This window comes from Tyto alba, unplaced genomic scaffold, assembly GCF_018691265.1.
Source record: "Tyto alba isolate M040663 unplaced genomic scaffold, T.alba_DEE_v4.0 Super-Scaffold_17, whole genome shotgun sequence".
Taxonomy (NCBI): domain Eukaryota; kingdom Metazoa; phylum Chordata; class Aves; order Strigiformes; family Tytonidae; genus Tyto; species Tyto alba.
Genome location: NW_024881279.1, coordinates 1571667 through 1848828, shown reverse-complemented (window position 1 = coordinate 1848828; position 277162 = coordinate 1571667). Strand labels below are relative to the sequence as shown.

The window sequence follows — 277162 nt, the reverse complement described above, 5'->3', positions numbered from 1 at the left end:
ACATTTCCTCATTGCCAGTACTTGAACTTTAGAATCTTTCCAGGGCCTACTTTCCTGTCAATAACCACCAAATAATCCTCCTTCTGCAAGACGCTATGAAGTCCTTTAAAGAGATGGAGTCATGACAGCGAGTGGGAAATGTTTGGCGTTCAGTCCAAAATACTTGTTTCTTCCAACATGATCAAAGTTAATGACAAAAGGGACTAAAAAGAACTTGAAAGGGGGCCGGCATTTTTCTCTGTGTGTGTGGCTATGGATTTACTTTTTCCCCCCAGCTGTTTCAAATGCCACCTATACGTTCCCCTGGTAAAGAAGTGCTGTTCAGTGGGTGCGACAGCTCTGCCTACAGCCAGGGATCAGCATCGCACTGGAAGTCGTTCTGAAGAAAACAAAATGTGTTACGTAACTATTGTAACTGAACAAATAGACGAAGGTAAATTTTTGGTCAAGAATCTTTAGTAGCTACAGTCATAGCTGTATGAAATACAACAATAATTGTTTCCCAAAGACGGACATACAATTTTAACTGGCCTCTTGAAAGATGGGACCCAGTTCTGTCTTGTGTCTTCGGACAGGTTGTGTAACGTTTATCTGGGTCCTTATCGACGAGATCGCTGACACGAGTGCGTGGTTGAAAATGGAAAAGTAGGTTTTTCTGTTTCTCTAAGGTTTTTTACGTGTACTTCCACTGCTTTTTTTCCATAGCAGGTCTTCACTTGTGAGGATCAAAATATAAGTACATTAACTAGAGCTTTTTCTCTCTTTCCCGCCCCAGGATCATTCCAGAGACCGTTCCCAGCTGCTGCTGGTTATTTCTCCAGTAGGTTGTTCTGTGCTAGAGCCAGACGCGGGGAATCGCTGCGAGGCCGACAGCAAGTGGGTGCGTGAGGTCGTGCGGGACGCGCCGGTGCCCCGCTGGGGAGCTGCCGGGAGCGCGGGCGGGGAACAGCCGCTGGTCTGGAAGGGCAAGACAAGCCCTTAAGGGCACTTAAAATTCCACTGGCGGGGCCTTCTGCTCGGTGTCGGGAGCTAAATACAAGAATCGGTGAGAGGTGTAGGTTGGGGAAACTAATTCAGATTGTAAAGGCCACCCTGTAGCGGGCAGGAGGGTGCGGGGAGCCTGCCTGGGCCGGGCTCTCCGCGCCTCTGCTCCTCGGGGCGTCGGCATTGCTTCAGCTTCTGCCAGGTCTTCTTGCCATTTGGAGACGGGTTTAATTGAAAGGTAAAAGCGTTAGAACGTAATGGTTATCTAAACTATTTTTTTTTTTTATTATTTGAAACCTGCATCTTTAATCAAGACCTGGACTACCAAAGTGAAGATTGTCGCATCACTCAGTTCAAAGGCAGAATGCTGGGTGAGGTGACCCCAATGTTGCTTTTATCCCTCAAAGCGCTGTCGGAGATTTGCAGACGCTGTGCTGTATGCCACTCAGCTTCCCAACACCTGCCTTAGCTGAAGTGATGTTTTTCCTCCGCAACAGAATATGCAGTCCAGAATTTATTTTTAATGAATCTGTGAGCACCTTAAGTTGGCACTGGATGACTGGAGCTCAACACTTGTCACTTTTTTCACTTGCAGGCGGAGGGCTGGCACCATCCTTCCCAGGTAACTGCTCTGGGCGGTGGATTTTCGGGAGGGCTCAGAGCAGCAGTGGCCCCGCAGCTGCCCCCTGGGCCGGTTTCTGCCCCCAGACAAACGCCGAGCTGCGTTTGGGGGGAATTAGTTGAAGCTTATTTTACGGGGAGAAGCAGCCGTAATTGGGTAGGTTGACTGTACAAACAAAATGTTTGCCAAATCCAAGTGTGGGGTTAGTTTGGCTGCCATAATCATTTTCAATAATTTCTCATCGCGAGGGGTGGTCAGCCGGAGCTGGGCTCTTCAGGGGCGCGGGGGTCGGGGTGGGGGTCCCGCGGCATCACCGGCGGGTGCCAGCCCCCCGCGCCCGGCCGCCCCAGCCACCCTCCCCATCGGCATCGCGGACAGACACGCAGAAAAGCTTGTTGGAGACCGTGTGGAACAGGATTTATGTTAATCTCCAGATAAATATATTTCAAAGCAATACCTTCTGCGACCCTAGCAATGATCGCCCCGGAAGCCAAGCGTGTTTCTGCGATTCACCTGCTTATTTTATTTTCAATTTGATCTTAAATGCACTTTCGCAATGGTAAACTTTGTTACAATGGTACAGATTTTATATACTGCTTCTGCACTTTTTCAGTATCTTCTGCTTGGCTCTTGCTCTTAACCCTGGTATAAATTGAAAGTTTATAGACTTCTTCAGGCGCGTTCTTGCGGCTTTGGTATGACCTGAAAGTTGTATGAATAGAAGAAGCTGATGTTGTAGACTTGCAACTGGAAGAATATTGCGTGCGGGAGCGGGGATTGGTTTTGGCACCGGGCAAGGAGTGACCGTGCCCGCCCCGGCCGCGTCCCAAAAGCAGCGTGCACGGGCCGTGCCTGGGGACGGGCAGGTCTGCGTTTGCTTCGGTTCGGTAACGCCTCTGCCAGAAGAGAGAGGTTCCAGGTGGCTCCGCGTGACACGCGGCCGGTCGCGTGCCGGCGCTTGGCCCCCGGGGGTGCCGGCGTTAAAGGGGGGCAGCGGGGGGCAGCGCTGCGGGGAGACGTCGCTGCTGCTCCCGTCGCGTCGCGTGCACGAACCGGGGGGGGTTCTGCTGTGAGGTGCCGCGGGGCGGGAGCTGGGGCGGCGAACCGCAGCGGCGCAGCAAATGCGGTTTTGGCTCTGCTGAGGGATCCTGCCCCGGCCCCGCAGCCGCCGCCGCTCCTGGGCAGCGTTCAGGGCCCAAACCCAGGGAGCAAAGGGCAGCTGGGGGACCGAGGGAGTTCCTCGGCCTCATCCTGTCCCTCCACAGCAGGGTCTAACAGCGGCATCGCTGGCAGCCCCAAATGCCCTGCTTCGCCCGGGTCCTCCCCCTTCTTCCCACAAAACAACAACAAAAAAAAAAAAAGAGTTTTTTCGCTACTTCTTGATGGCATCTGGCAAACACGCTTTTTGTTCAGAAATAGCCTTTAGACTTGAACTTCAGAAAAACTTTGTTCTGACTGCTTGGCTCCAACCCAAAGGAAGGCTGTAAGGGCGCTGGTGCCAGCGCTCGCGGTGAGTCCAGCTGTGGCAGAGGCGAGGGCCAAGGGCCGGGGGGGGGATCCCCCAGCAGCGACCAGCCCGGCACCGCCGGCACCCCCAGCTCAGGGCTTTCACTGCGCTGCTGTTGTTCGTCTTATTTTTCAGGAGCCGAACCCCTTCTGTACTTTGTCTTGCTGTGCCTTGATCGTGTCAGTGTGGCACCGCTGAGAGCTCTGCGCTCGGTGACGAGGTTTTGAGTTAATTATAGCCTAGTCTGCGCATCTTGCACCGGTAACCTTAAAGCACTTCTGCTCTGTGATTTATTTAAATGCTAATAAATTATACATTTCTGGCACTTCAGTAATTCATGTGAAAATTATTTGGAGTCAACTCAACATAACGTACCTCTCTGTGCTCTCTGGTGGCTAAAGATGTGTCAGACAACAATTTCATCCACTCTTCCTTTTCACTTTCTAATGTGACTTTGGCTCCTCTGTGCATCAGCGAAGAGCGAGGAGGACTTCTTGAACAAGCACACTTCCAACTGTCGATGCCTCTATTATGAAAGAGGGAGTTAAGTGTAAAACAATATAAAAGTATAAAGCAGATAAAAGTTTGTGACTGTAAGCACACCTTGGCCTATAAGAAAGTATTTTCGGGTTGTATTTATATGAAGTGGACACGTTAATATCAGCATGTGGAGATTGATGTGACTAGGAGAAAAGTAATGAGACTTGTTAATTCAACTACAAAATACATTAATGTCTGAGGTTTGCCTGTGGTGGAAGGAACAGATTGTTACAGATTTACATGGCCCCAAACCTGTTTGATTGCTCATTTGAGGAAAAGCCTAATAAAGGGCTGCAAAACTTGATGCCATGAGCTTTAGGGCACTGGGCTTCCCTATACCAGGGGAGGAAAGACCTCCAGAGCACAACGTGTGTGACTCCAAGCAGTAAAATACTGCAAAGCTGTGCAGAACCCTATGCAAAGCTTCGCCCTGGGTCTGAGCCCAAGCCCCCCCCGCTGCAGCAAGCAGCTCCTCACCCTCCTGGGGCTCAGGGACTGACTTTAAATCGTTCTCTCCTTTGTCCGAGCTCTCTCCGGCTTTGGGAGGAGCCGGCACCACCCCGGCAGCGTCCGCGCCCCCCAGGTCACCCGTCTCTGGCAAAACCCAACTATAAGTATCGGCCGGTCGTCTCACGTCTTCACACCGGCAGCATAAACCTTTCCACAGCAGGCGGCACGGTGGCACCACCGAGTCGGAGCCTGGGCCGAGTTACACAGACACGGGGCTGGTGCTGGGCAGAACTGCGTCCCCCCCCGTCCTGGGCCGCGGGCGAGCGTTGGGTCAGGACCCGAGCGGGGCTTCCTTTGGGAATGCTCCCGCAGGGATTTCTCCAGTGCTTTTAATACAGCAACCTTCTGCTACTTTGGAAAAATTTCTTGCCTATAGGGCTTTCTAACCGGGATGTTTGCATCTAAATGTAAAGCAGGTTAGGAACTTGAGATTTTTTCTTCTGATCACAGCGAGGCAGGAACTGGAGATTTTCTTCTGATCACAGCAAGGCGCCTTGGAGCGTCTGATAGGTGAAGGGCTGTGCGAGGAGCAGAGGTGTCACACCGAAGACAGGCCAAGCTGCTAAAACGCCGTGTGAAGGCGTGCAGCCAGCGAGCCTCTGCCGTGGCAAAAGGCACTCGGAGGTGTGCGGGCACCGGCACGGCACGGCCCCCCCGTCCTCTTCAACAAACCCCCCCCCCCAGGAAGCCGCGGCCCCACAGCGCTGGCACCACGCAGGAGCTGGCCGGTGGCTGTTTGATTTCCCCGAGCTCAGATGCAGCAGCCGGGGTGACTTCTTCAATTTAACCCCAAGAAATGTGATCGTGGGATGAGTTTAACATCAAGCGACGGGACTGCTCCCCGCCTCCCCCCCCCCCCGCCACCTTTGGTTGTTACATTTTAATTTCAAATTTTAATGAAGATTTCAGGGAGCATTAATGAAACGGGGGTGTGAAGGCAGCACGAAGCTAAATAATTCCACCGAGCAGCCGGGTGCAGCCCCGGCGCTGGGCCCGGGGGCACCGGCCGGCCCGGGGGTGCAGACCCACGCAGACCTCCCCTCCTGCAGACAGCCCCAACCCCACCACGCAGCGTCCCGTGGGGCCTCGTCGCGTGGCACGGGCTCAGAATGAATCCCAAGGCAGATGCGATGAAAAATTGTTAGAGCACCTGGAGCAGGAAAATTCTGGGTTTGGTTATTGCACTAATAATCATCCTGCCTGGTGGTCCTGGGAGGGAAGGGCTTTATCTGTGCAGCTACAGCCGTGCTACAGCTCCAGGCTTTAAGCAGCTTGATCACCTTCTTGGACTAGTTTTAAGGTGCAGCGGCTCTAAGTTAATTTTGAACCATGTTGGACATGTCGAGGAGAGATTTTGTACTATGGGAAGCCTTAAAATCCCTTTGATTTTGGAAATTTTTCTGCAACAATTTTTTTTTTTTTTCCCCAGTTTGAAAGTGGAAAAATATATGTATTTGCTCTTACTGGTTTATGGACAGCAACCAAAGTATGGTAAATATGATTCACACAGCTGTCTTGGGAGCAGTGTATGAGGATGCTGAACTGGTTTCTCTGGCACCGTTTGCCCGAGTTTTCTTTTTTCATTTTGCTGGGCAGTGCAGGGTCATGACTCTTTCTGCTCCACACACTCTGTGCCCCTTTGGTTGGATGCGGAGGCAAATGCCCCTCGCTGAAGTAGCTGGAGGATGTTTAAGAGCCTCTGCTTAAACGCACGCTGAGCGGACCTCGCTCTGCTCTTGTTCAAGTGATAAACAATTTCACAGCAACTGAAAAAATAGCTTTGAGCCACTGAATTTTGGCAAAGCTAGAGGATTCTATATCCTTCCTTGCCTATATAATCTTTGCCCCTTTGAGGGAAATATATTTTTAGTTTTGTTTAATATTTCAAGCTCTTGTTTGAAAGCAACTTGTTCTCTAATTATGCTTTGATATTTTTTTAAATTTTGTTTTCCAAACTAAGCCATTAATTTTTAAGTGTGTTCTGTTAGGCAAATGTCTAAACAGCAATGTTTTTGCAGGTTCAATTCATCACATTCACTCAGGTGAAGGCCGAGCATGAAAAGTCAGCCCTAAGACCTGCCTCCAGCTTCCAGCTGTCCTGCTGTCCCTGTCCCTGGTGCGGGGCTCTCCCCAGGCCCCAGCCATGACCCCCCTCAACCTCCAACCGGGGCTCAACAAACCCGCAGCACCAAATGCAGGTTTTGTTCAGATATTCGGTCTCTGTTCCAGGCCTGAGCAGCTGAATCCCAGTTCTTTTTTTTTTTCCTTTGCTTGGATTTTTGTTTTTCTTGTCTCGTTCCCTTATGCTTTCCCACGAAGGGCTGACTGCCCGGCCGGGGAGCTCCCCGCAGCTTCCTCACTGGTGTTTGGTCCAGTCTGCAGCTGATTCTGTGCTGGAGAGTATCTCAGTTCAATTTTGTACCAATGGATGGCGTTAAAAAGTAGCAGGAATCCTGGATTCCTGATGGAGAAATGTGCAAATGAAGGGCAAGACTTTGAGGGCAGTCGGGTAAAACATATCAATGTTGTTCTTTCTCCATCCTCCCCAAGATTGCCCTGACAAAGATACAGCTGTTTGACTTGTTGATTAGCAAAAACATTAGCAGACCTACTGTTTCAGGACATGAATAATTAATGTTTGTTCCTCATTAATTTCTTGTGGAACAGAGTCCTGTTAGACTACATTTGGATGTATTTCTAGAATTAGGAGCAAATATAACAAGAAAGAGATGCCTGACAGATAAGTGCTCTATTCCACACGCACACGCACCCCCCTGGAAAATATTGTCATGTTGCTCCTATTAGCTCCCTCAGAAACAGATCGGGTTTATTTTTAACAAGCACCGATGTGTCCTTTGTTACAATTTTAATTTCAGGGAATGATACAAGAAACAAGTTCTATAATTCATGCACATTACAAACGAGTACAAGGAAGACCTCAGAGTTAGCATGAACTGTCTGGCGTCTTGCATTCCTGGGACCTCAAATCAAAACCTTGTTTACTGAAAAATTCAAAAATAAGATTGCATCAGCTTTCCAAATGCTAGTGCTGGAAGACAGGCTGTTTGTTCTGCCTCCATTAAGCAAGCACTTCAATGCTGCAGTGTAGCTTTGGCGCTTCTAGTTTTCTGGTACGGCCATGATGCTTTTCTAATACTAAAGGCTTTTTAGTTTTGATCTAGGATTAATAGTCGCAAACACCCACTCAGCCTCCTGAGCTGCCCGTGCCCACTGTCTGTGACCAGTAACATACCCAAGACTTAGCTGTCCGAGCGCTTCTCTGCATGCAGCCCGCAAAACTTCGTTTGGTTTTTTAATTACAGAAGATGAGAGCCAGCACTTATAATTTAATTTGAAGCAGCATGCACGCCCCAGGTACTTCCCCTTTCCTCTCCTTGGAAGGGGGCCCGAGCAGCAGGTCCTTCAGGAGCCCACACCGAGCAGAGCCCACACCGAGCAGAGCCCACACCAAGCAGAGCCCACACCAAGCAGACCCGCAGGCGTTCCCTGCCCACGGAGGAAGCCCATCCTCGCCAAGACAAAGAGCTGCGAGAGGTGGAGCCCTGGGAGGGAAACTTCACCGCCACCTCCAGCACCGCGAGCAATAGAGCCTGCACGTAGTTATTCTGCTTCCCACAAGCCTCCCCACACCCACGGGTTGCCCTCCCTGGCCTACCCGACCCCAAGTTTCCAGGTCTCAGCCAGGCCAGTGGGCACGAGGTAGGAACAGCAAAAGGCAAGTCACGGAACAGAAAGATTTGGGATGAAAGCACACGTCGCAAAATCTGCTTGTTGGAGTCAGATTAGCTGGCGTGCTGCTGTTAACGAGTCGGCACCAAGACCCTCAGCCGGGGTGGACACTGCCCCATCACCACGATCCATCCCCAGAGGGGCTGGCGGGAGCTCCGGTACGTCCGGGGGACACGGGGCAGCTCTGGGGCCCGGAGCCACCCGGCCGGGACCGCGCTCAGGGCGCCGGGAACTGACCCACCCCGGTGACAGCAGCACCGCACGGCCCGGGGGTGTTTGCTGCCAGAGCAGGTCGGTGATGCTGATGAGACAAGTGCTCACTGGAAACCTCTGTTTAAAAAGAATCTTCTCAGTGACTGGCCCTGGCTGTTCCCTCCAGCCCCTGCGAGCAGCAGCCACCCAGCAGTCACAGAACCCCTGAGAGATGGTGCCTGTGCAGCTACGCACCTCGCAGCTTTCTGACTTTTAATTTATTGCCACTATTCTCTTCCAGGTCTCAGCAATCTGGGGGCGCGTCACCCATCAGCTCAAACTGCGTGTCCCGCTGCAGGCTGACGTTACCTCCCTGAGGAGCCTTTTCCCCAGGTGGGTGCCGGGGGACAGCTCCGATCCCGCTCTGCCTCGTGGCAGATGCCTGGGCGCACCCCGCACCGCACACCCCAGCCCCGGGGCGAGCACAGGCACCGTCCCCATCCCTCACCGCCCCGGTCCTTAGGGCCAGCGCAGCTCCCCAGACCCACGGCCCCAGCCCTTCACCCGCTTCTCTGCAAGAGAAACGCCGGTGCTGGCAGCAGCCTCCATTTCCCCGAGCTGGGCCAGGTTGGTCAGAGCCGCCCCGGCTGCTCGGGGCCGTACGCCCCACGCTCGCCGCGGGTTTTTTGGTGGTGTTTGCTGCCGGTGTGCAGCTCAGCAGCCGGAGCTGCGGGGTTTTACCACGCGCTGCGGGACGCCGGCCGGCTCTCGCTCGGCTTCCACGGCTCACCCTCGAGACTATCAGCAACACGCAGCTTGGGCTCACCCCTCCTGCAGCTCCACGCCTCTTCCCCTCTCCGAGTTTGTCCCCGGGCTGTGGTGACCCTCGGCAGGCGGCCGAGCCCCTCAGCGCCTGGTCCCTTTGCACGGGGAGGTGGCTCAGAAGCGGTGGGAAATGTGCTTTCGTCTTAAACTGCCTGTCTGCTCGCTCTGCTGCAGGACCAGGTGGGGATCTCTGCTGAGTGGCAATGCCACTTGCCACTTTTCTCTCTGAAGTAGTTTCCATCACACCCCTGACCTGTATTAAAAACTTCCCAGAATGAGGATGGCCATTGCCTGGCCCCTCACTTTAACCCTTTGGGTTCTTCTTCAACACACCGACAGTACTTTCCATTCTCTCGAGCCTTCCCTTCGGGGTCAGGCCCAGCTGACCTCTCACTGTACCCGCACCGAGGTGCAGTTCTGGCTCCGGCACAGTCCTGCCTCTCTGTTTAACCCCACTACTTTCAGCCCGGCACAGGAATGGACTGCTCTAAAACCCGAGTGCTCTGGGTGACACTCTATAGCCTCGGAGACTTCCTCACTGTCAGACCCCTTCCCTTTGAAAGCCTGACACAGTGTGGCCCCGCTACTGAGCTGGGCAGCTCCTGTAACTTAGCAACTTTCTTTTTGCTTTGTTAAGTTGGCCTCTTCAATCTCCTTAATGAATAAGAGAATCAAGCCAGGTAATTGATGCTTGGCCGTTTAGCTGATGAATAATTGACTGTCTGGGTAATCCTAGATATTTCCTCGATCAGATTGTGCAGTGGAACAGCCATATCATACCGGGTGCAGCGTGGCTCACACTTTTAGGGTACTAGAAATGTGCTGTGCAAACCCAGGTTCTGCAGGAACCTTCCAAAGTCAACACTTGTCACTCTTCCTTGAGACACAGCAGGCACACCAGCTCGAGAAGTGAACCCGTGTGAGCATCGTGGGGCCCAACAAGGCCAAGAACAGGGTCCTGCACCTGGGTCAGGGCAACCCCCAGTATCAGTGCAGGCTGGGGGATGACAGGACTGAGAGCAGCCCCACAAAGAGGGACTCAGCGGTGTTGGTGGGTGCGTCGTGAGACCCCCCCTGTAGTGCTGGGGCCAGCTCGGGGGCCCCCAACAGCAGGACAGGGAGCTGCTCGAGCGGGGCCAGAGGAGGCCATGAAGATGCTCGGGGGGGCTGGAGCAGCTCCCCTGGGAGGCCGGGCTGAGAGAGTTGGGGGGGTTCAGCCTGGAGAAGAGAAGGCTCCGGGGAGCCCTTCGAGCGGCCTCCCAGGGCTTAAAGGGGGGACAGGAAAGGTGGGGGGGACTCTGGATCAGGGGGTGGGAATAGGACTAGAGGCAACCGTTTTAAACTGAGAGAGGGCAGATTTAGGTTATATCTAAGGCAGAAATCCTTCCCTGTGCGGGGGGTGAGGCGCTGGCCCAGGGTGCCCAGAGCAGCTGTGGGTGCCCCCTCCCTGGAAGGGTTCAAGGCCAGGTTGGACGGGGCTGGGAGCCCCCTGGGCTGGGGGAAGGGGGCCCTGCCCGGGGCAGGGGGTTGAAGTGGATGGGCTTTAAGGCCCCTTCCAGCCCAAACCAGTCTACGATTCTATGATTTTGTCATAACGGGCTGCATCTCACCAACACGACTTTATCACATGAATCTTGAGTCAGGTCTGAAAAACATGACTCCTTCTTCAGACACAGAGTGAAGACAAATGCAGGGGGGTGACAACGAAACCCTGCCAGGACTCAGGTGGGCCGGGGTGGGGAGCAAAGGCTCCGAAGCAGGGGGCAGACAGCGGGTACACACGGCTGTGTTCCCCAGCGAGGGAAAGGAAAGTATCTGTGCTAGCCGTGGATGCTTTAGATTACTCACAGATTTTAAAAGGTAAAGTATTGGAGTGCTCTGCTGCAGAAGAGACAGATTTGCAGGAAATTATGTGATTGTTTTAAATAGCAATTGAAGAGAATGCAATGGGGCAAGTTGTGTTGGCTTTGTGACTGTAATAGATAGTGACACTTACGGTCCATGGTCAAGAGAATGTTAGCATGAACTGTGCATTAAATAACATGTCTATCTTTCAAACTTCCCATCAGCCCTGTGTAAGCATTTTCTATATAACTTTTAAACTAAATCAAATTAATACAATGAAACCAAGAGCCTATCAGCAACACTGTGACTGTGATGGGCTTTGAATTAAATTCTAAATAAGAACAGGATATTTTGATATATTAGGCAAATGGATAGTAATCGTTGGATTTTGACAAAGAATAAAATAGCACACGCCTTTAATCTGACTTTTACTTTCAGATTTTCAGTGAGTGACTAGTGATGTTTCATCAGGGTATGGGTTTGGTGGGGGGTTTTTCTTCCAGAAACACCATTAATTATTTACCAGTAGGTGAATGATCTCTGAAATCTATTGCAGTGACACCTTTGAGTCCGCAGATAGTTTCTGATGGCAAACCATCTGGGCTCTTTTAACTTGTTATTGTTTATCCTTTGGACTTCTCTCCTCTGTTTGTAAGGTGTAACGTCAGTAGACAGGGCCAGGAACATCAATATTTTACAGCTTTAATTAAAGGGAGCTCAGCAGCTACATTACCCAGTCCGGTTTCTTTCAAAGCAGCTGCCTTCGGGAGGGAAGGAGAAGGCTGTGCTCAAACCCAGCGGTGGGGAGAGGTGATCCCAGGGCAGCTGCGACAGGGGACGGCTCTGGGCTGCAGCTCCAGCCCCCAGCCGAGCTCCGGATCCGTCGCGTGGTGCTCGGCCACGGCACATCCTCCGAGCAGCGCGGGCCCTTCCGCGGGGGAACGGGGGGACGGAGGTGGGCAAGGACTCCGGCATCTCTTCCGTGCTTGGAAGGGAAGGAAGCAACAGCAGAGAGATGGAAAAAAAAAAAAAAAATATGCCAGCCCGGTGCAAATGCTCTCAGAGCCGGGGCTGGGGGGACGTGCTCTGGCGAACAGGCACTACCTCAGGCTTTACACCCAGCTTGCCGTTTGCTTCCTCTTCTTTATTTACATTAACCAGACAGCACTAAATAAAGGGAGGATTAAAAACAAAACAAAACAAAGGCCTGAAATTTATCCCTCTATTAATTACTTCCAACGCAGCAGGGCTGCCTATAAATATGGTGCCACTTTAGATAAAACTTTCATGCCGCTATTTAGGCCCTCTGAAATATAAATGATTTCCTTTAAATTTTTTATCATAAATCAGGGCAGGGAGCTGTGCGACAACGCGCCGGTTCCCCGCGCCGGGAGGAAGCCGCTTCGCCAGCCCGCAGCTCCGCGCCCGCCGCAGCCCGGTCCCCCGCTCCCCTGCGCCGGCTGAGCGGCTCGGCCGGGGCGGGGCAGCCGCGGGTGCGGAGCGCCCTGCGCATCCTGCGTGCATCCTCCGCGCCCCCGCCTCGGGCGCTGTCCGCGGTGCTGACGCCCGGTGATGCCGGAGCCCCCGGTGTTACCCCCCGGTCCCCCCCCTGACCGGGTCGAGCCGCGCCGAAGCCCCGGGGGGGTGGCGGGGGGGGGGACCGGCGCCTGGTCCCGCCGGCTCGGCCCGCGCTCCCGCGCCCCGAGGGCCGAGGGTGGCTCCGCCGGTGCGCAGCGCTGCGCGGGGAGGGAGGCGATCTGCTCGCCAGTCAGCCTTGCAGCCACCGGCCCCGAGAGAGACACACGCACCGGGCGTGGGCGAGTGTCCCAAATGAACGGCGTTTGCGCCCACGGGTTGTGCCTCTTCTGTCCTCCCGCCACCGCAGGCCACCACTTGCCAGGAAACCGAGGCAGTAGCTCCTCTGGCGCTCGGTCTGTATTTAATCAGGCTCGTAAAACTCTCAGAAACTTTAAATCCATGAGTAGAATTTATTTTTGTCTAAGGACTTCAAATTTCACACTTGCAAAACGCTTACATCCCTGGACCATCAACGTCTAGTAGTGCCTGAAGATGTGTGAGGATTAGGAGAAAATTTAAATAAAATGACAGCTCAATAGCAGAATCATGCCAACTTCAGGACTATTTTTCCCGGGGGGAGGGGGGGGGGCGGGAGTGTGTGGAGGGTGATTGTCTGTTTTCTCGGACCGAGTCAAGGATCGGATGTTTCCAGCCCGCAATACCTTTGTGAGCGTGGCACAGCTCACTTAACATCTCTCGGTTTACTTTACTCTCCTGCACTTGAGAACTATTTTACGGGGTTTATGAAGGTTGGCAGCCAGCGCGGGTGTGCCTTGTGTTTGCAGAGCAATTTCCGCCGCCGAGGGACGGGCAGCGCCGGCATCACCCCGACCCCCCTCCGCGCCCGAGGCCGCGGGCCTGGGTTGGGGTCCCGGAGCCCCTCTGGACGCGAAGCCGCTCCAAAGACATGTAAGGAGGCGTGTGACCGAGCGGCACCGGTCCCCGGGCAAGGCTGGCCCAGCCGCCAGCCCCGTGGGCTTGCCCCACGGAGAGGTCCCCCCTCCTCCCGTCCCCCCGACGCCCCTCGCCGGCCGAGGGCAGGGCAGGGTTCGAGCGGGGGGGCTCAGCCGGGGCTGCGGGGAGGGGGGGGGGGGGGAACCCGGCGAGGCGATGCCCGACCCCGGCGCGGCCCCGACGGCGCGTCCCGCCGCCCCAAGCGGGGAGCCGGAGGGCGGGAGGCCGGGGGTCCCTCCGCCCGTGGGCTGCCCGTGGGCTGCCCTCGGCTCCCCGCGGCGCAACACGCGTGCGCGGGGCCCGCTCCTGGCAGGCAGCGTGTAAGATGAGTGAAGAAGCGGGTGCGGGGGGGGGTGGGGGGGGTGTTGGGGGGGGCGAGCGGGCGCGCAGGGGAAGCTCTGCCATCGAAAATCGCTCACTTGGGCAGTGGCGAGGCAGAGAGACAACCCCGAGCCGATGTCAGGGGCTGCCTACCTGCGAGGCGCGCCAGGATGATGGCCATGAACGCCAAGCAGCCGTTCGCCATGCACGCCGCCCTCCAGGAGCCCAAGTTCTCCAGCCTGCACTCCAGCACGGAGGCAATGCGCAGAGTTTGCCTCCCGGCCCCGCAGGTATGTAGATGAAGCATAATTACCGCTTTAAGGCACATTTTCTGACAGGCACCGGCTTAATGTTTTTTTCATGTCGCCAGAACAATCGCGCGTCTCGGAACTTCTCTCCCCCCTCTCCCGCTCCCGCTCCCGCCTCTGATCCGCCCGTCTGCGCGAGCAGGGCTGCTGCCTTCATATTAATTTTTATGACCTGAGCTCCGAGGAGGAACCGCGGTGCCGGGGCAGGCTGTTCACCCGGCGATTACAGTATTCCCCGCTGACTCCGCCATGCGCGTTCTTGCTCGCAGCTGCAGGGCAATATATTCGGGAGCTTTGATGAGAGCCTGCTGGCCCGCGCGGAGGCTCTGGCCGCCGTCGACATCGTCCCCCACGCCAAGGGCGGCCACCACCACCACCACCACCACCACCACCACCACCCCCCTCCCCACCACCACCCCCCCTTCAAGCCGGACGCCAGCTACCCCGCCATGAGCGGCGGCCCCTGCGCCGCCGCCGCCCTCCCGCACCCCGCCGCGCTCCCGCACCCGCTCCCGCACCCGGCGTTGGACGGCGGCGACCTGCTGGACCACCTCTCGCCCTCGCTGGCCGTCGGCGGCCTGCCCGAGCCCCCGGCGCTGCCCGCGCCGCTGCCGCCGCACCCGCTGGCCGCCGCGGGCCCCTTGGCCGTGGGCGTGGGCCCCCCGGGGGGCCCGGCGCCGCCGCCCGCCGCCCCCGAGGCGGCCGCGGACCCGCGGGAGCTGGAGGCGTTCGCCGAGCGGTTCAAGCAGCGGCGGGTGCGGCTCGGGGTGACCCAGGCCGACGTGGGGGCGGCGCTGGCGGCGCTGAAGCTGCCGGGGGTGGGTTCGCTGAGCCAGAGCACGATCTGCCGCTTCGAGTCGCTGACCCTGTCGCACAACAACATGACGGCGCTGCGGCCGGTGCTGCAGGCCTGGCTGGAGGGCGCCGAGGCCGCGCACCGCGACCGCGCCGCCGGCCCCGAGCTGCTGGCGGGCGCCGAGCGCAAGCGCAAGCGGACCTCGATCGCCGCCCCCGAGAAGCGCTCGCTGGAGGCGTATTTCGCGCTGCAGCCCCGGCCCTCCTCCGAGAAGATCGCCGCCATCGCCGAGAAGCTCGACCTCAAGAAAAACGTGGTGCGCGTCTGGTTCTGCAACCAGCGCCAGAAGCAGAAGCGCATGAAGTACTCGGCGGGGCACTGACGGCGCGGCCGCGCCGGGGCCGGGGCCGAGCAGGGCGGCGGGGGCTCCGCGCCGGCCCGGACTCGGTGCCGCGACGGGCCGGGCCCTGCCCCGCAGCCCCGCACGGCTCCCAGCCAGCGCCGCTCCCCGCCCCGCTCTCAATAAAGCTTTATTTTTCAACCCCGAAGCGACGTGTCTTCCCTCGCCGCCCCGCGCCGGCAGCGCAGCCCCGGAGAACGTCGCTTGCGAGCGCAAAACCAACGAGCGCCCGTCGGCGGGGCGCGGTCCCCCCGGGGAAACGGGACCGGGCTTCGCCCCGCCGGGCCCCGCGGTGCCACCGCCCGCTCCGCGCCCGCGGACCGCCGCGGAGGGGGACCCCCGCGGCCCCCGCTGCGCGTCCCGCCCGTCGGGTGCAACCAGACAACCCACCACCACCAAAACCTATCGCGGGTTCATTTCTGATGCTGTTTAGAAGGGGAAACGGCTTTTATTTACGATTCCCAGAAGCACCTTAACGATTAAAAATTAATGATCGAAGCGCGAGCCTCCTCTGAATATTTCACTTTCGCATTTCAATGAGTGACAAACATCAGCCCTGGGAACCGGGTCTCGCCCTCCTCCCCCATTAGGGAAGGACCTTCCAGGCTCAGCCGTTTCATCGCAGGTCACCGGGAAGCCGGAACGCTCCCGCGCTCCGTGTTTTTCCGATCGGCCCCAATGATTTTTCCCCAATCAAACGCCCTTTAATAATAAATGCCCTTATGCCATTACTTTATATTGTGGGTTCTGAAAATTTAAAATACGGGTGATGCAAAATTAATCGCCTACCGTAGTATATAAAAGGGGCAGAAGGCAGCTCAGACGGCGTCCTTCCCCCGCTGGACTCCGGCAGCTGCTCTCTGCCGCCCGCGGGGGGCTCGGGGCGGGCGGTTTTACACAAACCGGGGAGGTAAGAGGCGTATTTCTCTCCCCCCTCGCCCTCGTCCGTGGCCGGGAGCGCCCCCCCGCCCCCCCCGCCCGGCCCGGGGGTCGCGGCTGCCCCGCGCTGCTCCGCCCGGCCCCGGCCGCTGTCGGAGCCCCGGGGGGGCGGGCTGCGGGGGGCCGGGGCCGGCGGCGGGGAGGGGACCGGGGGTGCCGTGCCCCTCGGCTGCCCGGAGCGAAGGGCCCATCCCAGGGCAGCGCCCGCTCCTGCCGTCTCACAAGCCCCCGGGCTTCCAGCCTGCGACAGAAACGGGCTGAACGCCCTAAAGCTGCCTTCGGAGGGGATCGTCGTCCTCCCCGCTCTGCATTAAAGCTGGCTTCAGCCTCGCTTAGTCCAGCCTGAGCCTCACTGAGCACTCCTGCTCACCGGTGTAAGACAACCTGAGAGCTGTGATGGCCGTACCTTCTTGCTTGTTCACTGCGGAAAGGGAAATCGGATCGAACTTGTTGTTACGACGGCAAAGGTCTCACTGCGGTTTTACTTTCTGCAGCTGTTCTGGGCTTGCCTAGATCTGCTATGTTTTTGTGACGGTTCTGCTTTTGTCCCTCGTGGCTAGGTCCAGAGAACGGCTTAAAGATGTAAAACAAGTCCTGAACGAACTTTCCCAAACCTGCTGTTGCTGTTCCAGAAACGAGCTTCTGCGGGCTCCTTCTGTCCCTCAGATATGCTGACCAGGGAGTTCGGAAGCGCCTGGTCCTTCTCGTTCACCCTCCTTTATTCCGGGTCCCTCTCTGCACAGAGGCAGCGCTGCAGAGGCTCTCTCTGCCCAGATTTCACTCTTTGCACATTCCGGGTTTATTTTGACTCTGCGTGTGCTGGTTTGTGCCCTGCTCTGCCCAGATATCACATACAGGACCTGATCACTTCATTTGGGATTTTACCTGAGAGATCAGGTACGTGCTGTTTGAATCACTGTTGGTGCCTCAGTCTCTCCCTGGGTCTGGCTCCTCAAGCTCTGGTGCCAGATAAATACGCTGTGATGCAGGGAGCTCATCTGATTTTCCTGAAGCTGGGGATTAAGTTCCTTCAACTTCAGTGGAAACAGTTCAGAGATGGTATTTACTGCTGAGGAAGCACAAAGAATCAGCCTACATTTTCTTCTTGATATGCCAAGTAGTGTCCTAACAGCAGACGGCCACGCCGAGGGGTGGTGGAGGGAGGCAGGAGGTCGGTGCCCAGCGGGAGTGCGGCCGGAGCCGGGGGTGCAGCTCTCTCCTCCGGTCTCACCGGCCACAAGCGCGGTCACCGCCGGCTTCTCTGCCCCCCCTCCCCGCAGAGCCAAGGCACGGGCCGGTTTGGGCTGCAGCCGGGAACTGCAGAGAGAGTTTTACTGGCTGTTGCTCTCCAACGGTAAGGTTTGCATTGCTGAGCCCGGGACACTGCGCCCCGCAGGAGGCACCGCTCGCTTTTCCTGTGCATTGTGCTGCTAAAAGGCTTCGTGGGCAGCTGCGTCCTGCCGAGCTGCCAAGCAACTCTGGTGGGAAGCGGCACCAGGAGAAGCCTGGCAGCGGGGTGCAGCCCCTCACGGGCAGCCCGCCTGGCCGCCGTGTCCCCCCCCCCCCCGCGCCCTCCAGCCCTGCCGCGGGGCCGGGGGCTGCCAGCCCTGCCCGGGGCTCTGGCTCTGCGGGGGCTGTGCCGGGTCACCCTCACCCTCTCAGAGTACCAAAACGCAGCCCCCCGCTCCCTCGTGCCCTGTCGATCTCTCCGAGTGCGTGAGGATCGGGACTCTCAGTTTTCTTGGGCGCCCGGAGCTCCTCGTCCTGGTCAGCGGGGCTGCGGGACCTGCCCTGGGACATGTAATTCCTCAACGTGTCGTCCTACCCCCTGCAGGTAAAATGAAAAACTCAGACCAAACTTGGTGAGAAATGGAATTCCCTTTCAGTGACAGCCAGGGGAAAGGGTGCAGTGAAACCTGCTGAACTGGGAGATGGGCAGGGAAATGCCCAGTAAAGCCCGTCTGCATGAGACAAAGGTTCAGCAGGCAAACCCCAGGCTATGGTTTCTGAACCACTAACAATTGATTTATTATTTTTTCCCCCGTTCCATGCTTGTTCCTTAATATCCTGCTCTCTGTCTCCCAGGGACTGCACACAAGAGATGAAAGCACAGAAAACCAAACAAGCCATTGGCGGTGCTCACTCAATTGATTTTTACACAAGATTTGCCTTCATGCACGAAGGATGGAAAAATGATCCCATTAATAATGAATAACAAAAACAAATGCAGGGAGGAAATCAATAGAAGCACATCTGATATCGCGGGAGCTGCGGGGGGGGGAGGGGGGGGGGCAGACGTACAGAAGCATGCGTGGGAGGGGAGGGAGGAGAGTGGGGAGAGGGGGGCGAGAGCATCGGGCCGGGGCAGCGGGGACACGCGGCAGGGTGGGATTGGGGCTGTGGGGTGCCGGGGGCTTGGGGGGCAGGGGCAGGGGTGGGTGCGCAGGGAGGGGAGGGAAGGCAGCAGCCCGCTGCCGCGGTGCAGACGTGAACGATCGGTGTCCTGGCAGGAGCGCACACGTGTGTGTGCGTGTACATGTGTGTGCATGTCCGTGCAGTGTGTCTGTGCGCCCGCCCCTCGGGGCACGTCCCTGCAAACTGGGTGCTGGGGGTGGCCCCCGGGGGCTGCCCAAAGGAGGCACCCACCGGCACGGGGAGCACAACCTGGAGCTGGGGCCATCTGCATTCCCCCGAGAAAACCGGTGATGCTCAGCTGCAAAAATCCTAAAGTCCGGTCCCTTTTTTTTTTTTTCTCTGCACTTCCCCCTCTCCAAGGTTTCACTTCTCCCCAGTTTGCAAGGAGGAGGTTTGCCTACCCCGGGAGCCACATCCAGTTTGGGATGAGAGATGCCCCTCGGGACAGCAGCTCCTGCTGGGTGCAAGCTGAGCCCCGGGCCCGGCGCTGTGGTCCGCGCGGCCAGGGTGGGGGCTGGCACCTGCACCCCAGAGATGGGGGACACCGGGGTGAGACACCGCCACGGCACTGGGGCCAGAGGACTGGGAGTCCCAGCACCCCGGGCAGCCCAGCCCAGCCCAGCCTGGCTCAGCCCAGTAGTCAGCGCAGCTAAGCCTAGCTCAGCGAGGGAGCAGCCCCGCCGTCGAGCAGGGGCTCCCAGGGGACCCCGAGATCGGAGCCCTGGCTGGGCAGCCCGGCAGGTCCCCAGCAGCCCGGACCACCGCCCGGATGAGCCCGACGCTCAGCCCAGCAGAGACGGGACTGGCCCACTGGCACCCACCAGCACCCACTGGCACCCACCGGCACCCACCGTCTCAGCCCGGGCTGCCGGGAGCGGGTGGCCGCAGGCTGCGGTGGGTGTCCGCAGCAAAGGGACGGGAACTCTGCAGAGGCTCACTGGCTCAAGGGAAAACGCCGCTTTACACCAGTACAAAGCAGAAGGAATTCATTCCAGTCGTACAGCTTTGCTAGTTATTTTCAGAACAGAGTGTTTTAAAGCAATTAAGCGAGTTTGTCTTTAACGACACTAGTTGTGCTTTGCAGTGTGCCTGGAAATATTAGAGACAAATTTATTCCGTCATCAAGACATGGTTTAGACTTTGTTTCTTTAAGCAAATTGGAGATACATGTCACAACATTTTCAATTGAATTTTATACGAAGGAGCAAAACAATACACAGAGGAAAATGAAACACTTTGACCTGTTTTATATCCAAAGAGAATTAAAAATGCACAATAACGCTACATAAATCTAGATCAGCTATTGTAAAATAGTACTGACGTACGGTAAACATGTTCAACCTGCCTGGTGAAAATGAAGCTCCTAAATGCAGAGTGTAAAGCAGAGGTGGTCTCAGAGCTGCCGGACCCCCAGGTCCTCCTCTCAGGCAGCGGGTTTGTGGGTGCTGGGGGCTGGCTGGGTGCCTGGCACTTGTCGCTGGCTGTGGAACGGGAAGGCCGGTGCTGGGGTCAGAGCAGGGAGGCTTGGCCGTAGCGTGCTGTCAACGAGGAACAGGCTGCGTGGAAAATGGCCTTTTATCTCATCTGCAGCTTTGCTGCCTTTTCTGTCAGGGGCTTGCTGAGGATTAATGGAATGTGTCTGGGACACAGATGTAACGGTAATAAGTTCAGGAATAAGTAGCAGTTCTCTAGTGGCCTGCTGTGTCACACCACAAGCCTTACGTGTAGGAGGAAATTCCGAGTTGCTGGGTGCCAAGGGCTGAGGGGTCTGGACCTGTGCTGGGCAGCGATGGGGGCCCTGACCCCCTCCCCCTTGGGGTTACTTCTTTTCTCCGTGCCTTCAATCCGTGTCTTTCAGGTTTACAGCATTCCATGTTTCCTTCCTCTCCAGGTGCACAGGGGGACCCGGGACAAGCCGTGTCACCCAGCCCTGGCCGGTGGCTGCATGGGGATCCCGCGGGGGGTGCAGCACCCCATGGCTGCGTGGGGATCCCGCCAGGGGTGCAGCACCCTGTTCTGTGCCGTTCCCGGGACCAGACACCTGTGGCACCCCTCCCAGCCTGCCTGGTTCGCCGGGGCAGAGCCTGAGCCCAACGCAGCTATTATTTATAGATGTTTGGGGAGTGCAATATCACTCCATTTACTCACTGTCATAACAGAAAAGCTGGGAGGGAAACCAAGCCACCCCCCACCAAAAGAGCAAAGCATTTGGGCAGCGCTAGGGTGCTAAATAATTCAGTGCCTATTTAAAAGTGTAGTGTTTTGTAATTTCAGTGGAACCACCTTGGTTTGACTCCCCACATCCTCGCACTCGAAGGAGGTTCCTCTCCCACCAGGCAGGTGAGCTGAGCATCTCTTTCCAGGAGAGAAAGCAGCAGGAAGCAGGTGGGGAGGTTAATCACACTGTCAGCATTTACTTGCTTTTTAAACTTGCATGAGTTTGGAGATCAAAATGGAGAGGAGATGTAGGGCAGATGGATTTGCAGGGAAACCTTTGATTTTTCTCCTCCCGGGGCTGGTGTGTTTAACCCGTGCCTTCTGCGAGGTTTCTAGGGCCCTTGTTTTCACAGGGTGAGCCCCGCTGCTGCAGCCCAGCAGCGCTGGGGATGCTGCTGAGGGAGGATCGCGATTTGGGGGACAAACCCTCCCCCGGGGTGCCCCTCTGGCAGGGGGGGCAGCACCCTGGGCTGCCGGGGGAGAGGCTTCCTCTGGGGCTGCTGCCGCTTGGCTCAGTTAAGAGCTACCCCAGTGCCCCGGCACCCCCAAACCGGGTGGGTGTGTATGAGAGCAGGGGCCACCTCGGAGGGACCCCCTCACTGCTGCCCCCCAAGCTGCCTCTGCCTGTGCAAGGCACAGTTAGCATCCTCCTAAACAGACTTCTGCGCAGAAAATCAGGCGCTTCCCGGAACGAGGGGGAAGCACAAGCGCCGCGAACGGGCCTCGCGCCCGGCCCCGCACACATCCTTCCTGGGCAGCGCAGCAAGCCGTCGTGGGGTGCGCAGGGGGACCCGGGGCTGGTGCCACTGGGGGGTGATGCTCCTTGGTCTCCCCGGCACAGAGCCCCCGGCCTCACCGCAAGGGATCCCAGCACCTTCCCATTTGCATCTTGAAGTTGCTTCTGAGCAGCAGCCGGGGCTGTTCCTCGGGCTGAGGAAAGGCAGGAGAGGGCTGGCTCGGGGAGCTCACAACCAGGGCCAGACCCCCCAGCAAACGCCCGCTCCCCAGGACCCCCCAGCAGCACATGGCTGGGGCAGACAGGTGCTCCAGTGTCTTTGGACTGGCCGGTGCCAGTGCTGATGGGAGGAAGAGCCAGGGGAGGACTGTGGCTGATCGTGCTCTTCGGGCGCGCAGCGAGCGGGGCCACGCACTGGAGCTGCAGTGTTTGTGGCGTGCAGGGAACATCCCTTTCATCCCCCGTGTTTGAAATCTTCCCCCAGCGCTACCTGTGGGACAGGGCTGCACAGAGCACGCCCAAATACACTGTATAATTCACACAACAGAAAACACATAAAAGGACGTTACACCTAGAAAACAAACCCGCTAAAAAATCAAGAAATGATTTGGGGAAAAGGATTAAATTTTCAAGCCCTCTGCAGGATGCATAGCTAAGGAAGCTTCAGCCAAGCACCCTGTGGCCATTCGTTGTTTGCCAGAGGCTAAAGTATTTTTGTAAGTCACCTCACCGGGCTCTCCTTCGGGTCAGGACCCTGTAGCCAGCCGCAGCCAGATGGGCTCCACCAGAGCAGCCCAGTGCTTGCACCAGCTCATCCCCGGGCCATGCCCGAGCCCTGTGCTGCTGGGGTGCCAGTGGGGTGCTGGTGGGGTGCTGGTGGGGTGCTGGTGGGGTGCCAGAGGGGTGCCAGCCGTGCCGGCCCCACACTTGCCCGCACTGCCCCTACAGAGCCCAGTGCTGACATGTTCCTTCAGCAGCTCTGCGAGCGGGAGCAAAACATGTCAAGGATCTGAGTCAGAGACGATAGTTTAAGTTTGATATCTCAGTTGTTTCAGAATACATCTGGTTTTCCCCAAATGTCAAAACACATTAGTCTACAACTGTTACCACATTATGGTCTGAGTGCAATTTTCTGCCTATAAGAAAAAAAAAAAAGCAAAACTCAGAGATCCTCCTTTAAGTAATGTAGTGAGAACATATAAAAGCATCTGAAAAAAAATCTGAGCTTCTGTTTATTGCTTGGTTCTGTGCTCTGCAACTCCCCAGCTGGCTGATGGCCATGGCTTTGGGGACTCACAGGCACTTTTTTTGCAGCACGTGTCCAGTGTGCTCCAGCTGTGGCTGAAACGTGCAGGGAGAACCTCCTTCCATCACCAGCACGGCGATTGTTTCGGGCTGCTCCTGTCTCTCCACCCTCCACACACCGTGCTGCCCATTCCTCCCCGGCTGGCCTCTCCTCCGAAGCATCGCGTGCCTGTGGAGCAGAGGCACGAGCGTGGGGGTCTCCGTGGGGTAGCAGCGGGACGGGAGGTTTAGGGGTGGTGATTCTGGGTAGGTAACAAGGATGGGCTCTCTTGGATCCCCTTGCTGGAAGAGGAACCTCAGTGGCAGTTGCAAACGGGCTGGAGGTGGGGGGAGCTGGGGCCCGGCTCTAAGGGGAGCACCAGGGGGGTGTTTTGGCCAAGGACTGATGCTGCCAAGAGGGTTGAAATGCCTCACAACTCAAAACAACTCTAGTCTAAAGACAGAAGAAAATATTTAGGAAAACTTTTGATATTTATTGAAATGCTGGAATTTTCAAAGAGAGATTTTGTGCTTTCTTTCAGTAGTTTTTTAGTGGAGGAGGGGAGGGAAGTGCAGGAACCTGACATATTTTGGATAGAGCAAGTGTTTTCCTCATCAGAGACACCGAGGGTGGGAGGAGCTGTTTGCTTCCTCCTTTAATGAGGAAACCTGAAATATTGTGAATTTGGGGTCAGAGCTGTTTGGAGGAGCAGAACAGGGGTGATGTGCGCAGCCCCTGTCCCCCACCCTGCGAATGAGGCACATAAGCATCATGTTGTATTAGCAGCTCAGTCGGGTTGGATGCCACGTGCAGGCACGTTAACATGGAAAACACATTAGCCCCCACTGAGGAAACCTGAGGAAATTGGCCATGAGATGCGGCGTCTTGGGATTTAACATCGATGCCATTCCCTGCGACGGCACGGCAGAGCTGAGGGGGAGCCCGAGGAGCAGGTGCACCCCAATTCACCGCCGTCCCGGGTGGCCAAACGGACACGGGTGAGGGAGCAGCCCCTCGAGCGGGAGGAATCCCCTCACCCCGCTGCAGGGGCTTCTGCGGCTCCCACCCCACCGCCTCGACCCGCCACGTCCCCCCGGGACCCCTCTGGGCACTGTCCCAGCGCCGTCACCCTCCCGAACCGCCCCACGAGCAGGAGAGCACGTCTGCCCTGTTCCTCAGCAGACAGCTTCTATCCTAAAACCGCTTCATTAAATATTAACCCCCGAGACGGAGCATTTCTGGTCTCTCAGGAAAAGAGGCGCATTTTCACTGCTCCGTGGAAGATCTCCTTTCCCTGACACCCCGTCACACGTACTTGCACGGGGCTGGCACGCAGCTGCCCCCCCCGCCCCCCTCTCCCACCGGGAAGGGACGCAGAGACCCTGCGGCGGTTCCCAAAGGCCACCCCGACCCCGCTCTCCTGGGGTGATGCTGGTGTGGGGCTCTGTGGGGGGCACGTCTGGGGTCAGGCAGCCCCCGCCAGCGCTCGCTGCCAAATCGTATCTGTGCCCTGTGCCACGGGCCCTGCACCCTGCGCATGGAGGGAGGGAGCTGGGGTGGCCCAGAGGAGAACCCCCGAAAGTGTGGGATGGAGAATGGACCGGGGGATGAGCAGAAGCCGTGGTCAGGAGCTGGAGAAGAGCCTCGCATGAGAGGAGAAGCACATGGGGGGGGGTGTAAAGCCCCCGCCGTGCCAGCCAGGACCCCTGGTCTGCACCCCGGCACAGGGACCGAGCTGCTCAGCAGTGGCGGCTGAGCTTGGCTCTGCCGTGGGGACACCCTGGGGACACCCTGAGCCCCTCCTGCTGCCTCCCGAGGCATCGCCCGACAGCAGCCCGTCCCCGGGATGGCGTGGGGCTGGCACGGCTGCGGCAGCGGGAACAGCAGCGGAGGAAACGGGAGAGCAGCAGCACCTAGGCACATCAATAATTCATAAAATGCCAGCAGCAACAAAGGAAGAGAGGGACCAGAAGCAGGAGAACAGAATATCACAGAGCTTTTTAACGGTCTTTTTCTATTAATGTCAGCTCCGTGGCTGATTTCAAGCAGGACAAGTTTCCCTGGATGCCCCCAGAATTTGGGGCCAGGATCTGGGGCCGGCTCCCAGGCCCCGCAGCGGTGGCTGGCAGCAGTCACAGGTCTCTCACGCTTCCAGAAGGACTGGCAGGGTGGGGTGGCACGGCCAGGGCACGGTCCCTCCTGGCCAAGGACCTGCAAGAGACGATCGCGCTGCAAACGGCGAGCAGCGCAGCTGGGCTTGGCTTTGCTGGCTGTGCTCCATCCGTAACCCCCATCTGTAACCTCCAACCAGCCCCAGCCTGAGCCCAACCCTCCGCTCTGGCTGACTCTGGGCACTTCCCCGGATCTCACACCCACCTCTGCAGCCCTCGCCCCCGCAGAGCTCCGTAGCTGTGTCGCGGGGAATCTACAGACTCCCCATGTACAGAAAAAACACGATTTTTTCATATACAGGGAAAGCATTAGGCCCGATCGGAGAGCTCCGTGCCCTGCAGCAGCTGATGTGATGGGGGGGATGCGCCCGGTTAAATTTTAACAACACGCAGACCCATCTGCCCCCCCAGCACGGCTGTGGACACACGCACGGTGCTCGGGGAGGGGCATGACCAGTCTGTGCTGCACGTGGGGCAGGAGTGGCCAGCCCCATGGTTTCATCCCCAAAATCCACCTCTGGAGCCCCATCAAGGGGTTACTGAAGGGTTTAAACAACATTATCCCCTTTCAGGGCTCAGGGACAGAGGGCGACTGGCGAGCGGTGCAGTGCAGTGCGATGTGATGCAGTGTGATCTGGGGTGATGCGGGGTGATGCGGGGTGGTGCAGGGTGGTGGGGGTGATGCAGGGTGATGTGGGGTGGTGTGGGGTGGTGGGGGGTGATGCGGGGTGATGTGGGGTGGTGTGGGGTGGTGGGGGTGATGCAGGGTGATGTGGGGTGGTGCGGGGTGGTGCGGGGTGATGTGGCACAGTGTGGCATGGTGGACACCACCGCTGCAGCGTGCATGCCGAGGGGCTGGAGTCCCCATCGCTGGCTCCCCGAGCTCCCTTCAGACCACTCCTTCCTCTACTTTTCCAAGGTACAGTTTCCAAACCCAATAATTATTTAAACCTCAGAAAAAGCACCATAAATTCTTTTTTTCTGCCCTTAGTTTAATAGCCTAGCAATCAGAAAATCTGAAAGGACTGTTCTGCAGATAGTTTCACGGTGAAATGCAATTAGCCAGAGTGAAGGCAATTACCATTTTAATCATTGCAATTCGGTGTAAAAAAATACACCGGGAAAAAAAAAAAAAAAAAAAAAAAAAGCAACAGATCTGTTACCAAAACAACAAGGACTGGGTCCCAATTGGAGCCACAGCCCAGGTCCTTTCTGTTTCTCTCACCCTTGGCAGCAAGTGCCTGCAGCGCCCGTGGCTGAACCCCTGGGGACCCCCCCAGCCCTGGGGGATGGCTCGGACAGGGGTGCTGTGTGATGGCTGCTCCCCTGCACCCCCTGAGGGAGCACACACCTCCCAGCCCTGCCAGCCTGGCCGATGCTGAGCACAAAACCGGTGTCTTGCTTGCTGGTGGTGCTGGCCAAGGGCGAGCGCTGCTCTTTTTGGGGATAAGCACCTCCGGGGTGCCCAGGCCCAGCTCACGGCGCTCCCCTTCACTGCAGCCGTGACAGGCTTTTGAAAAGCAGCTGCTGGCAGCCAGGCTGGGCTGCAGCCAGGTCCCTGCGGGTCCTTTCCCTCCCCAGGGACCTGCTACCACCCTCACAAAAGCGCGAGGCCGAGCGGGGAGCTGGGCAAGCAAATGCCACCTTGGCCCGTGTCGGTGGGAGCATCCCCCGCTCTGCCACCCGGTGCCAGCCCGGGGCTGCCCCTTCGACACGGGGCCTGGGGGTCTCCCCAGCAGATGCTGGAACTACAGCAGCACAGAGGCCCTGCAGACAGCCCAGGGCAAAAATTTTAATTCGGCGTCTCACTTCAACCTGAAATGTGAAAAAAAAAAAAAAAAATTAAGGAAGAATGACAAGATGTCAGCGTCTCGGAGGCTGTGCGGGGTGTCTGCGCCGGCAGGAGCCCACCGCGGCGCGAGGGCTGCGAACCTCACTGCCAGAGGAGACCAAAGTGCTGAAAATCAGCTCGCGTCACATAGCTGCAGCGGGGAAGGAAAAGGCCACTCGCTTTGGGCCTAGGGAACTCAGGAACTTGGGCAGATTTGAGAGGGAGCATCCAAAACGTGAAATTTCAGGTATCCTTCCCGTACGCTTGGCAGAGAAGTTGGACTGCGTAAGAAATAGTCCTTTAAAAACCACAGAGATCTAAACATTTGAAAAGGTTTATGGTTTAAAAATCTCCACGGAGAGAGCTCCTTCCCCAGCAGCAGCAGCAGCTCCGTGCCGTTGCGTGGCCGAGCGGAGCCTGCGGCTTCCGAGCCGCCCCGGAGCAGCGAGCCCGGGGCTGGACGGGCGAGGGGGGACCAGGGCGGCTGCGGACACCCCAGCCAAGGCTCCTCTGCAGAGCCTCTGGCTTCCCAGCTGCACACAGGGACATCATGACCTGCGCGCTACCACACCAGCGGCTCCAGCAGCGCTGCGGTCATTTAGTTTTGGGGGTCCCCCGGAGGGTCCAAGCACTGGCCACAGCCCCGCACCCCCAGTGAGCCTGGGGAGCCGTGCTGGAGAGATGGAGGAGCCAGTGCTGGCCAGGCCCTGCTCTGCTGGTGAATTAGTGAGAGCATCCCTGCAAACAGCAAACTGCGCTATTAGAAGTCAGATTTTTAATGAAATCTAGGGGAAGTACGTATTAAGCACAATCAACTACTATTTGCAAAAGTGACGTCCGGCTGAACAGGTAGCTGTCATCACATTTGTTGAAATGACTCACACTTTGCAGCTCACAATTAATTGCTCCTGAAAGAGCTGCAGTCCAAGAATTACTGGCTGAAATGGTTCGAGAAAATAAAGCTGAGCAGTAAGGGGGGGGATGTGGCACAGCAGCGTGGAACGAGGCCAGCTCCCCCCAAACACAGGAAAGGGCCTTGCAGATGCTCCTATCTGCCAGCCTGTAATTAATAAATTATTGAGACAATCCTGAAAGAAGCAGATGAAAAGCGGGATGAAAGACGCTAGTGGAAGACAGACAGCCCCACTGTTTGGGGAGGATCTAAGCCATCACGTCCAAAGCCTGTTCTAATCTCCTGCCGTCAGAACGTGCCGCTCACTCGTGGTGCTGGCGTGGGGGGGGACGTGGGGTGGGGGCTCCCAGCCCCATCCCCTCTCCCCTCGCCGAGCGCAGGCAGGGCTCTTTGCACCTCACCACTCAGGCAGAGCCCACGCAGGTTCTCCCCAGCTCCTTCCCGCGGCTCCTGGGGGGGGGGGTCAGGGCATGGGGGGACCCCCGGCTCGCCGAGCTGCTGCCCCCCACGCTCGGGGCTGGGGACACACTGGGATGGAGCAGGGTATGCACTCCCGGGGAGCCCCAGCCACAAAAATCCTCACAGCAACAGCGACTTCAAGCACAGCACATGAATAAAAAAAAGCGAGCAGTGAAATCAAAGTACGTAAGAGTCTCTTTAGCACAGCACTATCAAAATGTCCCTCAGTAATTCTGATTATTTTTATTATTTAAGAAAAGACAGTTGTTTCTTTGACAAAGAGAGGAATGGGAAAAGTGGGATCACAAAATCAAAGCAGCTGGAGATGGAAGGACACGATGGCTGGCGAGGCTCCAGGCACCCTCCCCGCAGCAGGAGGGGTGGCAATGTCCCCTGGCACACGAAACGCAGCCTTGCAGGGGGGAAGGATCTGCTTCCTTGTTGTTCTGAGTTTGTTGTTGTTTTTTTTTTTTTTTTTTTTCTCTTGAAATGTGTAATTCAGCTGCAGGAGGCTTTCCAGCAGAATATTTTGTATCTTATTACATCTCAAACACAACCTCAGCGCCGCAGCTGAGCTCCCAGTTTCTGCAGCGGGTTACTGGAGGCATTACCCATTAATTCCGTTTTCCCGGTCCTCACCCGACAGGTCAGGGCTGACAAGTGTGTCACGGGGGTAACTGCCGTCCCGCGTGCGCTGTGTCGGTTATACGGGGCATAAAATAAACACAGGACGGGGTGTCCAAGCGGAAGGTGCGTTTCCTTCACCCAGGCACCCACCGCAGTTTCCCGCAGCCCCCGGTGGCCGGTGGCAGGGTCTGGGCACCGACTATCAACCTCCCACAGCCCCCGCTGCCTGCCCCACACGCACTGGGCACACTGGTGGGTCTGGTACCGCAAGCACAGCCGCGTGCCGTCACGGTAAATCAAACTCCAGCAGAAGAAATAAGCTACCGCAGCCCAAACACAGCTTTATTGGTGTCCCTGTGTGGTGGAGGAGCTCCGGGCAGTGGGCCCCCCCCCACCAAGCAGCGGTGCCCCCGAGGGACGCGGGGACTGGGCGGCGGAGCAGGGAGCAGCCGCAGCGCCCAGTTGCCACGCAGGTTCTAACGGGGGGCAGAGGGGGGTAGCGGCAGCCCCTCGCCCCCCGCCTCGGGTAGGGCCCGACGGCAGCAGGTGGCTCCGACGGGGCTGGGGTGGCCCCGACGGGGCTGGGGTGGCCCCGGGCCCGCTGGACCTCCCCAACCCATCGGATCCCCCGAAGGCCCCCAGATCACACGGGTCCCCCGCACCCCCCGACCCATCAGAGCCCCCGGATCCATCAGACCCCCAAGACCCCCCGAAGCCCCCCAAACCCCACGCACCCTCCGAGCTCCCAGACACATCAGAGCCCCCCGAACACATCGGACCCTCAGGACCCGCCAGAGCCCCCGAACCCTCCCAAACCCCCGCGCCGCCGGACCCCCCGTATCCCCCGGACCCATCGGAGTCCCTGCACCCCGCGGAGCTCCTCCAGCCCCCCGAGCCGCCCGGACCCATCGGAGCCCCCGGACCCATCGGAGCCCCCGGACCCACCGGACACCCAGGACCTGCCGGAGCCCTCGAACCCCCCCGGACCCATAGGACCCCCCGGACCCACCAGACCCCCCGCATCCCCGGACCTCCCGAGCCCCCGGATCCCTCGGACCCCCCCCACCCCCCGGCTCCCTCGAGCCCCCGCCCGGCAGACAGCACCCCCCAGCGGCCGCGGGGGGGCGGTGCCGGCGCAGCTCCGCATTGGCCGACGTCTCCCCGCCGTGCGCGCGGTCATTGGCTGTTGCCCGGTAACGCCGTTTCCCGGTCGGTGGCCCCGCCTCCGCGCATCGCCATTGGCTGCTGCCGGAGCCCCGCCCCCGCTGACGCCACGGGCCCCTTCTGATTCGGCTTTTTTGGTTGGGAGCGCGCAGCAGCCCGCGGGACGTGATTGGTGCGCGGGGCCCCGCCTGCTGATTGGACGTAGCTCCCGGTCCTTTTTTTTTTTTTTTTTTTTTTTTTTTTTTTCCCCCCTTCCCTTCCTCTGCCGCCTCTTCCGTCTTACGTGAGGTCAGTTCCGGCCCTCTCCGCGGGTCACGCCTCACGTGACCCGCGCCGCCCGCGCGCAGCCAATCCCGGCGCGCCTGGCTTCCCCCGTTCAAAGCCGGCGGGCGAGGCGGCCAATGGCGCGGCGCGCCCGCCCCGCCGCCCGCGCTGACGGGCGTGGGGCCCGGCCAATGGGGGCGCGGAGGGGGCCTGGCCGGGGCGGTGGCGGCAGCGGGCGGGCGGGCGCTGCGAGGCGGCGATGGCGGAACGGGGCGGCGGCGGCGGCGCGGGGGCCGGCGGCGGCGAGGGGGAGGCGGCGGCGGAGCGGTTCGGCGGCGAGCTCAGGTACCGCGCGGCGGCGGGCGCGGGCTCTCGGCGGGGCCCGGGCCGGGCCTTCCCGTCGCGCCGCCCGCGGGCCCGGCGGGGGGAGCGGGCCCGGGCCGGGCCTGGCGCGGCGGGGCGGGGCGGGGCGGGCGCTGCCCTCGCCGCCTCCATTTTATGCTCCCGCGTGTGGCCGGGGCCGGGCCGGCGGCTCCCGGCGGGGTCCCCCTTGCCGGCTCCCGCCGGGCAGCGGCCGCCCCCCGCAGCGGCCGCCCCCGCGCTCCGGGGGCCGAGCCGCGCGCGTTGCCCTTCACCTTCTCATAACCTTTGTTTTCTTCGATTTTGAGTCATCATGCCAACATTGGTATTGCACTGGCACTAAATGGTGGGCAAAATTGTTTTCCTGAGAGCAGCAGAGGAGCGTTTGTTGGTTCTAAAGGTGAACGTTTTTTTCTCTATATACACTCCCAAAGCTCGCTGTGGAGAGGGCTGGGTGGCACAGCGGGTTTAGCGCCAGGCTCGGAGTCCCGGTCCTACCGCAGGTCGCAGCCGCGCGGGGTGTCGGCAGTCCCGGCTGGCGCTCGCACTGCGCGATAATTACAGCCCTCGGCACGGCTGACAGCCGCGTGGGGTGTCCGCGCAGGCAGGAGGCAGTTGCAGGTCGTGTTGAAGGAGCTTCGGCAGATCTGGGTGCGCTTCCGCAGTGCCCGATCCCAGCTCTGGGTTATTCATTCCCTCGAGTAAAAATTAGCAGTTGAGGGCTAATGAGCTTGAATTGTGAAGGGGAAGAAACTTGAACTAGTGGCACACTTAACTTTGTTTATTCAAACCTGGCATCTTTTCCACACCCTTTCAATGTTTATTAGGGTTTTCCCCTGTTTATTATAAGAATTTATTTCCCTGCAGCTAAGCAGCAAACGAAAATGAACTCTGTTTCCCTCTGGCCTTATCCACAGAATGGCACAGCAGCAAGCACTGAGATTTCGCGGCCCAGCTCCCCCACCAAACGCGGTCATGAGAGGCCCGCCACCTCTCATGCGACCACCTCCACCTTTTGGTATGATGCGAGGTCCTCCTCCACCACCTCGCCCCCCTTTTGGACGTCCTCCATTTGATCCAAACATGCCTCCAATGCCGCCGCCAGGAGGGATTCCTCCACCGATGGGACCTCCGCACTTACAGGTAAAGAACAGGGGATTCTCTTTGTCTGTTGAGTTGGGATTTAGGGATTTTTCTTGTTTGTTTCCGCACGTGGAAACGATAAGAGGAGAGACACAAAAATGGGTGAAAAAAATAGGGCGTGATGAAAACGTAAGGCTAGTGCATGGCGTTTTAAAACTAACGAATACCTGCGGTGTGTATCTGCAGTTTCTGTTTAGCTCCCAGAGGCGATTCTAAATTAATCAATTATCCAGTTAGGATAGGCTCACCAGCAGAGTCTTTACTAAAACCTGAGTTCGTGCTGGTGCCCAGTGGCTGTGCAAAACGCAGGATCCAGCTGTGCTTGGATTTCGGGATGCTTCAACATGAGGGGGTGAGGTGCACGTCAGCCTTCTGGGGTTGTCTTAATGCTTCTGGTATTCACTTAGCGAGGGTAATGATGGATGCGCACGAAGACTGACGGAGAAGGTACAGCTGGATTCCGTGCAGGCTCCAGCACGGGCCAGGCCTGCCATCGCTGTGGAAGTTTTTCTTACCGATCACCAAGGGATCGGTCAGGTTGGCAGGCAGCAATTCTGAGAAAGGGGAGTAGAGTCGGTGATGAGGCGTGTTTTGCTTCAGCCCTGTGTTCAGGAGGGTGCGTCCTTTGTGAGGCACCAGAAATTGCCAACACGCTGGCAAAGAACATTTGAATATTTGGAAACAAACCTAAGAGTAGGCTGGGTGTCTCACTGGAGCAGCTGCAGGTGGCCCTTGTGCTGACATAAGTTTACTCTTGGCAGAGGGAAAGTGCTTTTTACCTTATGTTTATCGTTGTGGGTTTGATTGTTTGGTGGTTTGGTTTGGTTTTCCTTTTTTTTTTTTTTATATAATTTAGAACATTCCTAGCACCTGTAGGGATAGTATGAGCCTATTGGGCTCAAGTAAAGTAGATTTCTGTTTGCATTTCACGGTGATGTATGTTTAAGTTATTTTGCCTAGTCTTGAGAGACGCGGACAGTTTGAAAGGTTCAACACATTTGTGAATAAGAAATTTATTGTTTTAATAGCATTGTAGTAGTACAGTGCTATTAGGGCAGTGTAATTACTATGTGGGACTGTAGGCGGGCCTGTAAGGAGGTGAGTAGTACTCTGTGGTTTATAAGTAATGGTTTAAATCCACTCTTTATAATAAAAAAGCGAAAATTTTAGTGCTGTGAAATTTATTTTAAAATGTAGGCATGTGGGCAAGATGGAAAGAGGACATGCTGACACGGGTTGTTTCATGGTATTTTAGGCTCTGCTTTGTGTATGTTTTTTTGGCAGCAGGGCTATGTGAGCTTTTTCCCACATTACTCTTAATGCAGAGTGGTTCGCTGTGTAGCTCTGCAGACAGCTTTGTGTGAAGTGGAGGGAGCAGTATGAGAAGAAGCAAAGCGGCAGCGAGAACAGGAACAAGGACTTTAGCAGAAGCAAATTGACATCAAACTGTAGCCTCATTTTGTGTAAACAGCCCCACTCACCTCATTGTATGTCATATTTTCTCTTCCTTTCATTTAGTACCAGGGGCTTTGTTCTATGGTACGTTTTCACGCTCAGCTTAAGTAAGACTATTTCCACCTACTGCGCCTTTCTTCTGGTGCTTTATGATCCGGTTTTCCCTCTTGGTGTTAATGTTCATGTGCCCATGCACTACCTTGAAAGCTCTGCAGCAGAGAAAAGTGTCGGAGGGTGCAATGGAACTCAGGCTAAGAGGGGAGAACAGGACCTTGCTTCCTTTTTGCAGTTTCAAGATTCAGCCAGAGCTAATTTGAAGCCCCGAGCCTAGCTGCTGATGTCTCCTTGATTTATGTGTTTGATTTATATTCTGAATGTGCTTCGGCTCTCAGCTGTTACATCACAGCTGTTTTATCATGCCCTGCAGTAAGCATGTCTTCTGCAACTCCTTACCTTGCATGGAATCCGTGCACCAAGTGTGTCTAGGTTTTTCATGCCGTGTCAGCACGGTGCTCTGCTTTGAATCAGATGTTTGCATTTTAGCTTCTCACCCTGCTTCTAGCACAAGGGGAGAAAGGATGTTGAAAGGTCCTGTGGTAGAAATAGAGGAGAGGGTGTGCTCAGAGTAGAGCTGGAGGGTGTTCTGTATGCCCTGACTGTATGCCTGGCATCCCCTCCTCACTCCCCGGACAGCTCTGGAACGGTCTAACACCTTTTTTGGGGGGGAAAGCAGCAACAGCAGGCAAAAAGTGAGCTCTCCTGAAATCTTTTTGCAGACTGTAGTGCAGTAAGGAGAAAGATCATCTTGTGGCCAGCTGGAGGAGCTGTGGAGAAGAAAGAAGGAAGGAAGGAAAGGCTGTAGTTACCTTAATGGCTTTTTTGTTTGTTTTGAATTTTGTCCCTGTGCTCTTGACTTCCTTTAGAAGAGTATTTAACAAAAGCCAGAGTTGGTGCATGAATTTAAAAAGCAGCTTAAAATATCACTCTTGCAGCAGAAATTCTCATATCAAGGAAACTACTAAAAGAAGCCAAATGCAGACAGAAACCAGGGACATGGCACATGCTGAAAACTGCCACGGGTGGGACCCCAATTCTCAGTGCACGGGTGCAGCTCGGGGTCCGTGTTTGCGGCACGTCACAGCGAGCCACCCAGTTCCTGTGGCACGGGATTCCCTGCACACATTCTAGCTTCAGCAGAGCCCTGGTCTTGCCGCATGTGTGCGTCTCACACTCGGGCCTGTCAGCTACGAGTGCAGAGCTCAAAGGTTTTTTACCAGTGAGCTGTCTTGGGATTGCCTTTGTGAAGAGGAAATCTTTTGAATCACAGGTTCAATTAGAACTGGAGTGACGGAGATAATTAGGTCAGTTGTAGGTGTATGCAGAGTAAGTTAAAGAACTTGGTGGATTTTGTCAATGGTCTTTTTATATAGAGAAGGATTCATTGTACTTGTTATGCACAGGAAATTTCAGGACATTCCAAATAAATAGAAGAACTTAATGTACTTTGAATTAGAAAGCAGGCATTCAGGCTTTCAGGTAACAGGGGTGTGCAGCACAGTTCTGGATCTCTTACAGTGATGCAATAATGAAAATGTAATTTGATATTTGTCTTTTTTTTTTTTAATTAGAGCAAGTTAGAATTCTAGTTAATAAGAAATCAAGTAGAATGGATTGTAATGGAATCCGTTGCTCTCCTATGCTAATAAATTTGATGCTTACTTGTAATTTGATTTTTTTGTATTTCTTCACTGGGCAGGTCATTGTGTAACTGTTTAGTGGTATATTTGATTCCCAGCTGGGGATGTCGTGAGTGTCAGTTAGTCAGGAGCAGTTCTTCCATTCTTTCTTTTTCTTGCATTGAGATATTTTCTGCTTTTTGGGAGAAGAGCTTTCTTTCACCTCACTTCTTTTCATGCCACTTTTTTCTGATGCTTTGCATTTACACTAGCATCTCGGAAGTTAAATGCTTACCACAGCTGTTCTGCCAGAGGTGGTGGCTTGTCAGGAAGCGCATTCTCTGAGCTCGTAGCACTAGATTGTTAAAGAAGCTCTCAGGGCTGGTAGCGTTCACCTTTCCATAATTGTGCTGTCTGTTGGTGCTCTAATAGAGGAAAACTCCGCTTGAAAATTGTATCATTATCATCATTATTGTTATTATATGCCTTTAGAGACCACCATTTATGCCTCCTCCCATGGGTAGCATGCCACCACCTCCTGGTATGATGTTCCCTCCAGGAATGCCACCTGTCACTGCCCCTGGAACACCAGCAATGCCCCCAGCTGAAGAGATATGGGTAGAAAACAAAACTCCAGATGGCAAGGTAAGATGGTTACCAGAAACAATGAAGTAGTGGGTGTTTAGTGCCGTTGTGAGCATGTTGTCATACACAGTCTGGCACTGTGGTAAAATCCTGCATTCTTACTAATTATTTTTAAAACAGGAGGAAGCGGACCATTTATAAACGGTCCTCCTCCAGATAAGCAGTTGTTTGATGGTGACATTCTTAAATTGTAGGTCTATTTCTATAATGCACGTACACGTGAGTCAGCGTGGACCAAGCCAGATGGGGTCAAAGTTATTCAGCAGTCAGAGCTGACGCCGATGCTGGCTGCGCAAGCCCAGGTCCAGGCGCAAGCCCAGGCCCAGGCCCAAGCAGTAGGTGCCTCCACGCCAACCACCAGTAGTCCTGCGTCTGTGGCATCTCCATCCACATCCTCGAGTACTCAGTCCTCCACAACCGCTACCACAACCACAGCCACTTCAGTTTCACAGACGATTTCCAGTGAGTAACTGAGGGTTTCTCAAGCTTTGCGATGGTGGGGAGCAGATGGCGGGGGTGCTGCTTTGGGGAATTACTGCAACAAAAACTTGGTACCCAGGAGGAAGTTGTTTCAACAGGAAGTGGAGTATGAGTTTAAAGTACAGTATTTAATCCAGAAGAACTTTGCATGCGAGCCTGTTTTTTTTTTTTTGTTTTTTTTTTTTTTTAAATTATGCCTTTCCTTCCCCCATTCTGAAAGAGTTACCTTAGGAGAATAATACTAGATCAGCATGCAACACTTTTTCTTTAGGTCTTTGTATATTTTTCTTCTGCTGTTATCACATCATCTCAAAGCTATTATGCATCCATTTCCTTTTGACTATAGAAGAAGCTAAATTGTTTTTTAAGGTATTGCACAAGAAAAGTTAATCTGAGGTAGGAATTAGAGTTGTAGCAATTCCTGCTTTGTTTCCAAAATGGCATCTCTTGCTTTAAGAGGCTAGATTTTGAGTGGTGCTCCTGGGCTGCGGAGGACTGGTTGATTGCAGAATAGAGCTGCTTCTGGTGTATTACTTTTATTAGCATTATTCCTCTGACTAAGCCTCATAAGTTCCCATTTGTTAGAGTTGCACAAAAGAGGGAAAAGAAAGTCCTTACAGCCTTTATTGTTCATTCATGACCTTTGAATAATAGTCTGAAGATTAATGCTGTTTACATGGGCCAAGCCTTTGCTTTTAAGGGTTTTCCAACACGGAACCTCAAGAGGAAAGGGGACTGAATTTTTGCAGCATGCATATAATGCAAGCTTATACATAGTATCTACATATAATATAAATAGTGTGATTTATACTATGGCATATATTTGCTAACAAAGTGCCTCTAATGCACAGCATCTGTATAGAGATGTATATTATGTAGTATAGATCTATTTGTACATGTGTGTCAACAGCAAACAATGAGTAAGGTCACCTAGCATGAACAAAGCAAGGTACACTTGCTAAGGAACAGTTTGGTTAGTGTTACTGTCTGCACGCAGGGCTACTGAAAGCACATTTATGCTGATTAGGAATCCTATTGTTTGACGGTCTTGATCATTGTAGCTGTGCTGGCAAAAATGTGTGCACCGAGTCAGGCCAAAGAGTATGCAGAAGATGAGCAATTGCTGAATTGTTCTAGCACCAGTTGTAGCGTATAGTTGCATCCTCTGGAATTATTTCATCTTGTAACAGGTGAGACAAGTCAAGCTTAACTTACCATTTAACCCAAACTTTAGAGACCTGTGTATGAAAGGGAATCAAATTTAGGTAACTCAAATTATGCTTTCAGTTAACACTGAGGACATGAGGACAGATTATTAGAGTAGCAAATAATTTGTACTGCTCAAAGCATTTTAGGGCTTTCATTTAATTTGATAGGTAACTTAGTACTGCGTTCAGCTGTTTTGTTGAAATATGGTCTACTCTAACCATTTTGCTGAGTAACAAGGATCAGGTAGGAGGTGAATGTTAGCCTCTGGCCTAATGCCAGGATTTTTTAGAACTGATCCTACTTCTGGAATAGCACTTTATGCACCTTCTCTGAAACAAAATTTCCTGATACCAGTTGCTGAGAATCTGTTCCACTTCTACCTGTTCTACCTGCTAAACTTTGTCTTTGCTTTCAAGAACTGTTACTGTTGGTGTCTGTGCCTAGGTGATAAAATTCTGTCATTTAAAATAATTTTATAGCTTTCAGACTTGGCCTGTAAAAAACCTGAGACTTCTGGCTGAGCTTCATTCTTGTCTGGTACCTATTTGACTGACTTAGGTCTTAAAGCAAACCACATACTGACTGTCTGTTCCGTTTCCCTAAATTTTAGGCAATGCTAAAAACTTTCACCCTTTCTGAAACACTTAACAACAGATCAAAAGTCTTTATTTAAGTATGCTAATACTTGTATGTTATTGGGAATGCTTCTGGTAATCTTTAGATACTGAAGAAAATGCTTTGCATGCCCATATATAATATGGTCATAAGCTGGTGTGGTTTCTCTTTTTTTTTTTTTTTTTTTTTTCCTTTCACAATTAGCTCATTTTTACAACAGTTCCTCATTCTCGTCACCAGATTTTACAGCATAAATTTGCAAGGCTGGTCAATGAGTTTAATCAATCATGTCTTCAGTTCCGGTCTGCTGGTGCTTTGATATATAGCACTACTTATTCTCAATTAAGTGCTGATTTCAGTCATGTTGCAAGGATTACAGAATTGAATGCTAGTAGTGTATTTTCCCACTGGGAGGCACTGAAGACCAAGAAAGTTCTTGCAGCTTCTGAACAAAAGTATTTCCTTTTCCTTGCTTATTTACACATATTTTTTTATTGACATTTTTCCATTCCTGGATCACAGCTTAATAAGTGTATTGGACAGACTGCTGTCATGCATGTGCTGCTTCCATTATCGTTAAAAAAGCAGTACCTGTATTCCTTTAACATAAGAACAAGCCTTTTCCATTTGAAACTCTCTGTAATGTTCCCTTTCTATTTTTCTGAACAGGGATACAGAGTAGAATTTCATTTCAGGCTCTATTTGTCCTTTGATACACCCTTGAACTGCTGTAGAGACTTGTTAGGTGTAAAGAACGGGACAAAGTGAAATTGGCAATTGACTTTCTGCGTGAATATTTAGTGTTACAGAGAAGGCAAAGTTTTTTTTTCTGTCCAGGGGTGGCTTCCTGTTGATGATATCTAAGCATATCTGCTTATATAAGGTCTGTTGGGAAACAGAGAGCCAGTATGTTTGCAGCAAATATATTGTAGTGTCTAAGATACAAGGTGTTCTTTGTTTTTTTTTATCAGCACCTACCACACAAGACCAGACCCCGAGTTCGGGTGTTTCAGTTGCCACACCATCAGTCAGTGTTTCAACCTCTGCTCCTTCTGCTACACCTGTGCAGACTGTACCCCAGCCAGTCCCACAGACATTGCCTCCTGCAGTTCCTCATGCAGTACCTCAACCAACTGCAGCAATTCCTGCTTTTCCACCAGTAATGGTACCTCCATTTCGTGTCCCCCTTCCTGGCATGCCTATTCCACTTCCAGGTAAATTGGCGAACTGTAATTGTCTTGTCCGCTACATGTCCATGTTGTCAATTTGTTTGCACTCATGTGTCCACTGTGTACGGAACTTGCCTGAATCCTCTCCACTCAGAGTATTTTTGAAAGAATTCAGGGTTAGCAGACAGACTTTTTAATTAACAAAGAACATGATTTTTTTTTTTACTTCCAGTTCTTTGATATACGTATCAGAAAACAGCTGCATTTAAACATGTAAACCTTTTCTTTTAGGGGATAGGGAAATTGCACTAAACACTTCTTAATTTCATGGCACTTGTCTATCTTGTCATCCTATTTAAAAAAAGAAGCGAGCTTCTGGACAGAATCCATATGTGACTGAGAATATTGTAGCACTATATTTTACTAATTGCAATATTGCTATAATGTTTTTCGACTTGCTTGATTTAGACCTTAAGTCTTGTGCATAAATATTTATTAGGATGTGGATCATAGCTGAAAGAAATTAAAAGAAAATAATATATTTACGAGCAGGAAAAATTACCATTCAAATGTATTACCTCTGAATTATGTTAGGTGTTGCTATTTCTCTTGGTTTGCACCTATCAAGCATGATGCTGAATGCACATCCAGAATTGTGAGGTTTAAAGTGAGGACCCTAATGAAGGCATTCAAGATGCAAGGGTATTACGTATAGGCTTTAGATGTAAAGACCATTGAGAAGAAATCTTAGATGGCAGCCCACTGCTTTCTGGGTAAATTATATTTTCTGAAGTTTTTACAAAATATTTAAATACTTACGGAAATAATTTTAGGCTGCCAAATTTTTGGCCTCAACTTCTGTTTGTATTTTCTGCAGAGGTCCTCCTAAGAGGCGGCTAAAGCCACTCACGGCTTAAATACCATGTTTCAGTTTGCATGGATACATTGAGTTCTTCTGCCAGCACAAAAGTAATCAATGTTTTTTTCAGTGTGCAGTAACACTAAATATGTACCAAGAGTTGATGACTTCATGTTGCAAGGAAGTTTTGAGACTGCAGTTGTATTGGATACAAGTTAGTTTCTGATCAAGAATTACAAAGAAGCAGCTCTGAGCAGCATTGTTGGCGCTTTGTACAAGCTGAGGGAGGTGACTTCTTCCCTGCAGTCCTTTTAACACATCGATCCAGTATGTATGGAGGGAGGCTTTCACCTTCCATTGAATTGGTTGGATGAAACGTAATCTTTTAGAACACTTATTTGATAAAGTATATAAACATCAAAGTAGCTAAAATGGCTTTCAGTTCTGCTAACTACAAGAGAGGACCAACTTTTAGTTGCTTCTGCTTTTAGGATAGTCTTCTAAAATAACTGGGCGAAGCTCCTTTAATCTGTAATTTGCTTGAAAAGGAAATGGCAGTGTAGACTCATTATTTTAAGACAGGAAACAAATACTGTTCTGAACATGATACTCAAGGCTGAACAAAAAACGGATAAAGGATAGAGGGAGAATTCTGATGTCTGTATATTTGTGAGGTTTGGAAGAACAATATAACGGGTTAAGCCTTAAAGGTAGTCAGCTGAAATGTTCTTAACTGCAATTTCTGACTATCAGCATAGAGTGAAGGGTTCTTATGTACCTTTGAAGGTTATAATCATCTACTCAGGTGTGAACCGTCAGGTAAAATGTGGATGGTAAAAGCAGTAGAGAGGAGTGCCCGTGGAAATGGATACCCTGGGGTGTGTGCTTGGGTTGGGTTTTTTTGTAAGCTTTCAGACAAAAAGTTTTATGAGTACTGCAATACAGAAGGAAGGACAGAGCAAGAACATGAATCTTCTTCAACTCATTTTTGAAAATTGTTTTTTTCAGAACTTTCCTGGTAGCAGGTCTTTGATCTGGCCTCTTCTCATTTTCTCACAGTGAGATGAGCCTTTTGGGAGCAGCCCATAATACATAGGAAGGATACCTAGCAGTAAAGTGCGTGCTTCCACTAACGAGTCAAATTTGTCATTTTGCCTGATTACAGAATAAGATCAGTTTACTATTTTCAGCTAATTCTGCCTTGAGTCAGTTGTAAGGGTTTATAAATGCTGTAAAAGAAAAGCAAACCTTTAAAATACTTTACAGTAACAAAACAAAAGAGAAGTCAAAATTACTTCATGGCAGTATAAGGTGAATTCAGAAAGGCTTGCAAAGTTCTGATGTACAGATGTTTGGGGCTTTCAGCAGTAGATATAATATCAGCCAGATTGCTTTCAAGTTAGGGACAGAGGTGAACCATATTGTTGTCAAGTAATTACAAAATTAATATCTGTATTATACTATAGTAAGATGGAACAATGGAAGAGTTGATTAGTGATATCTCATAATCTGAAATCTTAAAAAGTAAGTCTGCTTTCTCTTAATTCATACGTTAAAAGTTAGTTGTATGTTTGAGAATGAACTTGGCAGAGGAAACAGCTTGGGTATTTGCTAAGTCTTATCTGCGCTGCAGCATCTCTGATTTCAGTGATCCCGCAGATGGCAATATTTATACTGAACCAGTTTTAAGACATGCTGTAACTTCCTTAACAAAACGAATTTTCAGGTTAATTTTCAAGTACATAGCATGAAACAACCCACCCTGCCCCACACCCAAAAAAATTTAGACAAACACTTCATTCAGTGCTGTTTGAGTCGATGTTTTTGTGTCTCAATTCATACTTTTTTTTTATAAAACTAGTTGTGGAAATTTACTGAAATTATTATTAAAGAACATTTACAATTCTGAATACTCAAAAATAATTTTTAAAATAAATTGGCAGTATTTTTGTATGCTTTCCATACTATATCTCTAATGAAGAAAAATAGAAATAACTTTGGTTGTAAACACAGGGGTTTAATTTCAGTTTGTGCTGGAGGATTTCCAACCTCAGGTGATGGAATTGAAACCATTTAAGGGGAAGTTTCTGAAGTATTTCAGTTTCTGAGTGTCCAGACTGGACCAACATACAGAGAACTTCTGTAGTTTCCTTCCACGCCCTGAAATGAAGGTTTTTGGAGATTCGTTCCCCTTACCCCTGTCTAATTTCCTACTGAATTTTGTGTCTAATTGAAGAGGATGAGATGCTTTCCTCTTCGTGGCTTTTCTATGTCATTTCTTAATGAGCTGGAGAGCAGAACAGTGCATGATGCTGACTTTTTGAGGGCCAGTTATGCTGCTTTTAGAGCATTTTTCCGCTCATGATATTCCTGATAATGAAAAATAAAGGAAATGTTTGCTGCGACTGACCTAGTGCAGCTTTGTGTACCTCTGTTTGCAGCTTCGTTGCTTTTCTTTCTTCTCCCCCCCACCTTCCTCCACCTCCAGCCTTTCCTTAATGACCCTCATAACCTCAGCTTTCCCTCTGGGTTGAACTTGGCTTTCACCCTGCCACGCTTTACTACTCTGACTAGTTTAAATCTGTCCTTCTACTCTTACCACTGCTTTCTAAATGCAGCAGCAGACTGAAAATAGCCGAGACCGTTAGTTTCACTTTGCTGCTGCTCCCCTGATGGATTTGTCTCAGCAAAGGCTGTCAGTGGAAACCAGCACCATTAGTAGAATGTTTTCCCATGGTACTGCCCTGCAAGAAGAGCTGAGTTCCCTCTTGAATGAACTTAAACCCCTGAGTCTTCATTGAAATAGCTTTTTTTCTTTTTAATGGCATCCCAGTAATTTGCTAAACAGCTGGTTTAATGTAGGCAGAAACTGTTGCTGCAGCTCAAAATTAGTTTTATATTTGATCTGGCATAAAATGTTGGAGCAAAAATAATTCACATTTTCTTGCCGCGAGGCTTTCTCTTTGCCAGCTGGAAATGGCATTCCAAATTGTCGCAGGAAATCTGTAGTATCCAGACTCCCAGTGGTAGCTGACATACAATGGCAGCTTTCCAACATGCTTGCTTATCCATTTTACAGGTGTAGCAATGATGCAAATAGTCAGCTGCCCGTATGTAAAGACAGTCGCTACCACCAAGACCGGTAATTTTCAAAACCATCTTAGTTCGTTTTGTCTGTAAGTTGGCATGGTAGTGAATGTTGTTGTTTATCTTTTATTTATTTATTTGCTTCCCCAATTGAATGAATATATATACTTTCTTTTCAAAACCAGTATAAATGCAAATATCGTATTTGGCCAGGAAATAATTTTCCCAAATAACTGTTAGTGTTAGCTTATTTTATACAAAAAGTCTAGTACACTTTTCTGTAATCATTGAGTTCTGTAATAACTGTGAATCTCTTCATGCCCATACTTCTTAGTTATTAGTTTCTTGTGTGTGGATTTTTGTTTTTCCTACTTCCACTTGTATAGTGACATGATTGTGCTCGCATGTTGGTGTGCGTGTATGTGTGTCTTAGTATAAATTTTCATTTTTCAAATTATGGATTTAATAAAAGTCACTTGCTGAGAATATTTTATGGCAATGTGTAATGTGTGCTTTTCCAATATCTAAAAAGATAGCCTTTTTTCATATAAATGTTAAAGGATCAAAATTATGATCTTGTAATTCTAGTCCTATCCAATTTGTTTTTCTAGAACTTGTCATTCAAAATATGTTCAATATATATACATTTTGTTGGGATGAGTAGAAAAATAATAGGATAATGTAGCATTCTGGCGTTCTTACCTTTAGATACTTACTTGCCATTTAGCTTTAGGATGCGAATAAAATGTATTTCTATTTGGTCTGCAGTGCTAATCAAAACTGTCACACAATCTGAAATTACTTCATTCTCATAAGTTTTTCTCCAATGCTCTGAATTAATGTTAAATTTTAAGTTGAGATTTAAGATTTATCAGAGTTCTGCTCTGTATTTTATGGCTCTAATTGGAGCCACTGTTGTCTTTTTAAAAGAGCAATAGGAAAATCTCTTAAAATGACAGCATAATTAGACAGTGGAGTAGAATTTTAAAAAAAATAATTATTTGCTATAGAAATATAATAAAGACTGTAAAAATAAATAGAGCACTTAATTTTGAAGTATTAAAGCAAACACCTAAAAACTAACAAGCTTTGTGCTGTGCAGAATTATACATTAGTCAAAATAAAAAGCTATCTCATTTGCCTGGTAATATGGACATTACTGATTGTAAAACACATAAAGGAAATTTAGTAGCAATGCATTGCTTTCCAATTTAATTTTGAAGGCAATCTTTATATTTGCTTATATAGGTTGATTACTGACTTAATTTGCAGATAAAGTGCTAGATTTTGGTTTAGGTACTTCATTGTCACTTACTGTTTTTTTCCCTCTTTTTTTTTTTTTTTTTCCCCCCCCTTTGTTTTCTTCTCTATCCAGGTGTCTTGCCAGGCATGGCCCCTCCCATTGTACCGATGATCCATCCTCAGGTTGCTATTGCTGCTTCCCCTGCTACGCTGGCTGGAGCGACAGCAGTCTCTGAGTGGACAGAGTACAAAACAGCCGATGGAAAGACTTACTATTATAACAATAGGACTTTGGAGTCAACATGGGAAAAACCTCAAGAACTGAAAGAAAAAGGTACCTTTTTTTTTTTTTTAAATACAACTGTATACTAGGCAAAATTACTTAAACTGTTAATGATTGTGTTTGAAAATGTGAGTGAGAATATTTCTAAATCCCTTATCTCCCGTGAGAATATTTTGAAATCTTGATTATAAGTATCCATTTGAGTTGGTCTTGAGTCTGAAAGTTACAGTTTCTTTGTTTTCCACTGTATTGTAAGAGTATTGGTTCTAGAGTTGCTTCCAAACCCTGTGACACTTGGGTAAATGCGTGTTTCCACTCCAGTAGAAAGTAAGTACTTTACATACTCATGTGTTTGAGAAGATCCCAACTGCAGAAAGATAGGAAGGGAGGGGAGAATTCAGTTACTCTAAAGACTGTAAACTAGGAAAGAATGAAGATCAATGAAATGCTAAATTTTACATCTTCAAAAACTAAGTATACATACTTGTAATATGAGGAAGAAATAAATTACCTCCCCCTGTCTATCCTTGAGCCATATTCTGGTCATATTCTGTGACTTGTGTTTATTTGAGTCCACACTATATGCGTGGGTGGTGTTATACTGGAAGGAAATTGTTCCTGTATCATAAATGGAAGAAGGGACAACAGTCCTGTGGCTTTTATTCAGTTTATAAAGTCTTTTAGGAAAACAAATCCAGTCAGACTCAAATAGTTCTTCCTTTTATTGTCTGCTGAATTATTCAGTTACAAGAAATCTTTGTTTAGACAAATTAAGAACACGTACAGTTAGCTAGTTTAATACCCATCCTTCTAATAATTCAAGTTTAAATAATAGATCTTCTTTTTACTGAGGTGAAAGCATCTAAGACAGCAAATATCAATTTTGCAGAGTAAAGATTGTATATTTTTTTTAAATGGCTGCAGAGAAATCCTCAGATGATTCTTCATGAATTTTCTCTGCTATGTTTTTTTTTTTGTCAACAGCATTTCAAATCTGAAATCAGTCTTCAGTGTTGCACTGTTGGATGCAACAGCTGAAAACCTAATAAAAATATCAACCAACAATTTCTGTTGGTACACTTTAGTTAGCTTTTTAATATGGTAGGCTGCCTTACAATATTTCGTTTTCCAGTCCCAAGTAGATCTTGGTACAGGAGATAACATCTTCATAGGCAGACACTGTAAAGTCCAAGAAGGACAGAAAGTGGTGAAAATACATTAAAAATAAGTTTTGTTTTGCTGTTGTGCTTGGAAAATCATACTGATAAATTTGTTGTGGTTTTATAATGGTTTCTCAATAATGCTAAGGAAAATTCTACCTTTATTAAGAAAAAATGGAAGAGAAGATTAAAGAGCCAATTAAAGAACCTACGGAGGAGCCTTTACCAATGGAGACAGAAGAAGAAGAGCCAAAAGAAGAACCTATAAAAGAACTTATAAAGGAGGTAAAAGACCTTGCAACCAAATAGTCAGTATCGCCATTTTGAATCCTACATCATACAGGTGTGGATGCATCTGTAGCCCAGGCATATTGACAGGAGACATGGTTAGTAATTTGAGTTCTTAAATTCCTGGGCTGATTTTGAAAGCCTTCCTTTTTGGAATCATAGCTTTTATTTTTTTTCCTTTTTAAATTTTTTTTACATAAGGAAGAAAGGATGTTTAAAAGAAAAATACAGAGTATGTGAGTTAAGAAATTAGTAAGAACATGGAAAAAAAATTAACTAATTAAATAGACGTGATGTTCCTTTGCTGATTTTTAAGGTGGTCCAAAAAATGAAACTTGTCCTGAATGTTTGAAATCTTTATATTAATAGCTTTTTCTCTGTTTCTTTTATTTACTTTGAATAGTTTTGAAACAAAGCTTGCAATTTCTCTATGTGCTCTGATAAGTTCAGTCTGTTAGAAACACACGTTCTAGAAAATGTCTGTAGTCTTTACATTGCAGTAAACAAAATTAACTTTCTTGTAAGGGATTTTGTCATGCTGAGAAAGCCTAGCTCTTGAAGACGCTAAGGTGTATGAATATAAAAATTAAAGCTTTTATACCGATTTCTGCAAACTTCAATGTAGCTTAGTGGACAAAAGCATGGAGTTCAGTTGCTAGTTTTTATCACCACTCTACCCTGTTTACTTTTGAGGTAGTTGTTAGTTTGGTTCTTTCTGCTACAAAGGTTATTGCAGATTTTTGACTGTTTCATACCCTGTGTCTCATTTTCAAGTAAATTTTAAGAATAAATCAAAATTTCTTTGTGAGAAACTACACCCTTGCCCCTGTATTCAGGCCTTGATTCAAGGACTCCAGCAGATCTAGGAAGGCATTTAAATAAGGCTTCATTGAAGACGAAAGTTAATTCACAAAACCTCCAAGTGTTTACTTGAGATTTTTTTCGAATAGCAGTTACTGTTGAAATTCCAGCGCTTCAGTTTTAAGCGTGGATGAAGTGAGCTGTTCGTTAGCGTTGTTTCAAAACACGTTTGCTTGTTTAAAACAAGTTAGTTACTTTATAATAAATAATGAGCTAGCTGTCACTGCCTGAGTCCTGTAACTTGTTTTTTCCTTGAGGAGCCAAAAGAGGAAGAAATGACTGAAGAAGAAAAAGCAGCTCAGAAGGCCAAGCCGGTTGCAACCACTCCCATTCCAGGGACCCCATGGTAGGTAACGGTTTTCCCTGTGTCCTGCTCCTGCAGGACTGGAACGCCGCTTCCTGCAGCCGCCAGGAAGGTCACTGGGTAGTTAGAGCAATTAGTGGTGTGTGGAGATCTGGTCTTGGCACGCTTCTGTCTCAAGCAACGTTGGATTCCTCCATCCACCACAGCTGGCTCTGTGCCCGTACCCACGATGTTCGGTGGGGGGGGTGTGTGGAGCCTTTCTACCACAGGCTAACCGCAGCCCTGCGAGGTGCTTCGCCAGTATAGATTTCATATCCCAGCCCCCCTCATCTGCCACTGATTTCTCCTGACCTGTTATGAAATACTGGCCAAAAAAAAGGCATCTTGGAGTTCTTTTGCCCTTATGCCTTGGGGAAGGAATAGGTGCAGCTGCTGGCCAAAACAATCTTTTTTTTTTTTTTTTCACCTGGCATAGATATTCATCACATACCTATGTGTATAATGTCACAATGAGGTTGCTCTTGCTGTAATATACATAAATCATCTTTGTGTCTTTGGATGACCAAGGTAAAAATCCTACTGATGGGAAAGGGATATTGTTTTAATTTTTGCAATTTAGCCATTGATACTTTTTTACTAATGTTTGATATTTAAAACTGTCTCCCTTCAAATTATCTCTGCGGTTCTCTCATCCTGTCATTTATAAAATTCTGGCAAGATCATTAGGTTGCTTTTTTCTCATATTTTGCGGGGCATTGAAGAGATGAAGTACGTTTTATGCCAAAATCTGATTCAGCCGAATAAAACATTTTTCTAGAGAAGAACTGAGTATACTGACTGCAGCTCCTGATAAAAAGCATTTTTAAAATTGCATTTCAAATCTGCTAGCAGAGAAAAGCAATAATTCAGCATCTCATTTGGACTGCAGGAATGTCTGATAGTTGCACAGTAAGTATAACCTGGATCTGTCGTGACCGTTACGCTTCAGTCTTTGAATGTGGTAACAGGTATACAGACCAAATGAGGAGAAGGGTAATAGAAGACTTTCTGTCTGTCTGTTACGTTTCCAGGTGTGTGGTGTGGACTGGCGATGAGCGTGTTTTCTTCTATAACCCTACCACTCGTCTTTCTATGTGGGACCGACCAGATGACCTAATTGGAAGAGCTGATGTGGACAAAATTATTCAAGAACCACCTCACAAAAAAGGAATGGAAGAAGGAAAAAAACTTAGTAAGAGCAATCTTACTGCCTTCTTAAGAAATCTGAATATAATTTATTTTCTGTTGATTTCCAAACCTAATAACATTTAAATAATTGAGATAAATGTAAGGACATAATGAAAAATGCATATAATTTTGGACTTTAAGAAGGCTGGTGGAAATGCAAGTTTATAGAGTCCTTTGGAAAAAAACAGTCTATTGAAGAAAATAGATACTAACAAGGTTGATTTTTTTTTTTTTTTTTTTCTAAATGACGACAGGCTGAAAATAAAGCCCGCACTTTTTACTGACTGAGAAAAGGGCCTGTGTATGTTTTATAAGCAAGAGGAATTTGGGGGCCAGAAAAGATTAATCATAATGTACGAATGGGATCTCACAGAAAAGGCTTTAAGTTAGAGAGCATCAACTGGATTACAGTTTTGGAAGCAGCTGCCAAGAGCAGAGAACATTCAAGAGGCTGCTGAGATGATACTTCTTTCTGGCATGAGCTCTAGTAAATGGTCCTGGGATGACATGTGGGCTTGGGAGTTGGAGGAGAACAAAGCGCAAGTAGGTGATCGGGAGATCCAGATGTGCTTCATTAGACTGTTTAGCCCGAGGGGGTTTTTGCCCTGGAAATAAGAGGTCAGTGTTTGTAATTTTAAATCCCAAGTTGGCCACAAGTCCGTTAGCCCTGCCACCAAATTCCAATAGTGTTAGTCTGAAAGCAACTGCAGGCTGTATGTAGTCTTCTGCCAGAATATGTTATTGCTGCGTGTGTTGTCCTCTGGTTTTGCACAGGGTTTCATTTGTAACTTACAAACTTTTCATACATATAAAATCTAAAGTATTATTGAAATCTCTTAACAGTTAGAGAAGAGCATGAATCTACAGAGGAAGCAAATGAAGATGAGCCTATTAAAATTAAAAAGCGCAAGTAAGTTTGCTTTTTGAATACTAAGTGGTCTGTGTAGATAAAGTTTTTCATCTGAGCAGTGTGAATACTGTTGTATTCAGCTGAGTAGAACAGTAACTAATAGGATTGCTGAACGCAGTCATCAGCTTTGTGCTATTTTACTTTAGCAGCTTAAGTATTTGATATTTCTCTGAGACAGCTGAAGTTCACGTGTAGAGGAAATAGCATCTCCTTTGGAAATCATTCAGAATGGAAGTAAATGGTATAAGTTGATGAATTCAAGGAGTATTTTGAGTGCAGTTTATCTTAAACAACAGAAACAAACTATTTATCTAGCTTGCTAATTTCTGTGGACAAGATTTTTGTTGCCAAAAATCCAGCCATCTAGATTTTCATAGTAATTACTCTTTTCGCTCTTCATAAAAATTTACGAGTTTTGTTTAGGTCTTTTGGTCTGTTTTGCCTACTGGAGGTGGTATCTGTCACTTCAATCTAAACTACTTACACTATTTTATAAGTAGTTTTACCATTTTATTTACTATTATGTATTCTTAGGGATGATCATAAAGTTGTTTGCAACTAGGGCTTTGAGTTTGCTTGGGGTGAAACCTATTTGCTCTTAGTAAACTTAAATCAACAAAGAACACACTTTTTTTCCAGAAATGCCTTCATGGATGAATGTATCACTTGCATTACAGCATTTTCTGTTCTAATGATTGTAAAGTATTCCCAATTTGAGCTAACTCCCTTAGCCATAGTCTTTTCACAGGGCCTCATGTCCTTGAGCAGGAGATAAGAAAATTAGTGCAGTTAATGTAAAATCTATTACACATCTGGCAAGACCATTGAATACAGCCAGAATGTGCCAACTTGTTGGACTCATCTGTTGGCCCTGAAGTTATTGAGAACACCTTGGATCTTCAGCTGTTTCGGTGTGAAAGCATTCATACCCAAATCTCAGAGAATGGCTTTCATGGTTTGTAAGCTGATGCTTCGGAAGTGATCCATTATATCCATTCTGTCCTGATGTAGTTCAGTTTCTAACCTATATGGTTGACATACCACTTCTCAAGTTATACTGTGTGCTTAATTTTTTTTCAGGAAAGATGATAACAAAGATATTGATTCAGAGAAGGAGGCTGCTATGGAAGCTGAAATTAAAGCTGCTCGAGAGAGAGCCATTGTCCCTCTGGAGGCTCGGATGAAACAGTTCAAGGACATGCTTCTAGAAAGAGGGGTCAGAAATCTGTGTGTGTGTGTGTGAGCAGGGGAGAGAGGGAGGGGGAGGTTCAGGCAGAGGTCTCAATTCTTAGTGAATTCAGAACCTGTGGTGCTCTCTGTAAGGAAAACAATCTCGTCCTTCCTCTGAGTAATGGATGCATTTGGTACATGACTTGGTATTTCAAAAAATGTTACAATTACAGCAACGTTTTGGTTTCTAAGTAACTGAAATTAACCTGTGTCAAGACAGACTTTTTTAAACTTTTTTCCCCAAGTTAAGTAATTACTTGTTTGCAAGCTGCCGTTGAAAATAAATAGGACACACAAACTGGACACATTGTTAGTATTTTTGGAAATGTGCCTACACAAGAAAAGCAGTAAGTTCCACTGTAGTGTGTATACTCTTATCCTTCAATGGGAGACTTTTTGCATTTAGTTAACTAAATTTGAAATCTGCTTGATACCAATCAGTTTTGATAGATAAATTAGTCTATTAGAATAAAAATTTATATAGTAATTTTAAAAAATGGAAGTGGTTTTCGCTGCCTATGCAGCTTTCATTTAGTTTCAATAACTGGATTTTATGGGATAGTTTTAATAAAGCTTGTTTAAGATGAGCTAGAGCATGTTTAAATCAATCTCTTTTTGTAGCAGAACTGTCTACACTTGTAACGTTCAGAAAAGGTATAGAACAGGAATGGGATATGAGAACATAGAATCGCAAGGCTTTCTTCTGATGTACTTTTTTTTGAGTGACACACAGTAGTAGTAATTAAGCATGTGTTATTTGGAAGTTTTCAGAGCCAATTAGTGTTGAAACTTGCTATGGCAGCCTCTATCATCTATTAGTGATGAACACTTCAGGATGAGTTTGTTTCCCTCTCTTCATCAGATGTCCTATAGTTTTCAAGCAAAACTGTACAACTTCTGTGTATTTGAGAAAACCATTAGTTAAAATGTAACTTTTTTTTTAATTAAAGGTCTCTGCTTTTTCAACATGGGAGAAAGAGCTACACAAGATAGTTTTTGATCCTCGTTACTTACTTCTCAACCCGAAAGAAAGAAAACAGGTAAAAGAGAAGTAAAATTCATTCCAGACACATCTACTACAGGCTCTGTCTAAATCCTCGGTCTGCTATTTTTGTTCCTGCTAACCTTCCAGACTAATCAGTGTTGCAAGGGATTTTTGTTATGATTAGGGTTTGTCTGGAAATGGAAGGCAGCAAGAAAAGAAGTGAGTTGATATTTTTTTTTTCCTATGGTTCAAAAATCTAATATTTTATCACAGTGAAAGTTGTATGTATACAGAGAGCTCCAAAACCTGAATGAAATTATGAGAATCGTCAGCATCTCTTCAAAATATTGGTGTAATGAATACTCTGTCTATTTCTTAAAGAAAAAAAGTGGTTGGGGGAAAAACTAAAGTGCATTTTTATTGTTAAGCAAGTTCTCACTCCAGAAGCTTTTCTTCAAGTGATTGTATGGAAATGGAAAACTTCAAGAATACAGGAAGTATCTGCTGTTGTAAACATATGACCCAGAAAAATGTTAACATAACAAGAACACGTAAGAAACTTCTTCACAGGTCTCAGATTATATGTTTAGATGCAGTACACTACATGTTCAGTGGGTTGGAGTAATTCACATATCCAAATACAAAGAGTCCCTAACCCTTCTTTGTACCTCATCTATGTAGGTTCTGTGGTGAGAGGAAAGGAAACAGGAGAAAAGGAAAGAAATGGGTTTTTTCCTTCCTCTTGCCTAGAGCTTATGTGACTTCAGGTTTGTATGTTTTATGTCGGTGACTGGTGTTTCTGTAGGTTTTTGATCAGTATGTGAAAACTCGAGCAGAAGAAGAGCGCAAGGAGAAGAAAAACAAAATAATGCAGGCCAAGGAGGATTTCAAGAAAATGATGGAAGAAGCAAAGATTAATCCAAGGTAGGAGCTGCTTTCATGTTTGTATGCATAAGCTCTATTCGAGCAAAGTATGTTGGGTGGTGTTAGGTGCATTAACCTCTTTCAGAACGGGCAGAGGAGAAAAGTCATCAGATACTGTTGAAATCTTCTTTTGCCTGCTTGTATTCACCTAACCCATGAAATAATAGAACTTGTGATTTATAATGATTTATATATTTTAAGTCATTTTGAAGAAACCCCCAGCATGCTGACTGGATTGTGAGAAAGGCCTCATGATCTACCACAAGTTTTCTTTAATCATCCTGTTTCTTCTTAAGAATATTAGTAGTCTCTGAGAAGTACTAGGGGAGGTTTCTTGATTTTGGGGGGAGGTGCTGAAGGGGCTGTTTTTCTGGTTACAAAGTATGTTAATAATGATATAATAGAATGTTCTGGTTGCTTTAATATAGAAATTATTACATGCCTCTCACGTTCAGACCTACTTGCAGTGATAGTAGTGAGGTGATGACAGGGAATGTACTAACATTCAAGATTTGATTGCTAGAATTTTGTTTCACAGCTTTCTCACATAGAGTTCATGAAATATGTGCTTATGTCACCAGATGAGCTCTAAAGCATTCTCTTTCAGCATCTCTTGGCTTATCTGGCATTAATTCTTTTACAGTGAAATAACAACTCATTTGTTTCACTTCAGCTTAATTCTCTTCAGTGACCCGTTTTGGAAATCTGGTGGAAGCCAGTGTTATGTTAACTTGAAATTATTTCAAGTCTGATTAACTCATTTAAAACACCTGTCTGCTCATTTAATAAGGGTAGCTGTTTTGACAGTAGTAGGCTGGGAAGAATGGAGGCATGAAAATGTTTTAAGAAAAGGTTCATCAGTTGTAAGTTTAATATATAATTCAGAGACTAACATGGACTATTATGTTAGCTTTAGTATCCTCAGCTTCCAGGATATCTCCGATGTGTCATATTGGGATTGACTCTTACCTGATTATGGGTTGGGGTGGGAAAGAGAGTTCCAGCTGAAATACTGTCTTGTTTAATCTTATCCTTTGTCTTCTGGTTTCAGTGTTTGTCTAAAGGTATTGCTGTACTTCTGTGAGTGCCAGACTGGTTTTTTATCACCTATCTCAGTCCAACATGCTCAAGAGTTTGTGTTCCACTTCACTTAAACAGCTCTTGTTCTTCAATATAGCTGTACATTCACTTTCTAATCTTTTTGAATAAGCTACCAAATTCTCTTCTTGTTTCAATTTACCCTACAGCAACAGTAGGCTGGATTTTCCAAGTCTAATTATTTCCATGCTGTGATGAAAACATTCGTATGATTATAAGTGTCTCACGTATTCTTGGGGCCAGATTTGCATCAGAGCTTGGAAAAAGCACAGTAGTGGTTTTTTTCGAGGTAAGTGGCAGTACTATATCTACTGCACAGATTGGAATCTGGCCCTGGAGGTGAGAGAACGGTCAGGGAAATGCTATGGGGATAATGGGTTGAAAGCCCAGTGTTGCTGCATCTGCCCATAGTGTTTACAATATTTTCAACTCCGAGTGTTTTAAGATTAGGCTATGCAATGTTCACTGTAGGAGGAAGAATTGATTCAGCCAGTGTTCTATTGTGACTAATACCAAAAGATGATTTTCTTGGTGAACTCTTAGCATGGTTTGGCTGCAAGTAAGCGCACGTAAAATTTTCAGTTTCACAGCTGTGAAATACCTGGACAGACTGGCGGCTGAACTGCTAACCCACAAAAAAAGAAGATTTGTTTGTAGACAACTGAGGTTTTTAATTTCTTCTTGGTTGCCTTGTAATCTGTCTTCCTACGCCTGCACTTTCTGCAGGTGGCTGTATTCAAACAAACAAAACCCCCCCTGTAAGTCTCTAACAATACCTTTCATGTGTGTGCCTAAACCTGACTCCTTTCTATATAGTTCATTGATCAAGCATCTCTGTAGTGAGACCATAGGATGTTGCCTTTTTTCTTTTTTTTTTTTTTTTTTTTTTTTAATTATACTCTGGCATGTATTCTAGCAGAAGAAATATTTCTCTGCTGAACCTGCTTCCCAGCAAAGACAGCTCTGCCAAATGAGTTCACTTGCCATTTTGTTGCAGAACTACTTTTAGTGAATTTGCAGCCAAGCATGCTAAAGACTCGAGATTCAAGGCAATTGAAAAGATGAAAGATCGAGAGGCCTTGTTTAATGAGTTTATCACAGCGGCAAGAAAGAAGGAAAAAGAAGATTCGAAGACCAGAGGTGAGAAGGTAAGGTGACTTTTTTAGTTCCAGCAGTGTGAATGGTGTGAGTGTGAGGCTGAGTGAGATGGGACAAAGCCAGTGCTTGGTTTCCAGTGAGCCTTCTCTGACACACGGTCCTTCTCTTTCCATAGAGGTTGTCTAATGTAAACACTTCACGGATGTCCCTTTGATCTTTCTGCACTAACTATTTTAAGTTTGCAGGTATACTGACTTTTAGAGTATATAGAATTGAACTTACATTTATTTGTGAAGGTGACTTAAGTAATCATGCTTATTTTTCATTTACCTAAGCAAGTAACATTATATTCTTCACTGGAATAATGGCTGATTTTTATTTTCTTTTTTTTTAAAGTTATATTATCCTGAAGCATTAAAAGGAAAAGGATTCTTGTCCTGGTTGTCTGGAAATCCCAGAACTGGCCATTATCTCTCTGTTCTCCCAGTGGAGGCAGTAAGAACTTGAAATTCTCTATAGGATACTCCGTTTAAATTTCAAACAGGTTCCATATCTTCTCTTTCCATCTAAAAGCTAGCACTTCAGTGACTTTTTAATCTTTCAGTAAATATATCTTATGTATAAACTGCTGCTTATTAGAATTAAAGGTCAGCTATTAAAGATTAATGAATTCCAAATGTCGTTTGACCGTACTGTCAATAGCAGGGAGCAGGCTTTCACCACTGGGGAAGCAGGCTACTAAGGAGGTAGCATCAAATATTATCAAAATATGCAGCCACTTACTTAAATGTCCCTGTGTGTTGTGCGAATGGAGAAAATAACCTCTAAAGCCTAATAATTTTTGACATTTTTAAAGTCTGCAGTATTTATTTTATAGTATAAAGTTATTGCAAGTTTCACCTACTAAGAATGCTTACAAAAGAGAAAAATTGGAATAACAGGTTAGACTTGGGGACAACTTCGTTATTCGATAAGTTTTGCGTATTTTTTTTTCATCTAGCTACTCTAGTCTAACTTAATTCTGTACTTGATTTTTTTTCAAATGTTGACTTGTTACTGATATTTTCAATAAATGATTGTGCTTTCAGAGGAGAACTGATGTAGTTCAAAACTAGACTTTTACATGCTGTATTTCAATTATGAATATGGAGTTTTAAAGCATTCTTGCAGCTTAATAGTGCAGTTCAAGACTTTAAAAAAAAGTAAATACTTGTTTTGTTGTTGCATGATTGTTCTAAAGTTGAAAAATTAAAAGAAGAGAGATTGTGTTTGTTTGCTTTTGAAATAATGTTTTTTCTCCAAAAGCCTTTTGTAACCATTTTATGTATTCTGTTTTATAACAAGTGGATAGACTTTACAGTTATGTGCTGTGCGGCCTGTCAATCAGTTCAGTCTGACAGCTGTCAATCACTGACACGCAAATATTATGGGATTCCCTAGTGAGGAAAGAATTGGTATCTCTGTGTGGTGACTTTAGCCTCCCGCAGTTCCGGTACTTTACATTTTTTTAGTTTTTTTCCTTGTGAAGTGATGAGAGTTGTACCTGCAATGTGTTAACTGCCAAAAAAAAAAAAAAAAGACTTCTAAATACACCTGAAATATTTTCAGTCTTATTTTCCTTTGATTTTGAAAGTGCTTAAAACATAAAAGAAAATTTAAGGCATTTAACCTGAAGCTTTCTCAGTCTGTTTTAAAAGTCCAAAATCTTTATTTAAGGAGGATCAACTTTACAGAAATCTTTAACGTAAGGGTTATAAATTATACAATGTTTTGATTTTTGCTTCATTGAGTTATAGCTTGTTGGAGGGTGATGGAGCAGCCAGCTTTTCAGATGGTTGGTTTTAGTCAGGTGGCTGATTTCAGTGAGTCAAGGCAATGCTAATACTGCCCAGGTGGCAGAGATGGAGGTGCGCGTGGGCTTGAGGGTAGCGGGGAAGGGACTGTGAGCTGGTGACGCTGAACAAGCTGCTCACGTGCTGCCCCAGGACAAGGCACTGTTCCATGTCCCCGAGATGAGCCTGACGTCCCACCTCACGCAGCCTTACTGAAATGTTCAGCTGCAAACCTCCTGCAGCCCACCCGGCGGCTGGCTCTCACCTCTCATCTCTCCTGTATCAAGAGCTCTTAACAGTTTTCTTCTGTAACGCTCTACTTGGCGGAGCTAGTTACTGCGTGCAGATATACTAAACTCACAACATCGTGAAGCTATGATCTTAAAAGATTATTCCTTCCTGAGATGTCTTTGACTTGATTTTTTTGAGTTTTTGCCTTTTTTTTTTTTTTAAGTTTTAAATTGCAACCCCATTTGCAATACTTGCGCCATATACACTGTGGATGACTGACGCTAAACCCGTGCTTTAAGAGCACTGAAGGCCTGGTCGTGTCATTTGTTTTTGTCGGGAGGGAATGGGCTGTGCCCCCCGGGTTCCCTGCCAGCCCGAGGTTGGCCCAGCCGGGTCTCAGCGGGGCAGAGCGCGGGGCGCTGCCGGCGGCGCAGCGGCTGTCAGGGTTTGCCCTGTGGAACGTATGGGCATACGTGATTTCTGCAGACTGCTTCTGTTGAAACTTGGAGATACCCTTACTTTATAGACTTCTGTAGTAATGTCTGGGAATCATTTGATTTTTAACAAATATTTCTAATGCCGGGGCTTAGAAAGCTTCATATTTTTGATACTGCATGCATGTTTTAAGATGTTTTGAAACAACATTCTTAATTTTACAATGAATAAACAGTTTGCTTAGCATTTTGTTCAGCTACTTTAAGCAAAAGTGATAGTGCTGTAGATGTAGAGCAACTTCCCACTGGCACTAACCAGTTGTTTTCTAATCTCTGTTTACTATCTTAATCTCTCTGTTGAGATAGTAAAGAAGCCTATAAAGCCTTTATGTTTATATGTTAATATTGTGAAGAACTAAAATTGTCAGTGGGCAAGCCTGCAGAATGTTGGTTCTGATTTTCATTTCATTCTTGCATTCTGTAACTAAACACATTTTTAGAGAATTGGGATGTGACAGTTCTCTGGCAAGCCAGAGTCTGTTCGCCTGTCCATCTGCTTGCTTCCCTTATGAACCTCACTGTTTTGGAGCTAAGCTGCTTTCAGTGGTTTTCTTTTTTAAAGAAATGAGGGGAGGGGATAAGTACCAAAAAATGAATGGCCAGCCCTTCTCCTAGTTTTGTTTTGGGTTTGTTTGGTTTGGTTTTTTTTTTGTTAGTGTGCCATAAAGACGGATTTGTCTTGTGGACCAGCAGGGTTTGGGATGCTGTGAAGGCAGCGTGCTTTGCCTTGCGTGTGCAGTCCCTGGAGTCCTTCCCTGGCACTCGGCGAGTGAGGCGAACCAGCCCCTCGCAAATCTGCTTCCGATATGGAGGATTAAAAGTTAAACCAGGCTTCTGAAGAAGTAAAAAGGAGAAAACACGTAGGCCCTAAGGTGCAGCAGGAACAGGGAGATCATCTGCCCCAGAAAAAAGAGATGTAATAAAGGCATAGTAGTCGCTCTTGCAACTGCTGGTTCTGGGAGTTTGGATGAAAACATGCTGCTTGTCTCAAGATAAAAAAACTAATATGATTGATCCTCTGCCAGCCCCTTGTGATGGCTGTTGTTATGGACAGAGTGCCAACATGCCATTTCTAATTGAAAAAGTAGACTAAAGTATTTCCTTAAACTTTTATATATATATGTGCATATCCATCTTAAATGTAATTTACTTAATTACCATGTCTGGATAAATCTTTATTGGTTAGATCCATCTTAAGACATTGCTCATTATCAGCAGATCCAAGTATTTACGTCTGTTCATTGTACACATAGAGGATGAATCTATAACTACTTGATTTGTTTAGAGCCCTGTTTAAAACTATATAGCTTCTGTAGTATTAATATGCAAAATGCTATAATATAGAATCAGTAACTTGTTACTTTGATATATATCTATATATCTAGATATATATAAAAGCTCAAAAAAAAAAGTCTAAATTGGAGCAAAATAATAAAAGCTGTATTGGTGAATCATTCTTTATTTCGTCTGAGCTGTAGCAGATCTTTTTAATATATCTGCTGTAGCAAAATTGTCCCAAGGGGAAGTGAATTTTAGATGTGGTTATGTCTAAATTCAGAGTTTAAGTGATTTCTCTAGATTATAATGGTATGTAATATTAATATGCTTCCCTCTGTTGGAGGTAAGTTGACTCCTTTTTTTCATAAGAGCAAACTGTTGTTTATCAAAGTATCTTTCTCAAGTATTGTCTTTCTGTTTCCATCTGTAAAACAGATCAAAATGGACTTCTTTGAGCTACTGGCTAATCACCACCTGGACAGTCAGTCTCGCTGGAGCAAAGTGAAGGACAAAGTAGAGACTGACCCCCGTTACAAAGCAGTAGATAGCTCTTCACAGAGGGAAGACCTTTTCAAACAGTACATAGAAAAAATAGCTAAGGTATGCACGTGACATTCGGAAATATAACTTTGGGTGTTCTGCTGGTCACATTGCTGTTAACGTGTGAAGTAAATAACTAGAAGATAGACTACTATGTGCTTTAGTTCTGTACTAAAGGCAATTCTATACCATGGTTATAGAAGTGCTCCAGAATAACAGCTTGAAACTTAGAAGTACTATGCCTGGTGGTGCTGCTGTAGATGTTCGTGGTACGTGTGTGCACATGCATACACGCACACAGAATAACTGGCAGAATTTATCCAGCAGACCAGGAAAGACAGAGATTCCTGCCACTGGTTGTAAAAATGGCTGTAAAACTTCAGAAAATACAGACACCACATTGATTACTTCCTATCGGACGGACAGTTTCCTTTGCTGGGACTCTATCAGCTGTGCTTCCTTCAGGAATACAGATGGTTCATACACATTTCCTTTGCTGGGTTTCTCTCCCTTAATCCAATATTCCTACCTTTCTCTTCCAGGCAATAAATGGTTGAGAATGTAAAACCGGGCTAACAAATAGTAATACCACTCTACCTCTGCCCCCCATTATTCAGAGTTTGTCACTGTACATAAGACACATGCTCCTAAGAATAGCTGTTCTGTGGTCAGTGTTGTGACCAAACTTCCCTTTCCCCCATGTAAACCCTATAATACTTCCAACATAGCTGTTGAAGCAAAATTTTTAAATCCATAGATCTCAAATCACTTTGAAGTATTTTGTTCCAAGATGCCTTTAGTTTGATAACCCTTTAGTTTACTTGCCTGTCTGATGAAAATATGAAAGGCGTTGTATTGTTCTGGTTGAGAAGAATTTGTTCTTGCATTTCAGAATTTAGATTCTGAAAAAGAAAAGGAGCTGGAAAGACAAGCTCGCATTGAGGCGAGTTTGCGTGAACGCGAAAGGGAAGTCCAGAAAGCTCGTTCGGAGCAAACCAAGGAGATTGATAGAGAACGTGAGCAGCACAAACGGGAAGAAGCTATACAAAACTTCAAAGCGCTTCTGTCTGACATGGTGAGACATAGACAGGCTTTCTCAGCTTGTCAGTGCATTCTTTTTCTAATTTTTGCACTATGTAAAAACTTTTTGGCATTTGTAGTTAAGTTTATATAGAAATAGAATCCTGTTGCCTTCTCCCCACTGCCCTCCACTCATCTGTGGAAGTTTTGTCTTGGTTGGAAGAGACTGCTTTGGATTTAGGGTTCATGTTCTGGCATCTTGCCCAGGGTGTTGGTGGATACCATTATTCTTGTTGTGTTTCTCTGGGGTCTCATGGGTGATGGCAGATTTTCAGTCATGCTACTGTAAGATTCATAGAATTATAGAATAGTTTGGGTTCGAAGGGACCTTAAAGCCCCTCCAGTCCCACCCCCTGCCATGGGCAGGGACACCCAAGGCTGCTCTCCTGAAGCCCAGGGCACTGAGCTTGCTGCACACCCTCTTCACTGCCTTGAGGATCTTCAACTCCACCGTTTCATGGTAAGGGCAGCCAAAGCTGCCCTTGAGCTTCATACTCCCCTTCACAAACTTCTGTATGTCTGCTGGAAAATTAGATATTGTTGAGCACTAGGAATAGTCCCTCTTATTTTTGTGTTGCCGTTCTTCATGCTCCAAACGCAGCGCCTTCGCCTTACTGTTTCCCTGTTGTGTTGTATGCTTTGTTCTGCTGGTCAAGCTAATCCTTGGGAGCAGTTCCTGTATGGTGAAGGTCATCTTAAGAGGACAGGGCTGGCAAAATGAGTTTTCATTAGTATATGTACCACACCCTTGCTCCCTGGTGTAAGATATGAAATCCAAACACATTACTAGTGCTCAGTTCTACATTTCAGCATTGAAATCTTTCAGGGGGTGGGTTATAAACGGCTCATCATTCTGGTCTGGTGGTATAGCTAGTAACATAAAGCAACAGCTCCTTGAGGGTGCTCTCAGGGCTAGAACCAAGGCATTGCAAAGCTCCTGCTGTCTCTTTGTAAATAATTATCTCCAAGGCTGCCTTTCCACACCACTTATGCTTAATATATAGTATGTTATGCACAGAGGAGGAGGGTGCTGGATTTTTCTTTTTGAGAGAATACTCAGCCAGGTCAGTGGGGTATCTCTGCATGTGAACTGATGCAAAGTAATCCCTTCTGCCACTGCCTGTTTAGTATTTGTGGGGAAGCTACCACAGTCTCTTACTTGAAGGCTGTTTTGTTGGGGTTTTTAATCTTTAATTTGAACCCTGACTTAAAACAAGAGAAATAAAAAAACTAAGTAGTGTATAAGAAATACCAGTGAACTGTGGATAAAAATGGTTTAAAATAAATATCATCTTTTGGCTCAGGTGCGTTCTTCAGATGTGTCGTGGTCTGATACCAGAAGGACTTTACGCAAAGATCATCGATGGGAATCTGGCTCCTTGCTAGAAAGAGAAGAGAAAGAGAAGCTCTTTAATGAACACATTGAAGCACTTACCAAAAAGAAGAGGGAACACTTTAGGCAACTTCTGGATGAAACTTCAGCGGTAAGAGCTGTATATATTCAAACTTTGAATCTTTGCCAGCCTACTGTGTGTGACAGAAAACCAGGAAAAGATAAATCAATCTGATTTGGTTTTCTTTCCAGGGCCCCTTTGGTTCACCACTATCTTTTCTTCTTTGTAATGAAATTTGTGCATTTTGCTTTCTTGCTTGTTTATCTTGAGCGTTAGTTTGGTTTAGCATACAGTTCATTTACATTTAAACTTCTAATCAGTGATCTTTTTATCTCCTGCAGGATGTTACGTTTCTTCAACGCTGAGTTATTTGATACTCTTTACTATATGATGTTTTGCTCTTTCAGATACCCAGTGTGTTTGTCTTAATGAATATAATATAATCTTACCAAGTTCATCTGTTTTGATGTTCTCCTGCTTTATCTTGTGCTGCTGAATCTGGACTTTTATTCTATGTAATGCTATGGAAATCTATCAACTATTCTGTGTGCTGTGGGGTTTTAGTGAGTCTTGCTCTTTTTTAGTTATGTGCCAACAGCAGTCAACTTCCTTTAAACCAGATAGGTTTTACCTCATTTTTTAATGTATTAGTTAAAAGTACTTAGAACATCAGGCAGATTTTTTGTGTGATAGAATAAAATGACAGACATGTAACTCCGAAGCAAGTTTTCTCTGGATGATTTTTAACAACACGTTCATATACGTACATATGTACTAGAAAGAGACTTTGGGATGTAAATGATATTTGTGAGGACTTTGATCTGAAAATACCATCTCAAAATACTAAAGAAAAGTAAATATATAAAATCAACATATTCAGAAAACAAACGTAGTACTATAAATAATCAAAACCCAACACTTAAAAATATAGCAACAACTTTTTCAGTAGATTTGGGAGATATTTAAAAGCTTCAGATATAGTAATATTTACATTCTGTATTCTTAAAGTCTAATTTTCACTTAACTCTATTTGTTTCTTTTGAAAGATAACTTTAACATCAACATGGAAAGAAGTGAAAAAAATCATTAAAGAAGATCCAAGGTGCATTAAATTTTCTTCGAGTGACAGGGTAAGTGCTTTGCATCACTTCCTAACTCTCAGTTTAGTGCAGGATATAGAGAAAATAAGTTAACGGCTGCTGAAGTTGTTTCTGCTTTGTGTGAACAGAAGTACTGTTTAAATAAAAAAATAAGATTTTTTTTCTAATTAAATGTAAAATATAAGGAAAAATAATATGTAATTATTGCTCATGTTCAGTACATTAAGTTGCATGAAGTACTTAACCTACGTTCAGTGTTTTAAGCTTATCTTTTTTTCTTTCAGAAAAAACAAAGGGAGTTTGAGGAATACATTAGAGATAAATACATTACTGCCAAAGCTGACTTCCGAACGCTATTGAAAGAGACCAAATTTATAACATACAGGTGTGTAGTGTAATGTCAACAAAGGACTAATATTTTTTTGTATTTTTCCATATAAATGGCAACAGACTGATGTCTGGTTTTTCTCCTAGCGTAAGCTGATGTCAAAATTACACTTTTGTAACCTCTCATAACCTGTCAGAAAACCTCTCCAAAAGTCTGCAGCATCTAGTGACCTCTTTTTGCTTTATTTTGACATTGCTGCTGCTGACTAACAAGTAATGAAGATCAAACCAGCACAGGCAGGAGGTTCTCTGGCTTCGGCATAGTATTCTGTGAATAGCACTCTGAGCTGTCAGGCATTAAATTAATTTTGTGGTGAGGACTGTCTTTCATGTCTGTTCTAGTCCTTGGCTTAGTCTCAGGAGGGATCACTACTGAGGGAGGGTTCTGTTTCAGGACTTTGGAGTAGACGGCAAAGAAATACTGGCTCGGAAATTTTATAAAAAGCCCATAAATAATTTGCCTGGTTTCTGTGGGAGGATTTGGTTGAAATGGTGTGCCTTACAGGTGGGAAGATTTACAAAGCAGTTGACTTTTTCACTTGTTTTCAGGGGATGGTAAGACTTGATACAGATTCTTGGGTAAGGACCAAAACAAGTTTCCTGTCAAACAGGAGTTCCCTTAAAAAGCTGAAAATGGCACCGAGTTGTGTGGGTGCCTGGCGGTCAGCGCCGGCGTGGGGGCAGGTCTGGCTTCGGGTGCTGCTGCCGCCGCTGCTCTAAGCTCACGGGGCACACACAGTCCATAGCTCAAGCTGGACCGTGGCTGAAACTTCCACATCTGATTCTAATTGTTTGCCTCATTCAGATGCTGAATTTAAAACTCCAATTTAATTTTTTTTTTTTTTTAATTATTTTTTCTGGTCCCCTCTACATTTTAGCATTTGGATAGTCCATGTAGTGCTGTACACGGCCATTGCAGCCAGGCACAAGTCTTCCATGGTGCTTAATCAACGTAGCTCAAACGTAGGCAACAAGCCCTAATTTCCTGTGCATAGAGTGCTGCCGATGTGCCTGGTCCTGACTTAAAGCAGCATCTTCCCAGCTAAGATGCCACCCAGGTCTCTGCACCCTTCCCACTGACTCTACCTGTGCTTTCTTTCCGAGAGCAGCTTCTCTGAGCTCGTAGCAGCCACCGCCGGGACCGAGGCGGGTTCCCGGGGCCTTCTGTGCGTCCCGGACCACTCCCGGGTGGTAATTCTTACGTTTGCTTTCAGATCCAAAAAGTTGATCCAGGAGTCAGATCAGCACCTGAAAGACGTAGAGAAGATATTGCAAAACGACAAGAGGTATCTGGTACTTGACTGCGTGCCGGAAGAGAGGCGCAAACTCATTGTGTCCTACGTAGACGACCTGGACCGCCGAGGCCCGCCTCCACCACCCACAGCTTCAGAGCCTACAAGACGAACAACAAAATAGTTATGAAATACTCTTAAGCCAAGGGTATCTGTTAAATCAAAAAGCTTGCATGAGCCATCTGTCAGGTTTATACATACACATTTACCGTGAATATATTGCAAAACCATCTGAGGAGCAGAGGAAGAAGCAGCATTTGTGAACATAAAACGGTCTCTGGGGCAGGGGGGGGGCGGGGGGAAAAACCACCAACAAAAAACCCACGTTAAAGGTATTTATGAATCTCTTTGGGGCGTGACTGACAAAAATCTGAACACATGGGCTGTGTTTGGTAGCTTCGGATCTCGGAGCGGTGCAGAATCTGTGTATGAGGTGTGGGTGTCGGGTGTTTGGAGGTGTTCTCAGCAGTGTCATACATGTGAGTCTTAAGGATGATCACGCTTGTGGTTTGAAACTGTACTACGTGTGTGCCACCAGCTTCCTGAGGGTTACCCGGGGTCCCTGGCTGAGGAGGTGAAATGCTGTCTGATAGTTTAAATTATTCATTACTGATGACCACGGTCTGGAAACACAAGTCCCAATTCTCTGCTTGCTTTCACCCTTTTAAGTGGAACTAAATCGATTAAAGCCAGAGTTAGAACTGAGAGGAGAATTAGGACTGAGACCAAATAAAATTTGTTCACAGGTCTGCTTTGTTCCTTACCCTACCCATGAATTAGAAGCAAAATCAGGTTGCTCTGCCCAAGTGAAGATTTCTCTAATAATTTTTACTCGAAGTTGGAAACACTTGGTAAATAACAGTGGTTACGGCACAGAACGGGACGGTTGTATAAACACACTTTTATTTACAATAAAGTGATCTTTACATACTTCTGGATTAGACTGTGGATTTCCCCTCTGGGCAATTCTTGTAAACTATACTCCTGTTTTGAATGTTAAACTTGTGTTTCTAAAGTTTAATTTTGAAATGTTGGGATTGTTCAGTTTATGTATTTGAACTACAATAAACCAACCCTTTTTATATATGGATTGTACAGGCTTAATACCAGTTTTTGTTGGATTTTGTTGGACTTGTGAATTTATGAGTAAAGCAACCAGCTGAAGTCATACTACCTAAATTTGTGGCTGTGTTTGGCAGAACAGAACCTGTGGCCCTGTGCAACATCGGACTAAGCTGCAGCAGCACCATTCAGGTCAGCATCCGTGCGATGCGGTGCCAAGCACTATTATTTTCTAGTTTAGTTCTTTAGTCTTTTGCTTAAATATGAGATGGTGGGGGTGGCAGTGTCAGAGTATTCCCTTCTCTTTCTTCTGTATTTGATGTGGATCTCCTTATTTGAGCGGTGAGGAAGGGTTGATTCTTCCATGAGAAATTGATGATTTTTTTTTTTTTTTTTTTTTTTTTTTTCCTCTCTTCCCCAGCAATTACTGTTCTGGTGGCCAGCGGTCGGGACTTGCGGCGTGAGCGCCAGCGCAGAAGGTTGCTGACAAAGCAAAATTTAGGCAGCTTCGGAGGGATTTGTACTGCTGACATCTGAGACGTGGTGTGTGCAGTAGGAACGTACTACCTGAACTGAGAGCGCGGGTCCCTCCCCGCGCCCCTGCCCACCTGGGCTGCCACTGGGGTCAGGACCCTGCGTGACCTCTAGTTCCCACCTGGAAAGTGCCACCCGCACCCCGACTGCACGCTGCCGGGGGGGGTCCACACTCTGCTGGGGCTCCCCCGCCACCAGCCAGATCCCTGCAGCAGTGTGGCTTAATTTTAAATTTCTTAAAAATCCTGATTTTTATGAACAAACTCGGGGTCGACTAAGCCGCAGCAGGGGAAGGTTGTGGCAGCGCGGGGTCGGATGAGCCCAGCAGGCAGCGGCGATGCGAGCGGGCACCTCTGAACCCCCGGGGAATTGGGGACCCCACAGCCACCCATCCCCCTGCTCCCTCTGAACCCCCGGGGCATTGGGGGGTCCCGTGGCCGTCCCCCCAGCCACTGAGGGACCCTGGTGTCCCCTCACGGGGCCTCGGGGACACGGAAGGTGCGCGCAGTGGGGCAGCGGTGGCAGCGCCCGGCTCACCGTGGGAGCATGACGTAGCCCCACTCTGCCAGAAAATTAATTTCGTTTCTCTCAGCTTAGCACAGCCCTGCAGGAAGCCATCCATTTTTTATGGCTGTTTTAAAATACGGTTAACTTGTTCATTAAACGAGTAAGATTGCTATTAATTTTAATTTATCTTGTTTATGGAGACCAGATGCTCATTAACATTTATTTATCTGCTTATTCTGCAGATAAAACAATTAGGCCTAACGTGCTGGTCCCCGGTCGGGGGGTGCTGCTGGTGCAGCTGCAGCCGGTGCTGGTGGTGCACGACGTCGCGGGGCTGCTCCCCTGCCCCTGCAGCACCTCGGCCACGGTGCCCTGAGCCCCCAGCAGCAGGGACAGTGTGGGATCCTCCTCCGGAGACGAGGTGGGGAGGAGTGGGGCTGACAAATTTTTTAGCACCTTCCCTGTTGCAGCCCGGCAGCTCCCGCGGCCTGGCCCTGCTGTTGGGCTGCTGCTGTGGCTGAGGGCTCGCAAGGGGCCGGCAGGGCAGAGTTAAATACAAGTGAGTTTAGGAAAGGGGAAGAGACTCAAATTTTGAAAAGCTGGGCTCATTTCTGGGGTAAGGAGCTGTGGTCAGTCACCGGCCGGGGGGGTCAGTCCCAGGGTTTAAATGCCAGGATCCTGGTTGGAACGGTCACGGCTGCCCCGCTTGGACGTGCACCGCTCACCGAGGAATAATCCAGGGCTCGAGTCCGTGCAAGGGTTATTAGATTAAGGTCACACGGTTAATGTGAAGGTAAATGAGTGTCTGAATAACACTTCCTTGACAGTATAATCCATGCCCTGCAGCTTCTAATTAGGTGCCGCTGTTTAAATTCATCGCTGAGAACAGCAGAGAATCAACGCACGCGCTGCAGAGGAACCGACAGTTTGTTTTAACGCTTTACCGAATAATGAGATTTGTCCTGCTGAACGAGGAGAGCTGTTGGACACTTCCAGCAATTCCCTCTCACCAACAGCCCGCCCCGGGTGCCCCTTCCCACCCGCCGGGGCCGTGCCCGTGCTTGCACGGTGCCACGCACAGCACCTCACACCTTTGCTGGCACCAGGTGATAACCGCTACCCTGCGGCTCGCCCGGGCCAGCTGCTCCGCATCAGATCCTGCTTTAGGTTTATTGTAAAGCCAGCTCAGCTATTGGCACTGATTTAAGAATAAAAATAAATCCAGTGCTTCTTGAAAAGCACTGCAGGCCCCGCTGTGCCCTGGGCCAGTCAGGGGAGGGTGGGCCCCGGCCTCGGTCGGTGTGAGGGGTCGGGGCCGTCGGTGCGGGGTCCGGGCACCGCTCAGCACCACGGTGGGGGGAGCGAGGAGCCCCACCAGCCCCACGGCCACCCCGGCTCCCCCGCCGCGTTCACCCAGAGGCTGCCCACCATCACAGAGGAGAGACTTGGCTGTCAGTGTCTGGGTGGAGCCAGCGGGGCAACGAGCCCTGCAGCCACCACGATGCTGTCAGTGACCCTCAGCCTCTCACCCAGGCCCTGGCCGGGACAGGGAGAAGAGCTCAGCCCCCACCTTGCACCCCTGACCTGTCAGCTTCAGCTAAAATGCTGCTTGAGGCTGGAATCAGTAAATACATATGTATACTAACTGTGAAGCCTGTGTGTGGAGCTAAAGGTGTGTTTGGTTTCTGTGAGCTACAGTGTTTGATCCGACTGCTGAGGGTGAGGGCTCACCAGCCCGCTCAGGGCAGCCCATTCACGGACATGACTGTCCCCACGCCACCACCCGCGAGCCTTTCCCGCAAACGTCACGCGAAGGCTGAGTCCAGCTCCCGTTAGCCGGTGGCTCCAGCTTGTGGCAGAAAGCCCCTGGATAAAGGGAAGTGCTCAGCTCCTGCCTCGCCGGCGCCTGATGCCACGTGGAGTTTCAACGGGGACCGACCCGCTCCCCAGGCACCGTCACCGGGCAGGAGGGTCCGGCAGCTCCATTTTCCAGAGGCCAGGCTGCAGGGTAAGAAAAACAGCCCTTGTCACTCCACACTGCCCTGTTATTGGAGATATTTAGTGCTGAGGCTGGACTGCAGGGCTAGTATCTGGGATGTGATAATGTTGCTCCTTGCACGAGTGAGCAGGACATGGATTGCGGGCTGTCAGCCGGCCCCTCAGACACCGCCTGCCCCGGGCAGCATCCCGCACACGGCGCCAGCCAGCGCCCACACTGCCCCTCCGTGCAGCAGCCCTTAGGGCCCGCACACCCCCCCTCTGCGGCTGCAGGAAGCGTTCGGGTCTGCAGCTGGGCAGCTTTCTGCACGTGAACACCTGCCGAAGTACCGTGCCGGGTGACTGCTTCACTGTGGGGCTCCCTGCTGAATTTTACCGGTTCCCAGCCTGGTTACAGGCATCTCCCCTCCTCAGTGCCCCTCAAGGTCCCCGTTGGTTCCGCCTTGCTGCCGCAAGCTGCAAAAGGCCAGAAGGGACTGTTTGAAAAGCAAGAAACACCCCACGCCTGCCCCCCCACCCCTTGCACTTAGCCAGGGTACGGAAAGGGAGGTGATGCCTCCCCGGCACGGGCACCAGCCGCGGTCCCCCGCCCCGCTCCCTGGCTCCATCCCGGCATCTCCAGGAGCCACCACGCTCTGCCCCGGGGTAGCATGGCGGGTGTGCAGGAATGAGGCAACCGGCACTTTCCCCTGGTGGGAAAGGCCACCGGCCGCTGGGCTCTGCGTGCGTGGCTGCAGCGCAGGGAACGGGCACCACCTGCGACGGAGGGGTGCAGCGCCGAACACCCCTCCCTAGGGCCGAGCCCCTGAGGTTCGTCGATGCGGTTTCTGGGGAGGTAAGGGCGGTGAAGGACGCTGCTGGACAGTGTGGGTTCCAAAAGTAGCTGTTCCTCCTGGCTGAGGCTGGTGATGGGCGCTCCGGCACGGCTGCGAGCTCCCTGGCTCTGCAGCCCTCGTCATGCCCGGCCCTGCGCCAGCAGCACTAACCCTCCCCACCCATGCACATAATGGGTCCCGAGTGGGACAGGGCCACGGGTGACAAAGCCACGGGGACACCTGCCTTCCACAAGTCCTTGAACCACTGGACAAGGAGGGGACGTTCCACTTGATGCACCCCTGGTGTTCCCCCACCCCCCCCAACGCTGCCGGGGGCGGATGGGGACCAGCTGGACATTTGCTCAGCCCCACCATGGCCCCCCGCACCCAAGGACTGATCGTCCCCACGGCACGGGTGGAAGCTGCATTCCCACCCACGTCTCCAGACCACCCACGGCCCTGATGTCCTGTGCCCTCAGCAGGGACACAGAACCCCTGGGCCCCCCGGGACCCCGCAGCCGTCCCTCGGCAGCCAAGCTCTGACCAAGGACCTTCCTCAGACACCGTCTGGGTGCCCCAGAGGTACCGTCACCCAGCACGCGAGAGGCACAGCAAGCAGCAACGCCACACAAAGACACATTTGGGACAACTTTACTTTTGATACCAGAGTGCAGGCTTTCTTTACAGGAACCAAAAAGGAACAATTTTTTTTTTAAAAAAATGGTTCATTTACTCTTGCTCTTTTTTTTTTTACCATTTCATTTAAAAAAAAAAAAAAAAGGTCACTCCTGAAAGCCATCACTTGTAATAAATTTATAAGCCAGTGCACTTTGTTTTTTACCTTGCGATCTCTCCTCTGGAGGTGGGGGGGCTCTCCCTGCTGCTGCCCCCGAGGCGGGGCCGGGGTGTCCCGGCAGGTCAGCGCCCCGAGGCTCCGTCCCAGGGGCCGGGGCGCAGCCGGGGTCCCGCCGCCGCACAGCTCCCGCTTTCCCGCCCGGTCCGGGTGCTCCGTTCGTGGCCGCTGGCGGGAGCGAGAGCCGGGGGGGCCCCGCGGGACACGCCGGACCCCTCGCGGGGCAGCCGGGGGGACTCTGCCCTCAGCGTGGGGCGAGCGGCCCCGGCAGGCTGCGGGCGCTGGCGGGGTCCCCGCTGCCCCCCCGCAGAACAGCTGCACAGCACGGGCACCCGCACCCAGCCACTGCTAAAGTGACAGTGTTGAATAGGTTTTTAATTGCCTTTATTTATTCGTTTGCTTTTTGTTGCAGGAAAATTTTTCAGATGGACTGAAAATTCAGTAGTTTTTTTTTTTTTTATTGAACAGTTGCTCAGGTAAAAGAGGGACCTGAACAATCTTTAGAGTAGAAAGAGGCAGCCTTGCCATGCAAAGAGGAAGAGTTATTGTTTTTATTATTATTATCATTATTATTGTTATTAATGTAGGACCACAGACAGCCTCTCTCTGAAGCAGTCAGGTGCTAACAGCAATATATGGTTGGGTTCTTTTTTAGAAGGTCATAAATTAGCAACTTATACTTTATCTTAAAAAAAAATCGAATGAATAAATAAATAAATTAATTTAAAAAGAAAGAGAGAGAGAGAGAGAGACAGTCACAGCGTGCAAGAACTTACAACAGAACAAGTAAAAATGACCAAAGCAAAAGACAAGAAATGCAGGAGAGAAGCCCAGGTTTCAATTTGGTTTGCAATCAATGCAGTTCGGAAGCATCATTTATAAAGGTATTTCATATACCAAAAAAGGCACCACAGTATCTACAAAGCCAAATCCTCAGGAGAGTTTCTGTGGGGTGGGGGGAAGGCAGCAGCCTGGCTAGAGCAGACACGTCTCAGTGTGCAGCAGATCCCCCCCCTTTAAGCTTGTCCTTTGCAAATCTGAACTTTCCCATTTTATGTTTGGTTTTGCTGTCTCTGTTGGTAAAAACACAAAATGATAATAATAAAAAGACAAATGCGAAAAATGGCAACGGGGGTGGGGGGGGACAACGTTCTGACCTGGCAACGTAACAGGCGGACTATGTCTAGGATCGGGTTTAAAACAACCGGCGCGGGTCTGCTGGCAGCGGAACCCCCGAGGGCCCCGGCCCCCGCGTCCCCTCCCCGCCGCGGCTGCAGCCGCCCCGCGCGCCTCAGCTCTCAACGCGTAAAGGAACAGAAAGCGGGTGTCTGGCTGGGGTCCCCCCCCCAGTGCCCCGGGGGTGCAGGAGCGCTCGCCTCGGCACAACCGCTGTCTGCAGAGCAGTAACCGAACAAAGGAACAGGAAGGAAAAGGGAAAACGAAAGAAAGAAAGAAAAGAAACATTTGAAATCTTGTGTTTACTAGTATTCAGTACATGAGATTCCTAAAGAACAACTTGTCCTCCTAGTTAACCTTGTCCTGGAATATATACAGGTTATTTGTTGCTGCCACGGCAATGATATTCTCGGAGGGGTGCCAAGCTGTATGCAGGATCTTTTTGCTAAAGTCCAGACTGTCCACACTAATTTCGTCTTTCCTCCGCTTGCCGCCCACGCAGACCTTGCGGGGCTTGAGGATGGCGCGGGGTTTGCTGTTCTCCCGCGAGGCCTCCAGCGTCACGTCGCGCTTGGTGTTGCGGTCAAACATGCGGAAGAAGTTGTTGTAGGAGCCCGTCATGATGACGCTGGGAGGAGGGAGGAAGGGCGGGTCACGGCGCGCGGACCCACGGGGCGAGGGGCGCAGCCGGGCACCCCGCACCCCGTCCTGCGCCGGGAGGCTGCGGGCAGCCACGGCCCGCGTCCTCCTGAACCCAGGGAGCCGGCACGGGGAGGCAGCTCCTCTCCGGGCAACAACGCGGACGGAGACCAGGCTGTACAGCAAAGATTTTAGCTGGCCTGAACCGCATGATTTTCACACCGTTTTAGAGGCAAACTGCCTCGTGACTAGAGGGAGACTGAATATCCAGCGGCATAATGAGATTAGATGTGGAATTTGGGCTTCAGGCCCAGCTGTGCCTCGTTAACTCGCTCTGATGGCTCAGAGTGAAAAATGCACCAATCCCACCAGGTCAACTGACCTCGCACGCTTTCTGACACCTGGTTCGACGTGGTTTATGCATGGATGGTTGTCACACCCAGATTTTGGCAATCTGGAGCCAAACGCATTACCACCCTCCCGCCGGTGTTCGGAGAAAGGGGGACAGGGACTGAACCCATCCAGGAGAGCCGGGACCCCATCAGACACCCTCAGCAGCGCTTGGGTGCGGGGCTGTGGGTTTAGGTGATGGAAAACACCAGCCCAGGCGCCCAGCGGAGGTGCCTGAGGTGCCCCCGGGGCTGGCCCAGCGCTCACCTGTCGGACCCGTTCCAGACGCACTCGAACTTGTCGAAGATGCAGTCGTTCTCGTAGAGCGAGCAGAGCTTGCTCCGCAGGTAGTCGTGAACCTGCCGGGAGGGAGGGGAGGGGGGGGGACGTGGGGTGATGCCCCCGCACCGCGGCGGGCACAGCCCCGTGCCCCGCAAACGCCAGCCCCGTGCTCTCCGCAGCCGAGCCGGGCAGCGCTGGGGGGCACGGCCCCCGGCCACGGGTGGCACAGCCCACTGCTCTGCCCCAGCACTCGCCTCCCGGCCACCGGCACCGGAGCTTCCCCTCCTCACCTACGCCCAGCCTGGCGATGGAGGCGGGGGGGGGGGGTGTTACAATTCACCCGGCCACTCGAGCCCACGTGTAACAGTTCTTCATCTGCGTTCCATGACTGAATGGCACAGTGCTCCCAGCCATCGGGCTCGTACCTGTCCCCGCCGCTGCCGGCCCGGGAGCGCGGCCGGGGCGGCAGCACTGTGGGTGCCCACACTCACCTGGTAGGTCTCAATGGGCCGGTTCTCCATGTTCAGGTCCCACACCTTGACGGTGAGATAGTCCCGGGTCATGATATACCTCCCACTGTGGCTGAATTTGACATCAGAGATCGAGGAGATGATCTCGGAAAAAAACGACCGGTTACTTGGGTCTTCGGGCTCTTCAAAAACTGTGGAAGAGGAAAGGACAAGCCCCGGCATCAGCCGAGGCAGGAGCCGCCTGTCCCCAGCGCAGGGACCTGCCGCCCTGCCCCGGCACCGCAGGGCTGATGCTCCTGGGAGGGGAGCAGAGGGGACCCACGCTGCCGCAGGGGGAGGAACACTCCGGTTTGGCTGCGGAGACCGACAGACGGCCCCGAGCCGGTGCCCGGGCAGCCCCCGCCAGTGCCCGACACCCTCCGGCCCCACTCGGGCGAGCAGAGGCACCCACGTCCCCGCGGGACACCCCACAGCGGGCTGGGAGAACACCCCCCCGCTGCCGGGTTTGGCCTAGACCGGACAAACGCCCACATTTTAAGGACTTGACTTGGCACAACTGAAGCTCCTTTGTTTTTAATGCGTGCAATAAGCAGGAAGGGTCATTGGAGACCAATCTATCAACAGCACCGCAGAAGCCCAGAAGATTTAGAGCCTTGCATGTCAGCGCTGCTCCCTAGAAATCAATGTGCAGCATAACTGAAAGTCAATGTAAATATTTTATAGCCACTGCAACCTACAGATTTAATCTGATCAGTCTTTGAATAAATCACAGTATGAACAGTTTGAAGGAGACCGATTTTAAGTTCCAAATTAAATGTATTTACAAATACTGATTTCAAAGTAACATCAGCCGGGCAAGTGTGGCTTTAAAAATCCATCACAGAGCTGCATCAAGAGAGCCGCTGCCGATGCGGGACGTCTGTCCAGCCTCCTCTTCCCCCCGCCACGGGCAGCTCTCCAGAGCAGCGTTCAAGGATGCCGCTGGGTAACGTGGAGATGCTCACGCCGCTTTGCTTCTCTACTGGGGAAAAATCCAGTTGCCAGCCGTGTTCATCCGGCCCTTGTCCCCAGCACTGACGCTCCGCCACGGCGGCCGCGGGCTCCGACCGGCCGGTGGCCAGGGCTGGGGACGTGCCAGAGCCGGGCTGGGCACCGGCGTTTGCTCAGCTTTATCATCCCCTCGCTGAGGCCCGGGGTACTAACGCCTGAGCTCCCCAGTATGGCAGAAAAAAACGCCTGAAGCGCCAGTATGAATGATCTCTCTACAAATTAGAGATGGCATCGCCCACAGCAGGGCCCGGCTCTGGGTCCTTTAATCACCAGCAGCAAGTCTGATGACATGTCAGGTTTTTTAAATCAGAAAAGCAACAGCAACGAGAGAAAATAAAGATCTGAGGCAGTCTGTGGAGAGCATCTGAAAGCCACGGCTTGTCTTCGCATCTTCACAGGCTTGCTCACACCGGGTCGTCTGGCTTCGCGAGGTTTGTTTTAATGGCTGCACAGTTTCCATCCCCGATGCGCACTTGTGAGGTTGTGTCAGGGCTGGAGGTGGTCAGGTTATGGTACGGGGCAAGAGGAAGTTGTTGCCGGTAGTGCAGAAGCGTAAGCTGTTAAACTGCAGATCAGCTACCAAATAGGAAAGGGCTCAGAGAATGATCCCAAGAGCTGAGACAAGCCAGCAAGGGTGAGACGTCAGCAGCACGAAGAGGGTGGAAGGATGCTGATGCCAGGTTCCACACCCCCGGCACGGCTGCCGGGAGTGTTCCCCCACAGCTGCCCGGCTCCTCCGGCGGGTCCCGGCCCCCGCGTCCCATCCGTCTGTCCGTCTGTCCCTGCGGGGGAGCTGGCGCTCCAGAGGAGCATGGGCCGCAGCAATGCCCAGAGAGAGCAGGGGGGGCCCGGGCAGCACCTCTGTGCCGAGGAGCTTGTGCGCAGGGTGAGAAGGCAGGATCCAGCCGTGCAGTGAGCCCGGGGCGGGATCCAGCCGTGCACCACGCAGGCCAGCGCAGAGGAGCTGCCGACCTTCCAAAAATCAGAGCAGCTAAGAGGTGAAGCCTGGCATGGGTTACCTCCATCCTCCCTGCACCAGCCTCCTTTTGCCTACTGTACTGGGGGCTCTGATGCTGGGAAGCAAAACCAGACCTACCAACGCAGAGAGCAACTGTTCAACCAACGCTTCTGGAGCCGACTTCCCCGAGCTGCTGCCTCTGCCCACGCGCTGCCCGGGAGCCCCCCTCGGCCAGAGGGACCCTCTCTCAGGGCAGCTTCAAAGCAAATGGGATTTTTTTCACCCATCAAGAAATTTATCCGCTTATCGCTAAATTTAACACCAATTCAACTACTGTCTTTTCTTTCTCACTCCTCATTTAAGCTCCAATCACGACAATTAGCAACACAGACTGGAAAACCCGAAAGCACACCAAAGCTGCCCTGCACAGTCACCAAGCCCAGGCTGGGGCCGTGGCTGTCACTCGGGTCACTCCCTGGGCTGTGTCCCCTCTCGGCTCAGACCCAATCACGCCCTGTCGGCAACAAATGATTCACCAGGTGGAAGTTTTGATTTCAGATGAAGACAGGAGAGTGTTGCAAAGGCAAAAAGGTTTCCCGCTTTGCTAAATGAGCTCGGGGTGGAACAAGAGGCTTGTTTTTCACCTCCCTGGAGATTTTGCACAACCAACTAGTTAATTCTTAGCTTGAGGTCTTGCCAGGCCTGTTATTCCATGCAGCAGGACTCTGTTAGCTCCTGCGAGGGGTCTGGAGGAAAGAGATCATTAGTTTCTGGGGGCAACACAACCAGCTCTACTCTGCCCCAGCCAAAACCTGGGACAAGGAGAGCTCAGCTCGCCCTGCAGACGCCCAGTGCCATGCAGCACTGGTTTTGTCTACACAAACAGGGAATCAGATCTCTGTGCTCTACTTAGATAACCTTTTTTTTGTCTATAAAAGTCTTAGCTGAGAAAATAGGTAAAGAGAACACGCTGTTAGCAGGAACGTGGGAGCAAATGTGTTCTGCTGGAGGCTGGGTCGGCCTCGCAGAGTTGGCAGGCTGTCGTTCCGTCCCTGCCCGTGCCAGCGGCAGCCCCGGACGCGCGGCTCGGGGCTCTCCTCTGAGCTGGCGGTGATCGCCAAGCCTCTCCGGGTGTTCAGCAAACACCCGCGGAACAAGCAGCGGGGCCACCCCCAGCAAGGCCAGACCGTCACCCGGCGGGACGTGGGCGTCCCAGGCCAGGGCAGGTGGGTGCTGGGGAGCCCTCCGCCCCGCCGCAGGCAACAGCGGCGCTGGGAGCATCTCCCCGCACACACGCCGAGGTCGGAGAAGTTAGTTTAGTCCAGATTTGGCCATTTTACCCCCGTACTCTCCTCTCTTTGGAAAGACACAGCTAGCAAAGCCCAGCTGCCCTCTCCTCCTCCTCCTCCTCCTCCTCCTCAGTGCATCTTGAGTTTCAGGTTGCACCAATGAGCTGCATTAGCAGCTTCTCAGATAAAGGGACTTTGGATCAATCAATCCAAGCTCTGCTTGAGCTGCTGAGTCCTACACGGTAGTTATTCCCTGCTGAGCTTTTGGGGTGTTCCTGGGACTGGCCACCAGCGAGCACGCTGTGGGTGTTACTGGTGGCTGTTTCAGCACGGGTCCATATTAACCTGTACGAGACAAACCTCTGACAGCGGCAGGCACGTCGCCGGCTCTGCTGGGCTCTGGCTCTCGTGTGCTGCCTCCTGCATGCTGCTGCCCGCGCCGTGGGGTCCCTCATATACTCCCACACACACACACACTCCCACCCTGGGTCAGCACCCATGGGTCTGGGAGCGAGGGGGGACGCTGGCCCGGGGGCTGCATGCCGCTCCTGTGTGCAAGGTGGCCCGTCTGGCCTGTGCACTGAAAGCGATGGAGCCACTTAGCATGTAAATCCCGGGCAAGGCATCTGACCCCTCTGGATTTCAGCTGAGGTTAATCTGGTAATAATTAGGGCCCCCGTGGACACCTGGAAGCATGGTGGAGCAGCGCTTGCATGGGCAAATACAGTAACCCTCTGCTTCTTCTCTTGCTTCAAAGAAAAAGTCAAAACTCCACTGATAGTTCACCTAATCACAAAATTAACCACTAAGGAAAAGCTAAGCTAGCACAAGCAGAGAACTGAGCTTTGCTCTCATATTGGAAGAATCAACTCTGCAATCCACTCTCAGCCCAGAGGTGCAGGAGCCTTGCAACCACGGGCTACGGAGCAGAAATTACTCATCTGGTGACAATTTCCCCCATGAACTTGAGTGATTTGCTCTCCTGCCTCCTTCTTCCTATCTGCAGTGAGCAACAAAACGCGCTCCTCTTCCTCGCAGATGAGGTACAGATTAACAGAGCTCTTTTGGCAGCATGCTCTGCGCAGCACCGCAGGCCCCGGCAGCCCCGAGGCAGGACCAGGAGGGGGGGGGGGAAGCTGCTGTCGGGGGGGTGATTGGACCCCGCTGCCCCCAGACCCTGCCAGCACCGTCCCCACGCCACCGGGCAGCAGGGCCACAGCCGCCCGCTCCTCCGTGGGATGCCGGGACCCTCCCCAGTCCCGGCAGTGGGAGCAGCGGGGGCTCTGCCAGGATGGGGGGCCCCCCCCACAGGCAGTGCCAGCCCGTCCCCGGCAGCGCAGAGCAGCGGGCCTGAGAGCCAAAGCACGGGGCTGGGCAGGGCAGGGGCTCACAACGGCTATTTTTGCTTCCCGGCTGAAGGCTTTTGTGTGGCTTTGCTCCGGTTGCAGCGGCAGAGCTCACGGAAAGGATTTCTGAGCACTAATTCTCTGTTACACAACAACCCTATTTTCCTCTGACAGCGAGCAGGAGCTGCCCTCCCCGCGCCGGCTCCCTCTGCCAGCCCTCCTTCCCCAGCACCCCGGCTGTGGGGATGCACCCCAAAATAAACCCCGAGCTGGCCGGGAAGGGCTGCACAGCCCCGGCGTGATCCCACTCCCCAGCGCCGGTGGCCCTTTCTCCACAGGCCTGGGAAGCAGCAGTGGGGCAGCGCCGGGCTGGGGGTTCCTCACTGGGGCTCCTGCAGCCGGCAGCACCCCAGGAGCGGGGGGGCTTGGGTTAGAAATACATGTGCGGTAGCAGGGGGTAAAATCTGTCAGCCGCCAGTTACCTTATCAAAGCAGCTTTGTGTGCTTCTTACTTCTAACTGAAACTGAAACTGTCTTCAGCACAGAATAAACAGTTGGTAGTGTTGCTGTAACGCAGTCAGCAGTGGAAAGACAAGAGGGCAAAGTGCCCCTTTGGGAAGCAGGCTGGACTTCGTGCCTTTTGTTTCAGGAGTTTGGTAGGTACAGTCACAGGTGGCTCCTTAAAAAAAAAGTGGAAAGCCCAACGCCTTTTGCTATGGGGAAATAACTGTGTAGCCCCCCAACAGGGTTTTTCCTCGCTTTCCCATCTGCTTTTCAAACAGGATTACTTTTGCCGGTGTTACCAGCTGCTCCAGGAAACCCGCTCTGCCCCTTGGCTCCCGTGGTGCCTCGGCCCTGCACGCCGTTCCTTCGCCCCGTGTGCCCGGGCAGGTCCCCCCTCCCGGGACCGCAGCCCACGGCTCCACGTCCCCGCGTGGCCGGCAGGTCTGCTCCAGGAAACCCGACGGTCTGTCCAGCTCCGCGGCCGGAGGAAACGTGCACAACGTCACAGGCCGCAGGAGCCTCAAATAAAATGTGCAAACAGAACTTAATAAGAGAAGCACATAAGTAAAAGTCAGCCCTGAGCAGCAAACTGCATCTACCTAAATAAACATGACTGGCATGTGCAGTGCTATCTTCTGCATTTTTATTAAATATTGACAGTTATTAAATGTCTCCGTTGGAAGATTCGCCTCCGAAAGCCAATGTTGCTTTTCATTTTGAACTTTGATGAACTGTCTCAATTTCGACTCCCACATCTGCTGAACCACAATTGACTGAGGCTGGTGCTTCGGCGGGACAGCGAGAAATCAATAAGGCAATGTCACGGGCAAGGTCACACCGAGCCGGATTCACCGCTGGCCGGTGCGCCCGCCGAGGGCTGGGGGGGATTTGGGCAGCAGTGCCCAAACAAAGGGACGTGCTCGGGGTGGGGCTTCTGCCACCGAAGTGTCAGGAAAATGAATTCTGTTTGCTCCTTAATTCTGAATATCAGCTGGGAGCTGTCGCTGTAGGACTGCCAGACACAGTCAGGAAATGCAAGAACAGAAAGGTGTGTTTTGCCTGGGATTTGGGAAAACTGCCATTCAGTATTTCCCCATCTCCAGCCAGCGCAGTAAGCTTTCTTCTCCATCCACTTTACTCCAGGTTAAAAACAGGTATCAGACTGTGCCCGCAGCTCCAAGCGCAGCAGCGATGGCTGCTGTGTCATTCCCTATCGCCCCCCAGTCTGGAGCACAGCCCGGCTCTCTCTGGGTGACAATTATTAGCACAGGGCTCCAGTAAGCTGCACCCACCTTGGGCAACTTGTTCTCATAACGTGATCACACTTCGAATACTGAAAAATCTCCTTAATTTCCTACAAGGTATCGGACATTTTCTGAAGAAAACTCAAAGAAGAACAGGAGACAGAGGGGTTTAGCTGTCCAGTCACACAGCACAGCTGCCCTTGTTTCTGCAATATTTTGCTGTCTTTCAGGCAGATACCAAACTCCTTTAGGTCTGTCCCATCTTTTGTCTTATTTACAACCCTGCGCTCAGCATTGAGGTTCCTGCCAGGACTGCAAGGGCACAAAGAACAGCAACAGGTATTTACGGGCCCACCCGTAAGTGTCATAGGTGTTCCTGCTGATATCTTCCTGAGCAGTTGCTGATAAGGACAATATTTCCAGTCACGACCTCCTGACACGTACAGGCTGAGCAGGAGCCGAGCTCAGCTGGCTGCCTCAGCGGCAGCTCACTGACCACAGCAGCCCAGGGAGGACCAAGGACAAGCTCCCGAGCTGCCCAGCTTACTCCAGATTTTGAGGGGGCTCTTCTGCACATCCTGACCCCTGCGGCATCTACCACAGCTGACAACAGGACATGGGGCTATTTGGACAAACAGCCTCAAGAAACAACACAGCGCTGTCTTCTGGCATTGACAGCACCAACAGCCCAGCGACCCCTCAGACTCGCTGCGGGCAAAACACCACATTTGGGGGTTTTTGACACGGTCCCCCAACGGGCGCGGGGCGGGGAGCCAGGGGAAGCTGCTCCTTTTGGGGACAGGCAGGACCGAGGGCAGGTGGCCATGGGACCGCGCAGGAGCACAGTCCGGAGAGAGGACGGGGCGAGGTGGCAGGGCAGCCCCGCGCCCAGGCCGGTCTCCGCGCTCCCTTTTTTGGGCTCCTCTAACCCAAAGCGGAGCCCGTGCGGGCCGTGCCGCTGGCGGGGCTGTACTCACACTTGGCGTGGCGGTCGCAGAGGGCGGAGGTGCGCATGTCGCACAGCCGGATGGTGCCTTTGCTGCTGCTGTAGACGAAGGTGTTGCAATGGTGCGGGTGGAACTCGGCGGCCGTGATCACCTCCGTCAGCTCCTCCATGTTGGCTGGCTTGATGTCCACGATGTCTGGCAGGGCGAGTCAAGGAGCCCCACGGCGCCCGGCCCAGACCCCGCTCCTCCCGGGGGCTCTCCCCCCGCCGCCCCTGCTGCTGCCAGACGGGCACCTGGGCTCCCCCCAGCCCCGGGCTGCCCAGCCGCTGGCGGGAGAGTGTTCCAGGCGCGGGGGAAGACCAGCGTCCGTCACGTTTTGTGCTCAGCCACGCACCGCCACACCAGTACCACCGAACCCCTCTGCACAGCACGAGACCCAACTGCCCGCCCACCCCGGGCCAGAGCAAATGTCTTTTATTGCAGCGTTGGGGCACAAGGAGCAACTGCTCCAGAACACAACCAGGGGCAAAGAAAACCCAGAGCGTGGAGACCAACACAAAACCACTGCAGGCGGCTGCCCAAGGACGTGCAATTTCCGAAACATTTCACATGCTTGGGCTCGGTGAAATGCTGGGTTGAAAAGCGAGCTGCAGACCCTGTCCCCAGGCCCCGCAGATGGTGCTGGCAAGGACCTGCACAGCCCCACAGAGCATCCCGGTGCGCAGGGGACGGCTGACAAGCGTCCATCCCGGCCTGATGCCAAGCCAGGGGTCACTGGTGGAAGCGGCTTCAGATCTTACAGTGCAATCCAGATACCCAGCATGGGATGATTTACTCACTGGGCAGAGGGGGGAATAAGAAACAGCACCTCTCCTCACCCCCTGGAAAGCAAATTAAGATCCTGCTGTTCCTGGAAAGACGGGGGATTAAAAAAAAAATAAAGAAGACAACGACTATATAAATTTCTTACCCACGTGGGGTGTTTTACAACAGCAAGCGCTCCCGCAGAAGAAGCTCAGAGCCACTGAGCCGATTCACAGCCCAGCTGTGCTCCGGATCTGCAGCAGAACCCGGACCCCAGTTCAGGCCAGACCTGAACCCAGCGCACGGCCCGCGATCGCTCCCTCCCCAGCTGCCGCACGCCTGGACGCCTCGGTGTTCGCAAGGCGCGCGGGCAGCTTGCGAGGAGGAGCGGTGCAGGGCTGCACCGTGTCACGGTGCCGCTGCACGGCCCGCGACGCTGCGGCGATCCTGCAAGAACCTCTCACGACAGCCCGATGCTTTGCTCAGCAGAGGCTTCAAACCCCATCGACCCGCGCAGCAGCCGGGTGACACACATAAAACTAAGAAATTCCAGAGCACGGCGCCTCTTCTCAACTGTCCGGCAGGCAGGGACCAGATTTGGTTTTTATCAACAAAAGTGGTGACGTGCCCCTCACCTCCCTGGGCAGGCGGGCGGTGCTGCCTCGGCTCCCCTCCTCACCGTGCCAGCATCACCCACCGCCCCATCAGGTCCCTCCGGAGAGCCCGGTGGGGCTGGTCCCGTGGCTCAGCCAAACTGGGGACAACCCGGGCAGGGGCTCCAAGGCGCCGGGCAGAGAGGTGACACTGGCAGCCTGGCAAGCTGGTGGGATGGGACATCTGAATGGACATCCCTCTGGTGGTGATGTTTCTCCATCAATTCTTAGCGAGTATTTTGGGTGCTGCACTTGCACCCTGGCCAAACTCCCTCAGGTGACCTAAACTCCCTGAGGTTTTACCCAAATTTAGTCCTCCTCACTTTCTTCCCTGAAACACACCACACACCACACCCACTTTGAGCTCCCACTAGCCACACGCCTGTGACTGCTGAAATCCTCTCCAGCTGCCTAAATTTGCCACATGCCCTGAGGATTTCTCAGTAGGAAAGACTATATAAATATCACTGATGATTAGTGCCCCATTGTTATCATTTCTGATGCAGCTGTTACAAGGGTGACTGGCACGACCTCATTTGTACGACTGTGACTGGCAGCCTGTCACCCTGCTGCAGGGTATAATGGAGACTGCACGATTAATATTTCCTCTCTCCATCTTCCCCAAGGCGTCTGTCTTCTCCATCACCCGCAGCCCCCCTCTCCCTCCCTCCCACCCCACGCACACCCTGCAGGCAAAATTCAGAAATGTGTCACCCACACCGGGAGGCAGCAGTCGCGACGATGCCAGCTGAGCCCTGCGCCGGGGAAGGAGCGACTCGGCGACTGTGCCCGCCGGAGACAGCCTGGCACCTGCCGGCGGCATGGCTCAGCCGGGCAAAGCCGAGGGCAGAGCCGAGGGGGAAACGCCTCGGCCGTGACAGGTTCTGCAAGGTTCTGCAGCCAGATGCAGGGCGGACAGCACGGCTTTGTGCTCCTGAGCCCCTGCGCGCCCTGGCCACGGGGTGAAGCTCCTGTCCCGAGGAACCGCAACCGGGGTGCAGGGATGGGGCCAGGTGAGACGCTGCCATCCCCCCCATCCCAGGGGGACCTGCTCGGTCACCATCACAGCAGGCACGGGCGCGGCTCTGCTGCCATCCGCGGAGCCCGACCCCGCAGGTCCCCCCTCCACCACTCACCTTTCACCAGGGACCTGTCTCCCCCATCCAGCTCTCATTCTCTCACTGAAATTCGCACGTGTCTGGGCTCCCGTGGCTTTCACACCCTGCTTGCCAGCCAAGCCACCTCCCTTATTGCTGCTCTTGGCCGGGCTGGGACTGTCCCAAGGGCCGCAAGGCAGCACACACCAAAGGATACTAAAACTTTGATTTGTGATTTCAAAGTTCCACAAGTTTATCCTCAGGTCGTCCGCCGACATGTAGGTCTCGTAGTCGCTGTTGACGGAGATGGAGTTGATGTGGTAGGTGTGCGCGTTGGCAAACACCCGCCGGGGCGTGGCCTCCACCATCAGGTCCATGGGCCGGAGCACGGGGACCTGCGGGACGGGCAGCAGAGCATCAGCACCCAGGGACAGGGACCCACCTGCCCCCTCGCCGGCACCCGGGGCACCCCCATGGCCACGGTGCAGCTCCGGCTGGCAGCGCTCCACCCCGTCCTCCACACCCTCGCCAAGGAAACCCAACATCTTTCTACGTGTAGGAACAGAAGGACAAGCAGACACAAACGCCTTTTACATCTGAAAAGAGGCACCAGTACGGTCAGACTGCGGTGAGGCAGTGAAAGCCCAATAAACCAGGCTCGGATCTCTGCCTTGTTTTGTCTCTGTTAACCAGAATCTGAAATTCCTAGAGCATTTCTAACAGAGATATATTTTTTGAGAGAGCCAGGTCAGCACAGATTTTTCTTTTAACATTTTTGCATTTGCTTCACAGTGAAGTGACAGAGGTAAGAGATGAGAAGAGCCAGGGAAAGGGAACACACAGGGCAGGGACAGATGGAGGGACTAGAAACAGAGACACACACATTTGCCTTTAGATGAATAAGTATAACTCATGCAAACATCAGGGGACGGAGAGATGCGGTAAGAACGGTGTATGTAAAGAGTGGTGCAAGTAATAACTTGAGACATAACGCTCTTAAGGCAACTTAATACACTAGAAAGGTGTCAGTCTGTGCTCCCGTTTGCCAGTAAGCTGTTCCCTCGAGCTACTTCATTACTGTGTATATTATCTGTGTGCTGCCCAAAGAGATTTCCCATGGCTGCAGAGGTGGGGACGGGAGTGTGACAGCCAGCTCGAGTGACACTAGAGCACAGGGACTGCCAGCTCAGGGCCTGAGCTTAATGTGACGAGCCTGCCTGCTAATTCAGCCTGACGCAGCCAACGATGCGTCGCTTGCCGCGGAAGGACTCTGCTCAGCCATCTGGGGCCGGGGCCTCGCGCTCTGCTCAGCGGCTGCGGGAACCGGGGGCTGTCACTCTGCCTGCCGGGAACGCGACGGTGGTGCGAAGGGAGAGGGTTCCGTGGTTACACCAGGCCTTGCCGGGCACAAAAATAAGTGCAGCAAAGGCTTCGGCGGGGGATTTCACGCAGCGAGAGGCTGCTCTGTGGCCCGACCGCACCTCGTGCTGAAACCCCCGGCCCAGCCCCAGCCCCGGGAGGAGCCCAGCACCACACGCGATGCTGCAAAGCAACCCGGGCAATCCAGGTCTGAGCCAGGGCGGCGCGGCCATCTGCAGCGCGATTCCCCACCCGATTCTTATAGGGCAGCTACTCACAACCACAGAGCTAAGATAAACGCTTCAGCCAAGAAAATCCTCCCCATGTTGCTTCAGAGCTGAATTCTGGGGTGTTTTTTTTATGTCTGGAACTTGGTCCATCACTAGGTAAAACCCCACAAGAGGAACAAATCTGGTCATCCGTGAGTATTTTGTTAAGGCAGGATTTTTTGTCTGCCATGGTGGCAAGAATCTGCACTAGAATATAGAAAAGAGCAAGTGTTCACGTCCCTTCTCACCCTGTGCTGTGAGCTTTTGCTTAAGGTTATCAACAGTAAGTATTTAAACCTGCAAGCACTGACATTTTGAGGCAGGAGCAGCCAGGAGTGCACTGGGAGCACACACCGGCTCGGGGCTCTCGTCCCACGACAGCAGAAATCTTGCAGCGGGAGGCAAGCCCTGTCTCAGGACGGCCAAGGGGAGCAACAGCCCAGCACAGGCTGGGCCCCGGGCTGGGTTTAATCCCTTCTTTGCTTAAATCTGTCCCGAAGCCGGCACGGACACTCGTCCTCACCAACGCGTGGGTCATGGGCAGAGACGAGCCTTCCGCCCCGCGCGCTGCCCTGGGGACCCCTTCCAGCGGCCGGCAGACACCCGCCTTCCATCTCTGCTTCAGGTACAATAAAGCCAAAGAAAAGGGTGCTCCGGGGGAAGGCTCCGCAGCCTCCGGGTGCTGCGTCCCGAGCCCCACCGGGCAGGCAGGGAGCGGCTCAGGGCAGCAGCGGGCAGGGAGGGTGACGAGAAAGCGCCCAGCAAACGGGGCAACGTCACAGCGGCCGAAACTTGCTCTTTTTTTTTTTTTTTTTTTCTGAAGCACGCAGAGTCCAAGCCAGTGTCTGCATAAACCACCCGGCTCCCACCAGCATTGCTATGGCAATCCTCAACAGCGCAGAGACCTCCTCAGTGAATCCCTTCTTCAATTACAGAGCCAACCTGCGGGGCAGGCTCCGGTATTATATATACCCATTATTAAAGGGTAATTCGGTGTAACAAACCGCATCAAGTACATAGAAAGGCTGTCAAATAAAATAAATCACTAATAAATTAAATTACTTTCTGTTTTCAGGAAGGGGGGGGGGAATGCCAGTCATTTTTAATTTAAAACAAAATACGTCTTATTTTTTCTTTCTGCCTTTAGCAGGCACCCCCTGCAAAAGAGCCGGTCCCGCTCATTCAAAGCACACACGACACTCGATTCCTCTCTCCTTGTCTGGTGAAGGCTTCCCCTTTCCTGAGTTAATGAGGCACTAATCCTCCCTTGAGCTGTAAAATTCATTTTCTCTGTGGCTGGGGAGTGGAGGGAGCTGGTGTGCCCTGGCCCCTTACCACCGCCGTGCTGCGTGTCCTCCCGCCACCTCCAGCCGCCGAGCGAAGGACTGTGGCACAGGCAACGCCGTGTCAGTAATTGCTGCCGCTTCACCGCTTTGCCCCCTGTTCCCATCAGGCTTCCCCCTTTCATTGTCTGTCATGTCAACTGTTACCAAATGCTCCCTGCTCCCGGGGGAAAAAGCTTTGTGTGGCAGAGCTTCTCCTCATCGTTTACGGCGCTGTGACGGACGTGGCCTGGCAAGATGTAGAGATTCAGTGTTTCTCAGGAAAACCTTGTCCTCGGCCCAGAGATGCTATGTGGCACGCAGCATTTTCAAAACACGAGTCAATTTACAGGGGAAAAAGATTAAGGCCTCATCTCCTGGGATAGCGTGGCCACATAACCTCTCACAAGCACAAGTCCAGCGTGTGCCAGGTTTGAGCTGCCCATTGCTGGGGGTCAGAGCAGTGACAGGACCCCGGCACAGCCCCGCGGCAGGTGGGACTCAACCACTGACAGACAAGGCAGAAGCGCTGCTGGGAACCCTCACGGGACACACCGGAGGCCAAAAACTCTTAAAGAGTGTGAATATGAAAGCGCTGGCTCACGAAGGGAGAGCCCAGGGCAGACAGGCAAAGCAGCAACACCGCCTCTGCCCCCGCAAGCTGCTGCAGCACCCCAGCATCGCCCGGGCACGCGTCCTGCGCCCACCCCGCACAGTGTGCCTGGCAGCGAGGGCAACCGCAGGCTCGCACCCATCCCTGGGCCATGGAAAGAAGGATTCTCTCCCAGTTACCTCCAGGGAAATCCTCTCGGCACAATGGAGCTGCAGCGGATTTACGCTGAGATTCAAATCTGAGCCAGAGTAGTAGCCATTAAAAAACAATCAATAGATAATCAGTTTAGGTGCCTATCCAGAGTCCACCTCACAAGGTGTTACCGAGCCTCGGCACCGAGTGCAGGCAAAGCTCTGCAACCGCCTGTACGTGCAGTGGCCCAGCGGCTCGCCAGCAAGGCTGCAAACCGGTGGGCAGCTCGAACTGGTGAGGCTGCAAACCGGTGGGCAGCTCGAACTGGTGAGGCTGCAAACCGGTGGGCAGGGCAGCGCTGCCCTTTCCGGCACGGCCGGCCGCCCCTGCCCCGCACAGACACTGCCTTGCAAGCACAGGCTGCTCCGCCGCCTCGGACAGCCCCGGAAAGCTGGCAGGATTTGGCCGGGAGGGATTAGTCAAAGCCAAAACCCAGATTAACCCCAGCCTTGAGTTCGCAAGAAGGAAAATGTAATCCTGTTCCCAGCAAATCAGAGAGCAGAGCTGGCTGCTCGGGGATAAATCTGGCAAGGCTCCTCACCGGCTCCAGCAGCTGAGCTCCGACTGTGCTCCCCCGTGCTTACTGCTTACCTACAGAAGTCATATTCTGTAACTGGACAACGCTGCCTGCAGATTAATATTTCACAGACAAAATGTGCATCAAACACTATTTTCATGGCAGACTGACAATTTCATGCCCTTCAGGATTTTCTCTTATTGGACCTTCCCCGTGAAGGGTGGCAGGTCCCTTCCCGTGGGAGGATGAACCCACTTGCCCATTACCAGCCCATGTAGCTGATAGAGCTTCTGGTTTCACCTCTTTTCCCTAGATGTATCCCTCCCTGCTAAGCACTACACTAGCACTCTTGCTTCTGTTGCCTGTTCCTGAGCCTTTTTTCATGCAGGGAAAAGCAGGCACAGACTCGCTGCCACGTGAAGATCCGCCTCCACGTGCGTGGGTCCGAGAGGCGCAGGCTGCCCGGAGCGGGCTGTGGGCTGCAGGTCCCAGCCCAGCGCGGCTGCAGTCGCTCCATCAGCACCCAGGTGCAGAGTTGAAAGCCTGGAGTGAGTCCACATGGGCCAACCACTGGGGCCACCAACACAAACACACCCCCCTAAAACCCAGGGCCAGCTCACAAAGGGGTTTTAGTGCAAGGCTGAGCTCTGACTGCAAGTCTTGTTCAAGGTACAGCCCAAATCATCACAGATTTCCTATTCTTTGTCCATTTTTACAGTATGATAGGATTTTTTTGTTTGCTTTGCAACTGAGATTTTGTCCTAGTTCCTTTGTTGCACTCCAGGATTACTTTCATCACCTGTACCTAAAGTCTGAAATAAGTTTTCAGAAACCTCAAAGAACAAACAGAACCTTTTTCCTATCTGAAGTTAAAAAGTCCTGAAGTCTTCATGCCAATCTCATTAGAATTGCATTCCCCTTGTTTGAAAATATATTTTTAAACTTCTTTCTCCCACTGAAAAAGAGCTGATGTCAGTAAAATCCCACCAGGCAGTTCACAATTTTCCTACTTTTCCTGCGAGAAGTGTGTCGAAGCACGGCCATGTTACCAAACACACATTCAAAGCAATCCAAACTCGTTTGATAATTCTGCCCGGCACATTGTTTTTACAGTATGTCTAGACACAGATACCAGCAGTGTAATTGCTGTAGAAAAAGAGATGATAAAAAATATCAGAAAGGTCAGTTCTGGTCAGCGGCATTTCAAGGTGAGTTTACAAATATTAAACGGATGAATAATGAGTTTTCACCAGAAGAGAAAGAATTCAGCTCATGACCTGGGAAAAAAAACAAAAAAAGAGAAAAGCAGTGGCAAAACAGGCTCCTTCATTTCTCTTCCAGTCCTGCGGAGCGAAGCAGGCTGAGGCGCAGGCAGGGCAGGCTGGCAGGCCGGGTGCTGCCGCCGGCTCGGCCAGAGCGAAGCGCCGGGGCCACCCACCAGCACCGCTGCCTGCACGGCAACCCCGGAGCCCTGCAGACTGCCCACGCCCCGCCAGCACCCCCAGCCAAGCCCTCCCTTCTGCACCCAGGGTGCTGCTTCGAGAGCGACAAAAGTGAAGGCTCTCCAGGCCAGTGCACCCCGCGGTCCCCAGCACGTCCCGGAGCCGGCACTGCGTGGGGGCTGCCTGCTCGGGCAGCGCGGCCAGGCTACCAAAGGGCAGCCCAGCACACAAATGTTACACATTGAGCTGCTTTAGAGCAATGTAAGCAACTCAGGAAAATGGGAAAATCTTTTCTTTTTTTTTTTTTCATTTCTGTAGCAATGGTTTGATGACGATCATTTGGAATTGATTAGTTCTGCCATGTGCATTTTATAGCCAAAAAAAGCCAAATGTTTCGCATTACCTTGTCATTTAAATGATAATGGTTTGGAGAACGTATACAAGGAAAAGACAGGCAAATCTCCCTGCTGGGGCAGAACTGCAGCAGCCCAGCAGCCCTCCTCCGGAGCATCCCCCATCCCTGCCCCTCGCTGTCACACAGCCCCACTCTGGGGCTGTCCAGTGGGTGCACTGCCTGCAGCGGGAGCACAGCACGGCCTCCCCAGGGGCCAAGAAATCTGAGTGTCCGGTGGAGAACACAGAAAACCACCCTCTGTACCACAGCAACCTCCTGAGCCCTTAATAACCTGGGCTAGATACGACCCTGCTGCCCAGAGCAACCGGTCCCTGGGCTCGTGAGGCGCACACCAGCCCGTCTGCAGGGTGCTTCCTTACTTGCCAACATTTTAAAGTGCTTGGTGCAGAGATCAGCTGCCTAGAGCAGGGAAAGCAATACCCAAATAGTATCCGCGCTCCCCTGCGTTTCCCTGGGATGGAGGAGAGGAGGGAGCAGCAGCCCCTCCAGAGAGCCCCTGGCCAGAGCCCCTGCCAGCACCGGCTGCTCTCCCCGTGCGGTTGTAGCTCAGGAGCAGGGCCTGGCTTGAGAACGCAGCGACCTGACAGGAGAATATCCTTCAGCAGCAGCCTGCACCCAGCACACCGGGGAGGCAGAAGGCCCCTGCAGCACCCAGAGCTCAGGCTCAGCCCCCTCGTGCCGAGGTAGCGCTGGCAGCACCGCCTGCTGCCGTTTCTTCTCTTTAAACAAACAATGTAAAGGTCAGACCCTCTTCTCCAGCAAAGGGAGGCCCGAGAGCCGTCTCTCCCAGCCCGTTCCCCCGGTTTTGCTCATCGCAGGCACAGACCACGTCCTGCCCCACACTGCACCCGGGTGCCCGCAGCCGCCTCCTCCTGCCACGCCGGAGGGACGATGCACACCAGTGCTGCACCACCGTCTGACTCGCGCTGCGAGGGAGCAAAGCAAACACATTCTCTCTTTAAAAAGGTTTAAGCCCTGGATAGTATTTGTGTTAATTATTTCCTGTACACATCCCATGGCGTAGGTACGGCTGTACACTGAGCGGCACTCGAGAGCTCGTGGAGGCTGTTAAATGAGGCCGAAGGGCTGTACTTATTAGACTGGGGGCTATCCTACTAAGCAGAGCTCTTTTAATGACAGCAAAAGCCTTACTTTACAGTCTGAGCAGAGTTAAATATGCCTTTTGCACTATGTGGGTTAGAAATTCCTCAGAGAACAATGCTCAGCAAGTACATTGAAACCATTACAATGAATGGGTAAGAGATGATTGCAGTAAGGTGGTTTTAAAACCCTTTTTCACTTGTCTGTGGTTGAAAATTAACTTGTGGATGGATGTGGCTTTACTCCAAAGTGCGAGCATCACAGGACAATTAAATGTCAAAGATACACCAAACTGCAGCAAAATGGTTACAGCTATGTAAATATCTGTCTAAGAAAAATCATCAAAAAATTAGATCAAACCGGGGCTGGTGGAAGACACCTCAATCTTCTGTCCTCAGGGACAGCAGGCGTTGCACTGGCAGATACTAATAACCATAATACTGAGCACTTATATCGTGTTTTACCTCTCCTTGCTGTGAAGCAGGAGCAGCCCTTCCCGTGGGGCTGCTCACCAGAGAGCGGGGAATCACAGCACCTTATCTCACAGCACAAGAGAAGACACCCAGGTACTAAACTCCTCCAGCCACATGGCACCAAGTTGCTACCAGGAGTAAATGAACTGAAAGTAAATTGAAGGCCGAAACTTCCAAGGCAGACAGTGGACTCCAATAGTGTCCAGTTCTCTGATATTTTAGTATGACTTTCTACAAGAAAAAAAAAAAAAATCACAATTCCGTCCTTCCCCAACAAACTCCATTGACCGCTGCTGCCTCCATCCACGCCAGTGGCGCAGGGTGCTCCCGGGGTGAGCAGGGTGCCTGGTGGGGTGGGCTGGCTGCCCCCATCCCAAACACGGCCCCCCCGTACGCTGCAGGGCTGGCCCGTGTCCTTGGGAAATCCCTGGCACCGCACTGCCCAGGGCTGGGCCCGGCACCGGCCACACTGGCAGCAGCTCTGCATCCCCAGGCACCAGCTTGCAAAATCCGGGTTGATTTTCAGCTCCGCTTCAGCGCTGTGGTGGCCAGTTCAAGTGTCAGGATGCGGCCAACGGCAGTCAGCTCACGCCAACAACCAATAGCAAAGATAAGCTCGATGCTCATTTATTTGTTTTGATGACCACACCGCCCGCGCACCCCGCTGAGGCACCAGGACCCTCATCGCGGGGTCCCCTCGACTGACACCGCTTCCCGCCGGGAGCAGACGGGGCAGCACAGACAGGTCGGGGCTGGGAGCCCAACCCTCCATCCACCCTGTGCCCCCCGGCAGAGACACGTGGGCTGGCTGCTCTCCCCACTCACGCCCGTGACACAGGTAAGAGGAGCAGCAGGACCCCCTGAATGACAGCATTCCGCCCCCCGGGCACGCACGGCACTGCGAAGCCCCCCGAGCTGTGCTGCAGGGAGGGCGGCAGAGCCGGCACCATGCGCAGGAGGGGACACGGTGCCACCCACCCAGGGCCACCCGCCGTGCCCCTCGGGGGGCTCCCCAGCCAAGGGGGGAACCCACCCGTGGGTCCGGGCAGACACATGCTCCCCATGCCTGCCAGCATGGGTCTGACTGGCTGGCACGGATGTTGTGACACCCAGAGCGGAGAGCCAGGTCAAACCAAAAGATAAAAGTGCATTTTCAAAAGGTTAAAAAGTTGCACTTCAGAATGTCAAAACTCAGCGTTCCCATAATGATATATTTTGCTTAAGAGGCTATACTGATGTTTTGGCAGTTTTAATACAGTTTGTGTTGGAAAAGAAAAGAAATACGCATCACATCCTGGACTCTTGAGTTGCTTCACCCCCCCCCCCCCCCAATAAATTCAATGTTCTTAAAGAACACACTAGAAATAAAAATAAATCTGTATTCAAAAATTGCTCCCTTGAGAACGCTGACCTTGCATTTGCTGTTTTGCATGGTTTCCAGCAGTGTGTTGGGGTGCTCAGGAGGCCCCCGGGCACGGGACAGATGCTGGCAGCCAGCCACAGCAGAGCTCAGTACGGGCACCGAGACGGCAGATCTAGGTGAAACGGTGACTTGCATTTCCTCGGTAAACCCAAGGCTTTTCCAGTGTGTTCACTCAGAGGAGAGAGAACGACCTGGAGTAACAGCCCTTAGCACTACCATCTTTTTAAAACCTGCCTCCGAGCCCTGCAGAAGGCTGATAACCCCAGCGCCGACACGCAGATGCCGAGCAAACTCCTCCAACGGGCCACCTAGGTAACACATATTAGTCTAGAAATACCGCCTGAAACATGACAGCAGATACATACATACATGAAATAAAATGTTTTCTTGCTCAGTAAAGAAAAATGCCTGCCAGCCACCAAGAGAAACTCAGGCTAAAGACAAGAATTAACTATCTGACTGGGATTCTCAATGGCTTCATCCGCAATGGAACTGGAAGCCAGAAAAGTGAGCCAAGGGTAATTGTAGCAACAATTTTATATATATAAATATAAAACCCCCGAGTACTCAAAATACAAAATGTCAGGGTGTTAATAAAGTACAAGCTAGCCTAGTCTGATTAATGTCATGACAAAATTCCTGCACACTTGATGTTTCTAGGCCTACGGGTTAACAGAGTGAGTGTCTTGTTTCTGCTCCAATGTCAGGCGGAGGGGAGCACGGCTTCTCCCCGTTTGCAGAGGGGCACCCTGCTCCCTGCTCAGGGTTTCCAGTGCCACCAGTACCCACTGACACACTCCCCGGGGCGCCGGGTGAGCTCTGATTGAATTAACAGGGCGCGAACCGCCGGGCTCTTTATATGCAAATTAAAGATCATAACCAGCCACCCCAGGGCAGCACCACGGGCAGAGCAAATGCGCGGGCGCTGCTGGCCAGGCCCAGCCAACGTCCCAGCGCGATGCCCAGCAGACGGGCGCTGCCGTGCCCCAGGGATGCTCCTGGGGCGCAGGGGAGGCTGCTTTAATGGGGTCTGTGCATCCAGCCTGCTTCCAGTAAATGGAAAACGTAGCCTTAGGTGTTTACATTTGATTTGGGAGGCTGGTTTTAATCTCCTTAGGTTGGGAGGAAAACTCATTTAGAGAAAGTACTCGTGCTCCAGAAGCAGAAGCTGTGCTTGTGAATGCATTAAGAAGGGAGAGTTGGTTAACTGCATTCTTGCCAGGTCGGGCACGTAGGGCAATGCAGCACTGTGGCACTGGGGTACCCAGCACGAGACAAAACGCAGCACTTCACAGAACGCCTGCCCAGAGATGGTGTGAAACAAGAAACACCCCCCTGCCCTCGGATATCAACCTACCACGTCAGGATGGCATTACTGGTACCGCGGCACACAGGTGACACCAGGAGCAATTTCCATCCAAGACCCTGAGGGAAAAGGCTCCTCGACAGTGTCAGTCCCCCCACACTCACCCGTAGCACGGTGATCATGGAGGGGTCACGGAGACGGCCGTCCTCATCCTTGAGATTGTATCCCTCCGGTCTCTTGTCCCGCTCGCTGACCTTCCATAGCTTCACAGTCTTATCTGGGGAGCAGGAGACAGGAGACATTACAGCTGGTTCTCCCCCAGCCACCCGCTGACGGACACACCGAGGCCACACCGGTCGGCTTGTAGCAGCGAAAAGTCTGCTGTGTCCCCTCCTGCAACTTGCTGAAAGTGGTCACAGAAGATGTACCTGCCACCACAACACTTTATCCCCAGAGCCCTGGTTTTCCTGTTCCTGCTGGACAACCGCTGGTGCATTTATTCCAGATGTAAGGAGGTGGCTGAATAACAAAACTATTGGATTAATGGAGAAATAATAGGAGAAGTGATTTCCCAGGGCTCAGAGCCTCACAGGTCATGCTCTGAATGCTGGCGTTCGATATATCAAGTGACGGGGCCGAGTTACTCCCAGAGGAGGTGCCGGGGTGCTGGCACTGGGACAGGGCAGCGCCGGGAGGCTGAACCCCACGTCCTGGCAGTGGGTCAGCACCACACAGGGCTGCTCTGCTCCTCCCTGCCGCCAACGGGTGCGTGTCACACGCGTGTGCACACACACAGACACCCACCCCCCTTCCCCACACCAGCACACCCACTAGAAAGCCAGCTGAGAGCAGACTCCCACATAAGATTTTTCCTCCCTCACACAGCAGTTACCCAAGGGTTACTTTTCAAGAGTAATTTCCAAATTAATTTAGCTTCTAATAACTGGAAAGGTGTTAAACAGCAAGGATGCACCAGCTCTCCTAATGCTGTCCCTTCTAGCTGCTGTATTTCTCCTCCTCTTTGCTTTCCACGCAGCTGATGCAGAAATCCAGCGTGCGACGAGGGGAGCAGAGCAATGGGCGACTCGAGGTCCCAGGAAGCTGGTTGGGACGAGAGCAGAGCGTGTGTGGAGGGAAGCTGTCCCTGGAAGCTCCCCAGAGGAGGTGACACGGTGTCTGTACCTCCAAAGTCACCCTGATCATCCCCACCCAGAAACTGTGCATTGCCCAGCGTTTACTGCGGCCTGAAGGCAGCTCTGAACTGACCCCCCGCCGCTCCCTCTCCCCTCCTGGCATCCCACCCGCCCCGTGCCACAAAGCCGCAGGGAAGGAAGGAGCTTCAGGAAACTGGGGGGTTATTCTGAATAATGGTGTTTTCTTTACTCTCTCCTGGCAGAGACTCTATCAGTAGTTTATCAACACTTCCATCAGGTTTCATACACAACCATATCATCCATCTTCATTTTCTCCTTTACATGGCAATTCCAACAGAGTGCCATTAATTTTGTTTTTATTAACCCATTTTATTTCAGGAGGTTTCTATACATAATGTTACTTTAACGGTAAAAACAAAAAGAAAAAACATAACATGGGAGTATTTCTAAAAGAATCGTTTTGATAACCTGCTAGCATATGAAACACCATCCCAAATGGAAAGATAATATCCCTGTTAATCAAAAAACTATTTAAAAACTCAATTAACAGAACATTATGCCCTATAATTAATCTTCATTGCATTTCAATGATTCTTCCCCCAAATGAGTTTAATAAGTCTTTGAATTTTATTACAATGATCAATAGAGTCAATTCTATAATACAAAGTAAGTTGGTTATGGAAGATAATTAGACCCCTCCTTTTCCCCTGAAGTAATTAAGTCACATACATCTTAAGGTCCCATTCATCCCAAGTAATATTCCTGGATCCTCCTGATATTTATCTGAACATAACATGAAGCTGCTGAGCTGAACACAGCTGCAAATTGAAACAAATAAGCTGCACTTTTTCTTAAAAAAAAAAAAAAAATTAGTTCTTAGGATACAAAAAATAAAAAATTAAAGTTGTCAGCAGGGGGGAAAGACTCCCTCCCTTGCAAGGAATGGCTGCTGTGAAATAAGGACAAAACCTTGCGCACAGAAATTGAGCTCTGCCACAGTTTCAGACCCATCCTGCTCCCCCATGACACCCGTGCTCCTGTGAAGGGAGTTGACGTTTTTGTAACACTTATTTTCCCCAAAGAAACACCGAGAGAAGGCCCCATCCGGCTGCGGGGGCGCAGGGAGCCGAGCGGGGGGCCAGCAGCGCCGGGGCGGGCTGCCACGACCGCGGCCACGTACCGTTGGTGGAGAGCAGGAAATAGGCTGCGTTCTGCTGCGGGAGCCATCGTATCTTATTGATCTTCTCCTCTATCTCCAAACTCTTCAGGTAATCGAACTCCGGCTCGTGGCTCTGGAAGGTGCTGTAGACATTGTACTCTCCCCTGCGATGGGGCTGGTTTTTGCTCTGCAGGAAAGGGACCAGAGCGAAGTTTAAGTCCCACAGAGTGAGGGGACGTTTTCTATCGACTCTTTGGTTCTCTGAGGTTTGTGAAGTGACAGCGAGTGCTGGTTGCGGTGATGCAGTGTGGGTCTGGAATCGGAGAGGGAAGGGGGAAGGGGAGAGGGAAGGGGGAAGGGGAGAGGGAAGGGGGAAGGGGAGAGGGAAGGGGGAAGGGGAGAGGGAAGGGGGAAGGGGAGAGGGAAGGGGGAAGGGGAGAGGGAAGGGGATCACCGGCCATCCCTGGTGAACAGCTCAGACCAAGCACCAGCTCCCACCGGGCACCGAAACCAGCGCCCAAGGAGCCACTGGCAGCGTCGCCTGCACAGGATGAGCAGTGTTTGCCCCCAGGGCTCAAACACGAATTACTGAGAAAAGGACAGAACCTCTGCAGGAGCTGATGCTGCACGCCACGGCTCCGCGCTCAGACCTGTAAGGTATCGTGTGCCTGCAAATCCCACACGGTGAACCAGCCAGCACCAGGCTCTGAATGGGGCAGAGGTAATTAAGTGGAAACTATCGTGGAGATGAACTTCCTGCATGCAAATGAAGCGTTTGGGTCAGTGAAGCCCCACTTGTCCCCTGGAGCACAGCACTGCTCCAAAGCAGGAGCTGAACAGAATACACTCGGTGTGATGCTAGGAAGCTTAAAGTTCAAGAAAAGCAGCAGAATAATAAAAGAGAGGGAACTGAGAAATGAAACAGTGCTGGAAAGGTTGATGAAGGGTCTATGCATGTAACCTTTAACCGATCAGTTCTCTCCAGCGTATACAGAAACAATTTTGAGGCTATAACTTTGAGAAAAATTTAAAACCATCATCAGACCGTGACATTTCTCCCGTCCAGGCCTGACTCATCTCTCCCACTGCCAGCGCACAGACCCGTGGGGGAGGATGGCTCCCGCCGGCCCAGGAAGCGCAGTGCCACGTGTGCCGCACCAGACCAGCTCACTGGGACGGCACTGGGAACGCTGGGGAATCTCCCCGGTGGCGGGGCGCGGGCAGCTCCCATCGGCCGGGCCAGCTTTGTGCACGCCAGCCCAGGCGCCCGTGCCCAGGGCCCAGCACTCGCACCTCCTGCAGAAGCCTGGGCAGACCGTCACCTCAAGGCTTCGGCAAAGGGTTTCTTAACATTTCCTGAGGCACAGTGTTCCGGAAGGCAAACATGATGGATTCATCCATCTACGCTTTCCAGACATTTTGGCCGGGTGAGAGGGTGGTGTTAGCTGTGAGACAGACGAGTTATACCCAGCTGCAGAGAGCTGCAACTGGAGCAAAAGGATGCAAGAACTGCAACATGATTTTGGAGGGGGTTTTACAACATGAAATCTGGTCCTGCTTATGTCAATAGTCGCTTTTCATTTTTGAGTCTGCCAGGAGAGACCTGAGGTTAGGAGTGACACAGAAGGATTAGGAAACAGCAGGAAGCTTCTCTTAAAAGGATAAAATGGGCATTTTGCATTCACTGACACTTACCTCCTGCTCACGTTGAAATATTACAACACGGCCCCCCTTGTCCCCTGTCGCTAGTAATTCTCCAGTGTGGTTGAATTCTACTGTAGAGATGATGTCAGCTGGAAAGAAGGAGACAAAGACAATTTAAGTAACCACAGACTGGCTTTCACAGTCATCTAGAAAGCACCATTCCCCATACAGCTACATGCCTTGCCAGCGCCTCGTCCCCTGTGGGATCTCCATAAATCGCCATTTTTATATTGTCTATAATAATAATGGCCACAGCATTTTGGAACGTTGTTGTCATGAACCAAGACCTGCTCAGCACTCCCGTCCCCTTGACCTGGCCTGTGCCCCGACAGACAAATTCAGGAGCATTTCCATCTCCGTGCCATGCCCGTGCTGAATGCAGCCGGGGGACCGCTGCTGGCAGGGGGGGTGAGGAGCTGGGCGGCACAGCTCGGCATGGCACAGAACGGCTTGGCACAGCACAGAACAGCTCGGCATGGCACGGAATGGCTCGGCATGGCACGGAACGGCTCGGCATGGCACGGAACAGCAAGAACAGCTCACAGCCTGAGGAGCTGCCCCCCCCTCTTTGGGCGATGCGATGGACTCCCGGGACCTGGGGAGGGCTCAGTGCCACCGGCACCCCTGCACCTCGCCCCGCTGCCCGGGCAAGGGGCAGGCTTCGCTCCCACCCGGCTCTTCTGCCTCCTCCCTCCCCGCAGTGCCTGGGAGGCAGTTTGCCCTCGCCTCGGAGCAGAGGGAGCAGGCAGATGAAGACACCTTTGTGTTCTTCACCCAAACTCACCAGGCAGAGCAGCCTGGTTGACCCTGTTACTCTTCTCTGCCCATTGCTGAATCTCTCATCGTTTATCAAGGTAAACTGAAGTGACACCTTTTAGCCCTCTGCCACCCCAAAAGCCATCCTGCTCGCACCGCTCCCCTTCCCCACAAACCAAAGTGCCATTGCCAGGAGGCAAAAGCCCTGAGCAGGGACCGGTGCTAGCTGCAGTAACAGGGAGAAACGAGGAAACACTCATGGACCTGTAACTTGTAAATGCTTTAATCTGCAGTGTTTACCCTTGAGGCAAAGCAAGGAGGAGAGCTGCTAATGATTGGATTTATTTGGCCTATTTTTAGAAGAATGTCAGAGGTTAATTCCACAGCAATTACTGCCCAACTGGTGTTCACCCACTGCCCGGAGTGCAGCTCTCCACCAGCACGAAGCTGGGGAGGGGGAAGAACGAACGCAGCCTCGGAGACCCAGTTCTGGGCACAAGATTGATTTTGCAATGAACAGCACTTAGCTATGATAACAGCCAGCTCATTCCTGCCACGACCGCTGACAGCATTTGCATTTCTTTTCCCTCTCATTTCGGCAGTCCACCTGCACAACCAGGGCTGGGCAGCCCATGGCTGCAGCCTCCGCAGGTCGGGGATGGGGCAGACCCCCTGTGCCAGCTGCAGCTCCAAACACCAGCTCAGGCCACCAGTGCCACCTGGACCACAGGCACTGGCACCCTCAGAGCACCTCAATGATTCCTCTTGCCTATTAGCTCTGTCACGTGCCAGTGCAGAAAACATCTGAACCATACAACCTGAGTTGTCTCTTTTCCCTCCTATGACTTTTATCCCTCTCAGACACACAGTAGAAAGCTACCACATCAGATTGGAAGAGACAAGGAAGAAAAGGCCATCAACCCAAATTCAGACTGGCACAGACTTCTGCAGCTGCTGGGAATGTTTCTGATGGTCTGTCTTCGAGGACATCACCCAAGACAACGCCCACCAAATTCACACCCTGGGCCACGGTATCTCCCAGACAAGGCATCTGAGAGCCTGTTCCACAGCCACGGGCTCAAAACAACACACCTCCACCTCAGGATGGTCACTCAGCCGAGTGAGTGTCTCCAGGAGGGCCTGGGAGTCAGAACAGCCACCAGCAGCAGGCAGCACCCGCGCTTTCTCCGGCACCCCGCTGCTCTACGTCTTCAGGGGGGCCTTCCCCGCTTACGCCCTTGATCCTTCCCACCCCCGATCGCATGCAAGGGCCCCACCACATCTGCTGAGCTGTGATAACCCAGATGGCTGCAGGCAGGTGAGTGATGAATTCCAGGCTGCTCCTATTAATATTTGTGCATCTTCCCCATATCGCCCCACCTCTGCAGCATGAAGCACATTTGCAGTGACACACGAATGCATTCTGAAGTTCGTCTTAATTCACTGACAACGCTCGGTTGCTGTGAAAAGATTTAGGGAGACAATTTCCCTGCAGACGGAGATGGCACTGCAGAAGCAAAACCCAAGAAGCTAATGGTAACACCCTGTCCTGCTGAGAGGAAAGGGGGAGCGTGCCGGGGGCTGGGCTGGCTGGCACTGAGCTGGAAAGCTCTAAGGCAAAGCACTTTATTCCCTCGCATGGAACCCTTCTGCTTCAGACTGCCTCCGTGGGCAGCAAAGTCTGCCAGAAAGGTTTTAACCATCTGCTACTCCCGTTAATAAAAAGGCTGAAAAGCTCTGCTCTTGCTTACACCGGTGAAGAGCCAGGTTAACCATGGTGGAGCTGGCCACAGCACTGGGCACAGACAGCATCTGTTAGGAATTTCAGTCTTTTGGGGTTAAAGTTACTGAATGGATCTGGAACTTCTTCAGATCACCTAGTCTTCCTCTCTTGGCTGGGTTTGAACTATTGGTTAAATATCATTCCCAGTAAGCAACTGGGAAGGCAGATCATGGAAGGTTTTCATGTTTTGTTTTGTTTTTTCTGGTTTACCTTAGGCAATGTAATCTACACATACTTCTTGGTTGCTTCTGCTTTCTTGAACAATCTTTAAAACTTCTTTTAACAGATCGCCTCTCTGCCAAAACGTTTCCAATCCATGAATGCATCAGATAACGTGATGCACAGCCTCTGACCTCGGGATCACCATTTCACATCCAACACGACTGGAGGCAACCAGGCACCATCCCTGGTGTGACCAAGGCTTCCCCGTGCTGGGTGCAAGCTGCTTCCCTCCTCTATGTGGCTCCTGACCTAAGCCGTAACACATAGCTAGATTACTTAGTGCTGGCAGGATGAAAAAGGAGATCAGCAACCTGCTCCCACAGTACAGACAAGTTTTTGATGCTGCTGTTAAACAAGCATCTACTATGAAAAACCAAATCTCTCTTATACTCACCCAGTTCTTTAACCTTGGATTTGCTCGACTGATGGGCCAGAATAGTGAGGACCCACGAAGTCCCTTGCATGAGAGAAACCTTTGCAAAGAGGCTGCAATGAAGCCAGAACCTCAGAAATTAAATTAGCAAAACACCAGTGAACAAAACATCCACCCGATATAGTTCTCTTTCCTATAATCACCATATTCAGCAAATGCATCCCGAAGAGGCAGGACAGGTATTTTTAAACACCTGTTAAAGGTTGGTAAGGAACACCCAGACAGGGAAAATCCCACCCATGCTGCCGAGGACCTGACAGACTGACTACAGCATTTGAGGATCCTGCAGAATCAGAAACCAATTTGCAATTTCAAGGAAAGGACCTTGGGTCTAACACATAAAAGACAAACCATATCCCCAAAAAGTTAAGCCAAAAGCTGTCGCCCATTCTCACAGGTAACTGCATCCACAGCTGCAGACAGATGCCACAACCAAAACCAAACACGCTCAAGCACTGAGAAACTTTGTGTTTGGAACCCAATCTGGCTCAGCAGCTTGAGCTACACCCCAGTTCCAGCAGAGGTTTGCATTCCTGCAGCGGGTGACCTCGGTCGCCGCGATGTCCTCAGCCAAGCCTGGCATCAGCAGAGTGTCGCACGGAGAACGCGCCGGGGACAGGAGCTGCAGCAGCAGCCGAGGAGCTGCAGAGGCCATGGCCAGGCAGTGCTAACGTGCACCTCGCACTAAGCAGAATTTTTTCCTGCTAAAATTACTAGGTTGAAAATGTTTTGCACTGTTTAATCTTATCCATCCCAGATGCTGGTTTTAGGTCATTCGCTTTTCAATGAACTAAAAATAACTTTCTATGCTGCAGTGAGACATTTTTCAGACAGTGCTGGCTACCTAATGCATCACCTTGTCATCAGAGCCGTCACCTGAAACGCTGGGGCCGGGCGCCACGAGGGTCCTCATGCCACCCTGGCCCCGCCACCCCTTTATTCTGCGCCTGTGGGGACAGGGGATGCAGGTCCACAGAACCTCCCCAAACTCCTGTTTGCTCATGCCCGCCATCAGGATTTCAGACAAGGGCAACAACAGAGCCTGGCTAACAACAGACTTTCACACCTTAAAAACCCCCTAACAACTGAAAAAAACCCCTCATGAACATAAGTATTCAACCCAATGCAAAACCCATCAGGACAGCAGCGTCACCCCCCCGGCGCCCGTGGGCTGGGCTCTGGCTCCTCTCCCCACCATCTCCCTGTAGTAGCAACAGTCTTGCATTGTACTGGAAAACATCCCCGAGGGGTAAAATGGAGGAGTCTTAAAGAGGTTACAATTCAGGAGCAGAGCACAGCATCAGATCCTTTTCAAAGACATCTCTCGACAAACTTGGGCCCCTCCAGCGCAGGCTGGTCGGTCACAGGCTGCTGCCTGCTCGTCCCCACCCACTGCACTTGAGAGACACGACAGGACGATTATTAATTAAAATTCACATGTTTTCGCATTGAAATGATCAATAATTTACGCCCATTTCTCCTAAGGTTCCTATAGCAGTTTTGTGACAACAGAAAGGAAAATAGCTTCTCTCTTCTTTTGCTTTTTCATTTCCTTCATCACCTCCTACACGCTCAATGCCCCGAATGTGGGAATTTAAAGAAAACAGTTTCCATGGAGACTCTCCCCTCCGCCAGCACCCGCCCGTCCTCCCTTCCCTCAGCATCAGTGCTCCTTCACGCTTTCATGCTAAAAATATCGAAGACGGGATTTGATTTCCGTTGTAGCGATACAGTTTTATCAGAAAAATAGGAAATTTATAACACACACCCCACCCCCCTTCTCCCAGTGTGGAGGGAAGGCGTGCTCTCCGTGAGAAATGGGAAAATGAACCCGTTCTTAAAAAGAAAGAAAGACAAAACCAGGGGAGCTGCAGTCAGTGCTGGGACCTGCATCCCCGGCGCAGCCTGACCCGAAGCAGGGAGCTGCCCACGCTGCTGCCCCCTCTCCTCTTGCTCACCAAGGCAGAGGCTTGGGTGCTCCATCCCCACTCCCAGAGTATCCCAAGCACCTCATCCCTGTTCCCACAGCATCCCAGGCATGTAACCCCCACTCCCGGAGCATCCCAAGCACCTCATCCCTGTTCCCACAGCATCCCAGGCAGCTCATCCCCGCTCCTGCAGCATCCCAAGCACCTCGTCCCTGCTCCTGCAGCATCCCAAGCACCTCATTCCTGCTCCCACAGCATCCCAAGCACGTCATCCCCACTCCTGCAGCATCCCAAGCACCTCATCCCTGCTCCCAGAGCATCCCAAGCACCTCATCCCTGCTCCCGCAGCATCCCAAGCACCTCATCCCTGCTCCCGCAGCATCCCAAGCACCTCATTCCTGTTCCCACAGCATCCCAAGCACCTCATCCCTGCTCCCACAGCATCCCAAGCACCTCATCCCTGCTCCCACAGCATCCCAAGCGCCTCATCCCTGCTCCCGCAGCATCCCAAGCGCCTCATCCCTGCTCCCGCAGCATCCCAAGCACCTCATCCCTGCTCCCACAGCATCCCAAGCACCTCATCCCTGCTCCCCGAGCATCTGAAGCACCTCATTCCTGCTCCCACAGCATCCCAAGCACCTCATCCCTGCCCCCAGAGCATCCCAGGCACCTCATCCCTGCTCCCACAGCATCCCAAGCACCTCATCCCTGCTCCCCGAGCATCTGAAGCACCTCATTCCTGCTCCCACAGCATCCCAAGCACCTCATCCCTGCCCCCAGAGCATCCCAGGCACCTCATCCCTACTCCCCGAGCATCCCAAGCACCTCATCCCTGCTCCCACAGCATCCCAAGCACCTCATCCCCATTCCTGCAGCATCCGAGGCACCTCATCTCCTCTCCTGGAGCATCCCAGGCAGCTCGTCCCTGCCCCCGGCACATCCCGCCTGCCCCAGCATCAGCTTTATGCAGAAGGGCCCTGACACCGCCTGTCCCCGCAGGGAGGCCATGGGGACACCATGCGTGTCCCCCCACATGTGCCAGGACCACATGCCCCCAGGTCTCACAGGATGTCACCCATGGTCCAGCCCATGAGGTCCAGGGTGCAGCAGGACAGCCATCAGCCAGGTGGCAGGGGTGTCCCCGGGCTCAACCCGGGGGCTCTGCCTGCTGCTGTGTGTCCCCACGTCACATCAGCCAGCACAGGGCAGCAGCTCACACGCGGCACAGCCCACGCCTCCCCCTGACCGGCACAGTTTCCCAGGGCCTGTCTTGGACAGAAGAGCTGAGTTTCTGCCCTTTCTTCCGAAGCCAAGCAGCTTCCAGCGGGGCAGAACGATGTCACCTGGGGCGGGATGGTGCAGCCCACCGCACGCTGGACCCACCCCGCGGGCTGGAAGGGCTGTGAAGAAGCGCTCTGCATTGCTTCTGCCACAGAACGTGCTGGGTGCCGGGGCCGGGCAGGCTGGCAGGCACTGGAGGTGAGGTGCTGCCCTGCAGGACCCAGCTGCTGCCCAGACCAGCTTCACTCCCGCTGCTGGGTGGGTGCCAGCACAGGCTCGTGTCCTGGGCTCGCAGCGTGTCACGGGCACTGGCCTCCCCGCTAACAGCCAGAAGCGTGCTGGGGCATTCTCAGCTTAAGGCAGGGGACACGTAAGTCGCTGCGTGAGTGTCTTCCCTGTTCACCTCTGCTCCCATGCCTTCTGCACCCTCAAGAGCCATGCAGCCTTCCCGTGCACCATCTCCTCCATCTGCAGGGCAGGACCATGACAGCGCACAAATATTTTCTGCAAAGCTTCGCTCTCTGTGAGCCCCAGAGAAAACCCTTAGAGGCAGGAAGAGCATTACTGTAAGCATCATTATGATAAATTCGCTACACTGGGAAGATCACAAACAGCAAATTTTGTGTCCGAGGTCCACAAATGAGTCAGTCATACAGCTGCAAAATTAGCAATTTCCAATGCAGCAAGACCCAGAGCTGACATGTCCACATCTCTGACATCTCTGCTGTGTCTGGTTTTACCCTAAAGCTCATCTGTTCCTATAAACATCTCGTACAGCCTGCTTATTCGCCCCAGGCACTGGTATCAGAGACCCAGCATGTTCAAGTCCTGGTGCTCCATCACTGCTGCTCAGCCCCTCATGCATAAAATGACCCCAGCTTTTCACTCCCCCAAACAAGTGACAAGTAGGTGTTCTTGCTGCTACTTTGTAGGACAGACACCAAGCTGGTGGAGCCCCCCTGAAGTCACGAGGATGCATCTATCTACAGTCATGGAAGATCCATGAGAAGAGCATCATGGAGCAATAATTAGGAGATAAAAAGGCAGCAAATAGATCTGCAAAATTTTCAGTTATTTGGGGGATTGTTCTTGTTCCTACCAAATTGTTGACAAAAATACAACAAAACCCTCAAATTTTGACCAGCTTCAGTTCCAAGGAACTGGCCCCCGTCCCCCTTCTCCATGGAAGGGGTCTATCCCTCAGGAACTCTTAGGGGTGACCCAGAAGAGATTTATCTCTAAACCAGCCCTGGCAATGTGGCTCCTTCCAGCCGTGCAAAGCTTTGCTCTCATTCCTCTCTCTTTACCTTTTTATGTACCTGCTGAAAACGCGATACCGGCCCTTCCGCAGGATGAAAACATCAGCTTGTCTTGGGGCAAGCCCCACCACAGAGTGGCCGAGAGGCTCCCCTCAGCCTGGCACCTGGACCAGAGCAGGGGCGAACGCTTCAGCCCTTGCAGCTCTGCTCTGGACCTCGGACCTGGTGGTCCCCAAGACATGCACTTTTTCTGTAACGGAGGGCAATCCGCAAATGCTGCGAGTCCAGGCAGGAAGAGCGAGAAGGACCCGATCCTTGTCGCTTATCCCTGCAGCTCCTTCCCCTCTGGCTGCTCTCCCAGGGGGACAGGTCTCTTTTGGGGTGGGCAGCGTGAGCCCCTGGCCCCATATCCACACGCAGGCCCAGGAGCTGTGACACCATCGGGTCAATTCCTTCCCTAATTCCTCGAGGGTGGAGCTCTGCCTTTCTCAGGCAGCGCCCATGCCCAGCTCGCCGGTGTGCTCAGCCCTGCCAGCCAGCGCCTGGCGTGGGCCCCGAGGGGCTGCGAGGGGGCTCGTGACCGCAGCTCACCTCCAGATGCCCCGTTCTTTTTATTATTTGTATAAATCACTTGGTGGATGGCACCACACACAAAGCCTCCAACTCTGCAGATGATAATAAATTTGGAAGCACCATAAATAACAGCAAACCAGGCTGCCAAATGAAGAAGGATTTAGATCATTCAAATCCCAGGCTATGAGTTGTCAAATCCAGTTTAATGCTGATAAGTGTGGGATAATAACTCACTGCAAACACATCTCTCCTCCCTGCCATGTCAGTCCCTTGAACAGAGTGAGGGCAGAGGGGGATTTGCTGAGCAGCCGGGGATGCTGCTCCTGACCAGGAACATAATCGAGCTGTAGTACGGCGATCCCCCCGTCCAGCCTGCTGCTCAGCTGCGATGGGGAAAGCAAATGGGACCAACGGGTCCTGTTAGCTGGAGAACAAAATCTACATCTGAAACCATTCAGGTGGATGAAGAAAGCACAAGGAGGTCATGAAAAATTAAACGGCTTAGGGAGAGAAATGAAGGACACAGCCATGTCTGGTAATGGGAGAGCCAGACCACAAGCCCGCCCGTGGATCTTCTGCAGGGTCTCGGTGCAGGCAAAGCACCACCTCTGCAACCCACTGCTCCATGGCAAGAGGTGGACCCCAAGCTCAGAAAGGGGTTTTGAGAAGAATGCAAACCTTCGAGTAGAACACAAACCTACGAGTTTCCACTGAATAATGCAGCACAATCCTCAGCCTCCTGAGGACTCCTGGCTCCAAACCTCAGTGACAGCCTGTGGGTCTTATCTTGCTCGGGAAATTGTGAGACTCTTTGCATTTCACTGTTTAAAAGAGATCCCTTTGGTTTCCTTTTCTGTCTGACTCTCAAAAAAAAAAAAAAGAGAGCAAGGGGGTTTTTTTAATAACTGAAACTCACACGCTGTCAGTGATGAGGAATTCACACTGCATGTCAGAGCTTTAAATGCAGACTTGAGGAGTTTTGATGGAGAGTTGTAAAAATACCAACATGCAGGGTTGAGCAGTGCAAGGCATTTTAAAAGGAGCCATGACCTGCTCTCACCTTTGTAAGTTCAGATTTACAAAAGAAAAAGCCCAAACTAAACCCAAACCAACAAACCAGCCAAAACCCTGTCCGAAACGCAAACAGGCCAGCCGTGCCTTTCTGTCACAGGCACCGACTGGCCGACAAATGCAGAATGTTTCTGGGGCCGGTGCCTCCACATGGGCACGGAGTGGAGCCCTCTGCACCTGGAACACAGCCCAGGAGTCGTTCTGGCCGCTTCAGGGCCTTGGAAGCTTTGCAGGTTCACCTCTTGGGTGGGCAGCCAGCACATCGTGGAAACACCCCGTGACATGAAGCACCCCGGCAGCTCCAAGAGCAGCACTGGCAGTGCCAGCTGCGGGAGGAGAGGGACCCAGCCCCGTGCCCCCCAGCACAGCCGGCAGCCTGCGGCAGAGCCAGACCCTCCAGGCTCCACCCCAGCAGGCAGAGGAAAAAGCTCATCCGAAGACCTGAATGCAGCTTTCTTCCCTGCCTGTGGAAAAGTGTTAGTGAGGAACCAAAATGAGGAGGCCTTCAGGGCCCCTCAGCTACAGAAAAGATAGGCTAAAGAGGAAAGCCTGGGGAAGGCTATGGAGCTGGAAGGGGACGGGGAAATGCCATCCAAGTCCCACCAGAACAGGGCAAAGTGCGATTCACAGGGCTGAGCCTGGGGCCATCAATCCTCCCCCAAACTGTGTGGTCCACGGTGGGGGGGGAGCGGAGATTAAACTGGGATCTAATGGCATGCAAAATCACATGTGATTGATCTGCATTGATTTTTCCCTGCTGAGGTGAATGATAGCCTGGCAAATAGAAATCAATTCCACTGCATTAAGCCCAGTGAGGATCTGGTATCATCAGCAAAATGCCCTGAAACACCATTGCTTGCCAGCACTGAGAAGCACGGCACCTCCACCTGCCTGACCCCTCCATCCCGGCTGGGCCAGGGCTGCAAAGGAGGGAGCACAGGCTTTGAGGAAAAACATCACGTCTGAGTGTGGTGAAAAGGCCTGGGAGAGCCCAGGCTTGTTCCTCTGCCCCATCATGAGTCCTGTTTTTTTGCTGGAGTCACAGCCTGGAGTCAGACTTCCCAGCACCTTCGGGGAGGGCTGGACGTGCTGCTGAGCTCTGCCGTCTGGGTACGGCTTCTTGTCGCGACGATGCGATGCTGCAGAGCTAACAGCAGCTGCTACTCTTCCCCAAAATGGAATAACTCTCCTAGATTTAAGTGCTAAAAATACTGGCACATTCGAAATTTCTCTGCCCTTGTTACAGCAAAGAATAATTTAGTGCTAGCGACCTAGACGAAAGAAACTTCCATCTGGTAACTCCCCCAGTGCATCTCTACAGCATCCCCCACTGCAGCGCCTGTTTCAGAGTGCCTACATGAAAGAATGTGAATTTACATCTCTCCCACCATCCTCACAAGGTTTAATTCACTGTAACTGCTGGAAATGAGAGTTCAGGAGGAAATAACGTCATGGAACTGTTTAAGCATGAAGGCGCAGGGAGAGCAGCAGCTCTCATGGTCCCCGGCGTCCGGGCAGTGCCATCCCCATCACACAGCAGCCGCAATCAAATGCTCCTCCAGAGCTGAATGCGATCAGCAGAAACCATGCAGTTCAAAATGTGATGGGTCGGTTCATTAACAGAAGCAGAATAATAAAACAGAAAATAAAGTCAACAACAGAACCACCTTTCAGACAGAACCATAACTTAGTACAGCACTTGACAGATACTTCTTTCTCACCCCAACACATCTTGACTTCAGAGGGTTCCGCTGCAGCTGATTATAACAAACACACATGGCAAACAAAGTGCAGGAGCCTCCAGCTCCAGGGGGCTCCAGGACCTCTCCCAGGACAGAGCAGAAATGCGCTCGCTCTCATCCTCCTGACCAAATGTGAGCGCTGTGAGATGTATGGCTCCAGCCCCTCCACACAGCATGGCCATTGTCCTGCACCCGGGAGTGACAAGTGGCACCTTCTGCCTTGTGGCAACAGTCAACCCTCCCCAAGAAGCATGGGGAGAGGAGGGAAGAGCTATGACTGGAAGGTGAAGGTATGTCCTGGGGCTCAGCTGTCCCTTGCCCTCCCAGCCGTGCAGGGACGAGCAAGGAACACAGCAAAGAGGGAAAGAAAGGAGGAGGTGAATCGGAGAGGTGCAGGGGGATCGGTCTGTGTGACAGGCTGGGCCAAACCACCACCCCTCCCCAGCATGCCCATGTGCCACAGGGGTGGGAAAGACTTCCCGTGTTCCGGGCAGGAACACCCAGATCCTGACAAGCCCAAGGAAAACCCGTCCTGTGGGGAAGGATGCGGCCCTCCGGCCGTCGAGGAGCTGCAGGCAGCTTTGGAGCTGCACCGGAGCAAGCTGCGGCCGCGTCCCACGGGGTGTGCAGCAGCCAGGCCTCTCCGGACAGAAAAGCTTGCTTAGGGAGATGCTGGTGGTTTCAGATGGTGGCTCTGGGCAAGAAGTATAAAAGGCAGAGGCCAAGGGCTGACAGCAGCAAGGCGAAGGCTGGCGTACAGAGTGAACCCCCCTGCTCTGCGCTCCTGCGTCCCCCTTCTCCCGGCCAGATGCGAGCCCCTTCGTCGAGCAGCCAGGCTCGCTGCGAGCAGACAAGGGGCTGAGCAGAGCAGAGCAGCGGCGGAGCGAGGGAGCTGGTTCCCATGAGGTGCCCCGGCTCCCCCCGGCCCGGTACCGCCCAGCCAGCCCCAACGCCTGCACTACAAACTCTCAATGGCCCTGGATTTGCACAACACAAAACTTCCTTCTGGCATTAGGATGCGCAACTTGTTAGCTCTTGGATTAATGACAATTTTTAATTGGTCAGGCTATGAGAGCCTTATAGAGCTGTTATACACTACACCTGTGAAGGCGGAACAGCATGTTAATCAAGAAAATTAGTGTGGGACCCAGAGAATCTCTCTACCAGCACAAGTAATCCTTCTCACTTTGAGAGGAAAATTAACATCTGCTTTCCGGTGTCCCAGGGCACCCAGCTTTGTGGGAGAGCCGGATCAGCCCTCCGCCAGGCGAGTGGGTGCTCCATGTCCGGGTTGTGCCGTGGGGACCAGCCCTTTCCCCGTGCAGAGCGGCAGGACAGGCCCGCGGCCCCTCCCGGCACCGGGACACAGAGAGGGGCGTTTCGGGGGTCTGTCCGCCCAGCACTGGCATCCCCCCAGATACCAACCGAAGTACACACATAAGGCGGGGGGAGGCTGCGTTGCCTGCTCGTGGAAAGCAAACGTGCACACAGCTCTGCGTGACAGAAGAGATTTAAAGATGCCACCTCAGTAATCCTGATTGCGGCGGGACAGACGCACTGGAAGTATGCTTAAGGTAATGACAAAACACGCTCTAGAGAGTGTGGTAATTTCAAAGCAAAACAAAACTTACCATGAATTGTGCAATTACTAAAATCCATCATTTCCTGTGTTAGTTTTCTTCTCTTTTTACTGTTCTTTCCTATATCATTCCTCTTGCACACACACACACACACACAAGTACAACCTTCCGTTACATGCCGACGTTCCCGCTGTTGAGGGATCAGGGGAGCAGTGCTTGGGAAGGATACGGCCCGAGGGTGGTCTGCCCGCACCCACCACCGCTCCCCGCAGAGCCCGGCACACTGTGGAGCACGCTCATGCTGCCAGAAGCATCCCCAGGCGACTCATCCCACTGTACTCTGCCTTGGCTCACGGCAGGATTTACATTGCCATCCTTTTGCCAAAAGACTTAGAGACACACTATTCAGAAAACCTCCTCAATAGGGCTGATTTGGGCTTAGAAAGAGTAATAGAAAAGCCAGGTCAACCTGCAAAACTACACTCGTAAATTAGATTTCGTAAAAAGCATCTAAGCATTGATCAAATCCTCCACCCTTTCCATATTAACACCTTCAAAAACTCTAAGGATTTCTACAAGCCCTGGGCTCTCTACCAGGTCTGCCACGAGACCGTCTGGGTACTTCTCATTCATGGCATGAAGGAATAAGCAACCCAGAAAGTGGCCAGGTTTCCATATACCTTCCAAAATCTGTAGTTTCCAGTGACATCACTGGTTGCTGAAACCTGAACAGCTGACATAGGAAACATGAATTCACAGATATTAACAATACCCAGTTATCTGTATTTAAAAGTTCTTTATCTTCAGCAGGAATACAAAGACTGCTTTTCTAGTGAGATCATCATCATGGTGACCACTACAGCAACTGGCTCTGATCATTAGTACATACAGATATTCCCAAGATGTTGCCTTGCAAACCCAGGAAACCCTACTACATGTATACCACTGTTAAATTATTACAGCAAAAGGGTCGGTGTACAGACACCAGGATGGATGTTTTGCCAAAGCGCTCAGTGTGCCATGCATTCTGTCTTTCTGGTCATCTCGCTGAAGCCATCTGTTAGCTTATCAGCAAAACCTATTGATTTTTTAAAAATTTTAATTAGAAGTACCCAAATGTCAGTTAACTGAGTAAAATTTGGAAGCAGCAAGCTTTCCTCTCATGTATAGCAGCTGTTTTCAGCTTACGACCAAAATTTATCATCTTGCACTGATGTCATTCTGTGTCTCATTATTCCAGTTTGCTGCCCCTGGAACAAGCACCTAGGCTGAACACAGGCAGTACAACACGCAGTAACTGCTACGGCGATTTTCTCCTGCAAGTGGGGTTTCTAACAGGATACTAAGCATTCCACAATGAGCACCGCTTATAGAGACTTATTCCATGAAGGATCACAAAATACTTTACAAACTTGGAGACTCGCAGTGACGATTTTACCAGTGGGCAAACCCAGGCATGGGATAACTAAATGAGCTGCCTGAATCCCCTAAGCCATACCCACCGTCTGGGCTACTTGGCTCAGAATTTCCCTCATCAGAGAATTTTTCTGTTTTCTCCTCCTTCCCAGTTTTCTGACAGCTGAGTGAAGTTGAGAGCCCTCAGCCAGGAGCAGGGCAGCTCACGGGAGGTTTCTCAGGGTCCTCCCTTGCCAGCTGAGGGCTCTGCCTGCCCGCAGCTCCCCTCCAAGTCTGCCAGGACGGGGTTCCCCTGCCTGGACGGTCCAAAGACCTTCTGGCCAGTCAGCTCTTCTAGTGCCTCAGGCTCTACAGTCAGCTTCAGCAATCGGTGTCCCAGGCACCAGGCAGTGTGGTGCTGGACTTGGCACAGCCCTCAAGGCTCACACAGGCACATTCCAGCTTTCAGGACACCAGTGAGGCATTCATGGGATGGACATCAGAACCGTTCACTTTCTCTCCAGCTCTGAGCTGAGATGCACCACTTTCATCTCCTCTGACGCTCCTGAGATCAGACATCTCCTCACCAAAATACCACCGCTGCCCAGACACACATGCTTGCTTTCCAGCAGAGCTTCAGCTAGAAACTGGAGATTGCAGCCCTCATGGCCCACGTCAAGTACAGCCCCAGGATATTCCCTCTCTAAAGCTGAAAAGCCATAGTGAGGGTGACACAGCTTAGAATATGCTTTAGAAAGCTAATACAGCAAACACCAGAATGGGAAAAGCACATTCTATTGCAAGAGGGTACTTTGTCTAAATAGGGTGGACCCATTGCAGAGTTTTCATAAAGACACCTGGAAGTGAGAGCATCTCCTGGGCTGCCTGTGTGCCGGGGGCAGCCGGGAGGCAGCACAGAGGGAAAAACACCAGTGGATCAGTGGTGAGATGCAAGTGGGCCCAGCACACACCAGGGAATGGGAGGATGCAAACAGGGCACGCAGTCAATGGGAGATAAATGCCTTCTGCATGGAGCAGCTGAGCCTTCTCAGCCATAATCTACCTTTAAGGAAGGCAAAACATGGAAGCCACGGCCTTCAGAGAGCATCGATATTTGAAAGAATGTGCTTCATATCCCAGTTCTATATTTAGGGGAAAGCAAACACACTAAAGCTATGTACAGACAGTCCCTGGCATTTGTTGCATAGATTTGAATTTAATCAGCTGAAGATGGCTTAATCGAACATCTGGGGCTATATCAAGTTGGAAGACATCACAAAAGGATTTCTTTCACGTTGGGCTCAGGCAGCAGCAGCCCAGCAGTGCTGGGTGCTACCCCAAGGGCTGTTCCGACCCCACCTGAGCCAGGCGTGGCCAAGCAAGCGAGGTGTTTGCATTTTGCACCAGCCACCACAGTGCTCTGCCAAGAGCACTCCTCCTGCCTCTGTCCCCGTCGAGTCCCATCGCCTGCAGGTCCCTGTGCTCGTCCCCCAGCCCGTGGTCCCCTCCCCAGGAGGCAGCCTGGCCTCTCGGCACCCACGACCGCCCTCCCCGCAGCCCCCCGGGACCGGCGCTGCTCGGGGTCCTCCCGTGGCACCATCGGCCACCCGGGCTCTGCCACCGCTCCTCACCTGGGGGAAAAACCCCTCAGCAAACAGGGCAGACCTCACGTTAACCCAGGAAGAGCTTGACAGAGCCCCTGCACAGGGCCAGTCCACCACACACATTTTGTCTGCTCGGTTTAAAAATCATCATAAACTAGATTTGCTGCCTACTTTAACATTTCTTCCAACGGAAGCTGGATGTCTGTGCCATCACTTTCAATCTGCCCCTGGAAGAGTTTGTCTCAAGACATTTTCCATGCAATATTTTAATTAAACTTTCTTCCTTTCAATTTAGTGTTAGCTTCATTAAGTGACATTCTGAGCCTCTGAAATGAATTCCTTAAAAGTAATTTGTGCAGCAGCTGAAGGAGGAGATTATGGCTATAAATAAGTCCATCTTTTGAACTTCGCATTTTTTGCAGTGTGTGTGTTAAGTACACTTCTGTGCCTAGTAGCACTCAGCATCATTTGATGTAATGGTTCAGAAAATGTCACAGTCACCGGCCTCTGCAGCGTCCTGCCCAACTTCAACGCGAGGCAGCAGCCGCGCGGGTGAGGATCCTGCTGCCGCGGTGCTCACCGGCCACCCACGGCAAACCCTGCTGTGGGGGAGCAGAAAGCACGCGAGAGCTGTGCGCTGCCTTCCCCCTGGAGACGGCCCAGGAGCCGAGTAAGAAAGCATTCTGTCTCTTGCTGGTAAGTAAGAGAGCGTGAAAAATACTTGGTTTATAAATTGTAAGTGAAAATAACAAATATTTATTTTTGAAAGTGAGCGAGAGTTTCACAGAAGCACATGGTTGTGCTGCTCTTCTCTCAATTTAGATAAAGATCTAATACACCACTGGAATACCTCCTCCTGTCTGCCCAAAAAAGAAATAACCTTGCTTACTTCCCTGAGTGATAAATCACTATTCAATCTGTATCTGAAATGAAAAGGTCATGGTCATGCTATTTTTATCATCTGCTAGGTTGTGATAACAAAGATTCATCTTTAACATGAGTGAACTACTAATATCTTTAAGCTTTAAGATGTTCACAGTTGGATTCTAGCTAGGCTGCTAATCATCACCATCATCCGCAAGAAATATATCTGGCAGAAGGCTGAAGGACCCTTCCGTAATACAAAACAAAGAGGTACCTGCTGATCACTCTCCAGCAAAGCCTTTCATTAGCACAAACCAGTCTGTTAATTTTTACTATGAGTTAAGTGTGCAAACGACCGGGATTTCCAAGAGCCGAGAGTAAAGATCCTCTGGAGCGCTTTGGAGAGCTCAGAAAGTCCCCCTGGTTTTCTGCAGATGTGCATCACGAGAACTTACCGGTCAGGGTAGGTGCTGTGTGAGCCCTGCACAGGAGCGGAGCTCCCACCGCCCTGGGTGGCTGAGCTCCTTCCCCAGGAGACCGTCCCCAAAGCACCCGGCCGACCCACTGGCTCAACGTGCACCTGAGGACTTCCCAGCACAAACGTGCTCGTGCCCACTGCCCAGGCGAGCGGCTCAGACCAGCTGCTCCATGCAGAGCAAACAGGCTGCAAGGCACCTCGCCACGCCAGCACCCCAGCCCGCTCTGCCCGCCACCAGCCCGGGGTAGCCATGTCACCACGTCTCGCACACCAGCAAATTCAACTGCAGTCCCCCTGCTTTTCATTTTTAATTAATCATCCTACCATGGATTTTTGTCCTCTGGGAAGGAAAATTTATTTGGATTTATTTTAATCTATCTTTAGGAGAAACAGCCAGACAAACCTTGCTTGTTATCAGGAAATAAACTCTGGGATATAATACGCTTCCAAATGGAAGCTTGGACATTCATCAGATCAAACGAAAACCCTCTCACAGTCAGATGGGATTTAATTAAGTTGATTCTGACAGGGAATTAAAGGTCTTTGCTGAGAGCTCTGTTTCTGGTGTCAGGGCTGTATCACTGAAGCTAAGCATAGTGCTTCCCAAGGCAGTATTAGTACAAACTATTTCGCACAGAATTGTTAGACTGTGATAATCTTGACATTGTTCATCCACCACAGTGCAGGAACCACAGTCAGAGCTGAACTTGGTTGTTCCTAATGAGGCCTTATCATTAACACAGTAACATGGCAAAATTGATTAGAGTGCATGGAAAACCGATTTGTTTATTCTAAAACTAGTGACAAATGCAGCAACAAATACAGAAAATGATCCTGCAACATGATCGAGCCGAGAAGTGGCAGAAAGCTATCGCTCGCCTAGATGTGGCGGCTGCTATTTCAGAAGATCCATGTGCAACTGGACAGCAACAGCGATGCGCTTTTAGTAAAACACCCCCTTCTTGGGTCCACCCGTTTTCTATCAAACTAAGAGTAATTCTGCTTAAACAGAGCTCACAGGGAAGGGGGCTCAGCTCGCACGCCGGGCACACAGCAGCTCCTAGGAGGCCGCGGTGCCGGGCTGGGGAACAGCTTTTGGGAAGCGTCGGAGCCAACAGCCCCGGCCGAGGCTGGTGTGGGGAATGGTTTCTAAAGGGCCTCCCCCCACCGCCCCTCCCTCGCCCACCGCCACCTCAGCCCAGCCACGGGGCAGAGCTGGCAGCGGGGCCACCCCAGGTAAGCACCGGCTACTGCTGCCCGACAGGCTGCTCAGCGCTGCGGGGTCACACCACTGGCATTCCAGCATGCAGAAGATAAGATTTAATTAAGAATTTCCAGGGAGGCCACTGCCTATTACAAGTATGTCCCTTGCTGTTCCCCACAGTGACCTATGGCTCAGGGATGTTTCAGACCCTGGCCGGTCACAGGCTCACACCAATCTCTGATTTACGGCACAAGCTGCGAGGCAAAATCACCTGGATTTAAGCAGCCTTTCACAGCACTGCCATTGAAAAAATTTGGCCTTACTTACTTTTTTTTTTTTTTTTTTTTTTACAACTACGTAATTTCCCAGGAGTTAGAGCCTCATCACAAAATGAGAACTATTTTTCTTCTATTGTCCACACTTCATTTGAACAAAGCTCTGGTTAGTGAAGAGCGTGACTCCACATCATATATCATAGGCAAACAGCATTGTACCACAAGCATAAAGATCTTGAACACAAGCCAGTCACCAACACAAGAGGAGTGGGGTGAGTGTGAAAAATGGCTCTGATCCAGCCGGAAAAGGGATATTCAGTGCGTCTCAAACACCCATGGTCAACACCAGACAGACGCGATTGTAGAACATCCAACAATTTCCACTGAAAACTCTCAGTGATAAACAATATGTTCTCTTATAGAATATCTCTGATAGAATAATAAATAGTATCATCTTATAGAAATTATTTCAAGGCTTTACAAGTATTCATCTTCACCACACCTCTGAGATAAGAGCTAGGTACCCTGTCTCTATTCTCCCCTATGTGTCAATGAGAAAGCAGGTTATCAGATATTACCAGATGTCAGGCAACACTGCTTTTATACGCCATCCGTGGCCTGCCCAACGCTTATCCAAAGGCACTGAGCTTCCCTCTTCTCGTGCTGCTGTCTCCTGAGGTTCACCAACAAGCAAATTACATTATTTGACTAAGGCCATATAGCACATAGAACGGATGTAAATCATGCTTTAAGCCTGAGTCACAGCCAGCTTCAGTTCAGAGCTCCCCACGCCGACACCACAGGGTCACCCACCTCCGGTGACCCCGAGCATCGCCGCCAGCCCGGACAAGCCTTCTCAAGTCTGGCAGCGCCCTGTAACACTAATGAATTTGGGACAATCTCTGCTACAAAGAAGGATCGGTACCATGACAGTTCGCACACGCCTGCCTCGGGTGGGATGATGCAGCGTCCAAACACAGCACTCGACACCGGTTCATGTCAGGAAGGAGGAACAGCAGTTCCCGGTGACAGATGACATGCTGGCAATGCAACAGCCTCCTTACGCTGGTTTGTTGCCTGCCTGGTACAGCCTGCACCAGACGTAACTGTCTGTGTAGGCTTCCACTGTGGCAGTGATGGGAGAGCTGGGGAATCAACAAATGTTTTAATATTCTGGAGCAATGCTCTGGGCAGCTCAGCAGGCTGCTGCTGCGGCTGTCGGCATGCTGGGCGAGACAGTGCTTCATCCCAGGGCCGGGGGACAAGGAGCAGCATCACTCCCCCAAAACGGCCACGGCAGCAAAAGCGACTGCAGGACACCCAACAGCCGACGTGGTGCCTTCCAGTACAGCCAGGCACAAGCCAGGGGCAAGGATGTGGATTTTGGAAATTGTGCTGGGAAGCTGCTCCCCACTCCAATGAAAATCTGGGGATTACTTAATTCAAAATGGAAAATGCAAACTGCACTGTGGGTTGTGAGCACATGCTTGGGCTTCTTTCAGAAAGGGAAAAAGTGAAAATATTAATTCATCTCAGTTGTTGGAAGAATGCCCTGCAGAAACGTGACTCAGAATGGGTCACAAATCATAAAATAATAATAATAGTAAAAAAGCCACAATGCTCTGGGGACATTAAGCGATTACAGAGAGTTGTTATTTGGCTGATTTTCACACTTCATTAACATATGCATAATTTAACAAGTGAACGTGCTGAGGGCTGGCAAGACTTAAGAGCCACTTTCTTGAAACACGAACTGTAAATTGGAATGGCCACAGTCAGATGGGTTTTTTTTTAAATCACAATGGAAAAGCAACATACATCAATTCTAGGCCTTCAACAGAAGCAACTGATTTTCAGGGACCAAGGACCCAGTAGAGAGCTACTATGGCAAAGCAATGTATGTAACGTGGCCCAGAGCACCCAGTTTTATGTGGCTGGAAGCTACTTCAAAGCAGTTTAAGGTAGACTTAGATAAATCTAGGTGAAAACACCACATTGAATCTGTGACTTTGTACCAAAAAAAGTATACCCATTCTGCCAGGTAACGAGCGCTGTAGTGTTTAAGGTCTGTGCCAAACCAGCCCCTGGTCAGAGAGGATGGTTGCTCTAATGCACAGCTCCTCGGTTTTGCAACAGCAAAACAGATTTCAACACTGACTGTTCAGGCTTCCCCCATGGATTAATTGCTGATATTAATTAATGGCCTGTCGGTCCCCAGGAACACTTGCAAGTTGGTCCACCAAACATAGTGAAACCCGGGAGGCCCTTTGGGAAAGCTGGAGCTGCCCCCGCTGCTGCTGGCACCCAGCTCGAAGCTCCCCGCCATGCAGCATCGCCCTTCCCGCAGGCCCGCGGTGCAGAGCCTCCAAAATGTCACTTCTAAGGGTGTGAAGAGCTGCGGTGCAGGTAACAGAGAAGCACCACTCCCAAGCAGCCCCTTTTCAGAGGGCAAAAGGGCTTGCGCCCTGGAGCAAGGTGGGGGCTCGGCACCGGGGCACCCCCTGGATGCTGCTCGGCACGAACTGCAGAGACAAGAGGACTTGGAAGGAGGAAGCTCTCCAGTCACCCTCAAGTGTTTTCTTTGCTTTTTCCACTTTATGGCTGGACAGCCCAGTCCTGGTTTATTAACACCTATTTTTAATCCCCTCCAGAGTGCTTTGCTATACCAAACCCTTTCTTTGGGCCTTGGTTTCTCTGCCTTCGATCTGCTAATTGGCTTTTACCCTCTCCAATTCCTTTTACGCTGCTTCCACATGTAAATTCACTCCTTCACTGCCTGATCTGCCCCACCTTACCAGCCGGGCTGCCTGCCCCCCTCTCCCTGCTCACCCCCAGCCCACCTGCACCCAGCCCCAGGAGAGCACCCCAGTGCCGGCACCGCGCTGCTGCCGGCACCCCACGGCTCACCATGGGCCAGAGCCTCCCTGGCACAAACTGGGGCTCCCACCCCCGGTCCAGGAAGGGCACGGGGAGGGAAGGGGGGGGTTGCACGAGGCTTATGGCCGGTCGGGGAACCTGCCGGCAGCCCCAGCCCTGGGGAGTGGGGTCTCTGCAGCCGCCCGCGCTGGGGGAGAGCAGCTCCCACGGCCCCGACAGCAGCGGCCGCTCCAGCTCGCCTCGGGAGCACCGGGACGGCACCGAGGCACAGGGCAAACACACTTTTGGGAGTTACTGTCTGAGCAGGCGGCCATCCAGCACGCTCCTTCCCCTTCCCGTCGGGGAGAAGCGAGGGCAGGAAACAAAGACGATTCATCTGTACCAAGACCGCCACGTTTACACGGAAGGGGCAACGCCAAGACGTCCCAGAGCGCGCGGGGCCCTGGGCTGCTGCCAGCCCCCGTTCACGCCACGGTGGCGGGCAGCCCGCTCCATCAGCTGTGACACCGGGACACTGACATCGCACGGAAGGTCGCGCAGCCATCGGCCGTGCACAACGGCACCCTGGAGAAGCTGCCCAGGGCAGGCGCTGCCCATCGCGGGGGGCCCGGGCAAGCGGGGTCCCAGCCCCAGGCACAGGGGCTCTGTGGGGCCCAGGGGCTCCTGCAGCACCGGAGCGGGGCTGCGCGGGCACGGTGAGGAAGGGAGACTCAGCATAAGGAGACCTGCAAGCTAAAGAGAAAAGGACGGTTCAAATGGTGGAGAGATCAGCCTTTTACAAAAAAAAAAAAAAAAGTAAAAAAAAAAATCTCACTCCTTTTCCCCCACAATCTGTGGCAGCCACATTTCTAACAACCGTTCCAGACTGTAATTTCTCCCTATTTTAACAGATGTTCTGTTTATGAAACTGCAAGAGGATTTAGGACTTATGAATAATGCCATGAAGTCTGGGAGATGTTTCTTTATATGATTAACTGACCACAGGCCATTTGTTTTACAACAAAGATGCTCAACGATCCATGCACACTGATTTATTCAGACCCTGTCTATTGTAATGGTTGACATCTCCCCAGTATCCTTCATTAGCATCCACACAATGATGGGAAGGATGCAGATCATGAGAGCAAGTCCCCATTGCTCTCCATGATAGTCCATTAGCTAGGGCAGAATCGATCAGCAGGAAACCCAAGATCATGATGAGGGGAACCTAACAACTGGCAAACCAGATTTCACAAGTAGAGCAGGTCTGGTGAAGTCCCAATTTCAGGGCATCCCTGGCACTCTGCTTACCGGGGCATTTTTGCACGCTACCCCTACATTTCTCACTTTAGATATAATAATATTTGATGCAAAGATAACAGGCATACCAAATAAATTGGGGGAAACAAATAATAGTCTTGTCATATCGGAACACTCACTGACATTGTTTGCAGCTGCACTGAGGCAGGGTGTGAGCACTGGCAAGTGGGTCTCACTCTAAATGAAAGTGGAACTGACAAATATACCTTAATTGTCCAAATTAAACAGCTGATGGCGAGTACCTGGCATCATCCAGGTAACACATATTTGCTTTCCATATGTACTTTATTTTGATCGGTCTAAGTTCCAGGAAAGGCAAATGTTAATGGCTGCTGGAAAGGTTATTTTTATTCTGACTTTGTCTCTTAAGAAATAAACAAGAAATTTTATGACTACAAAAGAACTCTGAGTTTCTCCATCAAATGAAACACAGCAATGCTTGGATAGCACTTAATGTTGTTTTGTTTTGCTGCATATAAATAATTACGAGTGAGGATTCAGTACTTTGAAGTTGAACTTATGAGTAAAGCTACAGTGAGTAATAAATTATGCAAAACTATTTGTGATTGGAATGTCAATGTTTCAAGATGATGCAAATAGGCACTTTTTGAACCTCTTTTAAAAACCCAAAGAAGCCTTGGGACCAAACCATATGGTTCAAGTCAGCTACCCACAGCAAGCTTAATGCCTCCACCAGCCAGCAAGGATTTGGTCAATTAGTTTATTAATGTGTTTATGCAAACACAGGGAAAAAGAGTTGGGGAAAATCTCTTCAATTTCTCTCTGACAAACTTATTGAGCACCACGGGGCTGAGAAAATGTTCATCTGAAAAAAATGAAAAAAACAAAACAAAACAAAACAACAAACCACCCCTATCAGTCCCAAGCACCCTGACAGGCAGAACTGATGACCCCATCAGATGGACGGGGCTTAAGCAGAGCTGTGTCTTAACAGAGGTCAAAGGGAACAGTCAAAACAGTCCCTTCCAACCTTGTAAATCTATGAAATCTTCAGCAGAAAGCTGCCATACCAGTTACAGTTTATTAGTATAGATCATTGGCTCAGGACAAGGAATATCTAATTATACTAATTGTTTCTGGTTTGGGAATGGACCCTTTACACTTGGATAAAGGTGCCTACAAACAACAGCGTTTCTGCCTGCCTAGGCTGCAGGTCAGGTTTTACATGCTCTGAGAAGATTAACTTTATTCCTAGTGAAGAATTTAATTACAGGAAGTGATTAGCCAAGTGCTCCCAGTCAATACAACTGCAATAGGAGCTGCGCAGCAACGTGCGCATTTTCTATTACACGGGAAGCCCAAGAATGGCAAAACTATAGCAAAGCCGTTTGGGTTTTAAGTGATACCAGCAAGACCTGGATCTCCACAGGCCAATTACAACATGCTGACTCAAGCAACATTCAGCAGGGCTGGAAAGGAGGGAAACCAATAAAAAGACAGCAGGGGACTGAAACTCCATTTTAAAATACAGGAATAACATCATTTTATAGGGTTCTTGTTTTCTAATTGCAACGCTGCAAAAATCAATGGCTTTTGGAAAGTAAAAGAAACACACACAGTAAACTGCTTGCAAGCCCTGCTAGCCAGAAAACAATGCTTGCTGATAAATATAAATATTGTTTTCCCCATCTTTTTGAGAGGGATGGGACAAAAGAATGTCTTGAATATTTCCCATCTGCTTCAACATTTTTTTACTACAGGTTAATAATTGTACCAGCAGCTATTTGCTAAGCAAGAAAAAACTGTAATTAAATATACCTAAAATAGTCTTCCAGCCTCCAAACAGCACTGCCAAGAGCGTAACAAAAGCTAAATCTGACAATCTAGCCAAGCTGTCTATTAGCATTCTCACACTGAGGTAACTGAGTGCAATGGTTAAAACAAGCTTCTATTTTAATCTACTGTCATGCAGAGACTATTTAAATCGCACCAGGAAAACGCAGCCCATTGCTATTGAAAGGGCCTGGAGAAGGAGCTGCTTCTGCAGCTCCTCACCGGGCTGAGCTAGCCAGGGCTGGGGCACCCACACCCCAAATGCCCACAGAACACCTGGGCGTTTCAGCCCTGGCTCCCCGAAAGTCAACTTTGCAAGGACAACTGAAGGCAACAGAACAGCCAAGAATAAATATCACCTAAACCCAAACATGAACTTTGCAGAATTACTCTTTCCAAGCTCTCTGCCAAGACAGGATTTTTCCCAACAAACTGTTTCCAAAAGCTTGATCTGGATGAGATAGCTTCATCATCCATTGGGAGTGTCTTGCCATTTAATGAATCACAGAATAGTTTGGGTTGGAAAGGACCTTTAAAGGACATCTAGTCCAGCCCCCCTGCAGTGAGCAAGGCCATCTTCAACTAGATCAGGTTGCTCAGAGCCCTGTCCAGCCTGACCTTGAACGTTTCCAGCGCTATTACTACATTTGTATTCTCTCACCCTAACTTCACTGAAGAGGTCAAGTCCGTTTGTGAAGTCCACATCAGCGCTAACTCCCAAAGATATGTGCGTTACCATCACTGAACACCGCAGTGACTCCTGCCCTTACCACCTACAGCGACGCAAAGTTCCTGGACGCCGGGCAGATATGAAACAGATGCATCTTGAGACTGGCTTTGTTAAACTGCACTGAAAATTACTCCTCTTTCCAGGTGATAAAATTGCTGCAGGTTTATCCTAATCACGCAGAGAGACGGGGTTTGGTGAGCAGTGTACAGCACCTGATGGAGGAGAACTCGCAAGGACAATATCACAGTGTATTTTTCTTGTGCTAATTATCACCCACATCTCTTCCAAGGCCTGCACGTGCATTGAGAAGGTACTGCTGGACCCACTCGCCCGACAGTCACCGTCTGCAGCCGCTGCTCTGAACCGGTACACTGCGCATCGGCACACGGGTTTTACAGGGGGGATGGTTTCATTTGAAGGCCTGAGACTGCATATGCAGAGGAAAAAAGCCTTCTTTTTCTGGCAAATCACAGTCCACCAGATTTCATCACCTTGTCAATAGCTTCGCACATTGTCAGAAACAGATTGCAATGAAAGAAAGAGGTTTGGTGAGGCAGTAGCTCTCGAAAGATAGAGAACAAAGTGCCGTAAAAGTCAGGAATTCAGCCGTACGGTGGTACTTCAAACCAGGGCATGTCTCCTGCCTGGAGTCATGACGATCATTTCTAGCCAGCAAAGTGAACAGCTACATATTCTTCAGCCTAGCTGCATTATCACCTTGCAGACAGAAAAGCCACGCAGCAGAGCAGGCAGCTGTGGGGCCCCTGTTTGGAGAGGAACACTGGCACTGGCCATGTTCACCGCAGCAGTCACTGCCTGTGGCCACGCCACAGCACATAAACACACCAAAGACTTCGGGCAGGATGCTTCACCCCACTCCAGCAAGTGCAGAGATGGAGCAGGACCCCCGGCCCAACAGGGACGGACGCCTCCTGCGCATGGGGACATGAGCATCCCTAAGGAGAAGCCTCCCTCCAAAAAGTTCAAGGAGAGGTAAAATGAATCTAAAAACAACCTTGCAGTTTTAACAGCAGGTTTTTCTCTTAAGAGAAAGTAAAGCTCTCTCTTAATTAAAGAAACAAAGCCTTTAAGAATAAAACTCCAAAGCCTCGCTGGTTCCCAGGGCTGAGTGGGTCCCTGGCAAGGGGAAGCACACCAGACGTGAGCACAATTTGGAGGAATTTCTGGCAGTTTCTCTCTAAATGCACAGAGCTGTAGAGTCCCTCCTCCTGCCTCTGAAGGAGGTCTTTCTCACCCCCCACAGCTCTGCTGCTGCTCCATCACTGGTAGGTCCATCGCTGGATGCGCCTGCCCTGCGAGGAGCTGGAGAGCCGGGAAGGGGCAGGTTTGAGTGAAGGAAAAGGGGTCTGGTCCTGCCATGCCCCCCAGGTTCAGGCTCTGCTGCCGGGCTCCCCTGCTCCCCACCGTGCCCCCGCAGGCACCAGCTCTCACACCAGCAGCCACGGTGGCAAAGACAGGGCCATACGCTGGTGGATGAGGTGGGGGCCGGCGGTGGGATGGAGCCCACCGTGCCGAGCTCCAAGCACCCAAACCACGGCCTTGTCAGGCAGCCAGCGCTCCCGACAGCCGGGAGGATTCGCACAGACGCCGAGGCTTCACATGCGCCCCGTGCTGGGAGGTTTTGCCGCGTCAATCGGAGGTGATGGGCTCAGCCAGCCCTCTGCTATTCATTTCAAAATCAAATTAATTTTGGTTTATATTGTTCCCATATCTACAGAGGATTTTATTCTAACACATGGCAGAAGAGAAGCTTGCTATTTTGGTTAGAAAAGTAGTAAAATATACAGGTTGCCATTTGAGAAGACAGATGTCCTCATTTCGTCAGAAATTTTAGCAAAATTCTCAGTTCTCAGCCTGGAATTAGACACATCAACCCTTGCGGGACAGCTGCCCAAACCACAGACTGACTTTATTTCTTCTGCCCAGATCACATTTGTGTTTTGAGCTATTTCTGTTTGCAATGAAGATTACACCACAGAAACTCTGAGAAGCTCACAGGCCCAGTAGGTGAAATCCTGTTGAAATATGCATTATCAGTTACTTTGCAATGTTTCCAACTCCCTTTCAGGAAGGATTTCCACAGGTTTCATAGATTTCTCTGTGTTTTCACAGAATAAGGAATACGTTCACAAGAGCCCCACCTCTCCTGCTTTTGCACCTCAGGTCTGTTGTACTGAAACCTGGTACTTGTTATACACCAGACAGGGAAATACCCTTTTTTCTGTTTTGCAAATGAACAAAGGAGGAGGAAGAGGGCTGGGGGTGCTTCCTGGCAGTCGATGTGGGGACAGACCCTAGCCTGTAAGACCTTGAGGACAGAATCACACCATTGTTTGCTCCACTTGACGGTGCCATGGAGGCAAACGGCCTAATCCTGCCATCAGGTCAGCTGAGGAGGTGCTCGGCACTGCCCTGGGCGGGCCAGAGCCCCTGAGATGTAACAGTGACAGAGGTGCCTCTGTGCAAGCAGGGCGAGGATGCCCTGCAGGCTCCTGAGCAGCTCGGGGAGGTGTGAAATTCAAGCGACAGATCTATGAATGATCTATAGAATAATGTCACGGGTTTGTAACTCTAGCAACGGATTGACACAGTTATGGAAAGCCGAGGCAAAATGCAAGTTGGAGAATAAAATGAACCAGAGTTTCCAAGACTCCAAGCAGAGCAAAGATAAACACAGAACTCCACAGCTTTGAACTGGTCCCATCACCAGCCACCAGCATTTGAAACGGACATGGCGATGCCGTCCCACTGTGCCTCCCGCGCTGCCGGCAGCTGCGCACCCCGCTGCGGGGACAGCCTCCTGCCCGGGAACCTGCACCGGGGCTCTACCTCTACGTACACTTCAGACAGCCTCCCAACTGCTCCCCAGCCAAGGCAGTTTATCTCTTCTCTCCCTTTTTCTTCCCAAGAAGTGCCGAGCCCAGTGAGAAGGAGAAGGCTCAGGAGTGTGCGTGTGCCCAATCACACACACAGGCACGCAAAGGTGGCAAGTGAAGACACAACCGACCGCCTCTAGATGTAGGGCTGGTGGATTCACAGATGCTTGTCCCGTGACAAAGGGGCTCCCAGAAATGCTTGTGAACATTCCTCTGCTCTTCTGCCTCCTCCCACAGGTAAAATACCCCTGTCAGAAAGGGAGAGATGGCTTCTGCCTGCCACATAGAAAACCCTTGTGCAAAGAGGGCAACTTGCACTTTGACTGGTTTTAGCTGTTCAAGGAGATGGTAGGAAAGTCAACCAGTCAGAGCCCTCAACAGCCAGCGTCCTCGAGCAACACAGACAAGCTGTAGAGCAACAGTTCTCCCACACTGGTGCTGTAAACCACATGGGACGTCAGGACTGCAGAGCCAGAGGCGTCGGGACCAGGACCACGCATCTGTGTTTAACAGACAGACAGTGCTGGTGACGAAGCACCGCGGCTGTGTCCGCATCGTCAGCAACGAGGGGATGCACTGGTTGGGATCTGCAGGCCGGGACACTCATGGGCAACCTTCACACAGAAACTGAGGGCAGCGTTTGGCCCCAAGAACCTGACTTATAGCAAGCCTAATTGTATTAAGGACCACACAACGTATTGCTTTATTTGTAGTGAGTTTTAGGCTTCAGAAGCTGAGAATCCCATCTGCAACAGCAGACTGTTGCAGGATTCAGCTATTAATAGCCACTGGTACACGCTTACTTCCAGCTGAGGGACACAAGGGGGGAGGAGACAACCAGATGGAGATAATGCATTAGGGTGACACAAAGCCAAAAAAAGGATGATCCACTTCCCCACATCCTCACACACATCTCAGGCGTGCAGCAGAGAGAAAACAGTGTCACAAGCAATTAACTCACAAACATCCTAATTAGAAAGTTCTTACGTTAGATCAAATGTCCAGACATGACAAGACTTCCTAGTCTCCTCCTAAGAGCCCTGTACAGACAAGGCAACACTGCAGACTTCAGCTCTAGCTTCAAAGCAGTGTCACCAAGATCAGTGCCCAGCCTGGAAGTGCGCTAATGGGTAAGAATCAGTGAATACATCTGTAAAATGCAAGCAAGAAGTGTCATCTCATTTATGAGCCACTTTGAGACCTGCTAGTGAAGGAGTGCTGGATGAGAACCAGGAGCAACTCCTCTCTCACCGACGTGCCTGAGTCAGACTGGATCCCCGTACCAGTCTCGCAGCAGGGAGTGTTGCCACCCGAGGGGCACCACACCGGCAGTGAACACTGAGCTCTGATCACCTCGATGATATGGGGGTAATCACCTTGATCACATCTGATCACCTCAATGACCAGGGAGAAATGGATCTGGCTCCACTGACAGCTCTGGCTACAAGGTGATCTCTGTGTGGCATCATAAACACAATCCGGGGCAAACTAAACCAGTTAGTGCCACAAGTACTGACCTTTGACTTTATGCCCAATGACTAATAAAGGATGTTTCTTCATTATTTCCATTGCTGAAAAAAGCTTAATAACCTGTTACTAGCTGGAGGCGCTTCATCAGTAACACTAAGCTGCTGTATTTTGCAGGACTCCTAATGAAAATATTACATCAAGGTGTCAAACAACAGTATGAAACAGGATCCATAATTGAAACGCTCCGGCTGCGGGGGAACTCAGCCCTAGCTGGTACTGGGGGAGAGGGGCTTCCAGCTGCACTTTGCTGGTCGGGGCAAACCAGCAGATACGTTCTGGGTGCCAGCGGCGTGTCAGCCCACCCGGCGCTGGGCCAGGCTGGCTGAGAGGTGGCTTCTCTCTGGCTTTCCCACTCACCACAGCCTGTCACACTTGCCAGCGACAGCCCAGAGACCCCCTCACAGCTACTGTGCCTCCAACTCTCTCCCACTGCCCAGCCCCCAAGGCTGCTTTCTACTCTGACACAAAGACCATAGCAGATGCAAAAAAAAAATCACAGGCTCAGAGCATCGTTCGGTGCATTTTTCAGCCTAGCAAAAGTCCTGGGACTCAGAGGCATCACCAGGGGCGGCCAGGGCCCCATCGCTGCACGACTCCAGGTACATTCTGCACGTGGCCATGTCTCGGCAGAATGAAATCACACTATGTCTGGCAGCTGCACGAACACCTAGCCCAGAGATCACAACTAAGGCCAGGGCAAACCTTCACCAAAACTTAGCCAAAATTCAGCAGTATGTGACTGTTTGGAGATGTGCAGATCCCCATTCATGCCAGTATCTTCTAACATAATGACTTTTTGCAGAAAGTAATCGCTGCAGAGACACTTGTGAAGATTTTGATGGGCCTATGCTTTGGGAATCTGGCTTCTGCCAAGAAACCAGGCAAACAAACCAAGCCACCCCTGGATACCTGCATTATTTGTACCTTCCAGCTGAGAGTGTTACCCCTGAACTGATCTTCACAACCAGAGGCAATCACAAGCAGACATCTGGCATACCACTCCTGCTAGCCAGAAATTTTCAGTGGGGAACAAGTTACAAAGCAACACTGCTCATGCTGTTATTATAATTAAGGTTCTGTCAGCCTACTGCAACCAAGGCCAAGTTTATTTAGGCATTGTGAGGGAGGGCTCTCAGAAACCACCTCTCTAATCCTCCCTCTTCCATTCCCCCGATCCCACACAGATGCATGTTTCTGTGGACTGCTTGCCAGCTGAGGTTGGAGCAGCTTCCACCTCTGTCGACGTCTAACCTCCAGCAGCAGACCGCACCTCCTGCTCCAAAACAGCAAGTGCAAGGGTTCTGGGTCAGGAGTCACAAAATAATCTGGTCATAACAGAGGCTTCCACTACCTGCCAGACAGGTGGAAACTGGTTGATACACACAGGTTTAGAAATGTATTCATTTTATATATATCTATCTGGAAGCGTTCAGAAAAATCAGATTAAAAGTTGTGTGATGTTTTGCTCCCTTTTGTTACATCTCATGTGCACCCCACTAAGACACTCTGCTTAAGATCACCTCCTGCTGCAGGTGGTTGGGTGACAACCTTCCCCTTCCCCTGGACAACCCTGTTGTCTCAGCAGAACAAAGACCAACACAGTCATGAGAGCCATTTTACTCACCTCATTTTCTCAGTGCAGAGCTCTCATACTGACATTCAGAGGGCCCAGAGCTGTACAGCCCAGTTATCAGCACCTTAGACCCACAACAGCATTTTACCACAGAACATCACGAAGCGCTTCCCTTAAATAAAGTGGCTAAAGAATAGAAAGAAATTCTCCAAGCCCTGCACAAGGGAGCTGGGCTGAAGGGGCATCTAGGCTGTTCACTGCTCTGTCACAGTTTTATTACAACTTTTAAAGCAGAGTAATAGCCAAAGCTGGACACCAGCAGCGTGACCTCTCAACAGACTCCTAAGCACCCAGAAAGCAGGATGATGACAAAACCGGGTGAAGAGGAAGTCTCCCCAGACATTACAGAGGTTTCCAGTGAGACTGGGAACAGTAGGCACATGCCCATCTATATGGTGGGAGAGCTGTCACCAGGCCCCCCTCCTGCCTTGAGGGTCACACCACGCACCCGGCTTTCAGGACAGCACATCAGGCAGCAACAGAGCAGGGGCCCCAAGGAAGCAAAGCTCATTTTCTTGGAGGCAGTTTCATGCTGGCTGAGCAGCCCCACACCTGCATACCCCAGCTCTCGAGGCATTTTCCTCAGGGCTGCCATGCCCCTGAAATGCTGCGCTAAGGGACGGGCACTCTTCCTGGCAGTAGGCTTTTGCGGGAGCTGCACCAGGAACACCAGACTACAACCACTTAGTGTTCTGCACCGTGCATCTGAGTAAGTTTAATGGGTAGGAGCCAGGTGTTAAACAAGCTACAGCCTCCCCCCAACGCCGGTCGGCATCTGGCGCCCATCAGTCTGAGCTCTGCAGCAAGGCAGATTCATCAGCGTGCGCTGTAAACAACGCAAGGTGGAAGGACCGGCTCCTCTGCGCTCCCCTGACCTCCCTCCCCTTCTCACTTGGTGAAATGTACTCAGCCTGCAAGCGAAGCGATCTGTCAGCCTGGCTAATGTTGCTCATCAGGTGCTAACTGCTATGAGACAGGCGGCAGAAATGAATTGTCAATAGCTGGGACTCAGCGTTTGGTCCAACGCCTGTGCCTCCTCAGACAGGTTGCTTTTCATCACACTGCTTTTCCTTCACTCACAGAGCTAACAAAGGGAACGCAAGGAAATGCCTAATGACTCACCACCAAGGCTGCGCTGCTCATTTCGGGACTGCCTGGTGACACAGCAGCCCGTGGGCAGCAGCGCCAGAGCCGTGACACGGCTGGGGACCGACCGCGGGACACGGGGCAGGGAATGGCAGCCCAGGGCTGGCTGTCACTGGGGCATCACCCCGGCCCGAGGGAGCCCAGAGCCCCGGGGCCGGGCCAGGGCAGCGCTTCACCCCACGAGGTGCTGGCTGCAGGGCCGCGCCAGCTCAGGCCATGCGTTAAACTGCAGCTGACGTACGTTTAGCTCGCTATCAATGTGTACGTCACTGAGGATGTGTACATCAAGAATGAAAACACCAAGATGAAGCTTAAGAAAACCAGCGGTCTTCCAAAGTCTGTAAAACCTTGGGAAAGAGCATGTTTGGGAAGCGATGTGCTTGGGGCTGGGTTCACCGAAGCCACAGCTGAAACAGTGGCTGTTTCAGGATCCGGGGCTTCTCCTGTTGCCATACTTCTTAGGGAGCTTGTTATCAGCATGTTGGACAGTTTCCACTTTGATAGCCCTGCACTAAAATGAGTGCAGATCAAACCAGGCAGGCAACAGAATTTTTACATTAAACTACAAAATTATTTAAAATCCCTTTTGAGGATGTTATCACAGGGTTAACACCCACTCTGGCTTTAGACAATATAGCAGCAATAAATGGTAATGTGCACTATGGAACATGATTTATTTTTGCTGAGCAGGCTTGGCATCTATAAATCTCAGCACTCTTAACATTTAAAGTTGTTATTCCAATGACAAAATAGACATGAGGGATATAACAGTCTTTATCTCCATTAACGTTTTATTGTTATTCAGAGAATATGGATACGGACTGATCCAAGGGTAGGAAAATCACAGCAATTTGTTTGCATACTTGGGAAGCTGCAATAATGGTCGTGTTTTATGACTGCACTAGGGAATCAACTGAAATGTAGGACAGAGAAGATCGAAATGGGAGATTAGTTGTCTATTTTGGCTTCTGGTTTCTATTTTGGTTACCTTTCCATTCACAGGATCTGCTTTAGCGCGGCATTAGGAGAGACGGTCCATCGCACGCTGTTGAACAGCTGACTCGCTGCACACGAGCAAGTGAGGAAACAGTTTTTACAGGAAACAAAAAGGCTGCAGAACAATTCTGTGCAATGCAGACAAACAGCATTGCAACGGAGGCAGGATCTTTCTGGATATGCCAGCCACCTGGAAACAACTCTCCGCTCTCCCCCCCAGCCCTGCTGCCTGGACTCCTGTGATTCCTGCAGCCCCCCTGAGGCTGCAATACAAAGCTTCTAACCTGTTAGGTATTTTTCTTTCTTCCCAAGGTACATATTGCACTTGACCCTGAAACAAAGTGAGCTGAAGCTGTGGTGAGGGCTTGACTGCCGGAGGCTTAAGCAGTTAAAGACTGAAAACCAAACCAGAACAGAAACCCCACACACATCGCCCAGCCACCTGCCCGCTCGTGGGACCTGCTGTGCTGCGCTCCCCGCTCCCGAGTCACCCCCTGCGCAGAACCAGCCTGGCCACGGCAGCCCTGTCCCTCCCTCCCGGCTGCTGTCGCCGCGTTTGCTGCACACCAAAAGGCAGCAGCAGTACCGCGGGCTGCCCTGCAGCAGCTGCATTCCCGCCTGAGGGCCGAGCACCTCTCGGGAGGTGTCCCGCTGACCAGGAGTGGGGATGACAGCGAGGAGGGGCGGCTGCTTTGGGGTGTCCATCACACATGCCCAGCTGGGCTCCAGGCAGGGGCCAAGCGGCTCCTCTCGAGAATTCAGCAGAGCCTCTGTCCCCACGACAACACACAGGTGATTTCCCAGGGCATCCTCCAGCGCGAGCAGGGACAGGCAGCGCGCTCCTCCACCAGCCAGCGTGAGCACTAGCGACAGAAACCCAGGTCTGAGATGGGCTGGCCCTGCCCAAGCAACACCCGTGCTGCTGGAAAAATTCAGAGGACCAAAGAGATTAGGACAAGCTTGAACTCGACACAGGGAAAGCATCAAGTCTGTATTGCTCATGGAGAACACTCGTGTTATCCTCAACAAAAATGCAAAGATATCCTGAAGGGTGCTACCTCAGACTGTCTCACCTGCCTGTCACCCTCTGTGCTCACCCATGCTGCGCCTAGCAGGCAGAGGGGCTGCAGCTCAGCCAGGTCAGGAGCCATCTGCCGTACTGGATCGTCGAGAGCAAAGCAAAAATTCGTCCTACATCTGTTAACTGCTGGATTCAACTGCAAACCTGGCAGGGAATGACAGAAGGATGTCAAGGACAACAACAGCACCCAGGACCCGCTTTGCTCACTGCCACACTGAGCGAGGTCCTGCTAACCTGTGCCTGCGCTTCCAGAATGATTCAAAGGCCAGTGGCACAGTGCAAGAGGAGCAGTACCATTCCCTGCTCCGCCCGTGACGGCAGCTGCTACGGGAGAACAAAACCGCTCAAAGACCCTTCAAATGCTTCCCCTCAAGAGATCGGGCTCACAATGCATCAGGAGAAAAATAACAACTGGTGCTGGTACAACTGCTTTGAATGGAGACATTGACTCTAATGGCTCAATTACGCCTTTATTGGGGAGGGCAGCCAGGACGCAAGCTGTGCACAGCGTTTCTGACAACGTACGAACAACGCGCCGAGTGTCTCCACATCTGGGCTCCGGTGCCCAGGCGCTGGGGCAGGATGGCCATGGTTGCACCTCACCCCTTCCAAGAACGCAGGGGCCAGGCACTGTGTGCCCAAGCCGGTCCCAGGTTTGCTCTGCCCCGGGTCCCCAGCTCCAGGGCAGGGCAGTCGCCAGTCCCCAAACTCACAGGGACTTCGGGAGGTGGCCACTGCACAGGGCTGCCGGGTATCCGGGAGTCACGGCAGCCCTACACAAGGATGCCGAGATAAGGAGCCAGCGGGTGTTTTGGTGTTTACCCACCAGCTCCAGACAGCCCTGCCGTGCAGCAGCCCTGCTGTGGCTGGGCGCTCTGGCTCCCCGCTCCAGCCCCACGGCTGGGCGCCGGCGCGGCACTGCCCAGCACGCTCCCTGCGGTACCCGGCTGCAGCTGGGGCTTTGTGCCTGCTCAGCACATCAGCGTAAGCACTTCCAGCTCCTGGTCGCAGCCGCACAGCCGAGATCGGGAGGAGCAGGGAGGAAGCAGCTGCTATTTTTAACCTGCCTGATCAGCATCCTGCCACGTCAACACGCCTCAGCTCAGCTACGTGTGCACAGCCCTGCGGGCCTCACCTCTGCGAGCCAGCACACACCTCTCTCAGCGGTTACGGGAGTCACCAGCCCACACCAGTAGCATTTCCAGCAACCCCAGCAGCTGGGACTTCTATTCTCAGAGGATCTCTTCCACAAACCTTTATTCCCACAACCGACCACCACTAAGCACCCTGGCAGGGGTATGCCTCTGCTCTAACTCCCAGAGTTTAGGGTACCTGATAATTACCTGGTCTGCCAGCAATTTTGGGGAGGAGGTGTTAGGGTTTGGCAGAGCCCTGCAGCCTCCTGTTCACACAAGCAACCACAAGAACCTTGCCCACGAGCAAGGTCATACTGGGTCAAACCAAAAGCACATACAGCCCAGCACCCCATGTCCCTGATCCAGAGTCCCTCCCCACCTTTCCTGCCCCCCCCTTTAAGCCCTGGGAGGCCGCTCGAAGGTCTCCCCGGAGCCTTCTCTTCTCCAGGCTGAACCCCCCCAACTCTCTCAGCCCGGCCTCCCAGGGGAGCTGCTCCAGCCCCCCGAGCATCTTCGTGGCCTCCTCTGGCCCCGCTCGAGCAGCTCTGTGTCCCTCTGCTGTTGGGGGCCCCCAAGCTGGCCCCAGCACTGCAGGGGGGTCTCCCCAGAGCGGAGCAGAGAGGGGGAATCCCCTCCCTCACCCTGCTGCCCACCCTGCTCTGGATGCAGCGCAGGGCATGGGTGGTTTCTGGGCTGTGAGTGCACAGCGCTGGCTCACAGGCAGTTTTCCACCCACCAACACCCGCAGGTCTCTCTCCGCAGGGCTGCTCTCCAGCCACTCCTCGCCCAGCCTGGGTTTGTGCTTGGGATTGCCTCGACCCATGGGCAGGACCTTGCACTTGGCCTTGTTGAACTCCATGAGGTTTGGTTTGCACTGGTCCACCTCTCCAGACTTTCCAGGTCCCTCTGGACGGCATCCCTTCCCTCCAGCGTGTCACCCACCACACAGCTTGGTGCTGTCGGTGAACTTGCTGGGGGTTCACTTGATCCCATGTCCATGTCACCAACAAAGATGTTAAACAGCACCAGGCCCAGTACCGAGCCCTGAGGAACACCACTCATCACTGCTCTCTCTCCAAGATCACCCCAAGTGCCCAACGAGCCCTCTGAGGAGACACCAGCTGTCTACAGAGACTAGACATCACTGCGGGAGCTGGCTGAGGAGCAAGCACATCCAAGGGGAGGCACAAAACGGAGGTCAGCACAGAGGGGACGGGACGGGAGGGGGATGGGGAAAGCTGCTGTGTTACCCTCAGGGCCACCACCACCACTTCACAATCCTATTTGGAAACCTGATGACCGGGCTGTCCTGTGCTGGCACCCCAAGGCTCGCCATGTGAGCCCCCACAGCACATCCCAGGGCCCCGAGCTCACGGGAAAGACTGGTGTTGGGTTTCAACCTGATGCTCTGATCCCCAGAGCAGACAGACCCCTACAGCAACATGGACTGGAGCAACGCTGGGTTTTAAGGCCAAACCATTCCATGTTGCTGTTGGTGCCTGCTAGGAGTGACTTGGCTTTCCCCAGCATTGGAGAGGGAACAGCTCCCAACGTGGTCCTTGCACAGAGATGGGGAGGGGGAGACGCTGAGCCCCATTCCCTGCAGATGGGTGCGAGCCCCGCAAATACCATCACCAGTGACCAGGCACTCTCATGGCCCATCTGCGGTGGGTCAGAGTCACGACATTACCTGCTCCCGGCCCTCTCAGTAATCCCTGGATTACAGAGTCCCCAGGCACATCTATTCTCTCATTAATCTGTGGATTAAAGTATCCCCAAGTCGGCTTTGACGCAGTGCACTACAAACAGCCGAGTTACACGCTCTCCTCGCAGTGATCCTCAGATTAGACAGAAGGAGATGTGTCTGTGGGTCCTTCCAACCCAGCTGGAGCACAGGCTCAGGGAGAGGAAGGGAGGTCTAAACATAGTACATGTATATAAATAAAAGGCATAAAGGACGGGATTGTTTCGTAATCAAAGTACTTATGTGATAAAACAACAACTTCAAGGAGGTTCCCGGATTAATTAAATCCCAATCCAGATGATCCTCAAACAGGAACTCACATCATTCGCAGCAACAAAAATACACAACAGCTCTCACCCTGAACCCAGTGCTGGGGGAAAACACCTCACTTTGTGCTTTTCTGGGAACTACACATAGATTTTTTAAAAAGTCACTGTAGCTGCCACAGAAAGCTCTTAGCAAACTGACCTGGAAAGCAAAAAAGCTTTTAGGGATCCAACACAGCACAACCTAGGCCGTAGGTTAGGTATGGCCCTGGGCTTTTTCTGAAACTCTGCCCATGCAAGGACAAGGCAGGAACATGCTCCCCGCAGACCTGGAAGGGCTGCAGGGTTGCATGGTGCAGCCCTGACCCCCACAGCCCAGGCAGGCAGATGGACGGAGGGATGGGAAAAGCCCCAGAGAACAGACATACATCCCACTACCTGAGGAAACTGGTGACCAACTGGTCAGGTTTTCATCACACGAACTGCTTCTCTCTCTCCAGAACAGAACAAAAGAGCCTGAACTTGTCCTTTGCCATATGTGGAAGCCGCTTACGCGTCCAATGGCTCCAGGGTAACCAAAGGGCCTGTCGAGGTGCCGGTGGGGAGACTTGTGAGGCCATGTCCCTGGCATCAGGGCAGAGGGGGATCAGCATCAGGGGTCCTCCCGCAGCACAATGGTGGGGTAGGATGAAAGGCAGGGTGGGAATGATGGAGAGAAGCAAGGGGGTTGCAGCTGGAAATAACTGGATTAAACTAGGAAAAAGAAATGAAGACTTAATGATAGATTTCTCAACAGTAAAATCTATTCAGTTTGGGAAACACTCCCCAAGGGGATTAAAGACTCATGGGGGCATCAGCCAGTGCCCTGGGAAAAGGGGTGCAGGGGCGGGGGGGGGCAGCTGAGCAATGGCCGAGGAGCAGCTGCAGGGCATCATGGCCTTCCCACCCAGCAAAGACGGTGTGTCCCCAAGGCCACACAGCCCAGGAGGGTCAGCCCTGTGCCCGCAGGAGAGACGCTCCCTCGGCAGATCTGTTGGGAGACAGGGACATCCCTCAGGGGGGCGCCCAGCATGGCCCCAGGACACAGCTAACCCCACAGCAGGCCCACGCCATGTCCATGGGACAAGGGTCCTCTTCCAACAGCACAACCACCCGGCCATGGGTCACCTCCCCCGGGTGAGGCCACCGCTCCTCCTCCACGCGTGCTGCTCCATGCAAACGTTTCCATGCAAAAGGTGGAGCCTGGGACAACCCGCAGCATCAGAAGAGAGTAGAGGCAGAGCTGGAGAGACCCATCTCCCCCGGGGCTAACACGGCGCTCAGCATCCCTCCTCCATCAAAGACCCTGCCCTGCAACAGGATGGGTGTCTATGGACATGAAACACCTTCATTCCTTAGGCATTGTCCCATTGGGCTGAGCAGTGACGGCCACGGCTCCTGTCCCACCCAAACCTGCTGAGCACACGGGCTTGGTCACCACTATCACTCTCATCAGGGCATGGAGCATAGGAAGGGGCATTCATGCTATTCCTCCTTTGTTTGGAGGTATTTACCCAACTATAAGCCACAAAGAGGACTTGAGAGACTTACCGAGGGGACAGCAATGCTACACGAAAAGGGTGCCACCCACAGCTTGAAGACTTCAGGAGATGGGCGTTTTGGGTCAAGCTACTGGAAATGGGCCAACCTGGCGGGGTGTGAAGGGCCCTTCAACATCTCTAGCAAGCACATCTAAAAGTGGAGGCTACTCCAATAGTCTGTTTGTATTCAAATAGTCTCAATTTGTCCTACTTTTGGCTGGGCGCTCAGCACAATTCTGAATGAAGATGGATTTATGCAGCAGAACAAACCGAGCATATTTTCTGAGCATTTTTCACGTGAGACCTGTCATTCTGGGTCAGTGCTGTGAGGTCTGAGCCAGCAAACAACCTCGCTGGCATGGCCCTGGAACCAGTTCACCCAGCTCCTTGAACTGGGCGAATTCTGTGACACCACCCCTGGGGATGTTCACTGCATCTCAGCAACTTAATATTCCCTGGCAACTAAAGTCGAATTAGCACAATGGCTGCATTTCCTTCATTAGCAGTACTTCTGAGCACCACACAAGAACAAGGCATTCAAGTGTGTGCTTTTGAAATACCATCCTCACCCCACATTTGCATAAAAATACCAGACCTATTTAAGTGACAACACTTCACTAAACCAAATTACATAACCCCATTTCTTCCCTCAGTTGACACTCCAGAGACACCTTCATTTCCAAAGCAAGTCTTCACCTTCTGAACAGGATTTGGAAGGATTATTATTTTTTTTTTTTAAACAGAAGACAGGTTACCAAGCACATCGTTTTAGGCATATGCTGCTTTCACATGCAGAAAAAAATAAAACTATCTTGCTAAATTTTTTTCCACACAAGCAAGATCTACCATTTCAAAGCACATTCAGCAGTTCCTCTAGCAGAACTACTGCACAGAGAATCTGAAGTCTTAAACAGCACGAGGTGAAGAGAAACTCCCAGCTGATACGCAGCCATTAAACACTCTCCCGTACTTCCTCCATCCCTGCCACAGTAACGGGGTTCACCCTGGCTTAGTTGGTTGCCTACTGCACAAACGCTTCTGTCCATTTCATTTCTGGAGAGATTTGATATAGTTTTCTAGCATGACACACAAGGCTCTCCTGAAAACGCCAGCATACAGCCTGGGGAAACTCACCATGGATTACTAGACGGACTGGATCTTATCACTGAAACCTCAGGTTGGAAAATCCCCAGACCTCCTGGTGTCACAGGCTGAAATCACTGCAGGCTCATCTCAACCCTCCATCCTTCCTGACTAGGAAAGCCGAGTTCTCAGCAGGTCACAACAGGGCAGCTACAGTCCCATTTTTTATTTGCTGGCTGCTGCAGCTGCCTTTTATAATGCAGCAACGGCAAATTCATCCTTCCACGGACCACAGCACAAGGCGGTGCGAGCCAGATGACTGGGAACTATGGGAGCTCAGCCCCATCCTGGCCGCACCACCCTCCTGGAAGCACCAGCTCGCGCCATCCCTCCCAGCAAGAAACATTCCTCCACCCCTGTGCTGGCAAACGGGCTGAAGCCAGCGTGGCCTCCGTGTGTCGCCTGCTGGCCAGCCCCACAGCCATGATGGTGGAGCCAGGGACACCCCGGGGTGCCACAGCACCCACAGTTCAGCTACACACAAGCAACATGAAGTTGCGTATGATCATTTTCTGTGGCTCACCAGGTATCCAATGCTTCCATTACTATATTAAGCTGAAGATTTTCTCACTAGATAACCCATCCTTTAGCCATGTGCTGGAATCATAAAATTCCTGAAGTTTGATCCTAAACTGGCTTCCTCCAGAGCCTTAGGAGAATAAAGCGGTAAGCGAAAGCCTCTTCAGCTACTAATTAAGCTATTAGTAAGTCTGTTCAGACTCTTTGGTGTAGAGTCTGTTTTCTGAAGTTTCATGTAAGGGGTCAGTGGTACCAGGAGGGTTAGGAGGGATTTGGTTTTGCTTTGCAGCAGCTGCATTTTTCCTCTCAAAGCAAGAGACCAAAAGGAGGTTGTGAGGGAGCTGCTGTGAAGTCAACATCTCTCCGGCTGTCAGGAAGGACAGCAGAGGCAGCCGGGGCTCTGTCCCCGTCCCTCCGTCGCCACCTCCGCTGGTGCAGCCTGCCTCTTTGTGGCAGGCTGCAGCGTCATGTGCAGGCTGCCGCTCACTTTCCGATGCCTGAACCGAACATGGCCACACCGTCTCCTCCGCTCCCCGAGCCATTACGGGAAATTGTGTTCAAACGCACCCATAAGCTTAGCCCGGGCTATGACATTAGCCATGTCTAACAGTTTTGGCATCTCCTCACCTCTGCAACACACGAGTCAGAATACATATTTCTTCCCACAGAGGCTTGTAGGAAAATAGCCCCGAGACAACTATTTAATTTCTGCAACAAGAATTGCACTAGTATTTGCCATGTTTCCTAACCGTACAAACACGGCTACGGTCACAGGCTACCTGCGGTAGGCACTAATGCAGTCATAAGCTGATGAGGCACATTGTGAAATCGCGCCCGCCCGCCTGCCCGCACCCCGCCGGCTCCCAGTGCGCCCAGCAGGCACCAGCAGCGCTCGGCCCCGCTCCGGGGGAAGGGGCTGCGGGCGGGCCTGGGCTCCCCCCGCTCCCGCCAGCCGCCCCAGGAGTCGGAGGAGCCCAGCGACGGGCGAAGGCGCGGGGGGCTGCCTCGGCTCCCCGGGCGCTGCTGCGGGCCGGCGGCTCTCGGCCCCGGCTGCTCCCTGCGCCCACCGAGGGACCGGCTGCGGCGGACGGGGGGAGCCGGCCCCCCGCAGCCCGGCTCGGGAGGGCGGCGGGAATCCAGCGGGGCCGGCACTGCTGAGTCACCGGAGCGGGTCAGCCGCCCGGCACAGCCCCCACGGAACCCCCGGCCCCGCCGCCGCGGGGCTACCCGGCCCGGCCCGGCCCCCGCCCCAGCGGCGGCCCCGCCAGCGAGGCCGGGGGGCGCGGGGACCCGCGGGGGACGATGCGGGCGGACGCCGGGGCCGGCGGGGGGCTGCCCCCCACCTGCTGCGGGCGGGCAGGGGCTGCCGCCCCCCGCCCCCGCGGCACTCGCTCACCTTCCGTGGCATAGCTGTGGTCTCGCAGGAAACTGCTGCTGATCTTGCGGGTCTCAACGTCCTCCTCCATTGACGGCGGGCTGGCGGGCGCGGGGCGTCAGCAGCCGCAGCCGCGGATCCATCATCCCCCCCCCGCGCCCTGCTCCGCGGCGGCCGGCCGCGAAATGCGGCGGCGGTGGGGGGGCGCAGGGGCGGCGGAGCCCGCTGGCTCCTCCCATACGGCACGGCTCGGCACGGCACGGCACGGCACGGCACGGCGCTCCGCCCGCCCCGTCGGGCACGGCGCGTCCCGGCCGCGGCGCTGCCCCTGCCCCAGCCCCGAGGGATGCTCCCGCCCGGGAAATGCTCCTGCCGGGGGGATGCTCCTGCCTGGGAAATGCTCCTGCCGGGGGGCATGCACCCGTCCCGGGATGCTCCCGCCCGGGAAATGCTCCTGCCGGGGGGGTGCTCCTGCCTGGGAAATGCTCCTGCCGGGGGGGATGCTCCCGCCCCGGGATGCTCCTGCCCGGGAAATGCTCCTGCCGGGGGCGGGGGGGGGACGCTCCCGCCCCGGGATGCTCCTGCCCGGGAAATGCTCCTGCCGCGGGATGCTCCTGCCCGGGAGTGCTCCCGCCAGGTGATGCTCTCGCCTGGGGGATGCTCCTGACCAGGGGATGCTGCTGACCCGAGGCACCCCTGCCACAGGGAAGCTCCTGCCTGAAGGAGTGATGCTCCCTGACCCACCTGCCCCAAACATAAGAACACAGCCAGGGTCTGACACCAGGTCCTTTTTCTGCCAAAAAAAAGGACCACAGCGTGTAAACGCAGGGTGTCCCGAGCCAGGGGATACAGCAAGGGCCACGGGGGTAGCCATGCCACCAGTGATAAGGAGGTGTGTGCCCATGGGCGCCTCGCCCAGGCATGGCCTGTCTCAGCTGGGGAAGGGATGCTCAGTGGTTTATGGCTGTGAAGGTCAGTGTGGTTGTGGTGATCGGTGACATCCAGGCAAGAGCGTAAGCACAGGGGCTATGGGGGAAGGGAGGGCTCTGCTTTGCAGGGCACATCTCTGAAAGGACAGGCTGTATTCTACACGTGTCATCTGGTGCACACCAAAGGGAAACAATTGCTCCTTGGGAAGGTTTTGTATCTTGACATAGTCCAGGAAGAAATAAGCCTTGGCACTGACTGAGTCACTGGTAGACACAGGAAAAAAACTCATGGGGGGAAAATTCCAGTTCTGAGAGCTCTTGCACCTGAAGCTGGAGGTAAAACCCAACTGCAGTGTCAATACACAAGACATCCTCAGCCAGGCAGCGATGTGTGTGTGCCCTGGGCAGCAGCAGCAGGGATTTGGCACGACTCCATGCTCTCACACCAGCGCTCTAACTGACCCACAATGCCCCCCCTTCCCCCTGCTCTCCTCTGCCTGGATGGCTGCTGAAGGGAAACGGGTGCACAGACACTGCCTGGGGTCCGACCTGCACCCTGCACCCTGCAGTCCAGACCTGCCTTGGCAGCACCCTCGGTAGCGGCGGAGCCCTCGCTGTGTCCAGGATCACCACCGCTGCTGGGCGCTGGCACAGGCCCCGCGGCACCTCTGCACTGTGTGCCCACCCGCCAGCACAGAGAGCCCAGCACCCCTCATGATCCCCATGGCACGGAGCTGGGGTCAGCCGCAGGAACTGTGGAGCTCAGTGCCTGCCTCAGCAGAACACAGCTCTGCCATGGCACAGGAGCTGCCTTGGCAGCCCAGTGCCACATCAGCGGGGAGCGTTATTGTTATCGGGACCAGAGGAAATAATGGATGCAGAGGGAATGGACAAAGTTGCTGGATAACACTGTAAATACAGTGGTGTGCTGCAGCTCGATTTCCTACCTATAGTATCATTATTAAGATCCCATTGGAAAGGTGCAAGATTTTACAGCCTATGTTATTATTCTGCTGAGATTGCACTGCCGCCTTGGGATCTGCTTATTTCAGGGGAAGCACAGGAGACAGCATCTCTGAGGGAGAAGGCTCAAGGACTCCAGTACGTCCAGTATGCACATCTTGTGATCAGGGCACTCCACAGCACCACAGCACCATCACACACCTTTTGGAGGAGCATGTGGATCCTCTCAGGCAAGAGGCAAGAGAGAGGGAAAGCTCCTCTGCCCTGTGTCGTGACCTTGTGAGGAAAGGTGAATTCCCAGGCTCTCAGCTGCCTGCCTCCCCAGGACGCTTTCTGACATGCTGTCACATGGAGGTTGATATAAGGCATTGTAAAACTGCACCTTGGAGAACTCTGGCACTTACTCACATGCATATGTAACTTCAAGGATTTGTCAGTCAACCGCATCACATCACACCACGGGCTATTCATTAATACGGGGATTACTAATGTGACAAGCCAGAAGCATTCATCAGACAGGCGTGAGCCTGAAGTCTCCATGCCCAAAGCCTTCACTGAATTATTCTGGAATGTGAGTTCCATGCTGTAATCACCAGGTGCATGTTTAAATTAAGCGAACACACTGTACCTGTGGCCGACACTGCTCTCGGTTGCAGGGGGCCAGATCCACAGGTTAGTCTGACTTCACTCAGTGACAAGGCACAGGACCTGACCACGGTTTCGTGGCAAAGTGCAGAGGTGTATTTACCAAAGCTCTCTCGCAGGCCAGAAAGAGTCATAGCAGCAACATCATGCTTTAAAAATAAGTTTTGTGTTGCTGGTAGCTCCTTGTACACACACTACAGTGCAGGAGACCAGACCCTAACACGGCACAGCAGGTCTCAGAACTGCTGCTGACTCTGGGCATGTCAACTGACAGCTCTGTGCTCACAGTCTCCTGTCCCCAAAGGGAAGGGAAGGGTACAGACCTCCGGCAGGAAAAGAGAGAAGGAAAAGAAAGGTTAAAACTAAACCAAAACACTACATCCAGGAATCAGATCACCTCTGCCTACAACGTGCGCTGGCCTGCAGGTGTGCACTTGTGCACACCATGTAAAACACAGGAGCAATACAGCTTAAACAATCCCAACTCCAGAAGAGAAAAATAAAGACAGATTTTTAATAAGTAAATGTTACCGTATCACATCTTCCCTTCAGATCTCAGATGGCAAGCCTCAGTCAAAAGGCAATGCCTAGCTGAATAACAAGCTCCTGCAATGCTTATGAATATTATTTAAGAAACACAAACACAAATCAGCAACCTCCTTCCCTTTCTTTTCAGCAGGCTCCATCTTCAGCGTATTTCTCTTTTTAACAAGTGCCAAGTCCTTTCTCCTCTATTAACTAGAAAACTTATTCTCCCCATTGTGCATTAATTATAATTATGTATTCATAAGTCCTGCAAAGTTTTTCAATACACCGTATCATTTAAATACATCCACAAGCCACCTGTTTGTTATGCAACACGCATAGGAGCTGCATCATGAAATCCATTTATTCCCAGCTTTTTAAAATCCAGGAACGAGCCTTTACAATAACTAAAAGCATTAGCTGTCCTAAGCAGGAATCCATTTGCAGATTAAATTCGCCAAAGGTCAGCTTGTAGCTGTGACTGTTTTCCAAACCCCCAGGTGTCTACCATGTTATATACTTTGACATCTCTTGAAGAGCCAGGACACTTTCCACTCCACCGATTTTTGCTTCAATTAGAATAGGTTTAAGAGCTCCCGTGCGCAGGTTTCTGTGGGACCTGAGCAGTGTGTTAAGAATAATTGAATCACAACCTCCGATTTTACGCTCATCACAAAACTTCCTTCACTTCATTTATTTTACCTTCACATCCATGCGCACTAAATCTATTTTTCTAATTACTGGTCTGGGTTAGAACACTGGCCTAATTTCTTCATCTGTTAAATATAACATTAGATAACAAAATTTTTTTTGAACTTGTAAGAATTATTTCTATTGATTAGCCAATCATTGCAGTGACATCACCGAGGTGCAGATGTGCTGGACAATGTCGGGAGGTCAGCCCGTGCAAAGAAGCTCTGGTGACACCACGTGCACTGAGCTCCACTGCCACCACGCAGGGGACAGAGCTGGCAGCGGCATCCCCAGGTCCCCTCCGCTCTGCCCCAACCGCCGGGCATGGGCGGATGCTGTGCCCTGCTCTGCCCTGTCACGCTGGTGAACGTCCCCCTTCTCCGGGGCGGGACGGGAGCGGCACAAGCTCCCACCCTGCAGCATCTTCGACCGCTGTTGCCACATGGAGGAAGGCGGTTTTGTGGAGCCCAAGCTGCTGAGCAGCTTCCCTGCACGCCGTGATCCGCGTTTTATGGAAATGGACACAGAGGGCACAGCAGGACGGGCCGTTCCTCCACACCACTCCTGGTGAGCACCGGAGCTGACATCACTTTGGAGAGCTGCAGATGCTCCCCCAGGAACCCGGCCCGTGGCGGGAGTGGGGCGGCTGAGAAGAGGCACTAACTATGCCTAGAGGAAATCACAACACGGATAAATATTTGTGTATGTTTGAAAGAGAAATACCATCTTTCTCGACAGTACACTTTAATGTATATGTAGATTAATTAGAATTCATTACATTCGTTGTGCCAATCATTACTTCATAAAGTAATGCAATCCTTTAGACCAGTATTGGCTTCTGAAAGGCCACTGTCACTCTGAAAACACAGCTGACTCCACACTGGTCTTTTCTTATGTGGGAACGAAGTTTTCTCCCAAGGAGTGCTTGTAGACCTACCAAGGTAAGGACACAACACAATCGGTGGCTACCACTATCTGCACTGACCAGGTCTGCATAACTTCAGTGTATGAGAGCATGCTTAACTGAAAGCCCGTCTCTGCATGGGAAGGGAAACCAGCGCTAGCACGACATCACTCTGCACCTCGCACCGAAGTCGGCACCTAATTTTTGATCTGGGTGAAGGTCATGTCATAAAATCAGTATTCTGTGAGGGAGAGCACTTAAAGCCCTTGTACAGTTTATGTCCAGATTCCAGCAGACAGAGCACTTCAAACCTGAGAAGTTAATTAAACAGCAAAAATGTGGTAATTACACTCCTATTATCCCACAAGTAATTGGTGTCAGCCAATTGGGTTGGTGGCTGGTAGGCCAGATTTAAGGGATGACCCCAGAGGGGCTGTCCCAGGGCAGAGCCCCCCTATGCTGCACACGCTGGAAGACCCACATTACAGTCTCAGACACCAGTGGGAAAACAGAAGTGACTCGGGAATTATGACCTTTTGCTGGAACGCATCACCAGTAGTAATTACACCTGTTGCCCTGCAGCCGAGCATGCTGCATGGCCTCCAGAGATACAGCCTCCCCTTCAGCAGCCTTTGGGGGCTTTATCAGTCGCTTGGTGCCTCTGACACCCACTCCCAAGCACACCCCAGAGCCCCATACTCCTCCCTGCCACACCGGGACCCACGCTGCCCAACACTCCCAAAGCCTTCTCAAGGCAGCACCCGGTCCAGCACACCAGTGGTTCAATCCAGAGCCAGACACACAGACACCAGGTCAGGGACCTTTCTAGAGGACCACAGACACTCAGGTACTTCACAGCAGGTTGCTAATGTTATCCCCACCATATAGCAAGTACCCAGAGAGACAGACACTGCTTGTTTACAGGCCGGGGAGCCTGGGGAATGCACAGGAAGGGCAACAGCTTGCACTGGCCAACAAAGACCATTCCCATCCATCAAGGGATGCACACTGCAGGTGAACATGCTCCAAATGAATGGCCGCCCAGTGAATGCCTTGTGCAGAGCCATCCTCTTCACCTGCAGACGGAGGGCTGGGCTGCTGCACCATGACTGGAGAATGTCTGTGAATCCACACACACATTAACAGGCTTGCTGAGCCCCCTGCACATCCCCCAGCCGTGCTCTGGAACTGTGCCCTTGTGTTTCTCCTGTAGCACACCAAAAGACTTGACTGTGATTTCACTATACTAATACAGTTTGTTTCTCATGTTTTCAACTGTAAGACATGAAAGAAAGCTGGGGAAGCTATAACCCATATCCAGGATGAAGTCCCAGTCACATGAACCTTAATTAGCATGACTTCAGGAAGACCAATAATTTACTGGATTAAACCAAGATCCAAGAAAATTGGGAAGTCAGGTCACATGCAGAGGGCGAGCCGCAGCCCTCTCCTTCACAAATGGCAGAGAAGGAGGGTCAGGACCTCGGGGCGGAAAAGGAAAGAATCAGTTCATCGAATGCAAAGTAGGTGAAGACTTCTGCCTCCCAAAGGTCGTATGATAAATTGATCTGCTTGGCCTTCACCCCTGCTACATGCTGTTACTGGTACAAGCTGTACATGATTAACAGCACACCAGTAACGAGCAATGCCACACACCCAGCCCAGCTCAGGGAATAGCTGCTCTCCAAGCGCTTTCTCTCCTATCTTCTATTACACTGACCAGTTTCTGTGGCACTTTAGCAGGCTTTTCTTCATTTTTATTCTTTCCCTACTAAGCATGTTATGCCAGGGTTTGAAAACAGTCTCCCTTTGACTATTTACTGCTTTTGTCCATTTTTCGAGCAGCCCTATCCAGTGCCCATTGACAGTGCTTCTCACTTGTTTTCTTCTGAGCCAAAACTTTGCTCTCCCTTCATACGTACCCAAATAGCTACAACTGAGCTGGGACACAGTTTTTCAATGCAAAATTACACGGATTTTGGTTGGGTAGTGTCAGATTTTGCACGTGCAGTACGGAAAGGTCGTCTCAGCAGAGAGATCTCAATGCACTCAATGGGGCCAGGCACTTCCATGCCATCAAGTGCAACTATCAAATCTCAGCATCTTTGATCACAGCAAAATCATTTGGAAGAAGAAACATTTTGTACTAAATGATCGAGGCTTCACAATTTGCTCTCTGCTCTTCCTACTCTTCTCTACACTTCCCTACTCTTCAGCAGTGATAATTGACAACCATTGCAATTATCAGGGCTAATAATCAGCTAGAACTCTTCCTGCAAGTTCAGACTGTGAGATATATATATATATATATATATATATATGTCAGATAGGAAATAACTTTTCTCAAAGATGCTTTCAGGTATTTCCTTCATATTATTGTGTAGTTGGGGCTCTGGCTGGGTTTGTGGGCGCCTCACGTGCAGCAACCTGCTCCGAGCCCTGCCCCGAGCCCAGCACACAGCCGCCCGACTGACAGCTCAGCAGCACGCGTGCGTCCACGTTCGTTCCCCCCACCAGGCTTGTGAGTTCAGGGATGAACCCACCACTAAGAAAGTGACTTTTTCAGTGTGATCACCCATCCAGGCAGATGCTGCTCCATACTCAGCACTGCTTGGGCTACCAGCACCCATTCAGTTTCCTTTACCAGTGTTTTGACTTTGATCAAAATCAGTACAGAGCTAAAGGGCCTGGCTCTGACCTCACCTGTGTCTGCGGGAGCCTGCAGAAATGCTCCCAAAGCCAAGTAAGAGTCTGTGGGAATCAGGCATCCCGCTCTCCACGGCCATGCTTTAACCACTGGATCCTTACCCCAGTGCTACACAGAGCTGAAAAGCAAGGTGATGGGGCAGCCTTTCGTGCGGGAGGCTGAGGCTCAGCACTGCCCAAAGCCCTGCACCCGGGAAGCATGGGGGGATGCATCGACGCCTCGCAAGGAGCCGTCTGGGCTTTTGCCCCCTGTGCTGGCTCAGGCTGTGCCACTGCAGCCGCAGGCAGCTCGCAACCGCCGCCGGTGCCAGCCCCTGCCACCCTCCCTGCCATGGGAACCGGCCCTGCGACCACCGGGCCGATCCCTCACGGCTGCTGATCGCTCCTCCGTGGGCATGAACCTTCTCATCTCCCGGCACCTCTGCAGCTACGGCACAGCCTGGTTAGAGCTTCATACAGCAGTCTCACCTGAGAAACTATACTGTTGGTATTTGAGGCATCAACACAGGAGTTTGATTTCAAATGCAGCTTTTCTAAAGCCAAAACATCTTTCTGTTTACCAAATCACTTCTATAATGCAATAGATACTGTAATTGTGCAACTGCAATGCAAACACAGAGCTTCCAGGAAAAACTTGCTATGAATTCCTTTACGGATGACCTAGCTGTAACATACTCATTTTCTCTGTATTATTACAAAATTATATTACTGCTAAATACACTGCAGAACACATACAATACCCCAAAAATGGAACGAGGCACAGAATACTTCGTGAGAGTCCAAGATTTCTATGTCCTTTAAAGGATACAGTGTGAACTGTTTGTCACATGTTCCTCACATCAGAAATGTAATTAGCTTAAATACTTACACAGTAAATAGGATTTGCCATTTCTGAAGATTAAGGCCACATGTTACAGCATCAGTGCATCTGAACCAGTTGAGCACAGCCTATGCTAAGGAATATGGTTTTGCTTGAGAACAGCTACTCTGAGCAGTGCTGCAAATGAAACTTTCTGTTGGTTGGGGGGTTTTGTTTGTTCCTTTGGTTTTAGTTTTTAACTGGAGTAACAAACTCCACTGCACATGACAGTGGAAAGCCAAAACCTGCCTGGTGTTGGTTGGGTATCCAGGCCTGAAACACCATCGTGAGACACCAAAGCAGAAGGTCTCCTGGGGACCTGGAGCACTATCTGTGGAGCACACAGCCGACATACATGGCACCATGTAATACAGAAACACTGGCTCCTTGCCCCAAAGTGCTTACGGTCTGCTGCAGCAAAATGTGATACATGGGGTAAAGGGGATGTAAGATGACACTGGAACACTGTTCATGAGATAACCATTATAGGAAGTCTAAGGCTGAGTAACTAAATCTAGTGAGCACTGAATGTAAAAATAAAGGCAATTCAGTTGATGAAGAAAATCACCATGTTAATTCCACTATTTCATACAGAGATACAATTCCCAAACTGTTTTATATTAGGTTTGGTCACCATATAGGAGGGGAACATGTGAACTCATATGTGCATTTGAGTGGAACAGATATTGTAAAATTATACTGAAGGTCATCTGCTTATCTTCAGCTGGCTGCACACCTCAGCCATGCACACCCCTTTTCATCTGCTGTTCATGAAACGTAATGTACACAAGGTTGGGCAGTTCACATCAGCTGCAGGACCGGCTGCCGCTGGCGTGTACATGTGTGTGAACTTCCAAAAACTATTTCTCATTCATCACTCTCCTGCTTAAAAAATTTCAGTCATCAAGCCAAACGCAAAAAACAATTCCATAAAGCAAAGATGACAATCGTACACTACAGTAGTAAAAACAAAACAAAACAAAACAAAAACACTGGAAATCTATCAAACGACCAATAGTCTGCAAACTGTTGAGAAGCAACAAAAGGAGAAACTGGGATCTGTTTGAGCACAGAAAAAAGCTAAGTCTATCATGTAATGTATTTATTCTGAGTGCTCAGATGCTTCCCCATGTATCCTGGGACAAGATATCATTTGTGAGGATGACTATTTAGCATTTTTTTCTGTTAAATTAGCATTAAATATGTAAAATGTTGTATGGCCCCAAAGGTGGATTTTATTTGAAAGGATGTACGCCAATGAGACACCAACACATGTAGGTCATTTTGAATCATATATCCTGAACTGCAATTACTCCACTGCCTTAATTTAATTTGAACATGGACTGTATCAAAAAGTAATGAAATCATGGTGTAAATTAAACTAGGACTGCCCACATCTTGTAACACAGGCACAGTCAATTTTACAGCACTGCGAATTTGGCGCTGGGATTATTACTTTATAAAAATCATTCTTCTTGTCCTCAGATGTCATCTAGCAGAAGAAGAGAGAACACCCAGATGCAGCTTGGCCATCCTTGTAAAATGGAAAACACAAAGGCTAATCAGTCAGACAGGACTAATTCCCCAAAGAAAAGGAAACTGCATGTCTGGCAGAGCAGCAATCTTGACCTGTACCGGGATTACCTGAAGTTTCGCAACCATCAGAAGGATGGATGGGGTCTCAAGACTAGTCTGGTGGATAATGTAAAACTGAGTAAGGCAAAATAAAGCGGTTGTTGGCTGCAGTACCGAAAGGCAGGCAACTAAGAGAGCCTGTTAAGTATAAATCTACTTGCCAACCGTTTCAACATTCCTAGGAGTTTCTAAATTTTTAGTGACACTCCACAAAGCAACAACCAGCGCAAGCGAAGGACCTGCCCCCTGATAACCATGTTTCTTCCCCAGCTGCCTTGGCAGAAGGATACAGTCTGTTGGCAGTGCATTGCAATAAACTAAGTCTGAAATTCAGCCGAGTACTGGAAAGCCAGCCCAGCCTCATGCCCTCTTCGGTTAACGTAGAACGTATTTTAAGCATGAAACTATTTTGGTATGGGAAAAATCGCAAGAAGTCATCACGACATGCTCTGATTCACCCGCCCCTTTGGCAGGGTACGGCCACACGTCCCCCAGCCACGGCTGAGCTGCCATGGGAGGTGGCAGCCGTGGCACCGAGGGTGGACATGAGCCCAGGGACCAGAGTGGGAGCGCTCAGGGGCAGGCGGCTGCGCGCTGACGGGGCAACCCTGCACTGCGCTCACGCCACGTCTGCGTTTGCATACTGTCATTATATGGTGTTATGTTATATTATATCATCCCATGAAACAACTCCCTTTAGAAGGGAACCTTTCAGCTTAAATTATGTTCACATTCAAGGCACCTGAGCATTAACAGAGGGTCAGGGAATGCTATGCTTTTCCCATTCAACATTTCTTATGTGCACATGGTCCTAAATTCAGCGGGTAGTGCTGCTTCTCCGTCACTCAGAGCCACAAACAGGGAGCGGCAAACGACAGCAAATGGAGTGTCTGCTGCTCCAGCCCTGCCAGCAGGCACTGCCCTCACTCCAGCCCTTCCCTCCCACATCATTCCCATTTCATTCGTTCTCTGTGGAAACCTGAAATTCAGCATTCAGATTTGACCAGTCGCTCCTGGGGCTATGCCTCCTCCTCCACAGCACCTCTAGGTGCCTCCAATGAAAGTGGCAACTTGGGGAAACGCAGCACCAGAACTGGCTGGGATCCCCATCCCCGTGTGTGCCCTGGTACCCACCTGGCCCCCACCTGGGTAACAGAAGGGGCTGCTCCATCACCAAACAAAAATACCTGCCCCATTTTTGGAGTCCCAGCATGAGGGCTGGGCATGACTCAGGTCTCACCCATGAAAACAAACCTTGCAGTGCTCTGCCCTGCACTGCCAGCCCCTCTCTATTTCCCAGGACAACAGAGCTCATTTTTCCATTATTCTCTTCCTTGCACAGTAATAGCTCCCAGAAATGGCTGCATCCCAGGGCAGGAGAATTTTTCTCTCCTGTGTGGTATGCAGTCTTCATACTCACGCTGATTTCCACTTTTGGAAATCTCCAGGAGGAAAGATGGGATGTGAGTATCATACAAGACCACACAGGCAGGATAAATACAGAGAATGGCTTAGGACATTGGCCAGGTCTATGCCTTCCTTACACTAAGGAGAGACCAACCTCTATCAAAATATAAAACCCACTGGAGAATTATTATAAAGTATAGCTTGGGGAAGAAAAAAGAAAAAACACCACAGGGAGCCTTAAAAGTTTGCACGACTTCTCAAAATGCTAATGATCTAAAACTAATATTTGTATGTCACTAATATTTACATATAATCTACCTCATGTCATCTGGAAAAACAAACCTGGAAAACTGTTAATTAATAAAAGATATCACGTCTTATTAACGTTCATACAGTAATTACGAAAACCACAAATCCATCTGTTAAGTAGTCAGCAAACAAGACAAATGACTGTGTTATGTTAAACAGATTAGAAAATGCCTGAGGGAAGGAAATCTAATAGCCCCGACCAAATCATGAATCAAGCAGCAGCCCAGCCTAGCACATGGGTTATGCATGAACATAAACATGTGTTCACACACGTACCTGCCTTTCCCAAAGCCTTTTCCTGAATTACCTATAATAACAATACAAGCAATGAGGACAGTATGAGATTATGTATAAAAGTCTACATTGAAATGTGATGATGTGATCATTAAGATTTTATTGTATTTTAAAAAAAATTTACATCCTAAGACAACTATCCCCACCAAGATGAGACTGGAACAATATGCAAAGTAACATTAAATCCAATTGCCCCTGTCCACATGGGAATCCAGTTACTTTAATCCAATTTAATAAACAAAACTGATTTCATTCTTATCATGTTTTTGAATTATTTTAAAGGAAGAAACATTCGCGCATGGAGAGTAATTGATTCATTAGCACGAGCATCATCAATCCATCAGTATGTTCTCTGGACATTCAGTGTAGTACTGAGGCATGAAACACTGAACACCCCATTCTTCATGCAATATATATGCAAAACTGGGTGCCAGCTTGTATGCAGTCTTACCATAATCACTCACCTAAAACAAGTAATTGTGCTAATTTAAAAAACGCATTTGAGTAGTGTATTTCACAGGATTATCCTGAGTTCACATGCATTATAAACTCACTCCACCTACACTGTAGCAATGCCCACCGGTATTGCTGCAGAAGGGTGTCCTGGGCTGAGACTGCATGCCCAGCTCCTCCCAAATGAACCACAGACATTTGCACCTGCAGCTCTTGGTCCCCACCAGCTTCTCCCAAGCACTTCCCATGCTGCATCTCTCTTAGCCCTTCCACTCCAACTTGCCACATCCAAACAGAAAGAGAGATGGTTATAATCCTGCTGACTGCAGAGACTATTTTAGATCTATCTACACACCAACATATATAACTTCTGCCAAAAGACTATGGCAGAGAGGTTGCAGTGCTCCATCTTCCCGAGACCCAAATTTATGGGAACAAAATGTCCAGGATATAACAGCAACATTCCCCTCACTCCTGTCCTCAAATAATCTGTGCTAGAAAAATATGACCATGACAATCTATCAAAAACATCCTCCATGGTCTTCCCAGTCTTACACATATGAAATTTCATCAGTGTGAATTTCATGGCTTTTACATTTAGACAACACAGAGTGATGTCAAGCACAGCAAACCTGCAGTGCCTTTCCTCTCAAGGACAACTACCCTTGAAAAATTACAAAGCCAGCACAAAAAGGAGAAGATAAAGATCTGAGGGCAGCCCAAGCAGTGGAGGATTGTAAATGGACTCATCTGCAGGCAATGTGTTTGCTGTGGAGTTGTGTGTGTGTGCTCGCGTTCAGGACACAGCAGCCCAAGAAGACGGAGAGATGTTTGCCTACCTGCCAAGAGGAGGATGGAGAAGGCAGGAGAAGCCCTCGGGGGCCACACGGTGGGTCTGGGCAGCCCTTGATCACCTGCAGGCAGGGCCAAGCCTTGCTCCTTGCTCTGCACCAGGCATCCTTGGGTCTGGACCTGCTCGTGCACCAGGAAATGTCACTGCAGTCCTGTATCTCCCCTGAAAATTAGCATCTTTCAGCGACGCTTGACCCTCTCCCCCCCACAAGCTGCAGGGCCCCCAGACCCTCAGGTTGGGAGCCCCCCTGGAACGCCCCCAGGTCCCCATCCTGGGGACACAGGCTGTCCTGGCCATGGGGAGCGATGGCATGAGGTGGTGCCTCTGCCCATGGTGACACTACAGACAAGAACTGTAGAGGGAACACAGCTGCCTCATTTCCCCAGGTGATAGACACTTTTGTGTCTTGCTCTTACACTGCTCCTCTTTCTAATCAATTGTATTATTTATTTTCTTCTCAAATTTTTCTGTCACTTAAGACTTCAGATTAACAGTGTAGACGGAGAGAAGCCTAAGCTGCTAAACAGTCAAGTCAATTAGCCCCTTTCAATGGAATAACATCTAACTATGCGGAAGCAGGTCAAAAAATGCACCTTGATGGTTTTTCTTCATGGGTTAGTGTATTAGTTGCTTAGTCTTTCATTTCAGCTGAGGAATGTTGAATTTAAAGGCAGAATCAAGGAAAAAAAATAAAAGGGAAGCCTTCTCATCAGCTCCTGCTTTTGAATGCATTGGTTTTGTTGTGAAATTTCCACTTCAGGCGGGTTACTAAGAAACCAGATTAAATTGAAATAACACCACCATTCAAGCTTGTATTGACAGGATCTGCACACGCCTGTCTGCCTGTCTGCGTGGGCGTGGGTATGCACGGATATCCCACAGCTCTGAGAAGGAGCATCCAACGAAAGGGAACTGTAAGGTGAGCTCTGCCTGTGACAAACATGGACATCTCTCTTGGACCAACACACTTCTCAACGCCTGGAGAACACTGTTTGATCCCACCCTGCCCAGGGATCACGCAGGCGGCTGCAGGACCCTGCCCAGTCTCACGCATGGTCCGTGCCCACCACACCGGAGCAGCACTGCCACTGCTCCAGCCCCGGGATCCACACTGCAACGGCTGCCAGGGGGAGAAGGTGACAGGAACAGCCCCAGGTTTAAAGCCAGCTGTGATCTGATCCAGCCCAGACTAAGGGATGAAATCCCCAGGAACACTCATTGCAATAAATCCTTTTTCAATAGATAATTCAGATGTTTATAGCCAGATTCCTAATGCCGCTGGAGCACCAAGGTCCTCATGATTTCACAGTCACTGGAGCACCAAGGTCCTCATGATTTCACAGCCTCAGGAGCTGGCAGCCTGTTGGTCTCTGAGCAAGAGGTGAACTCAAGTGCAGTTAGAGGTGTTTTTACAGGCACTGAACATTTTACTCTGGGTTTATTTTATGTGGCTGCCCTACAAGGTGACCAATAACCCTACAAACCTCTTTCAGAGTCCTGTGGGGCCAGGCTCTCCCACCAAGGCGTCTGGAGGATGCAACCTGCCAGCTGTGCCTTTACACAGGTCAAGCCCAGCCGTGACGCTAAGCAAAAATCAGTGAGTGATGAAGCAAAGGGCATTAACTCTGCTGTGAGCTGCCATGGGAGTGGGCTCTGCCGGCCTCTGCCCAGGCATCGTCCCCGGGCCCCAACCCACTTCCCTGGTGCGGACCCAGCCACAAAGCACAGCTTCTCCCGGCCAAGGACAAGCCCATCCCCTCTCCCACAGCGCCCAGCATGCTCCAGAGCTCATGTCACCCAGCGGGCACTGGGGACCCAAATTCCCAGGGAAATCCCAGTCACGCCATCCTGCCACACAGGCCCCAGCCCTGCACACAGGAGCAGAGGTGTCCAGGCAGGTTCCCTCCCTCCCACACGTACCCCCAGACTGAAGGAGGAAAATGAGGGAATTGCGTTGGGTCCGGCTGCTGTCTGTCTGTCGGTGTGCAGCCAGCCCTCGGGCCCGAGAGCACACCGTGCACCGGGACCTCACCTCCCCTCCAGTGCTCATGAGAAACACACGCAGTTAGAGGCCTGAGAAATAAGAACACTCCAGCACACACCCTGGGATCGCTTCAGAGCCCTCACTGAGGAAAACTGCCCCACCACGTGCGGGTCCCACCCTCGATGTTCAACATGTAGCACAGCCCAGGCCCCGGGTGGAGATCCCTGAATATTTGGGTGATGACACTGGTTGTTTTTAAGGTATGGTATTACTTCAAGGTATGCATGCTATTACCAGAATGAGAGTTAACACTAAGGGAATTATCAGGTGCTTTGTATAAAGCATAAGGGAGAAAGAGAATTTAGAGGTTTTCCTACAATAGAAGTTAATGGGGAAGAGCAAACAGAGCAGGGACTGAGCACCCACAGCCCCAGAGGCAGTTCAGAACCAGTGTCTCACTTGCCCAAAGTCACAACTTCTGGCTTGCTGTGATTACACTGCTTTCTCTGCAAAAAATAAAAGATGTCCCCCCAGTTATAGTGGAAACAAGATTAATAAAGACAAGAAATCGAGAAATGAAATTCATATGCCTGACCCTACTATGTTTTTTTATTTTTTAATAACCTTGATCAAGTTCCTTGACCTTTCAGACTTAGAGACTTTATGCCTAGAACACCAGTGAGCAGTAACAGGTCCATGGCTGTGACGAGCTCCAAGATTCACCGTGCCAGGACGGCCAAATCCCCCTGCGCTCACCGCACTTCACAAGCAATAGGGGGCCCACGCATTTACAGTGCCACCTAAGTACCCTGTGTTATTTCAAATTACTTCCCAAATGGCACAGAAAGAGATGACAAATTGTCTCACAAGAAATGTAGTGTTCATTCAAGAAAATCAAGCACCACGCTCTCGCACTCGCTCTGGCTCAGTGACCTGGATCACACCCGATGCCAGCAGGCGCGGTGCCGGTGCTGACCGTGGCCGTCTCCCCTCGGGCAGGGAGGCACAAAACATGGCACAAGCCATGAAAGGACATGTTCACCCCCAGCCTCTGCCAGGCTGCTGTGGTGCATCGTCAGTGCTCGGCACACTCAAACCTCCTTTGGGGTCGATGGATTTCGCATTGCCACTGTGTGCTGCTATTAATCAGTGCTCAGTGACAGCCCAAAGTCATTTCAGTTTTCATAGGTTTCAATAAAAACAAACCACAGTTCAAACCTTATGGTACAAACCTTGACCAGACAGTCATGGGTTTAATATGATCATGGTATTGACTGGTTTTTACTTACATACAAAAAGCAAGATGCTTCAGCTGCTGTATCACGGCAGCCCAGAAACACAGACCAGATACCCAGGTAACTCAGGCACTGGGGTCCCCAAGCAGAAGAACAAAGAAGAAAATACACCAATTTCACTAATTGTTAGGAGAATTCAGGAGATAATTTGCAGCTAGCCAAAAGAAGAAGGAAAGTATTTAAAATCAAGAAACTCCTCAGAAACCTAAGACTGTCTCTTTACACTTAAAGGACAGACAGTCTGTCTAACAGTAATTCTCTCATCTATCACACCTTCTCCTGGAGCACGCAAAGCCCAGCACTGCTTCGCTCCCGCTCCAGCTCCTTGCTGCACTTCTCAGACAGATGATCTTTCATCCTTGTGCACATAGGAAACATGTACCAGCACACTTGCAGAGTGCCAGGCAATAGAGGTTTCATTCCCCGAGATGAACAGCTCATGCACAGAACAGCGGGAGATAAGATCTTATTTTCCTGTCATGGCTCTTTTATAGTAACTCCTGGGAGGTGGGTTTTGTGGGTTTTCATCCAGTTTCTAATGGGGAGACACTCACCACACAGAAAACGTCCACTGTAGTATCTGCACTAGACAGCGATGGCCTAAGCCATACCTAGTGTGCTCCTTTTTCAGTCACGGGCATGACTCCCCCAGCCCTGCTCCAAGCCAGCTGTATAACCTGACGACTCCACTCAGCAGACTAATCACTGCCAACACCACCCAGCACACGCTCAGTTTCCTCCCCAAACCGTGCGCTGCAGTTGCACGCCACTCCGCGTTGAGGGGTGAGTCGCAGTTGGTACAGCTGGTGGGAGCAGCTCGGGGGGGTGCAGGGTGGCAGCTCTCAGACCAGGGCGCGGGGCGCAGCCGTGACCTCCACTGTGCTGCTGCAGACGTGGAGCAACGGCTCCAAACCAGCGGGAAGGCACATTTGGCATTGCGTGCTGCCAAACAAATGCCCGGTGATGGTGAACTCTTGCCCTACTGTTCTCTCAACTGTTCCTGTGGCTCTCTCACCACTTCCACCAATTTCTAGGGAAAACCAGAGGCAATTGGATGTATTCGTTACTAAATGTTTTTAAATAAACGATCCCAACAGCCAAATACGTTCCTCTGTGAAAAACTGGGGTATAAGCAGCATGGTTTTATGCTGACTCCTGACTCTCTGTATGCAGCACTTCCCAGGATTGCAGCTGCCAGAAAACATCTCCCACTGTGCCCAAGAGAGAGCAGAGAGAGATGTCTGGCTAATTGTCATGCACCAGGTTCCCCAAGGGAATGATGGCTCCACAGCAAGGGCCATCTTCAGCCTCCTCCCCCTCTCCTACTGCTCATGCATATGTTGCCAAACCAGCAGCAAGCATTAGACACCAGATGGTATGGTATGCACGGCACACAAGCTCCAGAACAGCAGAGGGCACAAGCCAGCAGGTTGGCCTGGGCACGTTGTGGGCATAGTGTTTTTCTGTTGCAGGATCCTGTTGTAGGAAACACACTTCCCAAGAGCTCCACTTGAGGCTTCACTGCCCAAGAAGCAGCTTAACAGCCCTGAGAGATGCTCGCATGAAAGGGTGCAAGATGGCACAAGGGTAAACACACGTACAGACCTGGGACTGATCTGTTTTGCTTGCATGTGCAGTCATGGAAGTTTGCAGGTATCTGTGCTTCACAGAAATATCTAAAAACACAGGACCCTGAACCACTGCCAGTCTCCCCTTTCAGCTATGGATGGCAATCCAGTATGTTGTGTCTTAGGGCAGGTTTGTTAAGAGACAGAATAAGGAACTTTTGAGGCCAATAAAGGGTCTCACCCAGTTACAGGCCAAAGAAGTAAACTTGTGTTCTCTGCTTAGTGACAGCAGAGATTAAGAACTGATAAACACCTTGCTTATGTTTTAAAAAGTTGGGATTTTATAATGCATTATTATGAAAATCAATAATCCATTCCAGACTAAGACAACAAAAATAAATAGCCTGATAGAGCAGCTCAGCATTTAGTTACAAAGCACACCTATATCAGAAGCACCAACTCCTGAACTCAGCCCTACTTGCAGTCCCTCTTCTGTTGTCTCCTTGAGTTCCTTAAATAATGCATAGCTCCTTCGCAAATATGTTGTGCAGATTCATTAGTTAATGTTTAAAAGGCCTTTTTGTAGCTATTTTGTGCTAAGTGTCGTCATTATACAGGTTGGCAGAGCATCTGGAATATGCACAAGGGAAAGATTTGTGGCCAAGATCAGTCACAACGCAGCGAGGGAAGCAGGCTGGGATCTGCTGAGCTCCGATACGCAGCAACAATCCTGAGGGAATACACAGGTAAGGACCGAGTCCTGTAAGAAAGAGGAGCTGAGCACCCTCTGCTCCCTGCACAGCCAGTGAGGTCACAGGGATTCACAAGGGATAATCATGATTATCGGACCCAGAGCAGCCCAGAGCAGAAGTGAGCTATGGGTGTCAGTGGTTACTTTCACTGCGAGGAGGTCAGATCAGGAGACCCAGGAGTCATATCTCAGGTCCATCCATCTCTGGCCAGCACAGCATCCCACTGCTCATGGCCACGCGCACTCTCACCCTCTCCTCTAAACCACCCAGCTCCACGATGGGGGTTGACTGCACCTCAGGCAGGTGCTGAGCACACCTCTGCCTGCACACAGACCCTGCTCGGCAGTGCCAAGGCTCCAGCGCCCAGCATCCCTGGCACCAGTGCTGGACACAGAGCCCCCTCCCTTGGGACAAGACCACCCCTGCTCCAGAGGGCACAAGGAGGATCTCCCTCCTCCCACATTTCTCCCAGTCCTCAGCCAGATCTGGTGGAGTAGGAGCAAGTTCCATCAGTAATAGAGGAGAGCGGGTCTGATGGCCACACAGACACACGCTCCAAGTGTGGTCTTACAAGCCCCATTTCCAGAGGAAACCGAGCCAAAAAGCCACACCGTTGTGCAACACCATGTAAAAATAATAATAATAATAATAATAAAAAAAAAAAAGCAGCCAGCAGCATGGGAAACGAATCTGTACAGGGACAAAAACTGATGATGAAGTACACAGGACTCACTAATGTAAGTGATTAATTATATTGCTGAACATGCATTGCCCAGACAAGAGGTGGCCTACAACTGCAGCCAGCTGACCACTCTCAAATTATATGCTGGAAAAGGAAAAAGAAAAAAAAGAGTGCTGAGCTGTATACTGGAAAATGTATTACTAAATGCCATGAACTTGCATTTGAAAGGAACTGCTGATTGTGAATAAATCCACTACATGGCTTTACAAAGCTGATAGTGCATTTATTTCCCAAATATAGCAAGATCAGCCTATGGTGGCCTGTTTTTCTTCTATAATCCATATCAGAAAATTATTTAGAGTATAGTATCAAACACAATGTGTTGGGTTGCTGTCAAGTAGTCACTGGTGTAATACAAGGCTTTCATGTTAAGAATAGGGTCTTGTGTATAGCAATTACACCTGCACAGCTTCACCACAATATAAAAACATTTAAGGAATTTCTGAGGCTTTTTTGGTGACCTTGCTTTAGCAAAGCTGCCTGCAGAGAAGAGAAAGGTTAAAACTCAGACTATTGTTTTTGTGAACATTTTTGTTGAGTCAACACACGTGGACTTGTGGGCCTTCGTGCCCTCTGCCAGCACAGTAATTTGTGACATTCCTGGGTGGGTTCAGTGGAGAGAGCATGTAAAAATCGAGAAGCTACAAGCTATCACCAGGAATTTACCATTGGGTCTGCCAACCCAGGACAGCAGCTAAACACGGCTCTAGGTCTGATCAGAGTCACTGAGCCGTGTGTGTGCTTTGTGCTGAAGGCAGCCCATGGTGCTGGGGGAAACACGTGTCCCTGCCCACCGACACACGGGCAAAGCTGTCCATGGCGTGGGACAACAGATAGAGACAGTTTCCCTGTTCTTTCTGACAGGTAGGTCACCTGGAACATACTCACCATCCCGCCTTCCCCCAAAGAGCTTAAAATAACTATGTCAAGCCAGCCACAGACTGAGAGATCTGATCTGAAGCTCAGCCTCTCAGCCAGCTGCTCTCCCTCTCTCCCACTCTGAAGCATTTCTAGATGTGCAACCCTGCAACCTCAATCAGGTCTCTTCAGAGTGGGAGGGATGACAGAAGGTACCTTTGTGCTGATTTAAGCACTAACTAAATATAGATGACACAGGAACACTGGGAAGCTACAGCTGAACCCATCTGTAGTGAGTGAAATATAGTCATGTAACGGAAATATCTCTAGAGCCTTGGAAATATGCTCTTAATTCAGCTCTCTTTTGTTGCAGCTGGTTTGACATGCAAAATTGCAGGAAGCCTTAGCGCTAGGCAGCCTGGAGACTGACGGTCACACTGGGATTGCTGATCAGCACAAGAGCAAGATTGGGAGGAACTCCCCAACACAAACTGGGGGAGAAGAAAAATCTTTTTGAGAATCCTCTGATGATGGGATACAACACCCACAACTAAAAGTATCTGTGAGAAAAAAAAAAAAAACAAAAACAAAAACAAAAAAAAAAAAACAACAAACACAAACAGAAACACCTTTTGTTGCTAAAGCAAGCCGTGCCAGCTGCCTGTGGTCGTTCAGGGGTGACATAACGGGCGCAGGGCAGAAGTGTGGTGCCAGCCCCACGGAGCAGGCACGCCGGGGCCCCGCCGCACACCCGTCCCCGCCCGGGACGCCGGGGCCCGAGCCTGCCCACTCGAGGCGTGGCAGAGGCGGCAGGTTCGCCGAGGCAGCGGGCAGCCGCGCTCACCGGGGCGGCCGCAGTGCCCCGGCCCCCGCGGGCAGGAGTCCCCGCCGGGCTGCAGCTCCCAGCGCGGGCTCCCCCCGGACCCGCCCGCGCCTCCCGGTCCGATCGCACCGAGCATCCCCCGCAGGGCCGGCGTCAGCCGTACCCCGGTGCCGCGCTCCGGTTCGGCGGGGGGGGGGGGGGGGGGGGGAGTCCCCAGCGGGGGAGAAGCGAAAGGAAGGAATCGGAGCGGCCGGTGTCCCCAGAACTGCCCAGCGCACCCCGAGAAGCGCCGCTGCTGCCGCCCGCGGAGCGCAGAGGGCGGCGGGGGATCCCTGCCCCGGGGGGACCCTCGCTGTCCCCCCCGCAGGACCGGGGCGTGCCCCGGCACCGCCCCCGCCCGGCAGCCGGCGGGAGCGCAGCGGGGCCGGAGCCGCCGGCACGGCGGGACCGGAGCAAGGGGGCCCGGAGGGTCCCGGGGCTGGCGCAGCCCCGCAGCCGGCTCTCGGCTGTCCCCGGCCGGGCGCAGGTTCCCCCCCACCCCCAGGCCTGTGTGTGTCGCGGTTTCCCCCCCGCCGCCCTCCTGACAACACACGGTTCGGCGGCAGGAGCCGGCCTGTCCTTGCCGGGGATGGTCCAACGTAGGCGCGGCAGAGCCCGCAGCCCTGCTGGGAATTTTCCGAACCGGTTTCTGGTTCTGTGCGTGTGCACGCCCTGTCCCTCAGCAAGGGCCTCCTCCAGGCGGGAGCAGCTCAGCAGATCTACCAGGCACAACATCAAGCTAGCATGTTTTCCAGCTTTATTTTTGATTAGGATTTGCCACTGTCCTTCAATTTGCAGCTAATAACATCTCCCCAACAAGTTGTCCTGTGCTGCAATAAAACAAGACAACTTTATAACACATCAGTGCTGCAGAGATTTCAGCTGCATGCTCTCCTAGAATCCTTCATTAGTCCACAGAGAGGGACAATGGGGTGCTGCCCCTTACCAGCACCCAGGGCAGCTTCTGTTTCATTCCCGCTTCTCCAGTCCTCAGCCCTTTTGATGGTAATACAACCTGAACAGAACCAGCACTGCTTGGAGACAAAAGGTCTAGATGAGAGAGGGAATATAGACTCACAGGGGAAAAAAAAAAAATAGTTTGTCTCCAGTAAATGAGTAATATATCTCTTCTTTTTAAGAGAAAATACACAGCTTCAAAGCCTAGAAACAAAGCTCCAGAAGAGATCATACACACCACCATCAATGAGCTGTTTAAGTAAACAGCATGGAACTCTAATAACCACCTCATCTGGCAGTGCTAATCAAGATCCACCATTTCAATTGCATTTTAATTAAAACTTTAAAAACTCTAAACTCAGCAGAATCATCTCCTGCTCAATGTTTGCTTCCACTTTCTATAATGAACTCCTTGGTCAGGGATTTTCCCATTCTTGGCCTTCTAGCATGAAGACGGCGTTACTAAAAAGCAAAACTTAAAAGGACAGACTGGGACAGGTCCCAGTTTACTTCACCTGAGATGTACATATGGCCCCATGAGCCAGCCGACACAGCACCCTTACTCTGCATCGATAATCACCAAGGTCTGACCAAAGACAACCCCAGGGCTGCCACACAAGTCCCGTGGGACTGCCCACAGCCCAAAGGGAATTGAAGGCAAAACCCAAACAACCTCCTCAACTGTGTTTATTCAGATAGCTCAGGAGGGTCCCAGTAGGATATGAAGACTAATTCATTTCAAATAGCAGCTCAATGTCATGCCCATGAGAATTTAAAACCAAATTCAATCCCACTCTCTACCCAATAGCTTTGAGAGAATACAAATGAGGTCATGTTTCAGCTTGGGAAATTAGTGCAAATGCAAATATTTTTGTAATAATAAAACCTGATCTCCAGCTCAGGCCTTATCAGTGGCTAGGAGTTACTAGGCTTTGTTTTTTTTCCCCTCCTTTAAAAAAAAAACCCTACTTCAACATATTCCTATCATTTATGGCTGTAAACTTACAGTAGTGTAAGATCATGTGAGGGATCATGGCCTCAATATAGAAATGTTTATATTATCAGAGCTTATTTACAGATACAAAGCACTTTTATGTTGCGTTAAGAGGTTCAGAAATGCCACTGGCTAGAATTAAAAAATTCCACCTCTAACTGATGAGAGCACCACGTGCAGCGTAGACCTCTGCCCTCGTTTATACGGGCTTTCAACAGGGCCTGCAATTAGCTCCCGGCTCAGAGCCCAGTGTAGCGCAGAGGCAGGAACTGGTCTCACCAGGGAGCAGCAAACCTGCTCCTCCAACCAAGGCAGCCAGCACAGAGCTCACTGTCAGCAGTTTGTCACGAGGGAAGCGGGCTGAGGATCCCTCCCAGTCAAGGTGTAGTTACTGTCTGCAGGAAAACAAAAGAGATGTTTACACAGAAGATGTGGCAAGGATCTGTTGGGTCCTGGAGGAATCCTGACTGCAGCAGAGCTGAGACAAGAGCAAGGAACAACTGGCAGCCAGTCAGCCGAGGAAGGCGATGCGGTGTGGCTGGGGGCCATCGGCATGGCTGGAAGAGGCTCCCAGCTGCCAACCCAATGACCAGTGTTGCTCCACCGGCCAGCTGCCTTCCGAGTCAGCCCAAACTGGCCATGGCCAAAGCAGCATCCCCGACTCGCAGACTGCGTCTGTGTTCTTCCAGAGCTGAGACCACTCAAGGCAGATTTTCGTTTTCTTCAACGTCTGCTTTTTGGTAGTCTCCTGGGCCCACAGCATTCTATGCCTTGGACGGTGGGGCACGTACCATTCAGAAATGCAAGACATGAGATCAGCCCCAGTGTGCCCTGGGAGCTTACCTCCCACAGCAGAGGTTGACCCTGCACCGGTATGCTGCAACTGGGATTCTCAAAGTGCAGGGAGAGGCTGAGGAACGACAGCAGCAGCCGATGGTTTTCCAAGAGCCTGAGCACTGAGTGGCAGAAAGCTGCAAATGTGACCCCGCCCTCCCTGTGCTATAAAGTGCCATGCTGCTTCTCCTGGCCTCCTCCCGAGCTCCTCCTCCCACTGCAGCCTCTGGTTGGGCATCCATCCACCTGCAGCCTGGGCCAGGGGGTCCCCCCCTGCCTGGGAACTCCTCACTGCTTTAGGTGACACAGTGAGAAGGCTCAGGGAGGGACCTCTGCTACTTCCCTCTCCGCCATGAAAGAGCTGTGGCGAGCCAGAGCCAGAGCCAGAGCCAGAGCCATGCCACCTGGGGACACCAAGGGCTGGAGCGTGTCATCAAATAACAAAGCACAGAGGAATCATCCAAAGTGAGTCTTCCCTCTCATCTTTGATTCTCTGCCCCTTAAAAGACAATATTTAACATATCACTAAGGAAAGACTTCAAGCTGAGTTCTTAACGAAACAGTAACATCTTTCAAAGTGGCTTGTATACTTTTTCCCCAATTAAAGTGCTCCAACAGTATCACCATTCAAACAAAAAACATGGATCTTACTGTTACTGTATTCTGTGGCAAAAAAAAATATACTGAAAGAGTGTAATTGCAAGAAGGCTCTGTATCTGTGACGGCTGAAACAGCCTTCTTTGTCTTTTATAAATTCCTGAAGCTAGTAGAGAGCAAAATAAAACCCTGTAAGTATATACATGAATAATGAGCACGTTATTTTTTCCTAAAAGGCCTTGAAATGGACGGAGTAAGAAAAAATGCAAAGGAAATGCAATCAGTGCAGCCAAGTAAAGATATTTCCAGCTCCTGAGTTACCACAACAAAAATGCAGGTGCACCAATCATCCTTAATGGAGAAAACCGACCCATCTGCACCACCAATATGCCTCCATACCAGTAACTGAATCGGGCAGCTGTAGAGCTGGGCATCTTGCCATTTTGTGAGCAGCACGCCTGCTATGGAGCTCCCCCATCATACCCAGCCAGGACAAAGTTTATCACTCCTTGCATTAAAGAAGTCCAGAGGTGTTCCTGCAGCTCTCCCTTCTCTCTGGCTGCAGCACATCTCCCACCTCACACCTGGCACCGCGAGAGGAGCTGGGCACTGCTGTGTGATTTACCTCCTCCAAGCAAACAGGAATGAACAAAGAGAAATGAATGTAGCAAAAACAAGGCCTTAAGCTCACTGGGAAGAGGAATAGTTTTTGCACACCATGCTTTGCTTTGATGTTATGTCTAGTACTCTGAATAGGGAATTTGCCTCTTTTTGCCCTAGCAACAACCCACTTCGTCATGGCTGCACAAAATTAACCTCACTTACTGTTATGGAGAGAACAGACCAGGCAGTTGGATTCCTGCACATGGTGCAAGTTCTGATAAATGTAAGAACTGAGATTAGAGCAGGTCTGATGTTCTTCACTAAAAAGCAAGGGTTGATATGGCATTCAGACTGAGAAATTAAAGAACAGCTAAATCAGGAAATGCAATTATTGTAGAAAGCTCAATCTTAACTCGGTGTTCTCTTCCATCAGCCTTAAACTAATGGCCTCTCTTCATGTAATTATAGACTATTAGTTACACCAAATCATATTTGCATAGTTACACAATCTTACTGTACCTCTAATGCACACACCATTCTGTAGTATTAATGCTGCTTCAAATTTAATTTATGTGGGTTTTACTCCAGGGTAATTTAGGACTTCAGTGAAGCTCCCAACTGCTGGTGCCTGATTAACTCGGGTCGAAGCCATCGGAATGACTCACCAGAAAAGTAAACCCACTTGTAGTTAACACAGCAGGGACAAAACTGACAGGCTGATAGTATAATGGTCATCATAATAACAAAGCTAAAGTCTTCAAAAAAGAATGACCTGAAAATTGGCTATTTTAGGTCCATCCCAGGCCAAGGATTCTGGCTGTGGGGTCCTGCCATCCTGAGAGCTCTCCAGCATCCAGACCAGGGTTTGCTCTGCAAAGCATCATGCAAAGACCGGGCGCGGCCAGAGGAGTTAGCCCCTGGCCAGCTGGTCCCTGCAGCTGCTCCATTCCACTGGTGGTTTAACGTCTGGGATCAGGAGCTTTAGGACACATTTTAAACTGTTCCCAAGCAGAGTTTCCTTCACTTTGTTAATTGGCTTATTCCACTGATCTAAATACGATAAGAGGTAAATCCTGAAGATACTTTCAGAGGTCACGCATACAGGAATCCACTGTATGGAGTGCATGAGGAAATAAATTATTTTTATTTTTCACATGCATCACTCAAAAATATTCCAAAGGCCAAAATTTTAGCCTAGAGGTGCCCCTAAGGAAAAGAGCTTAGTTTTAAGGTGCCTCTGGCTCAGCTTTAATGTTAAAGACCCCTAAAAAGCTAACCGCCTAGCTTAAGGGCACCTTTGAGCTAAGCTTTAAAATTGGCTCAAACTTAAAGTGATTAAACATACCGGCCTTTGTGTCACCTCCGCTAGAAACTCCAAAAATGCTACTGCAAAGCCTGAGAACAAACAGAAATGCAGAAAAATGGAAAACTGTAAAAGGCTTCAGATAAAACAAAAAGATAGTTACCTTGAGGCTACTTAAACACAGGAACTGCTCCACTCTGGTAGCCTTTCTGAAACAGGGAACTATTCATACAAATACTCTGGGAATTATAAGAACTTCATAATCCTTTATTTTAAAGGAAAGTCATATTTTGGTCTTTTAAGGACCCAATCTTCTGAGTATCAAGCTATTCAGGAAATAATCCATATGCTTAAAGATAGGTTTCATTATTTAGTGTATTTTTTCCCCTAAAACAGTATTTAATTTTGAGCTAAAAGTCAGTTTCACTAACAGCACTGATTACCCGAGCGGTGCTTGTTGCTTGCCTTGCCACTGAGAAATTTATAAATCAGGCACTGGACAGTCTGAACACTTAGTATTAATAAACTAAAGGTGAAGGTATTCCTAAAGTAATAGATTAACTTCCTGAGAGTAATCACATTAAATGAACCAAGTTAGCTCCAGGCTTCATGTACCAAAGCCAACGCTGTATGACCTTTTCTAGTTTTGCCTTTGTCAAAATATTGATACCAAATAGAGAGCACAGGATCTACGTTTGTAAAATGTATTTGTATATGTTGTACAAACTTGACTGAGGAGTAGAGCCCACCCGCACCAGGCGTAAGGAGGTTTACAAGGACATGGGAGGACTTGCCACATCCTCCAGGCTTCAGCAGCATCCCAGTGCTAATGCTTTCAACAACAGGCTCCTAACGGGCAGCTGTGCTTTTTGCACAACTCCCACTGGCCACAGAAGTGATGAACCCAAATCTGAGATGCTCTGAAGTCAGGAGACACAGGAGCTACTTAACAAAAGACAGAGGAGCTGCTGTGACTTATCAAGCATCAAAGATCAGAATTAGTCCATGCCCTCCCTTGCTCTCTGTAGTCTATAATTTGGAAGTAAGCTTAATTTCTGAAGACCAAATGTAGATATACTCTCAGTTTAAACTCCCTGCAGGGCAGATCTAAACTGCTGGTGGGAGAAGAGCTCACTGCTGCTGACCAAGCTCCCCGCGGGTTCACGCCTGGTACAGCAGCAGCAGGCACTGCGCAGGGACCGGGCTGACAGCCATGGGTGGTTCTGGCATCCCCTCGGGATAACGCTGTTAGATTCTGCCTTCTCTCGGGGGATGACGGGGATCGGGGACAAGGGCTTTCTGTACCCAGCAGCAGGGTGGAGTGGGGCTGCACTGAGAGCTGGTGCCCACCCGCGCCACAGACAGTCACTGCCCTGTGCCTCTGCTGCAGCTGCAGCTCAGGCAGAGCCCCCACATACATGGGTGCCAGCCATTCTTCAGGGGCCCTGAAAGAAACACTCATTTTCAAATACGTAATATTTACCCCATTGATTTTTAAAAATCTATTTATTAAACTGCCTTTCCATTTCTTTTCCCCTCCTCAGCCATATGGCAGCTCCGCCCTCAGCTCAGCTCCCTGGGGTAGCTGTTCAGAAGGACAAACAGCCACACACCCAGGCCACGCCAGCCACAGCAAGGAAGGCGTGAGCAGTGTCACCAGGGTGGCTGCGCCGGTGACAACACAACACGTGGAGCACCTTCAAAGGCAGACCACCCGCCTCGCTGTCGGCGGCTCTGCTGGTGATGCAGGAGGGTCCCAGCACGCTGGCTCCACGGGAAGGCTGCCCAGCTCCCACCCACCCAGACCTTTCGGGAGCCCTGAGCGGGTCCCCATCAGCCCAGCCTGCACAGGAACCAGCGGGCTCAGCTCCACTCCCACCACGAAAGGTGGATTGGCTCCACCGACTGCCTGCAACTGCAGCAGATGTACATACACATTGAGCCAACCTGGCCACATCAGAGAGAATTCCTTGTCCTGGGCACGCTTTTTAATTAATCTCACCTTACGTGGTAACTCTAAAAGGCATACTAAGGATCGAAGATTCTCCCCAGAAGAAAAGAAAGTATGGAAAACGACAACAGCTTGGCTTTAAAATAAAGTTTTCAGGAGGGTGGAGGTGAGGAAGGTTGACAGCTTAACCCTTAACAAACCTTCCTTTTTCACAGTCTAGGGTGTTACCTGACACAGCCATGACCGACTATCTTCAGCAACACAGAAACTCTCAACTTCAGCCAGAAATCCTTCGCTGTGTGTAGAAAACTCATTGCAATGGAGGACACAGATGCACTAAAGAGCACAATCTGAATTTAAGTTAACAGCACTATTAGCTCAAAGGTCATACAGACACCAACAGAGCAGCAGGCTGCCATACAGTAAACATACAAGACACATTCTTTACTAAGGATGGATGTCTTAGTTACAGTACCAGTTCCCCTTCTGGCTGTCCCACATTAAGGGAAAATAAAAGCATGCAGCAAGAGCAGTACGAGGTTCAGAAAGTTTTGTTTGTAAGGACAGGCTCAGACAGGGAATTCAACTGAATGAGGCTAGATACAAAATCATGATAAAGCCAATGCTGAGCAATTCTTCTGCAGGCTACATAGCAGAGGCTGAGAATCATTTTAACTTGCAGATAGTTTTGTTAGAGATAAATGAACACAAACCATGAAGACACCTCAGCACTAGAACTGATTACCAGCAAAGATAGCAATTTGGCATCCTTTGAAGACTGAGACGTGTTTGACAAGAATCTGTTAAGTATCTGCTTTGTTAGAGCCTGCTGCAAAGAGAAAGGTGATCTAATAGACCTCCCTAGCTCTTACCAGCCCTCCAGCGCTCACATCACTTCTGTGAATGCATGTTTCCATGCTACCTGTAATAATTATCACTTAAAATCACTTAAATATTGTCACTTAAATCTTGGGAGAAGCAATACGGCATGATAGTCTTCTCCTGTATATCTCCTCCCATTCAAACATCTCAAGTCAATTTATTAATTCATCTATTGCTAAATTAGAAGACCCTAGAGACCAGCTGGATGGGAGTAAGATTCTAGACCAAATCTGGCATGAATGAAGATCTTCTCTAAGAATCCCTGTACCATGTCAATACTACCAACAAGTACAGTTAATCCCACTAGATGATTCCCAAGGGACTTTTTAATCCTACTTTTTTGATTCCTTCCAAATTCCGCTAAGAAATCTACCCATGTTGTCTTCCAGCCTTGAACCAATACTTTGATTTTGGAGGAATGATTGAAATCTCAGACTGCTGTGCCAGCAGTTTCACTGAGCACTTATCGGAATAGGTGAAATATCAACAACGCCATCTCCCAGGAAAGCCAGGGCTCCCAGCAGAAGTGCAGCCAGGAGGGCAGCGAGTGCAGCCCCGATGATAACGTAATAAAGACAGTTGCAATGTTAACTAGCAAGACTGAGACCCAGACCATGGCCTGGGGTAACTGTACAGCCTGCCCGCTGTTTTTCATTCCTGCAGCTGCGATTCAAGACCTTCCCGCGCTGCCCCCACCACTTGTTGTTCTCCAACATGAGTCACATTTGAGCAGCATTGCTCCTATCACATCTGCTCCTGACACAGCGAGGATGAAGCATGGCAGGGTTTCAAAGCCCTTCGCCACCAGCCGCAGCTCCTCCCTGTTCGGATCGCACACACAGGTCCACTGTACCCATCCTGCTCTGCCTCGCTTTTGGGTACGTTGGACATAGAAAGTTTTATTTCTGTCTTCTGTTTCCCAAGTTCTGTTTCCACAGTACAGTGTAAAGCTGTTTTGTCCCCCATGAAAGAAAAACAGCCAGCATCACAGTTCCACACCAATGATTACAAACGTTGTGCTTGGTCCACTACCGCTTGTAATGCACTACCATCGTAACTTTCTATAAGGTACGGATATAGTCATTGTAAATTATTTGCAGGGATAAAAAATGTGCAGGAATGAACTGCAGAGTAATACAAAGCTCCTGGTGGACTCCTGAAAACAAGAAATATTGGGACTTTTTGGAGCAGAACAGTGAGTTTATCACTTATATCTGTACAGCCTGAGCCTACTCACAGCAACGACTGATCTTCAAACCTTTGGCCTAACGGGACTTACACTCAGTGGATACTTTATTTTGGTCCTTCACAAAAGTACATGGAAAGTATAAAAAAAGTGCTAAAGTTTCTTATTACATTGTTATGGTAATTAGACTTAATAAAATAGTACAAAACCCATAGCATATACTTGTTTTTAAATTAGTTTGAAAGTAGCAGTGCTTCTTTGACATATAACTCCTAACTGTTTTCACTGTATTATGCAGATTTTTAGCACTACAGTATCAAAGGTACATCATTATTTTTCTGTTACAACTAAAAAATTGTATCTAGACCTTAGCTGTAAATTCAGATATTGGATAAAGTATTTAATGTTAAAGATTAATATTTAAATAATCCCCATCAGTTGCACCGTGAGTGAGTGAACTGAAAGCAAACACATTTGTGTTGTGATACAGGTTTGTATCTGCACCAAACTAACATAATATTGCACAGAGATCCCACAACTGCAGCAATGAATGGCCTCACTTATCAGCATGAAATACAAAGTGATTCAAGACCTTCAGCCTAACTCAATGTCAACCACATTTGGAATAATCTGGAAGTTACTGAAAATATATTCAAGTTGTTGGCCTGTCAGATTAATAACGCAGTTAAAGACCTAAGCATAGTAACAGATTTTAAGGATAGAAAATAACTATTACATGCCCAAACATCAATTAAAAGTATCCAAAAGAATTAACACTTCTGCAGAACAGCCAATATTTCAAGCCCTGCTCAGAAAAGTGCACAAAAATGCACTTCTGATAAAATTCTGGAAGAAAAACATATGCATGACTCAAAGTTTGGCGACTGTATGACCTCAGAGAACTCACTTCCCACCTTTGTGCTTGCTTCCTCATCTGCAGGAAAGGATATTGTTTTCTTAATTCAAAGGCTTTTTTTCTGAAGGTTACTCAGCTAAAGATTTAAATGATCTCTGATATCCTTGAGTTGAATATGTTGCAGAAATAATAATAAAAAAAAAAGTTTGCTTTTAAAAAAAGAACAGGCAGTTATTGTGATCAGTATATATGTATTCATTCTGAAGTGGTTTATTTTGTAAACATACATCCCAAGTCTGCCAGCTGCTGCAGCCTATCCACAGTTCTCAGCAAACCTGATACATACTTCTATTAAGGCACCAGTCCCTCTGTCATTCAGCCCTTTTTCAGCAAATAATAAATGATAGAAAGCCCACAGTGCACATTCCATATCGACAGATATATTTAGATAAATTTTCAGTGCACACACCACCACAAGATCAAGGCAGACCCAGATACCTGCTTTGCATCTTAAGTAACAGATCAAGAAATGATTTTCTACAGCAATGTTCCTCATTCAGATACAGTTCTGGTGTAGCAATCAGGGTCCAAAGGCTGAAATTCTGTCAAACCTCTATTACTCAGCCAAGCTACAGGCACACCTTTAAGGTCAAGGGGACACCAGCGTTCATACCTACATGCTGCTGAGTGGGACTGAATTCAAACATGAGACACCAACTCCACATCTGAATGCATTACTGAGCTGTGCTATTAAGGCCCAAGTAGTCAATATTTTCAAAAGATCTCAAAGCACATGCACTTTATTACATCCTAAGCCACACACCTTGGTACAAGGAGGACTGAAGTTTCTGAACAACGATCATCAGGAGTGTGATGGCAACAATGGGTCACACAAGGGAAGCCAGCACGTCACCCGCTCAGCCACACCACAGCCACCACCTCGGGCTCTCCACTTGCACCAGCCTTTCTCAGACTCACCCTCCGCACCCTGTTCACTGCCATCATCCCACACCTCCACAGCAATGCTAACGACACTGGACCATTTCCATGGGCACTGCTAGGCAAGGACTGTAGCTTCACAGCAAAGCAGAGACAAACAACAAACCAGTCTGTGAGGAAATAAATGAAAGCTCAGCTGCAACTTTCTAAAACCATTTCATAGGCAGTGCCAAAAGAGGATAAGCAAGCATGCTTGAATTTCAGGTTTATTACAGCTTGGTGCACAGTCTTTGTTCTCTGTTCCAGGCTCTTTGCTGACCTAGATCTCTCATTTACAACTCTGGGAATTTGGGATGAATGAAGAAGAGAATTCTTACAGTGAGATAGTAAGAGAATACATTGGGATTGCAGGTCTCAGTCAGGATGGAGCCGGGATCAGAAGGGTCTTTGGAGGAACACCTTCACCAGAAAGGGGTGAGTTCCGAGGGTGCTGCCAGGGCACAAAGGAGTTTCTCCTCTGGTTAAGAGGGACAACTCTGTCAGGCTGGGGGACGAGGGGAGCCTTTTCTCTTTGACAGGCTCAACTGTCCTGTGCCTTCTGCCTGTCTGTCGAGTAAAGCCTGGCTGAAAGACTGACCAAGGCAGCATCTGACTGAATTTGGTCCCTGAGGCATCACAGCTTCACCAAGAAGAGTTCTGCCCATTTATGAGTCTGCACTCCACTGAGTATGAGCAGAGATACCGAATTGCAACTTCCTCACTTTAAAACATGGAGGCATGAGCACTACATCCTGCTCCTGCTGCACATCATTACTGAGGGTTCTTGTATGATACACTGGCCTTTTTAGCCACTCTGAAAGGACAGAGGCAGGAGTCAGGCTCTCACCTGGGTTCTTGGTTCTGCTAGTGATTTGGCCTGCAACAGTCATTCAAACTCCCCAGACCTCAGTTTCACCCCAAGCTAGTTACATGCATTTGATAATTGGTCTGAGAAACAGATCTGTACAAGTTTCATTTATATATTATTTGCAATGGAGAATAGACAGCACACTAGTGTGGCATTCTTTAATTCATCTTTTTTTCTCATATGACCTCCCCTGAAACAGCAAGGTCTGCTTCACCACTGAATTACTTATTCCAGTAGAACAATGCAAAAGTTACTTATACAGAATATCTTAAGGAGCTGTGCCTTTGGACAAAGTCAACATGAAAACAAAAGAAATCTTCAGAGAAATTTTCAAAGAATTCCAGAGAGTCTGAGTTATCTATTGGGATAATTTTATCTGCTTAGAACTTCAGAGAAAATTAGAAAAAAAAAATCACAAAAAAGTCCATACTGTCTGGTTGGACTAAAATATAGCAATCTAAATGGATACAGTAATTTAGCCTGGAGTGTCATCATCTATTGCCCAGACCCTCCTGCTTGACCTTTCCACTCCATATTTTCAGCCTTATGACATTCTTGATGAAGGGATCAGGAACTGTGGCAAGGTACTGCCCACAGTGCTGCTTTTTCACTAGATATACACAGTTGTCAGAGACTGAAGCCAAACTTCTCAAAAGCAGCTGTAAGCATACATCCTTACAGTGTTTGCCAGGATTTTCCCAGTGCTCACGGATGAGGTTGGTAATTCAGTCTATGCACACAGACTCAATTAGGTGAATGAGTCTGTAGAAAGCTGGGTGACAGGAAGAGTGTTTCTCCTCATTAACTAACTCTGGCTAGGGCACATGAGGAAAATCCCTGTGGTTCCACATAGGGAGGTAGCAGTGGTGTGAAGTTTTGGTCCGGCAGAGCTGTTTGGATGACTGCAGATGATTCACACACAGCAAACATGAATGCAGTCATATCACACAGGGTTATAAATCAGCATGAACAAGCACTCCCTATGGGAGAAGTCCCACTTAAGTCTCTGTGAACACAGACCTGATACTTTGCGTTCCTACCCAGAAAATACAAAGTTCAACCACTGCTGAGAACATTTCATTTATCCCAAAGAGCTGCAGAGCTGTTTTGCCGAGACCTGAAATCAGGCTTTACTGAATGAGGGAAAGGGAGCAGGTAACTAAACACAGGCAGAGCTAGGTGTGATTTTTTTCACTTTCTTGGGAATATACAGATGAATTAAAGGCCATATTTACAAACTACATAAACCTGGAAATCGTGCAGCACTGAAAGCAGATAGTCCTCCTTAAGCTGGTCCTGCTGCTTGCTCATTTGCACAATTAGTGCAGAGTTAACAGTAAACCGAGAAGCACTGACAGGAATAAACAAAGTCATTTTCTGCTAAACTTCAGCCGCCCTCCGAGCCTTTTTTCTGCCTTCTCCCGCGATAAACAACCGCCGGTTCCCTGCTCCTTGCGAGGAGAGGAAGACTCGGGCACGGCGGGGCCCCCCCGCGCTCCCACCCGCGGCGCGTACCTTCCGCGTGGCAGCTGGAGGAGAGGATGGCGCTCGGCGGTCTGAAGATGTAAGGCAGATAGCGCGAGAAGCATTTCATCTTCCAAACCCGTAATTAAAAAATAAATAAATAAATAAAAATAAAGGAAATAAACCCAAAGCTAAAAAAAAAAAAAAAAACACCAAACCAAACCGAAACAAAAACAAAACAAAACACTAAAAAAAATAAAGAAAATAACGCGACCCCGCCTCAATCCATGAGGATCCTCCGGTGCCCAGGCAGCCTACGCGGCGGGGGCTGGCTGCGGGGGCTGCCTGGCTGGCAGAGCCGGCCGGCCGGCCCCCATGCTGCCGGCGGGCGGCCCCGGCCCCGGCCCCGGCCCCGGCAGCAGAGCGGAGCGGAGCGCTCCGGCCCGCCCGGCACCGCCGCTGCATCGGCTGAGGCGCGGCCGGGATTGCTGACTAAGCCCGTCCTGCTTGCGAACACACCCCCGGAGCACCGCGCCTCGGCCGCCCGGCCTCGCAGGGAGGCGCAGACCCGAGCCCGGCGCCGGGCAGCCGCCCCCCGGGGCCCCAGCCCCCTGCCCAGCCCCAGCCCGCTCCGCTCCGCGGCAGCCCCGGGGGTTTCGCTGCGGTTCCCCAGCGCCGGCGCGGCCGGAGCCAGCGGCGCGGCCGGCAGCGCTTCCCCGCCCGGGGAGTCGGGGGAGGGGGGGACGCTCCTCGGGGGTTAGGGATGTAGGAGCCCGAGGTAATTTCTGCTTTGAAACCGAAGCGCAGCCCGGCCGGCTCTGCGCCAAGAGATGCCGGAGGCGCCGGCCCTGCGGGTCGGAGCATTCCCGGCTCCGCGCTCTCGGGGCGTTCGGAGCGTTTTTGGATCAGGGAGTGACCAAAAGGCACTTATAAACCACACAATGCAAATTAAACCATAGAACGAAAACGCATTTTGCTATATTATGGATTATTCCGACGCCGTGCTTCTAATCCGGACTCTCCAATACCCAGCTGAACCTGCAGCATTTAAATAGAACAGATCTAGATCAGTATTTCTAACACTTTTTCACCCACAACCCACCCTAAGGCAGAAACCTCTCACAGCTAACTGCACTCTAAACTTGCCATGCCACAGCCTGCTCAGGTGCACATAATAGACAATATCACAGTAACAAGGGGGCAGGTTGGAAGGAAATGTGATAAACTGCTCGTGCTCACCCGCCCTGTCTTCCTGCTGTTTAATTACTCTACAGATAAGTCTCTGCTTCAGGACCAAACCACTCACCATTCTTGCCTGCTGTTGTTGCCTCATGTGGAGCACTAGGTCATTTTGCTGTTTGGTTTCATCATCTGGCTGGAGTCTGTATAATTTTGCTGTCATTGGCATGTGACAGCATGACTGCACTAATAGCAAAGAGATGCAAGGCACCTGTGCCAGTGGAGAAAGCAGCTTTTCCTTTCACTTCAACATCTTTCTCTTTATTCAAAATACCTTCTCTGGTTATGGAAAAAAAAAAAAAAATCCAGGTCTGGGCTGCAAGGAATGCAAAGCCTTCCTGCTTAGAGATGACAGCTCACTGATTGCACCACACAGAAGTAAAGGCTGAAGATCAAGTACTACTGTGTATCTCAAGTCTATCCCAGGAAACAAGATATGAAATAAAGAGACAGTATTTTATAAAGCAGTTTTCATGGAAAGTCACTTTACGTGTTCATGTGTGACTCACACAATGAGATTATTTAATATTTAGCCTGTAAATGTAAATTACTGTCTCTGAAGCAAACGCTGCTGTTTAACTGCACCCAGAAACTACATTCAGGTTTACTTGAGAAAGTGATGAATGTCATCTCCAGTTGAAATTACAGAGGGAAGTTTGACGCGGTATGCATAATTAAACCACATCACAGACATGAAAACTGCAATTACGTATCTCTAATTATCACAGCAGCTCAGTTACCACTTTCATAATAGTGCGCAACAAAACCTGAAAAAGAATGTGAATTTCCAAGCAGCTAGTTAGACTAATATTCTGGAGCTGGGACGCCTCTAGAGAAGGCTAGGGCCATCCCTAAGTCAGGCCAGCTGAGAACAGATCTGAGAAACCATCCACTTTCCTTTCTCAGCACATGGCTTATGCTCTCTCTGCACGCGCAAGTGCGCATCACGAGAAGAGGGCAGCACACGCGGTGGCACCTGAGGATGGCATCTTGAGAGCCACGCTGCCGTACCATGGACATGGTCATCCACAGCGCACACACCAACCTGCTCACTCGCCAGCGTGGGTTTCCACACCAAACACATCCCACTGCAACCCAGATCCTCACGATCACAGCGCTGGGCTTGTGTAACTTACTCTGGTAGCAGAGAGCTGAAAGTTTATTCCACCGCTGGATCTGAATGGATGAGGTGTTATTTGCCTGCTGTTCCAGGAAGGGAGAGGAAAACTAACTGCTCCAAGACCAGTGCAAGCCCCTCAGTTCTCTTTGGTCCCATGCTTAAGAGCCCAGAAAGAGTTTTGCCCCAGTTCTGCTTAGAAAATCACCATTACAGCTTCAGGTGGAGGACTTTATTTCTTCCTAAACCTGTGTCTCTCCTCCCCTCGTGCCTTTTTAATTACCCTGGTTTAAGATGTTACATTTTCAGTGTAATATCCCCATAGTTTCTGTGTCTGTCTGTATCACCCCCTTATGGATGTAGATACAGACCACAGAGAGTCAGATGCTATGTGAGCCTCTTGAATAAATATTATCCACACAGAGCTGTGCAGTGACTTGCTTCAGGTTTACCCAGGAATTCAAAGTCAGCTTGAAACAGAATCCATATCTGAGACCCACCCGTGGGACTGAAATCTGCAAATGCTGTGCCTGTCTTCCACCATGTGCATGGACGTAATAGATTCCATTGTACATAAGAGAAAAAATACTTTTTCTACTTAAAAATCGGCACAAACATTCCCTAAGAAACAGATAATTCCACCTCATTAAAATCATGTACAACCCTACACACACCCCAAATTATCTTTATTGTGGCTTGGATCTATTTAAATATTTATATTCGGGTTTTACATTCCATTAGCAAACTGAGTTTCACTACACCTGCAAAAATCAGGATATATATTTGAGCTTAATTAGCAAGAAACACAAAAAGGAAACCAACATATAAGAACACAAGCAGGCTCAGACCCAGCTTGGTGAGCCTGCAGGCCATCATTCAACACAGAAATCTTTGATTTGGAGTTACTGGTTACACATTTGGATGATGTGGCAAACACAGGAGTGTGCAAGCAGACATAATAAAAATCTCAAACCCACTGGAAAGGACTGTTGGTCACGGAACTTGGTAGAATCTGGTGACATTCCAATTGCAAAATATTCCAGACACCAGGGAGAGCATCTGACTTCATTAGGAGCATTTTAATTTAGCCATTAATATGTATGTGATATTCCTCTATTTGATAACTTTATTATATGTATGCTTTACACCTGACTAATTTAATATGACCAAGATTTAAATGCTGAACACCTGGATTCCTAGTCTGAAGCACACAGACCACATGCACGGCAGCCCCAAACCTTGTAAGGCTGCCCTTGCCCTCCTAACGTCTGCAGCCACTGTGTGACTCTCCCTTCTGACCTTCAGCAAGAGCTGAAGCAGCTTCCCACGGCCACGACAGTTCTCTACCACGGATCTTGAGGCTCAAGAAGACTAGTGGAAATTTCACCTCTTAAATTTGCACTAGTCTGGTTTCTACACTAGACTGATAATAATATATCAAAATAGGTCAAGATCTCTAAAACTTGTTTCCTTTTAGTAGTAATGAAATATAGTTCAGAGCACTGTGGCACCACAATGGCAAACAGCAACGTAATTTAATTAATATTTAACACTGAAATCAGTGTTTGTTTCAGCAGCTGAAAGATGTCCCAGGCCTCCCATCTATGCACAAGAGAGCTCATTCATTTGCACAGTTGTGTTAGAGAGTTAAAGGATCCATTACATCACTGGTTTCATCAGGACAAGTACCACACACTGCAATACCACATTCCAAATTAGGGAAAGTAATGAACAAGGAAAGAACAAAATGAGAAAGTTTGCATGTGTATCTGTTTGTGTAGCTTTACACATGCATGGAAAAGAGTAAGCATATTATTGGAGAATTAATACAGAATTCATCTTGGCAACATTTTAAATATCATTTGAAAGCCAGAACGACAATCCATCCAGCTGAAGGAGGCAGACTCTTCTACATTTAAAGATGCAGAACACTGCAAACATAATAATAACATATCCTTTCACCTGAGCATACACAACCGCATGCATTCCAATAACTAAATAAATTATGTTTTGTAAATTCAGGATGCTCAGATGTTACCAAGAGTTCTGAGTGTCAAAAATGTGCCAGAAAGACTAGCATAAAAAGTAACAAGTTATGGATAAACTTCTGATGAAAGTGAGGCATCTGTGATATAAACACACTTATGACATGTAATTCATGTGTACGTATATCTGTATCCACACACATACACATTCACATACAAACACAAAAACAATGAGACAACCAAAAGCCCAATCCTGTACCTAAATACTTTCCCAAGCTTTCTCCTCAGTCATGGTGAGGCCATTTGTACCTGTTGACCAGATCCAACAGGCCAACGTGATGATCACCTTTTTGTTACTGGTTTCACTGAATATAGCCTTTAAGTATTACCTATCAGCCTTTACTGTTCTATGAGTCCAGGTTATCCCAAGGAAAAAAATCACATGGGTCCCTTCCTGTCATTATGCCTCTTGTTTCCTCTAGCATTGAGTCTCAAATAAAAAAAAAAAAAAAAAAAAAAAAAAAAAAAAAAAAAAGGCAGCTTGTAGACTTCAGTTGATAGCTGGTTGTTACATTAAGAAAAGGATAGCGAGTAAGAAGAGGCAACCTACCATTTTATTAATCCTGCACAAGCAAACAATTACTCCCGACCACTTAAGATGATTTGCAAATTCTACAGTAAAAGCTCAAAACACTTGTAAACATTTTTGGAAAAAAACCACCTCACTAAAAAAAATTTTGGCTTTAATCTCTAAATGGTGTTTTTTTCACCTAGAGATCTAACCAATTGTTAAATATTCTCCTGAGTTCTGTGCCCCACTATAGTCTCTGGATGTTACAGACTGAAACCCTCTTCTGCAAAAGCAACATAAGAGGAAACTGCCACTGAGGCGAAACAGATGACAGTGCTCTAGACAGAATCGCATTCCCACCAGGAGGAAAAGTCAGAGCTCTGCTGTCAGAGGCTCAGGCTGACTCAGTCCTCTCCACAGTCCTACAAGACTGTGCTTTTAAAGCATCACACTGCTGGAAATACAACAAAATAGAAGAAGTATATCTAAAACCAGGCCAACTCAACTCCTGCATTTATTATCTTAACATCCACATAAGGAGCTGTGAGCAGTTGCACTTTCAGCAACACTTTCCCAGGTATTGTTGCACTTGTTAGCAAGCTCTTTCCCCAGCATTACTCTCATGTCCAAAACCATTCAGGTAGAGGGATGAAATGCTGCTAGTAGTGTCTACACTCTGGTTTCAGGCAGAAAACATTGGCACAGTTCTGCCAGTCCAACTAAGCCTTGATGGGCAGCACCTTTGCACGCTGTGTTCCAGATATCGGCCTGTCCATGGTGCGGTCAATCTGCAGCATGATCCCAGAGAACAAAGCTCATGTCCTCTGGTGCTCCAAACAAAACATGACAGAAACGTACGTGAAAATGTAAGTGGCCACTGTAGTAACACAAACCAACCTGCTGTGCACAAGACAGGATTTTATGACTGTTTGTTTGGCCTCCCTACAGCACAAAACCATTGCCTATACTGGGAGGGTTAAGAGAAGAGGGATGTGATGAAGGTTTCAGTTATCCTTGAGGGATGAACATACAGGGAACAAAATGTGAAATGGAAAGGAATTAATGGATTAATGAGCAATGCAATAAGAGGAAGAAAGATGGAAGGGTGAAATAAGAAAATGTAAGAAAATGCCTGGTAAGAAGTTTAAACCAGAACAATCATAGGAAGAAGAGAACTGAATAAATAAATTCAACTTTAAAGTCTGAAAAACTGATTGCATTTATTTCTTTCAAACTATCCACATTTTTGCAATCCACATGTTGGCTAAATGCTGAATGGATGTGCTTGCACAGAAATAAATGCCTAAGTGACTGATGAGCACAAATCACCCTGAAAGCCACCGAGTGTGAAAGGGGGATGTCTTCTGCTCCTAAATCCCCCAGCTTGCCTGCATCAATCCCTCCCACATAGATACATATTTGTAGAACTATATGCACTGGAATTTATTTTAACTCCAGATACAAGAATGAGCACCAAGTTATACCTATGTTACACAGAAACAGAATCCAACTGATTCCAGTAAAAGATGTTACAGTGGGAAAGGCTGTCTTGTAATTCCCTTAAACTGTAAATAACAGCTGAAAATCAAAAGGAAATCTATTTCAACGACTACTGATATGATTAAGCTACAATGCCTTCAAATTAATTTTTTGGATCAATAGCTAATTTTAGAAACTCATCTCTTTCAAATGCATAGGTACATAATGAAGACAGAAGCAAAAAGAATGTAACTTAGCTCTTTGCCAGCGGTTTCCAACAACATGCGAACAAGCCCCTGCACACTAATAAGGCAAGATGTACATGACAAGTTATTTTTGATCGCAGCAACAAAAGGAAAAATAAACTTACCTTCTGTCACCCCAATATCTATAGTTCCTTTTACTTGACTAAAGCACCACAGCACATCCTGCATGAGGTTTCCAAATCCTGCCAGGGAAACACATGCAGAAAGAAGCTAAGATATGATCATATTGGTATATAGCTTGTCCTTTTTTAAACAAACGCACACACATGCACGTACAAACTGGTACACAAATATCTTCAATCCCTGCATGAAGATAAATAGTTGCTCACCTGATATCATTCTTCCATACAAAAAGCAAAGCTAACACTGCAAAACTGAAAACATTATGCCCGCGTTATGAATTGCCCGTCTGTTTGTTTTCTCCGTACCATGGTAGGGCTATTTCGAAAATGGTGCAATTGGAGTCAGTCCCCTCTACATCACTGGCAGCATCACAGAAGAGTCAGGAGGCCCTGTAGTCACGGTCTTTGTCACAGCCTTTCTTCATCAGAATACTAATGCCCCCAATCATTTCCAGCACTGCTAAAGAGAGAGTGAAACAGAGAAAAAGAGAACTACTCTTGCTACCACAACAAAATTTTTTCCAATTTGTGGTCAGTGTAGTTGCGAACTGCTTGGCAATGAACCCAAGTAGAATGAAGCCACTTTACAGGACATCATATTATTATAATAAAAATTTGCCTGGAGTCAGAAGTGCACTGTAGTTGCTTTAAAAGAACACTACAGGCATTTCTATTATAAGGCATATTATTAAGCTGTAGCTCTCTCATCTGTGGTTGCTGCTGTAGCAATACTCTGTGTTAAACCACTCCGAGAGAAATTAGGATTTTATCTACTGCTGCTGCTCATTTTCTTGACAGCTCAGCAGAATTTCCCTTTCTGTAATGCAGTTTTCACTGTAGCACAAAAAGCCCACTGCCTTAAAGGACAACTTGCTTTCTTTTATCCTAACACACATTTTATCTCAAAGCAATTTCCAGACATGAAGAAAGCAGCACAATGGAGCCATGAGGACAGGAAATGTCATCTTACCTGTTTTACACACAGGTGAAACGTGGCACAAAAAATGCAAAGTGTTTTGCAGTCAGCAAGTGTGATACTGGACTCAGTCAGGGGTTCATGCTATGGGTGACTCAAATTATTTCCCTGCAGAAGAAAAGGAAAACATAGCATTGGGAGATACCGTATAGCTGGAGATATAAGTAAGTTAACAGGACTATCTCATAACCTACCCAAATGTCTTTGTGAGTTTCCTGTCTCGTTTTATTTAACTTATGGTAAATTGTGGTACAGTAATACAGGCCAATATATATATCATCTATATTAAAAGTAATATAATAATCTTCAATACATAACAGATACAAAGTCCAGAACAAGCTTTATTGGAGGATTCAAGTCAAATACAGGGGGAAAATGGAGTGTTAAGAATATGAAAAGATCTGGAATCTGAGGGTATGAGACCGTTTGATAAGATTATGACAGAACGTTAAGTTTAGTGAGATTCATAACTTCAGATGTCCAAACAATGTAAACAGCTAGAAAATATGACAGGAAGATGCGGGAAAAAAATGACATCTACAAAACCAGGTCTTAACGTTATTGCATAAACTTGAATGTCTCATAAATTCTGCTGGAATATTACAAAAGCAAGTAGACAACACGGTGGTTGATAGAAGCAATATCACGATGCCCTTTCTAGGAAGCTCTCCCATATTATCTAATTCCACCCAGATAAACCCCTCAAAGGAAAAAAGGATTTGCGATTTAAAAGTCTTCCTCCTAGTCTAGGAGTCTGACGACACTTAACAGGTTTCTGAAAAGCGGGATTTGGGTGTTTTGCAGTACCTCGGCCGCTCCCGGTCGCAGGCACGGACAGACAGCAGGACACCCCCGCGGTGCTGCCGGACGGGCCGCCTGCCCGGCTCCCGCCAGCGCCGTTTGCAGTCTCGCTCGAGAAAAGCTTCAGTACCAGAGCACTGGTTAGGGAGGGGGGGGTTAATGAAAGGCGAAACTGAAGTTTTAAGAGGAATTATTTGTAACTTTCAGCTGCCTCCAAAGCTCTGTGAAGTGGTATCTTTGACACCGTATTTGCGGGGCTGCTGTGGGATCCATAGGCCTCGTCAGCTCACTGGGCTGTTACGGAGCAGCTGCCAGTACAAGCTCTTCAGGCGCAGTTTTAACGCAGGGGCCGAGCAAAGGCGGCACCTCACAGGACGCTGCCTGGACTCGGCAGGATTTATTTTAACGGTTTTATAGCGACAGACCCGGCCCCGGCCCTCCCCAGCGGGATAGGACGCGACGCCGGGCCCTGCCGCCCCGCGCGGTGAGGGCGGGCTGCGGCACGCCCTCAGGCTGGGCCCCGCCCCCAGCGCGGCGCATGCGCGCATGGGCAGCGGGAGCGGCCGGCCCGCGGTACGGCGGCTCCTGCGGCACCGGCACCGCCTCCCTCAGCCACCGGCACCGCCTCCCTCAGCCACCGGCACTGGCACCGGCTCCGCCTCCCTCAGCCGCGGCCCAGCGGCTCCGCGTTCCCGCGTCTTCTGCGCGCAAGCCGTTCCGCCGCGCTGGGCGAGCTGCGCGCTGTCCGAGCCGGCGGACGGTAATGCAGTACACCCGCAGCTCCGGTGTTTCTCGCCCCGGTTTGCGTGCTGCCGGGGCGGGCGCGGCTGGACGGTTTGTTCTCTGGAGTGTTTCGGGGTGCGCCCGGAGGGCTGGTCCCCTTCCTGCGGGAAGGCCGCGGGGCCGCGGGCGGCTGGCAGCGGCTGCCCGCGGGCCGCCGGCGCCCCGGAGGGCGGTCCGGCTCTGGGTGCCCGAGGACGGAGCTCCCGCCGTGCCGCCCGGCTCACCGAAAGCTGCTGCCTTGCTCCCGGGCTACGTAGTGTGAGCAGAGCGGTGCCTCCCCGAGCTCTCCTGCTCCCCGTGTTACCAGAAGAGGGGATCCCGGTGCCGGTCCCTGCCACCAGCCCCTGCCCAGCGGGCTGCTCAGGAGGAGCGTGTCCCTGGCTGGACGGGTGCTCCGCAGCGCTTAACCATTCCTGCATGCATACGTTCGGCATGAAAACTGTTCCCTCTGAGCTCCCTGGTAATAGTTCTGTTTGTCTGTCGTCTCAAAAATAACTACACAAGCATTTGTAAATAGTGGCAGCTCGTTCTCCTTTAAAACTTTAACTGTTCAAGGTGGAGGATGGCACCCTGCTGCTGTAGGCTCTGCTGCTGGGCTCCTCAGTGTGGTTTTGCTCCGTGAGAGTTGCTATGGAAGATGGTCTGCACCTGCATTTGAGAGACATCGCTAATAATTTGCTCTCTGTAATTAAGCATGTCTGTAGCTCTCACATGAGACTTACCAGCAAGGGCTGAGCTCAGGGCTGATAGAGGTAACTCGGGGCTTTGTGCTTTCATTTAGGCTTTCTAGATTTCATCCCAAATCCTGAGGTCAGAAAAATTCCTGAAGTTTAATATGTGGCTATGCAACTCTTAATAATAAGTACTGCATAATATCATCGTGTTATGCGTAAGAGTCTGCTAGCTCAGTCACTTGGAGCTTTTCAGTGTGGAAGAACAGATTGGCAAAAACATTAGGGTTCCTGTCTGCTTCACTAGGCACCCATCAAAATTCTGATCTTTAGTCACTATGTATATAGCAGGAATTATATCGGGAGTAGTTCAGGGTCAATTCCTCACACTTTCAGGTGGGCAGGATTCTTGCTGCCTAGGTTAGAGCTAAGTAAACACCAATATGTTCCAAGTAGGGAGAAGTGCAATAATAGAAATGAAGGAAAGATTCAAGACTTGTGCATGGCTAATGCATTAGCATAACTCTCCTGCTGGGTAACATCCACTGTGAAGTTTGGGATATTTTAAATGTAATTAATTTTTAAATTCTCAACAGAGAAATTCCGAAGTTTGAGAGTAGACTCATTTCCCAGGAGAAACACTGATTTTTAAATCAGAAGATAGAAGGTCTGCCAGATGTTTCCACATTTGTTGAAACATGAAAGAAAAATGAATTTAATAACTGCAGAGGATTTTCTGCCACAAAAAAATGTCTTTCAGCTCGCTGTGGTCTTAACTGGAAGGTGTTGTGCATGGCTGAGCACTAGTGTAGGCAAGGGGTGTTGCTGATCCCACCAGCCAGGTTGTCCATGCAGAAGGGGAAGCAGAGAGCCATGGTGCTCAGCAGCTGGTGCCGGGCATGGGGTGGCTCTTCCTTAGCCACAGTGGTGCTGTGGCAGCCAGATGTTGGATGTGGCCTTGAGGGAGAGAGAGACTACAGCACTGGAGTCTTTGTATCTGGCTTCACCATGACTAGATTTAACCATCAGAGAAAAAACACTGTAATGCTGAAATAACTTACGTTCACAAACAACCAAGATTTTCAGACTGCCGGAAGATGACTTTTTCCAAGGGAATAGATTTCCCCAGCTCATGTTTACTCAGACTTTTCCCTGAAGGATAAGAGGGAGAACATTTATGCAAGTTAGTTCGTACAAGTGAATAGCTGTTCTAGGGTGGTGGGTTGCCCACCAAAGCCACTCTATCACTTCCACTCCGAAGCTGCACAGGGAGGAGAAAATACATCAAAAGGCTCATGGATTGAGATATGGACAGGGAGAGATCACACACAGGAAAAACAGACTCAACCTGGGGAAATTAGTTTAATTTATTACCAATGAAATCAGAGTAGGGTAATGATGAATAAAACCAAATCTTAAAACACCTTTCCCCCACCCCTCCGTTCTTCCTGGGCTCAGCTTTGCTCCCAATTTCTCTACCTCCTCCACTCCAGAGGCACAGTCAGGAAGGGAATGGGGGGCATGGTCTGTTCATCACCAACTGTTTCTGACGCTCCTTCCTCCTCATGGGAGGACTCCTCACACTCCTCCCCTGTTCCAGTGTAGGGTCCCTCTCATGGGGACAGTCCTCCATGAACTTCTCTGACGTGAGTCCTTCCCACAGGCTGCAGCTCTTAACGAACTGCTCCAGCATGGGTCCTTCCCACAGGCTGCAGCTCTTGATGAACTGCTCTGGTGTGGGGTCCCTCTCAAAGGAGACGGTCCTCCACAATCTTCCCTGACATGAGTCCTTCCCACAGGGCTGCAGCTCCACAAACTGCTCCAGCGTGGGTCCCTGCCGTGGGCTGCAGTCCTCCAAGCAACAGCCTGCGCCTGCATGGGCTTCCCAGAGTCCCGGCCTTTTCTGGGTACAGCCCTCTGCTCCAACGTGGGGTCCTCCATGAGCTGCAGGGGGGCATCTGCTCCACCAGTGACCTCTGTGGGCTGCAGGGGCACAGCCTGCCCTCCCACCACGGGCTGCAGGGGTCTGTGCTCTGGCGCCTGGAGCACCTCCTCCCCTGCTACTAAAACTTTGCCATGCAAACCAAATACATATAGCAGTACTTTCCCTCGGAGATTTTAAGGGCAAAACATAAGAACCTGAAAGCAAATATGCCAATCAAGCCCATGTGAGACAGGAATATTTTTATATGTAAGATTTTCTTTATACAATCATGACAATAATAAAATCTCTGATTCTCTAGCCTAGGCAAACCAATGAAGAAATACCTCTTTTTCTATTGGTTGTGATAACGTTTATGCTGTTGTTATTTCCTTATTGTTTATAACTCTTTTATTATTTATTGTTTTGTTATTACAGAGACACTGTAAGAGTTAGGACCTCATTTTACTTTGATAGTTATTATTTGATAACATTTGTAGAAAAGACTGAGTGTGGTTTTACTGAGTAAAGACTTGCTGTGTTCCTATTTGCCCTACATCAATATGAGTATGTGTACGCATGCTCTAGGAATTGCCAAGCTCTTGGTTAAGTCTGCTGCCTCACCTTGACTTCTCCTGAGTGATCACTAGATTAATTTGAGCCTTTGATACTATTTTTTTTTTTACATTTGCTAACCTGTAAATGCCTTACACTGCAGCTTTATTTGTGTGATAGATGGCTGATGTTTTTAAGGATGTTGCTACAAGTGTTTTGCAAAGATTTCTATGCTTATAAACACATCTGTCTCATTTTATATGATTGTTTTGAAGAAGCCACAACTAACTATGTGTTTGACATTTTCTCCATGTTTTCAAAGCTTTTCTCAGGAGCAGTTGCTGCTGAAGTCATTCATGAAGAGTTTTTGGCAGTGGGAATGTGAAGTCTGGCACCTGAACTCTTCAAAATACTATGCACCTACAAAAGAAAAGCCAGTTATGTATAAAGTGTGTGTGTGTGTATATATATGTGTATATATATATATATATATATATATATAAGGTCATGAGCACATGATTACACAGAGTTTTTACAGCTCAAGTGTAACAGTCTCATATGCATCCAAGACACTAAGAAAAATTATCCAGAACTCCTGATTTCCATTTTTAATCTCTGACTGCTGTGGCATGGCCTCCTGGCTTCTCTAATGATTGAGTCTAGCCAGATACATAAAAAGTGTCCTGAATAACAGAATCAGCGTCTTAGTTTGCATTCAGGCAGTCCTTTATGGTTGTGTGTAAGCTTGCTAGGAATTTTGCTGTGGGCCTAGAGATAATATGAGATCTGGTTAAAGATGCATCAGCAAAGCCTTATTAATCACTTCCAAGAACTACTTCCCTTAAGTCACAGCAGTGTCTGGAAAAAAAAAAGTATTCTATCTTGTCAAAGAGCACACCTGAAACCTGGTCATGTCCAGGTAGCCCGTGCAGGAGAGGGCATGGCAGTCCTTGGTCCCACACCAGATGCTGTGCCAGCCATGGTTGCAGCGATCCGGCACCCGGGAGCCCGGCAGTGGTGCTGAGCAATGACTGTCGGGGCTTGTGGCAGCAGCCTGCTCTAGTTAACATCTGACTGTGATCACAGAGCAGGAGTTTGTATGGAAGGAAATAAATTAAAGGGAAAGTTGTTTGTGAGGGAAAGGGAGAGGGTGAGGATGAAATACCCACATACATGCAATGGAAAGATTGACATTTTCCGGAGGATCTGTGGTGCTTGTTGGAGATCAACCTGAAGCTTTGAGAATAGATACTGTGAGTCTCCAACATCTGGGCAGTTTGCAGGGTTCTGCCTCAGATCTTCAGAGTCATAAATGTTGTTGTTTTCAGCCCAGCAGTTTGACAGGATTTGTTCCTGTGCTCACCACTGTAGTTCTCACATTTACACAAGGGGTTGTTTATTCCTGCTTTGCACTGGAAGTGCTGAGAGGAGCAGGCAGGGTTTCTTGGCCCTCGATACCTCCTGACTCCTAGAGCATGAATACTGCAATATTACAGAAACCAGGTTAGAAAAAAAGCCTTTAGTAACTGAGCTCCCATTTGATATGTTGGAGGGGATTGATTTAAAGAATGCTGTTGTGGTTTTTAAGTTTTACTGCTGACTTCAATTCTGCAAATTCCCTGTGGACCACGTAGATACCACCTGTAACTCTTGGACTTGTTTCTTTCAAAACGCCAGCTCTTGTGAGAAGGATAGGATTTCACTCATGAAATGCATGTCTTGTGATATTGATGTATAAAAAAAACTTGCGTGCTTGCTTGGTCTCTCTCTTTTCCACATGCAAATTAAATGCCTTTTTATTCTAAGAATTTGAAGAACTCTTTTAAAAATCAAATATGCCTAGGGAAAGGCTGCACATGGATATTGATTAGTTTTATGATGTCTGCTGCTAACTGCATTGCATTCAGTCCTGAAATTAAATGAGTCATGAATGCTGTATAGCAGTGGGAGAGCATCTATTTGAGTTGCATACGATAGTCTATTAATATTGATGGGGTGGGAATTTTTGCTTTCTTTCCTCTGTAGATTAAAATAGGAGAAATCTAGGTGTGAGTCTGTATGACTGTTGCTTGAACACGAAGGGGACAGCATCAGCGAACACGTTGCTGTGCTGTTGTTGTTTGAGGCTCTGGCTGTTGACAAGGATGTGTGATGCATGCATTTGATAGCGGCTCCTCTCCATCCTTCCTGCCCCAACTGCTGCCCTGCATCAGAAGCACAAAGCAGATGTTCCTCTCCCTGATAAGTACTCCTCTCACCATGTGAGGATCAGAAAAAAACACTTTCAGTGCATCTGACTTGTATAATTCTGTTTATAGATTTATCAAGTTGTATTTTAAACTACTTGGGTTGTTTCCTTGTGTCTTATTTTCAAAGGGAGTTTCCAGAACTTTGTTCTCCTGCTAGCAGCATTTAATGTTGTGAAGTAATGCATGCAGCAGCAGATACACATTTTATCCTTATAAATTTAACCTGTAATGTAAACTAATTTATTGAACTGTAACATATTGATAAGCCCTCCATGAAACATTTTTTGCTCTTCAGGTCTGGGTGCATTTGTATGTATTTGGAAATCAGTGTTGACCCTTTCAGAGCAAAAGGCAGCCTGCTCTGTACCCTAATGGCATGTTAGCAAAAGGTGAATGGATTATGTAGAGAGCCTGGTGCTTTGACTGTATGTTGTAGAGACAGGGACGAGGACATGGCATTGCCAGTGGATTTGTGCAGAGCATTATGGCTTTGCAATCTCTTTACCTGGAGCAGTATTATAGAAGGAATATGGAGCTTCAGTTAACCTTACTATTGATATACAAAAGCTTTCATCCAGTAGTCTTCTTTGTTACTCCCTCTGGAGTAACTTTAGATTCAGAAATCCTGTTCTGCCTTAAATTCTAGTGACCCCTAGCTGGAGAGTCCTGGCACTTCACATACTGCAGCCATGGAAAGCCATGGGCTTTGTGAAAAAGCTGATGGACTTTGTGTAGGGATGCTTCAGTATGACAGAGTTGACCATGCTCTTTTGTCCCTGCCTCTGCCAGGTACTTCATTAGTACAGATATAATTGTTGCAATTAAACAAACTACAGGCAAGGCATGTAATTTGTTGGATGCACAGTTACATCCCTTCATGAAAGTATACAGCTGCATCCTACTGATTCTCTTATGAGTAAGTAGAAGATGTCCTTCATTCTGCTGTACTCACAAAAGAAAGGCCAGAGATGTGCTGTCTCTGGATGGACGACGTTCTTGACCCTGTGAACCATAGGAAAATCTCGTGGCTTAAAGTTATAACTCGGGTGTTACTGAGTGACAGTGTGAGGAATGGCTCTGGAAATAGAATCATAGAATCATTTAGGTTGGAGAGAACCTTTAAGATCACCAAGTCCAACCGTTAACCCAGCACTGCCAAGACCACTGCTAAACCATGTCCCTAAGTGCCACATCTACACATCACACATCTTTTAAACACCTCCAGGGACAGTGACTCAACCCCTTCCCTGGGCAGCCTGTTCCAATGCTTGACAGCCCTTTTGGTGAAGCAATTTTTCCTAATGTCCAATGTAAACCTCCCCTGGCACAACTTGAGGCTGTTTCCTCTTGGCCTATCACTTGTTACTTGGGAGAGGAGACCGACCCCCACCTCACAACAACCTCCTTCCAGGTAGCCGTAGAGAGCGAGAAGGTCTCCCCTCAGCCTCCTTTTCTCCGGACTAAACCCCCCCAGTTCCCTCAGCCGCTCCTCACAGCACTTGGGCTCCAGACCCTTCACCATCTTCGTTGTCCTTCTCTGGACACGCTCCAGCACCTTGATGTCCTTCTTGTAGCGAGGGGCCCAAAACTGAACCCAGTATTCGAGGTGCAGCCTCCCCAGTGCCGAGTACAGGGGGACGATCCCTTCCCTAGTCCTGCTGGCCACCCTATTGCTGATATAAGCCAGGAGGCCATTGGCCTTCTTGGCCAGCCAGGCACACTGCTGGCTCATATTCAGCCGTCTGCCAACCAACACCCCCAGAGCCCTTTCCCCAAGGCAGTTTTCCAGCCACTCTGCCCCAGGTCTGTGGTGTTGTGTGGGGTTGTTGTGACCCAAGTGCAGGACCCGGCACTGAGCCTTCTTGAACCTCACACAATTGGCCTTGGCCCACTGATACAGCCTGTCCAGATCCCTCTGTGGAGCCTTTCCACCCTCAAGCAGATCAACACTCCCACCCAACTTGGTATTGCTTGCGAACTTACTGAGGGGGCACTTGATCCCCTCATCCAGATCATTGATAAAGATATTAAACAGAAATGGCCCCAGTACTGAGCCCTAGGGAACACCAGTTGTGAGCAGCTGCCAACTGAATTTAACTCCATTCACCACAAATTCTTCAGAGGCAGGAGATAACATTGGTTCTTCATGGGTCTGCTGCTTCACTGACGGGCAGGACTGGCTGGGCTGTGTATGGGGGAAATACGGTATCTTGGGCAGGTCAGCTCAGCAGTTACTTGTTTCCTCTCACTTGTACATTTGGTACTGGGGACATATGAGCCACAAATTAAACCCAGCGTGGGCTAAATCTCTAGTTCTTCTCGGGAGGAAAGCACTTAAATGACAATATGCAAATGGAATGGGATGTGTGTCAGTTGGGAAAACCAGATGAAGCAATTGAATCCCTTGCCACAGCTTCCTACCTTGTTGGACTGATCCATGTGGTGACATTTTGGACACCCAAGATGCTGAAATTCTGCTTAGTAGCATCCAGCCTGCTTCGATTTCTCTGCCTGTACCACTGAGTGTGCAGTGAAAGAAGGTAGGAGTGGATTTTTTAATTTTATAGATGTTTTGAAAAAATATGCCTCAGCTGGTGTCCTGCTTCAGGGAGAAATTCATCCCTATGCAGAGGAGCAGCTAACAAACAGTCCCAATGTCGTTTATACTTTGCTGTTCGAAGAAGTGTAAATGAGATCTAACTGCTGAAGTGATTTAGGCTGTCTGTCTACAGAAGTGAGAGTTTCACCTTTGGCAGCTTTTAACTGACATAGTTGTCTTTTGCTCAAAGAGTTTGCCAGAGCTTTTCCTGGTTTTTTAGGGTTTTGGGGTTTTGGTTTGTTTTTTTATAAAGCAATCTAACTGAAAAGGGAAAAAATGGCTGCACTCTGATGATGATTTAGCAGATGTTTAAGGTTTTTAAAGGCGTTGTTATTGGGCTCTAACTGTATTTGTTAGCAGGATGTCAAAAGCTAAAACCTTGCAGGAGGAGATGAGTTTAACCCCAACAGTGCCCTCCTTTGCCTTTCAGACCTGCGGTTAAGCAGTCAGCCCAGGGACAGAACCTGGTACTTGTCAACTAAATTCTGCTATCAGTTACACATATTTCAGTCTGATCATGTTCTAAGCATAATGCACAGAGGAGAAGAGTCAGTCCTGCCCTGACATGGTGGAGCATGACCAAAGCCATCCAGAGCGAACCAGCTTGAGGCCGATGCAGTATGATGCCTGGCAAAAAGCAAGCTCAGTTTACTTGGACCATTATTACAGAAACCAGATACAGGACTCAGGGTATCACTGAGGATAAAGCCTTGTGCCTATTTAAGGAGCTTTCCCAGAGGTATGCTTTGTCCCAGTACGTAACAGCTATTTGATATTTTACTCAGCTGAACTCTAATATGAATGTGTGCAGCATAAAGTGTTGCATGCTGAAAAGCCCAAGCACATCTTAGCGGTTCTTCATTCGGCACTGATGAAATGCCACATGGTCCCTTAGTGTTATTCTAACAGCATTTTTGAAGAATCCCTGTTGTGTATAGTGCATAAGGAGCTGGTAGTGGAGACATGTCATTGCTGCTTCAAAGTACAGTTCCTGAAAGACAGTGAGGAGCCTTTCCTGATAAAATTTCTGGGGAGTAATTACGTTATTTGTATGAACTATTGAAGCTGAACAAGGAGTTAAAGAAAGAAGAAAAAAGATCACGGTGTAATTCAAGATGATTATGCAAAAAAAATAACAAGAACAGAAGGTTTTCTTTTGTTGAAGGCCAATGAGAACAGTTGACCAGCCTGTGTACGGGCCCTGAACCCACCTTAAAGGAAACATTTGTCTAAAAATTAGACTTATGCAGAATACTGTCTAACCAGTATCCCTAGCTCTGTGCTGCGGTCAGCAGGGGTTGGTTCAGCTCCTTCCAAGGCAGGGGAAATGCTTGAGTGTCTCCTTTCTTATTTTGCTCTGTCTCTCCAAAGTCCTGAAAGAAACATTTGCATGGGTTTAGAAGGCCAGTGAGTGAGCTGTGCACATGGTGAACAGAAGCCAAATGGTTTCTACTTTTGTCAGTATCAACTGGCGGTGTGGAAGTCCCTTCCTTCGTGGGCTCTGGATTCCTCTGGCACACCAGTGAGGTAAAGGGGCACTTTGCAACACAGTCTTGGTACATGAATAGAGGTTGGACAACACACTCCTGACCCAGGCCCAGAGATACAAGAAGTCCCAGGGGGTGCAGTTGACATCCTAGATGCCATGATGCCAGCAGCAAAACTTCTGCTACATTGACTCCCCCATCTCCCAAATTGTTTAATGTTTTCTTCTTTTCTGGTTAAAGCTAAGACCTAGAATAGACAGAAAGTACCCAAGTCCTCTTGGCTGGGGACTTTCTACCTCCTACAGGCGGACCATTTATATTCTTAAGAATAAAAGTAGCAATTATGTCTGTCAAATATAAACTAAAAAAACTCTCCAAACCCTAACAGGGCTTTTAATTGTTTAACTTACCCATCTCTGACTAGAGCTTTCCAAAGCCTTTTCCTGAAGCCAGTGTATGGTCTTGGCACTGTTTCACATGATCTGCAGAAGACAACGATCTTTTTGTGCACTGTCACATTTGAAGTTGTGTCCTTGGAGAAAGAGTCTCCTCTTGTGATTTTTCTTAAGCAAACCTCATCTCTTATGACTTCTAAGGTCGCTTCAGAGGAATAATATCCTTCCTTCCTGCCCTCTGGGATGGTTTGCAGCCTGTTTATTAATAGAGAGTAATTTGATCGTCAGCTGGAATAAATGAGTCCTTGCTTCCCGATGGGTTAGGCAGGTCGACTGACACCAGGGACAGGTTTGCCCATCTAGAAAATCCTCACTCCCTGCTTGTGGGAGAGCCAGTGCTGATGGAGGGGAGCCCTGGGTGGCCCGCTGTGAGCAGCGAGGGGAAAAGGCTCCAGGAGCTGCCGCTGCTGGGGATTTAGGAGGCGCGAGCCATGGGCTCCCCACTCGTGACTCCCCACGAGCAGACTTCACTTTCCAGTGATGACTCTGCATGTAGGTATCTGAACCAGGAAAACGGTGCTCTCGGTGTTAGCCCTGGAAAGGAGAGCATCAGTCAGTAGTGACGCTCTGTGGCTAATGGCAGAATTGCTATCTCGGTGGAGACCTCACCCCTTCAGCACTAAGTGGGTACAAGCAGCTGCAGGAGGTTTTGGTGGGGAAACTAAATGAAGTAGATTAAAATATTCAACAAACCAGTTTTAAAATTGATTAAATATGTATATTGATAATTGATACCTATGCTTTTGAACAAGCATCCACCCACAAAACACACTGAATACCTTTAATTCAGTAGCAGCTTTGGGCATTCGTGTCAATGTGAGCTCACTTTAACCACAAGAGATGCCAGCAATGGGTATTAAAATCTGACACATGGAAGACATACCATAATGTTAAAGTTCACCAGAGGGATACAGCTGAGATATGGCTGCTAAATATAATTTCACTTCTTTTAGTACTTAGGGTTCCAGGAAATATGTACCATAAATATGGCTAAACTTCTCTATTTTTGTAAGCCATTGCTAAAAGTTCGTTTGGTACCTGAAACAAAAATACAGTTGGCTGAATAGTTAAAATTGTAAAAGAGAATAATTTTTTTTTTTTTTTTTTTTTTCCAGTGGCAGCAATTAGGTGCTTGACTCCCTCTGACCTTTGCAGAGCCTGGGGGTTTGTCCTGTGCACACAGGCTGGGGTGGGAGGGAAAGATTTCAGTATGCGGGTAGAGGCACAGCCAGCGTTTGATTTGTCGCAGGAGCCCCTTGGAGGAGAGGGATCAGCCTCGCCTCTTCTCCGTTAGAAGGCACCAGAGATCTACCGCGGTGCTCCGGTGTCACCAGCCAGGGAGAGCAGGAGTTGCCTGTTCGCATGACGGGTGCTTTGAGGAGCCCACTCCCCTTCCCCGAGTTCCTGCTTGTGGTGTTTCCGTGCAGGCACGCCCCACCGATGCCTCTTCTCCGCAGTGAACTCTGCTGCACCTAGGAATTTCACTTCTGCTTCCCAGCTCTGATGTGTCTCCAAGAGCACGTCTTCATCTGCTCCCCAGAGATGTCCTTGTGTGGCAGGAGTCTGCAGCGGGACAGGGTATCTACTGCTGCTGCGTGCCTAAATCCTGATCTCCTCTTGGTCTTGCTGCTCTTGGGTCTATCTGTTCAGAAGTGTTGGTTCTGTTGTAAGAAAACCGAAGAAAATCTATACAAATGGCTCTAGTGTAAGCTTTAAAGTGTATTTCGGACATGTAGCTCATAGGTACACACAGGCCAGGCAGTAGCTTCATTTTCCTTCCAGGCAGGTAGTTTTCTGGATTTAGCTGTGATAGTTCTGTGTGCCATATATTGCATATCGGAGGAAATTTCTAGCACTTTCCTTAAATTTTGAAGCTGGACAACTGGATGTCAGTGGAAATGAAGGAAGGCTGTGAATGTGGCTGTGGGTAGCAGAAAAGAGGACTGCAGTTCATTTTTCCACAACTTATCTGTACACAGTGCCCTATTCTGTGCAGTAGATTGGTAGCATGTTACACAGGTAAGTGAATTAGTTCAGTAAATACGTGCCTGCTTTTAGAACAAAGTCCCTTTCTCTGTTCCCACTGAAAAAATTCCACTACTAGGAACTTGCCTCCTGTTTCTGAGTTGACAGAGTAGGAAAGCTCCATTTCTTAAGAAAACTGGGGGGAAAGTTTTACTGATTTTATTTTAAGTGTGTGTTCTTTTTACTGCAGACCAAACAAAGCCCCAGCTGAAGGAGGTGAGGCTCTCTGTCTACCATGGAAGATGACCCCCACGCCAGGTCTCAGCAGGCGCTGAGCCCGGCAGCGTTTTCCCGTTTCCCAGCGGTGGCCGGGCAGAGCTTGGCTGTGCCAGGGCGCAGCGCCGGTGCCGCTTCTGCAGCGGGACCTGGGGGGGGGGGGGGGGGGGGGGGGCATCTCCCGCACGGCGCGGCGTGTCCGGGGGTGTGGCAGCGTGGCGCGGCCCCACCCGTGTGCCTTCGCCCGCGCTGCCGCCCGGGGGGGAACCCCCACAGGGGCGGGTGTCCCGGCCGGGACCCCGCGGGGCGTTCGGCGGCGCGGCCGCTCTGGCTCCCGGGCTGCTGCGGCTCCTCCGGCTCCCGGGATTCTCCGGCTCCCGGGCTCCTCCGGCTCCTCCGACTCCCGGGATTCTCCGGCTCCCGGGCTCCTCCGGCTCCTGGGCTGCTCCGGCTGCTCCGGCTCCCGGGATTCTCCGACTCCCGGGATTCTCCGGCTCCCGGGCTCCTCCAGCTCCCGGGCTCCTCCGGCTCCTCCGGCTCCCGGGCTGCTCCGGCTCCCGGGCTGCTCCGGCTCCCGGGCTGCTCCGGCTCCCGGGCTCCTCCGGCTCCTGGGCTCCTCCGGCTCCTCCGCCCCTGGGCTCCATCAGTTCCCGAGCTCCTCCGGCTCCTCCGCCCCTGGGCTCCATCAGTTCCCGAGCTCCTCCGGCTCCCTGGCTCCTCTCCTCCCGGCCACCGCCGCAGGTTGTCCCCGCCGGGCCGGGCGGCTGCTCGGTCCCGCCCGCGGCCCGCTCCCCTCCCCAGGTAGGTGCCTTCTCGGGGTGCGCTCTCCAGACCGGGGGCTCCATCATCTCCGTGTTGCTCGGCTCCCCCCGCGGCGGGGGGCCGGGGGGGTGGGGGGGTGTCACTAACTGTTGGCTTGTTGGATGCGGGGTTTGCAGGCGATGACTTGTCGCTGCTCTCGGGCTGGGAGGGCGCTGCCAGGGGAAGGGCTCCGGCAGGCCAGAGCCGAAGGTGACACCGAATAATACGGGCTCTCGCCCTTCCCGAACTTCGCTGTGGCTGCGGAAGAGTTTCACATCATCTTGAGATTCTCTGGGACAAAAGCGGTAGGGTAATGTCCTGTACTGCTGTCTTACTGCCCGGTTTCAGTTGTTCAACAGCACAGCAGCAGTACTTAAGCAATTAAAAGGTGGTAAGAGAAACTAATTGTGGACCCCTCCGAGTTAGTGGTCCTCTTCCGAGGAAGCTCAGTAGTCACCCATCAATGATAATTCTAACAATGCAACTAGCTGCTCACCTTTTGTGTAAAAGCCTAAGCCTTTCCTTAGTCCTGCCAAGCTCTTTTTTCCTCATTAGAGAGCACAGCCTGCTTGCAGTGTGAGTGTAAAACCCTGGCAGTGGCACTCAAGTGGTTACATTTCCCCTGCTTTGCTTTGGTTTTACATTTATCTGTTGAGGATAAAATATGCTTGGCAACATGAACATGTGCTGCCCGGCTCTGGAGGTGGGAGCCTGCACATACCCAGGCAGCTGCTTCCCCGCGGCTGGAAAATTTCCACTGTGGCTGCCAGACCAACTGGGGAGACCCTGGGACCACTGAGGAGTGGAGCTGCTGCCACGCTGCTCGTGGAACAATGAATGGTCTGACCGAGTACAGGGATAACGTGGAAGCATTACCTTTCTTGGCCCAAGAGAAAGTAATGATTTTAATAATTTTGTGACTTTGCAGTGGGAAAAAGGAAAAGATGTATCATAACTATACCCTGGGTACTCTTTATAAAGACACAAGTCCTAGCAATTATTACTCAGATTAGTTTATTCCTTTTCAAGGAATGCCTGTGCTCCTTCCTCATAGCTTTTATGTATTGATGTACTGTCAGAAATAAAATAAGCTACACACTCCCGTACAAGAAAATTTCCTTGAGCAGCTGACCTTGGTTGACACCAATAAGATCACTGTGATGTAGAAGCATCAATATGCGAACCTGATTTATGGCTATTAATCTGAAGGTGTATTTTTCCTCTGAAGAGTGAGTTTTGGGGTTTGAAAAGAGGTACTGGTGTGTCTTCTTTTTGGCCTTTTGGGAGACTCCCCTGCTCTTTGCTGGGGTTAGTGAGATCTCTGTGAACCACAGCAGCAGCGTGGGTGGGTTGCAGCTGAGATTATAAAACGCCTTGTAGAGTGCCTCATATGCTGCCTCTGGTCTGTTCTGGATGCCTCTTGGTGGTGCTGGGAGAGGCTCTGGGGGGTGCTGGGAGACCTCTCAACTCCGGCTGCCATGGGGATGATGGATACCATTGCAGTCAACCATGAGATGCTTTGGCAGCTGCTGCAGTTTGATCCACAGTTGGATTCCCAGGGTTGTCATATTGGGGATGAATTTTACATCACTGCAGCCCCGTTCAGGAAGACACTCAAATATAGGTGTTGTTTTTAAACTTCAGGCAAGCTTTGGCACTTGCTTGTAAGTAATTGTCTTGACCCAGGGCGTGAAGTTAGAGCTGAGTTCTTGGCTGAGTGGTGGAGATAAAATTAGCTGGAGAGAAGGAGCTGAGTGTGCTGGTGCAGGGAACCCACAGCATTGGATGGGAGCCCCAGATCCCAAGACTGTCCCAGTAATTCTCTTTCTTCCAACATTTTTAAATGATTCTTTAAATACCATGATGTTATTACTTTAAAGTAAAAAAGTGAAGCTGTTCAGTAGCTGTGTTTCCAGAGTGTAGATCTGAGAAAAATAAATAAGGCTGAATTGCATCCTTAAACATTCAAAGAAAATATGACTGCCCTGGAGAATGCTCCAGACTGGGCAAAGTCCCAGTTGTGCTGCACTGTTACTCCCTCATTTTATTCTTTTAGGGTTTTGTACATCCAACAGGAAATAAATGTCTGTTTCACATGGATGTCAGTATCAAAATAAGCATATAAAGGTGCTTTACATGTAAATGCTTTAAAAACAAAACTGCCAATGTATCCATATAAGAATGTTCAAGCTATCTTGAGTGTCACTAAACTATATAGCATCATACTCCAGTATACACATACATGTTCAGGGGAGGATTGGAAAATTAAAACCTGTGTTGTCTGCTAATAAACAGAGCTGCCCTTCCACAGTGTAAGAGGAAAACCAGTCACTGCAGCCAGCACTGAACCATAAATCAGAAAGGTTTCTGCTTTGATCATAGTTATATCCAAATTTTTTTCTGAAGAAGCTGAATGGAAACTACACCTTGATTTTCCATAAAATATTTTTTTTTTTTTAAAAAAGGTATGATTTTGTCACAAATGAAAGGCTTCTGTAACAGCTTAAATCAAATTTTGACTCTCTGAATTTCATCTTAGATAGCTTTTACATTTCCACATGACCTTAGTAGTCAAAAGTGCCTTTCTGATTTTATATAGCCAAGTCACTACATCCATTTATTTTGGATATTGACCTTGCTACAATTAGTCATCACTGAAGCTACAAAATATAATATGTCAGATGATACATCAAACATGAGCCAGATCCTCAGATCTTTTGTTCTGTTTCTACACTTCCCTTAGTGGGCAGCAGTCCTGGTCTAAGGTACAAGGTTATGATGTCACTGGGTTTCTCTAGTAAACGCCATTAGAATGTGCTTTTCCCCTGATACTCAGTTTTGTCTCCAGAGCAGTGACCCTCCAGTGATGAATTTGCCAGTTGCAAAATGCTTCTTAATCCTGAATGATGGTGAATTTTTGCCTCCTGCCTTCTTCAGGATGCCCAAGCAGAACGTTGCACAGGTCTGCTGGGAGTGACCCGTGGGTAACACCGGCTTTAAGGGTGGTAACACAACGGGGAGGACAGAGCTGAGCCGGGCGGAACACACGATGGGAGCGAACACCTCCAGCAAGGCACCACCCTTCAATGAAAACGAAGATGGTAAGAGTTTTTTCCTAGTTGTTGTCTGAGACTGCAAAGTCCACCAGTGCAGAGACTGAGAGTCACCACCAGCTCCCAGGCTGGGGTTGCAAACACCCGGACATCTCGGTTAGGTCAAGGTGTGTCAAGGGCAAGAACAGCAGCAGCAGCAGCAGCAGCAGCGTGCCTTTGGTCTCCTGCAGAGCTGTGGTCGGGTGCCCAGTGGTCCTTTCGCCTCCCCTCTCTGCAGCCAGGCACCGGGAGAGTAACTGTTGGCAGAGGTTTGGTTTTGAGATGCCTCTGGGACACTGCCGGGCGCTTCGATGGCAGGGAGGAAATGCTGCTGTTCTGGAGGCAGGGGAGTTTTGTTCTGGAGATTGCAGCACAGGGACTGGCATGAAGTGTGGTGGGAAGATAGCCTGAGTGATGCGTGTTTCCCATCCCTGCTTTGGGCTTGGTGGGAGGGTCACTGGGAGAGGCCTGGTCACCAGCAGCGGGGGCTCCTGGGGACTCCCCAGCTGGGCAGCTCTACCCCTCAGCACTGGGAGAGCAGCATGCGGGCTCAGTCTGCTGGAAGAGAATACACTGCTGAGAGCAGTACTGGGGGCCTGTGTCACTGTGCTGCCAAGATTACAGAGACAGTCATTAAAAGGTTATTCCATAAATATATTTACTATTGCATGAGTCAGATTGCTAAATGCCATATGGGCTTTCACCTAGGTATGCATTTCACCTAGTAAAATGCATATGTAGATAAATACAAATACATAAAAATAAAATATACAAGAACTTAGATAACTTGTAAAGTGCTGTCCCAAATATAAGAACTCCAGTCAGGGAGGATTAATCCTGACTACTGGGGACATAAGGGGAAAAGGAGGGGATACTGGCCCAAACCTGGTCTTTCTCACTCAGCTCCTTGAGGAAAGAGGTCTTGAAGAAGAATGCAGTTTTGTTCTGGACCTGCAGTGGTTATATCCCGAGTAGTGCCCTTAGTGCTCGTGGCACAGGAGCCTCCTGCCCCAGGCTGTGGCTCTCCCGCTGTTTGGTTTTCTTGTGCAGATGCCGATGCCGCAGCTGCTGGAAGGGAAAAGTCATTCTGCACAGCAGCGTGTTCCCCCCGCCATCCCAAACCACCCTTCCCTGATCCAGACCTTCCCTGTGCGTCTCAGTTTGTCATCCCGCAGGGAAGATTTTGCACTTTGGGGTCTGAGTTTGCTGCCGCCACCCTCCAGGCACAAAGGGAGCCGGCGAATTGCTCCAACCTCACACTCTGCGCTGCTGCGCTCGCAATGCCAGCTGCGTGTGCATGGCTGTTTGGCTAAATCGGCTGTGATTCCCAAATTATTAATGCAATTGTGATTTTTTTGTTTGTTTGTTTTGTTTTTTGTTTGTTTTCATATTTTTTTTTTCCCCCAGTTGCTTCAGTGCAAAAGAAATCTGTGCTGTGAGGTTTTCCTGGAGAATTTATTCTTGGTGCATCTAAATGCTCATTATTAGCATCTCTCATAAGTATCTACTTGTGCTAGCCCAGAACAACTAGTACTTTTCATGTTCCTGATCACCTTCCTTGGGGTGATAGTCCTGGCTGTGAGAATGGCTGTAACAAATTGAATTTTCCTTGGGGTGGCTGGTCTCTCTGCTGAGTCTTTCTCTGGATTTGACATGCTTGGTGCGGTATTGGCTCCTGTGACTGACAGATAAATAATACCCTGGGCAGTGCAGTGACCTGTGCAGGGTGACTGTACTTGGGACAGTAAATTTTCTCAGACAGGTAATTTCTTATGAGAGCCAGTTCTGAGCTTGGAAAGGGCTTGGTTTCGGCAAATAAAACCTGACAGTATGTGAAGCCCCTATTAGCTCTGTGGCAAAGGGCACTGGGCTTTTCAAGTGTGAAATGCCATACCCCATGCTCGGTGCGTTTGTGTGTCATGCCGGCAAGTCAAGGGAAAGGCTCAGTCCTGGCCATCTCAGGTGGTTCAGTGTTGAGTTTCAGTAGGTTCGGGGGTCAGGCTTGCACCCAGATACAGTGTCCAGACCGGTGCAGTCGTGTTTTCATGGCCCTGCCCAAATTTAAAAAGTGGTAGTGTATTTTTTCTTAACTAGTCATATTTTAACATACTGGGGGGGGGGGGGGGGGGGGAGAAACCCAGCTGAAATGGGGATGTCCCCTATTAACTTTTCCATTATCTTGGTAGATTTGTGACCAGAGACAGTATCACCCTAGATGCGACAATCTTGTCCTTATTCTAGATTCAGATAAAATTGAGACGAGTTAAGAGCTGCTGGGTACAGCAGGAAGCAGCACAATGGCTCTTCTGCTCCGTGACACTGGGCTGCGGCCGGTGAAGAGCCGTCCCGCCTCTCTGGCTGTGTTGTAGGGACACTTTCCCTTTGGAAAGTAGCTATAAACAGCAATAGTGTGAGTGGTGCGAGTCTTCACAGCCCCAGTGCCACCCCTGGCAGTTCCGTGCCGAGCTCTGCCAGATGCTGCTCGCTGGGGACAGTGCTGGGGCAGGTGGGAGCAGGGAACGGCCCCATCCAGCGAGCGTTTTGCCACTGCACCCAGGAATTGGGTCTGCTTCTCAGAGACCCCTGCTATAGCGTTCAGTCATTTCATTTCTCTCATTATCTCTCAATTTTCTTAACAACCAAAAAAAAAAAAAATTCTTGAAGAATACTCAGGCAGTTGCAACAAGGTGAAACCTTTTGCAAAACAGGGTTGTTAAGGAGCTGACTCCAGGGTGAAAACATCTGGTTTTATACTGTGGCACGGTTTTCTGAATGGTCATGGGCAAATTACTTCACCATCCCGTGCCTCCCTTCCCTTCTCTTTCGGCAGTAGGCTGCCCTCTCCCCCCACAGCCCGGCCGTTCTCTGCGTGGAGCGGAGGCAGGCGGCACAGGACAGGGCAGCAGGACCCACACCTCGCTCAGGCGCCCGTCGTCCTTTGATATGCACACATAGTCCTAGCACCTCTTACATACGTTTCCAAATTACAGTTGCTATACTTTGACTATTTTCTGTGGCACCATGATTTTAATTTTTTTTTTTTTTTTTTTTTTTTTTTTTAGATGGACTTTTCAAAGGGGCTTTGTTTGCCTTTGGCTGAAGTGGGATGACTATTATTTTCCTCTCAGCATTTCCTCTGAGTAGGCACAGTGGTGGATGATAAGCCAGCGAGATGAAAAGAAAATGTAATAACCAGACAGAAGGTTGAGTGCTGCAAAGTGATCTCAACTCCCAGTGTAGCTGGGATGAGACCATGTTAAAAGCCAGATTTTGTTTGTGCTGCTTCTGGGCAAAAGGGTACGGAGGGCATCGCAGAGGATGGCAGCTAGATATTCTCCCCAGCTGGCCAAATCTCTTGGAAGATAAAGCAGAAATAGATAGTAAGTAAGGACAACGGCTGGGTGAGATGGTCATACATCATTCTGTGGTCTTTTGCCAGTGTCCTCTCTAGCCCATCATCAGCTGTTTGATCTTTAAATTGCCCCGGGACTCAGAAGAGCATTAGACGTATCTTTGTTCCTCTGTTGGGATCTGTGCTGAGTTCAGCCCTCCCTTATGGAGGGACTTGCATTATCATTCATGATCCTGTGGTAGCACTTGTTTTCCTGAGGCCGCAGAGCAGAGAATGGAGGGAATATAATGAAAAAGGGGGAAATTACAGTGACAAAAGGAAGTCGAGTCATAACAGATGGTGCGGTGTTGTGCTAGCTGTACTGGGGTGGGCAGCAGGGATGGGAGGACCTGAGCCCCCCAAAGCATTGAGCTCCACTTGGCAGTTGGAGTCTGGGGGGCTTTGGCAGGGTTGATTTGTCTCTGATAAGGATGTTTTTTTGCGGCTGGTTAGGTTCTGTGGTTTTTTTAGCTAGATATTGTTCCTTCAATCGGTTTAGAAATACAACCCCTGCTATCAAAATGGTATTTGGTTCTTATGCTTCAGTTGATTCTTTACAGCAATTGTATTATCTTCCTTGGCATCTCTTAAACATAATCCGACTGAGTTGGCATATCACATGAATTTTCTCTCTGAAGGGCAAATGCCTTGTTTTTTTCATTGTTTTAGATTCCATCAGGCAGAGAAATGAGGCTTGTCAAATCTATAGAGGTGAATTCGGGATGAAGAGCATGGGTTTGGTTCCTGATTTGGACACCACAAATTTCAGTATTCTTTGGAAGTGAGACTCTGGATCGGCTTACTGTGAAAACTAGGGATGGTAGGAAAACTGAAACCGAGAGACGTTAAAATGTGATCATACCTAGTTTGAGAGTCTTAAATAAAAAGTATGCAATTTAACTTTCTTACGACCAGCTCAGTTATAGACTCATGTTTAAAATGTTAATGAAGATATTAATATAAAAGACAAAGGAGGTAGAGGGTGTTAACATGTTCATGAAAGCATTCCTGTTAGAAGACAGTAGAGATAGAAGGTGTGAACATGCAAAATCTGGCTGCTGGCGTAGCTCCTCTGCGTTTGCAGCTGGCCCAGATGTTCATGTCTGGCTGGACCCCTGCGTTTTGTGTCTTCCCCCCTTCTTGCAGAGCCCCGTGCGGGGTCCCAGTGCCTGGGGCCCGAGGCTCCCCTCTGCCTGCAGCCCTGGGCTGCGTTGTGCGGCACGTAGCTCCTGCAGCTAACCTCTCTCCGTAGCAGGCACAGAGGGTTTCTTTCCCCTCTTATTTCTCCCTGCGGGAGATAAGCATCTTCACTCTCCCTTTTTATTCTGCAGGTATCCACTACCCTTCACTTGGATGGTCTAAGTGGTAAACAGATCTAGTTAAACTCAATTGTTGTCAACCTGTATTTAGCTCTGATATTTGCGGCTGTTGTTCCAGGTTTGAAAAAGGGCTTCTGTGCATAAAAGCTGGTCTTTTTTTCAAGTGCTGTAGCTGGAAACCAAAAACTTCGCTTTGTTTAGATTGTGACATCCTACCTGAAAAGATAATGGCAATGAAAAGGACGAATTTTTAAATTTAGTGTGCCTGTTCTAAAAATATATTCTGAGAATGGGTTACCCAGTGGCTGTTTTCAGCCTTTTTTTTTGGAGGAGGCTTGGGCAGGCTCAGTGGACCATATGGCTGATGCAGTTTGGTAACCCTCATGCATCATTTTACGTTGAATGAAACCCAGTCTGCCCAGTTAATTTCTTTGGAAAATACATGCATTGCATAACAACAAAAAAAAATCCCCTAGCAAAGTATGAGTACACATTCCTGTAGTTGTGTGGTGGCAAGGATCTATTAACTGTCTGTCCTGTTATCCTGGTATTAGTTCAAAGGCAGGATGTGTTGAAGAAAATGGATTTATTTTTGAGCAGTATCATGCACAAGTCTGTAATGAGGAGGATTCGTCTGTTGCTGTGGCAGCTTCCTTGCTGGCAATCTCATCCAGTGAAAAACTTCTGGGACAAAATCCTCTTGGTTTCTGTGCCATTCAGTTCAGTTAATGAAGAAAGCAGCAGGTGGCAATTATGTTGAGAGCTGCGCTTTTCAAGACAACTTGTGGCCTCAGAAAGCACAAAGAGGGAAAGTCTGAAGCCCAAGTTGCTCACACACCAGTGTTTCTGTGAAAACAAGACTTCAGACTGACTGCACTGCTTCACTCCCCAGTTGACAGGACACTTGGTGCGTGGGCCCAGTACTGGCTTTAGTGCCTGACACTGCCGGAGCCCGTGTATGTCCCAGCTCTCTGTTACAGTAAGAGTTGTCTGGGGAGACCCGAGCAGGCTACAGCCCAATCCTCCAGCTCGCCCGAGCCAGAGCGGCTGCAGCCGAGCGAGGGGCCGGCTGGCTTGGCTCGCTCAGCCCCATCTGCTCGGGGATGGTGCGAATGTGATTGAAGTATTTCAGGTCAGCCTGAGCGGCAGCACCAGTGGCACCTGATGGAGCTACTGGGCAGGGCTTTCATGCAAGACATGGCTTAGAGCCGGCACCATCGGCAGCGAGTGCCGGGTCAGCGTTGGTAGCACAGCCTGGAGCTCCAGACTGCGGCTGGAAGGGCACCTGCAGGTACCCGAGGATGCTGTCAGCAGATGAGTGCAGGCATAGCCCTGTTTCTTTGTGCAGCAAGCGTTTTCGTTCTCATTTTGCTCGAAGCTGAAAGGGAAAGAGGCCTTGAAGTTTTCCTCTTGTTTAGCAAAGTGCTGGAGGTGGCATGAAGTCTTGTTTGGTGGCAGAACACCCCACTGTTTGTGCTAGCAGAGGGTAACGATGGTAATAGTCCCAAGGCAGGCCTTCTAAGGGAGGTTGGGGGTTACAAAGGAGGGGTGTTTGAGAGCTGAACCTGCCCACGGCACCGAGAAAAGTGCAGCCATTTGTCTTCTGAGACGGTTGTTAAACTAGCTGGTGGTGGTCGGCCTCAGCAGGGAATGGAGGGTGCCACAGGGCATGCGAGGCAGAGGTGGACTTGTTGTTCCCACAGTCCCGTGGCCCTTGGGGCGGGGGGGACACACAGCCCTCTCTCATGGCCCCACTGGTGCCACAGCCCTGACTCCAGCTGCACGGTCCAGTTGCTTCTGCCAGCGGGGAAACGAGCAGCACGAGGCAAAGGAACTGGGATTTCAAGCCCATTGCATTGACGGTATCTCTCAGTTCCAGGGGTCACACTAATGAAAACTGATGAGCGGTTATAAATCTGTCAGAGGCCTTTCTCTGATGCCTTGGATGGGTCTCTCGGTGCCGTCTGGTTCAGCCGGCGGTGGCTGGTGAAGGAGCAGGTCCCTGAGCCCACAGCTGATGGGCACAGCACTGCTGCACCAGCATCTTGGAGAAGCGTTAGCAGCATTCAGAGCATTCAACTCGGTAGTCATTGCTATGGAGCCTTATCCAGAAACCGGCAGCAGGCTTTGAACCAGTGCGGTTACCCTGCGTTTGCTGTACGGTAATTTGATTTGCTGTTTCTCTGGATCTGTTTATTGCCTGTGATGAAACACAGGCAGCTTCATCCTGGCTGATCAGAAACACTTGGTTTGTAGGGTCCTTCAGATTAGCACTTGACGCAGCGTTCTCCTTTGCTGTGCAGATGTCCACCTCCCAGCCCCGTCTCCAGCCGGAGGCCAGAAGGTGAAGTGAAATGCATGTTCACGCTCCTCCCTCCCCGTTTCCATGCACAGTCTGCAAAGCTGCTGCTCTTCTGTTTCCCTTCTGAGCAGAATCAGCCATTCTGCATGCTGAGTGGCAGCAAAGCTTGCAGCCAGGGTTGCTGCGTTTATCTTGCACAGTTATCCAGCCATTGTCTGGAATACCACAAGGATATGAAGATCCAGCTGCCCACTTACATCTCCACATGGATGTTTGATGGACTAAACTTCCTTGCGTTTGGTTTTGGCTGGAACAAGATGTGGCTTTCATATTGCACAGGCAGGGCAGATTTAAAACATTCACTTGATGGTTCCTTGCCTGATCTGCCATTGAAAAAGGCTGACCCAGTGAACTTGCCCTTGCAGCTGAGCTGCAAAGAAAAAAAGTCTGTTAAACACCAAGTTTTACACAGCACCCAAATCTCCAAAAGCATCAGAAAGTTGCTAGAGTATTCTTGTTTTTCTCCATTCTTATCTTACGAAGAAAAAGTAGAAATAAAGTAATATCATCAAACATTTGCTCAGCTGTTTAATATTTGAATGTTTGCTCTTTCTTGCAGTCACCTTCGACCATTTTGAAATTTTGCGAGCTATTGGGAAGGGCAGCTTCGGAAAAGTAAGTAATTTGTGAACTAATCACCACTTGGACAGCTGGAAACGTAACTGATAGAAAAATGGGTGAATTAAAGGCTCACATGAGAGTAAAGAAATAAACCCCTGCATTGTCAGTGAGATTTGACCTGAGTTTCAACTCCTGGTAATCAAGAAGGAATCAGAGCCTGATTCCTCATCCATTCCATAGCCACAAATTATATTACAGGAGATTAAAATGAGAAACTGATAAATCAAATGAGCTGAATTTCATTATGTTTCTGGATAAATATTTTCTAAGATCTCCCAGCAAATCAACACTGAACATCATGATGCATTTTTAATAAAAACCTGCAATCAACGTGAAAGGCCTGGCAATTTTAAAAAAATAATGTTTCTCTGTGAAACACGGTGTTTGGTATTAAACACCAGATTATGGTCATATATTTTATTTTTATGCTGTTATAGAATTCCCCACTGGTATATGCTAGCAGGATTCTAGAAGATCATTTGCCCGTTCATGTAAAGGCACACTCATGCCAGGAATGAGGTATGCCTTAGGTGTCAAGTATAACAAAAATCTCTGGACAAAGATTTATTTGGTGGTGAAACAAAAAAGGTCGACTGAAACTCTGCAAATTCATCCCAAACTCATAAACTGCTATGGAAACAAATCTGGGAAACCAGTCTGTTTTGGTTTGTGCTCTTACAAACTCAAAGTCTTTCATTGAAGCAGTGTTTCTTTCTAAATTTGATGAAATATGAGAAAGGTTAAAATTCAAGCCCTAATACCCCTCAAAGCCCAAGGTTCATTCTAAGCTGAATATTCATCAAGAAAGGGGGGATCAGGAGCTGCTCCCCAATTTCTAACCTGTAGTTCTGTGGTGGAAAGGGCTCTTCCAAATAGTAACTGATGTGGGAGGGACAGACACTGCCAAAATTAGTTAGTGCTATTAAATAAAATGTTGACTCGTGTGCGATTCTCAATTTCCTATCTTTGTGGTGATAAATTCCTTCTCCTCACCTTCCCCCCAGCAAATTTTCCTCTTCTTTGGCTGAAAACTGAGTGAGAGATTTACTGGCCATGTCCAATGTTGCCGCATCAGTAAATGGAGTTGTGACTTGGCAGCGTGGACTTGGAGGCTAAAGGAACCGGAGAACGCCTGTGTGACTGTTTTGCCTGCCTAAATTTACTGACAAATCATCCCTGATTTATCCCTCGATTTGCTCACTCAGGTCTGTGTTGTGCAGAAAAATGACACCAAGAAGATGTACGCCATGAAATACATGAATAAACAAAAGTGCGTGGAGCGTAATGAAGTGAGAAATGTTTTCAAGGAGCTGCAGATTATGCAGGGCCTGGAGCACCCCTTCCTAGTTAATTTATGGTAAGATACCGCTCCTTTCTTACTGGCTCAGTCAGCGTTGCCTGTCAGAGACCTCTCTGAGACCAGCCTGGCCCCCGGTTCCACCAGAGCCCACGTGGGCAGCGGTGGGTGCGTTGCCACCCGTGGGGTGATGGGTGCTGGGCCAGAGTGACTTACCAGCAGCGGGTGGGCTGGCATGGACTGGCCGCAGGGCTGGCACAGGCTGGCACGGACTGGCCACGGGGCTGGCACGGACTGGCCACGGGGCTGGCACGGACTGGCCGTGGGACTGGCCACAGGGCTGGCACGGACTGGCACGGACTGGCCACGGGGCTGGCACGGACTGGCCACGGGGCTGGCACGGACTGGCCGTGGGACTGGCCGCAGGGCTGGCACGGACTGGCACGGACTGGCCACGGGGCTGGCACGGACTGGCCGTGGGACTGGCCGCAGGGCTGGCACAGGCTGGCACGGACTGGCCGCAGGGCTGGCACGGACTGGGACGTACTGGCCACGGGGCTGGCACGGACTGGCTACGGGGCTGGCACGGACTGTCACGGACTGGCCATGGGGCTGGTATGGATTGGCATGGACTGGCCGCAGGGCTGGAACAGGCTGGCATGGACTGGCCACGGGGCTGGCACGGACTGGTCACGGGACTGGCCGCAGGGCTGGCACAGACTGGCACGGACTGGCCGTGGGGCTGGTATGGACTGGCACGGACTGGCCGTGGGGCTGGTATGGACTGGCACGGACTGGCCGTGGGGCTGGCACGGACTGGCCGCGGGGCTGGTATGGACTGTCACGGACTGGCCGTGGGCCTGGCACAAACCGGCCGTGGGGCAAGCGGCACGGTCTGGCAGCAACGGGTCTGGAGAACGCGCGGGCGTGCGCTCCAGGCTGGGACGTGTTCCTTCGCTGGAGCTGGCGGGGCTCCTTGTCTGTTCCACTGACCGGGGCTCTGGTTTCAGGGGAATCTTGTTTAATTAAACAAGAAGTTATCTCCCTTGTTCCCCCAACAAGCACAATCGAGTTCATTCGTGTGTGCCCTTGTGGTTTCCTGCTAGGCAGGTATTGCTCATTACCATAACCCAGTTTTATTTAATAGTGCTCTTCTGCAACAAACAGCAGCTCCCAGGACCACATAGTAACAGCGTGGGACCGATAGCCAAGCAGTGCTCTGTGAGCAGGGTTTCCCTTGGCAGTGCTTTCTTCTGATTGTGATTTTGTGGTTTATTTTGTACTTTAAACAGCCTGCCTTAATACCTTATTGATATTGGACTGAATTGACGCTATTCAGCAAAAATAAAAGCAATTTATCGTTGAATTTACTGACAGAAAAATAATACCATTCAAATTTTACTGGAGAAACCCATATGTCAATTTGGGAAATGTGTACATAAAGGAGTTTTATCCTTTAAGAGTACCAGATAAATGCAAGCTATGTGCACTGGTTATAGTCCTTTTTCAACCATTAGCAATGGGATTGACCAGCTGAGCAATAAAAGACGCACTAATTCTTCCCCCTTTGTTTGATTCATCATGTTTTCCTGCAGTGGGGCAGTAGAAAGGAATTGTAAATAAAACTCTATTACTGTTAGAGTCTGACAGGTTAATTTTATTAGGACACCAGTAACATGTCAAGTGGTGTTGTCTCATACACCACATGATGGAGTGGTCAATATCCTGTAGTTATAGGATTCCTTTGGGGTGGTGGGTAAGTACATTTATTGAATATTGGATTTATTTTCAGAATGAGATAGAATTTATCAATGTCAAACACAAAAATTGAGACTAAAACACATTGAAGATCACAAATCTTCAAATAACTTGTGTTCCTTTTTGAGATCCCTTGTAACTTGAGTGCTGTTAGGTGAGCTCTCATGATTTTGATGGTATTGCCATTCAGTGTTGTTCTAACTAGGGTATGAATGAGAGCCGTGCATCTGGACCCCCAAGAGCTTTGGACATACATCCAGACTTTGCTTTCCTACTTGAATGAGAAGTTCCAGGCAAAACTCACTCAGCACCTGAGTACTAAACAGCATGTACATATGTGTAGACTTTTACAGAGCAAATCATCTGAGTTTCCCTGCTTCTGTTCTTAACATGTCATCCTTGGCCTTGGGTATAGCCTTTAGCTTTCCTGTACTCTGAATGATACATGGACCACAAGTTTTGTGTAGAGTAATGTTCTGATTCATGGTGCTGCTCATCACATCAAGAAGCTGGTATATTAGTAAGAAAATCCATGAGAAAAAAAGCTCATAGCTGATTGTTAGACTGTCTCAAAGCAACACTTGGTAAACAGTTGCACCAAATGAGGTCACTTAAAGAGGAATGGCAGATAGCAGTTGCATCCCCTGTTGTGCTGAGAAAATGAGTTTATTAACAGGCTCCTGCCAGGAGAACCAGAGCCCAGTTATGAGTGCCTCTGGTACACAATCTGCTGGCTGTGAGTCTGGGCAGGGCTCTGGGTGCTGGCTTAGGGCTCCTCTCTGCCTTGCTCCTGTGGTCAGTTCCCTTTCGTGCTTGGAGAGGACACAATCATAGACTGGTTTGGGTTGGAAGGGGCCTTAAAGCCCATCCAGTCCCACTCCCCTGCCCTGGGCAGGGCCCCCTTCCCCCAGCCCAGGGTGCTCCCAGCCCCGTCCAACCTGGCCTTGAACCCTTCCAGGGAGGGGGCAGCCACAGCTGCTCTGGGTACCCTGGGCCAGCGCCTCACCCCCTGCACAGGGGAGAATTTCTGCCTTATACCTAATTTATATCTACTCTCCTTTAGTTTAAACTGCTACCCCACATCCTATTCCCACCCCCTGATCAGGAGTTCCCCCCCACACCTCTCCTGTCCCCCCTTTAAGCCCTGGGAGGCTGCTCGAAGGTCTCCCCGGAGCCTTCTCTTCTCCAGGCTGAACCCCCCCAGCTCTCAGCCTGGCCTCCCAGGGGAGCTGCTCCAGCCCCCCGAGCATCTTCGTGGCCTCCTCTGGCCCCACTTGAGCAGGTCCATGTCTCCCTCCTCACATGTCCTAAGTGGAAATGTTTCATTAGCTCGCAGCCACGGGCACCAGCTGTTGACTGCTGAGCAGACGAAGCCGGTGCATGCTGCCCAGTGGTTCAGGAAGCAAGCAATAAGCAAATATTAGTATGAAGTCCTCCCCCAAATAAAAATGCATGGTTGGCACCTCCCAGGCCCTTTCTGGTCTGTGCTGTCAGTCACCGCTGCTTGTATCCCACGATAAACACACCTGAGAGCTGTGCCTGCCTGCCAGACTCCTGTCCATCTCCCTTCACAACCCTTAGCAGGAGGAAATTAGCAGCAAACTGTGTTAGAGCGATGGGTTTGGGGAGGTTTGGATGTGGCTTTATTTTTGAAGTGACGGATAGTAACAAGTTCAGTGTAAAAACATTGGGGTTCCTGTTCTTCTAGTGGGCCTGCTGATGGTTGTTCATACAAGCTGTTCTGACTCTCTTATGGTTCTGAAGCTAAATTATTGTCATCTCAAGTATGGCAATAGGAGTTTAGTTGCACTGGGAAATGGAGCATGGAAAGGTCATGAAATTATTCTTGCATGAGTGAAAAAATCCAAGAAATTATGACTGTTCCCAAAGGTACCATGTATCCCTTTATAACCTCTCTTTTTTCAATATTATCATCCTTGAACCATGCTTATGCCATTTTAGGTACTCGTTCCAGGATGAAGAAGATATGTTTATGGTTGTAGACCTGCTGCTTGGAGGGGACCTGCGTTACCATCTCCAACAAAACGTGCGGTTCCAAGAAGGCACCGTGAAACTCTTCATCTGTGAGCTGGTGCTGGCCCTTGACTATCTCCAGAGCAGGCACATCATCCACAGGTCAGCTGGGGACCACATAGCTGGACTGATGCTTGTAGACTGGAGTAGGGGCAGACTTGTTCCTCTTTGACATGAAAGGACAAATAGAAGCTTAAGACCCAAGCAAAGTATTCTCCCACATACGTTTGCTTTTATGTAAAACACTAGGCTTCCCAGGGAAAAGCATTTCATATACAACAGAGAGCATCCTATTTCTCCCACTGGGATAGCTGTGATATAGCATATTGGATTTGTTTGCTGATCCTGCAAAAAGCTGTCTCTAATATGTTTAATTAGCCGTAGCTCATTAATACCCATCCTGGTCCAGGGAGGGTAGGTGTCAGCATTCAGAATTCCTCTGCTGTCACACTTGAAGGTGTCTCCCTTTTGCTCCCCTCTCTGTATCACACTGAAGGACAAGAATGGGAACAAACACAGCTTTTTTTCTTTATGAGGTTAAATCCCTTTCTAGAAGTGGTGAGAGTTTCTTTTTGGCCACCAAGATTTTTCATGGCTAGTGAAAAAGTATTTGAGCTCCTCCCACGCATTCAAAGACCTGCAAAATAACAGAGGTAGAGCTTTTCCATGGTTGGGGAGGCAGGGTTTGGCTCTGGATGGACAGACGCGCGGCTGTTTCCTGCTGGTGTACTGAGCAGTGCAAACCATGGGGGTCCAAGGGTTTTGACTTAGTAGCTGCTAACAGGGGATATAGATAGGGAGGGACTAATAGAGGGTTAATAAAGGCAAGGAGAAGATTATCTTATTTATAAACACCACTCCAGAAGAGCATTCTTGTGAGGTGTAAAAATAAAGCATGGTACAAAATTTAAAATTTAAATGATCCTGGTTGTTAGCAGGGGAAGGAACACGCTGCTGAAGGGCTGATGAAGATTAAGGCTTGTTCATGTCTGCAGCTCTCGGCTGGCATTTCGGAGCAGTGGAAGCGGACAGGCTGGCGCTCGGCGTGCCCTCCGCCGCTCCGATAGCCCCGAGTGCTGCGCTCGGAGCCAGCCCTCCTGGGGGAGCTCCCTCTTTTCAGGAGTCCCGTCCTCCTTGCCACTCCTTTTGTTTTATACCTGCATGGACTCGCGCTCTGCCGCCCGTGCCCTGGGCGAGCCGTCCCGCTTGGCTCTGCTCTGCGACACGGCATCGCCGCCGGCCTTCTCCGCCCGGCACCTGCTCACCGGCACCAAATAATGGATGAGCATGAATTAAACATGGTGAAATGCAGACCCGGCTGTCTCTGTCCTGGGCAGCGAGGGGTAAATCCTCACGCTGCTGGCGTGGCTTGGACAAACTGCGAGGGGAGCCCAGGGAAGAGATTCTGCCCTGTTAGGAATGTGTTACAGTTGGTGCTCGTAGCAGTAAGGGGTTTGAGGTTCTTCACGATTCGATGCTGTAAGAACGAGCCTGCGAGAGGAGGCGGCCGTTCCTCACAGTGGTGACAGGAGCTGGGGGCCCGTTCCGAGCCACATCGCCGAGGGTGGGCACCACGAGGACAGCCAAAGGGCAAAACCGCGGGGATTCCCCAGAGGGTTATTTGCAAACATGGGCGGGAGAAGCTAAGGTTTGGGCTGCGATGTGTGTTCCAAGGAACTATACGTGCTTAAGGTGATCTGAGTACAACAAAACATGTATGGCAGTCTGTAAAATTTGTAAGTTATTTAATTAACTCTGTAACACAAGTTGCTTAATTAACACTGTAGCCCAGTGGGACAGTATTAGATTGATAAAGTGACTCAGCTGAGTCAATTACACTGCAACATCTGTAATTGGGAACATCAGGAGATGGAAAAGTGATTGCTTATTTTGCCTGAAAAAAAGCTGTGCAGAGTCAGCAAGCAGAATGATGGCTGGAATTATTTCCCACCTACATGTGGAAGAGTGAGAAATATTTGTTCATTTGTTCAGGCTAGGAAATGCTATAACCAGTTATAAAAAATAAACATGCAAGTAATCAATAAACAAAATTATCCCTGTTCATTGTTTGCATCCTGGGAATGATCTCACTGTGCTGGTGTAATTCTACAGGCTGCACACCAGACTGAGTGAGATCAGAAAAGGCCCCAGTGGAAGTGAAAAAAATAATAATTAAAAAAAGGTTGAAAACTGGATGAGAAACGAAAGCCTGTCTTTATGGTTAATTTCAAAACTTTGAAAATATTTTTGTGCCAAAGGATTCAAAGAATCCATTTGCTTCAAACTCTTTTTGCCTAAACATTTCTTAAAGTTTTTGCTTAAATTAGTGTTCTCTCAAAAATACCAAGTGTGGCATCACTTTTTTTTGCTATCAAATACAGTGCTTTGACCATCTGGACTGTTTGACCCTAACCTGCGGCACAGTTTTGCTGCACTTACAGGGAAAACCAGTGGTTTGCCTGAAGCTGCCCAGTACTATCTTGATAAAGACACCTGTCCCTGTGGTATGGGCAATGGCACAAGGAAGGTAACTGGTATTTATAACCCACTGAAGTAGTTTGAGTGAGGAGATGCCAGACTGTAAGCAACTACACGATAATTAGATATATTGTTTCTTCTTGATGGTGGCTAGGTGAATTCAAACTTTGTCTTAGTGATTGCATTTTTCAAGCTAAAATCCTAAGCCTGCTCATTTCTTCACTTTGAACCCTGGGCCTGATGGGAAGCAGCAGGACGAGACAGGGTTGTTGCTCGGGTGGCAGCCTCCTTATGAGGCATTAAATTGCCAGGTGTCTGGCTGATAGCAGGTGAATGGGGACTGATGTAATGAGCTCATTAAAAACAGGTAATGTCTTGTAGAGTCACTCAGGTGGATACAATAGGCATATCAGGTGTACATCTCCTCCCTTCAATGGAAAGCATTTCCCTATGGCATTGCTATAGGTATTATTATTTTGGTTTGGTTTGGTTTTTGGGTTTGTTTCGTTTTGGGTTTTTTTGGTTTTTTTTTTTTTTTTTAGTTCAGGAACAAAACCTGTGGGGAACACATTTGTTTCTAGAGCAAAGATGTTAAAATTATTTTATTTTTACTGAGTAAGTGGGGAACAGCTCTCAATATAGTACTGAAACAGATTAAGAAGTAAAAGGAGGAAAAAGATAAAAGGAATCTCTAACAGTGTAGGTGGACTGCCTGAGTGGTACTAGCCCAAACCACAGCAGCCTTCACAGCCATAGCCCTGTACCACCATTTCTGCTTTTGTTGTTTGATTAGTCATTCTCTCATCCCTAAATCAAGCCCTGCAGGAACATCAGAGCTGACAAGCCCCAGCTGAGACACCTTCCAGGGCACCATGTCTCTGTCCCTCCAGAGCCTGGGCTTTCCTCAAGTGCCTGCAGCCATGTTTCCTGCCACTTTTCTAGTCTAATGGCTGTCTCCCTTTCTCTGCCTTTTTTCTCAGAGACATCAAGCCCGACAACATTTTACTGGATGAGCACGGTAAGTGCCGGTTGCTTTGTGGTCGTGCACGTGCATAAAAGCAGAGTCAGAAACAGGACATCCAAGTTAAAGTTTAGGTGCTTGCTGTTTCTCTAATTTTGTGTTGTTTTCGCGCTCTCTGTTCTGTTAGGAACGGGACCATCCTTTCGTGCTTTGGCTGCTGTCCTCTGCTCTGTGAGCAGCAGTGTCTTGTACCTTCAGGGCACTGGGCACCCTGTGATGCCACGGTATTTCTGGGGTGCCTTAGTGTTTAATCAACATCTCCTCTGACCCACTGACCTCACGGTGTCCCTAGAAGTCATTGTCAGGGATGATGCATTTTGTGCTGCTTGTGGTCAGCTGTCTAGCAGACCTTAGTTTAAGACTTCCTCAGCTCTTGCTTTAAACTTACTCAAATTGTAATAATTTGAATGGAAATACTCATGTAATTGCAATTTGTGTGTAATGTATGCTCACAAACAGAATGGATTATGGCTGAATAGATAGTCTTCATTTAGGTATTTTCTTTTTCCTTGAGCATTTGACATTGGGAGAGAGCTCCAAAGAGAATTGAGGGCTGGGCATATTATAAAAGTTGCTATCATTTTTTCTTTAGTCTTTTTTTCAGGAAAAACCTCTAACTGTATTCTTATATTGCTCTTTAGACACATTTATTTTTTATCCTGGCAAAGCTCTCGCAGTGAAGGATTGTCTGATATTTATTAGCTTTTAACTCATTAGAAAAACACTTTGTCATGTCATATTTTTTGAAAATCCGTGTAACTGGCTTGTGAGAAATCTTCATTAGCAACTACAACAAGGTACTCAAAGAGAAAACATCAGCGCAGGGACAAGGCATATCTGAATTCATTATCACTTCAGAGGCTGTAACAGAGATGCTGAAGCTTCCGAGGAATCACCATGGCTCTTGTGTGTGTGACCAGGGTTGCCTGGCAGCGCCCGAGCCCAGACTCTACCCATTTTGCATATGACCTCTAATTTCAGAGTGCTAGCTAATTATTTATTTAGGAGCTGTCAGCAAAGCTGCTTCTGCCTCCAAGTGCCGTAGCCCCTCTCCTGCCACACTCGGGAGGTCTCCTGCAGTTGCCCCATGCACAGACCGATGCAGAGACCCGTCCTCCCTCCCACCAGTGCTGTGCGGGGCTGGCACGGGGCCGTGTTCGGTCAGTCCTCGCCGGCGGACACTCTCGAGTGACCTGTCACCATCTTGGGGTGACACAACCACCCGAGAGGGAGCTGGGAGCACCAGAGCCACGGAAACGTAGGTCAGCCTTCCCCAAAGAGGGAAAAAGCTCTGCTTGTCTCTGCAGTTGCATTTAGTGCATCAGGACGTAACCTGCAAACTTCTATCGTGACATTGCAATTTAGGTTGATTTTTGAGACTGTTCTCTGCTCGCTGTGATGTTTTAACTGTCTGTTGTAGTGGTTTCAGAGTTAGTTTCTGTGGATGTACCCTTCACTTCAGTGTCCTGCTTACTATGACTTGCAGTATTTATTTTCCTCATCCATGGCAGCAAAGGTGTGTCCTCTCATGCATACAGAAAGCTTTGTGCACACACAGTTCAATTTTTTCTTGTCCCCAGAGCAACTGTTATTGTACTGTGTTTATCTATATTTAGCCTAGTAGATTGTGCTTGTTTCCCAGTATCTCTTTCCCTGTGGAACGGAGCTGCAGCTCCCCATTCTCTCTCCTCTCCCTTCACCAGGCTTTCACAACTGTGATCACAAAACATACGCTGTTTGCTAACATCAATTTTTTTTTTATACTGTTCTTGATTAAGACCAGTCCTGTGACAGTATGGCACACCTGAAGACCTTTAGCAATCAGCCTTCAGGCCTTCATTTCTTAGACTCTTCTTGCCCCCTAACTCTGCCTTTTGTCCCATCTTCCCTTCCAGCTGTGAACTACCCTTCCAGCTGTGGCTCCTTCACCCTTTCAGACTTACATATCGAAAGGCACCCAGGTCTGATACAAACTGCAGCACCCCTTTTGCTGGTGTTAATCACTGACAGGACTGCAGGAGCCCTTGTTCACATCATCTGGTCTTTGTGTAGGAGGCTGGTGCAAGTTTTTGATAGTATAAATGCCTCTCATGCTGCCACACATTGAAATGGGTTGCCCTGCTGCTGACTCTCATGAACTTGACACACACCCTATGCGTGTGCCTCTGTCACCCTGATTGGTGACAATCTGTATTACCATATCAATTTCAGCTAAGAAATTAAAGTGAGCCATAAATAAAATGGAATATCAGGCAAATGTCTGTCTGTGCAATAAATAAAGCAGTTGTTCGATATTAGAGATTGGGATCAGGTCCCATGATGAAAAAATCCTCAGCAGATGACCACCTTCAACAGTAATTCCAACTGCAAAGTGGTTTCCTCCTTTAATGATAAGTCTATTGATTTGGCTCAATGACAGCACAGCTCACCTTTGAATTAAAGACTATAACAGATGGCGGTTTCCAGGAATTGTGACTAATTCATCAGGAGTTTTTGGCCAGGTCATTTGTCTAATAAAATTGAAGAAAAACTCAATTTTCTCTCTAGTAAAACTGAGAGGTTTTTTGCAAGAGCCCTCTGAGTGGCTTTGCTCAGTATTATTTCTTGTACTGCTGCCAAAAGGTTCTCAAGGGCAGTGCTAAAATGGGTGAGTTCATGCCAATGCAGGCACTGCACGCACAGTCCATTTGCTCTCTCATCTAAGATAAGAAAGTTATGGTGCAATCTCTCCAAGAGCCTCCATACTCCACATCTCCCAATGTCTCAAGTTTCATATTCTTTAAAATGTTATTTTGGTTGAAACTGCAGAAGTCTTATATTTTTTGCACAAAAGATGCTCTAGAAAGGTGAAGGAATTATGCAGTAACAGAGGTGCTGAATATAAGAAGAAAATTATTTGCCTTAGTGCAGAACCAGAGGCTTGATCTGAAAGTGCCAGTTTCAGGCAGACAGGATGAGCTTTGGGAAGGAGCCGGTGACCGCGGTACAGCTCTGGTTGTGCTGTTTTGGATCTGACTGCAGTTAGAGATGCTGAGCAATCAGGAAAACACAAGCCTTAAAGTTTGACCCTAAAGCCCAGCAGCAACACCTGGCACATCCCACTCGGTTACCAGTAGCTGCCATCCCTGGTCATCCAGTCCGCCCTGTTCTGTAACACTGCTGTTGCTGTTCAGTCTCATCGTACCATCCTGAGCCTTCTTTCCCAGACTCATTGGCTTGATTCGGTAATTTCCCAGGTGGGCTAGTTTATAAACCATGTGATTTACTTGAAGTGAATCATTTAAAAGATGCATCCAGAGAAAGACACACTTGTGCTTGGAATATCAAATTCTTAATAAGTCTTTATGATTCATATTTATAAAAACAGCTCACTGCAAAGCAGAATGAGATCTAGAGATGAAAGAAAAAACAGTGCAAGGATGTAGAGGACAAGACTCATTCTTTTCTCTGAAGTACTCCCCAGCGATTTGATGCCCATTCTTGAGTGGGCCTGGATGATTTTGTAAGGCAGTTGTAAGCAGCAAGATGTGCTCTTGGCAGATCAGTCGGGTACCGTGTGAGAGGCGAGCCCCGACACCTCGCTTATGTTCTCCCAGCAGTGCCCACGTTCACCAGAGGGACCTCAAGTTTTCCTTTCTTCCTTCAAACTCAAGCCTGACAAGCACGAGATTTGATAAGGAAATCTGTGTCTCAATGAGACTCGCAGCCCAGTGAGCCCACAGGTGCAAAGACAGGTCCCACCTGCCCTTTCCCTGCCCGAGGCAGTCTGATGGTGGAATGTGAAATCGCTGAAAAGCTGGGTGATAACTTCATGGGGAGGTGCTGAAGGATTTATTCAGGCTCACCAGGTGCTGACATGGAGGTGGAAGTTAAGTGGTTGTACACCTGCTCCAGGAGGCATTTTGCACCCTGGCTAATACAGGGTGTGGGGAAGAGGCTCCTGTGCTTTACACACTGCACATGTCCTTGAAGAGACGCCAGCAGGAGAATGGACATGATTCAGTGTTTTTAGGTAAAATCACAAATTTTTCTTTTACTCCCCAGATTTTCCCAGCTAGATCAGATGCTTGCAGCAGGCAAACTTGTATCACTGTTCTCATAAAACAAATACAAAGGTGAAATTGTAAAGATTTACTTAAACGTTTTATAGCATCCAGACAAGACAACAGGAGTTCATTACCAAAGCACCAAGGTGATCTTATTCCATTTTAACTCATGAACTAAAGCAGCAGTGAATTTCTAGCTGTTGAAGCTAATGACTGAGGGGAGTGTTGTCATAGCATCTCCAGCAGTAGAAAGCCACTTTGATTTGGTCTCTGTGGTTAGGGGAAACAACAGCAATTCAGCCACCCTCTGTTATTGCAGAGGAAGGTGATGAGTCTGCAAAACACAACATACAAAACATCTGATGCTTTTGATAATGAGCTCACCTTTGTCAGGGATGAGCGAGTTCAGTGCCTGAGGAGAAGATGCATGAGCTCAGGAAGAAGAGTCTGCCTGCATTTAGTCAGAAGAATTAGGCTGAACTAACACACAAGTTTCAAAGAAATTCACTTCAGTGAAGCCAGCCTTGTATTGACCACCTGTGCCGCAGTACATGCTCACTGATATGAGTTTTGTGAATAAGGATAATAATAAAAAAAAAAGTGCAAGTAAAAGAGCAGGCAAGCTAGGTGGAAGCATTTCCTTTCTCATCCCTGCAAATCACATCCATCTCTCATTTCCTTTTCAGTTTGCAGGCAGCAGTTGTGCACACTGTAGCAGTGATAGCACAAACCATTCCTACCCTTAGGTGGGTTTTCATGATGTTTGAATTTCTTGTGCAAGGCTCTTTTGCTTGCTGCCAAAGGTATTTTGTTCCATTCCAGAGACATCCTCTAAAGAGGAAAACGGAGAGGGCATTTAGTAACTGGGAACACTGAAGGGTAAGCAGCTAGGAAGCCAAAAATACCAAGATTTTTTTTTTTCCAAAAACATAGTTGAATTTTTTCTGTGAGAAAATTTCAGTTCTCTTTTCCCCCCAAATTTAGGACAATTCAAAACAATCATCATTAAATGACTTCTTGGAGAACTATATTTTTTTGCTCTCCAAAGGGTAAATAAGGAGATATTTGATGTAACAGGATACATCTGTAATCAGCCTGCAAGCTGAACTATTTTCTATCAGTTCTCCCACTAGAATCTTTTTTTTTCCTGTAAATTCCTTTCCATAGAGTATTTTACTTTAAGTTTCCTATTCAAAGCTGTTTCTCATGTGAAATTAAATTAAGTCAAGTTACACATTAACCTCTGTCTTTCAGGACACGTTCACATCACAGATTTCAATATTGCCACGATGCTGACTAAAGAAATACAAGTCACCACCATTGCTGGCACAAAGCCCTATATGGGTAAGAACCAATGACAATTATGTATTCTTGAATTACCATTTTATGGACTTGATTTGACAGCTGTTGTGAGTTAAAATCCTTTTTGATGAGGGTTTGAACTCTTCCTGGTATGTAACAAAACACATGCATTTGTTTGAAATGAGGAACAACCTCAAGAGGTGCTGCAGGGCTGGAAAACATCCATCTATCTACTGATTTCACACAGCAGACCAAAGCAAGCATACTGCAAACACAGACTTTAGTGCTGTTATGCCTTACTGTACAGCATGTTTTTGATCATAAAATAAGATAGTTGCATTCTTGAGATCTCAGAGCATTTCACAAATAGCAGTCAAGACCCGTAGCAATGATGAAATGCTCTTGCTACCCTTGAGAAAGAAAATGAAGCACAAAGACTTGTATTTGGTCCCTTGGTACTTTAGCACAAGTCTCACACTGCTGCATCGCTAGCAATAATTTGAACTTTTATAAAATTGGCTGCTTTGAAACATAACATTACTCTGCGTAGGCCAGATGAGTGGACTTAAGACTTGCAGTTTTCCTGGACTGCAGCATCTTCTCAGCACGGTAGGGAAGAGCCCGTATTCTAGTGCCAGGCTGATGCAGTCGAGCGCATTGCTGTACTGATGCCAGATCTGCATCAGAAAGAGGCGAGTGAGGCTTTAGCTCTGACCTCCACTGCTGAGGACAGCATCCTGCCTGCAAACAGCGGGACGGGAGGGCAGGCATAACTGGGGGCTGCTGAGCACACTGGTGACGGATCTGCAATACCCGTAGGAGAGAGGCACAGCTAGTGCAGAAGTGGCCGCCACAACTGGAAGATAAACGCTGAGCCTGTTTTTCAGTCTTCCTGAAAACCCCTGCTATTGCACCTCTATTGCCAGTAGCAGTAGATGTGGCTGTTTCTGCCAAGCAGCGAAAACCAGCCCTGGGGAGATGTAGGGAAGGGAAGGCCACAGCCAGGCTCTGGAGGGCTGCTGAGCTGGTTCCCCTGTGCTCAGCACACCTGCGTGCCTCCCAGAGCAGCATTGGTGCTACAAAGCATTGTACTAGCCCCCCAGGGCCACGGAGCTCAGTAGATGGGCTGGTTGCTACAGTTGCATACCATCCCCTTCCCCTTCTTTCTTCAGTTTACAAAATATGCAGTTTTTAGGAAGCTTTTTATCTCCGGGAAATGGTATGGGACTAGTCCCAGGTGAGAAAACATGTCAGGCAGGTGTAGGAGTGCATGGGGGGTGTTGCCCTGGGGCAAAGTGACTCTGGAGTGGGTGGGTCAGCTGCAGGAACTTTTTTCATGAGCAAATCAACCCACACACGTGGAAAGAAGACACACAGTGATTGCTCCCTATGCAGACCTCATTTCCCTAGTAGTCAAAAAAGTTTGCTTCTTTTTATTTTCTGCTTTATAAGGGGAGTACAAAAAACTTGCTTATATTCACTTACTGTCCAAACCACTTTCAGACAGCAAGAGACCCTCTTGATACTTATCACACAAGCAGTTAATAAACATAAAGCAAAATAACATTGACATACCTGGGAGAAATTGGGTCCAGAGCATGCAGGTAATGAACCTGAGAAAAATGTCCTGAGCTAATGCTAAAAGAACTCCTGTGAAAACATGACACAAGAAAGTCTTTATAACCATAAATTCAACTTTCCTAACTGAAGCAAAACCACTCAAAAATACTTCTATACAGCTACCACAACCCCTCCCACACAAAATACATACTTGCATATACAGCAGCACTGTCTCTCAGACCTAAATAATGTAGCCTCCCTACAACGGCTGCATAGCCAAATCCCTTAGGGCAATCCCCTTGGAATCTCCTTTTTATCAAGATTACCAATTGACCTTTCACCTTTGCATTACTGATGCAATCCTTTTAAAAAGGAAAACCATGCACAAAAAAGAAAGCATTGGTCCCTTTTTTTTTTAGAGCAATTCTTGCCTCTCAGCTTGCACAAAAATCCTACAGTATTTTTTTTCCTTACTCTCAAAAGGGAAATTTATTGGCTAAGAAAGAACATGTCAGTCTGTGCCTCCATCCGCTTCCTATTAGCCTGGTAACCTCCTCCTAAAAAGCTATGGCTCTCAGGCTTCGTTCAGTTAAAATTTGCTTTTCCTTGCCAAGGGTGCTGTTGGCACTAAGTCTACATTTACGCTGCATATTAATGTTTTTAAAGAGCTGCTTTCATTCACTGTGTGAGGCTGTATTTAGGCTCTGCCAGATTGAAGTACTTTAAATATGAACAAATAGATACGAGTGGGATGGAAACAGCTTTCCAACATGAAGATCTACTGAGCACTAGTTGAGGGCAGAGAGGCTCTCTGGGGGAGATGAGGAGACACTCAAGCCAATTTTATGCCTAGATTCAGTGAACCAGGGTTAATCCTTATTCCGAAGCTCAGTAACTGTAGGATAATGGGCAAATACTGTGTCAGCAAAAGTTTATTCTTTTCGGGCTTTGGGGGGCAGAGAAGCACGGAGAGATGCACGTGGAAGGGACCATGGGGCTCTCGGGTGCCCCAGGAGTGGGAACACAGCAGCACTGGAAGGGGTTTACGCCAGGACAGCTGGAGTTTTAGTGTTTTGTATAATGTAGGAAATTAATTGGGTCTGGTGAATCTCTTAGTGATTACAGGAGTTACAATAAGGCATTCTATAATTCAGATTGATTGGAGTGTGTTTATTGAACATTAAACATTCCAGTTCAAATGTGATAGCACACCTGTTTCTCAAGGCCATCCCATCATTTACACACAATAATAAATTAAGTTTTTTAACAGTCCATTGAGGTAGAAATTATTGACAGTCCCATTTCACTGGTGCAGAGTAAGGCACAGAGGAGCTGAAATGCTTGTTTGGCTTTTAACACAGTAGAAAAAGTTCCATACTGTCCTAATTGTGCATGTAGTTAGCAGGGCCAAGGTTTCCCAGGGCAGGCAAATATCTGGGCTAAGCTGTCGTGCTGGGATCTGGGTCAGGTCTGGCTTGCACTGAGACGGGCTCAGACACGAGGTCGGCGGGTCCTGCTGCGCGGCTCGGGAGCAGCGACGGGCACTGCGCAGCACTTCTCAGCGGGGGAGGTCGGGGGTCTGCACACACAGGGGTTTGCTCGCCTCTCCACGCTGAGGAGTGGAGAGTGTTTGCTCACCTCTCCACGCTGAGAGCGTGGGGTGTTCCTGCACTGCGAGGCTGTGGCAGCGGTCGAGGAACCTGACCAAGACCAAAAGATGAACTGCTGCAAGGAAACCCACGCGTTCTGATTTGTGTCCACCTCAGCGGTGTTTCAGTCAAGGACCAATATGCCAGCCGTATGCCATTTAGTTTGAAGAAAAAAGCAGAAATTATCAAAGGTGTGGTAATGGGTAATATGCTAATTTGTGTCCTAGGCAGAATAGCAGGGATGCTCTCTGTTGCATGGATCAAGTGTTCTGTGTCTCTCATTTCCTCCTGAGATTGCAGCAAGGCAAACTTTCCTTTTTCTGTATTTCACAGCACCTGAAATGTTTAACTCCACAAAACCCACCGGCTATTCCTTCGCTGTGGACTGGTGGTCCTTAGGAATCACTGCCTACGAGCTGCTCAGGACCCGGGTACTGTGCGCGGCTCCTGTCCCCCTTTGTCCCTCTCTTTCCTTAAACATTCTGTTGGAAAGGTTGACGCTTTATAACAGGGATGAAAGGGCTGAGCCAAGTTCAAGGCTTTAAGGGTTATTACAGCACAGGAAGCAGAAACCACATCTTTACCAGAGCTCTTGTTATTTCAACTAAGAGCTTGGAGAAACAGTTGCAATACAGAATAGTGTGTCACGACAGTTCCCTGCTGCACCCCAGGGTCTCGGGGTTGGCGTAAGCTGGGCAAGGCAAATGAGTGACAACTCTGAAGTTTGGCCTCAATATGATTTACTTTGAGCTCCCATGCTGCAAAGAAAAAAAAAAACTTGAAAAAAAAATGTCATTGCTCTTATAATAAGATTGAGCAGTTTGAGCAAAAGCAAACTGCAATGTGTAAATTATTAATAAAGGACAATCTCTGCCTGTCATGTCAGCATTCTGCTTCTAACTCAGGTAAGGTTGGGGGTCTTTGTAGACAGATGCTTAGATTAGTGTTTTGAAAGTGTTGTGTAAAAAAAGTGGGACAAAATTACTTAAATTACATTATTTCCTAAGCAAAAGGTTGTTTAAAATCTTGTGGCTAGGAAACTTCTTTCAGTATGAGTCTGCAAAACATGTTTTTAAGAAATACTATCATCAGTCTTTGCCTAAAGAAATGTTTTGATGAATATATTTTAAAGAACAGTTTTTCAAATTAATTTGCATTGCTCAAATTGTGAATGGTCAAGTTAGTACCCATTAAGGGGACGTGGTTGTCTGACCTGTTGGGTAACTGAAGCCATGTGTACCCTGTAAACATGTAATGTTTGAGTTTTCCATTTGCAATGTTAAATGAATGGCAGGACTGTTCATCGCATTGACTTTTGATTTGATGGCACTATTTCCAAAGATGGGAGCAGAAATGCTGTTAGGTTTTCAAACCTGGTGGCACAGCCATGGTAAGATGGTGGCACCTTTGGTAGTTACCGCATGGGGCAAGTGAAGGGAGACCTTGAGGTCCACCTACTGTCAGTACACATTAAGCACAATGCGCCTGATTTGATCTCACTGTTTATAGCTACTGTTTTTCAAAGGTACTTTGAACACTCTCACCCCCCCCAAATACTATAAAAATCTGGGAATCAAAAATCTTTCAAAGTGGAAACACTCTACCATCGTAACTTATCTTTCTGTGTAAGGCAGTAGGAGTGCTGTAGTTGGGGGTTATATGCATGGGGTGACGTGGGCCGCACGTTGCCCGCCATTTTGGGCCGCACGTTGCCCGCCATTTTGGGCCGCACATTGCCCGCCATTTCGGGCCGCACGTTGCCCTCCATTTCGGGCCGCATGTTGCCCGCCACTTCTGGCTGTACATTGCCCGCCATTTTGGGCTGCACGTTTCCCGCCATTTTGGGCCGCACGTTTCCCGCCATTTTGGGCCGCATGTTGCCCGCCATTTTGGGCCACGTTGCCCAGATGCACGCCTGGCGCCACGATGTGCAGCCACGGGCCCCTCAGAAACAGCTCAGCCACCCCTTTGCTGTGACACTGGTCACTCTGCAGAAGGGATGGGTCATCCTGCAGCCTGATGTCCCACAGGGGACTTGTAACCCTTCCTGGGACATCATTCTTTCAGCTGATTTGACAGGTGGGAGAAATCCTGCTCCTTTTCGCTTGTGTCATCTCCAGCATCAGTGAAGAACTGAAACCAGCGACACATTTTTACAGGGAATATTGGGAATGCTCTAACCACAGCACTATATATATAAAATCCTTTTTGATAGCCCTTTAAGATACAAATATTGAAAAGGCCAAGCAAACACAAGCTGGCTAATGGCTCTGGCTTTTGCACTTTGCCTCCTTTCTGTTCTATTTAAATATTTAGCTATTATTGTTGTTATTGCTGACATTATTATTTTGTTTATTTCAACTGAGCAACAATCACACTGGGAGAGACTTTCAATGGGAGGCCTGGGGAGTGTACAAAGAGCCTTTATTTGAAGCTTTTTTGCTCTAAAAAGATTTCCCAAGGCGTCTGAAAAAATATATAAATTAAAATGATTTCCTTGTGGCGTTTTTTCACAGAGGCCATATCATATTCGCTCCAACACTTCCATAAATGAAATCGCTCACGTGTTCAAGACGGCTACAGTGATGTACCCTGCTGCTTGGTCCGCAGACATGGTGTCGCTAATCCAAAAGGTGAGGGCAGGCGTGGAGGCGGCTGGCTTGGGGACTGGGACGTGCCACACCTGGCCGCGGGCTGAAAGCAGCCCGGTCCTTCCATCAGGCTTTGTAGCCTTTGCCATAAACTGTGGGGAGTCATTGCAGACATTGTCCAGACCCAGGATTAGTGACCTTCAGAGGGTACCGTGTGATGGACATCCAGCTTTTAATGTTGGAGCCGCACTCGTGTAATAGCCAGCTATCAGTACTGCACCCCAGGGATGCAGCCTGTGCTGGCGAGTGCGGCTGCTGCTAATGCATCTCCTCTCAGGACAGGTACAGCCTTTGCTTCTAGAGTTCCTCCTATAACTTTGTCTCTCTGGAATCACATAACTTAGAAGTGGATATTAGTATGCATCAATAAGTTTGGAAAAAAAATACATTTTTTTTTTAATTATTTTTAAAAACTGTTCTTCCCAATAATGAAAAGATTTGCAAGAAATGCTGATACTATTGAAATCCTTTGATGCCGTGTGCTTTATGCACCACTGTAATTATTTTTTAATAAAGCTGTTATCAAAATTGTTTCAAAATCATTACTGGAATCATTTTGAAGCTGAAGTCATGTTTGAAGTGAAGCCATATATTCAATAAATTAAACTATTGCTTGACAGAGTCAGACACTGTTTGCATATAGTAGCAGCAGAGCTGAAATACCGAACCCTTCATAACAGCACTAGCTGCAAATTTTAGAAAGTGTGCAAATAGTTTTCTATTTATCAAATAAGTGTAGGGAATAACGTAGTACTTAATGTAACTTTCATCTATTTTTTTGTTCCAAATAGTATGTAGAAGTATTTTGTCATCTCTAATGAAATACTCTCACACTTTTTAATGAAAATGAGACGTCAGTTCTTTGCTGAGACAGAATCATGGCATATTTTCCAGGAAGAGAATTGAAGAATAACTCCATTTGCTTAAAATTAAATGGAACTAATATTTCCTTAAGCCTAACAGTCATATAAGAATATTTACTGCAGACGTCCTCTGTGTCATTATGTTGGAAGCTTTTCCCTGGACCACAACATGCCGCAAGCCATATAGTCTCCTTAGTGAATAAATAATGCAATGTCACAATTCATTGAATTTCCAGGTGCCCCTTTGCATTTGGTGTAACAGCCAGATGTATTATATATGAGGCCAACTGTGGTTCTGTCTTGGCTCAAACATCTCCTGTGGATTTTTGTATTTAATAACATTCAAGGCAAATTATCATTCATAGCAGAGCTGCATCACTCACATTAGGACTGGAGCAGAACTCCGCAGGAGGAAATGACCTGGGGGGTGATCTCTGGGTACAACCGGCTCTGCACAGCCCTTGCTGCCTGCACCCAGCTGCACGCCAGCATGAGGCCAGGCTTTGGGGGCGTGTCACCTTATCCACCCCTCTCCAGAGGGTTTGGATTGTCTGTTTTTCCTGATAGATTTTTGGAGTACATACTATTATGAGTATATGCAGTGTTGAATCCTTGAACTTCAGAGACGAACCTCAAGCATTTCCTTCTACACGAGTAATTCCTACAGCAATGTGAAAAAAAAATGCTGAAAATAAGCAGTGTGAATGCATTATTTCACACTGGAATTATACTTATGAATATTCTATTACTAGAGTGAGAAAACAGGGAATGTGGTATTAATTTGAGAACACAAAGGCATGAGTTTAACTCTCCATTCTGAAACAAATACTTATTTTTGACCTTGGACAAATTGTTAAATGTCACTGTGCTGCCTCATCACCTAAAATGGGGATAAAAGTTGTTCATAAAAATGAGAATAAATAGAGTTAAAGATTGTGAGCCCCTCGCATATGCTGGTGAAGGGAATCTGAGCCAGGGCAACAGAAGAGAGACACCCGGTCAAAGTGCCAGTGTTAGTGCCGAGTGTCAGCAGAGCTGCGTGTCCTGAAGGGTTTTGCTTTCTCACCTTTTTCATTTAACTCTTGCTGCAGTTGCTCGAGCCGAACCCCGAGAAGCGTTTTTCTCAGCTGAAAGATATCCAGGACTTTCCATATCTGTCAGATGTGAACTGGGATGCTGTTCTCCAGAAAAGGATAATGCCAGAATTCATTCCCACGGTAAGGCAATTTGATTTTAAAAGGTTCTCAATGTGCCCAAGCGTTACATGCTGCAGCCTGCTCTTGTGTCTGGCACCAGATCGTGCAAAGTTCTTACAAATTTCCACAAGAGCATCAGGTGTTGTAAGGGACCAAGGAAAAGGGAGGCAAGGGCAAAATTTCCACCTTCCTGTGGGTGTAATAAAGAGTAAAGGAGCATGACTACAAAGTGTGGGTGCCCCAAAAGTGATCTGCTCTGTTTATAATATTCCCAGAATTTCTGGATGCAGAACTGGTCTTACACGCTCCAGACTCTCTGTGGCATGCTAGGTGGACTGCACACTGGCAGTGCTTGTGAGCCATTCTGCACCAAACCCCCTTTCTTAGCAGCCCTGCTTCCCACCAGCTTTTCAAATGGAAAAAAAAAAAAACAAAACAAAACGGTGAACAGACATAGGCTCATTAGCAGCCTGCAGATCACCCGCCATTTTATTGTAATTGTTTCTTCCTGTAATGACTCTCCCTAACAAGCTCCTTGTAGAAAAATAACACCTACAGTAGATTAGTGTTACTGATCCTTTTTTAATTGGATTAAAACACCACAGAAATAACATAGCCTTCATGGAAAATAATCCAAGAACTGCTGTGTGCAGTGTTATTCCAACTGTTTTTAACCAAATATAAGTTGGGCTAAACTATGAATATTTGCTAATTGTATATATTTTCCCCCTGATGTGGCTGGTTTTCTTTGTGGTAGGTGTACACATATTGATTTAAAACCAGTTTTGCAGACTGCTGTGCTCCTCCTAGCAGAGGCACAACCCAGCTGAGACACACTGTCCTCTCTGTCACTTCGAAGCAGCCAAAGGGCAGAGTAGAATCAGTGAGCACAAAAAGAGCAATTGTCACACCTTGGCAATGTCCCCTGGCTGAAGAAACTGATAAAATATGTGAGAAGTGCAGCAGGTGTTCTAGCTATGTGTGCAGTTGTAAATAGTTTATTCTTTACAAAATTTAGCTCCCAGATGCAGTCCAAGTTATGAGACTTCAAGACAGGCTCTGGTCACTTAAGGCTACCTCTTTTTCCCCTCCAGAAAGGCAGACTGAATTGTGACCCAACCTTTGAATTGGAAGAAATGATTCTAGAATCCAAACCTCTGCACAAGAAAAAAAAGCGCTTGGCTAAGAAGGAGAAAGACACCAGGAAAAACAATTCCTCCCAGGTGAGAACAAGCAGTTACAAGCATGTGATCAGGGAAGTCTCTCATTTCCCAAGAAAGCTGATTGCCATCTAGCAAGACCACAGAAAATGGTTTAAACTGGCCATTTTTTCTCTTGTGACCACCTTTATTCCCAAAACACTTTTGCATCTTCCCTTTGGTGGAAGGCAGCATGTGTAAGTACCAGTTTCATATGAAAGTCTTAATGCCATTCTCCCTACTGCCATGCTAAAGATGCTCTATACCTAAAGATACCTCTGTAGCTCCTTGAAATTGTCCTTGTAATGCCTTTCTGCATTAACTGTGAATTTATTCCTCATCCCTTTATTTTTCTATTTGAATATGAAAGGCCTGCCATCTTCAAAAGCACCTAGAGGTGCTCCAGAGGGACTTCATTGTTTTCAACAGAGAAAAGTAAGTACTGATACAGAGGCAGTATCACTGATAAGAGCCTCTGGCCCTTGTCAAAGCCTTTGACAGCTTTGGGTTTTGGGCCATCCTGGCCAACGCTGCAGACGGGGGTTTAGGAGCTTTCTAACGAGGCAGCTGAGGGAAGTGGGTACTGGTGAATGCTGGTTGATCTGTCATCTGCCGGGGACTGTTGTGGCACTGCTGTTCTTGAGGCGCAGGGCTGGGCCCTCAGCCACAAACTGCATTAATTGCCCCGTTTGTGCAGGCAGTTACTACAGGAACTTGGGGCTATGGGGGGACTCGGGGCTGTGGAGGGGCTCAGGGCTGTGGGAACTCAGGGCTGTGGGGGGGCTCAGGGCTATGGGAGGGCTCAGGGCTGTGGGAACTCAGGGCTGTGGGGGGGCTCAGGGCTATGGGAACGTGGGGCTATGGGAGGGCTCAGGGCTGTGGGAACTCGGGGCTATGGGGGGGCTCAGGGCTATGGGGGGGCTCGGGGCTGCGGGGACTCAGGGCTGCGGGGTCTCAGCACAGCCCCTGTGGGGTGAGTGGCAGCTCACACCAGGGCTCGGGATGGTCCCAGGCAGCTGCACCACTGTGTGGACCCTGGCACCGCCTGGGCTTTCCCTCGCAGCTCGACCATCCCTTTCTCTCCCTAAGGGTGAAACACCACCACAGCGACATCCAGGAGACCCTAACACTGGCAAAAAGCAGCAGCACATACAAGCAGAACCAGAACAAGAACCTCTGAAGGCAGCACAGCCCCTGCCGGCGCTCTCCTCGTGGGGCTGGCGCACACCCACCTGCACAGCACTGGGCCACCAGCCTGGCCGGCTGCTGCCAGGACCCCACCGGTAGCCCAGGGCAGGGTGGCTGGGCACAGCTGGGGCACCCACTCCCTCTGCCTTCCACCCCACAGCTGCTGGATCCTGGGCGTGGGGGGAGAGGCTGCGGGTGCTGCCTCTGCAACTTGCCACAGTCAGTTAGACTCAGCTCCTATTATTTTGCCTTTCTTGGTGGCTGGAATGTGACCATGTGACAATGGATGAGATTTCAGTGTTCTCCGTTTCAGCTTGGCTAGCCAGCCTGGCAGCCCTTGGTGTTGCCTGCCAGGCGACTGCCAGCAGCATAACCGAAGGGTTCACCATGCGTCTTCACCAGTATCAGTCTTGGTGGTGAGTCCTTGACAGCACTGTGGGTTCGGGGTCTGTGAGGGTCGGGACACCCACCTGGGCTCATACCTGGTTGCTCCGGATGGAAGAGGCCGCTCTCAGCTGCGGTGCAGTGACCAAGGTGGCCTTTGCCTACAGCTGCCTCCTGCAAACCTCCCACAAGTGTGGGCACAGAGGGCTGGAAGGGGCAATGAGCTCCTTCCTTAGCTGGGAGGAGGCAGCAAAGCTTTCCCATCTGTTTCCCCCTCTTTCCGTGATGGTTCCTGTACCCATTTCTCACAGAGCAGGGCTGGCACGGTGGGTGAGCAGAGCATGCAAACAGATGTGAAGATGAAGAGGTAACAGCCAGGCCCTGGTGAATAACCAGCATCCAGATCTCTTCCAGGTCAGCCTGAAAAACCCATTCATCATCACATTGAACTGATGCAACTCACTGAATCTGATGGGGTTTGGCTTCCAACACCAGAGGTAAATTTGCATATGTATTTTTAATCTCTCTGCCACTGAAATCACACTTGATTTAAGCGGCTACTGTTTGCAGGAACAGCTGTACTCCTGGTGCAGTATCTGGCAAGACTGGGATTGGCCAAACCATTTCTATTACCGTAATGCTGGGAATGACACTATTATTTAAATGCTTTGGCAGACTTGCGGTTTCACCTCCTTATTTGACATTTTTCTTATTCTCAGCAATATAATGAATGTGGAAAGAATCACTTGCCTCCCATTTACTCAAAGGTGTTCTTTGTATCCCCTGTGCCTTCCTGCCTATCTCTCTGGCTAAATCTGATCAACAAAAAAAAAAGCAAAGAATAAAACAAACAGCAAATGAAAGGTTCCTTCCCAGTTGATCAAAGGTTACTTCTGAGGTCACTTGCATAGTAAGGCAGAATGGGTGTTCCTCCTGCCTAGAGCCCACTAGGACTTTACTGGACTCAGTTTAAATCTGCTTTTCCCCTGGCCGAGGACTTTCAGACACCCCCTGCCTATGGACCTCTGGATTCAGTCGGTTACGGACACCAATTGTGTGCCATAGATGTCCCAGTGGTCCTCATAGCTGTGTCTGATGGACTGATGCATGAATAATCCCTGTCTCATTGATCTGAGGATGACTGGCTGGTTGCTTTGGGAAACATGGTTTACGCATGTGCACAGGCAAGCAGCCATCCCGTGGGAAGAGGAACAGCTTCAGTCCCCCCCAGCACGCCTGACCCCAAGGCAGGAGATTGTCCAGCCAAGCAATGGCCCAGAGTGTCCTGTCTGCCTGTTCCACCTCTGCAGGGCGTGCAGCGGGCATCCCAGCACTGAGCAGTTTGGGCCTAGGTCATGTCTAAAAAGAAGCCTTAGTTTGGTGTCTTCCCCTTTCTGGTCCGTCCTCTGGCAGTGGTGCGGTGTCCCAACGCCAGCAGCTCCCTGGCTGGCACAGCCTCACTGTAGGAGTGGGGTTACTGCTGTTGTGCAGCAGCCGCACCTTCCCCTGCTCAGACCAGCTCTTGTGCCACCCCCGCATCGCGTTTGCTGGCTGGGGCTCCCCTCCGTGCCGGCGCCGTCCCTTGGGGGCTGCAGCGGAGCACATCTGTGCTGCGGAAAAGCCGAGCAGGGCAGTCCAGCACAATGGGTCTGTACAGGGGCCCGACCAGGCTCTCTCCCACCACCTTTGGGGGGACGGAGTCTCTGGGCAGGCTGGTTTGTGGTGGGGGATGCTGGGGGATCCCCTGCTCTGCTCACTCTGTGCTGAGAGAGCTCCAGTGTTTGCCTCTGTGCCTCCACCCTGCCAGCTCCAACCCCTGTGGGACAGCTTCTGCACTGCCTTTAACCATCTGGCTTTTTTTTGGGGGCAGTAATTTCTAACAGAGATGTGAGTGGCACTGGATGTGGTTGGAGGTCCTGCTATCTTTGTTAACAGGTACCGCAATGCAAGCACCTCCCTGGACTCGAAGGGGGCCTGGTCTTGCGCTGCATATCCTCTTCCTGACATGGTGCCGTATGTAATCGTCACCTCTGAACAATAAAGATAAGCAGCCCCCTCCCCAAGTTTTAGAGGACTATAGCAGCTTCTTTGCTGCCATCCCGTGAAGGTGCTAGGGTAAGGGGAAGCTGGTTCTGGGTGAAGGCTGCAGGGATGGTGGGGTGCAGCAGAGCACCCTGCTTTCCTCTGGGCAAGTGCCCCACAGCTGTGCGGGTTGATGCACTGCAGTACCACCTCCTTCTTCCACATGCTGTGCCCGGTAGCCTGGTTGGTTTTGCTCAGGTCAGGCTCCTGGCATAGTTGCAGCACAGCGTGTGTGCTCAGGGCTGGGGAGCGGAGGGCAGCAGCATCACTGTATGTATGTTAACAGCATGGAAACAACCTGCAGGGAAAGTGTGACCCTTTTTCTGTCCAGGGAGCTGCAAAGGAATTAGTTCACCAGTAAGCAGCTAGTGGAGTCCTCAAAGGGGGTCATTGCAATGGGGAAGCCACCTTTTCCTGCTAATTCACACCACACTCAACAATATTTCTGTGTTCTTGCTCTCCCCCCCTCCCCAGCCCTCCCTGCTTTTGAGCAATACAACTGCTGAAGGAGGGGCTAGAGGTCTCTGTGTCTCCTGCCTTCAGATTTGTCATTCCCAGGGAGGCTAGCCAGAGCACCTGCAGCATTTTCCATTGCACCTCTGGTCTTTGCTCAGTCCTACACAGGGTTTGGGGCGAGGTGCAGTTGGTGCCAGCAGTTGTACCTGTCTCCCTCAGCACACAACTACCCTCGTCTTGCACTGGTGTGGTTAGTGAAGAGGTTCATACGCCATAAATGTGTGTGTTTTGGGGCCGCAGACAAGGAAACTAGCCCTGCTCCTCACTGGGGAAAAAAACTGTTGCTGCATAAATACCATTGTACTGGCTGGCCACAAAAAAAACCAAACCAAAACAAAACAAAACAAAACAAAAAAAAAACCTCAAGAACTTAAATGGTAAGAACATTGCATCTTTAAAAATTCCCCAAAGACTTCTGAAACCATCTCTCCTTTCCCCTCTTCCTCTGTAAACAGAGGCACAGTCTCAGCTTAATCACTACCAGGCAACAGAGAAAATCTGTAATTACTTGATAGCAGAACCTCACAAAACTTCGAAGTATGAACAGCCTTCCCCACCCCTGGCACGACTGTTCTGGCATGGCCCCTTAAGGACTGCTCCATGGACAACTTGTCCTGTCTGGGTTGCAGGCATGTAAAAATAAATATTTCAAGGTCAAATACTTGAGGAAGAAGAAGAAAAAAAAAGTGTATTTATTTAGCACAGCTGAAATTGGCACTTAATTTTTGCAATATTTAAAAAACAATCAAATTTTTTTTTGCATGCTTTGCAAGATTTAGAAGGCTGTGACCCTCGGTTTGATAAACACTGCTTGATAGAAAGGGAGCATTTAACTCACAGGTGCCCACAGAAAACAGTCTCCAAGCCAGCCCCAGCTGGGCAGACCCAAACACCGTGCCCAGGCAGTGCCGTGGGGCGCTGGTCTCTGTCACCACACAGGTGACAGGCGCAGCTTTGCCAGGCATTAACAGCCCGTGATGGCCAGGTCAGGCTGCCAGAGACCAGACGGAAAAAACTGAACAGGCTTCTACAAACACTTCCACCACGCTGCTTTGCCAATACCTTTGCTTTTGCCCAAGAAGCTACACCAATACCCTGACGCCTACGGCAGCAAGCACCGCACGGTTCCCATCTGAGCAGCCTGTCCATGCGCTGTAGCTGCTCCAGATGCAGTGCACCCCAGAGCCCCCCTGGACCCAGCTGCCCAGCTTGCCCACAGGGCACAGCGTCGCACCACCCCTGCCCAGCAGCAGCCTGAGGAAGAAGAAAAAGCCAACAAGAAACATGAGTTGTTTGAAGGAACAACTTTTTTTTTTTTTTTTTTTTTTAATAAAGTGTACAAAGTAGTAAAACTCCTTACACGAGGCGCTGTGAGAGCTGTTACAGAGATGACTCGGGCTCCCCCGTGGGCCTCGTGGTGAAACGCCAACGAGCGTTGGGTGGAGGTGAAGGACACGAACACGACACAGACTCCCCCGTCCCCACCAAGCTCCTGTGAATGTGCCCTCCCTGCCCCACACCGCGCCGCCGGCCGGCCCCTGTCCCTGGTTCGCCCACGCTGCGTCATTCCCACTGTCCCACACCACGGCATCCCACACGCGTTCAACACGAATAACACACTGAACCGAGCGACCTGTCTGAGCGGCATGCATACAGAAAGGAAGAGTAAAAACACCACCCAACCAAACCCACAACAACAACAACAACAGAATTTTAAGGCTATGCATAAAACAAAATGAAGCAATATCTTTAAAGCTAGGTAGCAAGTAGCATTTGTGAAACATAAGGCTTGAGGCTTATCGATTCTTCAGAACAGGTTTATTTGCTTTTCCTTCTTAAACACCAATGTACCATTTTTCTTCCTTCGCTTGAACAGAGATTTTGTTTCCTTCTCGGCAGGGACATTTAACTGAGGGAGGTTATGTTGGAGCGGCCTCCCGGGGGTGCGACGATGCGCTTGCTCGCGGAGCGAACACCTTCATCGACCTGGGTACCTGGGAGAGGACAAGAAAGCACAAGAGGAAAGGGGAAAGCGAAGTTAGAGCGTTTTCTTCACACAACCGAGCAGTCAGGTAGCCTGGGGTCTTGCCAAAGGGCCTCTCAAGTCTGTCTACAGCAACCTGCTCCTTCTCCGACTCCAGTAACAACCCCGAGAGCAGCAGTGGCTTGAACGCCTCTGCAGATGTTCCTCCATGAACAGACCCACACTGCAAGAGCAGGGTCTGGTGCTGCACTGGCACCTCCATGGCCGCAGTCCTCCTTGCTCCTACTGCAAAGTGCGGCAGAGTGGAGGGCCAGCTCCAGCCATGTCCTTTCAGGGACATGCAGGGTCTCACCCTGCCACGCTCCACTCTTGTGCTCAGCCTGCCCCAGGCCAACCCCCAGCTGCCCCCCGCCCCAGGCCAGGGGCTGGGACAGCGTGGCCAGCGGCTCTGCACTCTCCCAGCCCAGCCGCCACGTGTGTTCACCTGACAGGCTGAATCCAGACTGATGGAGGTTCCTGACGGGGGGTGTCTGCCGTGTGGGGGACCCCCTGGTTGACCCTGCAGGTGTGCCCCCCTTGGGGGTGGTGGTCAGGTCAAACACAGGTCCATCATACATGCCCCGGGGCACGGCATGCATGTCTGCCATCTGTCACCGGAGAGAAGAGGACAGTGACACTTCTCTGCTCCCAGGGAGCATCCTGCCATGGCAGCGACACACTGCAGCAATCCTTGGCTCCCCAGTCCCACCGCAGAGGCAATTCACACTGCCCCTCCATCCCACATGCCCAAGACCTCCCTGCAGCATCGAGGCTTGGCGCAGCCTGCAGCACAACTCCAGCGTGACGGCCTCCCTTTGCTCCCACCCTGCAAAGTGTGCCCAGCCTGGTGCACAGGTTTACGCTGCATGGATGGGGAAGGAGAAGGCCATTTTTGCTCAGTCTCCTCATTTTTAACTCAGCACTTCCCTCCAGAGTCCTGCTGCAGCAGGACGGCAACAAGGGCAGGCATCACCCACTGCTGACCCAGCCAGGTGGGTGGCACGCCAGCAACCCTAAGGTCAAAGCTCTCTACCCAAGCCTTAACTATCCCAACTGTAAGTTTAAAATACAGCAGTTTGAAGCACTGTTTCCAGCAAGAACAGCAAAGGAAAACCAAACAGTTATTAGGGAAAAGGGCAATCTGGGCTAACAGAGTCCCAACTCTGTCTCCTAGCATCCCTGCCTCCTCACCTTCCTCCTGGCTTTGATGCGCTTGTAGACATAGTCAGGAAAAGGGCTGCTGGGCAGGAAGCGCCCGGTCCCCTGGGTCACGTGCAGGTTGCCATCCTCCAGCATGATCTTCCCCTGGCATATGACAACCAGGGGGGCCCCACGTAGCTCCATCCCTTCAAAGATGTTGTATTCAGCCACCTGCCGCAACCGGGGGATGATGGTCAGGAGGGACATGAGCACTGCCCGCCCACCCAGCGCTGTTTAGTCCCCACACCTCGCCATTGAAGCCACCAGTGCAGGCAGAAGATGCCTGTAACAGCCCTGACTGCCCCAGAGGCCTCCTTCAGTTCACTAGTCCACCACACCAGAGCTCCCAACACAAACCAGAGCCCAGGGCTCATAGACATCCTATCCCCCAGTCCCAGCTAGCATTGCCCAGAGCCTGGACCCAGTCCCTTCCTCTCAGAACCCAGCACATCAGGGCAGTGCCAGGCTCCCAGCAGCCAGGAAGCCTTTATACAGCGCTACTCACACCCCACCCTCCAGCATCCCCATAGATGAACAGAGGGCTTGCTTACAGATTGATGGGTTTTTGCTGTCACAATCTTCACCGCATCAGGATCCCATATAACCAGATCGCTGTCCGAGCCCACTGCTATTCTCCCTTTCCGTGGGTACAGGTTGAAGATTTTTGCAGCATTAGTGCTTGTCACAGCCACAAACTGGTTTTCATCCATCTTTCCTGTGGCCTGGTCAGACACAAAGAGAACTAAGTGCTCTTTTGGGGAACCAGAGAGTAAGAGCCCTGGGAAGCACCAGGCTCACTCCCACACAAGCCACTGGCTGGCTGGGCCCAGACCGCTGTGGCTGATCGCACTACTGGCACCAGACAGACCGAAAACTGGGTGCATAGTCACAGCTCCTGGCTGTTCACCCTAAGCCCACAACAGCTGCCTCTTCCGCTCTGGCTTGTTCTAACTCTCAAAACCAGCAAGGAGACAGGCAGCTGTGTGCCCAACTCTGTGGGGTTAAGAACACGGGTGTCTGAGGTGCCCATCAACCCTGCCCGCTCTGCCCTCTCCCTGGAGTGATTCTTACCACTGCCTTGTCCCAGATGACTGACATTCTTTCCTCTATGCCGTTGGTCCCTTCTGGGATGGCTGTGAAATTGTCTTTTCCAATTGCTTTCTGTGCGGTGCTGAATGTACAGTGGGCACTTCCCGAAACCTGCAGGTCACCACTGAGGGGTGGTGGTAACAAAAGCGTCAGTCGTTTCACCGTCAGACAACAGCAGAGACACGAGGGACACGGTTCTCCTCTGGGCATGGGCAGACCCTGGCTCAGTTTTATTTTACTCTGCATGCTCAGTTCTGTGGCCCCGCAGCCTGAAGAATTCCACCCCACTCAGCCCCTGTGGTGGTCGTGTCACCTGGGGCACAGGGGCAAGAGAGCTCTGCCACGCTGTGCCACCCGCCAGCATCCTGCACACAGGAGGAGTCAGCAGCTCAGATCCCAGGGAACAGGGTGGCCTTTGTGTCAAGCCAAAAGATGTCCTTCCATATCAGACTTCATAATTTGAACTAACACAAAGGGAAAAAAACCCATCCCAGTGTGAGTAGAAAAAACATTTCTGGCAGTTTGTCAGGTCTGCTTGGGAGAGGGCAGCCTTTCTGCCACACAGGGAGGAAGAAGCCTCTCCACCCAAGGACTGTCCCCCGCAGCCAGCCCTTTGGTTGTGTACTGCCAGCTCCCGCAGCCCAAGGGGTGAGCGCAGCCCTGCCCTGCCCTGCCCCACAGGAAGCCTGCCGTGGGCAGGCATCACCCCTGTCTCTGGGAGGGGGGAGGCAGCAGCAGGAGTGGGCTTACGGCGGGGCTGAGCCTGCGGGCTGCCCGCCGCTCGCACTACCAGCCTTCCCCAGCGAGGAGAGCAGCTCCAGCTGGCTCCGGGGCTCTGGCCCGAGACGTTTCGCCTGGCAGGAGCTCCCCGAAGGCTCCCCTTGGCCCTGCACGGACACTCACAGCAGGAGCTGCAGCAGCCAGCGGCGCAGACCGAGAAGGTGTGCGCGCAAGCACAGGCTGGCCCAAGCTGCAGCTTCTGGCCCAAACGATAGCATCTCAGCCACATCACTGCTACAAAAGCAAACACCCGCCACGGCCTCACGTAAATCTGACAGTGGGACGAAGAGTCGGGACTCCCCAGAAGCAGCTCTCTCCAGAGAGCCCAGAGAAGCTCCACTGCAGCACTCTACAGCGGCTGCTGCCCAACACTGTTATCCAGAACCCTCTGCGCAGAATGAGCTGCCCTGACCCATCCTGCTCCTGACAACGATGGCAGAGGGCAAGAACGGGCAGAGCCGGCGAGCTGCCAACAGGCAAGGCAGGGCAAGGAGCTGCCCGTAGCTCCCTGGAAGTCACCTGGCTAGTGCTGGGTCCTTGGGGAGCAGCAAACAGGCAGCAGTTGAAAGTCACTGCTGGACAAAAGGAAGCAGACCAACGCAGGCCTGTTCCCAGTCCTGTCGGCATGAGGCAACTGGCCTCAAGCACCCAGCTCCCAGACTGGCTGTGCCTGAAGCCAGGATAGTGCAGACACAACGGCTCTGCTTGGGGTGGTGAATCAGCCCTAATCCACTGGTAATCTCCATCTTCCTCTGATAATTTCTGCCATATGTCTGACTGACGGTGCAGACAGAGGCCCAGGCTGACAACACAACATGCTTCCTAATCTCCACCAGACTTGTTCTGGTGGAAGAAAAGCCATCCAGCCCAGCTGGGTCCTTGCAGCCTCTCCTCCTGCTGCAGCCTCACAGAAAACAGCACAGGAAAGGTGTCAGGACAGACTCCTATGGGCTGCAGGGACTCAAGTGTTCTTGCCTCCTTAGAGGTCTGGGGTAAATTTGAATTGGAAAGTAAGAATTAGAAAGTCAGTTCAGGAGCTGGGCTCACTTTTCCCTGTCAGTCCCTAAGACCTGTACCTATTTGACCAGAGGCATCTCTTGCTCCTTGACCACAGAAAAACCCAGGGTTAGCTGCGTATTCAGACCCCAAATGCACTGGCACCTCTCTTACACCAGCCGTGGCATTTCCACCCTGGCACAACCCAGGTTTTTAACGTGTGCCTCTGCCGAGACACCTCTTACTGACCAGTCATCCCTTGCTCATCTAGTCAGAAATGTTTCCAGCATTACCTCAAAGGTCATTTCCATTTACAACCCCCTCAGTGTCACTCAACCCCTGGCTAACACAGACCAGCCACCATGTGCACAGTTCGATGTACAAACACAGGGTGAGAGGGATGTGCAATTCACACATGGCGCGTGGACAGGGTCAGCAACGAGCTCTGTGTCCCTGGCTGCTACACATGCCTTGCCAGTGAGAGGATGAAGTATAACTGTGAAAGGTCAAAGCAAATTGCTGGAGTGCTTTTCCTGTTTGCTCTCCATTTTCAATAAATCCCTCCCCTACCCCCCTTGCCTTCAGGGCCGAAGAATGACCCACCATCCCCGTTGGATGTGCACGAGCTGCTCTTAAAGGCCTCCTGCACTCTGCAGGCTGTGCTGCTGCTCACCTGTACAGGCGTGAGGCCGTACTACTGCTTTGTATTCAACCAGTGGGCCCTCATCAGCTTGTGACACCTGTAACCCCTCCACCTTCTCCTGCACCATCACAACCAGGCAGCCATTCCCCACCCTGCATGCGTGGAAGGGCTTCTCTGGCTTGGTGACTGCTTTCACTGACAAGTCTGTATTAGCTAGTCCTCATTTCTTTGCCTTCTTCAAAGCATTTTAAATGGTTCATGATTACCTGCCTTTGTATTTTTCTCATTACTGATGCTAAGCTTATGGTGCCTCCCCTGTTGTCCCTCTGCTCTCAGAGATAAGCCACCACAGCTCTGAGTCAGAGCCATTCCATCAGTCAGCTCATTAAATACCTGTACAGTTACAGTGAAGTGGTTCAGGTTGGACTAATGTTTGTGCTGCCCAGGTACTCCCTAATCTCATTCTTCCCTATCTGAGGCCAGAGTCCACTTCCCACTAGCATCACTGAGGTGTCACTCACCTGGCCAGGAGGGAGTTGATATAGTCAGGAGTTGTTGGGTCTGGACTCAGTGGTGGAGAGACCACAAAAGCTGCAGCCTTGGCCCAGTTCTTGCTCCAGTAGTGCGTCCCATCGGTCCCGAGACTGGCCGTGATCGGCTCACCAAACACCACATTGCCTGGAAAGGGGGACATAAAGGACACTGTTTAGGTAGAGCCTGGAGGCATTCTCTGTTCCACAGCACTACCAACAGCCTGCCGTGCCCCAAGGACACCCAGACCCACGTTGGGCCCTCCCACGCTGCCTTCTTGGACCTCAGGTGCCATAGGGCCCTCCTGCTCAAGGGCACAGATCCTGCTGATGCAGCAAGCCTGGCTGGAGCACGGCACAGGAAAGCATGGCCGCAGAGCGGGGTTCCCCACAGACACCACAATCCCTCCGGACCTTCCTGCAAGCACTGGCACCCACACGCTGTAGTGGGGGCATTTCACCCCGCTGACTTGCAGCCCAACAGCAGCAGCCACGTCTCAGACCTGATCAGCAGTGCAGGCACACTTGGCAGGGTCAGGCAATTCAATAAGAAACAACAGCCTGCAATAGGGCAGGCAGGCCACAGCACAGCCTGACACCAAAGCCACACCGGGCCAATGACCAAGCCTCTCACCATGTCCTTCACCATCACCTCCTGTGCACTTTTCCTCCCTTATCCCTCGTAAATATTTACCATGTGCCACCAAAGAGCTGTCAGGCTCGTCCCCCTCTCCTGCTCCTCACTCACCTCCTGGTGCCCCACTCCAGGACAGGCCAGGGGAGAGGGCAGCAAGTGGTGACCAAGGGCTTTTTGCAGAGCAGGGCTTATCATGCTGATAAACGAGGATGGGGACTGAGAAAATGTGCTGTTCTTTCCAAACATGCTCTACAGCCTGGACAAGTGCTTCTGGACAAGTACTTGTTGTTACGTCCCAGTTACCAATTCCACTAAGACCTACAAATGCACTTCTTTACACTTCCGCCCCCCGACTTTTTATAGAGTCTGCAGATCTTCAGAGTCTTACTACCACCCAGCTAAAAGTTTTGTTCTCCCTGTCCAAAGGCAGAAGGGTGCAGCGCTCCTTGACCCCCAGGTGAAACCCCAAAGCAGCACACCCCTGTGTCTGAGCTGGAATTGGTGCAGCTCAGCTAACCACAGGCACCCACCGGTCACCCAGCCCGGTCCGTGGACCAGGACCATCCTACACCCCTGCCTGCAAAGGTGCCTCGCTCCCCCCAGACTGCACGTGTGCCCCTCTGCAAGCTGGCTGTGCGGCACAAGAAAGGTACAGCAGGGCTGTTCCCAGATGGAAATCCTAGGATGGACCAGGGGCACACAGCTCACGGAACACAGCTGTGGACAAGCCCACGTACATGATGGGAGTCCTTATGCTCTACCACCAGTGACAAATGGAGCCTCCCAGCACAGCTGAAAAGGCACCCAGGCACCTCTGAGGGGCCAGCATTTCAAAGGGAGCCCAGCGCTATGTGCAGCAGCTCAAACCACTCGCATGTGGATTGGATGAGTCTCCTCAGAGAGACCTTTGCAGCCACAGATGAACTTTGGTGTTTAAAGCACTGCTCCTACCTGAGACCCACACTTTGATGTCACCTGATGTGGCAACGGGAGGTGGCTCTATGTCGACCTGTGCCCTTCGTAAGTCAGGTAAATCCCTGAACTAGCTGCTCCCCAGCAGAAGGGGAAGCACTGGACTGCACTCGAGGCACAGTGGGAGTCTTGGCAAAACATCCATGATGACATGGAGACTGCTTAATCCAGCTGTCCAGGATCCCAGTGGCAACAGCCAAGGCTGTGTGCAGCAGCAGCTGCCACTCACCTTTTTTTCTGGCTTGCGAGATGAGGTCAGCAGCGCTTTTGCTCATCACTTTAGTCACGTAGAGAGGACAGTTGGTCTGGCTGGCAATAGTGATGGCCCGAAAGACAGCTTCTGCTTCCAGCTGGAAGAGAGAACAGTGCATGGCTGCAGAGGAGCGCTGGGTGGGCAGGGAGGAGCCCCTGCTCCTCTCGGCACACCACAGATTGCTGCTGACACCCTGTGTCCTCGCTCTTACCCTTGACTCCCCAAGGGCAGGTTAATCAGGGAGACCTGAGAGGAGAAGCTTCAGTCTCCCCAGGGCCTGGCCCAACCCGCAGGCTACAGCCACATGATGTTTGGCAGGGCAGTGCTGTCTGGACCGTGCTCGGGGGGGCCAGCGCAGAGCTGCATCTGCTGTTTTTTCCACTGCCTGGTTCCAGCTCTCCCAACAGCCAGAGAAGCCCAGGGACGGCTCACAGACTGACTCCAGAGAGTGAAAGGGTCTGTCCCCACAGAGCACCCACTGCTCCAGGCTCTCCGGCGGCTGCGTTTGGTTTAACCAAACGTCACCCTGCCTGTGGCTGGAGTGCAACGGGCTATGTGCTGGCAGGCTGTTCGCATCAGGGTCTGGCTGTCCTGCAGTGCAGCTGCTGCTCGTCCCAGACTGCTGACACCCACCCCACGCTTCACTGTCCTGCTGCTAGCGGAGGGTGGATATCTTTGGACTATTACATCAGGCGTGCTCAGCCTGAGCTCAACCCCAGAGGTTCTCCAACTGTTTGCTCTACAGTTTGGCTTCGAGCTTTGGCATGAGAAAGTTCAAAACAGAAGCCTTAAAAAGACAATGTACCAATCAGCTCGGTCCCGGGGGAGGCCAGGACTGCCAGCTGCAGGGAAGGCAGTAACTGCCTGTGGGCCGTGCAAGCTTCATGCTCCCAGCAGCAGGAGCAGCAGATCACCGCACCCAGACATGCATGCACCCATACACCACTCGTACTATTTCCTACACAGTGAAAAGAGGTTTTTCTCTTCTGCTTAAAGACTCTTTAAATAGAAATTTAAACAAGACAACATTTTTATCAGCGCACTTAGGGACTTGAGTAGTTGATGGGGTTTAACACGTGGACAGGAGCAAACAGAGCCATCACTGAATACCCTTCGTAGCAGGTTACAGTCTGGAGCAGAACCATCCGGCCCTACCAAACCACCATCAACTGAAAGAAGAGCATGTCTTTAGCCCCCACTGAGGTCCCTCTGGGACAGAGCAGACCCATGGAGCTACGGATTGCAGGCTTTATGTGGGGATAACAGGCCCATTTGTGCTCTCCCTAACATTTTCCCAGGTAGAGTATGTTCTGGAAGAGGGACAATGTTTATTTTCAAAGGCAATGAGATCTGGGTTTGGCTGAACGGGTGATATCTAGAGCCTTCTTGCACTGTTCTCAGTTGCCTTATGCTTTAATGGCATTTCAAGATCAAACACTCAACAATGTTTTACCGGCTTTGGATGAGAAGAACCACAAGTGCTGTCTTATGATAATAGGACAGTTCTCAAATCCTGGCACAACCACAGCACCCCATAATTGCAGGTTAACTTGCCAGCTAGTGGCAATGGGTCTAGAGCCATAAAAATAAATGGTAGTTTACACACAGAGGGACTCTGATCTACTGTATTTGACATTGAGTCTCTTCCCTGTACAGGAAAATGCTTTACACACTCATACTTCAAAGAGAATAAGCACTCTATTACACTAGGCTATATATGTTGTTACCAGCCATAATACAGTCAACTTCTTACACTTTTAATTTAAGCCAACTGATGTTACTACCAGCAGACCCTGAAATACAAATCTGTCCCTGTGCTCCCCTGCTCAGCTTTGCTATTGTACCAAATTCCTATTGTTTTCTTCTTTCATGTGCTGTGGAAAGTTAGGGGCACCTCTCAGCAGGGAGTTATCTCAAGAAAACCTATCTAAAATTAGACTCAACTCAGATTAATGGACCAAACAGAAAAATACCATGCAAGTTAAAATTAGAAATAATCTAATTAGTGTCTTGACAATGATTTGTAACCAGGGAATTCCCCCTCTCCTTCCCTCCCACTCTTTAGACCAATGGCTTTGTCCGTCTGATTTTGAAACACACTTTAGGCCCTAAGCAGAGATTAAGCAGGAAGAGGCTGGAATCTGTCTGCACTCAGACAGACGTGAACAGTGAGTGTTCAGAGGAACTAAAACTCATCATTCGATTCTTCTCAGGCCTCTCACTCCCATGGAGTCACCTATACAAGACAAATGCCCCCAAACCAGCCTCAAATGCTGCTGCAGCCATATAGACCTTTTTGTTGATTGATTAATCTCTGGGATACTCAGAAGCCTGTCTCTACTAGGAGACTTGAGCAAGACTGAAAAATGTTTGTCACAAACGCGCACCTCATTCTTTCCTGAGCTGATGATGAACAAGACAGTATTGCCTGTATAAATGCATATCCATGGACGCACCCACACCCCCCGCTACCCTCCTCCCTGATGCTTGCTAGGCCCCTTTACATACACTAAGCCCTACTGTGATTTGTGGGGAAAGATCTTCAGTGCAGCAAGGCTGGTACTGTCCTTTGCATCTTACCTCCTCGGGTCTGCTCAGCACGTGGCCCTCAGGGCCAGTTATTCCCATCTCCAACATCCTGCTTTGTTCCTAGGACATCAAAAGGACAGAGGGGTGTTACAAGACTGTGAAACTATCAACCACACAGAAAAGCAGATCCCTTCCGTGTCAAGCCCTTCCCTCAGGACTGCCACCACCCTGTGTCCTGTAGGACCACCGTGCATGGTGAGATGCTGCTGCACCCTCAAGGGGTTTGAGAGAGAAAGAGGGGTAATGGGGCAACAGGAGGGCCTGGAAGGAGCACAGACACCAGCTGAAACCTCTTCAACAAAACAAGCACAGTGTGTAGGGAAAAAGGGTACAAAACTCCACAGCTCCATGTACATAACTTGATGTTCACAGTCCCTTCCCAAGGCCTTAGAGCCAGCAGTCCAAGTAGAAACTACTGAACAACAGTCATTAAAGCCAATAAAATAATTCTCCCAAGGTTACTCCTGGGTTCCCAATGCTGTTATTTAATCATTTGGAAATCAGCAATTGCTAAATCCTGTCCTTTATTAATTTCTATAGAAGCTGGTGGTGTGGGGTGTTGGTTCCTGTATTAAGATTATCCCCAGTATTTTACCGTTATAATTAAGGGCCATGGATAATTGTGTGCATGTGTGAACTGCATGCACTGGCCTGCCCACCTCCTGTCTGTACCCTAGAGATTTCTCTTGTATTGCCTCATTTCAAATGTCTCCCTTTGACAGAGGTCAAAGGAAACACGCAGAGGGACTTGATGCTCTGCCCTGACCAAGGCACTTGGGTATCTTCCTGACCCTCACACCTTTATGCACGTGCCGTCAGTGCTTGTGACAACGCACGTGTTCGCTCCCACCCAGTGCCAGTCCTCGACTTGCAAAAACGATGTGCAGTTGCACAACAGGCAACATTTCTCCAAGAGTTGTCACGGGGCATGAAGTGGATGCACGGCAACAGCAATAGTAAGCCTCTAAGCAAGCGGTTTGATGCATTTTTTCCTTGTGTCTTGTAGAGTACTGAGCATATTATGGGCATTAAATAAAGCCACCAGTCTGCAACAGGACTGTGTAACTCCAGCAATGATAACAGATGTGTTCACAGCTGTTGGAGGAGTGTATCAAAGGATGAGGCTGTACATAAGTGTTGTGTGTTACCTCCTCTGACACCTCCTCTGCCACAGTGAAAACGCCAAGTAAAGACCTGATGATACTCTTCTCACGTCTTGTTCTTCACCCACCACGAAGCACTCTCCCACCACCTACAGTCGGCCAGAGTCTGAAGTCTAGAGCTCTGCTCACGTCCTATTTGTGCTCAGGCCATGCATCACATCTCTTTCCCTGCAACCTCCTCGCCTATGTTGGCCAAACTCTGGAGAAACACACAGTCACCAGGACCACTGAAAGTAAAATGGACTGAAGTGGCCCACGGAGAGGACAAATCCTCTGCCTTCTTCCTGGGAACCACCACCAGTGGATGACCACAAGCATCATGTCCCTGTGCCAACAGCACAAGGAGCCCCACACCAGCCTGTGATGTTTCAGTCAGTCCTGACAGAGGGAAGCAATTCCCAGGGCTTTTAAGCACTACCAGCTAAGAGTTTTGGGGTATTTTTTGGTTAGGCTGGTGCTGAAGTAGAGATAAACTCTAGCAAATACAATTCGTCTGATCACTCCTTGTTTTCATGTGAGAGAGCCATCCAATTGTGCACTGCAGCTCTAAAAAGCCAAAAAAAGCCCTGATTCTTGTAGTCTGAGTGGATGTTTGAAGAATGACCTCTTAGCTCACACTCCTTCAACTCCCAGAAATAAGTGAGACAGGAAAAAACAAATAGTTGCAGAGCGTAACTGAGCAACGTGTTCTCTGTCTTAATGAAAATCAAAACATTTGGACCTTCTTTCATCCAGCATCAATTACAACACAGCAGGCCAATACGAACTACCCACTTGAACCCCAAACCACATCCCTCATAACAATTCCCTTGCAAATCCAGCTCCATTAGCCAGCTGCTTGCATACAGCAAGGAGAAAATTCCTCTCTTGCTGTGGTGCTTTTCAACACACTTTAACTCTCTTAGCTGATTATGTGCAAGGCAAACATCTCTGCCTCTCCACACTGAAAAAGAGCTGTGGTTGGAGTGAACGTACCATACTTGATGGCCCACTCTCTTCCATTTAGATAATTGCTAATTCACTACTTCAGATTTGCTTATGCACCACATATTCACAGCAGAAAATCTTGGTAAATTTGATATTGCTGCTGAGCAGCAAAGAGATCACCTTGCAAAAGACACCCATGCAACTTTAGAGTCATTTTGCTAATGCCCCACGTCGAATCTGCCTGGGATAGATTTTCAGTCCCTGTATACCAGAAGAGTAGTTAGTTACCTGTGCAATTATATCACCATTTTCAGCATGAACTTGAGCTATGGCACCCAGCTCTGCCAGGCAGCTGAATATCTCATACAGCTGAAAGAGAAACAAGAAAAAATTATTGACGAGCAGACAGACCACCCTGAACCTGTTCATGGCTGCGGCACCCTGCGTGGCTCTTTGGCTGAACGCCGTGGCGGCGGCAGGGCCTGGTGTGGCCGGGACAGGACGGGTGCTCTCTGCAGGCTGAGGCTGCTGGCAGATGCCACGCCAGCCATCATCGCCACGGGGCAGCCCTCCGAAGATAGCCGGGCAGAGGAAAGGAGCCCGAGGCCTGTCTGGGCGCAGCTGGCCACCTTAGCCCCAACCTCCCTGCGCCCAGCACGGCTGCCGTCCCCCTCGCCGCCCCTCACATCGACACAAGGGGGTCTCACCTCAGTGTTGGACATCTGGTACAAATCCTTGTAGGCCATGTACACCATGAAGGAGTTAACTCCTAGGGGCAGAGCAGAGAGGAAAGAGGGGTGAGCTGGGGGTTCTCCCCCCACCCCGGCGCTGGGCTGCCATCCCCGCCAGCTTGCCCACGGGCACAACGCCGGCTCGCGGCCGTGCAGGATGCCAGCAGGCCCTCGGCAGCAGCGAGGGGACGGATGCCAGCACGGTCGGGCAGCGAACCTTTCTCCTGGACCATGGTGTGCAGCTCCTGCCGGACGCGGTCGCTCCAGCGCGGGATGTCCACGTGCAGTGCGTAGTCGCAGCAAGCCTTGCCATCCGCCCACTCCCGCCACCGCTCCAACGCCTCCACCAGCCCAGACTCGGGGTCCGGCACCACGTGGTCCACTGCAGGGGCACAGCAGGGCAAAGGGTGGGCAAGGGATGCCCCCGGACCACCCCACTGCAGCCCCACACGCTGCCGGGCATCTCCACGATCCCAGGCTTGGCTCCTCAGCAGCTTCAGGGCAGCTCTGAAGAGGTCCCCATCACCTCCACCACATGCCCGGGCTCCTCCAAGTGCATTTATCGGCAGGGAAGCACACAGAGCCTTTGCTTAACAGCTTTTGGCACAGGACCAGGGGCTTTTACAGGCCTCTGCTGAGAAATCAGCTGAAAGCTGAAGGGCTTTGTCCTTCCTCACCCTCACTTCCATCCTATTAACACATAGCCTCCTCCCGCACTGCAATATGATGCACCTTTTATTGCCCACCACATAATCCCCATGCCCTGCCACAGTCCACTTCACACATCTTAATTTTTTGGCCCATGGGGAAGGAGAACTGGTGGGGGGAGGACAAGAAACCCAGTCCTTTACTGGAAGGTTCAACAGTTGCTCCTGCATACCAAGAAAGCCTGCAGTGCACACAGCTGTGACCACTGCAAGCCGTAAAACCTGGACCTCAAACCAGTGCACAACTGCAACCTTCTCCAGAACCTCGGAATTCCCTTTGCTTTTTCATTAGCACTGTTTATTTCCAAGCAGCGCAGTATGACAGGACACTGCTGTGTTCCTCTGCTCAGAGTCATCTGAGCATCATGCTGCCCTACTTCTATTTAACAGGGAAAAAAAGTTATGCCATTGTTCCTTTTTCAGGGTCCCAGTGGCTGTAGAAAATGAAGCGCTATAGAACATGGGACCTGCAAGGGCAAGGGGTCCTATGCAAATCTCCTGTCCCACCACTTTGTTATTACTAAGGATCCCAAAGATTCATCCCAATCCTCACTCTCCAGACTGCATTGACAGAGATCACAGAAAAGATAATCACACTGTCATGGATCTTTAAAACAAAGACTGAGAAAAGCAAAGTGAAAAAGAAATAATTGGGCAATGTTCCAAGAGTGCTGGGTGCTGTCATGTACAGGACCTGCCTGTTGCACTCACTGATCATGGTGGTCCCACCAGCCAGGGCTGCTTTTGTTCCTTGGAAGAAATCATCCACAGCTGTCATCCCCTTGTACGGCATCTGCAGGCGAGTGTGGACATCAATTCCTCCAGGGATCACCATCTTCCCATTGGCTTCTATGGTTTTGACCCCTCCAGGGACAATCAGGTTGTCTCCAATCTGCCTGATGAGATCATACCAAGATGGTGAGCCACACACAAAGGAAGACCAGCCACAACATCATTAAAGAATAGTTCAGCTAGGAAGCACCCAGGTCAACTCTCCCCACTGACAGAAATGACCCACTGCTTCCCACTCCCACACCGGGGCTTGCAGGAGCCAACAGAGTGAAACCACCCCAATCCGCAGCAAAATGCAGGACTGTCTGCCTTGCTTAAACCTACAATTTTCAGTCCAGGGGTGGCTGCCATCTGTGCGACGGCTCTAGTGGTGTCTGATGGCACATGCTATCTGGGCAGGCACTGGGTTGGGGTCTCTGGGTCTAAAGGGCATGCAGGTCTCTGCAGCGTATGGGGAGAGGCTGCTTAGGACACTTCATACCCCACAGACTCATGATCCAGGCTCCGGCAAGTGTTTGCAGCGCAGCAGTCCTACCCATTCACAAAACCCGACACCAGCCCTGCTTCCAGTAAGCTGCACCCCTAATCTCTCCTTTCCCCTGTCTTTCTGCCCACCTTAAGTAAGGCTCAGGCTTGAGCCTCGCTTACAGAGAAAGATGATTTCCCACTGTAATGCCACTGCTGCTAGGCCAGCTCAGGGCTTGCCAGGGACTTGTCACTCGTCTCACGGCCAAAAGTCAGGAGAGCAAAGGGAAGCCTGTCTCCAGGGAGCTCGGGAGGAGCTCACAGAGTGCACAGCGTGGCTGGCTGCAGCCCGGCCGGGCTCACTCTCTCCCAAGGAGCGCAGAGTCCTCCCCTCCCCACGACCTCCCCTATCACGATGTCTCCTTCGTGCCCCTGAAGGACATCTTTGCTATTAGCAGGGCCACGCTGTAGTGAAGGCAGCTAAAATCCCAAGTACCTAAAAATATCTTCTAAAAACAGGAAAACTACGAAGTCGCAGTAAACAGCTACTCGTAACCTAAAATACCATTGCAGTCCTCTGGAGTTCATGATGTTCTAACACACAACATTCTCCTACCTGGGCACACCCAGCCCTCCTGCAGGTCAGCTCACCTGAACCCTAGGACTGGCCCCCTGCCCCCTCAATCCCTTTATCTGTCCATATGTAGCTTTCAAATCTCTTCTTTCAGAAATCCTATTTTCATCAAGCATTCATCAGACTTCCCTGATAAATCAAGATAAAAGACAAGTCGGTTTTAGTGAAAAACTTCCTTGGCACACTGGGAAGGTAAACGAGGAACAAATTCAATTTTTGCATTTCATTCAACCTTAGCTGCTTTGCAGGCTTTTTTCCTTAGAATAACAAAAGTTCTGTGGACAGAAATGCTCGTCCCAGTGTTCTCACAGCAATAATCCAGCAGCTATTTCCACTGCTTTTGAGATGAATCGATCACCAAAGGATTTAAACTGCTCACTGTGTTCTTACCAGAATTCACTTGTAAGAGCATTTCACTTCCAAGGCAATGAAATTCTGTGACGTCCAGGCTGCAGATGAGGCTAACTGATTTGCCCAGGGATATCCAGAAAGTCTGTCATAGCAAGACCTGAAGCTGGCTCTGATCCCTGCCTGGGTACTAGTCAGTCACGAATGCTCTTGTCCACCAGCTAAAAAAAACCTCATAAAAATACAGTCCCACTTCTTGAAGTATTTCTCTTCTGCTGGAGTTTTAAAATATACCATCCTGAGAAGGCTGGATATTTTCCTCTTACCATAGAGCAAGCAATGCCTTTTCAAGTCTCTCTGCTATAAACTATCAAGGTTGTTTCATTTCACCCAGTCTGGAACTGGTCCCAGCGTGATACATTTGCCACGTTTGAACTGCAGCTTTTAAACAATGGAGTTATTGCTGCACTTCAAACACACACGAAGAAACTGGGGGGACTCAGAGGTTTGCCTGCAATTCCTGAAAATCTCAAGGATGCAGATGACCTGCAGCACAGCACTGTCCTTGTTAGTGCTAACAAACGGGACCTAGTGTGAAGTCATTCTTACCAATACTGTTAACACAGGGCAAAATAGGAATCAAAGATAAATCTTATTTCTGGTGCAATTAGATGCAGCTTTGTTGTACAGTGGATGCTGTATCACAAACTCACCAGCCCGACTGCAATTCAGTCACTGGCGTTACTCTGTAAACACGTCAGGCGATCACATATGTGCTCACACACACTGCAGAGCGCTGAGCCTCTAACCAGGGCAGGCTATCAAGTTTTACTGGTTGGTAAGTTAGGTACAGACCACATCCACAAAAAGCCACTAACCGTCCAACCTGGAGATGATCTAAGGGGAGATGGAGATAACGGAAGTCCCATACTTACTTTATGAGGCCATCCTCCATGTAAATGTCAGCATAGAATGACTGGTCATCGTTGACTATTCTCCCTCCTTTAATAAGGAGACGATCACTCTGTGGAGGGAAAAATGCAGTGGTGGTCAGTACAGGCAACACACGTGCTTTTCCACGGCCAGTACAGGGCCCTGCTTGGGTGCTCTCCTGCTGCATCAGACAGCTCACCCAACAGCCGACACTGCGGACAGCTCACATCTGTACCGACACTTGAAACAACAGGACAAGAGCAAGGATTGAAAAAAAAACTAAAATCATACTTGTAGGGCTGTTTCTGAATGGCACAGGTGCTGCCAGAAACACCACCGAGGCAGAATGAGTACAAAGGAGAGTCACTGGGGACACAGCAAATATGCTTGCATAAAATACACAGAGAAGTCAAAAGCTTCCTACACCGGGTCTTTACGCACATAAATATGCAGGCAGCACAAACCACACACCAGTATTTACAGCAAGCTTGTTACTAAGGGCATGTTCTTAAATCTTATCCAAATACTACGCAAAATAACTTGCATTAAAGAAGACACTGTATCTCTCTCATCTGTTACCGCCTTGCAAAGGCCACCAACAGGACAGGCGGCCCTGAAGGTGATGCATTTGCTGTTGGAATCTGTGTCCCTCCCTTCAACGCTCAGGGTAGTCCTTCTGGGACATTTCATAATCTTACAGGTCTACAGAAGACCCAGGAGGCTCTGAACCGCATTCCTGCCTCATCATTTACCACCTCCTCTGTCCTCCTTTCTACTGACCTAAGGGGCCAGCAGCCTTCTCCAAAGGAGTGCAGCCAGACAGTGGAGGAGCACCTCGGCCAGAACCGCTCTTATGCTCTTCCTGCATGCACGCTTTTGGACCTGGGCAACCCAGCATACACTGATGGGAGAGAATGCACACTGCTGTGGAGAACAGACCCTGTCCTGAGGAACTGGGAAGGCTGAGGTCCTGCTCTTCTATCTCCACCCACACAAGTTCAAGCACCAGCTGCAGGCAGTACAGGGGCAAAGAGCCTGATCTCACACACGGCTACCATATATTCAGGTGACATAAGCTGACTGTTCTATTCCAGAAAATATGCGGTCTTCCTGACAGCTTAAAACGCCTCCAACAACCCTCCAGCTCTCAAGCTCCCCTCACTTTCCTCTCTGCTCACCCCTAGTGTCCACAGCCCAGGTTTTGGCATACGAGTACAACCCCCTTCCACAGTCTGAGCCTGGACCATGGCTGACCGGAGCCTTCAGCAGGGCTCACGCGACAGCCTCACCCTGTGAAGCTCTATCACAATTAATTCCTCTACAGGGAGCTGGGTTTGTTCTTCATCCGCTGCCCTGGGGCCATTTCTGGAAGCATCACCACAGCAGTGGTAATTTGCAGCTTCCTCTCTGGCAACAGAAGGATGCAAGAGAATCCCCCCGTGTCCCTACAGCAGCCAAAGCCCCAAGACCTGTGTGCGTTTTTACAGCAATCTCATCTCACACACAGTCGAGACAAAGAAACTGGGTGGGGAAAGGATCAGAATGCACGGCGCTCTCAACCCTGGCTGCAGCTCAGCGCTGGCGCAGGGGGAAGAGCTGCTGTCTGTCCTCGGTTCCCAGGCAAGGGCCTTCCCACGGCTGTGCCAATCATCAGCAACCCAAGTCTCAGAAATGGGGATTTACCTTCCCTGCTGAGCACAGCTTAACGCAGATCAGAGCCTCGCCTCCCACCAGGAAGGGCTCACAGCCGAGTCGTTCCCCTCTTCCAGTCCCAACCAGTATCCTCCCCAACAAGCAAACCTGGGGTCAGCTCCCCTCCTGCCCTGACCTAAGCTGACACACCGGTGCAGAGGTTTAGCAGAACTTTGCTGTCTAAGAGATGGTGGAAGCAAGGGCACGTTGCGAGTCACACACCTCCCCACACAGCTCCTTTAAACAGCTAGTTTTGGCAGACCACAACCAGCACACGAAGCTGTGTTTTGCGTCTATCCAATTGCCACCTCACTAACAATACTGTAATTCTGAGTTCAGAAACCCCTAAAAGAGCAAAGTGTGACCATAGCCAACTGCTTATAGCAAGCCCCGTCAGTCACAGGGGGTAAGCATCTGAGTCGTGGCTCCCATGGATGCAAATGTTGAGTATTTAAGTAACAGTACATGAAACATAGATAGAAACTACCAAGCAACAGTATCAGGCGTCAGCTATGGAAGAATCAGGGTCACTGTTAGAAACAGAGGGAAGAAGATTCTTGTTTTATATTTCAGTCAACTGTACATAGAGTTGCTCACACACAACCAGTTCCCTATGCCCTGGCAGATCCTCATGGGCTTTACCTAGTCTACATGATGAGAAAAAAAGAGTCTGCCTGCCCAGATCCAACAACAAAAGTGGGCCTCCACTTTTTTGTCTTGCCCATACCCTTTAAACCTCCCCAACTTGCTTTCCTGAAGGTCCTGGAGTTTGTTCTCACTAGACTGTGGGAGCACCAGAAAATACTGATGCTGGCCTGCCTCTCCCTGCACATTGAACAAGAGAAAGCAAAGGGAGATAGGCACAGGCAGCATGAGGGTAGGAGACTGCAGCACTTGACAATTACTGAATAAACTGTTAATATGAACTCAGAAAATATGCCTGCTCACAAAACAAATAGTCATTCTGTGGCAGATGTGAAGGGCTACTCAGTGCTAACTCTGTTAGTACACAAAATCACAAGGTCCATAATGGCTGGAGCATGAACAAGGCATTCATTCAGGGGATCAGGCGCTGCCTCAGGGCCTGCCCCGAGCCCGGCTTCCAGACACCCCCTGCGCCCACCGCAGAGAGGAGGACTGCATTGGCACCTACCCACCAACTATGAGGAAAAAAACATAATAAATAAGTAAAATCCAAATAACACCACATCTACAGGCTCTGGAATCAGTCAGGAGTACACCCAGACATTAAGAGGCAGGGGAACAAGAAAGGAAGAGAATGAAGCAGTTATGAGGAAACAAGTCTGACTTAATAGGCTTCTGCAGCACACACTGCCAGAGCAGCCTCAGATTACAATAAATGCACTGTTTCCCCTGCCAGGGCTCATTTGTGTGTCTCCACACCCACCACGTCTCCCCGCCAGCCAGTGTCAGCCTGTGTCATCAGCCATTGTTGGCAGATGGAAAAACCCTCCTGCCCCAGGAGCTGCGGGGAGCACCGCGGGGAGCACCACGGGGAGCACTTTTCCTCCCAGCCCGGCAGAAGCGCGGTGGGACCGGGCGAGCGACCAGCCTCTGTGCGAGGGGCCCCGCAGACCGTGGCGGCATGCAGCTCTGCCTGACCGCTGCCGCAGACCCGTCGGCCTCGCCAGCCTGACGGGCACCACTGACCGGGGCTCGGCAAGGCTCCCCACAGCCAGCCACAGCCCGCTTGTCACCGCTGCGGTACCTTTCGCGAGCGCCCATTTCTGCAGGCACGGGTGCTGCTCCCCAAGCCTGGCAGCACCCTTCCAGCGCAGCTTTGGCAAAACCAGGAGCGATCACCGCTAGCCCCCAGCACCCCTGCCCTGCTGGGAAGCCTTTTTGCTGAACACTCCCTTTCTCTCCACCTGTTGGCATTTGGAATCATGCTTCCGAAACCATTACCCATTCCCTCATGTCCACACTTTTAAGCATCATCTGGTCTTTTGAGATCCCAAAGTATCAGGGGGTCTCTTAACATTTCTCAGTGTGATGCTGCAGAAGGAAAGGGAGGCAGCAGCTTCCAGAAGGCTGCTGAATCCAGCCAAGAATAGCATTCACCTTGTTTACAAAGCACAAGGGTATAATTAGGGTAGCTTGGAAGCAGGTGTATGGCTTTATTGCTCTTTCCCTCATAAAAGAAGAGACACTAATTGCAATGGTGTTTCATCAGTTGCTGGATGTCTCCTCCTTGCTAATGTACCACACGACAGCATGGAAAAACCCCTGGCTGGAATCACTGGCATAGATAGCCAGCTGCCAGCTACAATCAGTGATTCCTCATGGTCTGAGGGCATGGTGAGAAATGCCATGCTGATATCTGCCAGTTTACCGAAATCTGTCTAGTCAGTAGCTGAGGCTTTTCTCCCCCCTTGCACCTGATACAACATACTAGCAGACCATACAGACCTCATTGTTTTTAGAGGTGTCAGAGACATCACAGAGATGGTGCTCATGGGCTATGACATGGCATGGCTCACACCAAGCAAAAATATGGGAAACTCCAGTCTACCTGGAATAGGAAAGGTTTTTGTGACCAAAGCATAAAGATCGGGTGATTTTGATTCAACCAATAGCTCTGTTAACAATTATTTTGTGAAACCAGGACAAGTTATTTCACCACTTTAGTCTTCCACCTCTTTCTGCAGGAATAGGAAAACATACCGTGGACAGCAGGAGGGGAAGTATTTTAATTATATCTCCAAACAACCAAAGAAAATGAACTAATAAAGTCTCTTAATAGACACACAAGGTTGGAAATTACTATTTCTCCTGAGTTGGGCATCCTAGCATCAGTACACATCTGGAAAGTAATACTACGTTTACTAGTCTCTGATGCACTGCGCACAACCTGTGAAGAGCAACACTTCCATACCAAGCTGATGAAGCAATCACCGAGAAAGCCAAAAGACTTGGTTAACCTCCCTTCCCCATGTTTTCTCCACATCACAACTAACAGATATGACCATACTTCCCAGTCTTCCTTCAGCGGCTACAGTCTTGCCTGTCACATGTAGCTTTTGATGAGGCTTTTACAATTCAGGTTGGGTATAATTCCCACAGGAATTTATCATGCACAAACACATGCACCCCCCCTCTCATACTCCTGGCTTCTCCGCTAAAATGGCTGTCCTAGAAAAGACCAGAAATTGCTGCAAACAGATACAACAGGCAAACTGTGGTTTTTTAGATGTTATTGTCAGAAACTAACTACAGATTCTGACTGCAGCACTGTTGAGTACGAGAGGAACCAGGAGAGAGTGTCTGTGCATCTCCAGAATCACACTAGACAGTTCAAACAATAGGTGTCAGGAAGTAAAAATATTCAAATCTTCAATACATCCTTCACAAAAGCCCAATCTGCCTACTGGTCATGTGGCAGAACTGAGGAAGACACCACTCCCTTCATTTGCAGGCTCAGTCACTGCTTCAGTGTTATTAGCTTTGAGTGGAGTTACCTGCCAGCTCAAGGTGGCTCCTATAATTCTCTGTATACTTTCATACTTCACACCTCCCCCCAGCTGTGATAATGCTTTAAAGGTCTCTGAGATATCTTATATCCTAATGGCATAACGCAGTCCCAAAAGTCTCTCTCCTAACAAGTGCAGCTTAGCTGACAATCTGCCATCCCCAGAAATCGCTATGTGGCCTGACGTACAAGAACAGATTCTGGGGCAGAAATCTAGGAAAGAGGAATAAACAATCAAAACAATACCCAGGGGGCCACAGTCTACAGAAAGGGACAGAAGAGGCTTTGTTCTAGGGGAGACACTGTAGCTGAGATTTTCTTCCTGCCATTCCATTAAAATAGAGAAGACCACCCAACACCTGACTTCCCTTCATTGCTTCCCTTGGCCCTCAAAGCGTGGGTTCAGGACATACGGGTCATTTGACCAGAATTCCTGAGCAACCTCCTCTACCTCAACCAGCACACGATAATGCTTCAGAACAGGGCAAGTGAGTCCCAGAGGGTGGCCACCAAGCTGCAGAAGCCAGAGGAGAGAGCTACCTCTAACATCAGCTATATGGACACCACTCACCCACAGCTTTGACAGGCTGAGGAAAGGATTTAATAGGGAGAAATAAAGCAACTTGTGAGATTTTGTTATCACTGTGGTGAGAAAGTTCCTGCTGGATCCCAGAGGAGCAGGAACAAGCCCTGCATATCAGTAAAGCATATCATCAAGGTCTTTGTATAAAAAGCTCCGGAGAATGGATGAAATCCCACCTGCAGCAGAAATGTTGATGTCACCATGGTGGTCTACGGATACAGAAAAGACAAGATGTGTAATATGGTAATATTGCTTGTTAAAGCAACTGAATCTGGGTTGACAAAGGAATTTCTCTTTACAGTGGTTAATGACCTCTGTGCTTCTTTGGGAGCATTTTGTTCACATCTGTGCATTCAAATGAATAATGAAGCTCAAGTGCTTTGTTTTTCCTTTTTCTTCAAGGGGCCGAAGCTGTCCTCAGGAGGAAAAACGAGAGCTATACAAAGCCAGCGGGAATGCCATCAACAAGATGAAAGACCTGATCGCTTTCCCAGAAGAAAGCCCCGTGCAGGCTCCTCTAGGGAGGGCCCGGGGGAAAGCTGCAGCACCCGGCGGGAGAAGGCCCGGGCTGGACCAGAGCAGAACGCCCCGGAGAGGGGCAGCGGCGGGGCCCCGGGGCTCCCTGCACCCCCGAAGGTGTTATGTCGGGCAGGTTCTTCCCTGTGTCGGCGCGGTGGCACGGCGGTGCCGTGCTGGCGGTAGGTGTGGTCCCTGCGCGGCTGCGCCAGCGGCGGGGACCGCTGCACCTGATGCGGCGCGGCGGGGAGCGGCCCGGGATGCGGCGGGTGGCACCGGCACGGCGGGAACCCGCGCTCCGCCGCGCCCCGGGAGCGGCCGCCCGCGGCACGGGCAGGCGGGACGGCAGCGGGACCCCGTTCCCCGCCGGCGCCCCCGGCCCCGCTCGGAGAGAAGCGCGATGGGCTTTGCCGGCCGGTCTCTGCGCCCGGGCGGGACCCCGCGCTCCCCGGTCAGGCGGCTCCGCGGGAAGCGGCCGGGTGGCTTCAGGCGGGGACGCGAGCAACGCCCGGGGCGCGGGTGCCGCCGGGCACTGGTCGCCACAGAAGCCCCGGGCAGGGCTGAGCCCGCTGGGGCGCGGCTCCGGAGCCCAGCCCGGCCTCACCGGGACACCTGCGCGGGCGGCGGGCCGGGACGCGGCTCTTTGTCTGCGCGCCGCCGCCGCCGCCCCGGTCCGACCCGCAACGCCGAGCACCGGCACCGCTCCCCGCGGGGTGCTCGGCACCGGCAGCTCCCACCCCGCCCCGCCCTGCCCCGCCCCGCCCGCGGCACCCACCGTGATGCGCGGGATGTTCTTCTTGCCCTGGTACGACATGGCGCCTCCCGCCCGGCCCGACCCGCCGCCGCCTGCGCTGCCCTCCGCGACGGCTCAGCACAAAGGCAAAGGCGATCCCGAGCCCGCACCCGCGCCCGCACCCGCCGCGCCCGCCGCCACCGGGGACGCCCGCTCCGCCCCGCCCCGCCCCGCCCACAGCGCCGCCCGAGGCCGCCAGGGGGCGCAGCGCCTCGCGCAGGGCTCCGCCCCCCCCCCCCCCCCGCGCGCCCCGGTACCGGCGGCCGTGCACCCGCCATCGCCCACCCTCAGCATCGCCCCCCGGCATCGCCCACCCCCGGCATCGGGGCCGGCGCACCCGGCATCCCCCCGGTACCGGCAGCCGCACACCCGGCAACGCCCACCCCCGGCATCACCCCAGCCTCCGGGCCTGGGCCCGTCCGCCGGGGAAGCCCTGGGCGGGGGGGGGGGGGGCGGGTCGCGCATCCCGCCCTCGCAGGGCCGGGTCTGTGCGCGGGTCCCGCCTGCAGGCAGCAAGCGGGGGGAGCCGGCCACAAACAGGGCTCTCGGCAAGCTGAAACTTTCCCGCGTAGTAACAGTCAAAATGAAAGAGATTTCTAAAACAACAGATTATTTGGTACTGCCGGAGTGCATCTGGATCACCTTAAACCTTCTTTCACAAGCACAAGAACTGGAAACATTTTTAAAATTATAAAATGCCCTACACATCTGACTCTGGGAATCTTGTGTCCTCTCTAAAAACCACGCATGCTGGCAGCCCTAAGGGCCTCTGCATTTCCTCAGCTGTGATCTCGGTAGGAAGGTTTAAGATGTGGAATTGGTTACGAGTGTTCAGCGTGTGCTGAGACAGGCGGTGCTGGGCCTGGGGAGCCCCACTGACAACCAGGACTGGGCCAGCCGGAGTTGTGCTGTGACACGAAGAACTTGTCTGCCCTCTCCTGTCTGATGCGATCCCCAAATGCTGCCAGCAGGTCCACTGCCCCGCAGAGCCATGGCTGGGGCTGAATCTCGCTTTCCCTCCCAGGCCAGCTGCAACTCCTCTCACATGAAGAGCTCTGAATGGCATCAGCGAGATCTTCCTACAGGTCTGCTGCCAGGCAGCAGCTAGTGGTGTGTCCTCCACTAGCCAAATCTTACAGCCACACCTGGCACAGGCATTGATGTAAAGCTGATTTCTAGCTCCTGCTAGAAAAAGAGCCCATCTAGGTGATGAACACCCAACCCTCCCTTCAGTTTGCTTTCCAAACTGGAACCTAACTACGGTGCGCAATGGCTGCAGGGGCTCAAAGAGCACTCTGCTCACCAGGGCGCGCACAAGCAAAGCACTCTCCATAGCGCAGCCCCTGACACCGCAGCCAATTTCGACTGCTACAAAGCTCTGGAGAAGCGGGTGATCCCAGCGTGGACTGTCTGGAGCGCGTGCTCTGCTGCTGGGGTTCAGTGGAGGGTCACACTCAATAGTGCTAATTATATGTTCTCCTTGCTGAAGGGTTTAAGTACATAGATTGGTATGGCAGCCCTCCCTTACCACAAGCTTTGATGTCTCCGCTGGCTCAGTAACCCAGCCCAAACTTTTTATTACTCACCCAGTTTGTTATGCTGTGTGTGCTTCTGCTGAAGCTCTTAGAAAGTTTTACTGCATACAAATTTATTTTAAACCCAGAAAGCTTTCACCAGCTTGAAATGAAAGTTAGCAGCTTGTCAATAACCTACTTATTACTGCCAGGACTAGAGGGCATCTGCAAAATTGCATGGGCTGCTTGGCCCATCTGCAGCACTGCCTGCTGCCTCCCTTCCCGCAGCTCCTGTGCTGCTGCCCACCCCAGCACCCCGCAAGAGACGGGTGGAAAGCCTTCCCCCTCACCGGTGGATCCATGGGCAGGGAGGTGTCTGCAAGCACCAGGAAGGGAACGGGGGAGCAGCACTATGCTGGAGCCTCTGCAACCAAGGAGCATGTGGGGAGGAGATAAGGTGCCAGACCGTGCAGTTCCTGCCACGACACTGCGAGGCTTCAGGAACAGGCCCTGGTCTCTACTGGAATTAGACTGGCTGGGGCTGGATGTCAGAAAGACTCTTGACCCCTACTGCCAAACCTCCTGAAATTTCACTCACCCATTTTCCAGAAAGTTGAAGAGTACCCCTGTGCTGGGTGGCACCATGTTACTTCATCTGGAAGAACAGTTAATTAGTTAATAATAGATAAATGACTACTCAGACAGATGCTGCTGACTTGAGCACTTTGACAGTTTCAAGAACTGAGCTTGCATCAGCCCCCTGGATGCTGGCCAACCATGGTGACTTCAGACCCTTCTTTTGAAAAGATGTGCTTTCCTCCTGGTTGCTATGTGACACTTGCACAAATACACAGTAAAACATGCTTCCCTAGGCCCAAAACATTAAAAATGGAAAAAGATTTCTTTTTTCCATAGGACCTCTTCCAGGTGCAGTCAGCGAGGCATTACTCGCATGCTTTGAACCATCCTCAACAAGAAGCAAGGTCAATTTGAAAGTTATTTTAAAAAGGCAATACTCTTACAGCTCTTAATCTCCTCAGAAACACCTAACAGGAATAACATGGCACTACGTGGTTGTGGACAGGCACGATGGGTGACAGGACCACGGCGAGGAACACCAGCAGTGTGAACACGGAGTAGAAGGCACGTGCTGCTGCAAGGTCTTTGTCACCAAAACAAACCCAGCTCTGACCACAGTCTGTCAAGACTTGGCAGCCAGGCTCAACACCCATCTGTAAAGACCAGGATGCTGCTGACCCAGCTCTAGTGCAAAGGACGAAAGCAGATCCCACCAGCCCTACATGTCTGTGATCAATGGCTCTTACTGGCGTACAGTGAATATAACCAGTCATGGAATAATCTGGCTCAAATGTCATAATGTTCAGCAGACCTGTAAGGACAGCCCATCCCCACACATGCAGTCTCCTCCCCATATGTATTCTTTGTACAAAACCATCCTCTCTTCTTTCCTAGCAGATGAGTTATCAGGGGCTGACCTACACTGGGGCACGGTGAATCCAAGGGACAGAAACACCACAGCTGGTGCACCCTCTCCAGAGGGAACCTCTGGCAGGACACGGTGTCTCAAGAGGTTGGTCACGCACTCCTGTCCCAGTGCACCTGGAACTTTCACCACACACAAACTTCAGAGAAGCATTTCTTGTGCTCGTGTGTGCCGTCCCTGGAGGAAGTGGGTTGCTGACCCACAGCCATGGCTCTCCCTCCACACTCTTTGTCCCCTTCCCATTGAGATCCACGGAGTCACCCTTACTTCTGTGGGGGAGTCCAGCTCCAAGTGGTGAGAGCTCACAAGTGTTTGACAACCATGCTATTCAGTGCTGTTGGCTCCAGCTCTCCCAATCTCTCATGTTCAACTTGAGAGCCAGAGCTGGAGGAAACTGGGAAGAGAGCCCACTGGCTCTGCTACTAAGAAACACTCACAACTACACTGACTTTCTCACCATTCCCACCATCCACACCATCTCCCAGAGGCAACATGGAGCTCTGCGGCCCTTCAAACTCCCACTCCGGAGCAGACATGAATGGGAAGGAATGTGGAACTCAGCTGCTCGTGCCAGACACACGTGAGGTCTGCCAGGAGGCAGCAGGAGAGGCACGTTGTATGAGGCAGGTGGTGGGCAGGGACACAAGATTTTCCACAGTGGAGCAACTCTGCTTAGTTTTCTGCTGGCTAGAATATACGTTGAAGCTGTGTCAGTGGAAAGAAGGAGGGAAATCAGATGTATAGCCTGAAACAAACTAAACTTCTAGATCAGCATTTAACATTTTCAAGGAACCGTTTACATTAAAAGTAGGAGGTGTTACTGCCACTCCAACTGGATTACCACATGATTTCAATCACCTGTCCAAACTGACACTAGGGTGGGTAATTGTTCAAGCCAGAATTTATTTGCAGCCTTATTCAGGACCATTCCTTTCTTCCTCCTTTGGACTGAGGTGACAGGTGATGATGCCACCCACAAAATCCTCGTCTGAGACAATGCTTCACAGAACATAACAAAGGCTCTGAAATATCAAAAGTCCCCAGAAGGGGTTGGAGCTCACTGCAGCTCCAGCGCACGCACAGCAAGCGCCGAGACAACATCCCTATCAAACTATCAGTTCCCACCCTGTGGCTTGGGGACACCTTGAGGTTTGTGGACCACCCTACACTTATCCAGATGAGGCAATTAAGAACAGGCCTAACACCAGGGTGCTTTAATTTACTGTATGAGATTCCTAACCTCCACTTATGCTAAAGTGCAACAGTAGCCAGCAAGGAAGAGGAAGGTGGGAAGGGACAATTGGTGGTGTTGACATGGCATTCATCATGGGCTTTTGTCACCAGTGGCAGCTGAGAGGCCCAGCAGTCAACAGGCTTCATGGGTGACCAGATCCCTCATTTCTCCAGAGCAAGCCCCACTTCTGGATGGTGTTTGGAGGCACAGTGGAGACTCAGGTCCAGAAGGTATGCTCTGCCTGCTCCAAGCCTGCTGCAGGCAGGGGATTCAAGACCATCACCCCAATAATGCTTCTCCCGGGGACATATGCCTGCAGGCAGGGCTCATTCCCACAGACTGTGAGCAACTGCCTCACAGGTCAACTAAATGAACATCTACCATATAACTACATTTCATCTGGAAAAACCAGGCAGGCTTTAGTTACTTATCCTTAAAAGAAAAGAAGAAAAAAAAAATAAATAAAAGGAAAATAAGAAAGAAAAAAAAAAGAGCACCTTGAATGTCTGTTGGATGGTGACAAAAACTTACGTTGCAAAAGTATCTAATGACAGCAGCACCTAACTACTGTCTTCAAAAGAGACTTGAACTCCTGGGCATGGACATACTTGTGTGGCTAGCTGCCACGGGAACTTGGTTGGTGGCCTCAGGCCTGCACCCCCCAGGACCCCAGTCATGCTGAGCAAGCCTGCCTTCGGCTCCTGCTGCCTCTCCTTCAGACAACAGGACATCGGTGCTTCTGCAAACATCCCCTGGGATTCCCACAGCCTGAAGAGGACTGCAGGGCCTCCCCAGACTGCAACAGCATGACCTGTCCCTGCTCCAGCACAGGGGAATTTCCCCCCAACAAAACAGCTCCTGCACCCTGCATGCACACAGAGAAGGTGTCCAAGTGAGGGAGAAGCTGACTCTTCTCTTTGCCAGAAATAAATGAGGTTGAAACCAAACACGTCAAGTGGAATATGCTAATATGTGTACACGAGTGACTGCTGCTTCAAGGCGAATTAATTCAATTACAGCCTGATCCTGCAGAGCAGTGACATGCCCTTGAGTTGAGTGGCTCAACAAGTGCTTTGCCTTTTCTGGGGCTGGGAAGAAGCGAGGCTGGCCCAGGGGGCTGCGGGCACAGGCACTGCCGGGCTCCCCATCCCCTTGCCCGTCCCCTTGCTCAGCACTGCTGACAGCGCTGGCAGCGACTGGTGAGACGTTCCACCCCTGCCAGCGCCGGTGCACAGTGCCTCTCTCCAGTTTCTCCCTTTGAAGGCACGGTGGAAATGCAGGGAGCCCAGAGGAGCAGCCTGTGTGCCCCTGTTTTGTTACTGATTGCGTACATTAACGATCCCCTGCCTTTCTCTCACAATCCCCCTGACCCAAGCCCTCAGGTTTCTTCTCCCCAGCTCCCTTCCCAGCTACCGTCTGCCCCCAAGTGCTGCTTGACTAGCAAGCCTCAGAAGAGCTGAAAACCAAAACCGAGCTGAGGACATGCGGGGTGAGGCTCACTGGGATCCAGCGCGGGCACCTGGGAACGTCAAATCGCCCTCCTCTCCCAGAGCAGGCGGCAGCTCCGTGGGCGGGTGGGGGTCCCCAAACCCGCAGCTTGGGCAGTGCAGGGCTGGGCTCTTCTCACTGCCCGGGCTGCAGGGTTAGCACGATGGGAGCTGATCTCCCCCAGGCTGGCTGGCAATGGGAAATACCCACGAACCGCTGCCTCCCAGGGGGCTGAAGCTGCTGCCCCACAGCCCCCGGTACCACCACAGGACAGGCAGCGGGAAGGACACGGTGGTCCCAGCAGCAAGGGAGGGCTGGGGAAACCACAAGGTCCAGAGAGGAGCAGAAAGCTCCTGGGCTCACCCCAGAAATCACACCGGGGAAAAAAAGAGAAGGGAGAGAAACACAAAAGCGAGAAGGTGGTGGCAACTGGGCTTGTAGAACTCAAGGATACGTGGCAGCAAAAACTGAACCTGTAAATGGCCTCAGGCACTCAAGGACTTAAAACCTGAGCGCAGAAGTAGGGTCCAAATTAAAGTAGCAGTAAGGTAAAGAAGGAGAATTAGCAAAGCATACAGCCAGGTTAGCAGAAAAAAATGAGGGGTGCCCTGAGAGACATTTAATTCCCAGCCAGGACAACGGTTCCCCCACCCAGCCCTGGCCTGGCAGGCGGCCAGTGCCAGCAGCGCAGGGCTGGTGATGGGTGCTGCTGCCACAGGATGTCACCAGAGCCCAGGGACAGGCCCCAGGGCACTTGTGGCGGTCAAAGCTGCTGGAGGATGCTGCTGCCACCTTCCCTGTCCCACCCTGCAGCCCTTCTCCCACTTGCCAGCGCCTCCGACAACCCCCGCCCCATGGCCTGCCCCACCAACACCAGACACCCAGCCTGGACAGGATCCTCCCAGCAGTGCCAGGACACGGAGGCTCTTGGCCAAGCAGGGAGTGATCCAGGGCACTAAAGAAATCCTCAGGGATGACTCTCCAGTCCTCATCCGTGAGCAGAGGCCCTGCTGCAGGCTGCTGGGCTGTCACGGCAAAGAACCCCGCAAAAAAAGAAAGTCCAGGGACACCAAGACCTTGCTGCAGCCCCTGCGGGAGGTCTGATACCCCTGGCCAGCAGACATGGGAAGCACACGGGTACCCCTTCTCTAATTGGCAAAAGCCAGGCTAATGAGAGCTCCCCTCTTCACAGGCATCTCCAAAACTGAAGGTACCCAGCTGGGGTTGGCTCCCACCAGCAGGCCAGTTCAGCTCACTGGAAGCATTGCCTGTTTTACATCCCAGAGAAAACCAGACACATCCCACAGCCTCCACAGCAACGCCTGCAGCCACACCAGCACCCGGGACGGGGCAGGGAGGTGCCTGGATGCTGCGCTGCCTGTTGCAGTGGGGACAGTGGTGCACAGCACCAACACGCTGGATGCCTCCCTCCCTCCTGCTGCTCCTGCGCTAGAGGAGACCGCTCACCCAAGACATCATCCTTGGCAAAACGCTAATGCCAAGCCTGGAGGGAGATGTCTTCCACTTCACAAATAGCTCCATCCGTGGGGTGACCTTTGGCTACACAAGAGCATCTGGATTTCCACTGAAATGACTCAATTCCCTCAGAGCACAGAGAGGCTAGCCCAAGTCCATGAAATACAGGCACCCGTCTCACTCCCTTTCACGTGCAGAGCAAAGACTAGAAAGGTCTGAGTTCTCTGCTCAGCATTGCTTCTTATCCCCCCTCAGCTGAAAGGAAACACCCGTTACTGGATCCAAATCCATGTGTTGTAAAATGGGGCTTGGCTGTTCCCAGCAGAGTGATGGGAATGATGCTGCTGGATCCGACCCACAGTTGAGAGCCAGCCCAGCTGAACGAGCCAAGGTCCAGCTATATTTTCCAGCCTCTCAGCCCTGTCTCCAGGAAGGCTGCCGGCATGTTTGTTTTTTGTTTCTTCCTCCCATTTCCTCCAGCCATCCATAGCAACTGCTCCTCGGCAGAAAAATCAACCTTCTCCGCTTTCCACCTCTTCGCAGAAGTGATGATGGAAGGGGTCTGTGTAGGGAAAGCTTTCACTCAAAATAAAGCGATAGAGCAAATGCAGCTCTAGCTGGTCTCCACCATGGTCTTCCTTGGGATTAGGGCTGACTGTCAGCAACCAGCTTGCACTGACCCAGACCACCTCTGAAGAGTAGGCCTCACATATGGAATTACTTTTCTGGGTGTCATCACAAAACTTCCTTATTTTGATGTTATTTGCAATGGCATCTACGATTTACAGTCTTTCTCTAGGTCTGTTCGCTTGCACTTTTCAGAGGTGAATCTCATTATTTTTCATTCTTGGCTGGTGTCTCGGTGTCCTCATTGGGATCATTCCTCCCCAGCTGGCATTTACAACATCACTGTCACCTGCACATGTGCTGTACCCCTCCTTCCAGGTCACTAGCGATGCTGGAGAAGAGTCTCTTCTAACACAGGTGCATAAAGCTTCCCACTAACTGCATACACCCTCCCTTTGAGCCCCACACGATCCTCCCACGGAGCTGTACCCGCCCAGTCCCTTTGCAAGCTCCTGCTGGGGTGCTGGCAGGGTGTGACAGGGTCGGGACATTTCGCCATCCCCTCCCTTCCCACAGGAGAGCCCCGCTTCCCCCCGGCTGCCCCGATCACAGGGCCGGCGTGGTGGGCACGGGCTGCCAGCCCCCAGCCCCCAGCCCAGCTGCGGGACTGGGGGTGACCGGGCGAGACCTTTGTGCAAAAGCGAAGCAGCGCGGGAGCCTGGCGAGCGGCTTGTCTGCCCAGCACAAGGAGGGGATCAGCGTGGCAGCTCCACTGAACCCTGCCAGGAGACCCGTGTACCGGCGCCGGCCAGACACCGTCCGTTGGGAAAGGAAAGCCCAAAAAGCCTAGTCCACCTTGCCAGCGGCACGCCTGGCACATACCGGAGACAAACACTCCTCTCACCCAGAGCACAGGCAGAGCTGGGGTTGTTCTGGCCTGCTGGAGGTAGTGACATCTTAGATAAAAAGGAAAGGAAAAGATTACTTTGGACAGAGCCAACTATTTTGCTGCAGCCAAACCACAATGTTTCATTTCAATTTAAACCTACTGAAATTTGTGTTTGACACTTTCAACTATGTTCATAAAAAGTGCTTAGAGGAGTTTCCAACACAACAAAGCCTCTTCCAAGTGAGAAAGCAGTGTGTCTTGCCTTGCAAATCTCAGAATGTTTAGCTACTTCTCAGAATTGTGCATTGTTTTCCTTTCTTTCTTAAAACGTGTATCTCAAAAGTCACACAAATTTATGAGAACAAGAAATGTCCATGTGGCTCACGCAGCTTGTTTGGCTCCCAAAGTACGCTTGTCAGTTGAATGCTACCTGCCAGGAGGCTGCTGGTGACACCTCTGTGACACCTCTGCCAGGACAACAGACTCCTGGGAACCAGCCCCTCGTTTCTGCACCTCACCCTAAAGACAGCAGCTTGGCAAGGACAGAGGCCCCTTGTACCCTGCTGAGCTTCATCAGCCAGAACCACTTCAGAGGAGAGAAGCTGCTGCATCACTGCTGCCAGCTCCTGCTGCAGGTGTTTTTTTGGTGGCACCCCTCACAAGAGCACTGAGCGAGCACACTGCTGGTCTGCGGTCAAGGGAGAAGCAACCTCAGCTGCTCTGGAAGCTGTTTATGAAAACGGACTTTTCCTGATGCAGCAGCAGGTGCAGGTCTTGCTGTGTTTTCTGATAACCTCAGAAAAAAATATGCGGTATTAAAAGAAGCATCACCTCTCCTACCTGCTGCAATGGGCTATTGCTAGTGCATCTTGTATATGGTGTACTCCATGGCATGCTAGGTGATGCCCCATTGCTCCCATAAAACGTGCCACAGCTAGGATCTATTATTAGTCGTTAAATGTGAAGAAAAAAATATCAACGACTTTTTATTTTATATAAAGAGTCTTTTGGTGTATCATTTTGCAAAAGTAAAGAGCAATATAAACCCTATCATGGACATAGAAAAGAACTCCTTGCTCTGCACGTGAGCCCCTTCTAAGCCACCAGCCCAGAATCCCTCTAAATGTTGCTCATCCTGGGGTCATGACACAAAAGAAAGGCACCAGCAGAAATACCCACCTGGCAGGTCAGGCCAGCCAGCCCATCCAGTGCCCCCACATTTTCAGAGGAGAGAGATCTGCTCCGAGACAGCTGAGAATAGCTGGATCAATGCATAACTGAGTGATCGGTCAACCCCTTTTGTTACACTTAGCTGCAAAACCCAGTTTCTTTTCTTCATAAAGACCTACGTTTTCCCAGGAAAAGCACGAGGTTCTCAAGAACACATCACCCAGAATAACCATTGCGTCGCCCTCCCAAAGCGCCGGCAGCGTGAGTTCGGCGTGCCGGCGTGGTGCCTTAGGGGTGCGGTGGCCAGGCACCCCCGCAGTCCGCACGCACCAGCCAGCTCCCCGCTCCCACCGCACTGATGGGGCCCGGCAGCTTCCAAAGTCTTCACCACCCGGGGCTGAGAGTGAGGACAGAGCAAACCAAGGACTGCTGCCACAAGGTAGTGCGGTAAGTCCAACTATTTCCGCGCTAGGTGAGTTTTTTTCCTAAAACAAAAGCTCTCTGAAGCAAGTGAGAGCTCTTCAACTGAATCCCTGATTTCTTTACAACACTAGCCCTACTGTGCAACTCCCACGAAATCTATTATCTGAGTCTTCTTACACAGGGAGGTGGTTTATCAAACTTTTCAGTTTTGCATAACTGTTGGCAGTAATCTGTATCCCAGTATGAACAGCCAAGGAACTGACCTCTTATTGTTGTGCTTCAGGCATCAGATTTCTTAAAAAACACAAACAAAAATGTGTGGGATTTTTTTTCAATAAAGATGACCATATTTAGCATCAAACTCCATGAATTATAATACAGATTTCACTGTTGTCTTTGCATTGTAGGAACTAGTTCAGTGGCTTGGGTTTGTTCCTATTGTTTGTAGAAATACCAGAAATAACATAACTCCAAATCCTTCTCTTAAAAAAAGTAAAACCAAAACAAAATCCTGAGCTCTCTGCTGAATGGGGTGATACTGAGGTTATTAATTAAAGCTATCAATGTGCTTTATGATATCTTCCACAAATGCAAGATTTTAAACTGTGCTACAAGGCAATGCACAACTGCAACTTTTAGATCACGCTGAGTTCACTGGTAAGGAAAAGACTGCAGTTGGCTTGGTGTTTCTGCTATAAATTACTGGCAATGGAAACAAAAAAAGCTGAATGCTGAAGTCATAGCACATTTCACAAGTGTTAGAAAAACCAGGAGAAAAATAAGTTAGTTCAAGCTTCCTTCTCCATTTGAGGCAGCCCTGCACGGCTTTCTAGGATTTACCAGAAACTGAATCTGAGTGGTGTCACACAACTGGACACGAGGAGGCACGTGTGACACTGGCCACCTCCAGCAGAAAGCCAAGGTCTGGCTCCAGCAGGTTTTCTGGAGGGGTCGGACCCCTCGCCTGCATTCACTGCCCAGTAGTTTCCCTCACACTCCCGGCTCCTGCAAAGGGACGGAGCTTCCTCCTCCTCCTCCTCCACCTCCTTCTCCTTCTCCTTCTCCTCCTCCTCCTCCCTGGCTGCCTGGCTGACGAGCTGCCCCAGCCTGTGGTGAAATTGCAATCCCGTGTTTGTGGGAGCACAGCCAGTTGCCTTGGAAATGACGACTTCACTGCAGAACCACGCAGCAGGACGGGACGAAGTGTCTGAGGGGAGCGTAACAAGCCGAGTGCTCCTGCCTGTGTTACTGAGCAGGAGGATGAGAAAGCAGGATCTCTGCACAGCTGAGCAGCAAGGAGGTATGTGGAGGAGGCTACCACAGACTTCTGGTTTACCTTCTTCCCAGGCACTGGCACAGAGTGTAAAGCTCCTTCCCAATCCCCAAAGCCACGTTGCCTCCACAGACCTGCAGCTCTCCGGCACCTAGTCATACATTATTAGCCCTCAGTGAACATCCTTACCACAGGAATTCAGAGGGTGTTTTCTGCAACCTACAGAGAAACTTTCTTTGACTTCATTATAGTAAAGTAAGCATTGTAATCCACTCTGGTTAGACAAAAGGCATGGCAGCTCTTAAGTAAAACTGAAGGAAACCTCACAAGTGTAGAGTCCATATAGGCAATTACTGACCAAAACCTGAACAAAAGTTAAATCACTCTTGTTAAATAAGGTCTCTGCGAATAGTCTAGATCACAACAGAAACTGCCCCCCCCCTCCCAACTTTGTTCCTCCAAATCTTAAGTGTTCTTCAGTAACCACCCTTGCGCAGCAGATTCTCATACCAGGGAAAGGGGCCTCCTGCTTTTAGCAAAGAGCGAGAGCATCTCTTGTTCGGGCGAGTCCTGCACCAGGATGTGGCTGAGTTCAGAAAGCCCATCTGCCCGCTCAGGCAGGAATCTCCGTAGCCAGGGCTTCCACTAGCAGCCATCCCTGGCCCCCTGCCCCAACGACCGGTCACACTCCCTCTCTCTGAATTAACTGGCAAAGCTCAAATCCCCACTGATAAGGCAAAGGCATGGCACGTAACTGCTCTCAGCCATATCCCTCACTGTAGTGTAGCTACTGCTTCACTACATCCGAATCTGCAGCTCAGTTTTTGTCCTTCCAACAGACTTTGTGATAAAGCAAAGTGAAGTTGAAACAGCTACCTGGGCCTGGATTACACTGGCAGGTTGTATGACATCACATATTATCACTGGGCAGTTACACATTACAGCTGTCTTCCTGCAGAAATGCTGGTGCTTTAATTGTAATTAATGCCATGACACCAAAAAAAAAAAAAAAAAAAAAAAGGTGTGTAGGTCTGTTGTAATTCCAAGAAACTGTTCACTGTAAAAATTAGGAGATACATCTCTGCTGCCTTGTGCACATGTGCACAGGCAAGTCTCTTACTTTCAGTTTTCCTAATAAACAAGTTTCTTGATCAAGGGCAGATGATTTAACCTCTCTCTTTGTTTCTTAATCTGTGAAATTATTCAAAGAAATTCGATTTGCCTTGACAAAAGAGCCTTTGTGTGCTCCGAATCTGCAGAGTTCAACACAAGCGAACTCTCCACTGCTGTGCAGGCACACAGCGTGCCTCCGTATGCGCTTCCCATAGGGACTGCCCTGCTCTCAGGGACAGTCCTAAACTTGAAAGCTGTTAGTACCAAGCCACAGATTCCTTCTAGCCGTGTATGCACCAGAACACATACATGAAGCTTCCCACCTTCTTGGGCAAGAGGTGCAGATACAAAGGGTTTGCTTGCTGATGCCTATCAGGAGGAAGGCCTCGGAGGAAGAAATCTAGGAGTAGAAATCATCAGGAAGAGAGGAGCTGTTGAAAGAAAACCTCAGCTACAAAACTCCAGAGATAAGGGTTTGCATAAGACCTTAAAATAGAACAATGTTTCAAATTTTGGGAACAATTAATAAAGAAAAGCTCATAGCAAAGCCTGCAGACAGGCCGTTGTGAATTGCTGTTTCCTTTCCAACAAGCAGCAGCATAAAATTGTTAACAGAGTTGTCAGTTCTGCAGCTGCTATTTGAACCATATGGACAAGGTTGGTACTGATAGGAATAACGTTAATTTTGTTCCTGACTCTGTAAAACAGGCTGTAAAGGAGCAAAGCTCAGAAGCAGGAACCAAATAGTGTGCCAATAAGAAACCAAAAAGCAGAGGCTGAATAAATTAAAGTGCAATGAAGAAACCTCAAAGCAACCCGTTGCCTACATAGAAGTTCCTACAGAAGATAGCAGACATTAAGGACAGACTGGTGATTTTCCCCAAAACCAAAAAGGCCAAGTCACTGCACTTCGCTGCTTCTCCTCCCATCAGGATCTAGCTGGTGAGGTTAGTCCTCCACAAATGTATGCAGTTTATCAAGGTTTGCACTCTGGACACAAGCTGAGGTTTCTGCAGAACCCTGAGACAACCACACCACTTCAGCTTAAGCTGAAGGCTCACTATTTACTTCAGTGATTTTTGCTTCCATTTTTAAAAATGGGTTTTGTTAATTTGCCCTGTTCACCCTTGAAAACCAGTGCCCTTAAGACATCTATTTACTAAAAAGTTCAGCCCCAACTGAACTCATTGACCAACAGGCCAGGTAGCAGCCTTACTTGCCTCATATATAAATAAGCAACAGGGTCACTGAAATCCCAACTTAGGAATTCACTCAACACTCATCTTTTTGCCAAACTCATGTTGGCGAGACCAGAACCAAAAAAGCAAGCCATCTCAGCCTCTGGCAGAAGGATCCACACCGCGGAGCTGGATGAATCTGATTATTACCTGCAATTTGGCACAAGTTGAGAAACTTTGTGCCCGATGATATACGTTCAGTGATGTCACTTCCAGATCAAGGGGATGTCCCTCACTTCTGATGTGGCACTTCTGATTTGTGGCATTGTGCGATAAGGATCAGCCTGGTTTGGAGCAACAGCTCCAAAATCCGCTCCCCCCCCCCCTTTTTTTTGTGGGGGGTGGGATGGAGAGGGGGAGGCATTTTTTCGCACAAGTATAAAAAGAGTAAGTGTAGCAAACGGCGTCGGCCACTCTAACACTCGGCTTTGCCCCTCCGGTAACGCGGCGAGCACCCTCTAAGCCCATCGGCCAGAACCGCCGCCGCTCCGAGGAGGACGGCGAAGGCGCCTTCGCGCCCGGAGCCGCGGGAGGAGGCTGCGGGCAGCCGAGCACACCCCGCCCCGCCTGCGGCTCCTCCGGGACCAGCCCCGGGGACGAGAGGCGCCCGAACCCTGCCCGCTCCCCCCTCGCCCCGCCGGGCAGCACCGCCGGTCCCAGCGCCGGGGCCCCGGCCCCTACCCTGTCGTCCGCGGGGGCCAGGTCCTGGAGCCGCTCCTCGTCGGGGGCGGCGCGGAGCTCACCGGCGTCCGGATCGGGGCCGCGGGCCGCGCCGGGCTCGGGGCCGGGCTCGGGGCCGGGGCCGGTGCCGGGGCGGGCAGGCGGCGGGGCGCGGCGCTGCCCGACGCGCAGCGCGCCGAAGTCCAGGGTCTTGCTCTCGAAGGCGCCCTCGACGCTGCAGAAGAGCCCGCCGCGCTTCTGCCGGGGCACCGCCGCCGAGCCCGGCCGCGCCAGGTACACCGGCAGCTCCTCGCCGCCGCGCCGCCCGCCCGCCGCCATGCCCGCCGCGCCGCCGGGACGGGACGGGACGGGACGGGGCCGCGGGCGCGGGCGGCTCCGCGGCGGGGCGGAGCGGGGCGGGGCGGGGCGGGCTCAGCGGGGCCGGCCCCTGGGCGGGGCGGCTCCGCTCACCGGCGGCTGGGGACCCGCGGGAGCGGCGCGGAGCTGGGCTGGGGACCCGCGGGAGCGGCGCGGAGCTGGGCTGGGGACCCGCGGGAGCGGCGCGGAGCTGGGCTGGGGACCCGCGGGAGCGGCGCGGAGCTGGGCTGGGGACCCGCGGGAGCGGCGCGGAGCTGGGCTGGGGAGCGCTCCCGGGCCCGCCCGCCCGTCTGGCGGAGCCCGGTCCCGGCGCGCCCGACGGCGGAGGCGAGAGAGGGCGAATCGCGGGGTCGGTGCTGAGCGCCGCCGGAACATCCCGGGGCGCGGCGGGGCCCCAGCAGCCGCCTCCCTGCCCGGTCCCCGGGGACGGCTGCTCCCGCGCCCCCCGGGCAGGGCGGAGGGCTGGTGCGCTGACCCACTGCCGCCGCCGGCTCCCGAGGGGCTGCAGCCGTGAAATGCCACCAGCCGCCTTCCCGGGACGCGTCTCCAGCCCCCCGGGGACGGAGAGCGGGGGCTCGACAGGGAAACGCGGAGGGCGCGTCGCTGCGGGCTTGGCTGGTCCGCGTCCAGCCCCGCTGCGCTCCCAGCAAACAGGCCTGTGCGCAAATGCACCGGGCGGCAGGCTCGGCCCGCTCCTGAGCTTTTTTGCCCTTGCAGATCAGCGGGTGCTGCCTGCAGGGAGGCGTTGGGTCACAAGCACAAGGCTCCGTGTCATTCCACTTGGGCCACAGTCCCTGGATAGCCAGGGAAGCCGAGAATTTCATCCCTCTTCAGTAGGCACTTTGGTCAGGCATACGTTCCGGCTAGACACAAGCAATGTCAGCTGCACAAAGGCTGAACTGTTCACACAGGCGTGCACGCGTCTTCCTGTCACGCTACCGTCACCAGACACAACTGCACAAGCAAGCTCGCTCCGTGTATTGGCTAATTTAAGGTGTTGCTTTGAGAACTCCATTGCAACTTCATTCCAAAAGTATAGGAGGCCTCAAGGACAGCGAGGCAGCCAAGGCCGAGCCTTAAATATGCTAATGGCTATGTAACTGAGTAGCAGCCTGTGAAAAATACCACACAGCACCAAAACTGGAGGTTTGACTTAAAATTCTTTTTCCAAGTGCTCATTTCTTTATATAGAACAAGTCTACGTAGTACCTGTGCTCAACATCCTGTCAAGTAATTTCACACACCATGTATTTTTGTTATGAGATGTTGCCAGTTATGCTTTTTCCAGCCTTTTTTTTTTTGTGAAAACAAAGTGGTGCCATTGTCTCTGCCAGTCCTCCAAGGACTGGTGGTTCTCACTTACAGAAAAACTCACATGGAGCCTGACCCATCATGGAGAACAATGACCCTGTGATTATGCCTGGAGAGGGAGTCTGTGGGCACTGGCTGACACAGGCTTGAAGTTATGAGAGAGGAAACGGTCTGGGATTGTTTCCTTCCTTTTGCATTCTGCAAAGCAGTCTGCATTTGTAACTGGATTTGTACCAGTGTCATTAACTCTGTTCCTTTATTTTCCACCTAAGTGGAAGGGTTGGGAGAAGAAAGGGTGCTCTAAATATAAACAAATTGTGTCAGCAAACTTGGATGAGTTACTTGAACCATATTGTGTTACATAGCAGACTAAAACACTGGTCAGTGTCTACCCTTACTTTCTTTAAAGCAACACCAGAGAGGGTTAAACTTGGTTGTTCTCACAATCTTACATGAACTTTAATATGCAGCTGCCCTGGCTTTGTGTCTTCACAGAATTTACCACCCTGCCAGAGCCCCACTGCTCACCTGACCAGGGACGCACACTGGGATAAGAGCCTTTCGCTGCTGCCCTTGTGATGCTCACTACCACGTTTCAGGTGCAGGGTCAGCAGCAGTGCCTGGCAGCCAAGGAAGGAAATATCCCTTTAAATAGCCAGAATGAGTCTGTTTTGTAGTTTCTTCTACTACTGCTCTCCTGGCAAACGCTCTCCCTCTGTCACCAGGTGCTTAGCAGTGAGACCACCAGTGCCATCCAAATAGATGTACCCAAAGTGGCCACCCACCAGGTCTTTGCCTTCCTAAAGGACTGACTTATACTGAATGAATTTATCCTCCTCCTGCTGCAAGCTGGATCCACTGAGCAGAAGCTGAAAATCATCTCAGCCAGCTTCTGCCCCTAGCAAGGGGGAAAACATACACATCTGCTGATTTCAGAGCCGGCAGCCAGAATACTTTAGACAGTGAGCAGAGCCCCTGCCTTCTAGTTACCAAGTAATAGCACTTGAGGAAATGAGCCTTTCTTGGGATGAAAAGTGTGCTCCCAAGCTGCA

The 277162-nt window shown here is 50.1% G+C and overlaps 5 protein-coding genes and 1 long non-coding RNA gene across 18 annotated transcripts; 4 read left to right on the top strand and 2 right to left on the bottom strand.

The window, feature by feature from the left end:
- Positions 1 to 13078: 13078 nt before the first annotated feature.
- POU4F3 (POU class 4 homeobox 3) lies at positions 13079 to 15236 on the top strand. Its single transcript, XM_042790175.1, has 3 exons — positions 13079 to 13262; positions 13771 to 13918; positions 14206 to 15236. Coding segments are annotated over exons 1-3 (1059 nt in total). The 5' UTR covers positions 13079 to 13260; the 3' UTR covers positions 15115 to 15236.
- Positions 15237 to 15956: 720 nt separating this feature from the next.
- On the top strand, positions 15957 to 18329 carry LOC122153230. 3 transcript variants are annotated; one of them, XR_006165093.1, is made up of 4 exons: positions 15957 to 16042; positions 16297 to 16538; positions 16632 to 17905; positions 18157 to 18329. It is a non-coding gene; the product is annotated as an uncharacterized LOC122153230 (long non-coding RNA). The 3 variants fall into 3 exon arrangements; XR_006165094.1 differs by having other exon boundaries at positions 15972 to 16042; positions 16312 to 16538; XR_006165092.1 differs by having other exon boundaries at positions 15973 to 16538.
- A 12083-nt stretch (positions 18330 to 30412) lies between these two features.
- On the top strand, positions 30413 to 65262 carry TCERG1 (transcription elongation regulator 1). Of its 7 annotated transcripts, none has more exons than XM_042790108.1 (22): positions 30449 to 30498; positions 30822 to 30913; positions 31431 to 31656; positions 35280 to 35432; positions 35627 to 35894; positions 38708 to 38950; positions 42844 to 42906; positions 44227 to 44427; positions 45706 to 45821; positions 46946 to 47031; positions 48060 to 48220; positions 49060 to 49126; positions 50207 to 50342; positions 51307 to 51396; positions 52147 to 52265; positions 54361 to 54511; positions 58732 to 58896; positions 59729 to 59911; positions 61221 to 61400; positions 62357 to 62440; positions 62695 to 62795; positions 64012 to 65262. In XM_042790108.1, the coding sequence occupies exons 3-22, from the start codon at positions 31432 to 31434 to the stop codon at positions 64211 to 64213; spliced, it is 2994 nt and encodes a 997-aa protein (XP_042646042.1). In that variant the 5' UTR covers positions 30449 to 30498; positions 30822 to 30913; position 31431; the 3' UTR covers positions 64214 to 65262. The 7 variants fall into 7 exon arrangements, with proteins under 7 accessions (XP_042646040.1, XP_042646042.1, XP_042646041.1 ...); XM_042790107.1 differs by having other exon boundaries at positions 46943 to 47031; XM_042790106.1 differs by lacking the exon at positions 30822 to 30913 and having other exon boundaries at positions 30413 to 30498; positions 46943 to 47031.
- Positions 65263 to 69640: 4378 nt separating this feature from the next.
- PPP2R2B (protein phosphatase 2 regulatory subunit Bbeta) lies at positions 69641 to 181156 on the bottom strand. 3 transcript variants are annotated; one of them, XM_042790055.1, is made up of 10 exons: positions 181046 to 181156; positions 180821 to 180898; positions 97148 to 97245; positions 95474 to 95639; positions 93304 to 93416; positions 82925 to 83102; positions 80184 to 80348; positions 72837 to 73006; positions 72331 to 72422; positions 69641 to 71662 (listed from the first exon to the last, which is right to left on the bottom strand). In XM_042790055.1, the coding sequence occupies exons 1-10, from the start codon at positions 181053 to 181055 to the stop codon at positions 71383 to 71385; spliced, it is 1350 nt and encodes a 449-aa protein (XP_042645989.1). In that variant the 5' UTR covers positions 181056 to 181156; the 3' UTR covers positions 69641 to 71382. The 3 variants fall into 3 exon arrangements, with proteins under 3 accessions (XP_042645989.1, XP_042645990.1, XP_042645991.1); XM_042790056.1 differs by lacking the exons at positions 180821 to 180898; positions 181046 to 181156 and adding an exon at positions 174111 to 174251; XM_042790057.1 differs by lacking the exons at positions 180821 to 180898; positions 181046 to 181156 and adding an exon at positions 139372 to 139585.
- A 14963-nt stretch (positions 181157 to 196119) lies between these two features.
- Positions 196120 to 236241, top strand: STK32A (serine/threonine kinase 32A). 2 transcript variants are annotated; one of them, XR_006165095.1, is made up of 14 exons: positions 196120 to 196377; positions 199315 to 199478; positions 207101 to 207156; positions 208368 to 208519; positions 212180 to 212353; positions 215710 to 215747; positions 221051 to 221140; positions 224641 to 224738; positions 226824 to 226940; positions 228913 to 229038; positions 230112 to 230240; positions 230587 to 230651; positions 231306 to 232285; positions 233724 to 236241. XR_006165095.1 is itself a non-coding variant. In XM_042790182.1 (13 exons), the coding sequence occupies exons 2-13, from the start codon at positions 199427 to 199429 to the stop codon at positions 231394 to 231396; spliced, it is 1188 nt and encodes a 395-aa protein (XP_042646116.1). In that variant the 5' UTR covers positions 196120 to 196377; positions 199315 to 199426; the 3' UTR covers positions 231397 to 233709. The 2 variants fall into 2 exon arrangements, 1 of the variants encoding a protein (XP_042646116.1); XM_042790182.1 differs by lacking the exon at positions 233724 to 236241 and having other exon boundaries at positions 231306 to 233709.
- DPYSL3 (dihydropyrimidinase like 3) lies at positions 235679 to 274798 on the bottom strand. Of its 2 annotated transcripts, none has more exons than XM_042790181.1 (14): positions 274443 to 274798; positions 252801 to 252889; positions 250338 to 250522; positions 249137 to 249301; positions 248896 to 248957; positions 248477 to 248557; positions 246090 to 246158; positions 243486 to 243606; positions 241639 to 241795; positions 238681 to 238822; positions 238161 to 238331; positions 237601 to 237780; positions 236855 to 237017; positions 235679 to 236380 (listed from the first exon to the last, which is right to left on the bottom strand). In XM_042790181.1, exons 1-14 carry the CDS (start codon positions 274758 to 274760, stop codon positions 236292 to 236294), a joined length of 1992 nt encoding a protein of 663 aa, XP_042646115.1. In that variant the 5' UTR covers positions 274761 to 274798; the 3' UTR covers positions 235679 to 236291. The 2 variants fall into 2 exon arrangements, with proteins under 2 accessions (XP_042646115.1, XP_032861980.2); XM_033006089.2 differs by lacking the exon at positions 274443 to 274798 and adding an exon at positions 259855 to 260006.
- Positions 274799 to 277162: the final 2364 nt, after the last annotated feature.

Excerpts from the sequence above, each read along its gene's own strand:
- DPYSL3 (XM_042790181.1), bottom strand. The coding sequence starts at position 274,760 with ATGGCGGCGGGCGGGCGGCGCGGCGGCGAGGAGCTGCCGGTGTACCTG. Across the intron at positions 238,332-238,680 it reads TCATCTGGGACAAGGCAGTG|GCCACAGGAAAGATGGATGA; the intron begins GTAAGAATCACT and ends GTGTCTGACCAG. Across the intron at positions 236,381-236,854 it reads GTCTGGATTCAGCCTGTCAG|GTACCCAGGTCGATGAAGGT; the intron begins GTGAACACACGT and ends GTCCTCTCCCAG.
- PPP2R2B (XM_042790055.1), bottom strand. Across the intron at positions 83,103-93,303 it reads CCATGATCACCGTGCTACGG|GTCCCCGTGCTCCGGCCCAT; the intron begins GTGAGTGTGGGG and ends CCCGTCCCGCAG. Across the intron at positions 73,007-80,183 it reads CTGCGACCGCCACGCCAAGT|TTTTTGAAGAGCCCGAAGAC; the intron begins GTGAGTACAGCC and ends CCTCTTCCACAG.
- TCERG1 (XM_042790106.1), top strand. The coding sequence starts at position 30,413 with ATGGCGGAACGGGGCGGCGGCGGCGGCGCGGGGGCCGGCGGCGGCGAG. Across the intron at positions 30,499-31,430 it reads CGGTTCGGCGGCGAGCTCAG|AATGGCACAGCAGCAAGCAC; the intron begins GTACCGCGCGGC and ends CCTTATCCACAG. Across the intron at positions 47,032-48,059 it reads CCCATTCCAGGGACCCCATG|GTGTGTGGTGTGGACTGGCG; the intron begins GTAGGTAACGGT and ends TTACGTTTCCAG.
- POU4F3 (XM_042790175.1), top strand. Across the intron at positions 13,919-14,205 it reads TTTGCCTCCCGGCCCCGCAG|CTGCAGGGCAATATATTCGG; the intron begins GTATGTAGATGA and ends TCTTGCTCGCAG.
- STK32A (XM_042790182.1), top strand. The coding sequence starts at position 199,427 with ATGGGAGCGAACACCTCCAGCAAGGCACCACCCTTCAATGAAAACGAA. Across the intron at positions 221,141-224,640 it reads TGGCACAAAGCCCTATATGG|CACCTGAAATGTTTAACTCC; the intron begins GTAAGAACCAAT and ends TGTATTTCACAG. Across the intron at positions 224,739-226,823 it reads ACGAGCTGCTCAGGACCCGG|AGGCCATATCATATTCGCTC; the intron begins GTACTGTGCGCG and ends GTTTTTTCACAG.